The 288,358-nt window shown below is 42.8% G+C and overlaps 1 protein-coding gene and 1 pseudogene across 1 annotated transcript; one reads left to right on the top strand and one right to left on the bottom strand.

The window, feature by feature from the left end:
• Positions 1–95,575: 95,575 nt before the first annotated feature.
• Positions 95,576–261,408, bottom strand: LOC126474931 (uncharacterized). Its single transcript, XM_050102447.1, has 15 exons — positions 261,334–261,408; positions 202,388–203,087; positions 194,645–195,039; positions 186,009–186,141; positions 179,778–179,929; positions 176,728–176,945; positions 176,441–176,626; positions 167,370–167,521; positions 157,111–157,401; positions 139,460–139,570; positions 118,672–118,822; positions 111,552–111,687; positions 106,953–107,155; positions 99,489–99,645; positions 95,576–95,693 (listed from the first exon to the last, which is right to left on the bottom strand). Exons 2-14 carry the CDS (start codon positions 202,583–202,585, stop codon positions 99,506–99,508), a joined length of 2,466 nt encoding a protein of 821 aa, XP_049958404.1. The 5' UTR covers positions 202,586–203,087; positions 261,334–261,408; the 3' UTR covers positions 95,576–95,693; positions 99,489–99,505.
• Positions 166,228–166,345, top strand: LOC126476068 (5S ribosomal RNA; annotated as a pseudogene).
• Positions 261,409–288,358: the final 26,950 nt, after the last annotated feature.

Here is a 288,358-nt window from a genome sequence, read left to right as displayed (position 1 = left end):
TCCACACATGTTCTGTCAGGGACAGATGTGGGGATCTTGCTAGCCACGAGAATGTCTCAAAATCACGCAGACAGTTCATAGAGATACGTCCCGTGTGTCGACGACCATTGTGCTGTTAAAAAACGGTACCGCGACACAGTCGCTTGTGAGGTAACACATGAGGATGCAGCATGTCTGTGACGCGCTGTTGTGCCTTCAGGGTTCCTTCAGTCACTACCAGCCGTGACCTGAAGTCACAGCCGATGGCTCCCCACATCATGACGCCAGTGAGCCGTGCTGCGGCTCGCGTTGGTGCTGTTTGTAAGTTTCCGCCCTCTGTTGGAGGCCAGACGGTATCGTTTAGTGGGCATGGTTGCGGTTGTTTGTCTTCTTCTCGTGTTGACTGGCACCACTCGGTTTCGCCAGCGTTGCCTGTCCGCTAGTGGCAGCAGCGGCGTTATCGATAGGTAGTAACTGTTGCCCTATCTTTGGGGCGAGGTAGTTGTTTTACTGGGTCTTGTGGGTGGGCCAGCTCGGTTGGGGACTCAAGAGGAGCCAGATCCGCGCAGTGCCAGAACACGCCGGGACCGATGGCGGCACGCAAGGACTGCCTGGTGGTAGGGCTGTGGTCACGAGGGTGCACGAACTCGTCGTAAACAGGATCCAGCAAGCTTAAGATGAGTGCATTTCAATCCAAGTAGAGAAACGTCCACCATTGCGATATCTCGCGATTCTCCAGTGACTTGGGTTCGTATTGCTGCTCGTAGTGTCGCCGAGGCGAAGAAAAAAAAATGGTTCAAATGGCTCTAGGCACTATGGGACTCAACATCGGAGGTCATCAGTCCCCTAGACTTAGAACTACTTAAACCTAAGGACATCACACACATCCATGCCCGAGGCAGGATTCGAACGTGCGACCGCAGCAGTCGCGTGGTTCCAGACTGACCGAGGCGAAGAGCAGCGAGTGGAGTGCTTGGGGCAGGCGGATCTGATTAGCATTCCTCGACTTCTTATTACTATTGACTGCGTTAGACTTATTACAATTTGTTAAGTTCAACCAGCGGTAATTTTTCTTTCCTGGTGGACACAAACGCCCCAGTTACATGCCCTCGGGGTTAGTGTATGTAACGGCAGTGTGCGTTTCCTCGCCTTGCCGCTGCTGTCCGGTAAGGCGTGTAGTTTTGACAGTTTTCTTGATTGTAGACCGGTGGGTGATTCTTCTACTCTGGTGGTAGTGGTTCCTTTCTCATTCCGGGCGCTCTAAACACAGTATTCTGGGAACATAGTACAGAACGCCGGTTCCGGCATTGGCGTATTGTTCCATCGTTGTATTTGGTTTATCGGACGTCAGGCAGCTTCAGCAAGATTATCATCAGTCATTCGTTAGACTGCCAATAGTTTCAGTTGTGAAGTGAGTGCAGCTCTTGGCTGCCTATCTCATCGCTCGCGAAAGTTTTTGTTGCCGGACCTTCTCAGAGGTCGATTGCGGGAGCACCGTCTGTGGCCTCTTGGTTCTTGTAAGACATGTCTATTCTAAAAGGAGGTCTGATGACCAGTAGTTCAGTGTAACGCTCCTTCAGCACACGCCTTCTGCGTGTATAATCTGCCTCAGTACTCTATAAGGAACGTATGTACTGATCCTTGTGTTTTATTATTGTAATGCTTACATTAAAGGTTATGTATGTCTAGTTAATAGTTCTGGTCGCCTTCAAGAATAAATTAAGCAGTGTAGTGTTCAGTGGATGTTAAGGATTTTGTTACAACGTTCACTATCATCTTATTTCACCCGTTTGGTGATCAGTTGCTTGATTTTTTAATTAACCTTTGCTATTGTATTGGCTGTTTTACAGCAGGTTTCTAAATTCTTTATATTATTACCGTTCCTGGCGTGTAAGGCCTTCAGCCGTGATTGTGGTCATTTTCTTAAAATTCTAATTTGGTATTTGTATTTTAGCAGTAAGCCTTAAAACCTAATTCGCTGCCATTCCTGGCGTCTGATGCCTTCTGCCGTGTTTGAGACGACTTGCCTTTAATATTTCAATACCTGTAATTTGTAAGCTGCAGCGAGTTTTAAGCAATTCTTAATTTATTTCCATTCCTGGCTTGTAAGGCCTTCTGCCCAGATCACAGTGGCTTGCATTTAAAACATTATCTACTGTATTTGTATTTAATGGTGATTTGCTAAATCGTAACTCACTGATACCACTATTATATACACAGTTGTTTATTCTTTCATTAATAACGTGTGGTATTTTTTTTTATTGTTGAGCCTGGAATTACTGGCTTAAAATATATTGTGTATAACTCTAAAAGGCAACTAATAGTAAATGATTACGGCCCCGTCCACAATCGTAACCGAATCCTGCCTGCCCTTGACTACCAGGTTCCAGCGATGAGTAACTCTTCTGTGCCTCTCCAAAACATTGGAAGCAGGAGATCTTTCCCCAGGTCAGCGCAGTTCTCGCCGATGACGATCACCCGGGGTAGTATATAACCCCGATTATCACTGAACACAGTTCGACGCATTTCGTGACGAGTCAATTGCTGGTCACGGTGCCACTGAAATCGTAACTTTTTCTGTTGTGGTGTTGACGGCAAGGGACTGTGAATTTCCGTACAGCTACTGATAGTGTCCGAGCACTGTGTATTCTGTGTATGACAGAGGATGCTGAAGGGAGTCCATTACATGTTCTCGAATGGCGGGCGCAAGTCTGAAGGGATTACAATGTCCTTACTGCACAAAACGGCAATTTCACATTGTGGTAGTCAGACGTAGTCGATGATAGCGTTCACGACTAGTATGTCTGCCCTCAGGTTCCCATACAGTCCACCGACAAACCCCTACCACATCCGAATGCCCCACGAATCTGAATATTACACGATTCAACCTTTGTCACGTGCTGATAACGCTGTTTCACACGAATACGTGGCATCTCCGCGACATCTACAGTGACGATTCAATATCTGACACTGTTCACGCCCATTATATATCCTATAAGGTTAGTAACAACACTAAACACGAGCTACACTAATGCACTCTGGTGGCCGATCTATCATTTACTCTAATGATTTACATACCTGCCGATGGAATGAATGTGTACAAATTTACACTGACATCCGACTGTGTCTTCTGGGTGCTTCACTTTCTCTGTTGGGTTGCATATTTGCCAATGAGTGTTAACACATTCAGTATTCTTATGACATGCTGCTCTCTTCTGTGTACTATATAAAAGTAGCGTTATGACAGACAATTCTTCACATACCAGACCATCTTTTTGTGAAACAAAGGGGACGGTTCGAAATGTCGTGTGACTAGGGCCTCCCGTCGGGTATACCGTTCGCCTGGTGCAAGTTTTTCGATTTGACGCCACTTCGGCGACTTGCGTGTCGATGGGGATGAAATGATGATGATTAGGACAACACAACACCCAGTCCCTGAGTGGAGAAAATCTCCGACCCAGCCGGGAATCGAACCCGGGCCCTCAGGATTGACATTCTGTCGCGTTGACCACTCAGTTACCGGGGGAGGACAAAGGGGGCGGTTAATACGCAAAAAATCACGCTTCGGATGCTGACTCCACAAAAACTGTTCTTGACTTGCTTGAACGAGTAGTCTGTTGCTTCGAGAATCGTATTGGATTAATTTTTTTTAATTTCTTTATTTTGAACTTAGCTTACAAGAGCCATACAGCCAACAACGGTATAAAGAGCCGAAAGCAGAATAGCGCAAAATTACGAAGTTAGCATACAAACACAACCTTGAAGTAAAATAAAAGCGCAATTAGGCACACACCAGACAGCAGGCGGGTTCAAATGGCTCTGAGCACTATGGGACTCAACTGCTGTGGTCATAAGTCCCCTAGAACTTAGAACTACTTAAACCTAACTAACCTAAGGACAGCACACAACACCCAGCCATCACGAGGCAGAGAAAATCCCTGACCCCGCCGGGAATCGAACCCGGGAACCCGGGCGTGGGACAGCAGGCGGGAGTGATGACAATGACACTGGAGCAGAATTACAAACAGCACTGTACAGGAACATTGTGACAAACATGCATATGTTCTTACAATAAAAAACAAAACATGAAAGGGCAAACACTGTACACCATGCAATACGTACAACTACAGCTGAAGAAAAAAATTGCATATAACATTATATAACAACGTGAGAAGTGTACCAAGCAGACAGACATACTTAAAAGAAAAACCCAAAATGACAAACACAACACAAACAACGGTATGTACAACAGTGCAGGTAGGACAGTGACTGATTGGACTCTGCAACTCAATCCAAGTGCCATCTAGTGGCTTCTTCCAAACTGGGCAGGTCAGGCTGTCCAGTATAATTTGCTCCCTGTCGGAAGACCTTCCAACCCACGTGCGGAAGTGGATCTCCCTGGTCCTTTGTGCGCGTAGGTAAGAGTAGCCACCATTGTAATGGCCGGGCAGATAGCTTCGAGACGTCGTAGCAGATGGACGTGTATGTGTCTTAGCTAAGCCAGGAGCCACAGTTGGCGCGCGGCCTGTGCATGTTGTACAGTTTATTAGAATAAACACTTACACAATATAATTTGTACCGTCCAATTATTGTGAGTGGAAATAAGGGGAGGACAGTGAGTCCTCTCTTACTATACACTCTAAACTCCAATGTACCAGCGCAGGAGGACGAGCCCTTGCGTACATTTTTGGGTCCTCCGGTGCAGTATGATATTAATACTTTATTGTTTCGTGTCCTACAGTGACATAAAAGGCACAAGAGAGCAATAATGAAAATTTAATGTACAAATAGAAGTATGTATGCAAATAAAGTAAATGTCGCGTGACTAGGGCCTCCCGTCGGGTAGACCGCTTGCCAGGTACAAGTCTTTCGATTTGACGCCACTTCGGCGACTTGAGCGTCGATGGGGATGAAATGATGATGATTAGGACAACACAACACCCAGTCCGTAACCGGAGAAAAATCTACGACCCAGCCGGGAATCGAACCCAGGCCCTGAGATTTGATATTCTGTCCCCCTGGCCACTCAGCTACCGGGGGCGGACTGTATGCAAATTAAAACACAAAATTACGCATCCGCTTACAAATCCAACTGATGTCACGTGAAAATGAAGACCTCGACAACTGAAAAATTAAATTTGGATGCCGATGGCTTTCAAATAGTGTGTGAGCAAGGTACACTTATATTTTTCAAAATGGTGGAAGAAAACAGGAACACTGATAGGGAGGAGTTATCCTCTATCAACCAATTTCATATGCAAGTCTGATTGTGCAGTCGTGTACTTGGAACATGCCAATATGATGTGGTTAAGATCTGATATGCCGTTGTGTCCTTACCGCAGTATCCAGACACGATAATCCTCAAAAGATATAGGTTCACGGGGTAACACCCGTGTTCCAGCCTCACGCGAATGACAGAAGTCACATTACGTCTACGAAGCTGCACAGAGGCGAACCATGGTCGAGAAGAGACGTTCATACTGGGTTAATAAACAGTTAAAGATAACAAAATGGCGTTGACGAACGCTCTCTCTCTCTCTCTTTTCCATTCTGTACCGTAAAGGGCTAAGTAGGCTGATTGGGGTTGGACCCTTTGTGCAGCCCACATATTTCCAGCCAAATACCAAGGGAATTAGCACTGGGACAGTATTGATACAAATTGGGAATATTAGAGAGGGAATTTCCAGTCGCGGTATTCGCCTTACAACTACGTAGCACTTCCTGAAAATCTTGGCCACAGCCGCGGGCCGGTGGCTAATTTTAATTTACTTCTGTGGCAATATGTCCCATCGAAATATGGAAAGGCTCTGTTTGTGTTTGTGCAACTGCTCTTGTGTATAACAGAGCAAAGTCGATGATCAGCATAACATGTGCAGTGTGCATGCGTGAACTGTGACGGACTCATGTTGACGGGTGACTTAACATTCAAGGAGATCGCATTGTGAACCTGCGCGACCTGGATCGTCTTTCTGAAGATCTGCCTAACAGTTCAGACGTATGTACGAGGGTCACACTGAAAGTAATGAGCAACCTATATAACATAAATTTTTTACGAAATAACGTAGGCGATAGTATTGTACCAGCAGGTAGTGTGCCTGGGAACGCAAGGTAGGTTTAGTATATCATTCACAAAGGAATGCACACTAGAAGCCGTCATAGGCAGTTTCCGCAATTTCCTACCTTTTTTGTTGTTGTGAGACACGAGGATGTGTTTTGCACAGAGTTTGTAAACAGTGATATTTCTACATACCCTGCTGAAATTTTTTTTTTTTTTTGAAATATGTGGTAAGTTCCACGGTACCAAACTGCTGAACAAAAGTCTGGAATACCATCGTAAGATGTAGTCTACGGTACCAGAGGTCTCAATGACCTAGGCACTTATTGCATTACTCAGATAGAGCCCATATACTGGATAGTGTTCACTGCTGGCATGGTTTGTGGCCGTTTCCCACTCATACAAACATGCTGTGGCGCCCATCGCGAAGGATCCTGTATCAAGAATAGCTTCATTCAGTTTGTGTTCAGCTTGAGCAGTAACAAACCACGTAGAGGCGTACGACACGTTGATGGAGTCAGGATAGTGGCTTTACTTTTAGCAGGTCATGCACAGCAAGATGTTGCCGATCGGTTACGTGTCACTCAAAGGAATGTGTCTAAAGTGTGGAGAAGGTACAGAGAGACAGGAAATATGAACGATACACCTCGTTCTCGTATGACAACACCAATGCAGGATCGTTTCCGCCAACTGTAGGCCCGCTGGCGCCCAACATCAATTGCCAGAAATACTGGAAATGACTTCTCCCGGGCAACAGCGTTTTGTTGGTTGGTTGGTTGGTTTGGGGAAGGAGACCAGACAGCGAGGTCATCGGTCTCATCGGATTAGGGAAGGAAGTCGGCCGTGCCCTTTCAAAGGAACCATCCCGGCATTTGCCTGGAGCGATATAGGGAAATCACGGAAAACCTAAATCAGGATGGCCGGACGCGGAATTGAACCGTCGTCCTCCCGAATGCGAGTCCAGTGTCTAACCACTGCGCCACCCCGCTCGGTCAGCGTTTTGTATCTCAGACCAGACAGAGTGTAGAAGGTTACAGCAGGGTGGTATTCATTCCAAAATACCAATGAGAAGTTTTGCTCTGAACCAACGGGACCGACGCAATTGAAGGACCTGGGCTCTTGCACATCAGTATTGGACCATTGCAGAGTGGAGTAATGTCATGTTGTCAATATCAATGAAATTCTCCAACAGCCGTGTAACTAAGATGTTATTTTACTTTATTTTGACGACAAAAAGTTTCGGTATTCCACTGTGCCACCTTCAGGCCCCAAACGCATCTCTCAAAATAAACGGTAATGCCTTACAGTGCCACATGTACCTGGATTTCGTGAATTCACGAGTGTGGTGAGAACTATATGTAGAAAACTGATACAAATTTCACGTACAGCTTGCCCACAATCTTCACATTGGCAACAGTGCCACACGATTTGAATTTTGTCACTGGTTAAATCACAGTCGTAATTTGCTTATATTTATTCTGGTCACTGATAAAGCCATCTTTACACGGAATGGAATCAACAAGACACGTAATAATCATCGATGGTCGCAAGAATATCCTCACGCTATAGTGGAAACCAATTTCCATGTTCGTTTATCGATCAGAATTTTGGCGACATGATCGGTAACATGTTAACGTGAATAGCGCAAAGTCTTCGAATGGAGCCTAAAGATGGCATAGTGGAATGCCGAAACTGGTTGTCGTTAAAATAAAGTAAAACAACATCTTAGTTACAAAGCTGTTGGAGAATTTCATTGATACTGACAATTAGTTAACCAGCTCATGTTCCATGTCCTTGATGGACCAGCAGATTAATGTTATGTTTGCTGCTGAGACCAGGATTGGGTTGCGATCGGACACTAGACGTGTTAGGACTTGGAGATGCTCTAGACAATATCAGGAACGCCGATACGTTTAGGAAGTCTATCCGTTTGCAGGTGGAAGTGTAATGTTCTGGGCGGCAGTAATGATGGGACGGCGGACCCTCTAATTCCCATCTATGGCAATTTGACTGTTTCCCGATACCTTCAAGAGGTCCTACATACAATTGTAAGTCCCTACAGACACAAAGCCGGTGACAACTTCATCTTAGTCGATGACAATGCATGACCGCACCACATTCTAGGAGTCTCTTGGTATCTTCAAACAGGTATCGTTACCAGAATGCATTGGCCAGTACAGTCCACAGACATGAATGCAATTGAGCATGCACGGGCCGGCCGCTGTGGCCGAACGGTTCTAAGCGCTTCAGTCTGGACCCGCGCGACCGCTACGGTCGCAGGTTCGAATCCTGCCTCGGGCATGGATGTGCGTGATGTCCTTAGGTTAGTTAGGTTTAAGTAGTTCTAAGTTCTAGGGGACTGATGACCTCAGATGTTAAGTCCCATAGTGCTCAGAGCCATTTTTGAGCATGCATGGGATATGTTGAAAGTGATCATTGGACAGCGTCGGAATCCACCTGACAATCTTCAGGACATTACTAAAGCTGCCATTGAGGAGTGGGACCTCATACTCCAAGATAAACTTGACGGTCTCATCCAAAGCATGCCTCGCAGTGTAGATGAACTCACCCGTGTGCAAGGAGCACATACTCACTGCTGAAGACTGGTAATCATCATCATGAGATAAAGACTCTTAGCCGGCGGCTGTGACCGAGCGGTTCTAGGCGCTTCAGTGGGAACCGCGCTGCTGCTACATTCGCAGGTTCGAAACATGCCTCGGGCATGGATGTGTGTGATGTCCTTAGGTTAGATAGGTAGTTCTAAGTCTAGGGGACTGATGACCTCAGATGTTAAGTCCCATCCATAGTGCTTAGAGCCATTTGAAACATTTTCGCTGTTTTGTTTTCAAGATGTACACCTGAGAGACAGTCTGTATATTTTATAATGATTTTTGTAACTAAATAAAAAACATTCTTGTTTACAGAAGGAATTATGTTTATTTTTTAATAAGGAATTGTACAAACCTCAATGGGTGTACTACAAAAAGTCATTGTAGTAAACTCTGTGATAATCCAAGCTTTTGTTGAGTAGTGTATTTAAACACTTTATAATATATTAAAAGTATTTGGAACGTACTGTTAATTCTTCAGTTATTTCAACCTCTTTGCTCAGGATGTCCTTCTACCATTAAACTAGCCCGTCCAACGCGCACTTGTCCATAGTGTGTTGAGAGTGAACTAGTGCGAGGGATTGAGACTGTGTCAGAGAAAAGCGTCGGTTAACTGAGCAGCTGAACGGAATGGACAGTGTCTTGAAAGGAGGATATAAGATGAACATCAACAAATGCAAAACGAGGATAATGGAATGTAGTCGAATTAAATCGGGTGATGCTGAGAGAATTAGATTAGGCAATGACACGCTTAAAGTAGTAAGTGAGTTTTGCTATTTGGGGAGGAAAATAACTCATGTAGAGAGGATATAAAATGAGAGAGAGGATATAAAGTAGAGAGGATATAAAATGTAGACTGGCAATGACAAGGAAAGTGTTTCTGAAGAAGAGAAATTTGTTAACATCGAGTATAGATTTAAGTGTCAGGAAGTCGTTTTTGTAGTATTTGTATGGAGTGTAGCCATGTAAGGAAGTGAAACGTGTACGATAAATAGTTTGGACAGGGAGAGAACAGAAGCCTTCGAAATGTGGTGCTACAGAAGAATGCTGAAGATTAGATGGGTATATCACATAACTAATGAGGAGGTATTGAATAGAATTTGGGAGAAAGGGAGTTTGTGGCACAACTTGACTAGAAGAAGGGATCGGTTGGTAGGACATGTTCTGAGGCATCAAGGGATCACCAATTTAGTACTGGAGGGCAGCGTGGAGTGTAAAAATCGTAGAGGGAGACCAAGAGATGAATACAATAAACAGATTCAGAAGGATGTAGGTTGCAGAAGGTACTGGAGGATGAAGAAGCTTGCACATGATAGAGTAGCATGGAGAGCTGCATCTAACCAGTCCCTGGACTGAAGACCACAACAACAACAACAAACTGTGTTTGCACGCGCCCTCGTTAAAGTGCCACACATCTACACTAATGAAGAATATGCAGACATGGTGTATATTTACGGCTTCTGTGGTGGTAGTGCTCCTGCTGCAGTCGAAGAATACCGTCGTTGCTTGTCGACTCGTCGATTTCCTGTTCGTAGAGCGTTTATCCTTCAGCACATTGTGTGAAACAGGTATTCTCCAAGTTACCATTTTTCTTCTGAACATGTAATTCAACAACCTGTGCAGGAACAGCAACACATTATTGAAATCGCGCTGGCGTAATTTTACTATCACTACACGTCGATCTTCTGTAGGCGTCAGTGTCCCGCGAACACGAGTGTGGCGAACATACATGAAGAAAACTGATAGACATTTCACATACAGCATGTCCACAATCGTCACATTGGGAACAATGCCACACGATTTGAATTTTGCACTGGTTAGAACACAATCGTAATTTTCTTCCATTTGTACTGTTCACTGGTAAAGCCGTCATTACAAGGAATGGAATCAGCAACACACTTAATAAACATCGATGGTCGCAAGAAAATCCACGCGCTACAGTAGAAACCAATTTCCAAGTTTGTTGTTCGATCAATGTTTGAATGGCATGATCAGTAACATGTTGACAGATCCAGTCAGTTTAGAAGAGCGAATGATGGGACAGAATTACTTATACTTTTTGGAATATTCATTTGTTGAACAGCTTGAGGAAATTCTTTTGACCACGAGAACTGCAATGTACTCACAGAATGACGGAGGCCCTCCACATTTTACCACACATTTTGAGGGAACATCTCAACGGCACCTACCCTAATCCCTGGACTGGTCGTGATAGTACAGTTAACTGGCTACCTAGTTTGCCAGAGCTTACGCCATCAGACTTTTTGTTCATGGTGTTGGATGAAGTACGTGGCGTACAAACGAAAGATAAATACGTAAGATGAGCCGCTTGGTCGCATCACGTATGCTGCTGCCCTCATTAGGGAACGTGCAGAGGCGCTCACACAGCCAACACAACATGTTCTTCCAAGAGTGCACTGTTTGTGTGATGTTGAGCTTCTGAGGCCAGCAAGAGCCTCAGATCAGTCCCCGATACAACACGTGTGAGACCAGCACGGATGTCAACCCAATCCCAGTGGCACTATCCAGGATATGAAGAGCAAGTCACAACAATTGTGGGGCAGCTTGCGTTAGGAGAGGGTACAACGACTTGATGGCACCCTTCCCCACCGAACCTGTGCAGGCATCCAGGCCAGAAGAGGAGCAACGCCAGAATGATGAGTGGGCTCATAGTGCCATCTTTTTTGTAAAAGCCTCCCGGGGTCTGAGGCGCCTTGTCACGGTCCTTGCGGCTCCCCTCTGCCGGAGGTTCGAGTCCTCCCTCGGGCATAGGTGTGTGTGTTGTCCATAGCGTAAGTTAGTTTAAGTTAGATTAAGTAGTGTGTAGGCTTAGGGACCGATGACCTCAGCAGTTTGGTCCCCTAAGACCTTACCACAAATTTCCAAATTTCTTTGTAAAAAAATGGTTCAAATGGCTCTAAGCACTGTGGCACTTAACATCTGAGGTCATCAGTCCCCTAGAACTTAGAACTCCTTATGCCTAACTAACCTAAGGACATCACACACATCTATGCCCGAGGCAGGATTCGAACCTGCGACAATAGCAGCACCGCGGTTCCGGACTGAAGCGCCTAGAACCACTCGACCACAGCGGCCGGCAAGTTCTTTGTAGGTTGACTCGATTTTGTAATCACTGAAACAGCGTGGCACACCCTCCCGGTCAGTGAAGTTTCATTTTGTTTCTTCCTCCTCTTCTGGAAGCTTCACTTTCTTCTCTGGCCGTATGCATAAGCACAGACGTTCAGAAAGTAACGCAGCCTTAAGGGAAAATGATAAACTTTTAAAAATTCACAAATGTTGTCTCCATTATGTAGTTTACGAGCCTGAATGCCAGGTCTTATACTTCTGTTGTGATTTCTATGGAAGAATTGCGGTAGCACCTCATTCAGTTTCTTCCTACGGTTAGGGAATTGTAGAAGGGACAGTTTTGTAAGCAGCAACCTTCAAGTGGCCTCACAAGAATACATTATTTGGAAATACGAGGTCTATCCAAAAAATTCAGAAACATTCGTAATTTCACGCCAGTGGCGTGTTGGAGCGAAATGCGGTTGGCACCCCTCCACACGCCTGTGTTTAGTATTAAACTCCCGGACGTTTCACTGTTGTATGTCTGTTAGTTATTATCCAGTGCTGTATTCAATAGAACATTATATCACACAGTTTGAGAATTTCGAGATGGCAGAGCTAGGAGAGCAACGCGTCTGCATTCATTAAATTTTCCGTGAAACTCAAGAAAACCATTACAGAGACACACCAAATGATGAAGGAAACCTACGATGATGAGTACTTGAGCCATACTCCGTGATACGAATGACCCACACGATTTAAAAATGGCCGGCCGGAAGTTAAAGTGGTCCTCGTTCAGGACGACCTCCGATGTCTACCGACGACGCTCATGTCAGGAAAGTCAACGAAGTTGTGCGTGCCAGTCGAAGACTGACTGTCCGAGAAATTGTAGAAGAATGTAACATTTCTCCTGAATCATATCATGAAATCCTGACAGAGCATCTTGGAACGCATCGTGTTGCTACGAAATTCGGAAACGGCATTGGGAGCGGTGTGTCAATTGTGGAGGAGATTATTTCGAAGGACACCATGCACAATAAGTAAAATGTAAGAGTTGAAAGCCGGCTGGAGTGGCCGAGCGGTTCTAGGCGCTACAATCTGGAACCGCGCGACCGCTACGGTCGCAGGTTCGGGTCCTGCCTCGGGCATGGATGTGTGTAATGTCCTTAGGTTGGTTAGATATAAGTAGTTCTAAGTTCTAGGGGACTGATGACCTCAGAAGTTAAATCCTATAGTGCTCAGAGCCATTTCTTTAAGCGTTGAAAAAGTTTTTGGACTAAGTTCTGGAATTTTTTGAACAGGCCTCGTATTGAATTTTCAGCTGGATTGAATTCAACTAGCTTTTTGTGCAGGTTTGATAATTCGACAAATTTTGCGGATGGTTATAAAGTCGAGTGCACATTAGTTGAGGGAAAGGTGAAACGGGGAGCCGGCCGGTGTGGCCTTGCGGTTCTAGGCGCTTCAGTCTGGAACCGCGTGACCGCTACGGTCGCAGGTTCGAATCCTGCCTCGGGCATGGATGTGTGTGATGTCCTTCGGTTAGTTAGGTTTAAGTAGTTCTAAGTTCTAGGGGACTGATAGCCACAGATGTTAAGTCCCATAGTTCTCAGAGCCATTTGAACCATTTTTTGAAACGGGGAAGATGGACAAAGTCCCGACCGGGAAGAGACTTTTTCACAGTTTAAGAATATGAAGTGCAACTTGTTATTAATATTAGATTCACGAAAGCGAGGAGCAGATGGTTCCCACTAGTAACAGTTTTGTGGTGTGAAATGCACCACACGAAGTGTAGTATTGTGTCGGTATTTCCCGCATGAAAAAATACCTTTAATATTTCATGTAGAAACATTCTTAAGCTATTCCGATGTACAGATTATCTTTGCCGTACAACTCCTCGAGGGGGGGGGGGGGGGGGGGGGGAGACGCACCAGAGGACGTGAGATGCTCCGTAACGTACGTTATATCTGAGAATTACTTTTTAACTCCGATATATTAGTCAGTATTTTGTGTATTTTTCTTCATCTGTTCCAAGTATCCCAGTTCCGTCAAAATCTTTTTTCAGCGTACTCAGATCTCATGTTTTGTTAACAATATCGTACTGTATTAAAGAACGAACAATCTTCTCAACATATGACAGCTCCATAAAACTACTGTAACAGCTTCATAAAGCTATTGTCTCGGAATGTACTGTGCAGTATGTAAAATTAGGTTAAAACATTTCCACGTTGAGTGACGGAGGGCAGAGAGCGTATCTCGAAGCACGGTGCGTAGAAGCTGACAAACACAACGCCGCGACTCATGGGCGGAAGAACCCACGTTCGGCAATAAATAACTCATTAGATACCGAGCCGTCCCTGGATAGAAGGAGACATGCCTGAAATACCGTTGCCAGTATTTCCAACGTTGATGACTGTACAGTCACCGTGGAATCGCCGCTTCATATAGCTCTGCAGATAGATTATCATACCCTTAATTTCCAACGAGTACACACTACGTGGTGCACAATGGACCGCGTCAGTCAGTATGCTTCTAATATCAGTAACAATTTTTGTACCGTAGTAATGTAGTTAATTTTATTTAGCAATAGGAAGGAGTAACAGGTCTAGTGAGAATTGCCATTTGCACTGCTGGCCATGGAAATTGCTACACCAAGAAGAAATGCAGATGATAAACGGGTATTCATTGGACAAATATATTATACTAGAACTGACATGTTATTACATTTTCATGCAATTTGGGTGCATAGATCCTGAGAAATCAGTGCCTCTGGCCGTAATAACGGCCTTGATACGCCTGGGAATAGAGCCAAACACAGCTTGGATGGCGTGTACAGGTACAGCTGCCCATGAAGCTTCAACACGATACCACAGTTCGTCAAGAGTAGTCACTGGCGTATTGTGACGAGCCAGTTGCTCGGCCACCATTGACCAGACGTTTTCAGTTGGTGAGGGATTCTGGAGAATGTGCTGGCAAGGGCAGCAGTCGAACATTTTCTGTATCCAGAAAGGTCCGTACAGGACTTGCAACATGCGGTCGTGCGTTATCCTGCTGAAATGTAGGGTTTCGCAGTAATCGAATAAAGGGTAGAACCACGGGTCGTAACACATCTGAAATGTAACGTCCACTGTTAAAAGTGTCGTCAATGCGAACAGGAGGTGACCGAGACGTGTAACCAATGGCACCCCATACCATCACGCCGGCTTATACGCCACTATGGCGATGACGAATACACGCTTCCAATGTGCGTTCACCGCGATGTCGCCAAACACGGATGCGATCATCATGATGCTGTAAACAGAACCTGGATTCATCTGAAAAAATGACGTTTTGCCATTCGTGCACCCAGGTTCGTCGTTGAGTACACCATCGAAGGCGCTCCTGTCTGTGATGTAGCGTCAAGGGTAACCGTAGCCGTGGTCTCCGAGCTGATAGTCCATGCTGCTGCAAACGTCGTCGAACTGTTCGTGCAGATGTCCGTTGTCTTGCAAACGTCCCCATCTGTTGACTCAGGGATCGAGACGTGGCTCCACAATCCGTTACAGCCATGCAGATAAGATGCCTGTCATCTCGACTGCTAGTGATACGAGGCCGTTGGGACCCAGCACGGCGTTCCGTATTACCCTCCTGAATCCACCGATTCCATATTCTGCTAACAGTCACTGGATCTCGATCAACGCGAGCAGCAATGTCGCGATACGATAAACCGCAATCGCTATAGGCTACAACCCGACCTTTATCAAAGTCGGAAACGTGATGGTACGCACTTCTCCTCCTTACACGAGGCATCACAACAACGTTTCACCAGGCAACGCCAGTCAACTGCTGTCTGTGTATGAGAAATCGTTTGGAAACTTTCCTCACGTCAGCACGTTGTAGGTGTCGCCACCGGCGCCAACCTTGTGTGAATGCTCTGATAAGCTAATCATTTTCATATCTCAGCATCTTCTTCCTGTCGGTGAAATTTCGCGTCTGGAGCACGTCATCTTCATGGTGTAGCAATTTTAATGGCCAGTAGTGTAATTGAAACTTCGCTTTGATCGATCCGCATGAGATTTTTAATGTGTTTTTCCCTTTTCCAAAACACAAATGAAATGTACAGGGCGTCTCTGCTAAGAATCGTCAGGCACGTTTTCTCTGGTGTTCCAGCAGATATCTGTTCAAATGGTTCAAATGGCTCTGAGCACTATGGAAATTAACATCTGAGATTATCAGTCCCCTAGAACTTAGAACTACGTAAACCTAACTAACCTAAGGACATGACACACATCCACGCCAGAGGCAGGATTCGAACCTGCGACCGTAGCAGTCGCGCGGTTCCGGAGTGAAGCACCTAGAACCGCTCGGCCACCGAGGCCGTCTAGATATCTGCAGTTTCGTTTTTGCAGTGTGTAGATAGATTCGGCCCAACCAAATACTGCTTGTAAAATGCTTCATGCGACACTTAGTGTCAACGGAAGGTGACGGTTTGTTTGCAGTTGCAAAGAAAATGATTTCTGAACCGGAATTTTACGTGCCCACTCGATAGAGTGGTCCCAGATTAGTCTAATGCGATATTCGCTTTGTCGATATATACACTCCTGGAAATTGAAATAAGAACACCGTGAATTCATTGTCCCAGGAAGGGGAAACTTTATTGACACATTCCTGGGGTCAGATACATCACATGATCACACTGACAGAACCACAGGCACATAGACACAGGCAACAGAGCATGCACAATGTTGGCATTAGTACAGTGTATATCCACCTTTCGCAGCAATGCAGGCTGCTATTCTCCCATGGAGACGATCGTAGAGATGCTGGATGTAGTCCTGTGGAACGGCTTGCCATGTCATTTCCACCTGGCGCCTCAGTTGGACCAGCGTTCGTGCTGGACGTGCAGACCGCGTGAGACGACGCTTCATCCAGTCCCAAACATGCTCAATGGGCGACAGATCCGGAGATCTTGCTGGCCAGGGTAGTTGACTTACACCTTCTAGAGCACGTTGGGTGGCACGGGATACATGCGGACGTGCATTGTCCTGTTGGAACAGCAAGTTCCCTTGCCGGTCTAGGAATGGTAGAACGATGGGTTCGATGACGGTTTGGATGTACCGTGCACTATTCAGTGTCCCCTCGACGATCACCAGTGGTGTACGGCCAGTGTAGGAGATCGCTCCCCACACCATGATGCCGGGTGTTGGCCCTGTGTGCCTCGGTCGTATGCAGTCCTGATTGTGGCGCTCACCTGCACGGCGCCAAACACGCATACGACCATCATTGGCACCAAGGCAGAAGCGACTCTCATCGCTGAAGACGACACGTCTCCATTCGTCCCTCCATTCACGCCTGTCGCGACACCACTGGAGGCGGGCTGCACGATGTTGGGGCGTGAGCGGAAGACGGCCTAACGGTGTGCGGGACCGTAGCCCAGCTTCATGGAGACGGTTGCGAATGGTCCTCGCCGATACCCCAGGAGCAACAGTGTCCCTAATTTGCTGGGAAGTGGCGGTCCGGTCCCCTTCGGCACTGAGTAGGATCCTACGGTCTTGGCGTGCATCCGTGCGTCGCTGCGGTCCGGTCCCAGGTCGACGGGCACGTGCACCTTCCGCCGACCACTGGCGACAACATCGATGTACTGTGGAGACCTCACGCCCCACGTGTTGAGAAATTCGGCGGTACGTCCACCCGGCCTCCCGCATGCCCACTATACGCCCTCGCTCAAAGTCCGTCAACTGCACATACGGTTCACGTCCACGCTGTCGCGGCATGCTACCAGTGTTAAAGACTGCGATGGAGCTCCGTATGCCACGGTAAACTGGCTGACACTGACGGCGGCGGTGCACAAATGCTGCGCAGCTAGCGCCATTCGACGGCCAACACCGTGGTTCCTGGTGTGTCCGCTGTGCCGTGCGTGTGATCATTGCTTGTACAGCCCTCTCGCAGTGTCCGGAGCAAGTATGGTGGGTCTGACACACCGGTGTCAATGTGTTCTTTTTTCCATTTCCAGGAGTGTATTAACACGGACAGTAAAACACGAAGAATAATCAGCAGTGCAGCAGCGACTGAGTAGCGTTGCAGGCTTTCCGGTGGCAGAGTCCCCCGCCCCGCCCCGCCCCGCCTCCGGTAGCTCAGTGGTCAGCGCGACGGAATGTCAATCCTTAGGGCCCGGGTTCGATTCCCGGCTGGGTCGGAGATTTTCTCCGGTCAGCGACTGGGTGTTGTGTTGTCCAAATCATCATCATTTCATCCCCATCTACACGCAAGTCACCGAAGTGGCGTCAAATCGAAAGACTTGCACCAGGCGAACGGTCTACCAGACGGGAGGCCGTCGTCACACGACATCATCATCATCCGGTGGCAGATAGCGTGGGCAAGGGCGGTGCTGTCACTACTGAAGAGTACTGGTTACTATTCGTCGTTCACTGTCCATTTTAATACATGTCGATAAAAAATATCGCACTATACTAATCTGGGACCTCCCTATCGGTAGACAAGTAAAATTTCGCTTTTTTTTGGAGGGGGGGGGGGGGGGCTGACTCCAGTTACAAAATGCAAAATCGAAACATCAGAGAAAGTGCGCCTGTCGACTCTCAGGAAAGATACCCTGTATGTACGAGGGGCGTCCAGTAAGAAACGTAACACTTTTTTTCCTAATACCAGGTCGGTTTTATTCAGGATTCCTATACGCCATGCTATTTCCCTCTCTTTTACTACAAAATCCTGTTTTTTTAACATAATCTCCGTTCAATGTGACGTCACTTTACTGGGAGGGCCTGTATGCCCGTATGGTACCACTCTACTGGTCGACGGCCGGCATCTGTGGCCGAGCGGTTCTAGGCGCTTCAGTCCGGAACCACGCGACCGATACGGTCGCAGGTTCGAATCCTGCCTTGGGGAATGGATGTGTGTGATGTCCTTAGGATAGTTAGGTTTATACTTAAACCTAACTAGTTATGCCCCGTTATTTTAGAAGGAGTAGGCGTTCGCGTCTCACAGTTTTTAAAGCAATAGACAACACTTCTATTAGTAGCAAGGATTTCGTAGGCGCCCAAGTCATCTTGCATGGTCCATTGGTGTTTTGCGGTGGAGTTTTGAACTTCAGTCCCGTATTACATGTCGACTATGCCTTTGGTTCTTAGGACCAGGAATCGTCGTAAAATGCATGGATCGGAATCTGTCTCAGTGTGCGTGAAAGGTGTTGACAACTGTAAAAAGATCGCACTCGTTGGTGATCCGACTCATTATTATAGAAATTAAATAAAGTTCCCTTCCTTATCCTTAATCCTTAACTATTAAAAAAAAACTACACATTGATCTTGCTAAAAGCCGAGAAGCGATTCTTCTTGGTGTTGTAGCTCTCTGGGGCACCCTGGGATACTCTCTGGGGCACCCTGTGATCCTAATTAATATTTGTTCATATGGGCGAAAATCTCGTCTCGAAAGTGTTGTAGCTGGTTGCCTATCTGCCGCGCCAGATCGGCTCTACTTTTAACAAGTCGGTTGTAGCACTAAAATCAAAACTTCTGATGACCTCAGATGTTACGTCCCATAGTGCTCAGAGCCATACGGTTCCATATTGGTCGATGTCGGAGCCAAAGTCTTGCTGTATCAATAACCTCCCCATCATCCACGTCCGTCACGTACCTCCATCTTTGGCCCATACAGAAGGAAATCGGAAGGTGCGACATCTGGGCTGATAGATGAGGAAGAACAGTCCGATGAAGTTTTGAGAGCTCTTCTCGCGTGAACAGACATGTGTCAAGCATTGCGTTTTCATGCAGAAGAAAAAGTTCCTTTGCATTTTTGCGTTGACGAACACGCTGAAATCGTTTCTTCAATTTCCTGACAGCCAGCCAGCAAGCGATAGATGGCACAGGTTTGCGCGACCTTTTTGCGATGAAGACAGACGCCTCGCTCAACGACTCACTGTGCTTTTGTTCACTGTCAAGTGTCCATAGACATTGTGCAAGCGCCTATGAATATCTGCGATGCTCTGGTTTTCTGTCTAAAGAAACTCAACGAGGGCTCTCTAATTGAAACGCACCTCCGTTAAGCCTAGTTTACACGACGACATTGGGTTGCGGCACTCGTTGCGTGGAATGAGTTGCACGCAAATGCTTTCATATTTGACTGTAGACACGGCGAAACCAGTGTATACTTCAGTTTCGTAGTTTTGCGGGTCCCTGAGTCGTGTCTGAAATGAAAGTTTGGGCAGCTGCACGTCGCACGAGATGTGATGGAGTTAAAGTTGTTGCGTGGAATGGGTGCATAAGAAAAAAATAAGAAACATGTATCGATTCGTGACTGGATGAAGAAAAGACATCAGCTCGGTTGCTCAGCATCCTTGCTGAAATAATTTATAAAAGAAGGCCTCAGAAGTTCTTTTAATTATCTTAGAATGTCACCAGAACTGTTCACGTTTCTTCTAAATAGAGTTAATTAAGCGATAGGGAATAAAGGTACTGCAATGCATGAAGCACTGTCGCCGGAACTGAAATTATATATCTTCTCTGCCTCATGATGATTGGGTGTTGTGTGATGTCCTTAGGTTAGTTAGGTTTACGTAGTTCTAAGTTCTAGGGGACTGATGACCATAGATGTTAAGTCCCATAGTGCTCAGAGCCATTTGAACCATTTGAAATTATATATCATCCAGAACTGAAATTATATATCATATTGCGTGCATTACCATCGAGAACACTCGGCATACTATAAGATACGGTTTTAGTTGGTGATGACGCTATTTCATTAACACCAATAATTATTAACATTAACAGTAATAACTATTAACATTAGCAACAATAATTATTCGAAGCAGGCCGCATTAAGAAGAGAATGGTTTGCAAACTACTCTCTTGAAGACAGATCTGTACAGTGGCAATATTTCAAAATTGTAACATATGTAAATGGAGAGCACTGCAGCGACGTTTTAAATAGATGAATATTGAATAAAGAATGCAGCTTGTTGAATTTGCATAGCCTTCCCTCCTGTAAACAAAATTGCTTAACAATGAGTTGGCCAACTCGAACGACGGGATTTTAGCCTTGTAGACGAGAGCATTGCCACAGCTAGAATTACACTTGCTTGTATTTTTCTTAATTCAGTTGTATATGTGCTCCTAACTCAATAAATGTTGCCCTGCAACTCAGGTATTGTCAAACCATCTACGTTATGATCCCACATGACGGTCCCGGCGGCAGCAATATGTTGATTATTTTTGTAATCAGCATCACCGAAATCTCACAAACGCCTATGCAAAGCATAGATATCCAAAAAGCGAACATTATTCGACGTTCCCCACTTCATATTTCAGTTTGTCTACACTCTACGAACACACATAATCTCAAAAATGGTTGAAATGGCTCTGAGCACTATGGGACTCAACTTCTGAGGTCATTAGTCCCCTAGAACTTAGAACTAGTTAAACCTAACTAACCTAAGGACAGCACACACATCCATGCCCGAGGCAGGATTCGAACCTGCGACCGTAGCGGTCTCGCGGTTCCAGACTGCAGCGCCTAGAACGCACGGCCACTTCGGCCGGCATAATCTCAAAACTCATGCAACTAATGTCGTCAAACTTGGAACACGCCGAAAGTGTTTAGTTTCAACAACGAGTTGCGCAAACTGACGGCGCGCTTGCGCAGTGGCCGGTAGCGCAGTTGCCTGCAACCTAGGGTCGTCGTGTAAACTAGGCTTTAGAGACGCCATTTTGAAGGCGACGTGTAGCGCTGCCACCTACTGTCTCACCTTTTACTTTCCCCTCCTTGGGGAAGTGTATTGAGGAGTTTGGAGCCTGTTGGCTTTTACTGCATATAGTGTGCTTGTGTGTGTGTGTGTGTCTGTGTGATTATCTTGGATAGTTTTGGCTGTCTGTCTATTGTGATGGTGTTCTGGTTGTATCTTGTACTTGCCAGAGGTCGCCGAGATGTTGGGTATTTTAAGGATTAATGATTGGTATTAGGACTTGGAGATTTTGGGATTTTTCTCTTAAACTTAATCGTCGAAGATCGTCATAGGGCGTTTGAGCTTATCGCGGGACAAGTCATACCGACCTAGGAAGTGGATGAGGTTATTTTCAGATCTGGAAGAGCTCTCGTAGAAAGCCCTTGCCAGATCTTGGAATCTTTTTTTGAGGAGGGGGATTTCAGCAGCGACGTGCGAGTAGTCTGTTGGAAACCCAGGGGGCAGATGCTGAGCCCTCCAGAGGGCGTAGTTCTGCAACCTCTGGAGATTGTCCAGGTGCTGCTTCCCCGTATTCCCCCAGGCAGGACACGCAAATTCCATTATTGGACGTATGAGTGATTACCTATCGGAATTTCATGAAACTATATGGACTGAAGCGGAAATATTTTAGGTTGTCCCGCAACAAATACCACATTTTTCAACCGAAACTGGCCGAGAAAAAAGGTGTTGCATTGCTTATTGAACGGCCCTCGTTTATTTGAACACGGTAAGATTAACAATATTTCTATCGCTGACCTGTATAAAGAGACAAATTTTATTTTTCGAGACTTTCTCAGAGCTATTTTCCCTGCTGACCACAAACTGTTCTAACACACAAGACCTTACAACAGGCAAGTATAGCGAGGGAACGTTGTTAGGCCGTTACAGTTGGATATAAACAGTGATGAGCCATAACATTATGACCAAATACTTAATAGTGTATTGGCTCTGTTGCGAACTGGGGGTGTTCACATTGATGAAAATCTCACTGCCGGTGAAAAACACTAATTCAGGTGTCGTATTAGAACGGATGCGTGGGTTCAAGTGCAGCACACACACACACACACACACACACACACACACACAATGAAAGTAACACAGAACGTTTGGGAACGATTGTTACAGTAATTGTAGAATGTAGGTTTAGCCTATCTGTCCTGCGTTGATTACAGTTCCAGGAACACAAACTGAATAATGTTCTCTGAACTAAAGACGGAAGAAAACTGATCTTCTGTCTTGATGTACTATTCGAAGAACATCTCCAAACTAACAGTACTCAGTTAAATCTCTAGGCAGGTGGTCTCTGTCCACACGCGATAATTCAATTCACTGTTCCGCTTCTACTGAAGACTAACTACTATCTGTCTATCGGCCACTGTTTCTATCTCATTCGACGACTTGAAGACACTACGAACGTTTTGCAGGAACTCTCTAGCAAGAATCGGACTGACTTACAACTTGCAACTCACTATTTGTGCTCGTGCACGGTTGCTTAAAGCGCGAATCTCTTACTGGTGGCACTGCCGCTCCAGGATAGAGCTGTTCAATAAATATTGAGATATATCGGCTATATTTCTTTCACCGGTAAAATGAGCGTACGGCATTGTGGGCCGCGAGTTCCCCTTTTGGGGAAGTTCGGCCGCCGATAGCAAGTACTTATTGCATTCAACGCCACATTGGACGACTTGCAGTTATCGATGTATGAATATAGAAATGACAATATGGGACGCCGATATTTTTATTTTATATTTTTTTCGCAATTTTCGGTAAATACTTGAAATTGTAGTAGAACATAAAATGATAATTAAATCGACACCCTATCTGCAAACAGGCGTTTAATTATCATTTCATTCTAGAGAAGCTGCACAGTCATCAATGGTGTCTGTTCTTTAGGGAACAGATACTACCTTCATATGTAGTAGAACATACTTTTTCTTTCACGCTGTGATAGTGTCTTACTACTTTTTGAGCTTTCATCACGTCCAGCCTTTCTCTTTGGCTGTGTGAAGAGTGTAGATGGCACAGCTTGTTGATGTACAGAATATCTAATAATAATAAATCAATACTTACATACACAGCTCTAAAACCGTCAGTATACTGTATTTACAATGTGCAGCCGATTTTTTATAGGGTGGTACGTCGATATTTTTTCCCTCAATATATCGATTCGCTTCTTCGATATATCGAAAGTTTTATTGATTCTCTTAGATATCGATATATCGGGTTGCCTATATTTTCGAAAAATATCAACAGTCCTATTTCCAGTGGGCGTGATTCTCGCGGGCAGCGTAACTGATTTGCGAACAGCGATGTTCCTGCTGCGAACGCACATCTACGGTACTTCCGGTAGCAACTGTCGCAAACTTCTCTTGTGTGGTATCTAAATACACCACAGGTTCACCTTTGAAAAGCAGTAAAGCAGCAATTCTGAGTGGCAGTGTTTGGTTTCCAGAGGTACGTGGCAACAAACGTCTGCGAACAGGACATACATTCTCGAAAATTACGGTCCAGTTGTTTGTGAGCGCAGATTTCTCACACCATCTGTCCCATTGGGTTCAGGTCCGGCGAATTTGGTGGCCAAGACATTGACGTGAACTAAGTAACATGGGGTCAGGGAACACAAGCATAAAGAGATGCATGTGATAAGCAGTAATGTTCACGTATCCGCAGCTGTCATTGTGGCATCGTTTATTACAACAGGTCCTGTGGAAGCCCAGGCCAACGTCCTATACAGCTGTGTGCATCGCGCAGTACGTGTTCGGAGCAGCCATAAGCCTGGATTATGGCATATCCAAAAACGACCATCGACAAGATACACGATTCATCGATCAGACGTCACATTTCCTTAAACCCATAGTCCAGTCTCGTATCTGACCACGCCATTGAGTGAACATGGGAACACGTACAGGTTGTCTGCTGTGAAGCCCCAAGTTCAACACTGTGTGATGAACACAGCACTTAGAAAAACTTGTGTGCCTGCACCAACACTGTACTCAGTCGTCAGTTGTACATTCTACGATGAGGCGTGGACGTCCAACACCTTGTCGCTTAGTCGTGGTTTCTCTGTCCTTCAGCCAGTTTCCGTAGATGGTCACCACAGCAGCATGTGTAACAGCCTACCAGCTTTGCCGTATCCGAGATGCTCTCCTTCAAAGGCGTCGTGCCACAACGATGTGCCCTTTTGTTTCTTTATTGTGATTTCATTGCCCTGCCCCATATTGGCAGGGGAGGGGTGCTAGCAACACAATCTTCCGCTCTTCAGCCGAGTGACATGACAGCTAATACAAGAAGAAAATGTTACACGGAAAGGCAATAAAAAGGAGGACATAAAATAGAGTTAGGGGAGATAATGGAGGTGAAAATACACTGACATGGAGACGTTCATGGGAGGACAATGAAAGAAGCCGAAATAAAGTTAAAGAACACAGTTGGCTATTCGTAGAGCACAAAAAAGACATTGAAGACACACGCACAGGTTAAAAGTTGGCCACAGTTTTAAAAACACTCAAGAACAACACACTTTAAACTCACTTAGAGCACACACGATGAGGAATAAAAATGCCAGGTGGCACCTGCCAAGCGAGAGGCCTGAGAGGATGGGGAAGGAGGGGAGAGCAAGGTGCAGCAGGGGAGAGGGCAGGCTGAAAAGAGTATGGCGTCAGCAGGTGCACCAAGAGGCAGGAGACAGGTGGGATGGGAGATGAAGAGGGAAGACAAGGCAGGAGGGAGTTCAGAGACACTGAAGAGAAGCACAGGAGAGGGAGGGGGTGTAGGAGGGGAAAGCTACTCAGCAGAAGGGAGGGGAAGGAGAGGGAGCCCTGAGGAGGAGGCAGGAGGAAGGTGGGGTTAGAGTTGGTAGGAAGGGTAGATGTCAGGGCGAAGCTCATCATCTGGGAGGGGTAGATGCTGGTAGCTGCGTTGGGAAAGGAGGCAGAGGGTGTGGGAATGGAGAGAGGGTGGGACACAACGGAAAAGGTGGTGCAACGGGCTGGGGTTGGAGAGGAAGGGAGACACCAGGGGGTGAGGGGGATCGAGGTGGGGGACAATATATACGGTGTGGATGTGTTCAAGGAAAAGGAGAAGGTGGGGGAAGGGGATGAGGTCATAGAGGATGCATGTGGGGCACAGAAGGCAGATGTGGAAGGCGAGGCGCAGTGCATGGCTTTCGAGGATTTTGAGGGCTTTATAGAACCTGGGAGGGGCGGAAATCCAGGTAACGCTGGCATAACAAATGATGGGGTAGATCAAGGATTTGTAGGTGTGAAGGATAGTGGACGGATGTAAACCCCATGTCCGGTGGGACTGGAGTTGCAGGAGGTGGAGTCTGTTGCGAGCTTTGTGTTGGATGGTGAGGAGATGGGGAGTCCAGCTGAGGTGGCGGTCGAGGGTGAGGCCAAGGTATCTGAGGGTAGGAGTGAGGTGGATAGGACAGACATAAATGGTGAGGTAGAAATCATAGAGATGGAAAGAGCGAGTGGTGCGGCCTATGATGATCGCCTGGGTCTTGGAGGGGTTGATACGAAGGAATCACTGGTTGCACCAAGTGGTGAATTGGTCAAGGTGGGTTTGGGGGGTACGTTGGGACCATTGAAGGGTATGATAAAGGGCTAGGAAGGTGGCATCATCAGCAAATTGGAGGAGATGATCAGGCAGGGGAGATTGGGCACATCAGCAGTGTACAAGAGATAGAGGAGAGGGGAAAGTACGGAGCCTTGGCACACGCCGGCAGAGGGATAGAAAGTATGGGAGTTGGAATTGGGAATAGTGACATAGGAGGGACGATGGGAGAGGAAGGAAGCAATGAGACGGACGAAGTTGATAGGGAGAGCATAGGTCTGGAGTTTGAAGAGGAGCGCGGGATGCCAGTCACGGTCGTAGGCGTTCTGAAGGTCAAGGGAAACAAAGATAGCAGAGCGACGCGGGTTAAGTTGGAGGGAAGGAAGATTGGTAACGTTAAGGAGCTGATCACTGGCTGAGAAGGAAGGCCAGAAGCCACACTGGGTAAGGAGAGGTGGTGCTGGTTAAGGTGGTGGTGAATACTACGAGAGAGGATGGTCTCAAAGACCTTATTGAACATGGACGTGAGGCAGATGGGATGATAGGAAGAGGTATCAGAGGGGGGCTTTGTTGGGTTTAGGGAACAGCAGGATGTGCCCTTTGTCAAAGTCGCTTATGTCAGTAGATTTCCCTATTTGGGGTCCCTGTCATCGTTAGAATGATTCCCCATTCGTCCCAGCTCCACTTATATACAGGGTGTCCATAATTAAAGTTCCAGTTTCAGAACGCTGTAGAAAGAGGACCACTGTTTAGAATGGCGTCAAATTTGAACAGAATGCTATTGACGCAGGAGGAAACGCCATGGAACAAAAAAGACATGTAAGGAAAATTTGACCCATAGATGGCGCTGTACGCATCAGAATATGCACACCAACAGATGCGCGGCCCACGGCTGTTCCTCAGTTGGCGTCCGAGACGTCCCACGTGACGGTCTCCACGGAGGATCACGCGCTGCTTGTAAAGCTTCCATGGGGGCTTAATTAAAAATATTAATGAATAAATGCAATAATTTTAGTAGCTGTGTGACCGTTAACGAAGTCTCGCAACCGGTTGGCCCTGACTATTAATTGCATGCAATCTGACTGCATAAAATAAAAATAAGGAATGACAAGGAATTTCCATTAACACAATTGATTAATTAAGTCCCCTGCAACTATAAAAGCTACGAAACAGCAAAGCACAAGTGTAACTGTTCTGTGTGTGGTAGTGTGACTCAACGTACATGTATCTGGCTTGGTTCTTCCTCAATACGATAAAATATTTTAAACACCATGTACAATGAACTAATTGAAAAACCAGAAATACTATAATTGCACATAGAAACCAGAAGTACAAGTCTAATAAATGAACACGATCCAGATGCCTTGTTGACTGTACCTGTGAACAAGAGGCATTGTCATTAAAGAAAACTGTAATACCTTTTTACCTCATTGTATATTGACGAAAATTTTCCATTACACCAGCATCATAGATCAAAAGCCCATCTCCTCAAATACACTCTGACAATTGCAACTTCTTCCATCTATACATTACACCAACCAAACAGCATCTACTCTCTCGCCCAACAGAACAACAACTGACCTCGACATCCTCTGAACTACTACTGCACCAGTGGAGGCGGCGGAATAATAATCTTTGGCGCAGTCTCTGGCGCTGTGACTCAGTGTAGCTACCTTTCAAGCTCTTTTACAAGAACGATGACTATGTTCCAGTAATCCTGCAGAAGTTGCGGACACTCGAGGGTGTGAAAAATAGACATTGGTTCGATGTCTGCTAAGGATCTGGAGAAAATGATCACAAAATTCTAAAATACTGATTCTTTTCAGGCGCAAGTGACAGAGGCAGGTGACCCGTCTGTAGAAGATGTGGCCACAGCATTGCAGGCGGATTTGAGCGGTGGTGTGCATACATGCAGTGCACGGAGAACTGCCCGAACTTTAGACATGCCTGCGAGCGTGGCTCATAAAATCTTACAAGACATCCTGAGATTGCTACCACACAAAATTACCCATGTTCTGGAGTTGCTTCCTGATGACCTGCCAGCAAGACAAGTGTCTGCTCTGGAATTTCTTGATAGCATGGAAGTGGAAAGCGAAAGGCCATGGAATATTCTGTGGACAGACGAAGCCCATTTCCATAGCAAAGGACATTTTAATATGCAGAATCGCAGAATACGCGCTACGGAAAATACGCACGCACATCAAGCGGTACTGCTTCACTCTGTGAAGGTGACTGTGTGGTGCAGGTTGAAGGCAGCGTTTATCGTAGGGCAGTATTTTTCGAGGAAATGAGTCGTGCGGATCTTGTTCCCTGTACCGTCACTGGTACACTCTATGACAGTCTTTGGCGCACCGACGTCATTCGAGCCCTTCGATAGCGTTGATGTTTGCGTAAGATCATTTTTATCCAAGATGGCGCTCCTCTGCACAGCCAGTGGAGCGGCTGCTGCAGAGGTATTTCAGAAATACTAGGATTATCAGCCGTCATTTCCTTACAGCCTGCCGTCCAGATCACCTCATCTAAATCGCTGTGACTTCTGGCTGAGTGGTTATCTGAAAGATGTTTTGTTCAGTGTACCAATTACGAACATAGCTGAACTGAAGGCGCGCATTGCGCAACGTATTCTGAACGTAACACTGATCTGTTGTGGAACATGCTGTTTCTCGATTTCAACTAATGGCAAAAAGCGTGCTGAACATACCATGCGCCTGTCTCACGACAGTTAGCAAACAATGCCATGCCGCTTATTATGCAACTTTTGGTCCCAAGGATATTAAAAACCGACCTCATTTTGCCTTTTATGCTGTTTTTGGTCTCAGGACAACTAAAACCCAATTTTTTCCGTTCGATGTGGTACGACCTTGCCGTGGTGGATGCGCTTACTTAACTTATACTGCTACAACTTTTGACTGCCGAACTTGTGCAGTCATGCACATTGAACAGTAAGGATGGTGAAATGTGCAACTCAAACCATAGCCGCCGTATTGCGATTCATCTGTCTTGTGCAGCTGACCCAATTCAAGTTAAGACGCTTACAGTGCCCGTCATCTATTGGTCATGTTACTCGAATGATTATTATTATTGTTTTTGTTCCAAATAATTATCCTTGCGTCAATAGTATGCTGCTGAAATTTGACTTCATTCTAAACAGTGATTCTCTTTCTACAGCATTTTGAAACAGAAACTTTTAATTATGGACACCTCGTACTTCGCTTACTGCGTCACAAGTCCATATCTCTACCAGGCAGCATTAAATCTCGCTGTGGGCTGTTGTCGTAGTGTTTTGGCTCGTGGATGAAACTATAGTGGCAGAGTCTATAAGAGAGACATTGAGAATCACATCGACGTCTTTCTGTTTAAAGGTAGAGACATAGTTTTTCTTTCAATCTTTTGACTACTTAGATACGGCGTGCCACGAATCTTCTCCTGTGAAAATCTCTGTATCCAACAGATGCACCTACACCCAACGCCCTCAGTTATTTGTTGAATCTAATCCAATCTCTGTCTTCTCAAACAGTTTTTGCCTTCTATGTCTCCCTCTAGCACAATGGAAGTTAATGCGTGATGCCTTACCAGAGCGAGGTGGTGCAATGCTTAATACACTAGACTTGCATTTAGGACTACGATGGTTCAGATCCAACTCCGGCCATCCAGATTTAAGTTTTCCGTGATTTTCCTAAATCTCTCCATGTAAATACCGTGATGGCTCACCCGCCAGGTTAGCCGAGCGCGCTAATGCGCTGCTTCCTGGACTCGGGTAGGCGTGCCGGCCCTAGATAGACTCCGCACCGCGGCTTATCGTCGAGGGCCGGTGTGCCAGCCAGCCTGGATGTCGTTTTAGGCGGTTTTCCACATCCCACTAGGTGAATGCCAGGGTGGTCCCCACATCCTGCCCGTTACACGACTCGCAGACATTTGAAACGCGTTCACAGTATTTTTTTGGTTTACACTACACGCAGACAGCTGGGGTACACTGATTCCATCCCGGGGGGTAGGGGGTGGCGGCAGGAAGGGCATCCGGCCACCCCTTCAATTAACCATGCCAAATCCTGTCGTAACCACGCCGACCCTGTGAAAACTGCAAGACAATGGTGCAAGCAAAAGAAAGAAATATCGTGATGGCTCCTTCGAAAAGACGCGGCAGATTTCCTTTCCCATCCTTCCCAAATCTGAGCTTGTGGCTCCATCTCTAATGAACAACTCGTTGTAGACAGAACATAAAACCCTAATCTTTCTTTCTTCCTGCCTGATGCCTTCACGCATGTCCTATCATTGTGCGCTTATTCTAGTAATTGTGTTGTAGATGTGCCTGTCCTTGCCAATTGTGCAGAAAATGTACTCATCTCTTATCTTATCAGTCCACCTAATTTTGAGCGTCTGTCTGTACAACACATCTCTAATGCTTCGATTTTCTTCTTTTCTTGTTTTGAAGTAGATGTCAACTGCTGAACGAGCCCTCAGATGTTAATGTTGTAGCAATAGCTATTATTCATGTACCGAATCTACATCTGTATTAAAGTCAACGAAAGAAAACTGGAGAATACCTACAAATACATCAAAATTAGAGAGCAATGCATTCAGTGTAACGGAAGAAATTATAGAAACTACTTGGGCTATAGGTCAGAGTTGAACCAGATGCAATGCAGAAGCTGGCATACTTGTGAAGGAAACTGTATTAACTGTGACACAACTAAATATAAAATTATTCAGCAAAACATTTTATAACTTCAGTGAAACACTTTGGAAAGAAAAACGGAATACTGTACATCAAGATCAATAAAACGTAGTTACTAGGTACACAGCAACACTAGACAAAACCGCACAGAAATCTTGGTTCTACAAACTAACTTCAATAGAAAAATCGTCAAAAACTGAAGAATGATAAAAGTGAATCATTGTAGTATCACCAAACGAAATTCAATTTTTTTATAACAATACAAAATACAACCTGTGGATTCAAGGAATAATGAAGATCATGGTACAAATAAGAATAACGGAAGGAAATATACTACATAGAATTTCGTTTGTAAGATGATTGAAAGTTCCAAATTCTTCAGGAGAGTAAATAGAAGAGAAGAAGAGTAAAAAAGTTTCTAAATAAATGCAGCCAAAAGCTACGGTCATTTAGATCACATACTTTGATATTCGTAAACTCACTTATCAAATCCAGTAGGGTATTTCCGTTGGCCTAGAATCATGAAATTTGTCAAGAAGCAACGTTTCACAGTACAATTAAAGCAAAAAATCCGGTAATTGTTAATTTGTGATTATATCCCACGAAAAAATATTCCTTCTGTCAGTTTTTATCCGACGTCAAACTTGAAATTAAAACAATCAGTAGTTCTGCATCCAAGCTGACTAGGTCGCAATGGTAAAAATCGTACATCAGGCAAGAATTGATTTTATTGCTCATATGACGCGCTTCGCAATTTACTCATGATCAGATACCCCGGGAGCGATTACTGCACGTAGACATGGTGCTTCACACTTTCGCGCTCCAATACTTTTTCTGTACACTGGTTTACTTTGGTTAATTGTATGTGCTAAAATATGTGGTTGCGAACAAATGAGATTAATTATTATAATACTGGAACTGGCTTCTTATTAAATTAACACTGTTTTGTTACTGTAACTCAGTAGAATGCACAACATATCCATCTCTGCTACAACGATCGTAAAAACGTTCTGAAAACATTTCTGTTATCAAAAATAAGGAAGAACCGTACGCAATGCTTAAAGAACCTCAGACCTTGCAGTCAACATTAATTATTAATCAGTACCACGGCTAACACTAGAGCATGAGATTATCATTATTAACCAGAAAATAATTTTTCCATAATTTTTACCAGTCCAGAATTTTTTAATAGCAAGATTTCGTTTTAAAACATGAAAGTATTTTAACTTTGGCACTGTTAAAGTTTACAATATTAGCAGCCTGCGTCCGCCTGTGATACACAATGTGTAACCTTCTGCTTTGTACTCCGATCTTGAACTGCTGTAAGAAATAATTTTAAATTCACTTTTTACCTGACCGTTTATTGCGGTATGATTGCCCTTATTATCAGATTTGAATCTGTCGTGGCGGCGGCTCGCTCCGTCGTGTCGCAGCTCTGCACCACGAACACTACTTAAAAAGCTGAAAATGTCTTAAATAAATGGGTAACATACCAGGCAAGCTTTCTAATAATACCATACGAATTCTCATTAAATAACTATACTTAAAACTCGAATAATAACAAGTTCACACACCTTTCTTTATTATCAGAGCCTAATGGCGTCCCGCTTACAGTCTTGACAAATGAAAGCTACCTATGCATTAAACATAGCACCACAGGTTCCTCCTCTCTACGTGAGTCCAAGAAGACGACAACGACATTATTATTCTTACACTACTATTTATACAATGGCTGATTGTCACGAAATCTCTGAGTTTTTCTTTACTAATTCTTTTCTGTGGCGGTTTCAGAACTCGCCGACACAGATATTATTTCACAAATCCAGTACTTAATCCTTTACAAATACAAAATATAACATAATTGTCTCTATTCTATTATTATTCAGAGTCCACAGATGTAATCAGAGCCTATATACAAATAACATTGTAATTGCATAGTTATAAAGCATGTTTTACCAGGAAACAGATACCCCAGGGGCGATTACTGCACGTAGACATGGCGTTTCACACATCAACATGCAGTAATGGCTAGATATCTGATTATGGATCAATTCCGAAACGCGTCGTATGAGCAAAAAAGTCATTTCTTGCCTGATATTTGGCATTTACGATAGCGACCCAGTCAGCCTACTACTGATTATTATAATAATGGTCGCTTGCCTCCTGCGTGAATCCATGTCACATTCATATTATTGAAATTAAGACATTTTCCTAAATCTTCCGAACCTTGGGGCCGATATCTTGTCAGTATCGATGTCAATAACGGGCAAAAATGACCAAGATTCTCAATTTCCGGTGTGGATGAACTGTCTGTTTAGATAACCAAGTTTGTATGGAAACCTCAGTGCGCGAGTCCTGTTTCCTCCTGGCCAATTTTTAAAATCTCAACGTGGTCTGGCATCAACTATTTTTAACAAGCATGCGTAAAGTTGTGCACAGCTATACTGTCCACTGTAAGGGACATCCAAAGCATTTTTTATGTACAGCGTTACAGAATGTACGTAATGCTGATTGGAGCTACTTTGGACAACTTTTTTTTGAGGCCAAAGTTTGTTTATATTTACAGAAAGTTACATACACTCTGTATACCTACGTATTGATGCACACTGTACCTTGATATTTTGAAATTTTGTCTGGAACAGTATTGTTTAACAAACAAATCAGAAATATTTTCAATCCATTATTGAAGGACTTTGAGAGAGGTTTTCTTGCCTCCAGGTACGTCAAAAGTTTGAGCTTAGAATATGCTCAAGAATCCTGCAAGAGACACAGACCAGCAATTCTCGTCTGTAATTCTGTACATCAAATTTTTTATCCTTTTTGTGAACAGGAGTGACCTGCACTCTTTTCCTGTCACGCTGGAGTATTCGTTGTGTAATGTATTATCGATAAATATTAGCTAGGAAAACGATGGAATCTACGGGATATTCGGTATAAATACTACAGTAAGACTGAGTATGTTGAGTGTCAGCTGCGATTCTTTGTATGATGCGTGGAGATTTCTAGTTCTTCCTGCTTATGGCAAAAATTTTCTAACCGTGTCGTGTCCACGTACAGCTGCGTTGTCGACGACCAGCTTCAGCAGTTTCCGACTATATCTCCTCATTAGGAGCGACCAATCTGGGTTCTGTTTGCTTCACAGGTGAGCGGATAAGGCAGGAAAATTTCTAAGAAACAGAATGCAACGAGCCGGCCTCTGTGGCCGAGCGGTTCTAGGCGCTTCAGTCCGGAACCACGCGGCTGCTACGGTCGCAGGTTTGCATCCTGCCTCCGGAATGGCAGCCAATAGCCTCCTAAGTTCACCGAGCTTACTGTGTGATCCTTTATCTCTCTCGGTTTGTGGAGATACCGCAAAATATGATACTGTATCACATAACGTAGTAAAACTTAGGAAAGTACTCAAGCTTTGGCCGGACGGTGTGGCCGAGCGGTTCTAGGCGCTTCAGTCTGGAACCGTGTGACCGCTCCGGTCGCAGGTTCGAATCCTGCCTCGGGCGTGCATATGTGTGATGTCCTTCGATTAGTTATATTTAAGTAGTTCTAAGTTCTAAGGGACTGATGACCTCAGATGTTAAGTCCCATAGTGTTCAGAGCCGTTTGAATTGAACTCAAGTTTTTTTTTCATATTTATACATCCATTGTCACCCATTCCAAGAAAATGCTATGCGGTTGTGCTGTTAAAATTTATTGCGACTAAGTCTCCCCTAAAGCTCCCTTAAAAAGACAGATGTTGGTCATGGTTTTAACCATGAGAAGATGTAGATCGCCCTATTTATGAAGTAATGACTGATCTTGTACAATTTGGCTTACGCTCCTTGTTCCGCAATAGATCTATCGTTCTTCGATTGGTATTGGCAGTCGATTTGATCTGTACTAATTCCATAATCGAAGTCAAAATTAGGGATGAGTACTTTCCTCTGTATCTGGAATCCTTCCACAGCCGCTACTATTCCGTCCATCGTTAAGAACTCCTTGTAATAATTCAAATATTTGGAATTTTGGCTGCGAACCACAAGCGGAACACACATTTGAAGAAAGTTTGTTGTAACGATTATTTGTTAATGAAATTAGTAAGTCGAAGATGACTATTTTTAAATAAATCATCATGACATATACAATTTAATGGCATTCTTTTCGATGAATGAAATGTCGTGTGGCTAGGGCCTCGCGTCGGGTTAGACCGGTCACCTGGTGCAAGTCTTTTTAGTTGACGCCACTTCGGCGACTTGCGTGTCGCTGAGGATGATATGATGATGATGACAACACAACACCCAGTCCCTGGGCGGAGAAAATCTCCAACCCAGCCGGGAATCGAACTCGGGCCCCTTTTCATGGCATTCCGTCGCGCTGACCAGTCAGCTATAGAGGCGGATATTCTTTTCGATGAAATTGAAAGACAGAAAGGTACAGGCAGAGTCTGAACCAGCGCCATCAATGTGGTAAACGATACTCCCGCGATACGCACGTTCACTCGAAACATAATGAACGCAGTAGGCATAGAGGCTACGCATAATACTTCGACATTGATTTTCTCATAAACTAGGAGCCATCGCACGAAAAGTCGTTAACCAGGTACTCAAGACAGATCACTCTGCCACATACTTGAAATTCATCAAAATCCGTGATTAACAAGTCTGATGGTCCTCTTATCAATGTTAATCGGCAGAGTATTTGCAGCAGACGCTGAAGACTACGGACAAACTGTAGGTGTGATCATCTACACTTCATCTATGTATCCAGATTCATCAGTCGGGAAGGAAGGAAAAAAAAGTGTGAAAAGATGAAAGATGTCTGCGACAGGAACTGGAAACTTGTCAGTCTACGGGTAGCAACAGAGAGCAACATGTAGCCATAGATGTACGAATCTTTCAGCCCTGTTGTTCAATAGCGTGTCAAACTGGGCAGACGGTGTGCGCCTTGCCATTTGGTTCAAATGGTTCAAATGGCTCTGAGCACTATGGGACTTAACTTCTAAGGTCATCAGTCCCCTAGAACTTAGAACTACTTAAACCTAACTAACCTAAGGACATCACACACATCCATGCCCGAGCAGGATTCGAACCTGCGACCGTAGCGGTCGCGCGGTTCCAGACTGTAGCCCTTGGCATTTGCATTAAGACGTTAAACGTCGGTTCTACCGGTCAATTTGATGGTGGTTTCGGGATATTTGCCGTGCACACCTAGTGTAAAAATAGCCCTGGGTTACACTTTACCGAACCAACCCAAAAATGTAGCTTTTAAAATACAATTGCACACCTTTCACTATGCCAGCCAACATTACATGATTGAAGGCGTGAAAACAATACAACAAATCCATTAACGTGATCAGATGTGAAAATTGGTAAGCAATAGCGGTGTCATAGACGGCATCAGAGTTGAATAAGTGATTAGCACATCATAGTCACTCAAACTCGACGCATCAGCTATACCGAAAATGGCAGTTTTAGGAACTTATCCCTTCGTAAATACGTTTCTGCGGACGCCCTTGATGACAGGAAGACGTACTGTAAAGACACATTGTGGCGACGTTCTAAATAAATGAATGGAATATAAAATAATAACGCATAAACAACACTAAAGGAGATTTCATTAACCTTAATTCAAACGAATAGCTAACTCCGGGGCTTTCTGGTTATCTGATTGTTTCTCTGAGTTGCCTACGACGTTTGGTCCCAGGGTATATCAACGAACGATTTTTAACCAAGGTTAGCTTTGTTAGCAGTGTAAAGCAAATACAGTGGAACCCCGCATAGCGAGCATAATTCGTTCCAGAATCTTACTCGTAGTGCGAAACAATTTATCCCATAAAAATTAATGTAAAATACGATAACGGGTTCCAAGCCGAAAATGTACTAAAAGTCTTATCTTATTCATTCCATTTATTCAAAGAAAATTATCATACAGGATTATATACTTTATTATTCACGATATATAACTAATTCTTTTTTACTAGGAAGCCGTCTATAGCCATTTGTTTCTGCCGACGCTTCAACATTTGGCAATAATGTGACACAGCATTATCGTCAAATAAATCTGTAGAGTGCATAAGCTGGCCGCTGTGGCCGAGTGGTTCTAGGCGCTTCAGTCCGGAACCACGCTGCTGCTACGGTCGCAGGTTCGAATCCTGCCTCGGGCATGGATATGTGTGATGTCCTTAGGTTAGTTAGGTTTAAGTGGTTCTAAGTCTACGGGACTAATGACCTCAGATGTTAAGTCCCATAGTGCTTAGAGCCATTTGAACCATTTTTTTGTAGAGTGCATAGCCACTGCTTTACTGTGGTGATGATTTTCAATGTACGATGCAACCGATCCCCATGCTTTCAGCATTTCTCTTATTGCGCCAGAAGATTGCTGCTTTGCTGTTACCGCCTCCTCCTCCACAACTTCGTGCTGTGAAACACACTGCACCTTCTTAATCTCTTCGGTCGTCATTTCTTGCTGTGATCTTCGATATCATCTGTATCCACTTCTAGTACCATGCTCTTGGCCAAAGACACAATCTCGTTGACTACAGGCTCCAGAGGTACTGACTCAAATTCCTGAGAGTCACATTCGTCAACACAATCTGGCCAAAGCTTCTTCCAAGAAGAAGTAACAGTTCTTTTGGTAACCCCTTCCCACGCCTTTTCGATCATTTTCACGCAGGCAACAACGTTGAAGTGATATTTCCATAACTCTCTGAGGGTGAGATTGGTAGCTTCAGTCAACTCAAAGCAATCTTCGAAGAGTGCTTTAGTGTAGAGCTTCTTAGAAACAATGTGCTGGTTCATAGGCTGGAGTAGCGGAGTGGTGTTGGGAGGCAGAAATTAAAGCTTGATGAATTGAAATTCTTCATGGAGGTTGTCTTGCGGACCTCGAGAATGGTCAGGTGCGTGGTCCATAACAAGCAAGACATGGAGTGACAGATTCATCTCAAGCAAATATTTTTTCACCTAAGGACCAAACACTTCATTGATCGAATCACAAAGAAGATCACGTGTCACCTAAGCCTTGTTGTTGGACCTCCACATCACATTTAACCTGCTCTTCCGGACTTTACACTGTTTGGAGGCTCGTGGAGTTTCCCGAATGGTAAACAAGCAGCGGTTTAATTACCAAACACTTCATTGATCGAATCACAAAGAAGATCACGTGTCACCTAAGCCTTGTTGTTGGACCTCCACATCACATTTAACCTGCTCTTCCGGACTTTACACTGTTTGGAGGCTCGTGGAGTTTCCCGAATGGTAAACAAGCAGCGGTTTAATTACCAAACACTTCATTGATCGAATCACAAAGAAGATCACGTGTCACCTAAGCCTTGTTGTTGGACCTCCACATCACATTTAACCTGCTCTTCCGGACTTTACACTGTTTGGAGGCTCGTGGAGTTTCCCGAATGGTAAACAAGCAGCGGTTTAATTACCAAACACTTCATTGATCGAATCACAAAGAAGATCACGTGTCACCTAAGCCTTGTTGTTGGACCTCCACATCACATTTAACCTGCTCTTCCGGACTTTACACTGTTTGGAGGCTCGTGGAGTTTCCCGAATGGTAAACAAGCAGCGGTTTAATTACCAAACACTTCATTGATCGAATCACAAAGAAGATCACGTGTCACCTAAGCCTTGTTGTTGGACCTCCACATCACATTTAACCTGCTCTTCCGGACTTTACACTGTTTGGAGGCTCGTGGAGTTTCCCGAATGGTAAACAAGCAGCGGTTTAATTACCAAACACTTCATTGATCGAATCACAAAGAAGATCACGTGTCACCTAAGCCTTGTTGTTGGACCTCCACATCACATTTAACCTGCTCTTCCGGACTTTACACTGTTTGGAGGCTCGTGGAGTTTCCCGAATGGTAAACAAGCAGCGGTTTAATTACCAAACACTTCATTGATCGAATCACAAAGAAGATCACGTGTCACCTAAGCCTTGTTGTTGAACCTCCACATCACATTTAACCTGCTCTTCCGGACTTTACTCTGTTTGGAGGCTCGTGGAGTTTCCGAATGGTAAACAAGCAGCGGTTTAATTTTCAAATCGCCGCTTGCACAGAGATTAACAGTGTGAGACGGTCTTTCATTGGCTTGTGACGTGGAAATGCATTCTCCTCTGTTGATATAAAGGTACGCCTCGGCATCTTTTTCCAGAGTAGACCCGTCTCGTCACAATTACGAACCTGTTGCAGCAGATAACCATCAGAATCTACGAGCACCTTTAAGTTGCTGATGAAGTTCTCTGCTGCCTTTGTGTCGGAGCTGGCTCCTTCGCTGTGCCTCACAACGCTGTGGATGCCGGTTCTTCTATTAAACTTCTCGAACCACCCACAGCTTCCCTTAAACACTTCTTAAGCCGCTGATGATCCTGGCGTCTTCTTAACGAGGTCGGCGAAAACCATTCTCATCTTCTCACAAATGATGTTCCCGTTAATAGTGTCGCCTTGCAACTACTTTGCATTTACCCATATAAGGAGCAACCTTTCGACAATGTCCAGAATACAAAACCATTGTTTCGATACTCTTGTCACTCCCTTTGAAGCAGCTATCTCCCTGATCTTGTCTTCGTCTTTGAGGATAGTGAAAATAGTTGATGTAGACCGATTGTATGTACGAGCTAAATCAGCAACGCTCACACCATGTTCTCATTCTTCAATGATTTTACGGTTTATTTCTAAGGTCATTTTCTTTCTGTGTACTTGAGGACAATATTATGAAAATGAAAGAGGATGTAGATGAAGATGAAATGGGAGATACGATACTGCGTGAAGAGTTTGACACAGCACTGAAAAACCTGAGTCGGAACAAGGCCCGTAGTAGACAACATTCCATTAGATCTACTGCCAGCCTTGGGAGAGCCAGTCCTGTCAAAACTCTACCGTCTGGTGAGCAAGATGTATGAGACAGGCGAAATACCCTCAGACTTCAAGAAGAATATAATAATTCCAATCCCAAAGAAAGCAGGTGTTGACAGATGTGAAAATTACCGAACTATCAGTTTGCTGCAAAATACTAACGCGAATACTTTACAGACGAATGGAAAAACTGGTAGAAGCCGACCTCGGGGAAGATCAGTTTGGATTCCGTAGAAATGTTGGAACTCGTGAGGCAATACTGACCCTACGGCTTATCTTAGAAGAAAGATTAAGGAAAGGCAAACCTACGTTTCTAGCATTTGTAGACTTAGAGAAAGCTTTTGACAATGTTGATTCGAATACTCTCTTTCAAACTCTGAAGGTGGCAAGGGGAAAATACAGGGAGCGAAAGGCTATTTACAATTTGTACAGAAAGCAGATGGCAGTTATAAGAGTCGAGGGGTATGAAAGGGAAGCAGTGGTTGGGAAGGGAGTGAAACAGGGTTGTAGCCTATCCCCGATGTTATTCAATCTGTATATTGAGCAAGCAATAAAGGAAACAAAGTAAAAGTTCGGAGTAGGTATTAAAATCCATGGAGAAGAAATAAAAACTTTGAGGTTCGCTGATGACATTGTAATTCTGTCAGATACAGCATGATGCTCGAAGTAGAGAGGGTATAAAATGTAGACTGGCAATGGCAAGGAAAGCGTTTCTGAAGATGAGAAATTTGTTAACATGTAGATTTAAATGTCAGGAAGTCGTTTCTTAAAATATTTGTATGGAGTGTAGCCATGTATGGAAGTGAAACGTGGACGATAAATAGTTTGGACAAGAAGAAAATTGAATCTTTTGAAATGTGGTGCTATGGAAGAATGCTGAAGATTAGATGGGTAGATCACATAACTAATGAGGAAGTATTGAATAGAAATGGGGAGAAGAGGAGTTTGTGGCACAACTTGACTAGAAGAAGGGATCGGTTGGTAGGACATGTTCTGAGGCATCAAGGGATCACCAATTTTGCGTTGGAGGGCAGTGTGGAGGGTAAAAATCGTAGAGGGAGACCAAGAGATGAATACACTAAGCAGATTCAGGAGGATGTAGGTTGCACTAGGTACTGGGAGATGAAGAAGCTTGCACAGGATAGAGTAGCATGGAGAGCTGCATCAAACCAGTCTCAGGACTGAAGACCACAACAACAACATGTTCGTCTTTTCGCGGCTTTATCTTTGGGAACATTTCTACGAAGGTTATTAAAATTTGCACACCGAAACACACTGTGTGAAGACAAGTTTAGAAAAATGTGTGATCACAAGTTGCTCCAAGAGGGTAGCAGAAAGATCGCTAAACCCAAACTGCAGTACATACTGCAGACATTGTTCATATGACGCTAACGACAATTAAAGGTGTTCGTAAGTGTTGAACGTTTCCCCCGCCGCGAGCGAACGTCTGGTGACGTCACTCTAAATCGTCGTCACTCGTTATGCAAAACATCGCTGTTTAAGCGAATCATTTTTTTATAATTTGTTTTGCTCGTTATGCGAACTGCGCGTTATGGGAGCTGATCGTTAACCGAGTTTCCACCGTAATGTCTGTTAACAACATTACGGTGCAAGTTAATAGGAAACCCTCATGCCCTTGCAGTGACAAATCACTTCTAATGGCGGAAAATTCTTTTTGGAGGTTAACGGCCTAGGATGCATAAGGTAAGGGAAAACCACATAAAAGACCGTTGTGGTATCCTTAGTCCCACTGGACAAAATCCTTCGTGGAATGGGTGTTCCCTAAAAGAAATATTCCGGAATAAGTTGCCCACAGTCGGATCTCCGGATGGGCACTATCTCAGGGAAACAGTGCGCTGACAGATTAAACAAGAAGACTGAAATTTCTTGAGTGAGGACTGGAACTTTCAATGTGAGTACAATGAACGAGAAAGGTGAACTAAAAAAATGTGAAGAACGAACTGAAGAGACAACATCAGCGTTTTAGGACTTAGAACGAGAAGGAGAGCTGATTTCTGGAGAGTATAAGAGACATACAAGAGAAGAGACCGCAAATGAGGAGGAGTGGGCTTACTGTACAAGAAGAATTTGGTTAAGAACATAATCACTATAATGCCTGTCAGTGACAGGGTGATAGCAATGAAGATATTGAGTGAGCCTGTAGACACCATATTTGTTTAAATGTACATACCTATACTGTAAGCATATGAGGAAGAGGTGGACGAAATATATGAATGGATCGAACAGATGTTTGAAGAAGACGGAAAAGGTAAAATAAGAACAGTGACGGTGGGAGATTAGAACAGCGAGGTGGGGAGATGTAGGCATGGAAGTAATGTTGCAGATTATGGACTAGGACAACGGAATGAAATAGGCGATAAAATGATAGGGTTTATGAGTGTCTTGGCTTTTGGACTGCCAACACCTGGTTCAGAAGTTATAAATGAAGACTGTATTCATGAAAAAGCCCTGATGATAAAGCCAGGACCAAAGATATTGTATTTTAACCAACCAAAGTTTTAAAAACAGCACCAGGATGTGTAAAACTTTCCCTGGAACACATGTTACAACTTGCTTCTAGCAGGCTTAAGATCTTTGCTAAAATGTATTACAAAGAAACATCTTGTAAAGAAGTGGAATCTGGCAAAAATGAAGATGCCAAGCCCTTTAAAAATAATATGGAAGGAAACTTGGGAAGGGTGAGACCGAATTTGGATATATCAGAAGGCTGGGTAACGTACAGAGATGCAGTGCTGTAAACTTTAGAGAAAATAGTTGGAACAGTGGAAAAATGGAGGAATGAAAAGGGATGGATCACACAGAATGTATTAGATAAAATGGATGAGTGGAGAAAATGGAAAAATGACTCTTCGGAAGAAGGAAAACGACAACATAGAAAACTGAAGGACGAACTGAGGAGGACTACTGAGAAAGCAAGAGAAGAGTGGATTAAGGAGCAGTGTGAGGAAATAGAACAATTAGAAAGGCAAGAAAAAACAGATGAAATGTACAGAGTTGTAAAGGGTGTAACAATGAAAGAACCACGAAAATTACCAGCAAGGAATGGTGAAAGAACAGGGATAAATAAAAATGAATACTGAAGAAATAAAAGATATATGGAAAGCATACATGGAAGACCTATGTGATTGATGGCTGATCATGGTGGATTAGCCTTAGAGGATGAACAAGAATGTGGCGAAAATCACTCAGGACCGATGACAGAAAACTGGTAGGCGGAGAAAATGATTCAGGATCTTACGTAAAGCAAAGTGATGGGCTGTGATCTAATACTGTCCGAGGCAATGAAGGCCTCAGGGAATGACGCTGTAACTATGATTACAAATCTGATTAACAGAATATGTGACACTGGTATGTTGCCTGAAGATCTCCTTAAGGTCATAGTGGTTCCTTTACCAAAAAAATGCAATGTCAATCAATGTAAATATCATAAGATTAGTTTTGTATGCCATATTACCAAGGCAGTGACAAAAATAGTGCTGAGAAGAATAGAAAGGAAAATAGAGGAAACTATAGGATAAGTTCAGTTCGGATTTAGGAAAGGAAGAGAGAGGCCATAGACGCTATTTTGTGTCTGAGGGTGATAGCAAAAAGATTTTTGGAAGTGATTAGAGCAATGTCTGTTTGTTTTGTCGGCTGGGGAAATCATTGGACAAAACTGACTGGTGTATACTGTTGAAGATTCCGAAAGATAGTGGTATAGATTGGAAGAATAGATGGTTGATAAAGCAAGTGTATAAGGGGCAGGAAGTGAAAGCTTGAGTAGAAGAAGATGAAACTGAAGAGGTGGGTATCGGTAGAAGTGTATGACAGGGTCACTGTATGTCACTAGCACATTCCAACATATATGCTGAGAAGCTAATAAATAAGGTCTTGGAAAAATCAAAAGAACTTGTAGCGGGAAGGAAAGAATAAAAACCATCAAGTACGCTGATGATAACACTATGCAGGCAGAAACGGAGTAAGTGTTCCAGGCAAGGATGAAGAATATCGTAAGCGTGGGTAAAGAGTTTGGAACGCAATTGAAAATCGGCAAGACCAAAGGGATGAGAATCTGAAAAGAAGACGACGCGATTGACATATCACTAGATGGAATGGTATTAGAGCAGGTTCACTCACTCCAGTGTTTGGGAAGCTGAAATTTGCAGCGGAAGTTGTACAGAGGAAATGAGACGTAGAATCTCAATGGGAAAGAGAGATTTCGGGAGAGTGAAAGATTTGCTGACAACCAGAAGCGTCCCCATTACACTTTTGAGAAGGTGCGCCAAATGTTTTGTGTAGTGTGTGGCGTCTTATGGTTCTGAAACGTGGACAGTCAAGCATAAAGAATAAAAATATGTAGAAAGTTTTGGAATGTGGTTATGGGGAAAATGGAGTAAGTGAAATGGCCCGACAGAATGAGAAATGAGGAGGTGCTGAGCTTCATAGCGGATCGAGGAACTTCATGAGGATGATACGGAAGAGGAAAACATGTTGGATGGGAAAAATACCACGTAGCAATTTGCTACATCGTTCCTGTGAAACACAACTAGCTCTTTATTCACATGAAGTGTTGAGTGCTATTGACAAGGGATTTCAGATCGATTCCGTATTTCTGGATTTCCGGAAGGCTTTTGACACTGTACCACACAAGCGGCTTGTAGTGAAATTGTGTGCTTGTGGTATATCGCCTCAGTTATGTGACTGGATTTGTGATTTCCTGTCAGAGAGGTCATAGTTCGTAGTAATTGACGGAAAGTCATCGAGTAAAACAGAAGTGATTTCCGGCGTTCCCCAAGGTAATATTATAGGCCCTTATCTATATAAACGATTTGGGAGACAATCTGAGCAGCCGTCTTCGGTTGTTTGCAGATGACGCTGTCGTTTATCGACTAATAAAGTCATCAGAAGATCGGAACAAATTGCCAACCGATTTAGAAAAGATATCTGAATGGTGTGAAAATTGGAAGTTGACCCTAAATAACGAAAAGTGTGAGGTCATCCACATGAGTGCTAAAAGGAATTCGTTAAACTTCGGTTTCACGATAAATCAGTCTAATCTAAAAGCCGTAAATTCAACTAAATACCTAGGTATTACAATTACGAACAACTTAAATAGGAAGGAACACACAGAAAATGTTATGGGGAAGGACATAGAAAATGTTGTGAGGAAGGCTAACCAAAGACTGCGTTTTATTGGCAGGACACTTAGAAAATGTAACAGATCTACTAAGGAGACTGCCTATACTAAGCTTGTCCGTCCTCATTTAGAATACTGCTGCGCGGTCTGGCATCCTTACCAGATAGGACTGACGGAGTACATCGAAAAAGTTCAAAGAAGGGCAGCACGTTTTGTATTATCGCAAAATGTGGGAGAGAGTATCGCTGAAATGATACAGGATTTGGGCTGGACATCATTAAAAGAAAGGAGCTTTTCGTTGCGACGTAATCTTCTCACGAAATTCCAATCACCAACTTTCTCGTCAGAATGCGAAAATATTATGTTGACACTGACCTACATAGAGAGAAACGATCACCACGATAAAATAAGGGAAATCAGAGCTCGTACGGAAAGATGTAGGTATTCGTTCTTTCCGAGCGCTATAAGAGATTGGAATAATAGAGTATTGTGGAGGTGGTTCGATGAACCGTGTGCCAGGCACTTAAATGTGATTTGCAGAGTATCCATTTAGATGTAGAAGTACTACACAGAATCATGGAGCGAAAATTAGAAGGAAAAAAAGAAGGAGGAGAGATTGTTTGGGATATTACAATTGTAAAAAGAGGAAGAAGTTACAAGCAAATGAGGGAGGACGCTCAGAGCAGAGAGACATGGAGGACGTCCAGCTGATACCAGTCTGAGTACTTATTTACTGGAAGAAGAAGAAGTTAAAAGTAGAGCACAGCATGTGTCAGTTGAACAGAACATCTAATAATACTCTTGTGCCAACCCTTAATACGTAAAACATTGTTTAGTAAAGTAGACTCTAGTCAAATGTATTCCTCTTACATTCAGTCAGAAATACATGCAGTTACATGTCACTGACCTATTACATCCAGAGCTTTAAAAATACTGTACAATCGTAGCCGGCCGGGGTGGCCGAGCGGTTCTAGTCACTACAGTCTGGAACCGCACGACCGCTACGCTCGCAGGTTCGAATCCTGCCTCGTGCATGGGTGTGTGTGATGTCCTTAGGTTAGTTAGGTTTAAGAAGTTCTAAGTTCTAGGAGACTGATGACCTCAGATGTTAAGTTCCATAGTGCTCAGAGCCATTTGAACCATTTTTGAATAACAGAGAATTGTGAAGGTGGTTCGATGAAACCTGTGCCAGGCACTTAAATGTGATTTGAAGAGTATCCATGTAGATGTAGATGTACTACACAGAATCACAGAGCGAAAAGCAGAAGGAAAAAAAGAAGAAGAAGGAGATGGTTTGAGATACTACAAATGTGAAAAGAGGAAGAAGTTACAAGCAAATGAGGGAGGATGCTCAGAGCAGTGAGACATGGAGGACGTCCAGCTGATACCAGTCTGAGTACTTATTTACTGGAAGAAGAAGAAGTTAAAAGTAAAGCACAGCATGTGTCAGTTGAACAGAACATCTAATAATACTCTTGTGCCAACCCTTAATACGTAAAACATTGTTTAGTAAAGTTGACTCCAGTCAAATGTATTCCTCTTACATTCAGTCAGAAATACATGCAGTTACATGTCACTGACCTATTACATCCAGAGCTTTAAAAATACTGTACAATCGTAGCCGGCCGGGGTGGCCGAGCGGTTCTAGTCACTACAGTCTGGAACCGCGCGACCGCTACGCTCGCAGGTTCGAATCCTGCCTCGTGCATGGGTGTGTGTGATGTCCTTAGGTTAGTTAGGTTTAAGTAGTTTTACGTTCTAGGGACTGATGACCTCCGAAGTTAAGTCCCATAGTGCTCAGAGCCACGTGAACCATTTTTGTACAATCGTGCGCACATAACCCTAAGCAGTGTTGTTGCATTCAATATAAAGAACCCAGCGATTGATGATCCTGGAGAGAAAAGCCTGCGCTGTACTGTTTACAATATAAATAAGTAATCTAGCAGAAAGCGTCGGGTGGTCTCTAAGGTTGTTCGCAGATGATTCGGTTGTCTATAACAAAGCAGTAATGCCAAAAGATATGCAGAATGACCTCCAGAGAATCGATGACTGGTGCAGGCTCTGGCAATTGACCCTGAACATAAATAAATTTAACATATTGCGCAAATATAGGAATAGAAAGCCACTATTGTATAGCTACACTATTGATGACAAACCACTGGAAACAGCGTCTGCCGTAAAATATCTAGAAGTAACTATACGGAGCGACCTTAAGTGGAATGACCATATAAAACAGATAGTGGGAATAGCAGATGCCAGACTCAGAGTCACAGGAGGAATCTTAAGGAAATGTAAGTCGTCCACGAAGAAAGTGGCTTATAATGCGCTTTTTCGACCCATTCTCGACTATTGTTCGTTTATCTGGAATCCCTACTAGATAGGACTGATAGATGAGATAGAGAAGATCCAACGAAGCGCGAAGCGTTTAGCCACGGGATCGTTTAGCTGCCGGGAGAGCGTTACGAAGATGCTCAACATACTTCGTTGGCAGACGTTACAAGAGAAGCGTTGTTTATCACGGAGAGATTTACTATCGAAATTGCTCCGGGAAGAGTCGGACAACCTACTCCCCCCCCCCCCCCCCCGCCCCAATACTTGCCTCGCATAATGACCATGAGGAGAAAATTCGAGAAATTAGAGCCAATACAGGGGATTACCGACAATCATTCTTCCCACGCGCTATTCGCGAATGGAACAAGGTTGGAGGACTCAGTTAGTGGTACAAAAAGTACACACCATTAGGTGGTTTGAGTAGTATGATGTAGATGTAGATGCAGATCACTGGGCCAGCGACAGGGCGAGGCCCCGCTGTATGCGCTACACGTATAAACCGCCACAGCACAGCAGTACTCATTGCTGAGGGACGATCATTCGTGACAGGGAGCGCGCATGTACTGGGAAGCGGAGCTTGGCGCTGACACCGCAGAACACGCTTCCGTATTTTGAAAACAAGGTGCACTGGTTAACAAACTGGCGCCCGCTCGTAAAGGATGCGTCAGCAGAGGCGGTTATAATAGGGGGTACGGCGCGCTGCGCCTTGCGAATTAACAACCGGGCTCCTAGCGGTGCTGTTTACTCCAGGAATAGGAGGAGCAGGTAGCCGGTGTGTCACGTAGCCATGGCGGCGTGGCGGCTGCTCGCCTTCGTACTTGCGGTGCTTGTTCTCAAGGTAAAGATGCCAAACTGTTTTAGTTTTCAATTAGTTTATTTCGAGTAAAAGTGTCCAGTTGCCAAGGTGTAGTGCTGAGAAATACTATAAACATTCGTTTAATAAATTCAAGTTCTTTTTTTCTTGCTTCAGTACAACATTTATTTACATTCCCAGACGCATTTCTCATTTTATATCTAAGGCATCTTCAGGAATCTTTTGTTAGTTTCGTTTTTACGTGGGATACTTAAAAATTCGAAACATTTGCATACAAAAATAAAACTGTACTGTTCCTGGGAAAAATCCACAGAAGACCTCTTTAACGTGATAGGCGAAATACATCTTAAATGCAAGTAAATATTATGTTTCATCAAAAAAAGATGTCTCAATTTATAAAAAGAACATTTATGTACGCACTGTGGAAACTGGCCGCTCCAACAAACTTATTTAATTCATCCGTGATATATGGAAAATTGTCAGCGATTGTGTTATAAATTTATGAATTTAGTTTTTCTGCTTCAGTCACTTCCTACTTATATTTATTAGTACAACGCATTTCGGCAACATTCTGCCATAATCAGACCCAGTACAGTTACAAGTGCAATAATAATTGACATAAAGTTATCGAGTAAAACAGATATAATTTCTGGCGTTCCCCAAGGAAGTATTATAGGCACTCTGCTGTTCCTTATCTACATAAACGACTTAGGAGACAACCTGAGCAGTCGTCTTAGATCGTCTGCAGATGATGCTGTCACTTACAGTCATGTAATGTCAGCAGGTGATCAAAATGAATTACAAAAATGATTTAGAGAAGATATCTGTACGGTGAGAAAAGTGGCAATTGACTCTACACCCTGAAAAGTGTGAAGTCATCCACATGAGATATAAAAATAATCCGCTAAATTTCAGTTACACGATAAATCACGCAAAAACTAAAGGCTGTAAACCCAACTACATACTTACGGATTACAATTACGAATAACTTCAATTAGAACTGCCACGTCGACAATGTTGTGGGGAAAGCAAACCAAAGTCTGCCTTTTGTCAGCAGAACACTTAGAAAATGAAATAGGTTTTGCTGAGGAGACTGCTTACATTACGCTTACCCACCCTCTTCTGCAATATTGCTGTGCGGTGTGGGATTCACATCGTGTAGGATTGACGGAGGACTTTGAAAAAGTTCAAAGAAGGGCAGCTCGTATTTTACTATCGCGAAATAGGGGAGAGAGTGCCACGGATATGACACACGAATTGGGGCGGGAGTCATTACAACACAGGCGTTTTTCGCTGCAGCAGGACCTCCTCGTGAAATTTTAAATCACCGACTTTCTCCTAAAAATGTGAAAATATTTTGTTGGCGCCACCTACATAGGGAAAAGTGCTCATCACAATAAAATAAGAACAATCAGAGCTCGCACCGGAGGATTTAAGTTTCGTTTTTTCCTCGCTGTTCGAGATTGGGACGGTAAAGTAGCTTAGAGTGAGGTTCTCATTCAATTAACAAAAAATACTTGTAGTTTGGAAATTTTTTGAGACAATGAAAAGACATACAAAGGATCTGTTTGGGGAATGTAACTTATCACGTTACGAACATTATTTTAGATTTTCAATACAAAAACAAGAAACAAAGTGGTGCCCGTTAATAATGGTTTCATCAAGGACCTGCGAGTTTGAAGTACGCAGACTCCGTGCAGTGTAACCCCTTAGGACACCAAAAGTGGATAACATCTGTAGATACTACATTAAATTTATGGCAACTTATACCTAACCACAATGAAGTAACTTTAAATTTAACGATATGGTGTTCATTCGAACTTTTATTTCGATTTTTTGGGGTTTGTTTCACTTTCTATGGCTTTACAAAAAATAGTTGATATTAAAAAAATTCATACGTTGAAGGTATAAGCTTCCATGAAAAGTGTTTATATTTCGGGGTCAAAGGTACAATTTAATAGGTTTTTATTTTATGCTGTGCGCTGTTTTGAAAAATCGTTGCTCGAGAAAAACCTGTTTAAAGTTTAGGGAATACATTTATATGTATTATTAGTTCAATTTGTATAAACTACATGTTATTGTATATTTTTGATGTTGCTGATTCACAATTCAAAATGGCTAATCCAATACGGTGGACTAAAAATTAGGTTTTGATCAGTTTTAGCCAAAATTTAACCAAACAAAAAGTGTTTTCGTTACTTACGTTTAGTCAGAAATTCCTCTAACTCGAATTGTTCCTAGAGAACAATTCTCTCGTTCTTCATGGCGAGAAAAGCCGACCTGGCTGAGCTGGATATGCTGCTTTCGGCAGCTTGCGCACGTTGTTCGTCAGCTTTTTCGGCGAATATGTTTGCATGCATACTGCAATGTAAATCATTTTGTGAACGTGTGTCAAGGCACGACATGCTTTTTACCTCAGCCGAACGTCTCCGGCTGAGAGCTTCCCACGGCGGCCGAGACACTGCTTCGAACAATGGACTGTAGAAACTTCTATAATGCACAGATTAAAAAACCTTTTCGCTTCAACATTCTAGACACATACACCTTTCCAAAACTACAATTACCAAAAAAGTCAAATTTCGACCATTTTGAATGGAACAGGCACTTAATTGTGAATTACAGAGTAATCATGAAGATGTAGATGTAGATGCAGAATCTGAAGTGTGATTAGGGTTATTTGCTGTGCCAGTGAGGTTATGTGCCGAAGTTTAACCCTGTACTGAAGGTTTCATTTGTTTCAGTGTGAATTCTATGTTTAAATTAATTCATTACTGTCTTTATTAATATATATGTTGGAATTTGATTGTCCGGCACACAGAGCACAGTGATAAACACGCCATCACTTACCACTTTCACACTCAGATGTTTGCAGTCCAAAGACTGTTGACTGCTGAGATAAGCTTATTGCAGTTGCTAAGATAGTACAAACAATAGAAATACAATTTTTAATGTAAGCATATTTATGTAGTATTTGTGTATGGCCGGGATGTGGTTTATTTAAGCAAGCATTGATCTCGTTTGCTGATGTTGGCTTGGGGATAACTGGAGGTGTTTGTCGAAAATCTCCTGAGAGTATAAGCAGTGCTCCTCCCATCACTTCAGAGTTTCTTCGCAAGTCTTGTAATGTTTTTCCCATGGCTTCCAGTGATTTTTATGTGCCATTGTGCATTCGTTCCAGAAGGTAATTTTAGCTTACCATAAAAGTTCACCCCGCCAAGATGCTCTTGAGATTTTACATGCTGGGAATTGTTGTTCGCCTATATTCAACGGTAGTTGTAGTGCAGAATAGGCAGTTAGTGTGCCTGCAATGCCGGATGATGCCAGTGCAAGTGCGATATGTTGTTTAGCACGTATTTCCGTCAGCAGTAGATTTATTAGAAACGTTTTCGCGATGCCGCATGGTGCGTACAAGTAAATAATTCCTCCAGTGTTGGTCTCGATCCGGTCCATGATAACGTTGTAAATTTCCTTTAGATTGTCGTTGAGGAATGGTTTGTTGTGAGCAATGTATTGAAGTACTTCGTTGACGTTGCAGCTTTTTTCGTTTGTAATTTCGAAGCTTAGCTCACTGATAGCTTCTTTTCGTGGTGCTCGCATCCCAATTTGTACTAAGGGCCGGTTGTTTATTACTAAACATTTGTCTTTTAGGCGAATGAGTGTTTCATTGAAGATGTCGTTGTTGAACTCTATGATCAGTTCTGGATGAGCTTGTAGGATTTGGTACAATATGTCATCACGCCTACTCTCTCTGAAGGGATCCCAAAGCTGCTTTGGATTAAATGGGTTACATGTTAGAATTATGGCGAATAAGTCTTTCATTTGTTCAACTGAGGCTGTGAGTGACGCTTCTTGTACTGTTAATTTCCAGTAGTCCTAAGCGTTGGCATGGCTCTCCGTACTTCTGGAGTAGGTAACTGTCAATAGTCTTGAGATCTGTGAAACCTGTTGGTCTCCGTATTTAGTGTAGCAACATCTGGAGATGGAAGCATTCGGCGTTGTTCAGAGGTACGGTGTATACTCGGCCTAGTGCGCGTTTTCATGATTCCTGGATGATCTTCTACTGGAATTCCTTGTTTTCGTCGTTGAAAGATGTTTCTTGTTGTGTTCCACGTACGTTAGTTAGGGACGCCGGTATATAGTATTGTTTTTGCGAATGGATCCGTTTCGCCCAGTTGGTAAGAAGCTGTTAATGTTGTGTTCTGAGGTTGTTCGCTTGTAATTTTTCTGGTGGTATCTTTTGTGAAGTAAGCTCTCTGACCATTCTCCTAACGTACTGCTAGATGTTGCGTAGTTGGTGTATGAAAAACCCGAAAGTCTGCCACACCACTTCGTTACTGTTGATTTATCTTCCCATTTGGTACATGAGGACCTCGTCGTTCCTATTTTGTTTTTCGCTGTCTGTGGCTATATGAAATACTGCCGTGTCACTGCATTTGTTCACATACTTGCAGACATTTTTGAATTATTTCACTGAATTGGACTATTTTATGTTTATGTCTGCTTGGAACATTCTGGAAAGTAGCGTGTTATATAGTACTGCCAATTTGTTATCTATTTCCAGTATGTCACTGCCTCGTGTTCGTATTTTTGTTGTGAAGCCACTGTTTTTAAGTGATCGTTTTCTGTATTTGGGATAGCCATCAACTCCGGTTTGTGTGTCGTCAAAGTATGGTTTTGGGTATTTTTTGTACATTTTTCATCTCTCGTACATGGCGAATTGGCCCACATGGTCCGCGAATCATGTTTTTCACAACTATGTCGTATAGTTCCGAATCTTCTTGTGGATCGGGAATTTCAGCTTGGATGATTTTGTCGATATCCGTGGGATGAATTCTGTCGCGTAGCCATATGAAACTGTGTGAGTGATGCAGTCCACGTTTTTGCCATTCCTTTGTATACATCCAGTATCTAACGGTTCTAAAGAAGTGGTATTTTGCGATGACTTCAATAAATATCATTTGTTTTTGTCGGAAAACTCTGGCCATTATGTCGTGTCGATGCATGGGGGCTTGTCCGTATCTTAGTTGTTCTTTGATTTCTGGCTACGACAAGTTGCATGTGAATGTTATGAAGAGATCAGATCGTCCATATTTTCTAATGTAGGTCATGGCAGCTTGAGTGTATTCGTGCTAGTGTCTCTGACTGCCTATGTATGATGAGAGTTAATGTCGATAATGTTTCCATCATTTATAATTGCGTCTCGAAGGTGGATGCATTCTTCTGTGTATAGTTTCTTCTAATTCAGTCTTATGTAAAGCTTCCGTTCCACTTCTATTTTTGCACACATATCTGCCAGGAATTGGTGGAATAAACGGCGAGTGTTGAGAATGTGATTGTATGTTTCGTTGTCTCTGATCATTAAGCGGTAAGCATATAACTCATTGGAAGTGACTTCTTTGTTTCTATGCCTGTTTCAGTTTGAATTTGTTTCAAATTAAAATGATATCCTTCCTCTCGTGTAGAAATATTAATGAATATTGGAGGACATCATCGGAACGGTATGTCTCTGTAATGCGTTCCTTCTCTTCTTCGTTGTACAATTATGTCACAGCTTGTGTTTTCATTGTTCACAATAACGTTGGCGACATCGTCTGTCTGAGATACTTTAAATCGACGTTTATGTTCTCCATGTGGTCTTTTGTTGGCTCGAATTATAGCTTCACAGTCATCATAAATCATTCAGTCTAGTGCTGTTTTGAATATGTGAATCAGTTGATTGTATTCGTGTAAGATCCTCTGTACATATCGGACTACTTCTCGTCTCAATCCACCGATATTTGTAAATCGTTGATAAATTTCTGTTTCTTCATATCCGATGAAATATACTTGCAGAAATTTATAGTCTTCGTTGGGTAGTGCTAGTAATCATCCCATGTTGTGACAGATTTGCCCTTGGATGGAAAAAAGACAATCGATTTCATCTCTGTTAGCGTTGATCGAAGTGACACCGAAAGAAGTCATTTGGAAGCGGGCGTTGTACGCTTTTATATTTCGAAGATAGTGTTTTTATTCTGGAGTTTGGCTGGCCATGTAATGTAAAAATTCCTGCGGAGGTGCCTCCAGTGGTGGTAATCGAATTTTTTCATTCATGCAACAGAATCCTCGTGTTTCTCTGCTGAATTTTTTCGCGTTGCAAAGTTGTCAGATGTTATCCATTTTTCCGATTACGATGTGGTAGTGTCTCTTATATTCTTTCGTCGGGTCGTAGGGGAGTGCTTCATTTGTTAGGTTGTTTTGTTTACTTGTCCTCCTCCGCGCTTCTCGTAGGGTGACATTTTCATGGTTGCCTTGAGCTCACAGTCTTTTATTATAAGCTTGTGTCGCAATTCTTGATTCTTCAATTCATTTTGTTGTTCTTCGATTTCTCTGCTTCTCGCCGCACTCATTCTCGTCATTGATATTTAAATGTGCTTGGCACGCTCTTCGTCTGTTTCGTTTTCTCCCTGTTCTTTTTGTTTTCGTCGTTTTGCTTCAGAACTGGCAAGATCTCCTCCTCTTTTACGTTTGGGCGTGATGTAAAATATATATCAATTTTTTATTAACAAATACACTGAGTACACTTTTCACATTTTATTTTCGATTTATATTCAGTCACTGTATCATTTGACTGCTCACGCTTCACTATTTCTCTTTATTCACTCACTGCACTACTTTTTCGGTTTCTCCCTCCGTCACTGATAAGCAACTGACGTTAGAACACACGACGGGTCTTGCTTTATATACTCATACCAATGGGTAGCCTCACCAGTGTCGAATTCCAGAACATATCAAAAAGGCTTCGAATGGTCCACAATGTTCCAGAACATTCCACAACATTCGAGAGTGTTCTGGAATGTTCCACAATGCCCTGTGATGTTCCGGGATGTTCCCGAACATTCTGGAGTGGTCCCGAACGTTTCAGAATGTTACTGAACATTCCAGAACATCCCGGATCATTGTGGAACATTCCGGAATGTTGTGGAATGCTCTCGAATTTCCTGGAATGTTCTCTAATATTTTCGAATGTTTTTGAATGTTCTAGAAATCTCTAGAGGGCGAAACTCCCCAGCCCTTCTATCTCCGAACGCACAGCCTACAATTAAAAACGGGAACTTTCGTCATGGATGGGGGCAGAGGGCTACCACACCATGTTACTACCTTGATCGTACCGGGACTTGTTTCTGAATTTTAGAGGCACGCACATTGTACACTTACTTGTATATTATGTATTGACTATGATTATTTGGTATTTCTTGTTCCTTTAAAAATGTTAACACAGTATTTTCTTTAAATCTTTATATTAATGAACAGAAATACCAAAGTGGACAAATTTTTGAAGAAATTTACATTGTTACTTTTCAGCTTATCATTAAGCAACCTGTTCAATGCACTGCGCCATGAGCGAAAATATTTAGTTCTTCATTCAAGTCTATTTGGCGTCCCTTATACATTTAATGTAATATAGCAACTGAAGAAGGTGTATTTTGGCTGTTAAATGTCTCTGGACGGCAAACATTTGAATGTGAAAATATTAAGTGGTGGTGTGTTTATTGTTGTACTCTGTGTGCCACACAAATAAATTTCCAGGAAAAATGCAAGAAAAGACATCAGTTAAATTATTTAAACATGCTGTTCACATAAGGTATACACTGAAATAAACGAATATTTCTGTTCAAGGTTGAATTTCAGTACATAACCTCACTATCACACCCATCAAATAATCCTCGCCTGCCGCTGTGGCCGAGCGATCCTAGGCGCTTCAGTCAGGAACCGCGCTGCTGCTACGGTCGCAGGTTCTAATCCTGCCTCGGGCATGGATGTGTGTGATGTCGTTAGATTAGTTAGGTTTAAGTAGTTCTAAGTCTAGGGGACTGATGACCTCAGATGTTAAGTGCCATAGTGCTTAGAACCATTTTTTGAAATAATCCTCACCAGACTTCCTGTTAACGTACATGTAACTGTAATGCAACTCATGATGACAGCATGCTACCAAAACGCGTCACTCTGTTATCAGCAAAAAGTGACTAACTGAAAGCCGGCCGGGGTGGCCGAGCGGTTCTAGGCGCTGCAGTCCGGAACCGCGCTGCTGCTACGGCCGCAGGTTCGAATCCTGCCTCGGGCATGGATGTGTGTAATGTTCTTAGGTGAGTTAGGTTTAAATAGTTCTAAGTTCTGGGGGACTGATGACCTCAGATGTTAAGTCCCATAGTGCTCAGAGCTATTTGAACCATTTTTTTTAACTGAAAAAATTATTTAATAAACAAACAGGTTATTACAAACATCGTCCTGTGATACAGAAATAAAAGTAATTTAATTTTCTTTGTTGCATTTATGGGGTCTGCATGGTATATCACTATACAGTCTTCATTATTTCATTTTTGCTTTTCACTAGCTTGACGTGTTTTGAGAGAAGATCTTCGTTATCCTGTGACTTTGCTTTAAATTATGATTACGTGGTGTTGCTGTGGTCTTAAGTCCCACGATTGGTTTGATGCAGCTCTCCATGCTAATCTATCTTGAGTAAGTCTATATGTTCAAAATTGTTCAAATGTATGTGAAATCTTATGGGACTTAACTGCTAAGATCATCAGTCCCTAAGCTTACACACTACTTAACCTAAATTATCCTAAGGACAAACACATACACCCACGCCCGAGGGAGGATACGAACCTCCGCCGGGACCAGCCGCACAGTCCATGACTGCAGCGCCTCAGACCGCTCTGCTAATCCCGCGCCGGCCGAAGTGGCCGTGCGGTTAAAGGCGCTGCAGTCTGGAACCGCAAGACCGCTACGGTCGCAGGTTCGAATCCTGCCTCGGGCATGGATGTTTGTGATGTCCTTAGGTTAGTTAGGTTTAACTAGTTCTAAGTTCTAGGGGACTAATGACCTCAGCAGTTGAGTCCCATAGTGCTCAGAGCCATTTGAACCATTTTTGCTAATCCCGCGCGGCAAGTGTATATGTCTCAGGATAAATATTGGCACCTATATCCTCATGTAGTTGTTTATTGTTAAATATAAAAGTAATTGCAGGACTGTCCTCTAGTAGGATCCTGCTGTAAGGTCCTGTAGTAACCTGTTGGAAAACACCCCCTGGAATGCTGTTCATGAATGGCAGCACAGCAGTTCGAATCATCAGATCGACGTACAATTTTGGGATCAGGGTGCGTGGGATAACCACGAGAGTGCTCCTTGTGTCATTCGAAATCGCACGCGAGACCATAACTCCAGGTGTAGGTCCAGTGTGTCTAGCATGCAGACAGATTGGTTGAAGATCCTCAACTGGCCTCCTACTAACCAACATATGGCCATCATTGGCACCGAGGCAGATACGTCATCCATCAGAAAACACACCATACCTCCTCCCTGCCCTTCAGTGAGCTCTCGCTTGATACGACTGAGTATCCGGCCGCGGTGGTCTAGCGGTTCTAGGCGCTCAGTCCGGAACCGCGCGACTGCTACGGTCGCAGGTTCGAATCCTGCCTCGGGCATGGATGTGTGTGAAGTCCTTAGGTTAGTTGGGTTTAAGTAGTTCTAAGTTATAGGGGACTGATGACCACAGCTATTAAGTCCCATAGTGCTCAGAGCCATTTTTTTGATACGACTGAAGTCGCAAATGACGGTGTTGTGGTGTCAGTGAAATGCATACTACAGGGCATCTGTTCGTTGTGGCACTGTAGTGACAACTGCTGCTCGAATTGCTGCTGCGGACGCAGTATCACACGAAAGTTGTGAACAAATCAATGAGGATTTGCAGAAAATAAATACGTGGTGTAATGACTGGCAGTTATCTCTCAATATTAGTAAGTGTAACCTACTGCGTATAAGAAGTCGAAAATCGCCATTAGTGTACGAGTACAAAATAAATGCCCAGTCTTTGGAAGCGGTAACATCCGTCAACTATCTGAGTGTGACTCTTCGAAATGATCTCAAATGGAATTATCAGATTACATCAGTAACGGATAAGGCAAACTCTAGATTGCAGTTTAATGGTAGAATCCTGAAGCGATGTAGTCCTTCAACAAAGGAAATAGCTTGCAATACGTTAGTTCGTCCAGTCTTGGGAGTATTGTCCGTCTGTATGGGACCCTTGCCAGCTGGGTCTGATTCAAGAGATTGAGAAGGTCCAAAGAAGAGCGGCAAGATTCGTGACTGGTACATTTAGCCATCGCGAGAGCGTTACAAATCTCATAGAAAGTTTGAAGTGGGACACACTAGCAGGTAGACGGCGCGCTAAACGGAAGGGGCTGCTCACTAAATTCCGAAATCCGATCTTCACCGAGGATATAGAGCATATATTATTACCACCAACTTTCAAATTTCGCAATGATCATCATTCAAAGATAAGGGAGCTTAGAGCTCGTACTGAGGCTTTCAGACAGTCGTTTTTTCCTCGCGCGATCCGCGAGTGGAACAGAGGAGGGGAAATATGAGTTTGGCGCGAATTGTGCCCTCCGCCACACACCGCTTGATGGCTAGCGAAGTATATATGTAGATGTAGTACGAGGCGCCACAGCCATACGACGAACACGATGGTCTTCCCTCTCGGTAGTGCCATGTGGCCATCCGGAGCCCGGACTTCTTGCGACCTTACCTTCCCGTGATCACCGCCGCCAGTATCATGTACAATGCCTATATTCCTGCCAGGTCTTTCTGCAGTATCACAGAAGGAACAGTCAGCTCCTCGTAGCCCTATTACACGACCTCGTTAAAATCAGAGGGCAGTTGACAATGTCGTCTTTGTCGTCTTGAATGCATTCTTCACTAACATCAGCTCACTACGTCCAATCTGAAAGGGTACTAAAGCTCAAGACCATTACTGCATGTATCTAAATCAAACCTGATTTGCATCCTCATTGCGCCGCTACTAGAGCTACTCGTTCGCGGCTGGCGCGAAATTTTTAATACGAGGATGAGTCAAATGAAAATCTTAAATATTATTTATTGCGCAGATGTGGTACAAAGCTGTATCACTTTTCAATATAATCTCCCCCACGCTCAATGCAAGTCCTCCAGCGCTTGCAAAGTGCATAAATTCCCTTAGAAAAAAATTCTTTTGGTAGTCTGCGCAACCACTCATGCACCACGTGGCGTACCTCTTCATCAGAACGGAACTTCTTTCCCCCCACTGCGTCTTTCAGTGGTTCAAACATATGGAAATCACTTGGGGCAAGGCCTGGTGAGTATGGTGGATGAGGAAGACACTCAAAATGCAGGTCTGTGATTGTTGCAACTGTTGTACGGGCAGTGTGGGGCCTTGCATTGTCATGTTGCAAGAGGACAACGTCGCTTTGCTTTGATTTCAGGCCGCAGATGATTTTTTAGGATATCTGTGTATGATGCACTGGCGACAGTGCTCCCTCTAGGCATGTAATGCTCCAAAATGACGCCTTTTTCGTCCCAAAAGAGAGTCAGCATAACCTTCCCTGCTGATGGTCCTGTCCGAACCTTTTTTGGTTTTGGTGATGAGGAATGGCGCCATTCCTTGCTCGCTCTCTTCGTTTCAGGTTGGTGGAAGTGAACCCAGGTTTCGTCTCCAGTAATGATTCTTGCAAGGAAGCCATCGCCTTCTCGTTCAAAGCGCCGAAGAAGTTCTTCACAAGCATCAACACGTCGTTCTCTCATTTCAGGAGTCAGCTGCCGTGGCACCCATCTTGCATACACTTGTGAAACTGCAGCACATCAAGCACAATGTGGTGTGCTGACCCATGACTAATCTGTAAACATGCTGCTCCAAATGGCTCTGAGCACTATGGGACTTAACAGCTATGGTCATCAGTCCCATAGAACTTAGAACTGCTTAAACCTAACTAACCTAAGGACATCACACAACACCCAGTCATCACAAGGCAGAGAAAATCCCTGATTCTGCCGGGAATCGAACCCGGGAAAAACATGCTGCAATGTCATTCAGTGTCACTCGGCGGTTTTCCTTCACTATGGCTTCAACTGCTGCAATGTTCTGTGGAGTCACAACTCGTTGTGCCTGACCTGGACGAGGAGCATCTTCCACTGAAGCCAATCCATTTGCAAACATCCTACTCCATTCGTAGACTTGCTGCTGTGACAAACATGCATCGCCGTACTGAACCTTCATTCGTCGATGAATTTCAATAGGTTTCACACCTTCACTACGCAAAAACCGAATAACAGAACGCTGTTCTTCCCTGGTGCAAGTCGTAAGTGGGGCGGCCATCTTTATACTGTTACTGCGACGGTATGTGTGTATCTGCACTATGGTGCCACCTACAGGCCATTCTGCACGCTGTTTGTAGCACGCTTACCAACTTACCGGATAACGGCGCGAAATTTCGATTCGTTATTACAAATTTAAGGTTTTCATTTGACTCACCCTCTTTGATAACATCTTTCAGATGTAGAAACACGCCTATCAACTTTCATTGATATCGCACAACTCTTGGGGTTGGATTCCCCCCCCCCCCCCCCCCCCCCCCCCCATCAGTGTATACAGAGCCTAGTCTAAGAAAGTAGGGTTGACACTTATATGGACATTGCGAAGAAAAAGTCCATACCTCTCGTGAACGTGGGAGAGCAGCTGACATTATACGTAATGGAAATGGAGTACCGCAGCAATATTTTCGATGTATTTATTGTTAAGACGATTAGTTTCAACGCTCCATTTGCGTCATCTTCGGGTCCTACTATTAATCATATAAGTACTTCCAGTCATTAGCTTATGTATCATAAAGATCAGTGTACATTCCTGATGAATAGCAGTCCACAGCACACAGCTATTGTATAGGTCCTATGTTACATGAGCCAGTTACTGGAAGCACTTGTTTGGTTAAAAGTAGCACCTGAAGATGATGCAAATGTAGCTCTGAAACTAGCCATTTGAATAATAAATACTTTGAAAATACGGCTGTGTTGTTCCATGTCCATTACTCACATGGATCTGCTTGCTAGGATTATCACAGCCGCGGAAGCAGTGCACGACACTCCCGGAATTTTTCTGCGTGTAAGACACTCGGTGATGCGTCGTTGTGGCGCACTGGATGCATTCGGGAGAGCGAGGGTGCACAGTCTGGAAAAAGTCTTATTGTGCAGCCAGTTCCGCAGTGAAACGGATCTGATTAACATCGCAGATTTTTTAAAATAGAGTTAGGCTTAAGTTTCGATGCAAATAATGCATATTTTACCATCGCAATAAACAAGGATGCTGATAATTCATGATGAATTAATAAGTATAATTTTACATTATGCCTTCGATCTGAAATCTCACTACATTGAGCATTTGATAGGTTGGCATTTTGAAATCTCTTCATTAAATTTGTCAGATTAGTATATTGCTTGGCTGGACACGAGGGCGCACGCTTCAAAATGGTTCAAATGGCTCTGAGCACTATGGGACTTAACATCTGAGGTCATCAGTCCCCTAGAACTTAGAACTACGTAAACCTAACTAACCTAAGTACGTCACACACATCCATGCCCGAGGCAGGATTCCAACCTGCGACCTTAGAGGTCCCGCGGTTCCAGACCGAAGCGCCTAGAACCGCTCGGCGCGCACGCTTCAGATAGCTGCACTTTCGAGGTATAGGTTGCCACATTTTCTTCCACTGCACCGTAAATCTAGTAAGGTGATGCATTGATTAGCACATTGGAACCGAATTCGGGAGGACGACGGTTCAAATCCTCGTTTGGTCATCGAGATTTAGGTTCTCCATAAATTCTCTCTAAATTGTTTAAGGCGAATGTCGGGATGATTCTTTTGAAAGGGCACGGCCGATTTCCTTCCCCATTCATCCCTAATGCAAACTTGTGCTCTATTTCTAATGGCTCCTGACGTCAGAGTGAACCCAACCAGCGCTCAGTTCTCCGTAATTACCATAATACATTGTGTTGAAATTGCGTTTACGAGCGCAAGCAAGATTGTTTACTGCAGTGCGAATTTTTATTAGTGACTGGCGATATAGTTCAGTGTCACGCCGTAATTATAGGCGCATTGAGGAATTTTTAAAGTAAGTTGTTAAGTGAAAAATAATGGTTAGCTGCGCGATCATCAGCTATATTAATCATAGAAGACAAGTTAGTAATTAACTTCCATATATTTCCTAAAAACCAAGAGAAACGAAGTTAGAGAAATGCTTCTAAACGTGCAGATTCGTTTTCAACTGAAAACGCTCGTGTCTGCTAAATGTATTTAACTGATTTGGATTATGAAAGGGATTTGAAAAGCAAACTGCTGAATATTCCATCGGAACACAAGTTGAAGACTGATGGTGTTTCAGAACTAAATCTGGCATCCACTAGCGCTGATTTATGGCATGGTGACTTTTAGGCACAAAAACGATGCTACTCTAAAGAAATAGAAGGTATTTTACTGGTCGATATATTACCAACTAATGAAGAAATTACTACTGGACAGAACGTTAAATATGAAAACAAACACACAACAGTGCTCAAGTTATAGTGATCAGAGGTTCGGCGGGAAAATAGATACAGCCTATTTATTATAACCTCGACACAGTCGTTTATAAAGACTTGTTGTTGAAACGATTCAGGTAATAGAAAATGTTGAATTTAAAGTGAGAGCATTTGTGTGTGATTTGGGGCCAACGAAAAAAAAACTTAAAAGGGAATCTGAGGGTTACATTTGATAATTCAGGATTCGAAAATCTATCAGATCAAAGCAGGATAGTATGGGTTTTTTGTGATTTGCCTCATGCCTTAAAATTGTTACGGAATCATCTGCTTGACAATGGTTATCAACTAAAATTTGGCAATTTGCTCACAAAAGAACCGTTCATTAATTAGATGAACTTCGAAACACTCGTAGATTTACAATATGCCTATAAAGTAACAATGAATCAGTAGTTATTCTCTGGTACGAAAATGCAATACTCAAGGAATGCAGCTGAGTTGTTTTCTCTCACTGTAGGGAGAGCTATTCGTCAGAGCCTTCCCGAGATCTGTTGGTGAGGCTTTAAAGTCGTGAACAATGGATTTGATGCACTGAACACCAGAACTCCTGTTGATGGGTACAAATTAGAAAGTGCATTTGGAAATTATTTACTAGAACGACATAACGCGTTAGAAGAACTCTCACAATGAGAGTAATAAGAAGAAATGAAGAGGGGGAGAAAAATGAGCAAGAAATAATTGACCAATGAATTTGTCTTATACCAAAAAGAAATGCGAAAACAGAAATACTCAACTTTGTACAATCCAGTTCAGGCAGCAGGTTTAGAAGTTCAATTACTATTCCAGAAGCTAAGGCTGAATGGAAAAATGTTCTTGTCCCACTTGAATGTTCCCTGAAGATGGGGTACGTCTGGTGGATTTGTAAAAATTATGAATTTCAACTCTATTAGTCCTTAGTTTTTGTGGTTACCGAATTGATTGTTCGCATTCCGTATGACATTTAACACCTATGAGAGCGGATGGTTGTTCGAAGGTGAGTTATATATGTAAAGCATAATTCTGGAATGCATCGATAAATTTCAAATAAACTTGATACACTCATGACTTACTCTCTGGAAAGAGATAATTTGGGACTCGGATGGCCATGGATGGACTTGTGGAGAAGCGGAGAAAGCTCTTTCATAATTAAGCATAGCTGCGGAATGGGGAAAGTTGGTCCTAATGTCAACCAAACTTTGTAAAAATATGGCTTACTGACTGGACAAAAGTACAGTACGGATAAGGCACTTCTGTTGTTGTTGTTGTGGTCTTCAGTCCTGAGACTGGTTTGACGCAGCTCTCCATGCTTCTCTATCCTGTGCAAGCTTCTTCATCTACCAGTACCTACTGCAGCCTACATCCTTCTGAATCTGCTTAGTGTGTTCATCTCTTGGTCTCCCTCTACGATTTTTACCCTCCATGCTCCCCTCCAGTACTAAACTGGTGATCCCTTGATGCCTCAGAACATGTCCTACCAACCGATCCCTACTTCTAGTCAAGTTCTGCCACAAACTCCTCTTCTCCCCAATTCTATTCAATACCTCCTCATTAGTTATGTGATCTACCCATCTAATCTTCAGCATTCTTCTGTAGCACCACACTTCGAAAGCTTCTATTCTCTTCTTGTCTAAACTATTTATCGTCCACGTTTCACTTCCATACATGGCTACACTCCATACAAATACTTTCAGAAACGACTTCGGCCGGCCGGAGTGGCCGAGCGGTTAAAGGCGCTACAGTCAGGAACCGCACGACCGCAACGGTCGCAGGTTCGAATCCTGCCTCGGGCATGGATGTGTGTGATGTCCTTAGGTTGGTTAGGTTTAAGTAGTTCTAAGTTCTAGGGGACTTATGATCACAGCAGTTGAGTCCCATAGTGCTCAGAGCCATTTGAACCATTTGAAACGACTTCCTGACACTTAAATCAATACTCGATGTTAACAAATTTCTCTTCTTCAGAAACGCTTTCCTTGCCATTGCCAGTCTACATTTTATATCCTCTCTACTTCGACCATCATCAGTTATTTTGCTCCCCAAATGGCAAAACTCCTTTACTACTTTAAGTGTCTCATTTCCTAATCTAATTCCCTCAGCATCACCCGACTTAATTCGACTACATTCCATTATCCTCGTTTTGCTTTTGTTGATGTTCATCTTATACCCTCCTTTCAAGACACTGGCCATTCCGTTCAACTGCTCTTTCAAGGCCTTTGCTGTCTCTGACAGAATTACAATGTCATCGGCGAACCTCAAAGTTTTTATTTCTTCTCCATGGATTTTAATACCTACTCCGCACTTTTCCTTTGTTTCCATTACTGCTTGCTCAATATACAGATTGAATAGCATCGGGGAGAGGCTACAACCCTGTCTCACTCCCTTCCCAACCACGGCCTCCTTTTCATGTCCCTCGACTCTAATAACTGCCATCTGCTTTCTGTACAAATTGTAAATAGCCTTTCGCTCCCTGTATTTTACCACTGCCACCTTCAGAATTTGAAAGAGAGTATTCCACTCAACATTGTCAAAAGCTTTCTCTAAGTCTACAAATGTTAGAAACGTAGGTTTGCCTTTCCTCAATCTTTCCTCCAAGATAAGTCGTAGGGTCAGTATTGCCTCACGTGTTCCTACATTTCTACGGAATCCAAACTGATCTTTCCCGAGGTCGGCTTCTACCAGTTTTTCCATTCGTCTGTAAAGAATTCGCGTTAGTATTTTGCAGCTGTGACTTATTAAACTGATAGTTCGGTAATTTTCACATCTGTCAACACCTGCTTTTTTTGGGATTGGAATTATTATATTCTTCTTGAAGTCTGAAGGAATTTTGCCTGTCTCATACATCTTGCTCACCAGATGGTAGAGTTTTGTCAGGACTGGCTCTCCCAAGGCTGTCAGTAGTTCTAATGGAATGTTGTCCACTCACAGGGCCTTGTTTCGACTTAGGTCTTTCAGTGCTCTGTCAAACTCTTCACGCAATATTGTATCTCCCATTTCATCTTCATCTACCTCCTCTTCCATTTCCATAATATTGTCCTCAATAACATCGCTCCTATATAGAATTTCTATATACCCCTTCCATCTTTGTGCTTTCCCTTCTTTGCTTAGAACTGGGTTTCCATCTGAGCTCTTGATATTCATGCAAGTGGTTCTCTTTTCTCCAAAGGTCTCTTTAATTTTCCTGTAGGCAGTATCTATCTTACCCCTCGTGAGATAAGCCTCTACATCCATACATTTGTCCTCTAGCCATCCCTGCTTAGCCATTTTGTGCTTCCTGTCGATCTCATTTTTGAGACATTTGTGTTCCTTTTTGCCTGCTTCACTTACTGCATTTTTGTATTTTCTCCTTTCATCAATTAAATTCAGTATCTCTTCCGTTGCCCAAGGATTTCTACTAGCCCTCGTCTTTTTACTTACTTGATCCTCTGCTGCCTTCACTATTTCATCCCTCAAAGCTAGCCATTCTTCTTCTACTGTATTTATTTCTTCCATTCCTGTCAATTGTTCCCTTATGCTCTCTTTGAAACTCTGTACAACCTCTGGTTCTTTCAGTTTATCCAGGTCCCATCTCCTTAAATTCCCACCTTTTTGCAGTTTCTTCAGTTTTAATCTACAGTTCATAACCAATAGATTGTGGTTAGACTCCACATCTGCCCCTGGAAATGTCTTACAATTTAAAATCTGGTTCCTAAATCTCTGTCTTACCATTAGATAATCTATCTGAAACCTTCTAGTATCTCCAGGGTTCTTCCATGTATACAGCCTTCTTTCATAATTCTTGAACCAAGTGTTAGCTATGATTAAGTTATGCTCTGTGCAAAATTCTACCAGGCGGCTTCCTCTTTCATTTCTTAGCCCCAATCCATATTCACCTACTACGTTTCCTTCTCTTCCTTTTCCTACTGTCGAATTCCAGTCACCCATGACTATTAAATTTTCGTCTCCCTTCACTACCTGAATAATTTCTTTTATCTCATCATACATTTCATTAATTTCTTCATCATCTGCAGAGCTAGTTGGCATATAAACGTGTACTATTGTAGTAGGCGTGGGCTTCGTGTCTATCTTGGTCACAATAAGGCGTTCACTATGCTGTTTGTAGTAGCTTACCCGCACTCCTATTTTTTATTCATTATTAAACCTACTCCTGCATTACCCCTATTTGATTTTGTATTTATAACCCTGTATTCACCTGACCAAAAGTCTTGTTCCTCCTGCCACCGAACTTCACTAATTCCCACTGTATCTAACTTTAACCTATCCATTTCCCTTTTAAATTTTCTAACCTACCTGCCCGATTAAGGGATCTGACATTCCATGCTCCGAGCCGTAGAACGCCAGTTTCCTTTCTCCTGATAACAACGTCCTCTTGAGTAGTCCCCGCCCGGAGATCCGAATGGAATATTTTACCCAAGAGGACGCCATCATCATTTAATCATACAGTAAAGCTGCATGCCCTCGGGAAAAATTACGGCCGTAGTTTCCCCTTGCTTTCAGCCGTTCGCAGTACCACAACAGCAAAGCCGTTTTGGTTAGTGTTACAGGGCCAGATCAGTCAATCATCCAGACTGTTGGCCCTGCAACTACTGAAAAGGCTGCTGCCCCTCTTCAGGAACCACACGTTTGTCTGGCCTCTCAACAGATACCCCTCCGTTGTGGTTGCACCTACGGTACGGCTATCTGTATCGTTGAGGCACGCAAGCCTCCCCACCAACGGCAAGGTCCATGGTTCATGGCGGGCACTTCTAGCAGTCGTATTTGTGGGGTGACGAAGTGATGACATGTAAGCAAACATCTAGAAAGCCTGATGAATTTCAGGCAAACTTGGTGCATCTAGATCTGTGCCTGCTGCTTCGCTCGCATAGACTGTATGGTGCGCGCACTTTTTTTGTTTTTGTTTTTTCTTAAATCGAATTTTCATGTTGTCCACAAATTGCAACTTGTTCGAAACTTTTCACAGTAAAAAAGGTCATAGAAGCATGGTCTTTTTCACATGTGTTTCTGACCAAAAAGCAATTGTGTTCGCTGGAATGTGAGGTCTTCGTTAATCCTGCCTTTTGAGTTCTTCAGTGATATTTCCATATAAAAACTTTCATCCCCTAACACATATTTCTTTAGAATTCAAAAGCCAATTTTCATAGATTTAGGTTTAAAAATGTTTTAATATAACGAAATATTATCAAAAATTTCCGTACCACATTTCACTGCCTACGGGGTTGAATTTCCGAAAAACATTGAAACACGAATTTTTTTATTTCCAAGCGAGAAGCCAAGTACAAATTTTCAGAGATTTAGATTCAAAAATCCTTTGGTCTGAAATATATCCATAGAAACCATTGTTTTATTTCTAACGGAGAAGTCATATACTACTTTCATAGACGTAGCTTCCAGAATGTTTTACTAGTTCTTTAATAAAGATTTATTTTCAAAAAAAGCCTTTACCAAAATTTCATCCCTATAGCCGTTAAATTTCCAAAATGCTGAAACGCGTTTATCTTTATTTCTGACGGAGAAATCAAATACCAATGCTCGTAGTTCTCGCGTCAAAATGGACTCAATAGCGACATATTTTCAAAAAACCTATAGTTTCCTGTTTCACTCCATTTGGGGTGGAATTTCGAAAAATCTCTTTTTAAACGATTCCTACGGTATAAGATAAACACCCTCGCCAAATTTGAAGTTACTGTCCTTAGCGATTTGGTCCCAGCGATGATTAGTCAGTCATTCAGGACATTTTCTTTTACTTACAGAGATTATCAGGAAAAGAATACTGGCGCGTTGAGACACCCGTAGGGGCGTACGTGTGGGAGTGAAGGGTGTGACATGTGAAAATAATCCAAAACGAACGAAATTATTGTCGAGTCCATAGTTTACGGGCTTGCGTGAAATCTTTGGTTGTCATGGAGATAACGGTATCTCGTATTCTGTCAAGAGACAAAACAAGAGTCACAATATCCACCAATGAAACTTCTATAACTTTGCAATAAGAGACTTAAAGATAGAAGAACACCAAGCTCATTCCTTACATTAGCAATCTTTTGTCAAATTTACGAGCAATGGCAGTTGAAAAAGAGGAACTATTTTCTATTATACAGCTTAACAGCAGTATTACTAACATAAATGTTTGGTTGGTTACAGGAAACATTGTCTGCTGAAGAATCGGAGAATATTTCTGCGCTTCGAGGGAAAGACTGGCATAATACAAAGTTTTTAAATTACCATAGTTCAGATAGTGGTTCTGTGGAGAATACGAAAAGTGTGTCTGTTAAAGATGAATCTACTGCTGAGAAAGAAGATTTGTCTATGAATGCAGGTGAACAAGATGATACAATGAGTGAAGCAGAAAATATGGAAGATATCCAGAGTCAGCATCAGGAGCAGAGACTGATTAACACAGGAAAGGAATCCACAAAACTGAAGGACATAATTATAGGCAATAGCCAGAGTCAACACAGGCAAGGAATAAACACTACACCTGGAAGTATAATGGGTCAGAAGAGGAGAGTAATGTACGATGATCGATATAGCAGAGATGTCCAGAAACCACACTGGTACATAGATTCAGGAGAGTATTATGATGAGGATAATGTTTTTGAGAAGATTACTGGTATATCAAATAAAATTGACAATAATTTCTACTACAAACAGCCAGTAGCACTGCCATATTATCGTAAGTCTTATAAAGGTTTATCTACCACAAAAGAAGATTATTTAGATGGTGACATATATAATGAGCATTTACTGCTTGGCAGTAGGCACATGGAGAAACCTGCACCTGTACCTGTTAGCAAGACTCCTACTTATTCAGTAATTTACCTTTTTCCTGTCAATGGCTATGAAGTTAAAAGTATTCAAGAGCATCCTTTGCTGTACAGAGTTCAGTTACACAATGATCATCACTATCATCCCCTGAAAAATGCTAAATATGTTTCTTACACTCAGGGCACAGAAGACGAGCTAGGTGAGAAACTGGTTCCACTAACTGATGGCTCTCTTCTAGAGAAAGACATTTATTATAAGAGACACGCCAGTATAGATGAACCAGAAAGATTTGAGCTCATTAAAGCTCACCAAAATGTGTTCCATCAATGGTTACCTGTAAACCATAATTCTATGAAGACTAGTTTTGGATTTGAAGACGAAATTACATCACATGAAACACTAGAGAGGTATGATCCCAACAATTTTGTGAAAGAGAAAAACGTCATACATTTTGCAGCAGAAAACATTAATGAGGACAGTCAAAGTAAGAAACTATTCTCAGGTCCATGGTATGAACCATTTTATAGTAATAACAAAAGAATACATTCAGATTCTTTAGTAGTGAAGACTGCGTCACAACCAATACACGGTTCAGAAGCCAAAAAATACACTCCATTTGCTACAGCAGAAGATATTTACAAAACCAATCATTACTTGCTTGACAAATATCATAACAGTGGAAAATACAAATGCTTTTGTTACAAAGATGTTGATGAAGCTGGTCTTTTTAAGTATTATGACAGTTACACGACAAATAAAGATGAATATGACACCATGTATAGGCCTCCAAAGCCTTACCTATTCCTTCAAGAACAGGACAAATTACACAATGATTTGACAGAGAGTGATGAAGTGACTGTATATGACACATCAGCTGAAATTCAACATGATTCAAAAATAAAATTCTATCCATATGTTTATGAAGAGGATAAAGTTGTTGATTACACTGATAAACAAGACCATACTAAAGTTATTCATGAGGCTGGTTTGAAGAGTGATACCCTTGATGATCAAAGCATCAATATTCATCAAACAGAAATGGACTCACACCTTGCAACGTTTGATTCAAACATACCTAAAGTAAGGGAGGAAATAATAGAGGAAGCAGCACATAAGTCTGTTCATAAGTTTCATTCCCAGTCTGCTGACAGTATAGAGGAGGGCAAATTTTTCAGTAATGATGAGAATCATGGCCATACAGAATTTATTGAAAAGGATGTATTGGAGGATACTACTCTAAATGACAAAGTAATTAAGCTCCAGGAAACGGACACAGTTATGTTAGATCAACCTAAAATAAATGAGGAAATAATAGAGGCTGTAGGACAGAAGTCTGTTCATGAATATCATCCTCATAATACTTACAGCCTGGAAGAGGAAAATTTTTTTGGTTCTACTGGAAACCATGATCCCACAGACATTATTGAAAAAGATAATTTAAATATTGGTACCCTCAATGACAGAATAATTAAGCTTCATGAGATGAATACAGTAGTTAATGAGGAACCTACAAAAGATGAGGAAATAATGGAGAAATTAGTAGATTCAGAGGGAAGGTACCATTCCCATGACATTAATGGTCCTATAGAAGATAGCATGACTGATTACAAAGGATATAATGAATACACGAAAGTTACTAATAAAGAAAATGTGGAGGCTGGTACTCTAAATCACCACATAATTAAGCTCCCTACAGTAAGCGAAATTATTTCTTACAAACCTATGATAACTGAAGAAATAGTAGAGAAAGCAGTAGATTCAGCAGTAAAATTCGACCAAGCTATTAAGTTCAATGAAGAAGAAGCCTTTGCATCTAAAAGACCTATATTAGATGAAGAAATAATGGAGGAAGTGGCAGATACAGGAATTAAGTACCATCCTCACTATGATTATGCTTTTGAAGAAGAGAAATTTTTCGATTACACTGGAGACCACTATCATGCAGGAGTTACTAAAAATGATCATGTAATAACTGGCACATTTCATGAACAGATAATTAAGCCCCAAGAAACAGAAAAAGTTATAGACTTTCCCTCCATTGTTTTAAATAAACCTACGGTAAATGAAAAAAATTTAGAAGAAGTAGTAGGTAATTCTCCTCAAAAATATCATCCTCATTATATTCAAGACAAGGAAAAGAAAGAAATATTTGTTGACACTGAAAATCGTGGCTACACAGAAGTTCTCAAAACTAAATCTGATAGTGTCAGTAATCAAATAACGCAATTTCATGAAACAGAACTGCCTTCAAAGAGTGGTCATACCATTTCACATGGATATAGGGTGACTGAGGAAATAGAGGATATTCCTCAAAAAGGAAGTTATTTGATTCCTGGACCTTATGAAGAGAAATCCGAAATCAGCTTATCCAAACACACAGGAGATTTAAAATTTGAAACGGAATATGACTCCACAATAACACAAGCTGCTCTGTTGAATCAGGAAGACATTACAGATGACATTCCTCAGAGTGAAACATATGAAATTAGTGGTGACATCCCTTACACCCGCCCATTCTTACTTAAGGAAGTAAGTGAATATGATGAAGTGAAACTTTTGGATGAGGACAGTGATGAAGTTGATGCTGATATTGATTTTCCATCCTTCTATAAAACAGAAGAAAATCATGTGGAAATGGGACATCACCTTGACAAATTTGCAAAGGCTGAAGGTAGTGCTGTAATAACAGATCAGATTTTGGAGGAAGCTGATCCTGTAATAGTACCAGAAAACATTGATAATGAAGTCCTAGAAGAAAATAAAATTGTAGAGGACTTAGATTCTGCAGTGTTACTAGAAAACACTCATGATAAGCAATTGATAGAGGACAATATTGCAATGAACTCTGATGTGGGGCATGACACCAAATATTTAAAAAATAATGGTGGTTTTCAAGATTTACCAACTGAATCTACAGTTTTTGATTCAAATGTTGTAAGTGCAGTACAGTACAAAACAGAAGATATACTGTCCATGTACAATGAAGAAATGAATTATGAAGTTGACCATGCAAAACACATTTATGAAGAAAAAACCGGCATTCCACACCAATCACCTTATGGATATAATGAAGGATTTGTATGGAACTATGCAGGCAGTAAAACTTACAATCAACATCTAACAGAAGCTGATGATCTCCAAAAAAAGGAATTAATGTCTGCAGCTGTAGCCAAATATGACACCCATTATGAGAGTGAGGCCCCTTTTATAAATAAAGAAAATTTCAAAGTAACACTAACGGATGCTGATCCTGGCATACAAGATACTTCTGTACCGTTCTCAGAAAAATATGGGCCTATAACAAAGTACTTCCCTTTGCCTGATCATAAGGCAATGCAACACCATTTTCATACAAAAGAACCAATGAATTATGAATATCAATATTCAGAAAACAAATACCATAATGACCAATTCTTTGTAGAGGAAGAAAGCAGAGAAATCCAACAAGCAAGGGAGAATTATGATGTCAAGAAAAATATAGAATCAAAGGAAGCCAAATTTTCCGTGGACCATTCCAAAGCTGCTTCAAGACCTTGCACAGGACACAAATGTCTTCCATTTTATATCTCACTGTATCATCCATATCGCACTGGTTATGTGCCTCACTGGCAAGCAACACAAGGAACAAAAGTCTTGAGTGATTTGTACACTGTTCCTACTAGAAGTGACTTCTTCATCACTACACCTGGTTTGAAGAAATACCCATGGCAGTTTCACAGACTTCCAAGATATTAGACTAAGGGACTGTGTTTACCTCCTTCTTGTTTTTATGAAGTAATTTATTTTTGATACTTGTACAAAAATATTGTGTTAAGTGAGATATGTAAATAACTAACATAAATTATTGTTTTTTTATTATTTATTTGTGTTTTACTGAGTTAAATATTTTATGATAATTATTGGGAGCGTATTCTTTGTGTTGGTCAACTCTAAAGATGAGGTTCATAATCCCATCTTATAATGTCAGATCAACAGTAGCTATAGTTGAAATATGACAATGCATCAAAAATCCTGTGTTTTGGATTGTCACTATACATTAATTGTGTATTGAATTGTATTGAGTGCAAAGATTAATTTTAACATTGCTTATTGTCATTTAAATGTCTTACAATAAGGAAAGACTGCCATTTTTTTCTTAATTAGTTGAATGTAGATCCATCTGTTCATATTCATGGGTGCTGCAGATGTAATCATTCAGCTAACAGTGAACCTCTACAGTTTTGTTTAATAAACACAATCACATTTATGATGGCATTAGATCAAGTATGTGAAATGCAGCTTTGTAAATAAATGTCGTAAACTGTTATCTCACATTATCTCTATTTCACTTAAATATTTTTTATTCATTTTTATTCGTCCAATGACCATCTCACAAAGGTACAGAATTGTAATGGTAATGCCCTATTTCTGCTGAAGTACTCTTCAGTAATTTGCAGAGAGTTTTGCAGAACATAGCTTCAAGAATACAAATAAAATATATGAACGAAATTGACAGTTTCAGTTGTTGTAGATTAATATTCTTCAGAAGTCAACTGCTTGCATAAAGAAAATAATAAAAGGAGTTATGAAGCAGCTCTTAATATGGATATCAGTTACCATTACAGACAACACTGCTGGTACTGGTTCTCTACTCTGTTCTCTTGTAATACAAAAATACGTTGACTGCAGCATCTATTAGCTAATTAAACACTATAATGATTGTGAATGGGTATGTAACAGTAAAGTAAATCAGGAAGAAGAAACCTGCATACAAATTATAGGACATTACGAAAAATAATTCTTTAGAGAACGTAATTTGAGAAAACCTGTTAAAGTAACAGCACCAGTGGTGGGTTGTGAGTATGCATTCTGGATGTTCACAAATTTTTAGATGCAGATAAATATGTTGTTGTTGTTGTGGTATTCAGTCCTGAGACTGGTTTGATGCAGCTCTCCCTGTTACTATATCCTGTGCAAGCTTCTTCATCTCCCAGTACCCACTGCAACCTATATACTTCTGAATCTGCTTAGTGTATTCATCTCTTGGTCTCCCTCTACGAATTTTACCCTCCAAACTGCCCTCTAATACTAAATTGGTGATCCCTTGATGCCTCAGTACATGTCCTACCAATCAATCCCTTCTTCTAGTGAAGTTGTGCCACAAACTCCTCTCCTCCCCAATTCTATTCAATACCTCCTCGTTAGTTATGTGATTTACTCATCTAATCTTCAGCATTCTTCTGTAGCACCACATTTTGAAAGATTGAATTTCCTTCTTGTCCAAAAAATCAATACTCGATGTTAACAAATTTCTCTTATTCAGAAAAGCTTTCCTTGCAATTGCCAGTCTACATTTTATATCCTCTCTACTTTGACCACCATTAGTTATTTTGCTCCCCCAAATAGCAAAACCCCTTTACTACTTTAAGTGTCTCATTTCCTAATCTAATTCTCTCAGCATTACCTGACCTAATTCGACTACATTCTGTTATCCTAGTTTTGCTTTTGTTGATGATCTTCTTATATTCTCCTTTCAAGACACTGTCCATTTCATTCAACTGCTCTTCCAAGTCCTTTGCAGTCTCTGACAGAATTACAATGTCATCAGTGAACCTCAAAGTTTTTATTTCTAATGGATTTTAATACCTACTCCGAATATTTCTTTTGTTTCCTTTACTGCTTGCTCAGTATACAGATTGAATAACATCAGGGAGAGGCTACAACCCTGTCTCACTCCCTTCCCAACCACTGCTTCCCTTTCGTGTTCCTCGACTCTTATAGCTGCCATCTGGTTTCTGTACAAATTGTAAATAGCCTTTCGCTCCCTGTATTTTACCCCTGCCACCTTCAGAATTTGAAAGAGACTATTCCAGTCAACATTGTCAAAAGCTTTCTCTAAGTCTACAAATGCTAGAAACATAGGTTTGTCTCCTTAATCTATCTTCTAAGATAAGTCATAGGGTCAGTATTGCCTCACGTGTTCCAATATTTCTGTGGAATCCAAACTGATCTTCCCTGAGGTCAGCATCTACCAGTTTTTCAATTTGTCTGTAAAGAATTCATGTTAGTATTTTGCAGCTGTGACTTATTTATCTGATAGTTTGGTAATTTTCACATCTGTCAACACCTGCTTTCTTTGGGATTGGAATTATCATATTCTTCTTGAAGTCTGAGGGTATTTCGCCTGTCTCATACATCTAGCTCACCAGATGGTAGGGTTTTGTCAGGACTGGCTCTCCCAAGGCTGTCAGTAGTTCTAATGGAATGTTGTCTACTCCTGGGGCATTGTTTCGACTCAGGTCTTTCAGTGCTCTGTCAAACTCTTCACACAGTATCATGTCTCCCATTTCATCTACATCTACATGCTCTTCCATTTCCATAATGTTGTCCTCAAGTACATCACCCTTGTATAGACCATCTATATACTCCTTCCACCTTTCTGCTTTCCCTTCTTTGCTTAGAACTGGGTTTCCATCTGAGCTCTTGAGTGGTTCTCTTTTCTCCGAAGGTCTCTTTAATTTTCCTGTAGGCAGTATCTATCTTACCCCTCGTGAGATAAGCCTCTACATCCGTACATTTGTCCTCTAGCCATCCCTGCTTAGCCATTTTGCGCTTCCTGTCAAGCTCATTTTTGAGACGTTTGTGTTCCTTTTTGGCCGCTTCACTTACTGCATTTTTGTATTTTCTCCTTTCATCAATTAAATTCAATATTTCTTCTGTTACCCAAGGATTTCTACTAGTCCTCGTCTTTTTTCCTACTTGATCTTCTGCTGCCTTCACTATTTCATCCCTCAAAGCTACCCATTCTTCTTCTACTGTATTTATTTCTTCAATTCCTGTCAATTGTTTCCTTATGCTCTCCCTGAAACTCTGCACAGCCTTTGGTTTAGTCAGTTTATCCAGGTCCCATCTCCTTAAATTCCCACCTTTTTGCAGTTTCTTCAGTTTTAATCTACAGTTCATAACCAATAGACTCAGACTCCACATCTGCCCAATTTAAAATCTGGTTCCTAAATCTCTGTTTTACCATTATATAATCTATCTGATACCTTCTAGTATCTCCAGGCTTCTTCCATGTATACAACCTTCTTTCATGATTCTTGAACCAAGTGTTAGCTATGATTAAGTTATGCTCTGTGCAAAATTCTACCAGGCGGCCTCCTCTTTCATTTCTTACCCCCAATCCATATTCACCTACTACGTTTCCTTGTCTCCCTTTTCCTACTATCCAATTCCAGTCACCCTTGACTATTAAATTTTTATCTCCCTTCACTATCTGAATAATTTCTTTTATCTCATCATATATTTCACCAATTTCTTCATCATCTGCAGAGCTAGTTGGCATATAAACTTGTACTACTGTGGTAGGCATGGGCTTCTTGTCTACCTTGGCAACAATAATGCGTTCACTATGCTGTTTGTAGTAGCTTACCCGCACTCCTATTTTTTATTCATTATTAAACCTACTCCTGCATTACCCCTATTTGATTTTGTATTGATAACCCTGTATTCACCTGATCAAAATTCTTGTTCCTCCTGCCACCAAACTTCACTAATTCCCTCTATATCTAACTTTAACCTATCCATTTCCCTTTTTAAATATTCTAACCTACCTGCCCAATTAAGTGATCTGACATTCCATGCTTCGATCCGCAGAACGCCAGTTTTCTTTCTCCTGGGAATGACGTCCTCCTTAGTAGTCACCGCCCAGAGATCCGAGTGGGTGACTATTTTACCTCCGGAATATTTTACCCAAGAGGATGCCATCATCATTTAATTATGCAGTAAAGTTTCGTGCCCTTGGGAAAAATTACGGCTGTAGTTTCCCCCTGCTTTCATCCGTTCACGGTACCAGCACAGCAAGGCCGTTTTGGTTAGTGTTACAAGGCCAGATCAGTCAATCATCCAGACTGTTGGCCCTGCAACTACTGAAAAGGCTGCTGCCCCCCTTCAGGAACCACACGTTTGTCTGGCCTCTCAACAGATATACCTCTCCATTGTGGTTGCACCTACAGTACGGCTATCTGTTTCACTGAGGCTCACAAGCCTCCCCACCAACGGCAAGGTCCATGGTTCATGGGTGGCGAGGGGGGGGGGGGGGGGGCAGGGCAGATAAGTATAAGAGAGTGAAATTAATAGCATTTGCTGTATAACAGCTATGCTTATCAACATATTTACACAATTACAGCCACTGCCTATATTAATAATAATATGGATAACTTGTCTGAATAAAGAAATAATTTTTTTTGCGAACCTTGCTGTTTTGTATGTAAGTAATTACAGTTTAGGGCGAGAAAGAAATAATGTTTAAGCTTTCACTATTCTTTTTTTGCATTTTTGTGTAAGTGAGAGCTTTGTGCTTTTTAATTTTTTTGGACAAATATAAAAGTTCCTTAGCACACGTACAGGGTGTACATAAAGTCTGGGAACACTTTCAATTATTTATTGCACAAGAACCAAACATTGTACAGATGTCATAGATATTTCATTTTGAAGAGAAACCCCGAAATGTTTTTTTCGTGTACCACCACAGTGTAGGCTTGGAATTTGATGACAGTCAGTGCTAGTCGCTTACATGGGAGGTTTATGTTTGGAGCGAGCTGTTTCATAAAATGGCTTCCACCAGATCTCACTCCATGTGACTTTTTTCTGTGTGGACACATTAAAGAGCTGGTGTTTGTACCGCCTATACCACATGATGTAGCAGAGCTCTGGGAGAGAATATGGGAAGCAACTGCCACATTAGACAATGCCATACTGGGACGGGTATGGCAAGAATTCAATTATCATATTGATATCTGCCGGGTCATTCATGGTTCGCATATAAAATACTTGTAATAAAAACCTTCAAAGTTTCTCTTCAAAATGCAGTGTGTATGATATCTGTACAGTGTTTAGTTCTTGTGCGATAAATAATTGAAAGTGTTCATGGACTTTATGTACACATTGTATTAGGTAAAGAATTAACTTCCAGGTTGAAAATCAGATATTCTTACACTGTACCCATGCAGCAACTTACACTTGTTGTAAACAATTTTGTTAAATGTTCATTAGTAGTCATGATTATTTTATTTTGTCACTTCCTCAGTCAGAGTGTCTAGTCTGGGAGACCCTAGTTGCTTTGCAGCTAACTTTTCCTACAAATTTTCTTTTCTGTTAACTCTTAAAACAGATTCAACAGAATTCATGCTGACAATGCACACGAATGCTGATTCCTGCACAGTAAAAAAACAACTCCATACACTAACTGCTGTTAGTGAAAATGATTAAATTCAAGCAGTAATATCTATCAACATGCTCACCTGATGAGAATACAAATGAGGTGCTGTGAACCACAAGGGCCAAAAGCACAGCGTCATCAATCCAGCATTTAAGTGAATATGAGAGAAACCGATGAGACAACTCTTTGTGAACGTTCATATATACAATATTGGCCTACAGCATAGATAAACCTGACTCACCATAAGATCAACTGATGTCAGAAGCATGAATATATGCTACAGTCTCACAATCGACATGGTTCCATGGTTCTCAGTGCCTAAGATGGATTGCAGTATGATAAAATCCAAAACTTTATATTCTGTATCTCATACAGAGTCCCCACAAAGTAGCTTTTTTTAATCAGTATAACTGTAATATATACTGGGTATAAAGTCATATGAAATGAAAGTAGAAGTTGCTTTGGTGTTGCAAATTCTTCCTTTTTCACAATGGAAATACAAATCTGGACTGAATTTTCTCATATTGAGAACTCAGAAGTAGCAATCTATGTTTTGCTTGGGAAAAACTTTCAATAGCCAAGATCACATACACTAATTTCATTTTTTAGTGATTGAATTGGCACAACTAGGGAGTACGCAACTGTCTAGCAGGACTTATGGCAAGTGGACAAAAATCTGCTGTAGTGCGCTACCATCTGGTCGCATTGATGTAAACTTTTAGGTGAGAGTACAAGGGTTAGCTGTGCATGCCATTAACAGTGCACATTGTTCATCAATTCCATGTGTATTTGGCCTGTCAGGCATTACCGGTACGTCATGCCAGTTGCGTACATGCAAAAGGCTCTTAAAATGTGCACAACCCAAGGTGTGCTCACGACCCTGATGCAAAGTTTCATAGAGTCCAGAGGAGTGGCAATGTAGTATAGTGCAGTACCTTTAGTGCCGTGTATTGCAGATTATCGCATCCACATTACATTGAACAGCATTTGAAGAAAAATAAGTAATAAACCCGCAAGGTGTCAAAAGTTAGGGTGTTCATGTGCTCTTGTGCTCTTACACAGCAATTGCCAATGAACATGAGGAAGAAAAAGAGGAATGCAAAGAACAAAGAAAAGATTAAAAGCAAATAAAAAATTATGAAATCCCAAAGGCTTGTAGCTGAAAAACATTTAAGTTTTATAAAAGAAATGGCACACAGACTGGAATTAATAAGAAGGTTACGAGTAGCAGAAGACAACAGATCTCAGTTTTTCAAGCCTGTGGCTTCTTTGGTAGGGAATAAGCCATGCAGCTGCATCATACCCTGTCATAACAGGTATTTAACAGAATAAAGTCAAACATAGATAGATGCTATTGGCAACGAACATAAGCAAAAGAGGAAGTTAGATAAACACCATATTCTGGAGACAGATGTTCTTTACATTTGGGAAAAAAGAGGAAAGTGCTCAAGGACATGGATTAGGCACAGATCAGATACAGATTAAGTAGGAAAAATTCAAAAGGGTAATAGAAAAAGAAGAGAAAAAGCAAATAGTGAAGATGGAATGGATTGTTACTGAGGCTAGCAACAAATAACAGAGGGAAATCATTTACTTCTTGTGGTGAGCTAAGGTTATATCAGTAGCAAGAAAACAACATGACACTTTTAAGAATGGTGTGCTTCACTAGAATATAGCAACATGACATACATGAACAACACACAGTACACCAACTCATAAACAAAACAAAGAATACACTTTTAGAGCAGAAAGGTGTCACACTTGGAGGGAACAGAACACATCAACATCCAATTTATTTTCTTTGGTACTTCCCCCTAAATCAAACTGTGGTGCACAAAATACTTTTAAATAAGAAAAACAAAATGACAAGATAACAAAACACAGTTACTTAAAAAGTTCTATCTTAGTACACATTACTCCAAATTTTTTTGAGTTGAAAGGCTTTGTAAGAATTTCCATAGCTGATTTTAAGAACACATATACTCCACATTGATATTCTCATTTTGATACAGTTCATACACAGAGTAATAACATACTCTGATGTGCTTAGGATGTTTTTGGAATTCTGGATTTATCACCAATGCAATGGCCTTCACATTATCAATGAATAATACAGGCAAGTCCCTTGTTCCACTAATCTGAGGTATCACGAAAATATCTCAAAATGCATTTTACGACATTTCTGTCAGAAGAAGTGGGTTTAGCTGTTAATTGAGCAACTTTTGAAATGGCATAAGTAGATGAATTGCACATGTCAGATCCATTAATGATTTCACAGCTAAACTATAAGGAATGGTGCTGTCAAGAATTTTGTTAGATTTGTTGACTGATTATTCATTATTACATGGAATCTTTTTTCAATCAGATATGTTAAAATGATGCAGGATTGTGTCTGTGTATCCTTGCTCTCAAACATATGAGACTCACTGTTCCATTTACATGCTTCAAACTGAGTCTAAAGAGGCCACTGCCATTTCTAATTCTGACTTTAACAAATCTGAGAAAGAATTCACTGCACTTTGAGTTGATCCTGTAGCCAGACCATCACTGATGTAAATAGTAATCTGCAGTTTTTCATTTTGCACTGCTGAATGTAAATGCAAGGATCTGCTGTCAAATGAATAAAGCCATTTTCCTTCATAAATGAAACTTATTACTCCAGCAACAAGGTGATTTGCTTAAGCCCATATAATGTTTTCTTGAGACAACAATCATGATCCGGCCCATCAATGAAATCTTCCTGTTGAGCCATATATACATCTGTGACCAATTCACCAAACAAAAAATGAAGTTCTGTTTTAAAATTGACCATGCTTCAAGTATTCTTCAGCTACAGTGACTATTGAGGGATGAATAGTATTGTAACAACCAATTTGTACTAATAGTTTCATCATAGCCAAGTTCTGTACATTGAAACATCCTCCAAACAACCAGTAAGCATAGTATCGATCAGTCGATCCATCCAGTTCATATTTTACCAAAGTACCCTTTGATCATCAATAACATGTTTACCTTTAGGCAGTTCTACCAACACCCAGGTACATTTTCTTTGAAGGCCTTCGCTTCTTCTTTTATACATGAATACCAGGTTTCTCCCTCAATGGCATTCCAATAATATGAGCCACCCATGTGTTCTCCTGTTGCTAGTCCAAAATGCATCAGACAGTTGTTCTCCTTCTATTAATGATGCACATTAATATGTATCATCTATAGTTGAATAAAGATGATGTTCCTTTAAAAGATGAAGCTCTCATTTCCATATTTCCCACTGATGTTATCTTGACAATATGCAAGTGTTGGCACAACGACTGCCATCATTCTGTTGAAGTTTTGTGTTAGTCATATTCAACAAACCTCACCATCTCATGAACATCTTAGTAAATGAAAAAAATAGGCTAGTGGACAATTACTATAATTCTCACATCCTGAAGAATTCAATCTGGGCACATAATCTGTTGTGGCAAACTGAGGATATATTTGTGGTAAGAAAAGAAAGTGCATTTTTAAGAATAGAGCAGTTTACTTGTATATAGTGACATGGACATACATAAACAACACATTCTGTGCCACAGCATACACAAAACAGAGAATACAAACTTTTAGAGCAGAGAGGTGCCACAGTAGTAACCGAAAATGCGCTGAAGTTTGATTTATTTACTGAAACACTTCTGAAAGCTAGCAGTTTTGTAACTTTTTTGTTGTGGACCTTTCTGCTACTGAGTGGCTAATGTAACATTTTCCATCAGTATTTTACTGTAGTTTCATTTATCACACACTTTTTTTGATCATTTGCGTTAAAATTGTGTATTGGATCATGACTTCCATTGACACTGCAATACCAATTGCACTGTCCAACCAAATTACATGGATAGATGTAAAGATCTTTCCATCATTATTTTCTTTTTCATTATAGTGATTAACTCAGTTACAAGCTCAGATGAACTATTATGCTTACAGCTACAATAAGTTGTCCACACAGATGAATCAGAAAAATGGCAGCTGCTATAAATTAAAACATGTCAAGAAACTCACATAAATTGTCTGTCTGGATTACAGGATTACAACATTCAAGCTAATACAGCCAGACTCTCTAAACGTAGTCAAATAAATCTTCAGTGTTACACTACACAGACATTTATTTTCTGTCCCTAAGAGTGAGTATGTTATCTAGAGGGAGTTTTCAGGATTGCCCCCATAGGTATTAGAGAGTGTTGTTTAATATATGACAACCTGCACTGAAACATCGTCACAGGCAGCGTGAACAAACTGTTCTTGTCTGCATGTCTTAGTTTTATTCTGCATATACAACACCTTTTGTAGTTCCCAACAATCTTGGGGCCCTTTGATTATGTGACACATCTAGCTGCAATATGTTGTCCAATCGACTGATGAGGCAAGCAGTGTCAAAGTACATCCACATACTAATGTTGATATGTGCTGGACTAGCTTCTACAGGAGCCAGAACTACCAAAGGCAGTACTTTCAGTGGAGGAGGCAGTGGGTCACATAGGAATTGCAGACATATGTCATCCATATAGTGTCATGGAAGGACAGTTTCCACAAAGGGAAGTTGATTAGTAGCAAATTCTACAGAAACTGCAAATAGTATAGGGTGAGCCAGATGATTTAGTGAACATTCTCCATGATGCCTGTGTGGGGTTACTCTTTTCATTACCATGTGTTATTGATATGCTGTATATGAGTCTTGTTGCAAAGTAGCTGCTGTTATCATGGCCTCTCTGTTAACAGTTTTACGTAGAACCATAAATTAACATCTCTCAACAATGTCAAAGGGAGTTTTATTGCCCAACATAAGATTGTGTTCAGCAAGTAATGCAACGCATTTTATTTTGGTTGAAAAACACAGACAAAAATTGTTGTGGGACAGTGTGGAATTGGCCTGCTTCAGCTCTTATATTTTCATGAACTCCCGATAGGTGGCAGGGCTATTTATAGCCTTCAAAATGGCATCTGTAACAGAGGTGTAGCCCAAGCAGAGAGCTGTCATTGAGTTCCTTTTGGAAGAAAACCAGACTGATGCTTGGAGAATGTGCACAGAGACCATGGAACTTGCAGACACTCTCAATCCAGGTGATCAACAGATTCACAGCTGATCATATCTGTTGGCAGTGCTGACACACTTGTCCTACAGCTGGGGTATTCAAATGTTCAAATGTGTGTGCCCACAGGGTACCTAGCCACATAACAGAAGACCATAAAGAGTAACCAAGGACCATTTTTGTGGAATTGCATGTGCATTGTGAGGCTCATTGTGCAATTTCTTGTCAAGTATCACTACAGGTGATGGAACATGGGTTCATCAGTTTGAATCGAAAACAAAATGGCAGTTCGTGGTGTGGCACCACACCACTTCACCTCCAATGAAAAAGTTCAAAGCTCCTCCCTCAGCTGGAAAAGTGATGGCTAAGGTCTCTGGAACTCTGAAAAGGTTATTCTGTTTGATGTCTTCCCACATGGTCAAATGAATACCTTTGAAGTGTACTGTGCTACCTTCAGGAAACTGGAGAAATTTCTTCAGTGTGTTTGTCAACACAAAAATGCAAATGAACTTCTCTTTCTCCATGACAATGCAAGGCCTCGCACAAGCCTGTGCACCCAAGAAGAGCTCACAGAACTTCATTGGACTGTTCTTCTTCATCCACCTTCCAGCCCGGATTTTTCACCTGCCAACTTCCATCTGTTTGGCCCAAGGAAGGATGCACTCCACACGAAGCAGCACATGGATGATGGGGTGCTTTCTGATGCAGCAAGGCTTTGTTTCTAATGCTTACCAGTAGAGTGGTACCATGCAGGCATAGAGGCCCTCTCAGTAAGGTGGCACAAGGCTGTTACATTGAATGGAAATTATGTTGAAAAATTGGGTTCTGTAGCTAAAAGAGGGGGAAATAACATGGTGTATTGTAATCCTGAATAAAAACCAACATGCTTCTCAGACAAAAATGTTTTGCATTACTTACTGAATGCTCCTCATACATTATGTGATCTTCGTCTATGTAATTTGTAAAATTCCCCATCATTTTTTGGTTAGCAGAACAAAAAATAACACTTGTTCATTAATATTATCATTCAATTGCTAGGCATTTTTGTACTTATTATATTCAACAAAAGTGATTTTTATGTATATTTTGCACTAATACTGATGACAACATTACAAAGGTCTTAAACAAATTGGTTCACTTAAACATTTTTGTCTTTTCAGTACTATCATCCAACTTATACAGTTTTTTAGACTTCGCACCAATGTTCTGGACTGAATTCCAAACCTCTCCAAAGTGTCTCCTGAAATGAGGGCATATGACTCTGTTGATAATGATCTGTCCATCAGATGGGGATGTGATGCCTTGGTGCTACATGAGTGAAGAAGGCTATGTGCTGGCACTGAGTTTCACACTCTCCCTTTTCTCACCATTATATGACACAAACATGACACCACACTACATACACACCCACTAGTCACCTATATTCAACAAATACAGGTAAGATACAAGTCTCATACATCATGGGGAAAGGGGTTGTTGTGTGCAGAGGAAGAAAATCTTTCTGATTAAGCTGCTGAACATACCTCAGGGCCCCCTGTCAACAATCCCAGTTCATTAATTTAAAAAAAGAAGTTTGTATTACTGTAATTGTTTTCACAGTGTTAGATTAGATTAGTTATTCATTCCATAGATCCATGCTGAGGAGATCCTCATGGATGTGGAACATGTCAATACTTTTTAAAAAAATTTTAAAAGTTGAAATAACAATACTAATAGTATGAGTATATACAATACATCATTTGTTTCTATTAAAAAAATCGTCACTGGAGCAGAAGGAGTTGGCCACAAGTAAGTCTTTCAGGCTCCTTTTAAACTGATCTTCATTTGTAACTAAATTTTGTATGTTTTCTGGCAAATTATTGAAGATGAGTGTTCCTGAATAGTGGACCCCTTTTTGAACTAAAGTAAGTGCTTTTAAATCCTTGTGCAGATCATTTTTGTTCCTGGTATTGTATGTATGAACTGAGCTGTTTGTCGGAGAAAAAGATATATTATTTAGGACAAACTTCATTAAGCAGTAAATATACTGAGAGGCTGTAGTTAGTATACCCAGTTCTTTGAAGAGGTTTCTACAGGACGTCTGTGAATTTACTCCACAAATAATACATATTACATGCTTTTGGACTCTGAAAACTTTTGTTTGACTTGAAGAGTTACCACAAAAAATTATACCATATGACATTATGGAACGAAAGGAGCCAAAGTGTGCAAGCTTTTTCATTTTTATGTCGCCTATGTTTGCCAACACTCGAATTGCAAATACAGATTTGTTAAGGCGTTTCTGCAGTTCTGAGGTGTGCTCCTCCCAACTGAATTTATTATCAAGTTGTAATCCCAGGAGTTTAAGACTGTCAACCTCTTCTATCTGCTCCTCTTCATTCTTTATGCATATGTTGGGTGGAAACATCTTACAGGTTCTGAATTGCATATAGTGAGTCTTTTCGAAGTTTAATGTCAGTGAGTTGGCTTTAAACCATTTATTAATATCCATGAGAATATCATCAGCAGATCTTTCTAGAACTACACTCAACACACTATTTATTGCAATACTTGTGTCATCTGCAAACAAAACGAACTCTGCTTCTGGCAGTGTAACTTACTGTTAAAAGGAGGCAAGTGTTGTAGAGTATAAAAAATTCTTAAGCACAGAATTTTCTTTGTTCCATTACTATTCTTAATCAATTTCTAAAAGTGAAGTAATTTGAGCTGAGGGTTTTTGTTACTAATCCAGTTTAAATTTTGTATTTCAATTATTCTAGAAATGTTGATAGTAAGGAATGACGTTATCCAGCAAGAGGTTCTTAAAAAAAACCTTCTCAGTCACGAAATCTTAATACACTCTTACAAGTAAAAAAGATCTCTTAAAACAGTAATTGCCAAATTTAGAAATATCATTTTTCAAAGGCTTTGAAAATTCCGAATTATGACATGTTCATAAGAAGGCAAAAATGCAGAAGGTAATAGGTTCATTAATCTACTGTACAGCTCCACCTTGTAATGTATCAATGACTCTTAATGCTCTTTATTATAAACGAATAATTAATATGATTAGTCATCTGTGTACAAAACAGGTAATGCACACAATGGCTGTTTCTCTCTACCAGTGTCCTTTGGTTTCTGTGTATGCTGGAAGGAGAAAGGAAACTAAGTTTTACATTGCATCTCATTAAAATAATTACAAATTGAGCAATAATTTATCTGGACAAGAGAGATTTCTTGTAAAATAAACTATAAATTGGGATTTCAGTGCCATTCTTCATAAATGTGAGATTTGTGTCATAACCTCTGAACTGCCTTGACTACTTACTGACATGTGAGAGTTCTCCTTCACAACTACTGAAAATCCTTTCATGAAAAAATCTGTGATTGCACATTGGTGTGGTTAAACTAGCTGTGCTGGCTTTTGCTCCCTTCAGTGAATATGATTAAGTGATGGTTTATACACTATGTGATCAAAAGGATCCGGACATCCCCAGAAACATATGTTTTTCATATTAGGTGCATTGTGCTGCCTCCTACTGCCAGGTACTCCATATGAGCAATCTCAGTAGTCATTAGATATTGTGAGAGAGAAGAATGCAGAACTCACGGACTTCAAACGTGGTCAAGTGATTAGGTGTTGCTTGTGCCATATGTCTGTACGCAGGATTTCCACACTCCTGAACATCCCTAGGTCCACTGTTTCCGATGTTATAGTGAAGTGGAAACGTGAAGGGACACATACAGCACAAAATGTGTACAGGCCAACCACATCTGTTGACTGACAGAGACCGCTGACAGTTTAAGAGAGTCGTAATGTGTAAAAGGCCGACATCTGTCCAGACCAGTCCACAGGAATTCCAAACTGCATCAGAATCCACTGCAAGTACTATGACAGTTAGGCAGGAGGTGAGAAAACTTGGATTTCATGCTCAAGCGGCTGCTCATAAGCCACACATGATGCCAGTAAATCCCAAACAACACCTCGCATGATGTAAGGAGTGGAAACATTGGACGACTGAACAGTGCAAAAACATTGTGTGAAGTGATGAATCACGGTACTCAATGTGGTGATCCAATGGCAGGGTTTGGGTATGGCGAATGCCGAGCGAACATCATCTGCCAGTGTGTGTAGTGCCAACAGTAAAATTTTGAGGTAGTGGTGTTAGGGTGTGGTCGTGTTTTTCATGTAGGGGGCTTGCAAACGTTGTTGTTTTGCATGGCACTGTCACAGCACAGGCCTACATCTACGTTTTAAGCACTTTCTTGCTTCCCACTGTTGAAGAGCAATTGGGGGATGCTGACTGCATCTTTCAACATGATCAAGCACTTGTTCCTAATGCATGACCTGTGGCGGAGTGGTTACACGACAATAACATCCCTGTAATGGACTGGCTTGCATAGAGTCCTGACCTGAATCCTATAGAACACGTGTGGGATGTTTTGGAACACCGACTTCGTGCCAGGCCCCACCGGCCAACATCGATACCTCTCCTTAGGGCAGCACTCCATGAAGAATGGGCTGCCATTCCCCAAGAAACCTTCCAGCACCTGATTGGACGTATGCCTGTGAGAGTGGAAGCTGTCATCAAGGCTAAGGATGGCCCAACACCATATTGTAGTAGCAGTAGTAGTAGCTTTATTCGACTAATGACCTCAGCAGTTGAGTCCCATAGTGCTCAGAGCCAGTAGCTTTATTCATCCGTAGATCACATTTTACAAGGATATAAGATATGTCAAAATATTTACAAATTTATGATATGGTTATAATAGAGGGAAACATTCCATGTAGGAAAAATATATCTAAAAACAAAGATGATGTGACTTACCAAATGAAAGTGCTGGCAGGTCGACAGACACACAAACAAACACAAACATACACACAAAATTCAAGCTTTCGCAACAAACTGTTGCCTCATCAGGAAAGAAAGTATTTTTGGTTATTCTTTCCTGATGAGGCAACAGTTTGTTGCGAAAGCTTGAATTTTGTGTGTATGTTTGTGTTTGTTTGTGTGTCTGTCGACCTGCCAGCACTTTCATTTGGTAAGTCACATCATCCTTGTTTTTAGATATATTTACAAATTTAGTTCAATTTAAAATAAGCTAATTTGTATACACATATATTTACAGACTTCTAGTTAGAGACAATCATTAGATTTACTCCTGGTATACAACACTTTTTTTACAAACAACTTATTAAATAATGTAATGCCACATTGTTCATTCATATCCCACTATCAATCACTGCACACACTATACACACATTTCTTCATAACACTTCACTCACTACACACACACACACACATACACACACACACACACACACACACACACACACACACACACACACACACACACACAACTTCTCATTTGCTATCCTGAAAAACTGAGTCAGCATCCCTCTATAAAAAGTGAGATGTTAAGCTCAGAAAGAGGAAGAGGTGTTACTATAGTGCTATGAATAGCTTGGGGGGGGGGGGGAAGTATTTCTAGAAAGGAAAAAAAGAAGGAAAAAGCATAAAGTAAAGGTTTTATGTGGAACATTGGATATTTTATATTCATTATTATTATTATTTATTTTTTAACATTTTTTATTGAATCCCTACTCTGTTTTATCTAAGTAATCCTTCAATGTATAAAATGTATTGCATAATGGGTACTTTTTATCTGCCTTTTTAAGTAAGTGTATTTTTGCAATTTCTTTAATATCTTTTGGTAACTTATTGTGCAGTTTTAGTCCTTGGTAGAAAATGCTGTTTTGAGTTTTATGTTTATTTTTTCTCGATAAATGTAAGTTGAGTCTATCTCTTGTTGCTTGGTCATGGATGGAGCTGTTTGTACAGTAATTGCCAATGTTATTTTTGATGTGTACAGCTGACTGGTAAATGTATTCACATGGAGCAGTTAAAATTCCCTGTGTTCTGAACAAATCTTTACAATGAGCTTAACTAGTATTTTTGGTTATTATTCTCATGGCTCTTTTCTGAAGTTTGAAAATTGTGTTCATATTTTGTGCATTTGTTCCCAAAAAAGAATGCCATAGCTAAGAATTGAGTGTACATATGAATAATATGTAACTAAAAGACAGTGCATGTTACACAATGATGATAGGATTCTAAGGGCATAACATGTTGATGACATTCTGTTTGTAAGTACCTTTGTGTGTTCACACCACTTCAACTGAGAATCAATATTCATTCCAAGAAATTTTGCGTTTGTTACACAGTCTATAGAGGTGCCATCTATATTTAATTTAACATCGTCATTTTTCCTCTTCAAACTGAAATTCATGGCATTTCTTTATGTTCAATGTCACTTTATTACTTATTGACCAATCATAAACTTCCTTGAGAGTTTCATTTGCTTTCTTGTCAAGGAGTTCTCTTGTTTTCTCAGTGACTATAATATTGCTGTCATGAGTGAAGAGGATTTTTTCACCATGAGTAACACTACTGGGAAAGTCATTGATGTATATCAGGAACAGTATTGGTATTAATATGCTACCTTGCAGAACCCCTATATTAATGTATTTTTTTCCGATAAGTGTTTTACTAAATGTTTGGATCTATTTGAAGTATGTGTTATCTCTCTACTCTTTGTACCCTATCAGTTAGGTGTGATCGAAACCAGTCATTAGCTACCCCTCTTATTCCTAATGCTTCTGATTTATTTAATAGAATCTTGTGGTTGACTGTTACAAACACCTTAGAAAGATCCAGAAATATGCCTGTGACACAGTCATCTTTATCAAGAGCACCAAGTACAACTTTTGTGAATTATACTAAGGCTGACTCCGTATTTTTGCCACTATGGAAACCAAACTGTGATTTACTTAAAAGATTGTATTTATTTAGGTAATTCATTAATCTGTCTTTCATGATCGCTTCTATTATTTTTGAGAATGCTGACAGCAGGGAAATGGGCCGGTAATTTTCTATGTCTTCTGCATTAGTTTTTTTAAGCAAAAGTACAACCCTTGCCTGTTTTAATTGCTCTGGAAATGTCCCCGATCTGAAGGATTAATTTATTATATTTGTTAAGGGGCCTTGTGCAATACCTATTCATTGTTTCAGTACGCACATTGGTGCTTCATCTAAGCCTACTGACTTTTTATTTTTTAGTTTTTTAATTGTTTTTCTGACTTCATTCTCTGTGGTTGGAAGTAACACCATTGTTTTTAGTGCAACATTATTTGCAGGTGTTGTATTTGTTTGGGGGAATTTTTCCTGTAACTTCTCTCCAATACTCGAAAAATTCTCGTTTACATAGTTTGCTAAGTGCTGTGGATCATTTATTACTTTATCCCCCTCCCTTAGCAGTATGTTATTCTGCATTTTTGCCTCTCCCTGTTTCCTTTTTTATAACATCCCAGACTGCTTTGCTTTTATTCTCTGCATTATATATTATTTTGTCATTAAATGATTTTTTGCAGGAGTTAGTACCTTCCTATAGATCTTTTTGTATCCATGACAGAAATTTAAGAATTCTGGATCACTGCGAATCTTTTTCGTGGAACTGAGCTGTTTAAGTGTTTGGGAGGACTTCGTAATACCTGCTGTTATCCATCTGTTTTCGTGAGATGTTGATACAGACATGTATACTTTTGGAAATGCCTTTTAAAAGTTGAATTTAAACAATGTGGAGAATTTAGAGAATTTCATATTCACATTGGTTTCCTTATACACTTCATCCCAGCGTTGTCCTCTTAGTTCTTTTGGGAAATCTTTTATTTTGATTTCTGATAGATGTCGTTTGTAGGCTTGTAGTTTAGGGAATGATTTGATGCCTGATTATACTGTTGTTATTTGACATAGATGGTCTGATAGTCTGAGATCTTTTACAGCCACATTACACTTTTCCCTGTCCATATTTGTGGCCACATGGTCAATTACTGATGAAGTCATTGTGGTAACCCTTGTTGCACTATTGACCAATAGGAACATGCCAAAACTTTGAAGGATGTTTATGAAGGTGCTGCTGGATTCATTTATGATGTTAGTGTTGATGTTAATATCCCCACACAGAATTATGTTGACCTTTGTACTTGAGACTTTATCTAGAATTTCCGTTAATTTATTGAAAAAAGTGTCCACACTACCACTGGGAGATCTATACACACACAAAATGATTAATTTCTTTGGTGATATCCAGCCCTGTTAATTCAATAGCTGATATTTCAAAGTGTTTCTCTTCACTTACGGCACTGAGGTCATGTCTTGATTTGAACTGTGTTCCTTTTCTGATATAAATGCATGATCCTCCGACCCTTGAAGTAGTTTGCAGTAAGAATTTGCCCTCTCATACAATGATAATACTACATGTTGCATTTATGTGTCTCTACACCAGTGCTCAGTAATACGAACTACTGTGCAGTTCAAAGATTGGAGTTCAACTTCTAATAGTTGTATTTTATTGTTTATTGACTGCCTATTTTGGTGGTGGATTGTTAAGTCTGTGAAATGCCCCATGTTACTCTTTCCAATGGTTTGTTTCTCTTTGAGACATCTGGCATATGTGATATTTGAGGGGTTAAAATGTGTCTTGTGAATGATTGTTTCAGTAATTTTTAAAGTGCTGGAGATACTCTTTAGGCAGGGAAACCTGTTGTATGGGTTTATCCTAAAAAAGACCTACTTTTCCTACCTATGACAACAGGTATTTGACCATGTGTGGCCCTAGATCCACCCCCTATATTTTCATGAATCTTCCCTTCCCAGTCCTGTTTAGGTGTAGGCCATGCCTAGTGAATCCCCTTCTGTTGATAGTCCCAATGGGCACCAGAGAAATATGAGCAAAGTTGGCTGTCCTCAGAGCCATCCCTAACTCCACATTGATTCGCCTCACAGCTCCATCAAGGTGTGGTCGATCATGACGCCGGAACAGCTCAACAAAGTTTATGTTGGTGCCATGAGTCAGGGAAGCTATCTTGTCCAGGTCACCACCTATGTCATATGCCCCATCCCTGTCCAAACAGTTTCCCACCCCACCCACAATCACTACATGGTCCTCTTTTGTAAAGTCCTTACATAAAGACCCTAGGTCCTCTATCACATGAATTAGTCCTGCATTTGGCTTGAAGATACTGGTGGCCTGGTACGCTGCCCCTAAACTTTCCTGTAACTAAGGGCCTGCACCTCGCCCATGCTACTACCTAGCAACAGCACTTTCTTCTTCCGAACACTTTGTACATTCTTACGCTTCTTGGCCACGGTTGAAGTGTGATGCGCATTTCCTGCTCCTCGTTCTACCTCTTCTCCACAACTCTGGCAGTGGTAGGTTCCGCTCCAGTCACTGACATTCCAAGACGAAGACATGACTGACACCCTGGACAGTGGTAGGACTCCAACCTGACTGTAGCCCGTCATACAGTCCGAGAACCAGGATTGTCTGGGGTGCCATTTCTTCTCATAGAGACGCCTCTTTGGTGTCATACGCGGTACCCTTACAGCACAGCAGTACGTCGACGATATTCTACGCTTCGCTTTGTTACCCTTCACGGCAAACCACTGTGGGCTTAAATTTCAGCGTGATAATGCCCGTCCGCACACGACGAGAGTTTCTATTGTTTGTCTTTGTGCTTGCCAGTGCCTGCCTTGGCCAGCAAGGTCACCGCATCTCTCCCCAATTGAGAACGTTAGCAACATTGTGTGCAGGGTCCTCCAAGAAGCTTGGGATTTTGACGATCTAACGCGTCAGTTGGACAGAATTGTGCACGAAGTGCCTCAGGAGGACATCCGACAACTCTGTCAATTAATGCCAACCTGAATAACTGCTTGAAAAAGCACAAGAGGTGGACCAACGCGTTGTTAATTTACTGAATTTCCGAAGCTGTTTCTCTTGAATAAATCAGCTATTTTTTTCTGAAATTGTAATCATTTGTCTGTCTGTACATGTACATCACGTCTACCGCCGGCCACGGTGGTCGAGCGGTTCTAGGCGCTTCAGTCCGGAACCGCGCTCCTGCTGCGGTAGCAGGTTCGAATCCTACCTCGGGCATGGATGGGTGTGATGTCGTTAGGTTAGTTAGGTTTAAGTAGTTCTAAGTCTAGCGGACTCATGACCTCAGATGTTAAGTCCCATAGTGCTTAGAGCCATTTGAACCATCACGTCTACCGATTTTCGGCCTATTCGAATAATTAATTTGTGATTCGTCGTGTTTTGTATCCCGCCTGGAAGGCGGCTCGTGGGTGTGCACCTGTGATCTGACAAAGAGGCCGAATGAAAAGGAAGCGACTAGGGGCAGGGGAGGTAAAGTACGTCGGTACTGCAAGTAAAGTAAAAGAGGTTGTTACTGGTGTATGGACATGTACAATTGAATACGTATCTTTGTACAGACGAGTACGTAGGTGTGCAGCCAAAGTCCGGATAAGAAAGTCTCAATAGCAAGCTAAGCTAAAGCGATGGTTCTCGGCCGTCTGCTCTTCATGAACTGGGCGAAAGTGGAGCGGCGGTCGTAGAGCTGCACAGCGTGGGCTAGAGGGCGCTATGGTCGGCCAAGATCTTCCGCTCTCGTAGTGCCAACCTACGCTGTGGCATCAGAAATATCGATACCACACGTCGTCTTCTTTTTTTACACTTGCAATGTATATTTTTGTCTGGCTTTAAGAGTTTCTGATTACGATGACCTGTACCTCTTTTCGATAAAGTCTTTTTTGATGTATAATTTATTGGGATGGTACATCGGGACGAGAGGTTCCGAGTTAAAAAACCATTTTCCTGTAAGCTTCTCATGTAAAAATGTGACATCAAAAACTTTGGTTCCCTACCCAGCTTCAAGGTACGTATGTAAGTAAATTAGAGATCAACGTTCCGTCGGTAAGGGGGTCATAGAGACGGAGCGCAAGCTTAGATTATGGAACCATGGGGACGGAAATCGGCCGTGCCCTTAACAAAAGAAACGCCCCGGCATTTGCCTTAAACGATTTAGAAAAATTTCGGAGAACTGAAATCTGGATGGCCGGACGGGGCTTCGAACCGTCGTCTTCCCCATTCTAGCTTCAGATACAACCACCGCCTCTGTGTTACTCTATATAGTCATTCATTTCAATATTCACACTCAGCAGATACACTTGAGACACATGTCTTACTAACCGGGTGGAAAGGGGACACCGTGCGCGGAGGAAAAAGAGCCTTTCCGGTCAGGTGGCTGAACAACCCTTCGGGATATCCCAGACAACGATGCCACACGTTCTTTTCTTTTTCATTTATGGTAGCTGGAGACGAATACTTGACAGAAATTTTAATTTAGGGCTTCAGGGATCAAATCTACCCTTTGCGAAAACGAAACGTCAGTTGAAATCCATTGAAATAGGGTGCAGAGTAATAACCGCCACCAGTCACAGTGGAAGGTGGTTTTATTTTACACGCAACTGGTTTCTGGCTTGTGCGCATCTTCAGGAGCTATACATTCAGGCACGTATTTCCATACTCATTGTTGGAGATCAGTATAGCTGGTGTATCCATATCGTTTTTACTTTAAGTTTATCCCATTTTAGTACAAAAATATTTCGTTTTTTGTATATTAACTGTATGTTAGTCACCATGCTAATTGTTGGCGCTTCCGTATTGTGTCTTTGGTAAAGCAGTGGCGCTTTAGATGTTGGTAACTTCAGACACACATGCACTCACGACGTTGTTCCAATGATTCACTTTGTAAGTGCATTTGTGTCTGAAGCTACCACACCTAGAGTGCCACTACTTTATCAAAAACATAATATGGAAGCACCAACAATAAGCATGGTGACTAAAATACGGCTAATGTGTAAAAAACTGAAATACTTTCTACAAAAAATTTATAAATGTCATGTGAAAACGATATAGATGCACCAGCTTCATTGGTCTCCAACAATGAGTGTGCAAAAAAGCTCTTGAATGTATACCACAAGCCCGAAACCGGTGTATATTAAATAAAATCACCTTTTATTGTCACTGTAGCTCTTATTATTGAACACTCTATAAAGGAACAGTTACGGAGTTTCACTGCATCCATTATGGACAAAATACATAAAATCCATTGGCTTAAAAGCAAAGTACATTTTTTTGCCAAGGAATACATTTTGTCACTGTATTTCTCTTTGCCATCATATCATTATACTTGTAACTGAATAGTATATGCGGTCTTAATTTGCAGTAGATAATGACTTTGTAGAATGTAACAAATTTGACGTGGCTTAGGGATCCAGCAGTACACAGTCTGTACCTGTAGCTACAGGCAAGTGACTACCCCTCCTCCCTCATTTCCATTACTGCCCCACTTAACTTACGCTGTAGTTCATGCAGCTGTCACCATTAAACGTAGAATGATTGGATACTGACGAAAGAATACTGTTCAAACGAATTTTTGAAGGAAGATTACGAGGTAAATAAATATTCTTACAAAGAGTTTATTTAGTAAAAAATAATATTACAAACACGCTAACAGTTCACATGAATTACTGCCATTGACGTAAGGAGAAAATAGATGTATATCAATGTAAAATGATTCCTTTCGATTTGACTTTATACTTCATCGGGTGTTGTCGAGGACATCTGCAAAATAAATATCACAGTCAGTGGGAAAGACGTGCTAAGCAACATTGTTATAATACATAAATCATACAAAGACGCATACATAAAAAATAAAACTGGAAATTACTGCGTACTTGAATTAATTCTTGCTGTTTATTGGGCAGAAAACATTTATACTTTATTGAACGGCGTAAGACAACTTACTGAAAGTAATATCCTTCCTATTTTTCAGGTAACAAAAGGATTCCTTGATAAAATGTTCAGATTCTTTTGAGGCTGATCGACTCATGGAGGCAGTTTTCAAGATGGTTAAAATGTGTCAAGTGTTGTTCATAGACGCCATGCTGCATGAACTAAAACAAATGGTAGACGGAAGGGGCGATATCTGGTGAATATGTCGAATGGGGTAAGAAATCCTATCGAAGTTCCTTCAAGCTCAGTTTGCAACATGTCGTGAAACAGAATGACTTTGTCTTGTGTATAAGTCTACTGCGTGCGTTTGTCTTCAAATGTGCGACTCGGGTTGAGTAATTGTGCTTTTCAACGTTCAGAATTCGCCTTTTTACCCGGTTGCAGTAGTTCATGATTCACCACAGCGACAAGGATGAGTTTCGTCACGCACCTCAAAATTGCTGTTTCTAAATCGTCGAAACCAATCTCGGACGTTGTTTCCGACAGATCATGTTGTCCATACACTCCCACTAGCAAACTGTGACTTTCCGCAGCAGATTTCTTGAGATAAACGTAGAAGACTACTATTTTGTTGGTACAAGACCCGACATGTTGAAGGCATTAAATGGGTATGTTATATTCATTCCATTGGAAAGTCACACACAGATCTTAAAGTGTAATGTTTCTACTGTGAAATGCGTCTCGTGTCGCTGGACTAGTACAACTACTGAGCAATTTCGTCAACAGCAAGAATTAATTTAAGCTCCCAGTACAGTGACACAAAATCTACATACTTTGTGACTGTGAAACCTAAGCCCCATATGAGAACAGCATGAAAAAATAAACCGTGTATAGTTCACTTCTACATGCAAAAATCTGTCGGAGATACAAGTAATTATCTCAAGAGGAACAGAAGGTAAAGAAGTGGAATGCAAGACAAAGAGCACATTTCAGTTTTAGACAAAAGGTGTATCACAACAGGTGTACAGGAGATAATGTCGTTCACGAAAGGATAGAAAGCTAGGTAGGCGGTATACCTATAGGATCTATGATAGGACGATTGCTTGTTTTAAAAAAATTTTTGCATGTAATGTTTCAAAACGATGTAATAATTATGGAAAATATACGCTAACGATTAAAACTATACCATTTAATAAGGAAAAGAGTAGTACCGTATTTTACGGACTAAAATACAACCCTAATTTTAAGCAGTTTTGTAAAATTAACATTTTTACCATTTTTATTATTAGATTGCACTGCCAGACTAAAAAAAAATTTCTTAGTTCATAAAACCGAACTGACCTTTAAAATCCCTGAAAATCGTCATCTGAACTTTATTCTTCTCCTTCTTCCTCCTCCTTTTCGTCGTCATCGTTGTCCTTTCCACATATAAGCTGGTCCTCACTGCCTTCGACAGCGTTACTTATGCCGCACGTCTTGAATGGTTTAACAATAATGTCTTCTGTCACTTTAGACCACGACTGTTTAATCCACTGACACTGATTGTAGGGCGTTTTAAAGAACCCTTAGTCGTGAATTCATGTTTGGTTTTATCCGTCATCCATTCCATTTCTCTCTCTGGTCTATTTATCGGGACATCAAGAGGTTGCAGTTGTGAAGTAAGTCCTCCCGAAGTAAGAGCAAGCTCTGTACTTCCCTGTCTCAGTTTCTCTTTCACAGAATTTTCCAAATGTCTACTAAATTGGTCTAGCACAAGAAGAGTACTTTTCTTCAATCAAGCACCTTTCATCTCTCCCACACTCTGTTAATCCATAGTTTCATACCAGCCTCGTCCATCCAAACCTTGTCACGTACGTGAACAACAACATCTGGCTGTATTTCAGAAGGTTTTGGTACTGTTTTGCGCTTGAAAATGATCATTGGATTAAGTTCAGTAACGTCAGCACAACATGAAAGGACAACAATTTAGAGTATTTTTCATGTCCTCTTGTTTTTACAGTTACAAATTTGGCACCTTTCATGGCAACAGTTCCGTTACTTGACACATCAAATGTCAGAGGAATATCGTTGGTATTCGCTATTAGGCTTACTTCCAGGAAAGATAATATTTTCTCTTCACATTCTTGTGGCATTTTCTGACATATCTTGGTTCTAGCTCGCATGCTAAGTCCATGACGCTTCATAAATCTACAGCGCCAACCAACTCTGTCCTTAAAGTCTGTTAAGTTCCACTGTAGCGCTAGCTTACGAGCGTGTGTTTGAATCATTTTGTATTAATTCCAGTGCCATTTAGACGGTGTACTTGACTCCAGTTCAGTACGTCATTTTCTAGTTTTGGACATTTTGCATTCAGTACTCTATTTGCACATTTAGTTTTCCTCATATATTTCAGTTCTTCTTTACTAGCCAGCCAGTCGCGAATGGTTTTTTCTGTTGGCGGAGGGTCGAAATGCCGCTCATTTCCACGTTCTTCTACACGTGCTATTACTTTGAATTTATAGACTGCAAAATATGTATAGCTTTTTTCCATCACGAAACTAGCTACTAACAAAAATATTGTACTGTTACCTATAACACAGATCACTTTCAATTCAAGTTTCTTAGCACCGTAGACGGCAATGACACACCATTGGCTAGACAGTGTTTGTGAATCCCCGCAACTCATGTTCGTCGCATCGGTGCACTGCTGCTACCAGTTGAACCCAGTGTTGCCAGACAGAGATAAGTTTCCCGCGGCATCGAATATATGGCAATTTTCGAGACCGGCGGGAGTTTTGAATCAAACACTGTACATTTTTATATTAATTTCGAGAATGAGACGCACCTGAATTTGGGAGACAATTTTTCGAAGAAAAAATTGCGTCGAATAGTCCTTAAAATACGGTAGACTGTTATGAATTGCTCAGTTTTTTGCTATGGATACAGTTGGTTCTGCTGTTATGTTGTTGTTGCGTTGGGCAACGTGGAATACTTAGCGTTCGTTGACTGTGCAGGTGCTGAGAACCAATATTAGAAGAATGCAAATAAAAGAATGTAAAACGGATCACCTCTATCAGATAAACAAATTAGTGTTTCATAATTTTGTTTTGAAATTAACAAACTTACAGATTTGTTATCGAATCAGATTATTTTTTTCTGCTACAGATAAGCAATTTTTTAAAGAGTGTAAAACAAGAGCAATCTCAGAATAAATATTTTCTCCCAAATTTACATGATTATCTTCATTTTTACTAGCATACTTCATATTCAGAATGAGATTTTTACTCTGGAGTGGAGTGTGCGCTGATATGAAACTTCCTGGCAGATTAAAACTGTGTGGTAGAGCACTTGCCCGCGAAAGACAAAGGTCCCGAGTTCGAGTCTCGGTCCGGCACACAGTTTTAATCTGCCAGGAAGTTTCATAATTCATATTTCCCTACTATTCTACGTTAATGTTCAAGAGCAACTGTCTTTTCTTCTTCTTACTGTGCTAACTTTTTTACATTTTACTTAGAGAAATACAAATACCTATTGCCAAATGGATGAAGTTTACGATGAAGTGTGTTTGAGAGCCAAGAATGAGTTGAGTTTGTAGATTCAACTACAACAGTAAATGATATTCCATAATATCCGGACTTACTCTACTTCTCGCTAGCTCTTTCCTTTTTGTAGTAAATATTTTTCAAGAATAGGCCGCATGATTACCAGAAGCTCTGTTGCCGTCAGCTGCTGCAGCACAAGGACAGGCCTTTGGAGCGAGGAGCCCGCAGTTCCAGCCACTGCTCCTGGTTGGGGACATACATTTCCGCTGGCAGCGTGTCCATTGCTTCCGAGGCGTTGGAGCCATTTGGCGATTCAGGTACTGCAAAGTATTCACACAGGCAATATATAGTGACTGGGATAGCAAACACTACGAAGCATTTAGTCATCAGGATGGTATGTAATAAACAGTTCTACATCTACATCTACTTGATTACTCTGCTATTCACATTAAAGTGCCTGGCAGAGGGTTCAATGAATCACCTTCAAGCTGTCTCTCTACCGATCCACTCTCGAACGGCACGCGGGAAAAACGAGCACTTAAATTTTTCTGTGCGAGCCCTGATTTCTCTTATTTTATCGTGATGATCATACCTCTCTATGTAGGTGGGTGGCAACAGAATGTTTTCGCAATCGGAGGAGAAAACTGGTGATTGTAATTTCATGAGAAGATCCCGTCGCAACAAATAACGCCTTTGTTTTAATGATTGCCACTCCAATTCACGTATCATGTCTGTGACATTATCTCCCCTATTTCGCGGTAATACAAAACGAGCTGCCTTTCTTTGCACTTTTTCGACGTCATCCGTCAGTCCCACTTGATGCGGATCCCACACCGCACAGCAATACTCCAGAATAGGGCGGACAAGCGTGGTGTAAGCAGTCTCTTTAGTAGACCTGTTGCACCTTCTAAGTGTTCTGCCAATGAATCACAGTCTTTCGTTTGCTCGACCCACAATATTATGTATGTGATCGTTCAAATTTAGGTTGTTTGTAATTGTAAACGCTAAGTATTTAGTTAAATTTACAGCCTTCAGATTTGTGTGACCTATCGCGTAATCGAAATTTAGCTGATTTCTTTTAGTACTCATGTGAATAACTTCACACTTTTCTTTATTCAGGGCCAACTGCCACTTTTCGCACCATACAGATATCTTATCTAAATCATTTTGCAAGTCGTTTTGCTGTCCGATGATTTTACAAGACGGTAAATGACAGCATCATCTGCAAACAGTCTAAGATGGCTACTCAGATTGTCTCCTATGTCGTTAATATAGATTAGGAACAATAGAGGGCCTATAACACTTCCTTGGAGAACGCCGGATATTACTTCTGTTTTACTCGATGACTTTCCGTCTATTACTACGAACTGTGACCTTTCTGACAGGAAATCACGAATCCATTCGCACAACTGAGGCAATACTCCGTAGGCACGCAGTATGATTAGAAAACGCTTGTGAGGAACAGTGTCGAAAGCCTTCTGGAAATCTAAAAATGTGGAATCAATTTGACATCCCCTGTCAATAGCACTTATTACTTCACGAGTATAAAGAGCTAGTTGTGTTTCGGAAAACTATTGTAATTTAAATGCCAAATTAGGAAAAAACATCCAAGTTTGCGAACACCTGAAACAGCATGAATAACAAAATGAAAACGACGTTCCCGAGAAAGAATCTATTTTCTCTATAACTAGCGACAGGCATGGCATGCCCAAAATGAACGCGCCACTTTGAATAGCACAAGTGACAAATGTAGCCTCGATGTTTTCCGCAACGCAGATATTGTATAAGAAATCTTCAGTGAACTAGTTGCTCCAAGGAAGGTAAAAACTGCGCTTCTTAGATTTTCTAGTTGAGTAGAAGCCATTAAAAACACATAATCATCCACTAAAGGATCGTAATCACATTTATTGCGAAACCGACTTTTCCTACCGGCCGGATTTCTTACTCCAGTCTGTTTTAACGTAACGCCTATAAACACACATTACACATTTTGATAAAGTACCCTTGCATTTGCGAAAATTGCAACAGCAAGGACACTTTTTGCGACACACTTTTTTGTTAGAGCTGACCACCGTAGTGGAAATGGAAATGAGCGTTTGGCGTCATTGACCGGGAGGCCCCTTACAGGGCAGGTCCGACCGCCTTGGTGCAGGTCTTATTACATTTGACGCCACATTGGGTGACCTGCGCACCGGATGGGGATGAAATGATAATGAAGACAACACAACACCCTGCCCCTGAGTGGAGAAAATCTCCGACCCAGCTGGAAATCGAACCCGTGACCCTTAGGACTGCAGTCCGTCACGCTGACCATTCAGCTATCGGGGCGGACTACTACCGTAGTAACAACCTCACTGCTCTTGCCGCACTGTTTGACCTGTTTTGGGTTAACTGCTGGCAAACGGAGTAGTTGAGGTTAAAAAAGAAGTCTGAATCTTCCCACCATGGAGCAGTTTCCGTTTTGTAATGCTTTCATTTCGACCCACTCCACCTTCTGTCAAACAGATGAGCCGTTTGCGCTTCTCTTGCGTACGAACGGAGTCGTCCCGATAAAAAAAACACGAACTACTCATGTCTCCTAGTAATGTGTGATAAAACGGACTGAATTAAGTGGAGATGCTAGAATGTGATGTGAATGAAATTAACTTCTTGTCACAAGTTACGAACGTGACAATTGACAACTCATTAAAATATTGCAAAACTGTAACTCATCTTTTCTTTGGACAGTCGAGAATAGTGTAATCATCCTCTCCTTATACGCCTCAAGCGCAGCTTGAAGAACATGAAAATAAACTGCGACGCCCCTCCACATGGTTTCTATTCTAATCAACGAAGTTTCAACAGTGGTTACTGGAGGTCCGTGTCAGTCAAGCTATCAACCAAAACATATCCGAAGCATGTTCGTTGAGCGACATGTCAGGCGAACGAGTAAATGACGTAAACATTTGTACCCTAAACCTTCGAAAAAGATTTGCACATTTTTTACCGCATGTAGCTGGCCAGTATGACTTTGCATTTCCTTTCGCCTGGATATGTGCACTGTTTCGGTTAGGAAGCGTATCATACGAGGAGGAGTTGGAAAATAAGTTTCCCCTGTCGAATGTCGGCAGAGTTGCGTGATATGCAGTTAGCGCTGTCGCAGTGCCTGCGCAAAGCGGAGGCCAGACGCTCAGTCTTTTCCCGGAGCTATGCAGAGAAGGTGCGTTTTGGAGTCGTGGTCTCAAAGGCGGAAGTGAGAGCTGTTATCCGCAATGAATGGGCACGTGGAGTATCAGGCACAGAAATTCATAACCGCATTGTTGAGGTATATGGGTCAGGTGTGATGTCGAGGCAAATGGTGCGGAGATGGTCCCAGCAATTCAGTGATGGACGTCAGAAAGCGCAGGACATACCGAGACCTGGACGAACGCTCACGGCCACTACAGATGCAAATATCAGGATGTTGGATGACATGATTAAAGCGAAACGGCGTATCACCATCGATGGAATAGCGGCAGAACTTGGAATCGGACATGAGAGAGCTCACAAGTCCATCCACGACATTCTTCGATACAGGAAGGTGTCAGCACGATGGGTGCCCCGCCAACTGACCCCGACACACACGGAACAACGCATGGCGTTCAGCCTGCAACAGCTCGTGCGTTTCCTTGAATCTGGCAATGACCTGTGTCGATTGTGACTGGGGATGAAACGTGGGTCCACCATTACACGCCACAATCGAAGGCCGCATCCATGGAGTGGAAACATCCGCCATCACCTGTCCGAATGAAGTTCAAAAGCACTCAGTATACAGGTAAAGTGCTACTCACCGTTTTCGTGGACGCCAAAGGAGTTTTGTTGCTTGACTTACTGGAGGATGCAACCACAAATGCTGCGCGGTACTGTGCCACTCTGTCGAAATTGAAAGAGGTGATAGGGAAAAAGCGGCCTGGCCTTCTCAGATCTGGCGTTCTGCTGTTGGATGATAATGCGAGACCACACACGGCGACGGTAACGCAAAACCATATTGCAACTCTTGGTTGAGAGCGCCTACACCATCCGCCTTACAGTCTGCATCTCGCACCAAGTGACTTCCATCTGTTTCCTGCTTTGAAGAAGACTCTCGGCGGAAGGCGCTTTGGCAGCAATGCTGACGTCAAACAAACAGTTCAAACGCTTCTTCCGTATGCAACGCCTTTATTTTTTCCTGGAAGGCTTTTTGAATCTTATAAAGCGTATGACAAATGTCTCAATGTACTTAGAAATTATGTAGAAAAATAAAAATAAGTCTTATCTTTAATGTCTCATTCTCTTTTTTGTCCTTTCACACACAACTCTGACCACAATCGACAGGGGAAACTTATTTTCCAACTCCCCCACGTACAGCCGTTGTATACTCTGCTGAGGCAAGTTGCCCCACAACCGTTGTAACTGCTTCTTGGCATCCTGCATACTGGCGCTGGAACGGAGTTGACATCCGAGCTGGTACTACACTACTGGCCATTAAAATTGCTACACCAAGAACAAATTCAGATGATAAACGGGTATTCACTGGACAAATACGTTATGCTAGAACTGACATGTGCCCGCATCTCGTGGTCGTGCGGTAGTGTTCTCGCTTCCCACGCCCGGGTTCCCGGGTTCGATTCCCGGCGGGGTCAGGGATTTTCTCTGCCTCGTGATGGCTGGGTGTTGTGTGCTGTCCTTAGGTTAGTTAGGTTTAAGTAGTTCTAAGTTCTAGGGGACTGATGGCCATTGATGTTAAGTCCCATAGTGCTCAGAGGCATTTGAACCATTTGAACTGACATGTGATTACATTTTCACGCAATTTGGGTGCGTAGATCCTGAGCATCAGTACCCAGAATAACCACCTCTGGCCGTAATAACGGTCTTGATACGCCTGGGCATTGAGTCAAACAGAGCTTGGATGGCGTGTACAGGTACACCTGCCCATGCAGCTTCAACACGATACCATAGTTCATCAAGAGTAGCGACTGGCCTATTGTGATGAGCCAGTTGCTCGGCCACCATTGACCAGTCGTTTTCAGTTGCTAGGAGGTCTGGAGAATGTGCTGGCCGGGCAGCAGTCGAGCATTTTCAATATCCAGTAAGGCCCGTACAGTACCTGCAACATGCAGTCGTGCATTATCCTGCTGAAATGTACGGTTTCGCAGGGATCGAATGAAGGGTAGAGCCACGGGTCGTAAGACATCTGAAATGTAACGTCCACTGTTCAAAGTGCCGTCAGTGCGAACAAGAGGTGACCGAGACGTGTAACCAATGGCACCTCATACCATCACGCCGGGTGATAAGCCAGTATGGCGATGACGAATACAGGCTTCCATTGTGCGTTCACCGCCATTTCGCCCAACACGGATACGTCCATCATGATGCTGTAAACAGAACCTGGATTCATCCGAAAAAATGACGTTTTGCCATTCGTGCACCCGGGTTGGTCGTTGAGTACACCATCCTGTCTGTGATGCAGCGTCAAGGGTAACCGCAGCCATGGTCTCCGAGCTGATAGTCCATGCTGCTGCAAACGTCGTCGAACTGTTCGTGCAGATGGTTGTTGTCTTTCAAACGTCCCCATCTGTTGACTCAGGGATCGAGACGTGGCTGCACGATCCGTTACAGCCATGCAGATAAGATGCCTGTCATCTCGATTGCTAGTGATACGAGGCCGTTGGGATCCAGCACGGCGTTCTGTATTACCCTCCTGAACCCACAGATTCCATATTCTGCTAACTGTCATTGGATCTCGATCAACGCGAGCAGCAATGTCGCGATACGATAAACCGCAATTGCGATAGGCGGAAACGTGATGGTACGCACTTCTCCTCCTTGCACGGGGCATCACAACAACGTTTCAGCAGGCAACGCCGGTCAACTGCTGTTTGTGTTTGAGAAATCGGTTGGAAACTTTCCTCATGTTAGCATGTTGTAGGTGTCGCCACCGGTGCCAACCTTGTGTGAATGCTCTGAAAAGCTAATCATTTGCATATCACAGCATCTTCTTCCTGCCGGTTAAATTTCGCGTCAGTAGCACATGATCTTCGTGTGTAGCAATTTTAATGGCCAGTAGTGTACAAATTTTATGTCGCAGCCAGATCTGAGGACGTTGTTGGCCACAGGACGCGGTCACTTTGTATACACTGAAGCAGAAAATCAAGATTACTTTCTTACTGTGCAGTCTACGTCAAATGACGTGCATGTCAGATATCTTCTTTCTTTTGTTTTTTTTTTTTTGAAGTAGACAAATGGCATCAATTTTTGTCCCTTACAAGGGGAGGCCACGGCGTCGGGGTCACCGATTTACTTGAAACTTTGTACACGTTTAGTCTTCCATTAAAACAACAATGCCCAAGTAGTAAGGTGCACTACTCTGGCAGTTCCGACAAAACCGCAAGAGAAGGTTTACGCGTCTGTTATGCAACACATGTATCTGTACGTGGGTCCCAGACGTTAGAGTTCATGGTGATCACCTGATTAGCGTTCGAGCTCCGTAAGACGAACGTGTATGAGGGGGCTGTTCGACTGCCGCTCAGCATTAATTATTAGTCTATTTTTTTCATAAATGATCATATTATTTAATTTTCAAAATGCCAACGAAGACTGTTTTCCCTTAGAAAGTCTGAACATTCCCTGTAAATGCGGGAAAACTGCAGTCTTTCGATGTAATAGATGCCGTTTCAATTCATCTTTTACATGTCCCAAGTACCATCCTGCAACGTGTAATGTCGAGAGCACTTTCGTGGTCCGACTCATTGTGACTTCGGCCGCTAAAGACTACACTGTTGAGCGCCCATAACACCATATCCATCCATCCATCATTGTGACTTACGATATTGCTGATTGTGAATAACGTCTTTTGCATCATTATTTATCGAGGCTTGACTTGGGCTTTCCTAACCTGTCCCTCTTCCTTGAAAATATAACTGAGAGTAGTAAATAGTCAAATAACATGTAAAATTCACTACGGCTTTATGAAAATGCACGTGGTTTTTTCATTATATTACCCAATCAAATGTCATATAAACTAAATAATGTGACAAATGATGAAAAAAATAGATTAAAAAGTATGACAAGACAGGATTCGAACCGTCGCCTCATCCAGGCTCTCTTGCAAATCGCAGACGCTAATCTCTTTACCACAATGTCTTTTGACCACGAGTTACATAATAGACGCGCAAAACTTCTCTTGCGATTTTCTCGAATTGCCCCTGTAATGCACCTTACTGCTTGCACATTATGTTGTTTCAATGGCCTACTGAAGGTACAGAAAGTTTGAAATAAATCCGTGATCCCAATGTCGTGGCCTACCTTGTTAGTATAGTCTATTCTTGTTGTTTATCTTCCGTATCGAATGTCACTAACGAAGCTCTGTACGCCAGAATAGCGGTCTAGCTAATACACAGTTCTGACTTAACAGTTTATGATGTGCAACAAGATGTCGTTTATCAAACCAATTAACCATTGTTGGCTGTTTGGATATGTAGTTAATATAAACGCTGACACCCTTGACGCTTATGTAATAAAAATTATGCGCTTTCTTCTGAGTTATTGCTCAACACAAGAGCTGAATTAACAGCGATGCTTATAAGCATTAACCTGTGAAGATCACTTTCACTTTAACGATCGACATTACCTTGTCGCGATCGGGTCTTGTGCTCCACCATAGGTATCGGTTCGCCTGGGCGCCTGAGTAGCAAACGCCCAACTCCTTCGCAACGTCGCAGCACTTCGTGTTTCATGAGGTAATGTTGTATACTAGACGAAACTTCCTTTTGCTGTTCCAGCCAGGTAGGAATCGCGGCGAAGTCCATCAGCAACTGAACTGCGCCCCATTCGCTGAAAATTAAAGTTGCAAATTGAGCTGTTCTTGCAGCGTGGATAGTACATTATTTTAACATTGGATCGAAGTAAAAAATGCAGAAGAATGCTTACGTTGTAACTTTTATAAAGACGCAACTATCTGTTTATTTTTCTCAACAATTTACACAGCCGTACGTAACATAAAGGTATTTCAACTGCTGATAATTATGTGTATAACGATGGTATAAGAATAGACTATAGGTAAACAATAACAAGTACCATTTTATCTTATTATTTACAATCAGGTGGCTGCTGCAGTTAAAAACAATCATTTAATATTCGGAAACAAGTCATCCAGAGCTAGGTTTACAGTGCTATCCCTCAGTTCATTGAGGCGAATACTGGAAATGTCCCTCATTACCAGTGCTTCACCACACTGGCCTTGTGCTGCATCTTTAATAACTAATCACCAATGCGAAGATTGACATTAATTTTCCTCCTTTCCTTCTTGCTACACTACTCGCCATTAAAATTGCTACACCACGAAGATGACGTGCTACTGACGCGAAATTTAACCGACAGGAAGAAGATGCGGTGATAGCTTTTCAGAGCATTCATACAAGGTTGGCGCCGGTGGCAACACCCAACGTGCTGACATGAGGAAAAATTCCAACCGATTTCTCATACACAAACAGCAGTTGACCGGCGTTGCCTGGTGAAACGTTCTTGTGATGCCTCGTGTAAGGAGGAGAAATGCGTACCATCACGTTTCCGACTTTGATAAAGGTCGGATTGTAGCCTATCACGATTGCGGTTTATCGTATCGCGACATTGCTGCTCGCGTTTGTATCCAATGACTGTTACCTGAATATGGAATAGGTTGGTTCAGGAGGGTAATACGGAACGCCGTGCTGTATCCCAACGGCCTCGTATCACTAGCAGTCGAGATGACAGGCATCTTATCCGCATGGCTGTAACGGATCGTGCAGCCACGTCTCGATCCCTGAGTCAACAGATGGGGACGTTTGCAAGACAACAATCATCTGCACGAACTGTTCGACGACGTTTGCAGCAGCATGGACTATCAGCTCGGAGACCATGGTTACGGTTACCCTTGACGCTGCATCACAGACAGGAGCGCCTGCAATGGTGTAATCAACGACAAACCTGGGTGCACGAATGGCAAAACGTCTTTTTTTCGGATGTATCCAGGTTCTGTTTACAGCATCATGATGGTCGGATCCGTGTTTGGCGACATCGCGGTGAACGCACATCGGAAGCGTGTATTCGTCATCGCCATACTGGCGTATCACCCGGCGTGGTGGTATGGGGTGCCATTGTTTACATGTCTCGGTCACCTCTTGTTCGCATTGACGGCACTTTGGACAGTGGACGTTACATTTCAGATGTGTTACTACCCGTTGCTCTACCCTTTATTCGATCCCTGTGAAACCCTACATTTCAGCAGGATAATGCACGACCGCATGTTGCAGGTCCTGTACTAGCCTTTCTGGATACAGAAAATGTTCGACTGCTGCCCTGGCCAGCACATTCTCCAGATCTCTCACCAATTGAAAACGTCTGGTCAATGGTGGCCGAGCAACTGGCTCGTCACGATATGCCAGTCATTACTCCTGATGAACTGTGGTATCGTGTTGAAGCTGCATGGGCAGCTGTACCTGTACACGTCATCCAAGCTCTGTTTGACTCAATGCCCAGGCGTATCAAGCCCGTTATCACGGCCAGAGGTGGTTGTTGTATGTAGTGATTTGTCAGTTTCTATGCACCCAAATTGCGTGAAAATGTAATCACATGTCGGTTCTAGTATAATCTATTTGTCCAGTGAATACCCGTTTATCATCTGTATTTCTTCTTGGTGTGGAAATTTTAATGGCCAGTAGTGTAGTTTATTATGACACATTTGATGATGTGAACGATTTACTAATAGTTTATATGATCTTGTTTCTAGTGGAAAGTACTATTCGCCACAAAAACACGGAATACACATTCCACAGGCTAGCACTAATTCGGGATATGCTACAGGTGTCTAACAGAAAATGAAATTATAAAGCAATTATTATTTGTTTTTTCATCTTGCGGACACAAAAACTAGAAGTATTTCCATACGGCAAGTAGTTCACAAGTAACCAGATAAAATGCAATGAGCTGTTGCACAGAATCTATTTTTATACTATATTTTTGTGCTATCGACGCACTGGTTATTACAAGCGTAACCTAAAAATATCTACCTTCAAAAATAACATTCATATCATTACGAAACCTCAGAGCGAGCAGTACAGATATTGAGGAGCCTAGTACTAGCGGAAGCTGTCCAAAACGTGGTTACATAAGAGAGCAGCAAGATTTTAATAGAAACAGTTTTTGACAAGAAATGTTATATTGTTAAGCGTTTGTGTTCTGCATGTCCTCCGAACATTGCAGGTAACTGGAAAATAGGTGACGTTGAAAAATACTTATTATTTTAACTTATTCGAAACAAATTTAATTTGTAAGAAATTAAATCGGTGTTACGATCGGAATTTTAAAGGTTTTGAAAATACAAGTAAAATGTACAATATTAAATTTCTTCAGCCACTGTTTGATGCTCTTCAACCAACATAAAACGAATGGTGATTTGGTGTGATGGGCTGTGACTCGTAATTTCAGTGCTCAAATGTGTCCTCATGTTGCTCATCGTCATCATTACAGTAACTATTTATTATTTCGTCTCTTCCCAACAGCAGCTGAAATATTTACCTGTTGTTTTCATTTCCCGCTTGCTTTGTAATCTTTAAATATTATGACTTCTATTAATTTGTTTATTACATTACATTAGTTTTATATTGTAAGGCATTAAAATAATGTTGAAACCAAGAAATTGTATGGTACTATGTATATTTTTATTCTACAGAATTAAAAATACATGTTCAAAACGTTGTTTTGTTGGCGGAAACGAATTTTACAACTCAGTAACTTCAGATGAAGGATAACTCCATTTTAGACTGTGAGTCTAACCAACTCAAAATGAGTTGTCTTGTGTGCAGGATGAATCACCTAAAACTTGCACCGTAAACACAGTATTACGGAAGTGGCAAATGCTATTTATGTTCGGTTTTCACAGAGTAGATTGTTAGCCAGGAACTCGTATTGTTAGCTAATAAACAGATTCTATTAATGCTTAGAAAGTCTATCTTTTCTGCAAACATACATTTTTTAAACGGAATAATTCCTATTGATATCAACAAACTAAAAGTCGTATAAATTAGTATGTCAGTGGTGTTTGTTGCAGGGTTCTAGAGCTAGTCGTTTACGAGGTAGAAGGCCGTTGTGGCCGAGCGGTTCTAGGCGCTGCTGCTACGGTCGCAGGTTCGAATCTTTCCTCGGGCATGGATGTGTGTGATGTTCTTAGGTTAGTTAGGTTTAAGTAGTTCTAAGTCCAGGAGACTGATGACCTCAGATGTTAAGTCCCACAGTGCTTAGAGCCATTTGGACCATTTTTTAACTACGCAGGTCGAATGGCACAAACAACTGTCGGCGTGGAAACTTTTTAAAATTCAATATCTCGTAAACGATTCGTACTAGACTCCTGCAACAAACACCTACTTCTAGTTTGTTAATACCAATGGGCACTGTCCTGTTTAAAAAGTGTACGTTTGCACAAAAAATACACTTTCTAAGTATTATTACAATCTGTATGTTGGCTAAGAACACGAGCTCATGATCATCAAGCCATTCTGTGAAAATCACACATCAATAGCACTTTTAGGTGATTCAGACTGTATAAATACCAGCTGCGACATATTCGCGTATTCGAACAGTGATCCAATACTGTCAAATTTTTTTTATTCAAGCCTATGATCACAATATTTATTCTTTTGACGATGACAGGTTTCAGTCAGTAATGACCATCCTCAGACCTTTTCTGCACCATGTCCTAAAGTGATAAGGCCGTAATGGCATCGTCAAAACATGTAAATATACTCAGCACAGCGTCATCACATAGATCTAAATGAGTTGCAAAAATGACTGTTTTGATGATGTGGCTTATTCTACACCTTATTTGAGATCTATGTGACGATGCTGTGCTGAGTATATTTATGTGTTTTGACTAAGCGATTACAGCCTTATCACTTTAGGACATGGTGTAGAAAAGATCTGAGGATGGTCATTACTGACTGAAACCGGTCATAGTCAAAATAATTAATGTTGTGATCATAGACTGGAATAAAAAACGTTTGACAGCCTGTATATGGTTGTAGATGACAAGTGGGATATATAAATCGCGAGAGATTTTTAACACTCTTCAACACAAGGCTTGAAGTTAAAAAATACCCCAAAAAATCATTTTTTTTGTATGTGTAACACAGCTCCTTCTAGCTCTAGGTCACTACAGTTTATCTGGATGTTTCTTTTGGAAGATTGATCAGGTTACCTAAATTTGATGCGATGTATGTAGATATGATCCAGCCAGGCCTCACAAAGTATTCTCATAACCATGGCTCCAACGTGCTGCTGTACTGTCATCGGCAAGGGAGACATCGCCTTCAGTACTGGCTTCAGCACATTATCTGGAAACACGGTGAAAGAATCAGCAAACAGAAACACACGCTGAACATAGTATCAATCAGTAGAATTCTTCTCTTTGTGCGACTACTTCTCTGAACTGGCGTGTAATATCACAGCTATGGTGACGACCTCATGCAACCACTAGGCAGTATTGACAGAGGAAGTAGAAAAAATGCAAAGAAGATCAATGAGTTTCTTCATAATTTCGTTTAGTGAGTGTCAGAGCCGCATTAGGCTATAAAGGCTGCAATCAATCGCCTGTAGAAAAAAAAATCAATTTTAATAGAGCTGTGCAGCCCCTCTTTTAATCGCAACACACAGGTAAGTGCGCATGAATTTGTCAATGGACGGTTGGTATGGGTTAAGTCATCATCCATCTGTGAAACCCAGTACTTTTAGGTAAGGTTGTCACCAACCCGAAGGTTGATTCGAACACCATAGTGCTTTACTAGTTATGGTCCTGCTGGAGGGGTATGCTGCTGCAATCCGCCAACTTCAGAACTGACTCACCCAGCCTGTTATCACTTCCTCGCATCGAATTCCCAGTGGTGACCGGTCAAATGTGAGGGCTTCAGAGGACAAATGCGCTAATACTTTTAAAAGAATAGTTAACTATAGGCAATTTGAGATGAGATCGGTTTCGCAGAATGCCGGTCTGTTTCGACCCATTTCATCCGAACCAAGACTCACACTATTATACTTTTGTCGTCAGATGCGGATTCTTGAGCGTTCGAGGGGTGGGGGGTGGGGGAGGGGGGGGGGGGTAGGCAGTGGGGAGGGGGGGGGGGGGCGTTGTGTTTCCAGGCTCCAGATATGAAGGTAGTCAGAAAGAAATGTCTCGTTTTTCTTTCTCCATCATTAAATTGGTAATGAACCGGGCGGTTATAATTACAGTGCAGCTACTGACAGGCGTATAGTGTGGGCTGCAATATCTTGTGGCCACGAAACTTGGTTGATATACTATTGCGTCAATGCGGAACCGATTTACCCTGAAAAAAAAAATTCTTCTAATTTTGACCACCACGTGCCAATCTGCCACTTTGACTGCAAAAATGACGTACAGAAATTAAGTAAATTGAAGGTGGTAGATGGGGGGGGGGGGAAGGAAAGGGATGGAACTAATGATATCAGCTGCATCGGGACTTACTGCGTAATCCGCGGCGACGAGTGGAAATGTGCGCCAGACTGGGACTCGAACTCGAGGTCTCTTGCTTACTAGGCATTTGCGTTAACCACTGAGCCACCTAGATACAGAGTTTATCGTAAACGCGTGGTATATCTCGGCAAGTTCGCCAACCGACCTACACTTCCTCCTAGCGCCACCTATCCCTGGTCCCCCGTCCATGTCCTCCATGCTCGCTGATGTTACCTTCCCCCTGGAGGTCGAACGTAGATGTGCATCTGCAATGAAAGATGTAGATTCATTGCCCATCAAGGCGAATCAGTTATATGAATGCGAAATGTCTGTCTTTCGGACATGTCACCGCATTCATACACTACTGGCCATTAAAATTGCTACACCAAGAATAAATGCAGATGATAAACGGATATTCATTGGACGAATATATTATACTAGAACTGAAATGTGATTACACTATCACGCAATTTGGGTGCATAGATCCTGAGAAATCAGTACGCAGAACAACCACCCCTGGCCGTAATAACGGCCTTGATACCTCTGGGCACTGAGTCAAACAGAGCTTGGATGATGTGTACAGGTACAGCTGCCCATGCAGCTTCAACACGATACCACAGTTCATCAAGAGTAGTGACTGGCGTCTCGTGACGAGCCAGTTCCTCGGCCACCATTGAGAGATCCGGAGATTGTGCTGGCCAAGGCAGCAGTCGAACATTTTCTGTATCCAGAAAGGCCAGTACAGGACCTGCAACATGCGGTCGTACATTATCCTGCTGAAATGTAGGGTTTCACAGGGATCGAATGAAGGGTAGAGCCACGGGTCGTAATACATCTGAAATGTAACGTCCACTGTGCAAATTGCCGTCAATGCGAACAGGAGGTGACCGAGACGTGTAAACAATGGCACCCCATACCACCACGCCGGGTGATACGCCAGTATGGCGATGACGAATACACGCTTCCGATGTGCGTTCACCGCGATGTCGCCAAACACGGATGCGACCATCATGATGCTGTAAACAGAACCTGGATTCATCCGAAAAAATGACGTTTTGCCATTCGTGCACCCAGGTTCGTCGTTGATTACACCATCGAATGCGCTCCTGTCTGTGATGCAGCATCAAGGGTAACCGCACCCATAGTCTCCGAGCTGATAGTCCACGCTTCTGCAAACGTCGTCGAACTGATCGTACAGATGGTTGTTGTCTTGCAAACGTCCCCATCTGTTGACTCAGGGATCGAGACGTGGCTGCACGATCCGTTACAGACATGCGGATAAGATGCCTGTCATCTCGACTGCTGGTGATACGAGGCCGTTGCGATCCAGCACGGCGCTCCGTATTACCCTCCTGAACCCACCGACTCCATATTCAGCTAACAGTCATTGGATCTCGACCAACGTGAGCAGCGATGTCGCGATACGATAAACCGCAATTGTGATAGGCTACAATCCGACCTTTATCAAAGTCGGAAACGTGATGGTACGCATTTCTCCTCCTTACACGAGGCATCACAAGAACGTTTCACCAGGCAGCTGCTGTTTGTGTATGAGAAATCGGTTGAAAACTTTCCTCATGTCGGCACGTTGTAGATGTCGCCACCGGCGCCAGCCTTGTGTGAATGCTCTGAAAAGCTAATCAGTTGCATATCACAGCATCTTCTTCCTCTCAGTTAAAATTCGCGTCAGTAGCACGTCATCTTCGTGGTGTAGCAATTTTAATGGCCAGTAGTGTATTACATTTCGCTGGTATTCCTTTCCTTTTTTGCCCTCTCCACTCAGTTTACATGATATGTATCACAGCTGTGGATCCCACGTGGTGTCTGTTCTTTCAGACATGTCCGAAGGAAGAGACACCAAGCATTAATATAACGTACAGAAATGTTCCCATATGCAATGGATTAGGAACAGGAACGTGGGTAGAAATGGTCAAAGAAGTGAGAAAGACGCAAAGTTGATTTTATTATTAGCTACCACGTACACAATTTCTTCACTATGAGCGCTGGATATTTTGACGACATGCCGTACAGTTCCAGATTGGTACCTGGTGGTCAAAATTGGAGCTAATTTTTTTCCCATGTTAATTGGTTCCACATCACCGCATTAGTGCATCTACAAAGTTTCGTTGCTACACTGTAATTAACAGCTAACACCAGTCCTCCTCGCACAGCTCCAATTTGATTATAACCACCTAGCAATAATCACGAAGCTGGCTCACTTTCGCTAATCTTCTCCTACGATCCACTACTGTAACAGTACCTCTACTAACAAACAGATGGCAGCACTGTATGAGTTTAGAAAATTGCCGATTTTGACGTACATATAAGACAGCGTTCTGTGACTGCATTCCTTACTGTAGAGGGCAATAGGCTCAATCGCATTCATGAGAAGCTGACGAAGTTGTTTGCAGAAGTTGCCGTCAACATTAACACAGTTGAACGATGGATCCGTAGCTGTAGAGAAGCTGAAGGGAAAAACAAATGACTGACTCCAAGTGGAACGGACGGCCAGCGACTGCAGTGACATCGCACAATATCCAGCGTGTCGACTACATCGTCCATGGCGACCGCCGGGTAACAACAAATGAGTTGTGCCGCCAGTTATCCATCGACAAAGGCAGAGTTATGGCCACCATTGAAAGACTGGCCTACTTCAAAATTTTTGCACGGAGGGTACCGAGCATGTTGACCGAGCAGAATAATGGGATCTTGCACCAAAAGACTTTCCGCTCTTCAAAAACCGAGCGAGGTGGCGCAGTGTGGTTAGCACACTGGACTTGCATTCGGGAGGGCGACGGTACAAACCAGCGGCCGGCCATCCTGAATTAGGTTTTCCGTGATTTCGCTAAGTTGCTTCATGCAGATGCCGGGTTGGTTCCTTTGGAAGGGCACGGCCGACTCCCTTCCCCAGCACCGATGATCTCGCTGTTTCTACATCTACATCTACATTTACACCCATATTCCGCAAGCCACTTGACGGTGTGTGTCGGAGGGCACCATGAGTACCTCTATAGGTTCTCCCTTCTATTCCAATCTCGTATTCTTCGTGGAAAGAAGGATTGTCGGTATGCTTCTGTGTGGGCTCTAATCTCTCTGATTTTATCCTCATGGTCTCTTCGCGAGATATACGTAGGAGGGAGTAATACACTGCTTGGCTCCTCGGTGAAGGTATATCCTCGAAACTTCAACAAAAGCCCGTACCGAGCTACGGAGCGTCTCTCTTGCAAAGTCTTCCACTGGAGTTTATCTACCATCTCCGTAACGCTTTCGCGATTACCAAATAATCCTTGATAGGGTTGATAGAAGAGATAGAGAAGATCCAACGGAGAGCAGCGCGCTTCGTTACAGGATTATTTGGTAATCGCGAAAGCGTTACGGAGATAATAGATAAACTCCAGTGGAAGACTCTGCAAGAGAGACGCTCCGTAGCTCGGTACGGGCTTTTGTTGAAGTTTCGAGAACATACCTTCACCGAGCAGTCAAGCAGTATATTGCTCCCTCCTACGCATATCTCGCGAAGAGACCATGAGGATAAAATCAGAGAGATTAGAGCCCACACAGAGGCATACCGACAATCTTTCTTTCCACGAACAACAAGCGACTGGAATACAAGGGAGAACCGATAGAGGTACTCAAAGTACCCTCCGCCACACACCGTCAAGTGGCTTGCGGAGTATGGATGTAGATGTAGATACACAAAACAGGTGAGAACACTTGCAGAAACAACGAAAAAAGCATGCCACATTTAAACGAACGCAAAACTCCCAAGACTGGCGATATTTTACAGAAGCTCTAAATTTAGCGCGGACTTCAATGCGGGATGCTTATAATAGTTTCCGCAACGAAACTTGTCTCGAAATCTGGCAGAAAATCCAAAGAGACGCTGGCGGCAGGACACAATCAACGCCTTCTCTGCGCTATAGCAAAGGAAATACCACCGATGAGAGTGCTGCTAAAGCCGAGTTACTAAACCCAGCCTTCTGAAATTGCTTCAGCAAAAAAGACGAAGTAAATATTCCAGAACTCGAATCAAGAACAGTTGCCAACATGAGTAACTCAGGAGTAGATATCCTCGGAGTAGTGAAGCAATTTAAATCACTTAATAAAAGCAAGTCTTCCGGTCCAGACTGTATACCAGTTAGGTTGCTTTCTGAGTATGCTGATGCAATAACTCCATACTAAACAATCATATACAACCACTCGCTCGGTGAAAGATTCGTATCCAAATGTTGGAAAGTTTCACACGTCACACCAATATTTAAGATAGGCAATAGGAGTAATCCATTAAATTACACGCCCATATCATTAACATCGATCGGCAGAAGGATTGTGTTCGAACGTTATGAATTACCTCGAAGAGAACGGGCTACTGTCACATAGTCAACATGGACTTAGAAAACATCGTTTTTGTGAAACATTCTCTTTACTCACTCGAAGTGTTGAGTGCTCTCGACAAGGGATTTCTAATTGATACCGTATTTCCAGATGGCTTTTGACACAGTAACTCACAAGCGGCTTGTAATCGAACTGCGTGTTTATGGAATATCGTCTCAGTTATGTGACTGGATTCGCGATTTCCTGTTAGAGAGGTCACAGTTCGTAGCAACTGGTGGAGAGTTATCGAGTAAAGCAGTAGTGATTTCTGGTGTTCCTAGGTAGTGTTGTAGGCCCTCTGCTGTTCCTTATGCATGTAGACGATTTAGGAATTTAGTAGACTATCTGAGAAGCCGTCTTAGGTTGTTCCTGTCTTTTGTCGTTTAGTAAAGTCATCAGAAGACCAAACCAATTGCAAAATTATCTAGAAAAGATTTCTGTATGGTGCGAAAACTAACGGTTGACTCTAAATAACGAAAAGTATGAGGTCATCCACATGAGTACTGAAAGTATTCCGTTAAACTTTGATTACACGATAGGCCAATCAAATGTAAAGACGGTAAAATCAACGAAACACCTAGGAACGATAATTACAAACAGCTTAAATTGGAAAGAACAAATATTGGCAGAACACTTAGAAGATGCAACAGATCTACTAAAGAGACTGCCTACACTGCCCTTGTCCGTCCTCTTCTAGAGTACTGCTGCGCGGTGTGGGATCCTTACCAGACAGGATTACTGGAGTATATCGAGGAAGTTCAAAGAAGGGGAACGTTTTGTATTACCGAGAAATAGGGGAGAGGATGTTGTGGACATGATACAGGATTTGGGTGGACATCATTAAAACATAGGCGTTTCTTGTTGCGGCAGGATCCTCTCTCGAAATTTCAATCACCAATTTTCTCTTCCGAATACGAAAATATTTTGTTGACGCCGACCTACAAAGGGAGAAACGATCATCATAATAAAACAAGGAAAATCAGAGCTCGCGTGGAAGGACACAGGTGTTCGTTTTTTCCGCGCGCTATTCGAGACTGGAGTAATAGAGAATTATTGTGAAAGTGGTTCGATGAACGCTCTGTCAAACGTTTATGTGTGATTTGCAGAACAGCCATGTAGATGTAGATGTAGACGCTATGTGGGAGCTCTAACTTTTTTGAGAGTGCCATAGAGATCCTAACGCACCATTGTGTTCACAATGAGACGTATAATCACTTTCGGATGTAAGGATGTGACACAGACATTACATATTTTGGAAGTTTTACGTGAAATCATTTCTTTGTGAGATAACAACGGTAAATTATCGTTCTTACTTCCCAGTTACCAATTTTTATGTATTGAGACACGTGGCTGTTATGTCCGAGGTATTTATGTGGTTTAATATTATGTCTTACAAACTGAGCATTTCTCAAAATAACTTTTGGTTTGTGAAGAAACTAAGGAACACATAAATTGGAAGTGTAAAACATATATTTACCTAGATAAATTTCCACATACGGACTCGCAGCTTTTGGCATCGAACGTGACTGCCGCCAGTATTTCGCCTCTGGGAAGCACATGTGAAGATTTGCTAAGCTGATGGTACGACAGACTGATGCCAAAACAGAAATGCATTCATCAGGAACTTGCTGCAAGAGAGTGAGAAAAAAAAAAAACATGAATCACATATTGCTCACAATAGAACATACAACAATGCCTTAAAAATAGCTATTGAATTATTTTATGGACGTGAAACTTCTAAAGTATGGCAACGTAAACACGGCAGTTTGTTACACTTCAAGAGCACAAATGAAGCAAAACAAAATTACCATTGTCCTCTGCCGGTCGTAGTGGCCAAGCGGTTCTAGGCGCTTCAGTACGGAACCGCGCTGTTGCTACGCTCGTAGGTTCGAATCCTGCCTCGGGCATGGATGTGTGTAATGTCCTTAAGATAGCTAGCTTTAAGTAGTTCTAGTCTAGGGGACTGATGACCTCAGATGTTAAGTCCCGTAGTGTTTAGAGCAATTTGAACCATTGTCCTCTGCAAGCTCGAATGCCGCCTGATGACGTCACGGGTACGTGATGCGGTTAGAAAATAGTATAGGCCCTAAGCCGGGCAGAGACGAATGGGGAATCGTTCTGGCGATGATTCGGGACGCAAACGGGAAAATCCATTTTTTATACATGCAACTTTGACTTAGGGAGGATAGTTAATAGCCGATGACATGTAGGAAAAGGCGGAGCTGGTCGGCTGCTCGCATGCTACTGTCGTGAGCATCTATGGAAAGTGGCTGAAGGACACTGAAATCACAAGGAGGAGACAAGGGATATCCACGCCTCATCACAAAACGTGGAAGTTGGAGGGTTGCTTGCTCTGTGAAACAGCATAAGCGGCGATCTGTGGCAAATCTGACGACAGTGTAAAATGCTAGTGTAGGGATAAGTGTTTCAGAGCACATCATTCAGCGCACATAGATCTGAAGTAGACGACTCCTACGTGTTCCCCTGTTGACCCAACAACACCTTCAATTACGACTACAGTGCAAACTGGATCACGAAGATTCGACCGTGGTTCAATAGAAACGAGACGTCTAAGCGGATGAACCATGTTTCTTACCCGCCATCTCAGTTGGCATGTCCGGAAACGCCGTTTTCCAGGCGAATGGGTGATCGAAACGTGCACCGCTCCAGGGTGCGGGAACATTCACTTGGGCTTCCATGAGACCTTTGGTAGTAATCGAAGGTACCATGGCAACTGTGGAATATTTAAACATTATTGCGGGCCGCCTGCATCCCTTCATGCTTGGTGTGTACTCCGACGGCGTTGGAATCTGTACAGCTGTCTATAGTGTGATTTTTTCCACCGTGTACAAACTCTACAGATTGATCGATGAGAGGATACGGAACAAAAAGGTATAATGAACTTATGCCGGGAAATGCACGATTTCCATGCCAGATACCATTTATTCGATCATACATTGTTACAGAGACTGCAGTCTAATACGCGTTACATCATGCAGCCCAGTTACAGTATGTGCTGAAGCTGGTTTCCATGTCTCTCAACGCATGCGTGTACGTGCCGTAGCATGTTGTGTCTCACACGTTCACATCGGCCAGGCTGCATCCGAACTGAGTCATAGGCAGCAGGCTCCATTGTCTCCACATCTGGAATGGGCTCTGCATACACGATATTTTTGGAGATGGCCCCATAACCAGAAATTTCACGTGTTGAGATCTGGTGAACTAGCTGGCTATACAACTAGACTCTCTCGTCCTATCCATCGACCAGAGAAGACACGATTGGTGCGTCCGGACGTTAACGGCGAAGTGGGCTGGAGCACCATCATGTAGCAGCCACATGACCCTTAGAATCATCAATGACACTTCTTCCAGCAGGGGAGGCAAAGTCACCCGCAAGAAACGCCGATAGTTCCGGACTGTTAAGCGACGTGGAAGAAAGACTGGTCCCAAAATATGATCGCCAATTAAGCCGGCCCACACATTCCGGCTGCACCGATGCTGATGATTCGCTGTGGTTGTTCTGCTTACTGTCCCACAGATGACTGTTATGAAAGCTGAAGATACCACTCTGCGTGAAGGTGGCCTCATATGTGAATGGGATGGATGACACAAATCCTGGAATCGTGGTTGGCTGGTGAAGAAATCGGTGAGAAAGCTGCTCTCGATGTGGAAAGTCTGCCACTAGTAAGCCCTGGACACGCTGTAAGTGATAAGGGTAGTAATAATTGACATGGAGAATGTTCCACACGTTCGTCTGGCTTTCCCTGCACTGACGGGCCAGCTGCCTGGTACTGACACGGCGATTGCCTTCCACAGCGTTAATCATATTTTCCTCCAAGTCTGGTGTCCGAACATTTCTGATACGTCCTCCATGATTTCCTGCTTCCTGAAACGACCCTGCCTCAGACAGACGGCCAAACACTGTTGGAAACATTGAATTCTGTGGTTGTTGTAGGCGGGGATAGGTCTCCTGACACAACCTTGCTGCCCGCCGCCCGTTGCCATCTGTCTTTCCGTAAGTGAACACCATGTCGGCAAGCGCTCGATTTGAGTACGAAACTATTGTGTACAACGCTGTATCAAGTCCACTAAAAGGTGAGTCAGCAAGAGAACTGTAGTATCATTGCCACAGATACTTCTACAACGCCGCGCCAACGCAAGGTTGGCAGCCCGTCGTCTGCCGAGCACAGCGCACTCTAGCGGGCTGTGCAGCTCGACGGAACTGGAGTGTGCCTCGTTCACTTCTTAGCTAGATTTCAACCTAGGCAGACGCACTTTCATAATCGGCCCTCAGCCAGTTCTGTAATGTTTGCATTGATTCTCTGAGGAGGATCCATCAGGCGTAGTCCCTGAGAATATGTTGTGTTAGTTACAGCCGTAGCTGCAGTCCTACAAACTACTGAATATAAGTAATTTTCATTGTACTATGTGTTTCCTGAATAATAATCCTTCTCTCTAACAGTGTGCAGTACCGCATATTATTGCATCCTGGACTCCTTCAGCTCCTGTCAACTCGGCCTCCTACTTATTTGCATTTAGGAACGAGCTGAAAAACACCCACGCGTTTTGTGCCTTTAAACAGTGAGACACAATAAGAAGTGAATCGGACACAACATTACCAATGGCACGGGAAGCGTGAGAATATGACGTATGAGGAACATTACCACCCTCTTGGAGGAAAACATGCATGCTGCAACTGTGGCTGCATGTCACAGCGCACATTAGACCGCAGTCTCTGTAACAAAGTATGATTGAATAAATGGTCTCTAGCATGGAAGTCATGCATTTTCGGACGTAAGTTCATTAGACCTTTTTTGTCCCATATTCTCTCATCGATTAATCCCCAGAGTTTGTAGACGGTGGAAAAAAATCACCCAGTATATCACACGACTTGAATTGTGCTGCAGTGATTTGAGGAGGATGACAGTGAAGTCATGCTGATGTCTTGGCCACAAAATTCGCCTGATCTGAATCCACTAGAACATGTCAGAGACGCTATCGAACGCCAACTACTCGCCTACAAAAGACCGGCACGTAATTTACGGGAATTGCGTATCCTGTGCGTAGACTTCTGGTGCTACATACGCCCGGAAGACTAAGGAGGACTTGTCGTACCCACGCCACGCAGAATCGCTAGTATATTGTGTGCTATAGGCCGAACTCCTATTAAGCAGGTGGTCATTAATATTTTGGCTCATTAGTGCGTACCACATCTGCTGTCCCGTTTATTGTATTTGTTCAGTTATTCTTACTTTGTTCATTCTTCGTTTTTTAGGATATTTCAGTATTTAATAAATTTGGGTTATGGATCCTGTTGTTTCGAGCATATCAATTGATTGATTGGTAACCGATGTTGAATGGTTAGAAAGTAGAATTATAAACACTGAGGCGAATGCATGAGCAGGCAAGTGCGGTGATAGGATGCCGAGAAGTCAGAGCAATGCTTTTAAAATTAATGACATGACCGACTCGGGCGATTTGGATAGCGCGAACAACGTGAGTGACAAAAGGAATGAAATCGGGAAGAAAGTAAAGAGATCCACATTTACAGCAGTTGCAGGCACATAAAAAGCTACTGACACTGATGACTTTAATACTCTCTTTAAAATCCAGAAGCTATTTAATGTACAAAAAAGAATATTTGTTTGTTCCAATGCGCTTCATACCTATCATCGGTCGGCGATGAAACTTTGGTGAGTTGCTATGCGCACGCCCGAGAAGGTTTCTGTGGGTTGCGGGTGAAAAGGGAGTGGCATAGAACCTTAGCTCATCAAGGTCTGGAGCAATTTCAATCAAATATCGTACTATGTGATTCGTTATTTGCACAATTATTCGCATAAAAGCACTGTGGCGGTAATCTACCAGAACGATCGCTAGAAATAGGGGTGATGATGAGAACATGTGACATGTAAAAATATACGATAGCGACAAGTATTAACATAAAATCCATAGCTTTAGGGTTGTGAGACTTATTGGTGACAGTAAAGATGACGCTTCACTCTTAGAGATGGGGACAAGAGTGACGGGGGAGGGGGTGGGGGAAGGGAGCGCAATGTATTGGCAGTTCAGCACATATCTCTATAACGCCTCAAGAAATTTCTAGCAAAATTAGTACATGTATCATTTGCTGTGGGGAAAAATCTGCTGTGACAGTAGGACGCCCCTAGTCCACATATGGCTGAGGGTTTTGGGTGAAAAGGAGGGACACGATTGTGCGGTGGAATCAGGCTCGCTGTCAACAAACTGATGTCAAACGTCATCGAAGTGATAATTCTGAAAGGAAAGTTAAAGGAGAAGCTGTGCTGATTTCACGTATTCCCATCATTCTCAGCGGTATGCCGTTGGGCCTCTAACTGAGTTCTGCGTTTGCCTTCCATTCTCAAGCACAATCAACGCGAAAAAAGGTCGGTCGCTTCGAGAGTTTGATTAAATCTGTAAAATTCATGCGTTTCACATCTCAATTGCATATTGCATGCTGACGAGTGGGACAGCCAAAACTTTATTTGTTCATACTGAAGAATATAATAATTCCAATCCCAAAGAAAGCAGGCGTTGACAGATGTGAAAATTACCGAACTATCAGTTTAATAAGTCACGGCTGCAAAATACTAACATGAATTCTTTACAGACGAATGGAAAAACTAGTAGAAGCCGACCTCGGGGAAGATCAGTTTGGATTCCGTAGAAATACGGGAACACGTGACGCAATACTCACCCTACGACTTATTTTAGAAACTAGATTAAGAAAAGGCAGACCTACGTTTCTAGTATTTGTAGCCTTAGAGAAAACTTTTGACAATATTGACTGGAATACTCTCTCTCAAATTCTGAAGGTGGCAGGTGTAAAATACAGGGAGCAAAAGGCTATTTACAATTTGTATAGAAACCAGATGGCAGTTATAAGAGTCGAGGGACATGAAAGGGAGGCAGTGGTTGGGAAGGGAGTGAGACTGGATTGTAGCCTCTCCCCGATGTTATTCAATCTGTATATCGAGCATGCAGTAAAAGAAACAAAAGAAAAATTCGGAGTAGGTATTAAAATCCATGGAGAAGAAATAAAAACTTTAAGGTTCGCTGATGACATTGTAATTCTGTCAGAGACAGCAAATGACTTGGAAGAGCAGTTGAACGGAATGGACAGTGTCTTGAAAGGAGGATATAAGATGAACATCAACAAAAGCAAAACAAGGATAATGGAATGTAGTCGAATTAAGTCGGGTGATGCTGAGGGAATTATATAGGGAAATGAGACACTTAAAGTAGTAAAGGAGTTTTGTTATTTGGGGAGCAAAATAACTGATGATGGTCGAAGTAGAGAGGATACAAAATGTAGACTGGCAATGGCAAGGAAAGCGTTTCTGAAGAAGAGAAATTTGTTAACATCGAGTATTGATTTAAGTGTCAGGAAGTCGTTTCTGAAAGTATTTGTATGGAGTGTAGCCATGTATGGAAGTAAAACATGGACGATAAATAGTTTGGACAAGAAGAGAATAGAAGCTTTCGAAATGTGGTGCTACAGAAGAATGCTGAAGATTAGATGGGTAGATTACATAACTAATGAGGAGGTACTGAATAGAATTGGGGAGCAGAGGAGTTTGTGGCACAACTTGACTAGAAGAAGGGATCGGTTGGTAGGACGTGTTCTGAGGCATCAAGGGATCATCAATTTAGTATTGGAGGGCAGGGTGCAGGGTAAAAATCGTAGAGGGAGACCAAGAGATGAATACGCTAAGGAGATTCAGAAGGACGTAGGCTGCAGTTCGTACTGGGAGATGAAGAAGCTTGCAGAGGATAGAGTAGCATGGAGAGCTGCATCAAACCAGTCTCAGGACTGAAGACTACAACAACAACTGAAGAAGGAAAGACAATAAATATCTTCCAAAACTCTTGAATAAGCTTTTTCAAATTTAATTTAGTACACCAAAAACATTGTCTTTCACATATTTTGCACATTTAATGTGGCTGCTTTGCATCGCCCACGTACTTAGAAATAAAAAGAGGCTATGCAAAACATGCCAGACACTGCTAGTCTAAAGTATAAAAATAAATGATTGTTGGTTCGTCTTCTATGCATTCCTATACAAATCATCTGATTGCGACGAATATATGAACTGTTGTGGGCACGCCCCCGAAGGTTTCTAAAGGTGGCGAGAACCGCCTATCTCGCATAGGGGTAGAAGATGTGATGAAAAACGGGTGACATAGCAGCATAACTCAGGATATTTTGTATATACATGACCCATTATTTGTATAATTATTTGTATAATACTGCTGTCGCTTACTATACACCTACCACCTCAGCGGGTGGGTGTTGGGGAGAGAAGTTATGACATGTAACAGTATTCGATAACGACCGACATTTACAAGAGTCCATAGCTTTCAGAATCGCTTAGCTCATTGTTGACAGTCCCGATAAATTTGCACCCCTAGGAGTGATGATACTTAGGGTGGGGCGGTGGAGGGTGGGGGCGGGGTGCAAAGACAGTAATATATTAACACACGTCTGGGACACTGAAGTAATTTCTTCAGAAATTGGTACACGTATGATAGCAAAAAATACTGTGGCAATAAAACATACATAGCATCCCTACGCCTCAGGGCGAGTATGAAAAAGGTTGACATAAAAGCATATCAGGGGCTCCTGAACCAATTACAACCAAAACTGATATTAGTATTTTAACCATCTTCAGCAACTGTAATTTTATACATTGAAATAATCAGCAACCAGATGCATAAATGCAACCTGTTTTATATACTGTATATCAGTCATTATTGGTGCATGTAAATGTGCCTTAGAAACAAAAAGAAACATTGCAACGCATACCGCTCACGCAGATTGAGACATGAAACAGCCCTCTCCTCCTCACCGTTCTTTTTGTTCTTTTATTATTAGAATCGGTGTTTTGGAAACAAAGGAAGTTGAAAGGAGATTCTTTGTTGTTGCAGTTCGTGAGGCGTTTCTCCGGCAACAGAGGGAACAGACGATTACGACACTGCCTGGCGTTACAGCTCCGCTAATGACACAGATTCTCGCTGTCTTTAGATAATTTTGTGCAATTTAATGTGACAGAATTCTATCGGCGGCAGCGCCGACGGTGGCACGCAGTTACGGGGTTGACGACTTTTGTGGAACGGCCGATTGCATCGAGGCTGCTCTTCGAGAAAGGTGAGTGTTTCTTCCCGGTAGTTACCCACCATTGACATTTAATTAGTACTACTTCTGAGACATCAGCTACTTCGAACGAAATCTAATACATGAAAATGGACCTTAGTTTGTTTGTTTACTCGTCTTCCATGCTTTGCTACACCATTCGTACAGTGGCGATGACAATTTGTTGAGTCTTTGTATGCACGCCCGGGTAATTTCCAAGATCCGTTGCAACTGATATAAATTGAGCACGTGACTATCACGGTGCGAGATATCGACTTTGTTCACACCGTTGTTGACAACTCAATATCTTCTGATGTAAGGAACGTCTCAAACAATTTCGGCCAATTTTTTTATATGCATGACTCATTATTTGCATAAAAAATTGGGGGTTCAAATGGCTCTGAGCACTATGGGACTCAACTTCTGAGGTCATTAGTCCCCTAGAACTTAGAACTAGTTAAACCTAACTAACCTAAGGACATCACACACATCCATGCCCGAGGCAGGATTCGAACCTGCGACCGTAGCGAAAAATTGGGGGGTAACACACCCCAGTCACCCCTAGAGATGGGGCTCGGAAGACACGACATGTAAAAATATTCGATAACGACCGATGTCAGTGTGAAATCCACTGTTTTAGGGGTCGCTAGACTTGTTGGTTGTTAGTATGTCTTTCATCCCTAGAGAGCTCGGGCAGGAGGCAGGTAGGTACGGCGCGGAGGTTCAAGACAGTGGCGTATCAGCACGGCTGTGTAACGCTAGAAGTAATTTGTACCAAAAGTGACACACATATCACTTGCTACCTGGAAAAATATACTACGGCAATCAGACACCCATAGCACCAGTAAGTCTGAGGATTTCGGATGAAAAGGGCTGACATAAGAGCTTAATCCAGAAAACCTGGAGTTATTGCAACTAAGTTTCGTATATACATGACTCATTATTAGTATAAAAATACTGAGAGAATAAAATACGCTTACTATCGCTAGGGGAGGTGGTCATAATGAGAAAAGGGATGTCTAGAAACGGGGAAACGACCTGCTGGCATTTATTTCCTGTAAGTAGTTGACTTTGAATACTTTAAAATTATCAAGCGCAACCTGCTCTTAGTTTTGTTGGTCACTGCGTCAACCACATTGTAAAATTGAGCACTGCAGTGAGGCAATAACTTTGCCAGCGTGTTTCGGGGCCAAAGATAATGCCACATGGTTAGATACTACAGATAAATTTAACGTACCCCTTAGACTCGTATCGTCTAATATAGCGGAGAATAGTACAGTTGCCAGCGACAGTTCTTTTTCTCGAAACAACAATAAGTTAGTGGCAGAACAACCAAGTCATGGTTGTCAAATGTCAATTTGACAACCGTGCGCCCAGTATAACAGTGGTAGTGGCGGAGGACATACGGTGCCATATGTAATTTTACTTATGTTCGAAACAGGCTTATGTCTGTTGTAGTTATTTTATTGGTCTTGACGCAGCCGATGGGCTACGACATTTTTCATTTATTAGTGTGTATGTAAGTAAAATGTTATCACGTACCTAATTTTGAAGTTCATGTGTAGATTGTATCACTGGTCTAGATGTTATTTTGATCATTTTTTCGGATTTCTGAAGAAGGCTGTATTATTATAGAAGAAACCATGGTCAAGGTTTAAAATTAACGTAATTTAGTGCGACTGTGGACTGTTTTTCATTCGAGACAATTTCGTAACGGTTGCTGTTGTCGCTGCCATGACGAAAATAAGAACTACCAAAGCTTTCTCAGAATTCAGATGAAACTGCAGAACGAAATTCGGTAGTGATACGGGTGAAATATGTATACAAATATGTGCGAAATATGTTAAAGCATGTGAAACATATACAGGGTGAACCAAAATTTCACGGACAAACTTTGATGGGTTGTTCAGGGATACCTTTTGAGTGTTTTGGTATAAGGGAACAACGATCTCCACCGCCTATTTACAGAGTTACTGCATTTCGATTGGTTTCTTGCCTCCGTTCATCACTGGTGTAAGTATTAGGACGCCTGGTAAAGTATCGATAAATCGACAAATCGATATGCCATCAGGTAGTGTCGATAGAAGTTGGCGGTAGATCCGTCAACATATCGATATCAAATGGAAATATCGAGTGATGGAATAACAAGGTTTCCGATGTGAAGAAATAGGACGCCAGTTGCGTTAAGAAACAGTGTTTAAAGCAACTAGTGTGCTATGTCTTCACATCGGAAACCTTCAAAAACAGTTACTAAAATGGTGAACAAAAATGTAAATGAGAAGATTTGTCTTACGGTGGGCGGAGACGTGTGAGGGAAAATGCCGACGTAATGGGCGCTACCAACAGAAACTGCAACGTTTAAATTCACCACGCAATTTTGACACTACTACTGCTAGGTCGCTTGCGTTGGCAGAAAGGGAAAAACAGGGAAGTGGACTTGAAGTGTTACGGACAGATCCGATACGTGACGAAACCGAACGACGGACCCATCGGACACCTTTTATTGTGCCACTTATATGCAGTTACTATTGTCAGCAAAGTGGTTATCGCCAAGCGTGAAAGTGCATCGTTTTCCTTTTAACTCTTGCTCTAAAGGGGGACAGGCAGGGTGCTAGGTTGTTGATGTACAGAGTATCTAATAGTAAATCAATACTTAAATATACTGTTCTAAAATTGGCAGTATATTTACAATATGCAGCTGATATTTTTTATGGGCAAGTAGGTCCATATTTTCTCTCCGTCGATATATCGATACTTTTTCCAGATATATCGCGAACCCATAAAGGCAGTTTTTTAAATGTCAATATACTGGATTCCTGATATTGCACTGAAAATATCCGCACAAACGTGCAAATGTCGACGGTATGCGCTGCGTGTTTTGTTTGAAGACAATCTTGTTTCATTCAATCTTCGTACATCCACATTTAAACTGGATGAAGGTGGGACACAGCTGGTATAATTTTTATTAAAAATGAAATTCTTCCAGCTGTATTTAAGATTTTTTTATTTACTTCGCTACTAGTTTCGGAGTTGCGTCAACGCCATCTTCAGGCCCGTACACTTTGATGAAATCAGTTGTGCGTGGCACAGTCTAGAAGTCCGCGGTGAGATCAACACGTGCTCCACATGGATGGCGGGCAGTAACTCAACGGGGACAGGAGACTGAGCCACCCGCAACTGATTTCATCAAAGTGTACGGGCCTGAAGATAGCGTTGACTCATCGCCGAAACTAGTAGTGAAGTAAATAAAAAATCTTAAGTACAGCTGGAGGAATTTCATTTTTAATAAAAATTGTTTCATTCAGTCACTTTTCTTGTATCCCGCCTGGAAGGCGTCGCGTGGGTTGGATCAGGAAAAGGTAAAACACGTCGGTACTGCTGTATGAATTTAAATCCCCTTTACTCAGGCAATAAGAATGCATAACTTGGAATGAGGTGCGATGCTGAAGCGCAGTGTCCTGGCTGGCTGCACCTGATCAAATGGGCAGAATCTGTACCAGAGCTCGTAGAGCTGCACAGCACCAGCTAGAGGGCGCTGCCGTCGGTGTCTCGTGCTAGTGCCAACCTTTGAAACTATGTGACATCGTTACTATCGATACCACAACTTTAGTTGCTGCCGACAAGGGCAGGAGGAGGAGATTAATGTTTAACGTCCCGTCGACAATGAGGTCTTTAAAGAAGGAGCACAAGCTCGGATTAGAAAAGGAGGAGAAGGAAATCGGCTGTGCCCTTTCGAAAGAACAATCCCGAGATTTGCCTGGAGCGATTCAGGGAAATCACGGAAATCCTAAATCAGGATGGCCGCATGTGGGTTTGAACCGTCGTCCTCCCGATCGCGGGTCAAGTATACTAAGCACTGCTGTGCCGAGAAGAGTACGGCCACTTTACTCTTCGCCCTCAAGTTGCCATTCAATATCGCTCGATTCCGTCTCGGGTTTGGTTTTCCGGCAGTATTAGTTATACTCTAACAGTGATACAGAGCAATGTGGACAGGTTTTCATATGAAGAGTTGGCCGAAATGCATTTCGTGTGCGGTTTCACTGAATGGAGTGGAAGAGTGGCAGAACGTCGCTCCGCTGGGCTGTTCCTGCAGCGACAGCAAGAACAGTATTTGAGGGTTGTTGCGCTGCTCTGTGTTTTGTGTTGTACGTTTTCAAATGGTTCAAATGGCTCTAAGCACTATGGGTTTTAACATCTGAGGTCATCATTCTCCTAGACTTAGAACTACTTAAACCCAAATAACCTAAGGACATAACACACATCCATGCCCGAGGCAGGATTCGTACTTGCGACCGTAGCAGTGTACGTTTTCGTCACTGCATATTACAAGCTTTTCCTCTACTGTGAAGATATCTTCACAGGATAAGAGTGAATGCGGTAGCAAACCGAATAAACCATAATCACATTATTTCTCTGAAACGAACGGCCGTTGAGCGTGCATTTCTTATACAAAAACACCCGGTAGGTACCCCTGACAACGTCGGTGGAATCCTCCTTCGCCCAGTACGTTTGCGAAATGCATGGGATATGGGTACGCTGTGTACAATTATGTACCAGGAGGAATGGCCAGTATTCACGTATATAATAGGAACGGTCAGTCTAAGCAAAAGTCTAATAACAAATGGCTCTGAGCACTATGGGACTTGACTTCTGAGGTCATCAGTCCCCTAGAACTTAGAACTACTTAAAGCTAACTAACCTAAGGACATCACACACATCCATGCCCGAGGCAGGATTCGAACCTGCGACCGTAGCAGTCGCGTGGTTCCAGACTGTAGCGCCTAGAACCGCTCGGCCACTCCCACCGGCTTCTAATAACATGAACTCTAAAATGCGTACCTTATGAGCTATGAGGACTCGTTCATCTTCTATACTGTGAAACGCACCTCTTCAACTGGACAAGTGTCATGCCTCTTAAGGTACGGATTTCAGAGCCCAAGTTTACTGGAAAGTTTTTTCTTGTTTTGGTCCACACTACTTCCTCCCAGGATATGGAAAGCAGACGGTTTGCAGGCGAAGAGATTTGTTTCACAGTACAGAAGAGGAAGAGATGCTCATAGCTCTTAAGGTATGCATTTTAGAACCAATGTTCACTGGACTTTTTTATTTCGAATGATCAAAAATGGCTCTGAGCAATATGGGACTTAACTTCTGAGGTCATCAGTCTATTTCGAATGATCCTCCCTGTCATATCCTAGCATACTGACTATTCTTCATGGGACACATTGTATGTGCGACCACTTAGAAAGAAAAAGAGGGATTGCAACGCATGCTGGACATAGCTTGTAGCAATGCGTTTTGACAATGGCATTTTAATTGTTTCAGAGACGTTAAAGGACCTGAGCGATAAGATGAATGGAGTGAATGGTTAAACCATATTGTGGCGAGGGAACTAGTTTACCTAAAGAGATACTAAAAGTAGGAAACAACTTCTGTTAACAAAGCAGCAACATACCTTACGATGGCCAAAGTAAGAGGGATTAAAATGTTCTTTATATGCCTATAGAATACAGAGGAAGGGTGTCAGACACAGTAGACTAACAGTTTCGAAAAATTGGGTTAAAAATATACTTTCGGACTAGTGGTACGGTACTCTTTGTTTTAAATTAAAACAAGATATAAATAAATCAAGTCGTAAATTTAGTGTATCAGTTGTGTGTAAGGTGAAATGCAACGACCTGTTCTAAACAGTACGTAGGTCAGACTTGCAGAACTTTTGAGATACGATTTGAAGAACACTCTTCGTGGTGAAACAATAAGATAGCTTCCAGAGGCCATCTAAATGAAGACAAACACTCGGTAGGACCAATAGAGATGCATCTTGAAATTTTACAGAACATCCTGGAAGTACTTGAAATCTGTGGATTTCACCTGAAAGAGTCAGCTAATATATTCAATCTTCAAAAATTTTGTGTTCTTCAAGAATTTTCACGAAGTAGACAGACGGCCCAGTCAGCACCAAATCTCCAGGACTGCTACAGCAGTACAAGGCGGAAGACGACCTTAGCAGCCCGCCGCACCTCAGATACCCCTATGTTTTAATTTGATTATGAATTTTAACAAGATGTATTATTTTGAAGATTAGGTGCGTTTATCCAAATGGGTTACCAGTTTTAAATTAATTTTAGTACATGTAATGGATAATGTCATTGTTATATGTTAACCGCACAGTATTAGTTGCCTATCCACTTCACTTCCCGCCTTCCTCCTTCCCTCCTTTTCCCTTTACCTGTCAGACATCCGGATAGACGAGCGCGTTAACGCTCTGCTTCCGGGACACTGGCAGGCAAGCTTGACTCGCCGGGTTAACGATGAAGGCTGGTTAGGCGACCAGCATGGATGTGGTTTCTAGGTGGTTTCCCATATCTCAGCAGGTGAATACCGTGCTGGAGCCCACGTAAAGCCTCAGATAGCACGCTACGCAAACTTTTAGAACGCGTTCTTACACTTGCACATCGGATTAACTCCATCCGCAGATACATGTGGTACACAGATTCCATCGCTCACAGCTCGTGGTCATGTGGTAGCGTTCTCGCTTCCCGCGCCCGGGTTCCCGGGTTCGATTCCCGGCGGGGTCAGGGATTTTCTCTGCCTCGTGATGGCTAGGTGTTGTGTGATGTCCTTAGGTTAGTTCTAGGGGACTGATGAACATACACTCCTGGAAATTGAAATAAGAACACCGTGAATTCATTGTCCCAGGAAGGGGAAACTTTATTGACACATTCCTGGGGTCAGATACATCACATGATCACACTGACAGAACCACAGGCACATAGACACAGGCAACAGAGCATGCACAATGTCGGCACTAGTACAGTGTATATCCACCTTTCGCAGCAATGCAGGCTGCTATTCTCCCATGGAGACGATCGTAGAGATGCTGGATGTAGTCCTGTGGAACGGCTTGCCATGCCATTTCCACCTGGCGCCTCAGTTGGACCAGCGTTCGTGCTGGACGCGCAGACCGCGTGAGACGACGCTTCATCCAGTCCCAAACATGCTCAATGGGGGACAGATCCGGAGATCTTGCTGGCCAGGGTAGTTGACTTACACCTTCTAGAGCACGTTGGGTGGCACGGGATACATGCGGACGTGCATTGTCCTGTTGGAACAGCAAGTTCCCATGCCGGTCTAGGAATGGTAGAACGATGGGTTCGATGACGGTTTGGATGTACCGTGCACTATTCAGTGTCCCCTCGACGATCACCAGTGGTGTACGGCCAGTGTAGGAGATCGCTCCCCACACCATGATGCCGGGTGTTGGCCCTGTGTGCCTCGGTCGTATGCAGTCCTGATTGTGGCGCTCACCTGCACGGCGCCAAACACGCATACGACCATCATTGGCACCAAGGCAGAAGCGACTCCCATCGCTGAAGACGACACGTCTCCATTCGTCCCTCCATTCACGCCTGTCGCGACACCACTGGAGGCGGGCTGCACGATGTTGGGGCGTGAGCGGAAGACGGCCTAACGGTGTGCGGGACCGTAGCCCAGCTTCATGGAGACGGTTGCGAATGGTCCTCGCCGATACCCCAGGAGCAACAGTGTCCCTAATTTGCTGGGAAGTGGCGGTGCGGTCCCCTACGGCACTGCGTAGGATCCTACGGTCTTGGCGTGCATCCATGCGTCGCTGCGGTCCGGTCCCAGGTCGACGGGCACGTGCACCTTCCGCCGACCACTGGCGACAACATCGATGTACTGTGGAGACCTCACGCCCCACGTGTTGAGCAATTCGGCGGTACGTCCACCCGGCCTCCCGCATGCCCACTATACGCCCTCGCTCAAAGTCCGTCAACTGCACATACGGTTCACGTCCACGCTGTCGCGGCATGCTACCAGTGTTAAAGACTGCGATGGAGCTCCGTATGCCACGGCAATCTGGCTGACACTGACGGCGGCGGTGCACAAATGCTGCGCAGCTAGCGCCATTCGACGGCCAACACCGCGGTTCCTGGTGTGTCCGCTGTGCCGTGCGTGTGATCATTGCTTGTACAGCCCTCTCGCAGTGCCCGGAGCAAGTATGGTGGGTCTGACACACCGGTGTCAATGTGTTCTTTTTTCCATTTCCAGGAGTGTAGATGTTAAGTCCTATAGTGCTCAGAGCCATTTGAACTATTTGAACAGATTCCATCCTGAGGGCGGAGGGAGGGGGGGAGGGGGAGAGGGAGAGGGAGGGGTGAATAACAGACTGATGACCTTAGATGTTTAGTATCAGTCTTACCCTTTCGTCCATGAGCCAGTGTAGGATTGGTGAAATACTGGATACCACTAATGTTATCACATATCTACTTCATTTCTGTTCATTTTACGGGTAATTTACAGTTAATAATTGTTCTTTTATAAAAAAATTTTGAATTTTGAAACTCGTGACTAATCAGGTTAATCTTAAGAATTATCAATATTGTCAAGTAAATTCTTATTAACGTTATACTTTTACTTTATTTTTAAATATGAGGATGTTGATTGAGTGGTCGAAAGTAGTTATCATATGTGTAAAACTGCAACTGAGGCCGTTACCATAAATATCTTATAAAAGTGCAGACTGATGATAGCAAGAAAATTTTGTTATTATATCTCTTCCGTGAGATTATGATGAATGCAATCCACTACGAGCTACATACTTTTTGTTGCTGAGAGATGTTCCTTCCCATAAAAGACTGAACGCACGACTTATCCCAAAAGACCTAGCATACCACGTCTAGTGTGGCTACAGGTTGCACGCCTGAGTTTTCAGTGGCTATTGGAGACCAAGCTCACGGGTTGAGAACTTCCGTCCTTCCTTGGGACGTTCGGCAGAAGAGGGCATTACAGTGACTGGACATTGCGAGGTAACAGGGTGAAACCTTCGTAAGACGACGCGTCAGTGTGATCAAAAAACATATGTTACTACTCCATTTTGAAATTAATTAACAAATTTGAGACAACGCTCAGAGAGGTGTCAATAGAGAGGTCTCCATCAGATTTGTCTACAGATATACTCGTTCTCTCTTGTATTCTTATCATATTTGTTTAGTTGGTGGGAGGCAATCACTAGTTACTATACTTTGAAATAAATTAACTCTGTTAATAGAATTAGTGTGATACTCAGCAAGGTGTCAATATGTAAATCTCTGTAAGAGCTATACATATATTCACTTATATCATTCGCCTGCCGCTTTGGCCGAGCGGTTCTAGGCGCTTCAGTCCGGAACCGCGCTGCCGCTACTGTTGCAGGTTCGAATCCTGTCTCGGGCATGGATGTGTGTGATGTCCTTAGGTTGGTTAGGTTTAAGTAGTTCTAAGTTCTAGGGGACTGATGACCTCAGATGTTAACTCCCATAGTGCTTATAGCCATTTGAACCATTTTTGAACTTATGTTATTCATATGTTTTTTAGCCGGCGGTAGGCGTTACTAATTCCCATATTTGATTAATCACTTTTGGGAAGCTATATAATTAATAAAATGTTACACCTAGAAGCATGAACTAATATTAATACCGAAATATAAGATGAAACATAAATTCTAGCTTCTGTGTAAATTAAGCTCAGAGTTAGACTATGGTAAATGTGTATTATTAGTATTACCGTCAATTATGGGGGAACTAGAAGTGATATCGACTGGTGAGAGAGGATTTTTTTCCATACGAAAGGCTCCTTACATGTCGCAATAGCATAAATTAATGTACACTGAAGAGCCAAAGAAACTGGTACATATTGTGTAGTGCCCCCGCGAACACGCAGAAGTGCCGCAACACGACGCGGCATGGACTTGACTAATAGTGCTGGAGGGAATTTACATCATTAATCCTGCAGGGCTGTCCATAAATCCGTAAGTGTACGACGGGGTGGAGATCTCTTCTGAACAGCACGCTGCAAGGCAGCCCAGATATGCTCAATAATGTTCATGTCCGGGGAGTTTGGTGGCTAGTGGAAGGGTTTAAACTCATAAGAGTATTCCTGGAGCCACTCTGTAGCAATTGTGGACATGTGGGGTGTCGCATTGTCCTGTAGGAATTTCCCAAGTCCGTCGGAATGCACAATGGACACGAATGGTGCAGGTGATTAGACAATATGCTCACGTACGTATCACCTGTCAGAGACGTACCTAGACGTATGATGGGTCCCATATTACTCCAACTGCACATGCGCCACACGATTACAGAGCCTTCATCATCTTAAGCAGTCCCCTGCTGACATGCAGAGTCCACGGATTCATGAGGTTGTCTGCATACCCGTACACGTCCATCCGCTCGATGCAATTTGAAACTTGATTCGTCCGACTAGGCTACAGGTTTCCAGTTATGAACAGTCCAACGTCGGTATCGACGGGCCCAGGTGAGGCGTAAAGCTTTGTGTCGTGCAGTCATCAAGGTACACGAGTGGGCCTTTGGCTCCGGAAGCCCATATCGCTGATGTTTCGTTGAATGATTCGGACGCTGACACTTTTTGATGGCCCAGCATTGAAATCTGAAGCAATTTGCGTAAGGGCTGCACATCTGTCACATTGAACGATTCTCTTCAGTCGTCGTTGGTCCCGTTCTTGCAGGACCTTTTTCCGGACCCAGCGATGTCAAAGATTTGATGTTTTACCAGATTCCTGACATTAACGGTGCACTCGTAAAATGGTCTTACGGAAAAAGTCCCACTTCATCGCTACCTCGGAGATGCTGTATCCCATTTCTCATCGACGACTGTAACACCACGTTCAAACTCAATTAAATCTTGATAACCTGCCTTTGTAGCAGCAGTAACCGATCTAAAAAAAAATGCGCCAGACACTTGTCTTATATAGGCGTTGCCGACCACAGCGCCACCTTCTGTCTCTTTACATGTCTCTGTATCTGAATACGCATGCCTATACCAGTTTCTTCGGCGCTTCAGCGTATATTTTAACTGTTCGAAGATTTGTACTTTATGCAAATGCTATAAACCACAATAACACATAGAGTATTAATAAAGTGTTTATTATCATCCTGATTACAAATTAAGCGTTTATGTCATGGTACAGTTATTCTCGTATGTGTTGTTCAAAAGAGATGAACTTTCCTAGACTGATGATTAATGGCAGTGACCGTTGGAGACTCATACTGGTGGGGAGGGGTGGAGGGGAGGGTATAAACTGCGTGAAGCGGATGGGGGCGGACTACTATACTAGACGCACTTACACGAGGTACCAGTGTCGGAGTGGGCGGCAGTTTAGCTGCGCTGGTAAAATATGAAAAGTGCTAGATTCAGGACTCGAACTTTCGGAAAGTCTTTTTGTTACGCGTATGGTAAGTATCCCGCGATACTTTTGAAGAAACTTTGCTCTGGGGGTGAAGCTAGACTCCATACTCTAAACGCTGTGAGACTTGGAGTAATTAGCCAGTACTTCTTTCTTCTATGAGATTTGGTAGAATTTAGCTTTAGTTAGACAGGTGGCGAATTACAGTTTTTAAGATCACTTGCCTACAATTCATCACACCTTGCACGTATGTCTCAGGGTAATACGCGATTAATTGAATTTTAATTCTCAAATGCGTCGGCAATAGTAATTTGGAATCAACTCTGCATCATATTTTGGGAATATTTGCAGGTGTTTTCGACGAACAGTGTTTGTGGGAACGACTTCAACGGTGCGCTGGAACCCCTTTGACGCAGATGACCCATAAGCTTTAAATAGTTGTGAAAGAATCGTGTTCTGCTACCGAGGTAATATCGTCGACATTAACATTATGTCATTTTTTAAAATGCAGAAGCATCGCAACACCATTTAGGACATTTACTACGAAAAACTGCCCAAATCTCCTATAAATTTGCTCCAAGGTTTGTTTGAACATTACCATGCTATCCTACGTGTAACTCTTCGAGGTTGAATGATTTTGCTTTTTGATTTGCAGCAAACTTTGACTTGATGTAATCAGAAAGTTACAGCGGAACCTAAAATTTAGCGCTGACCCCGAACCACGGTGTAACTCGGCTTATTTTACATGTAAAAATCATTGCAAGAGGCCAAAGGAGCATTAAGTAATAGAAAAAAGGGTTGGTCCGAAAGGGGACTGAATCAAGGACGTTTAGGATTTGTACACCGACACTACAGGACGACTACTACTTAGACACTAAGTCGCCAAATATTACAAAACCTTAACATCAACATTGTGTGTGCGTTGTACTGGTGCAGTAATATGTTACACACGTTCAGTTGTCGACTATAAAAGGTAAACAGGAGGAAAAGAACAAAGTAGGAGGAATTTAAAAAATCATATTTATGAGAATAGGGGATAATCTGAGACATGATTGTTTGGATTCTGCCGACGATCCAGCAATCTTAGGTGAATCTATAGAAGATACAACAATGCGAGAAACAGCTTCAAATGCAAGGCCATGTATATTTTTTGAAAAAAAAAATCAGATTGTGTGACAGATTCCAGGGAGGCAACGAAATACATGGAAACAGATTAGAGAAGAACAAAAAAAGCTACAAAATTTAAATACCTAGTTGAAGTAATAGAACAGAATGTTTTGTACAAAGAAAATACTTAGAGAAGGCAAGTAAAACGAAAGTGGCTTCTCAATTAACAAAAAACTTGCATAAAAAGAAATACAATCCTACACTAAACATTGACATTAGACCAAAATGATTTTCTTCTTCAGCATACCTTCCGTTAAACACAGTCAAACAATTAGGTGAAATAGAAAAGAAGAGAGGGAAAGTAATCAGGAAAGTCTCGGTGAAATTAAGAAGTAATAAAGTAGTTGAAACAAAAGAACGAATATTGGACACATTGAGGAAGCGATGTGTTGTGTTCTATGGACAATCAAAACGGTTAGCCAAGAAAAGAAATTTTTTTAAAAAAATTGACAAAACCCAAAAATATCAGCGATTTGAATCAAAGAAGTTAAAGCCGTCGTGAAGGAAATGAAAATAACGGGGAAAGAAATAGGAAAAAGGGGAAAAATCAGAGCAAAAGCAAAAAGCTGTGAATGGCTTTCACGGAAAAACAAAGAACAGACAACTTAGGGAAACAATGACAAGCTACCGGAAAGAGCAGAAGGAGAAAAGACAAAAGACAAAAGTTATTTCATGTGGTCCTCAGGTGCTCATACAAAACAGATAGCTTTTATACATTTTTTTTTAGAAATTTAGTTCCCTTACCTTAAGTTTTTCTATATTGCTCCTGACTTCTGACACGAGTTTCGCTCGCATCTTCGCACACACCATGACATGCTCACTGGACACGCTGCTGAGATCCTTATGTTCAGCGAACTGAAAACAAAGGAAATCACTTGATATTTCTCTCGCTGTTAAACAACTTTCTTAAATTTCAGTACTTGAACTTCGAAGGGACATTTAGATGGGATAATGATGAGAATCATCTACACATTAGCAATGTATTACAGGATTGAACATTTGATGCGTCTCGGATCTGGACGTATTTGTTGTAAGAGTGGATGTAATAATAGTGGGAAACCAAGGAAGAAAATTTAGTTTTAAGGCAGCCTTGCAATTTACCACCACTCTTGTTTGCAGTTGTTCACAAATAAACAATGAAAGAATAATAGATCAAGGGGAATAAATACGTACAATGCTATGAGGACAAGGTAAAATTTTTTTGGGCTATGCACTGTCGAAAATTCATATGTGCTTCGTCGAAGTCACAATTCGAGTCTGTCCAAAGTGTTCAAACGGTTTTTCAGTAAATGGATCCCATTCTCGAAATGTGATTCTGGAAGGTCTGCAAACTGCCCATACACAGAGGCCATACCTCTTCATTGGACGTTTACCAGCCACAGTTTTCTTTGTTTATCGCAGTATGTGGAAGTCAGATTATACACTCCTGGATATTGAAATAAGAACACCGTGAATTCATTGTCCCAGGAAGGGGAAACTTTATTGACACATTCCTGGGGTCAGATACATCACATGATCACACTGACAGAACCACAGGCACATAGACACAGGCAACAGAGCATGCACAATGTCGGCACTAGTACAGTGTATATCCACCTTTCGCAGCAATGCAGGCTGCTATTCTCCCATGGAGACGATCGTAGAGATGCTGGATGTAGTCCTGTGGAACGGCTTGCCATGCCATTTCCACCTAGCGCCTCAGTTGGACCAGCGTTCGTGCTGGACGTGCAGACCGCGTGAGACGACGCTTCATCCAGTCCCAAACATGCTCAATGGGGGACAGATCCGGAGATCTTGCTGGCCAGGGTAGTTGACTTACACCTTCTAGAGCACGTTGGGTGGCACGGGATACACGCGGACGCGCATTGTCCTGTTGGAACAGCAAGTTCCCTTGCCGGTCTAGGAATGGTAGAACGATGGGTTCGATGACGGTTTGGGTGTACCGTGCACTATTCAGTGTCCCCTCGACGATCACCAGTGGTGTACGGCCAGTGTAGGAGATCGCTCCCCACACCATGATGCCGGGTGTTGGCCCTGTGTGCCTCGGTCGTATGCAGTCCTGATTGTGGCGCTCACCTGCACGGCGCCAAACACGCATACGACCATCATTGGCACCAAGGCAGAAGCGACTCTCATCGCTGAAGACGACACGTCTCCATTCGTCCCTCCATTCACGCCTGTCGCGACACCACTGGAGGCGGACTGCACGATGTTGGGGCGTGAGCGGAAGACGGCCTAACGGTGTGCGGGACCGTAGCCCAGCTTCATGTAGACGGTTGCGAATGGTCCTCGCCGATACCCCAGGAGCAACAGTGTCCCTAATTTGCTGGGAAGTAGCGGTGCGGTCCCCTACGGCACTGCGTAGGATCCTACGGTCTTGGCGTGCATCCGTGCGTCGCTGCGGTCCGGTCCCAGGTCGACGGGCACGTGCACCTTCCGCCGACCACTGGCGACAACATCGATGTACTGTGGAGACCTCACGCCCCACGTGTTGAGCAATTCGGCGGTACGTCCACCCGGCCTCCCGCATGCCCACTATACGCGCTCGCTCAAAGTCCGTCAACTGCACATACGGTTCACGTCCACGCTGTCGCGGCATGCTACCAGTGTTAAAGACTGCGATGGAGCTCCGTATGCCACGGCAAACTGGCTGACACTGAGGGCGGCGGTGCACAAATGCTGCGCAGCTAGCGCCATTCGACGGCCAACACCGCGGTTCCTGGTGTGTCCGCTGTGCCGTCCGTGTGATCATTGCTTGTACAGCCCTCTCGCAGTGTCCGGAGCAAGTATGGTGGGTCTGACACAGCGGTGTCAATGTGTTCTTTTTTCCATTTCCAGGAGTGTAGATTACGTACGGTCCAGCCACATCAATGTGACCCCGCCTGTGCTTGACATCAACGTGCAATAACCGCTCACAGAGGGCAGCTGGCAGCACTAGCAGTGGATGCTATATAAAGCGTGTCGGGTGGACGCGGAACTTACTGGAGTCATTGTACACTCATGCTCATAAATTAAGGATAACTGCAGAATGTGTGCCACACAACGTGGCACTACACAAAACTGGCACTAATAGCATAGGTACATAGGGAACACACACGACACAGATCTGTATGTGCACGGTATTGGTGATAAGTTGAGAAAACCGTCCCGAAACACATGTGCTACAAATCGCCACTGTTTCCTGCGAATGTACGCCGATATGGGATATGATCACCAGGCACACGTAAACAGGCCGCACAATGGGGTGGCATACTCTGGATCAGGTGGTCGAGCAGCTGCTGGGGTATAGCGTCCCATTCTTGCACCACTGTCTGTCGGAGCTCCTGAAGTGTCGTAGGGGTTTGAAGACGAGCAGCGATACGTCGACCTAGAGCATCCCAGACGTGTTCGATGGGGTTTAGGTCTGGAGAACAGGCAGGCCACTCCATTCGCTTGATATCTTCTGTTTCAAGATACGCCTCCACGATGGCAGCTCGGTGGGGCCGTGCGTTATCATCCATCAGGAGGAAGGTGGGACCCACTGCACCCCTGAAAAGGCGGACATACTGGTGCAAAATGACGTCCCGATACGCCTGACCTGTTACAGTTCCTCTGTCAAAGACTTACAGGGGTGTACGTGCACCAATAATAATCCCACCCCACACCATCAAACCACGACCTCCATACAGGTCCCTTTCAAGGACATTAAGGGGTTGGTATCTGGTTCCTGCTTCACGTCAGATGAAAGCTGGGCGAGAATCACTGTTCAGAGTATACCTGGACTCGTCCGTGAACATAACCTGGGAGCACTGTTCCAGTGACCATGTTCTGTGTTCTTGACACCAGGCTTTACGGGCTCTCCTGTGACCAGGGGTGAGTGGAATGCACCTTGCAGGTCTCCGTGGGAATAAACCATGTCTGTTTAGTCGTCTGTAGACTGTGTGTCTGGAGACAACTGTTCCAGTGGCTGCGGTAAGGTCCCGAGCAAGGCTACCTGCAGTACTCCGTAGCCGTCTGCGGGCACTGATGGTGAGATACCGGTCTTCTTGTCGTGTTTTACACTGTGGATGTCCCGTGCTGTAGCGCCTGGACACGTTTCCTGTCTGCTGGAATCGTTGCCATAATCGTGAGATCACACTTTGTGGCACACGGAGGGCCTGTGCTACTACCTACTGTGTTTGACCAGCCTCCAGTCGACCTAGTATTCTACCCCTCATAACGTCATCAATATGTGTTCTTTGAGCCATTTTCAACACGCAGTCACCATTAGCACGACTGAAAACATCTGCACACTTACTCGCTGCACCGTACTCTGACATGCACCAACACACCTCTGCGTATGTGGACTGCTTCCAGCGCCACCGTGCGACGACCGCAGGTCAAATGCACCGCATTGTCATACCCCGAGGTGATTAAAACACGCAAACCGCCCACCAGAGCGTTGTTTCACCATGTATCACCATTATCCTTAATTTATGAGGATGAGTGTAGAATGCGGGAACGGAGCAATTAATGTGACGTCCGAAAGCACATAATCATTGGCTTCCGGGCCAAGATAGGAAGCATTTCCGAAACGGCCCAGTTTGTAAACTGTTCACGTGCCGCTGCGGTTAAAGCATAGCTTGAATGGAAAAATGGCGCTATGCAAAACCAGCGCCGAGGCAACTGTGGTGGGCCACGAGCCATGTATGACAGGGGTGAACGACGGCTGCCGAATGTGTACGGGAGAATAGACAAGCAACTGCCGAACAAATGACCGCCCTGATGAGCCGAAGAGCTATGAACGGTGCTCTTCAACGACCGTTCAGCGGACGTTGCTGTGTGTTTGCCTCCGCAGTAGGCACCTGGTTCATGCACCCGTGCTGGCTGCTGTTCAGGGGCGACGAAGGCTGGAAACTGCACGCCAGAAACGCAACTGAATGTCTACTGAGTGGTGACAGGTGGTGTTTTCAGATGAATCACGTGTCATGTTTATCGGACAAATGGCCGATGGCGTGTACGGCATCAAACGTCTGAAAGCAAAGACCCTGCATGCGTTATGGTCTGGGGATTGCTATCGTGGCATTCCCTGCTTGATCTCGCCATTCTGGGATGGACAATGGGTGAACACAAGTTTGCATTTGTCCTTGGGGACCATGTCCACCGCGACATGAAGTTTGCTTTGACCTCGGCGCAATGGCGTCTACGAGCAGGACTGTGCAACGTGTCACACAGATCGCAGTGTACGTGAGTCGTTCGAAGAGCATCAGGGTGAGTTTACCGTACTCCCCAGGCCACCAGACTCCCCGGATATAACACAAATGAGAATCTGTGGGATCCACCTTGACTGGGCTGTTCACGACATTGATCCCCAACCGAGAAACCCAGCGCAGCTGGCTGCGGCACTGGAGTCAGTATGACTCATCTCTGACGGTACGTTCCAGAACCTCGTAGACACTCCCTGGACGTCTCTCAGCGGTCTGCGCTGCAAAAAGTGGTTATTCATGCTTTTCACATGTGATCACATTACTGTGACTGGACAGTGCGTGTTTCAGAAAATAATACAAGAAGTCTCTCATTTTGATGATGATGACGTTTGGTTTGTGATGCGCTCAAAAGTCCCAATTTTTACATATTCCATTTTCTTTTCACATGAAATGATCGTATGGCATTATTGGCCGGGAGGCCCCATTCGGGGGAGTTCGGCTGCCATATTGCAAGTCCTTTTTACGTTACGCAACATCGACGACTTGCGAGTCAATTATGACTTTTCACAATCCAATCTAGTCACTCTCACAAATGCTGATGATGATGATGAAATGATGAGGACAACACAAACACCCTGTCCCCGGGAAGAGAAAATCCCTAACCCGGCCGTGAATCGAACCTGGGACATCGTCATCCAGAGGCAGCAACGCTAGCCCCTAGACTGCGAGCTGCTCAAATGGTTCAAATGGCTCTGAGCACTATGGGACTTAACATCTGAGGTCATCAGTCCCCTAGAACTTAGAACTACTTAAACCTAACTAACCTAAGGACACCACACACATCCATGCCCGAGGCAGGATTCGAACCTGCGACCGTAGCAGCGCCTAGAACCCCTCGGCCACTCCGGCCGGCCCGCGAGCTGCGAACAATTTCTCATTTTGCCCATTGCCAGAGCATCTTTGTGGGATGATTTATGCCTTCATGAAAGGGACTGTCTTGTTTTGATCTAGAAGATGTGTGTTCTAGTTGCCATTTACCGCTTCGCTCTTCGTAAGGTACTATATAAGAAGAATCAGAGAGCGAAAGGCTATTTACAATTTGTACAGAAACCAGATGGCAGTTATAACAGTCGAGGGACGTGAAAGGGAAGCAGTGGTTGGGAAGGGAGTGAGACAGGGTTGTAGCCTTTCCCCGATGTTATTCAATCTGTATATTGAGCAAGCAGTGAAGGAAACAAAAGAAAAATTCGGATTAGGTATTAAAATCCATGGAGAAGAAATAAAAACTTTGAGGTTTGCCGATGAAATTGTAATTCTGTCAGAGACAGCAAAGGACTTGGAAGAGCAATTGAACGGAATGGATAGTGTCTTGAAAGGAGGATATAAGATGAACATCAACAAAAGCAAAACGAGGATAATGGAGTGTAGTCGAATTAAGTCGGGTGATGCTGAGGGAATTAGATTAGGAAATGAGACATTTAAAGTAGTAAAGGAATTTGGCTATTTGGGGAGCAAAATAACTGATGATGGTCGAAGTAGAGAGGATATAAAATGTAGACTGGCAATGTCAAGGAAAGCGTTTCTGAAGAAGAGAAATTTGTTAACATCGAGTATAGATTTAAGTGTCAGGAAGTCATTTCTAAAAGTATTTGTATGGAGTGTAGCCATGTATGGAAGTGAAACATGGACGATAAATAATTTGGACAAGAAGAGAATAGGAGCTTTCGAAATGTGGTGCTACAGAAGAATGCTGAAGATTAGATGGGTAGATCACATAACTAATGAAGTATTGAATAGGATTGGGGAGAAGAGAAGTTTGTGGCACAACTTGACTAGAAGAAGGGATCGGTTGGTAGGACATGTTCTGAGGCATCAAGGGATCACCAATTTAGTACTGGAGGGCAGCTTGGAGGGTAAAAATCGTAGAGGGAGACCAAGAGATGAGTACACTAAGCAGATTCAAAAGGATGTTGGTTGCAGTAGGTTCTGGGAGATGAAGAAGCTTGCACAGGACAGTGTAGCATGGGGAACTACATCAAACCAGTCTCAGTACTGAAGACCACAACAACAAGAACAAAGAAGAATCCAATTTCGTATAGACATGAGCAGCGACCTGTAAATCCAGCCAACCTCCTTCCACACTTCGAGATACTACTGCGCGTCTATGCTCTGTGTGCCGTTAGTGTGGACATGCGTTTGAGGTGGAGTCGTTCGTACCTCTGTACGTGTCACCCTTCAGTGTGCATGGGAGTGTATATAATGTCAGGCACAGTATGCGACGTAAGTCAGACCGAGTCAACGCAAATATCGGAGTGAGTTTGTTTGCTGCGTAATTCTAGACGCCGACCTGTGTGGTCATGCTAGCGGTAATGCTCTGGGTGGTTATAATTAAAGTGTAGCTTTTCACAGAGGTCCAGTGTCGGCTGTAATTATCGTATGACAGCGAAACTTTGTAGATATTCTAAAGCGTTAATGAGGAGCCGATTTACGCTAGGAAAAAAATTAGTTCCAATTTTTGCCACTAGGTGCAAATCCGGTGCTATGAATGCAAGAGCCGGCCGGATTTGTCCGAGCGGTTCTAGGTGCTACAGTCTGGAAACGCGTGACCGCAACGGTCGCAGGTTCGAATCCTGCCTCGGGCATGGATGTGTGTGATGTCCTTAGGTTACTTAGGTATAAGTAGTTCTAAGTTCTAGGGGATTGATGACCTCAGATGTTAAGTCCCATAGTGCTCAGAGCCATTTGAACCATTTTTTTGAATGCAAGAATGGCGTATAGAAATGTTTCCACATATAACGGAGTAGGAATGGGACGTGGGAAGAAAAGGTCAAACAAGTGAGAAAGATATTGTGGTGTCACCACCAGACACCACACTTGCTAGGTGGTAGCCTTTAAATCGGCCGCGGTCCATTAGTATACGCCGGACCCGCGTGTCGCCACTGTCAGTGACAGCAGACCGAGCGCCACCACACGGCAGGTCTAGAGAGACGTACTAGCACTCGCCCCAGTTGTACAGCCGACGTTCATAGCAAAGGTTCACTGACGACTACGCTCTCATTTGCCGAGACGATAGTTAGCATAGCCTTCAGCTACATTTGCTACGACCTAGCAAGGCGCCGTATTCAATTGATATTTATTATGTGAAGCATGTATCATCAAGAGAGATATTCTACAATTGTGGATTAAAGTTAAGTATTATATCAACTACTTACTTTATTTGCAATTCTCAAGATATTGTCCTGTTCCAGACCTCACGCCAGTCAGCGTGTAATTAAACGCGTGCATTTCGGCCTCCTCTAGAAGAACAGTGTTGGCTCTTCTGCCAACACTACAGATATAACATTGATTCTATTATTCTCTGCCGCGTAAACAATTTGTTCAATATAAGCACCAGAGACGTCGACGAGATGCTGCATCCGTAAAATGACGTGATCAACTATCGTTCGCAGCACTTCCGGTGGAATCTGGGCCAAGTGTTCCTGCATATTGGCCTTCAGATCAGGTAGAGACCGAACGTATCCCTGGCAAGCGCGTTTTTTTTTTAGATATCCCTTGAGCCAAAAGTCACATGGATTCAGATCAGACGATTTTACTGACCATGCATCTGGAAAACCTCTGGAGATAAGACGTTGGTAGGAAGCAGAGCTTTCATTCTGCGAGCGAGATGAGGTGTTGCCCCATCTTACAAGAAAATAGTGGCGGGATTTTCTGTTGCAGCGCACAATTCAACACGTCACAGAAAGCAAAGTTGCACATAAACAGACCACACTCTACCAACGCTGGATGCGCACTGAGTGTAGGAAACTTACGACACAAAGATGGCGGTTGTAGTCCACCGCCGTGATAGACCAAAACGTCTGTCACTTTATCGATAGCCCTCGTATTTAGTGCATCACTTTTGACCTACTCTCTTGGTATATTATACTGAGCTACATTTAGTTACTGTAAATTTGAACAGTTCAGAATCAACGTACAAAATCAGTTTGGAATGAAAAGAGTTTACAGCTTAACAGAGAAAACATGTATAGAACAAAGAGGAAAACTACTAAGTAAATCAAAAGAAAGGGAGTACAATAATGCCTAATCAACATATCCAATTGTTTTCCTACCACCGATTTACTGTGGTTTTGAAACCTCCCTGTTCTTATCTATTCATAGACAATTGACTGTGGCCCGCATCTCGTGGTCGTGCGGTAGCGTTCTCGCTTCCCACGCCCGGGTTCCCGGGTTCGATTCCCGGCGGGGTCAGGGATTTTCTCTGCCTCGTGATGGCTGGGTGTTGTGTGCTGTCCTTAGGTTAGTTAGGTTTAAGTAGTTCTAAGTTCTAGGGGACTTATGACCACAGCAGTTGAGTCCCATAGTGCTCAGAGCCATTTGAACCATTTGAACAATTGACTGCAGAAGTCCTCAGAAACAACAGGTGTTGCACAGTTAACTAAGATACATTGATAATATGGTCTTCTCACAAATATTGATCCAGACATTTTAAATATAGCTTTTTTAATGTTACATCCTGCCTTGAGATCGCATTCACATTGTGTTCCTCTGACGCTGTCGTCGTGAGGCTGTATTCCCTAGTCACTTGTGTAAGTGTGACGTTCGTGGTGATCGGTGAGGTGCAGCAGCAGCTATTCTGGCATTACAGTCAATTGCAGTGGCTCATTACACATCATTAGGAAGCATTGCAGAACAATTGACTTATTCCGTGTACAAGTGGTTCGAAGTTTTCTACTCTAAATTGAGTTTCTAATGAACAATTCAGATTCACGAAGTTTCTTGTAGACTGACGTTCCGTATGCGTCGTGCTGTGTTTGGTCAGTGATTGTGTGCTCGGAAGTGCTGTGTTTCCCTCATTCATATGTTCCTCTACGTCGCCTTTTAACTCTAAGTAAATTACACTACCGCCCATTAAAACTGCAACAGCCCGAAGACGGCATGCAGCAAACGTCAGAATGGATTGCTTGGATATTCAAATGATTAACATTTCTGAGCAATCGCACAAAGCAGGTAGGAGTAACACCTTCTGCATTCTGTGTATCAGGAAAGGTTATCTAGCGTGTTTCTCATTCACAAATCACATCTGTTTGTTCCTTGTTTGTAAGAACATAGTGTTATCTCCCGTGCACGAAGGAGAAAAGGCTACCAGACGTGTCGAAATTCGACAGCAGCAGAATCGTGGGGTGTGTAAACTGGGGTTTCTCGGTCCGCAGCATCGCTGCTAGTCACGCGAATACGGAAACGACGCGTTATGAAGGGCCACACACACTCAACACCGTGCAGCATCTCAACGGCCCCAAGCGACTGGCGCCTGAGAGAATAGACACATTGTTCGCTTGGCACGCAGGATTGTTCAGCCACGTCATATACAGTGCGTCCGTAATTAAAGTTCCAGTTTCAAAACGCTAATCCTCATACTGACGTCAAATTTGAACGGCATATTACTGACGCAGGGGGAAACGACATGAAAAAAACAAAAGACAGAGAGAGAGAGAGAGAGAGAGAGAGAAAATTACCAATACTGACAGATGGCGGTGAAGCGTCTTAACGTAAATGGGGTAGGCTACATACGACAGATAAATCGCAATACAACGGCTATGGTGTGAGTTGCGAATTACACCGTTCGTGTGAGTGTTAAAGTTCGGCAGCCCACAGTTGTGGCGCTGTTAGTAAGGTAAGCCCCTCCACCGCGGATGGGGGAAAACCGGTTTTTAATCATCCTGACACCAAAAACCGCATAAAAAGCAAAATCACATAGGTTTCTAATTGTAGTGAGATAGGCGCAAGAAAAACGCAATATGCTGTCCACCGTTTTGTGCCCGAAGTTGAAATCGAGAAACAGTATGTTCCACAACAGATCAGAGTGTCTCAGGGGCCGCGTTCAGAATGAGTTGTGCAATGCGTACCTTCAGTTCAGCTACGTTCCTAGTTGGAGCACGTAACAAAACTTCTTTCAGATAAACCCACAGCCAGAAGCCACATGGATTGAGGTCAAGTGATCTGGACGGCCAGACCGTAGGAAAATGATGACTGATAATTCTGTCGTTTCCAAAATGCTTCTGCAGCGGCAGCTTCACTGCCTGTGCAATGCGTGGAGCAGCGCCATCTTTCTATAAATGATTCTGATTACACATCCGCGCTGTTGAAGGGCTGGAATGAAGGTGGTACGCAAAAGGCTCTCATAGTGTTTACCAGTGACGGGAAAGATAACAGGACCCGCAGGCTCATCTCCTCGAAAAAAATATGGTCCTACGATAAACGATGCAGTCAACCTGCGCCACACAATCACCTTTGCAGAATGGATGGTATCGGTTGAAGTGTGTGCTGATTTTCCGTTGGCCACATTCTGTAATTTACCTATTGACAGGTCCTTGGAGATGGAAACGGACTTCGTTTATCGACAGAATGTTGCATGGGCATTCATTGTCCGCTTTCATGCAAGCAAGATATCCCAGGAGCGAACGTTTGTCTTTCTGGCAGGTCAGTAGGAAGCAACTCCTGAACAAGGGTGATTTTGTATGAATTATAATGCAAGATGTTTCGTAGGACTTTATGCACCATGTTCGCAAGTATGTCCAACGTGCGGCCAGTTGTCCGTGCACTGCATATTTGCATACCACAGCTCAATCCCTCCTGCAATGCTGTGGCCACATCTTCGACAGACATCAGATCAACTGCTTTCCTCCCTCCGCCACACTGCATCTCAAAAGAACGTGTCTTTCCGAATTTCGTAATCATTTTCTCCACACCCTTAGCAGACATCAGACCAATGCCTTTTGTCACACCCGTCCGGAACTTCTGCAGAGCTACTGATTTCACAAGAGCCCGCACACGTTCGACGATTCTGTCGGTTTTTCAAGTTGAAAGTCTCCGTGAGCGATGATCATCTTCAACGTGTTCTCGGTCTTCCAAAAATGATTTGTGCCAGCTGAAAACTTGTGCTCTTGTTAGGGAATGTTCTCCATAGGCCTGTTTCAACTTTTGAAAGGTCACAATCGTGGATTCCCTAAGTTCAACACAAAATCTGATAGCACAACGTTGTTCTGAATTCCGCTGTTCCATTTTCGTAACGCTCAACAAAACACAACTTCACTGATGACGCTCTCAAAAATCACGTGATGGCTATCTGGAGGTGAAACTCGGACTGAGCATATGGAAGCGATGAACACAATGGTCTATACAAGTACGACAACACAATGTTGCCAGATTGCTCGCAGTGTTGTCGGACTTATTACTTTTCTCACACACCTCGTAACTTTATACAGCCACAGTAATTTGCCGAATACTCACAACTGTCTTGGAATATTAGAGCATCACTTGATGTTCTCCTTTACAAAACTCTTCTCGTGACGTACAAATGACAGTGTATTTCTATGACGTGAGGCACTCTTGTGTCTTAACTAGCCGATGTTTTCTACTTGATCGGAGGTCAACTGGGCAGAGTCTTCATGCCTTCTTTGGACGATACTACAGAGCCAGTATCTATTACACCACTGGCCATTAAAATTGCTACACCACGAAGATGACGTGCTACAGACGCGAAATTTAACATACAGGAAGAAGATGCTGTGGTATGCAAATGATTAGCTTTTCAGAGCATTCCCACAAGGTTGGCGCCGGTGGCGACACGTACAACGTGCTGACTTGAGGAAAGTTTCCAACCGATTTCTCATACACAAACAGCAGTTGACCGGCGGTGCCTGGTGAAACGTTGTTGAGATGCCTCGTTTAAGGAGGAGAAATGCGTACCATCACGTTTCCGACTTTGATAAAGGTCTGATTGTAGCCTATCGCGATAGCGGTTTATCGTATCGCGACATTGCTGCTCGCGTTGGTCGAGATCTAATGACTGTTAGCAGAATATGACTCGGTGGGTTCAGGAGGGTAATACGGAACGCCCTGCTGGATCCCAACGGCCTCGTATCACGAGCAGTCGAGATGACAGGCATCTTATCCGCATGGCCATAACGGATCGTGCATCAACGTCTCGATCCCTGAGCCAACAGATGGGGACGTTTGCAAGACAAAAACCATCTGCACGAATAGTTCGACGACGTTTGCAGCAGCATGGACCATCAGCTCGGAGACCATGGCTGCGGTTACCCTTGACGCTGCATCGCAGACAGGAGAGCCTGCGATGGTGTACTCAACGACGAACCTGGGTGCACGAATGGCAAAACGTGATTTTTTCGGATGAATCCAGGTTCTGTTTATAGCATCATGATGGCCGCATCCGTGTTTGCCAATATCGCGTTGAACGCACATTGGAAGTGTGTATTCGTCATCGCCATACTGGCGTATCATTCGGCGTGATGGTATGGGCTGCCATTGGTTACACGTCTCGGTCACCTCTTGTTCGTATTGATGGCACTTTGAACAGTGGACGTCACATTTCAGATGTGTTACGACCCGTGGCTCTACCCTTCATTCGATTACTGCGAAACCCTACATTTCAGCAGGATAATGCACAACCGCATGTTGCAGGTCCTGTACGGGCCTTTCTGGATACAGAAAAAGTTTGACTGCTGCCCTGGCCAGCACATTGTCCAGACCTCTCACCAACTGAAAACATCTGGTCAATGGCGGCCGAGCAACTGGATCGTCACAATACGCCTGTCACTACTCTTGATGATCTGTGGTATCGTGTTGAAGCTGCATGGGCAGCTGTACCTGTACACGCCATCCAAGCTCTCAATGCCCAGGCGTATCAACGACGTTATTACGGCCAGAGGTGGTTGTTCTGGGTACTGATTTCTTAGGATCTATGCACCCAAATTGCGTGAAAATGTAATCCCATGTCAGTTCTGTTGTGACTTAGCACGACAGCCAAGTCACAACGAGAGGAAGCGGAAAGGCACGCGCTTAAACTCACGCAGACTGGCGTGAGGTCTGAAACAGGATACGTAATGAATGCTATAAAGAAAAGTACGTAGCTTCTGGAATACTTAACTTTAATCCACATTTGTAGAACATCGCTCTTGATGATACATTAATAGAATCTCAATATCAATTGAATACGGCGCCTTGCTAGGTCGTAGCAAATGTAGCTGAAGGCTATGCTAACTATCGTCTCGGCAAATGAGAGCGTATTTGTCAGTGAACCATTCCTTGCAAAGTCGGCTGTACAACTGGGGCGAGTGCCAGTACGTCTCTCTAGACCTGCCGTGTGGTGGCGCTCGGTCTGCTATCACTGACAGTTTCGACACGCGGGTCGACGTATACTAATGGACCGCGGCCGATTTAAAGGCTACCACCTAGCAAGTGTGGTGTCTGGCGGTGACACCACAAGTTCTAGTATAATATATTTGTCCAATGATTGCCCGTTTATCATCTGCATTTCTTCTTAGTGTAGCAATTTTAATGGCCAGTAGTGTACATTTATGAATTATCTAGATTCTCTGATGAACAAGTAATAAGCCTACTGGGGTGGTTCCAAATACATGAGGAAGCGATATTGGCGCACCTTTCTGTAATCTGTGGCGTGTCACTTTGTGACTGCCGCAGCAGTGTTACTGTGCTCACACGTTGACCGCAAAGCTGGTGACTGCGTTGCAGATGGCGCTGAAGTATATTTGGACTGGGCAGTCTGTCTCAGAGCCAAATGTGGCTAGTTTCTTCAGTAGCTTGTTGATTAATTGTAACAGTACTTTAACGTGTTCGATTAAATTCCTTTCCCCTTAGAGGTACAATCCTAGCTACAGTTAATTACGTTCCCTAACCTGCGTTTCTCTCACATCTCCCCTTGAGTACCAATTACATAATTTTATGACTCTCAATGGTTTGTTCTGTGGACTCCATTCTCTCGCGCATTACAGCATACCGCAAGCTTTCTCTTCTAGAGCAGCCCTGGAGTCCCTTAAACCAACGCTACTATATTATCTCCCTATGAAACGAATGTTTGTGTATTTTTGCCCTGTTCGAAAATTCGGAGGATGAGTTCAATTACTAGAGACAGAAAGATTGGACCACAGACTGACCCTTGAGTGCATACGCCCTTGTCAAGCACCGATTGAGGTAGCGCAGTAGTTAGGACCCTGACCTAGCATTTTCGAAGTAGTGTAACTATATCTCCATCTGGTAATCCAGGTACAGATTTTCCGTTGTCTTTCTAAATCACTAAAATGGATGGTTCTTTCAGAAAGACCAGGTCTGATTTTTTGCGCCATTCTTGTACAATGCATATTCGTGTGCCACTTTTACGGACTTATATACGATGCTAAATGATTCCTCATCAGCTGTCAGCCATTGCAGAAAAAAACTAGAGGTTAATACCCAGTCGACGACGAAGTCATTGTGATCGTACTAAACAAGGACGGCGCAGAAATCCGTTCGTGGCCTTATCGAGTGAATCGGCCCGTAAACCACCTAACGTGAAATTTAAGGAAACCACGGAAAATTTAAATTAATATAACCTGATGGGGATTTGAACCTCACTTCTCTCTAATACGAATCCAGTAAGTTAATGACTTCGTCGCCTTGCTCAGTGCAGCTCAGAATAAGAAGTCTCGTGCCCAAATATAACATTTAGCTATCCAATATACATATGTACTGTTCACACGATCACTTTAGTTTTCCTTTGGTTTATGTACAGATTACAGCCATCACCTAGCATACGTTCTATTTAATTAAGTACACAAGTAAATTTTTCTTAATTATAGGCGACCATGATATCTTATTAGCGACTAGTATGATGCCATTTTCTGTGACAACCAATCCCAACGTCGAAAAAGCGCTTCAATTTCCTCAGTGGCTCACCAGTTTGTAACTTAAACAGCAGTGATAACAATGAGCAACTCTGCCTTAACCTATCTTGAGTTTGACCTATTGCACCAGTCCGTTACAGAAGCACTCATATTTAAGTATTATTTAAATAATGAAAAACTGCACCAGTTACTTATTTTTTCGCGCTTAGCTCAAAGTATTTCGAAAATTTATTCTCATTTTCAAACACATTTCTTTACATGAATACTTTGGTGATGTTTGCATGTGTGATCCCTCTCTTTCTTTCATTATAGATGTCTTTTTGAGGTTACACTGCAATCGGAAACTCGGACAAATTAAACCCTGTAGTGTTTTTATATGCTAATGTTAGAAATAGTGTTTTTGTTTATCTTCTTACAGGTATTGTGCCTCCTCCATTACACAGAATGTCACACATGCACGTCAATCATCACTTACATTGTCTGGTTTAGTAATCAATACAAGCTACAAAGATATTACAACACTATGGTTTCACAAAGAGTTTATACACTGTCAGAAATGTTACAGTGTTTTAGGATTACATTGTACACATAAAGCTGTCAACTATAAAATTTATTTCTGCTACAATTGACAACTGAATTATCGATTGAGAAACGTAAACAGTTATGACAGTTTCAGCAGTTATCATATTCACTGTCTAGTTTGACACTGAGAACTGCACATGCAAACATCACCAAAATTATTCATGTAAACAAATGCAGCTGAAAATTAGAGTAAATTCTGGAAACGCGTTGTGCTAAGCATAAAAAATAAGTAATTGGTGCAGTTTTTCATTATTTAAATCATGAATGACAATGCTGCAGGCTTTTCTAAAACAATGGCCGGCCGGGGTGGCCGAGCGGTTCTAGGCGCTACAGTCTGGAACCGCGCGACCGCTACGGTCGCAGATTCAAATCCTGCCTGGGGCATGGATGTGTGTGATGTCCTTAGGTTGGTTAGGTTTAAGCAGTTCTAAGTTCTAGGGGACTAATGACCTCAGAAGTTAAGTCCCATAGTGCTCAGAGCCATTTTTTCTAAAACAATGAATACGATGAACGAAATTACGCTACATTTTAGTAACTTCGGTTGACATTACAACGCCTAAAACTGAAAAGTATTTTATTTCATCTTTTCACAAGCCTACTCAAAATCTATGAATACAATGAGTGTTTCCTTCTAGTGGACGGTGGAAAGAAAGAATTTCAGGGATAGACTTAAATAGGAATACATTGTCCGTCCAGAAAGTCACGAGACTGATTTTAGTCCTGTAATATAAGCGACGTCAACGCGATAAGTACGGTGGCTGCTACAACTAACAACTGTAAGCAACAGATGTGCATTCGACCATAAAATTGTGCGCAGGCTGTGTTAAGTAGTGGACGTGTGGCCGTAGTGTGTCAACAATGTTGTGCAACAAATCTCAATAACGCAACACCTCTAAATGAAGTGTTCAAGACACTCTCCAGAACGTTTTGAAGCAGAGAAAAGTGTGTACAAAGTTTGTTCCGCACATCATGTCTCTTGAAAAGAAACGACGACACATGAACGCTTACCGTGAATTGATTGAAATGCAAAATGCGAACAGTTTTTTTCTGGAAAAGATGACAAGGCTCGGCGTCATCAACACGAACCAACCGCAAAACTACAAAGAGCGGGCTAGGTCTCTGATGGGTCGCAAAGACTACAGGAGGCGCGGAAGTGTCGTACGAATTGAACATCACAGAGCTCTTTTCTGGAAGTTTCAGTTAGTTCTATCAGCATTCTATGCGTCATACTCAAGTGGAGGGGGGTTGGGGTGTGGAGTGGGAGGAGGTGGGACGGAGGCTATGTGGGACTCCTGAAGCATTAAAACCACTATTTTAATTTTTCTCTGATTTTTTTTTTATTAATCCAGTCTAGAAATTATTTTGGACTGAGGGGGTAAATAAGGCAAGTTGCTGATGATGTAGGATGGAACCGATGAAATGGATGTATGGCAAGTGACATGACTGGAGAACTACGGCAAACCAGCTTTAAGATGAATGATACTGCTTAAAAATCGCGGATTAAATAAATAGTACAGGTCATAAGATGGAGCCTTGTGGGAAGTCGCATGTAAGACATACAGCTGGTATGGATATCTTGTGTGCACCAGGAATGGAGAACTGCATAGGAGCAACCTTAGGATAAATTATTGATAGTTATAACAAGCCTTACTTCAGAGAAAAAAATATATGGGTGCTAAGATGGAACCTTGTGGGACATGTCACATCTGATGAAGACATACAGCTGAAATGAATAACTGGGAAGTGACAGGTCTGGAAAACTGCATCGAGCCAGTCTTAGCGTAGTGACTGATATTGATGGAAGTTCACTAATTTATAGAAGAAAAAGTACAGACGCTAAGATGGAACCTGGTGAGGCATCTAGTGTAAGACAAATAGCACACAGGGTTTCAGTGGCAGGTGTATCGCCACTTTGCCCGAGTATCTCTGGCTACGGGTGCGAACTCACGTGCAGCTCCTGGAGCTTGCGCATACAGAGCGCGATATCGGCCTGGCTGACCAGGAAGAACTTGGCGACGTCCCAGGCGGAGGCGAGGCGGCGCGCGTTGGCGAGCGCCCAGAGGCGCGTCGTGTGCACCGAGTGGTCCAGCCGGTGCAGCACGGGGATCTGCTCCACCAGCGGCAGCTCCTCGACGGGCGCGCCCATCGCCCACTCGGCGTTGCTCTCGCACTCGTTGCTCAGCGCCACCAGCCCGTGCAGCATGTCCGAGTACATCTGGCCCGTGTGCGTGCCCTGCGGCTGCCGACAAACAGGGAACGTCTGTAAAAACATAGCGCACACTATCTGTATATAAACCAGGTCACATAGCGTAATGTGCAGCACGCCAGCGTGTGGGACAGGGAGGTGAGCCAAATCCAGATAGCATCTGTGCACTGGATTATGAACCATTCGTCTGGTACACCGACACGCCAGATTGTGGGTTTTAGGCTATTTTGCACTGTAGTTTCGTCAAATGTTGGGACTGTTTCCCAGTCACCACGTCAGAAAAATACGTTGCACAAATAATCAAGCACTCGTAGACGCCACTTGCAGGGGACATAGCGACCATTCTAGTTAATATCCAGAAAAAGAGCCACAGATGGCGTATTATATGCTTTGTTTACTAGTTTAACGACGCAAGCATCTTTATCTGTTCACTGCCCTGGTGGCAACACAGAGGACTGAAGCAGTGGTCGGTATCACCGTCAACACATAGTGGCTTGAGCTGGATCTGCACGTTCTTTTCACACCGATCAGAGTTGACGATGACGAAGAAGAGTGCTTTAAACCTCTCACGCAGTGGTCACCAAACTGCAGCCAAACAAATGTTCGTGAGGTCTGTCGTTCTGAGCCGTATTTTGTAATAATATGCATGTACACTACTGGACATTAAAATTGCTACACCAAGAAGGAATGCTGATGATAAACGGGTATTCATTGGACAAATATATTATACTAGAACCGACATGTGATTACATTTTCACGCAATTTGGGTGCATAGATCCTGAGAAATCAGTACCTAGAACAACCACCTCTGGCCGTAATAACGGCCTTGATACGCCTGGGCATTGAGTCAAACAGAGCTTGGATGGCGTGTACAGATACAGCTGCCCATGCTGCTTCAACACGGTACCACAGTTCATCAAGAGTAGCGATTGGCGTATTGTGACGGTCCAGTTGCTCGGCCACCATTGACCAGACGTTTTCAATTGGTGAGAGATCTGGAGAATATGCTGGCCAGGGCAGCAGTCGAACTTTTTGTATATCCAGAAAGGCCCGTACAGGACCTGCAACATGCGGTCGTGCATTATCTTGCTGAAATGTAGGGTTTCGCAGGGACCGAATGAAGGGTAACACATCGTGGAGCACCACACCAGAACTAATTCTGTGAATAACCTCAAAATCTTTGCCTTTAAATCATCGAAACGAATCTCTGTACGATGTTTCCGACAGAGCATGTTTCCCATATGTTTCTATTAGCAAACGATGGATTTCCGTAGCAGATTTCTTGAAATGAAAGCAGAAGAGTAAAGCTTACCGCAAATTCTGTTTTCTAGGTACAAAAACCCACATCTTCAAGGCACTAAATAGGTATGTTCTTTTCATTCCACTCCAAAGTCACACAGTGATCAGAAACCCTAATGTTCCTGCTGTTAAATAAGTCCCGTCTTGCTTTCTGCCACGTTGCACTATTAAAATTACTGCCCCACTTCGTCAACAGCGAGAATTAATTCCAGGTTCCAATAAGTGTAGTGCACTGACCGGCCAGAACATTATGACCACCGACTGCTATCAATGTAAATCCGTCCAGGTGATAGCAGCGTCACCTGGTGAGGAATGACTGCTAGTCAGACACACGCACGATGCCTGTAGTATTAGTGTGTGCGCTGTCCGTGTGTAGAATGGGGAAGGTGCGCAATCTGAATCTGACTGTGAGCAGATTGTGATGGCCCGGAGGCCCGGCACGAGCATTTATAAAACTGCACGACTTATCGAATGTTCGAGGACTGCTGTGGTGAGTGACTTTATCACCTGGCAAAACCAAGGTGAAACAGACGTCGCGGTTCGGGAGGCCCCTCCTCGTTACACGTTTACGCGTTTCGGACGACGAAGGCTGGGTGCACTGGTAAGATAGGACAGGCTGCCACCTTGGCTGAACTAACATCAGACTTCAATGCTGGGCAGAGAAAAAGTGTGTCTGAACACACACAGAGCACCGAACACTCCTAACGATGGTTCTCCACAGCCGACGACCCATATACGTGCCAATGTTAACTCCACGACGCTGGCAACTACAACTGAAATGAGCACGTGACCATCGGCACTGGACGTTGGCAGAGCGCTGCATGGTCTGATGAATGAATGCCGATACCTCCTTCGACATGCCGATGGGAGGGTACGAATCCGTCGCCTTCCAGAGGAACAACTTCTTGACACCTGTACTGCGGAACGAAGACGAGCTGACAGCAGTTCCATTATGCTCTGGGGCACATTCACGAGGGCATCCATGGCTCCATTGGAACTTGTGCAAGGTACCATCACGGCCAAGAAGAATCGTAGATTAGTTGCAGAGCACGTATACCCCTTCATGAAGATCTTGTTTCATGAAGCCAGCGGCATATTTCGACAAGATAATGCACCATGTCATAGGATCAGGAGTGTGATGGAATGGTTCGAGGAGCAACGTGACTAGTTCCAGTTGGTGTGCTGGCCCCCCACTCGCCAGATCTGAACCTGATCGAACACATCTGAGATGTGGTTGAACATGGCGTCAGAGTCCATCGTCCCCTCCCCCCCCCCCCCCCCCCAACCATCCCGGAATTAACGGAAATTAGGTGAGCTGTGTGTGCAGATGTGGTGCTAACTCCCTCCAGTGACCTACCAAGGGCTCATTGCCTCCATGCCAAGACGCGTCGCCGCTGTTATCCGCGCCAAAGAGGAGGACGTACTGGCTATTAGGCAGGTGGTCATATTGTGGCTGATCAGTGCATAAAAACCTCGCTGCGCGCTGCCTCTTAAATCTAGTTCTGTTTATGGTTGCACAGTACGAGGTGCATTCAAGTTCTAAGGCCTCCGATTTTTTTTTTCTAATTAACTACTCACCCGAAATCGATGAAACTGGCGTTACTTCTCGACGTAATCGCCCTGCAGACGTACACATTTTTCACAACGCTGACGCCATGATTCCATGGCAGCGGCGAAGGCTTCTTTAAGAGTCTGTTTTGACCACCGGAAAATCGCTGAGGCAATAGCAGCACGGCTGGTGAATGTGCGGCCACGGAGAGTGTCTTTCATTGTTGGAAAAAGCCAAAAGTCACTAGGAGCCAGGTCAGGTGAGTAGGGAGCATGAGGAATCACTTCAAAGTTGTTATCACGAAGAAACTGTTGCGTAACGTTAGCTCGATGTGCGGGTGCGTTGTCTTGGTGAAACAGCACACGTGCAGCCCTTCCCGGACGGTTTTGTTGCAGTGCAGGAAGGAATTTGTTCTTCAAAACATTTTCGTAGGATGCACTTGTTACCGTAGTGCCCTCTGGAACGCAACGGGTAAGGATTACGCCCTCGCTGTCCCAGAACATGGACACCATCATTTTTTTAGCACTGGCGGTTACCCGAAATTGTTTTGGTGGCGGTGAATCTGTGTGCTTCCATTGAGCTGACTGGCGCTTTGTTTCTGGATTGAAAAATGGCATCCACGTCTCATCCATTGTCACAACCGACGAAAAGAAAGTCCCATTCGTGCTGTCGTTGCGCGTCAACATTGCTTGACAACATGCCACACGGGCAGCCGTGTGGTCGTCCGTCAGCATTCGTGGCACCCACCTGGATGACTCTTTTCGCATTTTCAGGTCGTCATGCAGGATTGTGTGCACAGAACCCACAGAAATGCCAACTCTGGAGGCGATCTGTTCAACAGTCATTCGGCGATCCCCCAAAACGTCGCCATTTTAAGTATTTAAAACAGTTCTCATTCTCGCCGCTGGCGGTAAAATTCCATCTGTTGTACGGTGCTGCCATCTCTGGGACGTATTGACAATGAACGCGCCCTCATTTTAAAACAATGCGCATGTTTCTATCTCTTTCCAGTCCGGAGAAAAAAAATCGGAGGCCTTACAACTTGAATGCATCTCGTATATGACAGCCATCGCAGGGTCATACAAATATGGAAGATTGTATACGACAACAATTTCAGTAACGTGTAAGGCCCATTCTTCACCTTCATCTACAAGCGGCAGTCATAAAATATTAATTATCACCTCGAATAAAAAGTTAGTCTATTAATTTTATGTTTGTTCGAAGTTACATGTCTGCTATATTGGTACACATTGAAATAACCACACAGCAATACTGTAGCATGGCGCTAGAGGATCCAAAACAAAACTGTGCAACCTATTAATAAACTAGTAATACACACCCTATTAAGAACAATGTCCCGCCTTATGTAATGTCCAGTTGACCATCATAAATCACAGTGGCTTAAGTGCAATTACTGTCTTTGGATAAAAGTCTCACTTCTGATCGCCGCATTATTTCAGTGAGCTGTGGTATACTTCAGGAGCTCTTTGCATGTATGGTTCAAGTTTGATAGAACTATGTTACTTCGCAGTGACACACCATGTGAAAGTTACTTTCGTGCTTAAGTTTTGCACACCAAGGTACATTCTACGACCAATCTCAGCCAATTCATCCATCGCTGGGAAAAGTGTATCACATTGAAGAATATGCTATAGAGAAACTAACACCATAAACATTTCACGGTCACACTTTGGGTTTTTCTGGGTGATAACCTAAATTTCACGACCGTCCCTCATACACTCCACAAGTTACCTAAGGTGTGTGGTGGTGATTATTTTGGATATATAAACCATTTCAGTGTACCTCCACAGCTGAACAGTCAGTGCGCGTGACTGCAATGCAGACGAACTCTGTTGAAATCCCTGTAGTGTCAAATATTTTTCCTTTTTGGGAGGACTTGTAAGTGGCCCTCTTATCCTCGTAATTGAGCAACTACTTCAAGAAGAAGTAGTTCGAAAGTCTGCATAGCCTACAACTCAGGGAGAGGGTGGTGTCGATCACACACTCCTCCACACTGCATCCAAAGGACGCCATATGGCAGACGATCACATGGATGCCAGTCACTGATGCATGGTACTATGGGTCTGTGAACTACTTTTTTTGAGCCATTTCTTCTCTTTCCTGTTCTATTTGTGATTGGTGCGTGTCACTTTCGTTAGTCCTCCATATTAGGTCTATTTTCCTTAATTTAACTGTCATATTTGTTATTGAGGTGCAGCTCTACATCAGGAAGTAATATCTTTCTCATCTTTTCATAGATCGCACAGCCTCAGAATTTCAATATCTAACCCCTGTTTAGCTTATAAGTCTCTCGTGAAACGTCTGACATCAGAATTATTGATTGAACATCTCTGGAACACATTGTTCTTCAAAGGATGTCATATTCCGCTTGTTGCTGTAGAAGTTTTTATTTTGCTGCTGTAATTTCATCATAACGCCATTGTCAAGCATGCACTTATTAGCTGCATTGCCACAGTAGAAATATCGGTTGTATGCAATAGTAACCTTGTTGAGTTATGGTCCGCTGAAAGAGATCTGAAACGGAGCGAGTATGAGTCTAATGTTGCGGGTGGCATACTTTACAATTCAAGGCGCTGCTGCTGCTTCAATGCTATACTGCCTTCCTGCCTTCACGCAGTCGATCCGTCAGTATGACGAGTCTGAGAACGGTAGAACTGCGGTCGCTTCCCACTCGACGACGGTGTAAGATGAAAATTAAGTGATGCAACGTATGTAATTGCAAATGGTGTTCATTAGAGGAAGAATAAGGTCTGGAATAAGTTCAACGTTGTACTCCAGGCTTCAGTCCAAAAACACACAAATTTCGTCCAATGCAATCAAGGTAGTTAACATCGTTGTCTAATCCACCCCCACCACGGGAAAACATATGTGCTCCGTCAAATGTAAACTGGGCACAAAACAAGGTCGCTGTTATATCCCTGAAACCAAATGGTTCAAATGGGCCTGAGCATTATGGGACTTAACATCTGAGGTCATCAGTCCCCTAGAACTTAGAACTACTTAAACCTAACTAACCTAAGGACATCACACACATCCATGCCCGAGGCAGGATTCTAACCTGCGACCGTAGCAGTCGCGCGGTTCCGGACTGAGCGCCTAGAACCGCGAGACCACCGCGGGCGGCGTTCGGACAAGTCTCATCTCAAATCGCATCGAGCGGATGGACGTGTACTGGTATGGGGACTACTTCGTAAATCCACGGACCCTGCATGTCGGCAGGGGACTGTTCAAGCTGGTGGAGGCTCTGTAACGATGTGCGGCGTGGTGCAGTTGAAGTGATATGGGATCCCCGATACTTCTAGATACGACTCTCACAGGTGACACGTACATAAAAATTCATGTCCGTAGTGCATTCCGACGGAGTCGGGCAATTCTAGTAGGACAATGCGACACCCCACACGTCCACAATTGCTATAGAGTGGCTCCAGGAACACTCTTCTGAGTTTAAACATTTCCGCTGGCCACCAAACTCTCCAGACAAGAACACTAGTGAGCATTTCGGGAATGCCTTGCAACATGGTATTCAGAAGAGATCTCCATCTCCTGATACTCTTACGGATTTATGGACAGTGCTGCAGGATTCATGGTGTCAATTGCCCCGAGCACTACTTCAGACATTAGTCGAGTCGATGCCACATAGTGCTTCGGCACTTCTGCGTGCTCGCGAGGGCTCTACACGATATTAGGCAGGTGTACCAGTTTCTTTGGCTCTTCAGTGTAAATTACAATAATAGTATTAACAGGGCTGTAAGCACACAGTACGTTCCTGGTTTGAGGAACACTCAAGCACCCTATCTCATCTCGACTGTCCACCAAAATCCCGATCTTACTTTCACTTAAAACGTCTGGAACAGCGACACGTAGCAATCACTATCACTGCTATTAGGCATCTAATCATCAATGAGTGGCTAAGGCAGGATATGGCGTAACTGAAGAAACTTGTGGATTCTCTTCCTCATCGAATTCAAGCTATAGCCGATGTTAGTCCGTATTTGCATGATGCCTCCTGGGGGAGGACTAATCTTTTTTCAATGCATTTGTCCATAGTTAGCCCTGCATGTCGCTATCTGATGTACTCTGTTAGTATCTGCTCTCCTGATTGATCCCCAACTTGCAAATAACTGTCACTGTCTGTGCCTTTCGCTGCCCCACCCTCCGCCAAGGCACACTCTTACTCTTATACTATTAGCCTACTGCGCAATAAACGTTGTCTGATTGTCCTAGCATACACATATGGCATTGCCCCTAACCGAGCGAGGTGGCGCAGTGGATTTCACTAAATCGCCCCAGGCAAATGCCGGGATGGTTCCTTTGAAAGGGACGGCCGACTTCCTTCTCCACCCTTTCCAAATCCAATGGGACCGATGACCTCGCTGTTTGGCCCCCTCCCCCGAATCAACCAACCAACCAACATTGCCCTTAATATGTGCTGCTGTTATTGCATATCCAATGCTCGAATAATGCACCGGTCCATGTCTAAATCTATTTGCTTCTCTTACTCAGACTGAAGACGACGAGCACGTGAATCTTCCTTGGAGCACCGGTACCAACACTAATAAGAGCCGCTAACACCTAAAGTCCAACGTGATGGGCTATATTTCGAAAGCACCGTACAACAGCTTGCGAGCCAACAATAATACGTCGCTGAAATTCAATTAATTGCACGAATAGTGTTTTTCGAAGCATTTCTGGCATCACTATAACGTTTAATAACATAGTACGATACCCAAGTCGACAGACAGCTTTTTCGGCAAGTCAAGTACACTTCTCGTGAGCTCATCGTTCTGATGCTCAGTGCTTCGTTCGCATTCCATCTAAAGCGTATCTTTAAATCATAAACTTGACTATACTCTATCAGTGCTCGATGCAAATATCGTGTTTCGGCATTATGTCGTGGCTCAAAGCCCTATGGGACTTAACGTCTGAGGTCATCAGCCCCCTAGACGTAGAACTACTTAAACCTAACTAACTTAAGGACATCACAGCCATCCATGCCCGAGGCAGGATTCGAACCTCCGACCGTAGTAGCAGCGTGGTTCCGGACTGAAGCGCCTAGAACCGCTCGGTCACAGCGGCCGGCCATTATGTCTTCATAAGTGTTCCATGTTTTATTTGAATATTACGTTGGATGTCTTTGGCAGTCGTAAAATTACGAGAAGTAGAGCGCTGATTTCTTGTTAATCGCCTCTGTGACGAATTTGAATGACTTTATGCACAGGAACCACAATGTACACATTGCATAGGTCATGGGGAAGATAAACATTGAAGTAGAAATTGAATGAGAATACCTACATTACTTTGATAAATCACGTACAAAGGAGTCAGGGTACACAGTGGCACTGGTCTCGCATTCAGAAGGATGGAGATTCAACTCACTTTCTGAGCATTCATATTTAGATAATTTTCTAATTTTGGGAATACACTGTCACGTACAATTGTCTAAATCGTATTCCTTTCGCCATTTGACTGTTCTCTTATTTTCTACTAAATTGTATTAAAATTTCGGGTATATACTCATTTTCAAGTGATTCATCATTTTCCTATGGCAACTACTTAAAATAGGCTAATAATGGATCCCTTCAGAATGGCTACGGGGCCGGATTCGTTACAGAGCCCAAGAGTAAATAAAAGAACAGTCAAATGTCAATAGCGCAGTCAACTCGGATTTAAGTCTTCCTTGTTTTCTTTGGAAATGAGACGACTAATTTTCTACCCCAACCTTCGCAAATCCGGTTCGTCCTCCGTTGCTGATAACCTCATCGTAAAGTAGAGTTTAAAACTTAAGATCTGCTGTTTTTGAGAGGCAACTCGCTGGTAATTTCATGCCATATTCTAGATGAAAATACAGGGTGTATGGAAATTCGCGTTTCAAACTTTTAGGACTTGTAGAGGGGAGTAAGTGCATAGTATTTTGAACAGGAACCCATGCTTGGTACGTACCGATCCCGTGCTACAGCCGTTTGAAAACATGTTTGCTATGTAGGTATGCGGGCAACGGCCTTGCCGCAGTGGATACACCAGTTCCCATCAGATCACTGAAGTTAAGCGCTGTCTGGCGTGGCTGGCACTTGGATGGGTGACCATCCCGGCCGCCATGCGCTGTTGCCATTTTTCGGGGTGCATTCAGCGTCGTGATGCCAATTGTGGAGCTACTCGACAGAATAGTAGCGGCTCCAGTCACAGAAAACCATCATTACTACCGGGAGAGCGGTGTGCTGACCACAAGCCCCTCCTATCCACATCCTCATCTGAGGATGACACGGCGGTCGAATGGTCCCGATGGGCCATCTGTGGCCTGAAGACGGAGTGCATGTAGGTATGCAACGTGGTAGTCATGTGGAGGGAGGGGGGGGGTGGTTACGTCGGATCAGCTGATGTCAGTTGACCCCTCTGTCCTACCTCTCTGACCAGTTTCGAGCCTTATTCATATGTCTGCGATTGTAAGAACAACATGGCTGATTGCACGTTTGTAGAATACACCGTCATGATCCTTCTGAATGGCATGGCTCATGGTAGCGAAAGTGCTCCTCGTCGCCTTTATTAACATCGTTCTCCACGACTCCATCGCATACCCTTTTCGCCATACTTACGCAACGACGTCGAGAAAGGCTACCACCTTCATCATCAGCAGGCGTGACTGTGGGGCTCCAGTCACCGCACACCAGGACTGGTAGAGGCCATACTGCACCAAGTTGATGAGAACTCATCAACAAATACATGAGCAATCCCTTCGGCTACTAATCAGTAGAATTGTAAAAAAGTGATGCACTGATCACGCCTGATCAATTACTGGTAAAAGTGGCTGTGTTATCAACAAGTTCTCAAATGGTTGTTGCACGGAAATTGGAGATGGCTTCCACTTCAGAATATTATGCAATCACTCCCCTCTACAAATTCTATAAGTTGGTAACAGGAATTTCCCAACATCTTGTATAATTTCAGTTTCAACAGCTTCAGTTCTTGAAAAGAATGCCTAGCTCTCGTCTAACGTGATAGTCAAGAACTTTTAGGTCCTTTTTTTGTCGATTTTGAAACATAATTTATAAGGTGTGATCTTCTGCTGAAGATCGGAAGAAGTTGAATTTTAGTAACAGCTACAAAAATTTGCGAAATAAGTTGATTGTCCAAATACCTGATTTGACTGGTAGATGATGTGCTCCAGATCTTTCTTGCGCCGGATGACTGTCATCCTGAAATTCTGGTCCCACGACGCTGAAGTGATGTGGCAACACAGCCCGTCCATCAGGCTCTGCACGGCTGCAGTCAATGGCTGAGGCACACTACCTGGCACAACACAAACAGTGCATCACATGACATACCAGTTCAGAATGTTTCAAATGGCTCTGAGCACTATGGGTCTTAACATATGAGGTCATCAGTCCCTAGAACTACTTAAATCTAACTAACCTAACGGCAGCACATACATCCATGCCCGATGCAGGATTCGACGCTGCGACCGTAGCGGTCGCGCGGTTCCAGACTGAAGCGCCTAGAACTGCGCGGCTACAAAGGTCGGCCATACCACTTCAGAGTAGCCTCCGTCTAATGGTCTCGTTATGTTTACTCGTGTTACAATCACGGTTGTCACAAATATATACTAGGTGGAATACGATGCTTCCGTTTTCTTCTGTGAACATTATTCGGATCATCGTTGCCGAAGGATAATACTTACAATACGATAATTATCTAACAAAGTGGAAATAGTGAAGATGTAACGTTTCCACCTGTTGAACATTCGGTAATCTGCTTTCACAGAGTTAATAGTCACAAAGGGACTTTGTTTCTCAAAATGCAACGACGCTACCATATTTGCCGTGCGGAATGCTACGACACGTGCAGAACGGGAACCAATGATGTTCTGAGAAGTACCGACAGGGGCATGGAGTCATGCCGACTCCAGTACCGTGGCCAAATGCGCTATGTTTGTCAGTTGAGGACCCACGGCACGAACAGCCCGATTGAAATTGTCCCACAGATTCTCGGCTGGATTTTAATCCTGCGAGTTTGGTGGCCAGGAAGGTATGGTAAACTCATACTGGTGGTCTTCGAACGACGCAAGTACACTTCGAGCTGTGTGAAACGTTGCATTGCCCTGCTTGTAGATGCTATAGTACCGAAGAAAACCAAACTGCATGTAGGGATGGACATGGTCCCCAAGAGTAAATGCATACTTATGTTGACACTGTGTGCCTTCCATAATTAGGAGATCACGCAGGAAATGCCACGAAATTGTTCCGCAGACCAAAACGGCTGACTTTGTGCCACACTCTCTCAACGGCAAAATGTATGATCGACCTGGGAGGTACTTGGTTAGTACTGTAGGATTGTAAACAAAAACGATATCGCGGGTACTGTTCTATAAACGTACATTCTCCATAAATGAGTAGTATTTCTATGTCCTCTTCGTTGGCGTAAATTCTCTGCACACACATCTTCAACGGAAGTCGGATGGCTTAGTAATAATAATTTAGTATGGTTCAGTCGCTGGATACAGGTCTCTCGATCGGACGCTACTTCGGCGACTTGTGTGTGTCCCTAATAGACGCCAGTAATCCAACCGGGAAAAGGGGACCCACATTTTAACGTGGAATACGAACAAGGTTCGCCTCGGCTCCTCAAAAAAAAAAAAAAAAAAAAAAAAATGGCTCTGAGCACTAAGAGACTTAACTTCTCAGGTCATCAGTTCCCTAGAACTTAGAACTACTTAAACCTAACTAACCTAAGGACAGCACACACATCCATGTCCGAGGCAGGACTCGAACCTGCGACCGTAGCGGTCGCGCGGTTCCAGACTGTAGCGCCTAGAACCACTCGGCCACTCCAGCCGGCTTCGGCTCCTCAAATCGTCGGGATGTGAAGGATAGATTAAAAGTAAATGGAAAATTTCCTTTGGCCGACCGGGTTCAGTCCCACGACTTCTCGGTTTCCAGACATGTGCCTTACCACTAACCCACCAAGCCCGACGTTTGACTGAATTGTCGGTGTGTATTTTCCTTGCGTTTCCATTTGTTTACTGTGAAACTTCAGAAAGTGGGCGACTTACGTACCCATGGAAAGTCGAAGTCAGTTTTGTATTATGTTTTTGCTAATGATGATGAAGATGTTTGGTTTGTGGGGCGCTCAACTACGCGGTCATCAGCGCCCGTACAGAGTCCCAACGTTTACACGGTGCCATTTTTTTCACAGCCCAATCTAGACACTGTCAAGAATGATGATGATGAAATGATGAGGACAACACAAACACCCAATCCCAGGGCAGAGAATATCTCCAACCCGGCCGGGAATCGAACCCGGGACCCTGTGATCCAGAGGCGGCAACGCTAGCCACTAGAGTTTCTGCTAATGTCAAGTATACGTGAATGGCACACTGTGATACATTCCACGAGGGTGGTTTGAAAAGTCTGATAAATTTCCATGGAAGTACTCGGGCCTGTAATGATGGATCCAGGTTTCATCAATAGTCACAAATTGGCACAAAAGAATGTTTTTGTTACACCTTCACGGTTGGTAAACCGGATTATTCCAAGGATTGTATAAAGAATTTCAACTATGTACAGCCTGCAGTTCATTGTTGACTGCCGTCTGAAATGGTCGGTGTCTCGACTGCGATTGAAAATGGAGAAAACGGAGTTTCATGCTATTATTAAAAATTTCCGTTTGAATTGTTGGACTGCCGCACAAATCAAAACAGAACTGGATGAAGTTTGCACAGACATCATCATTAGGGAGCATTTCCTTTGAGAATAAAGAATTTAAACGTGCTCTGTCCATTCAGTTGAAGTCACCAAAAGGGAAATCATTGACAAAACCATGATATGGTAACGCAGGACCGCCGTAAGATTGCTGAGACTGTAGGTATCTCAACTGTGATAGTGCATAATATCTTGCACGTAGAACTGGTTAGGAAGAAGCTGCATGCAAGGTGGGTGCCGCGATTGCTCGCAGCAGACGAAAAGCGCATCTGGCACATTTCAACACAATGTCTGCCGATGTTTAATCGCAATCCACAAGACTTTTTCTGCCGATTTGTGACAATTGGTGAAACGTGGTTCCATCATGGACGAAGGAAGGTGAAAATGCAGAAAAAAAGACAAAGACCATTTTCTCAGCTGGTAAGGTGACGGTATCTGTTTTTTGGGATTCTCAAGTAAAAGTCCTCATACATTACTTAAAAAAAGGCAGAACCGTAACTGGACCCTATTATGCTTCATTGACGGATCGTTTGAACCTGCGCTGGCTGTAAAAAAGACGTAGATTGGCACGCTAAAAAGTGCTCCTTTACCAGGATAATGCACCATCCTACACATCAACGTTAACAGTGGCGACAGTGCATGAGCTGGGCTTTGAATTGGTTCCTCATCCACCCTATTCACCAGACGTACCCATAAGTGACCTCTTCGTGTTACCTAACTTGAAATTTTGGCTTGCTGGGAAGAAATTTTTATCAAATAAGGGAGTGATAGTATTAGTCAACGAGTATTTTGCAGAGTTTGACAGTATCTACTTTTCTGACTGGATGAAAATGCTGGAGGACCGCTAGACCAAGCGTATGTACCTGAAAGGAAAATATGTCGAGATGTAAGATGAGTTGTTCACGAAACAAACATTTTTGACCAAATGTTCAAATGTGTGTGAAATCTTATGGGACTTAACCGCTAAGGTCATCAGTCCTTAAGCTTGCACATTACTTAACCTAAATTATCCTAAGGACAATCACACACACCCATGCCCGAGGAAGGACTCGAACCTCCGCCGGGACCAGCCGCGCAGTCCATGACTGCAGCGGCTAAGACCGCTCGGCTAATCCCGCGCGACAAACATTTTTGATATTCACGGTACATTCATGAAATGGTCGTACGGGAAAATCGCCGTTTCATCGTTACCTCGGAGAAGCTGTGTCCCATGCTCATGCGCCGACTATAACGCTGCGTTCAGATTCACTTAAATCTTGATAACCCGCCCTTGTATAGTAGTAGCCGGCCGTAGTGGACGAGCGGTTCTAGGCGCTACAGTCTGGAATCACGCGACCGCTACGGTCGCAGGTTCGAATCCAGCCTCGGGCATGGATGTGTGTGATGTCCTTAGGTTAGTTAGGTTTAAGTAGTTCTAATCTCTAGGGGATTGATGACCTCAGAAGTTAAGTCCCATAGTGCTCAGAGCCATTTGAACCATTTTTTGTACAGCAGTAACCGATCTAACAACTGCGCCAGACATTTGTTGACGTATGTAAGTGACCGCAGCGCTGTATTCTGTTTACATCTCTCTGTAGTTGAATGCGCATGCCTATACTTGTATCTTTGGCGCTTCAGCGTAATATACTGGATCACGCTAAAAATTATAAGTATTACGAGGATTAGTTTTGTACGGGGAAATTAGGAAAATACAAGCTTAATTACGGTATGTACGTGATAGACAGTAATGCTAAGGGAAACAACATTTTACGTACGAAATGAAGGACAAATTACAGCCTGCATTGGAACGCACAGAGTCATGGAAAAATCGATTACAGAGACAATGTACTGTACTTGTAACTTGTACTGAGTATCAGCCTTGTGGACGATAACGTATTGTTGCTGCAATGCTGATATTTATATGCAATATAATTTGGAATTTCCGTCTTTTCATAAGTGGCCACAACATAATGACTTGCAATAAATTAATTAGCGATGGTCGTTGTCGTCAGCTGGTACTTCTACCCGAGTTTTCATTTTTCTGCTGCATTTCCGTTATTGCATGGCAGTTCAGGTATGGAGATGCCTATGATGGCTTAGCAGACCAATGCTGGCATGAAACATGCGGTAACATGCATTACACATTACAGAGGGTGGAAGGCGTGGCTGGGTCTAGCGGAACTTGCATCTCTGCCGTTGTTCCTTCTCCTGCGTCCGACGTTCCTGCTCAAAATGTAAGCAGCTGAAGCAGCTGTGCGCCATTGTTTACGATTATCTGCTGCGGCGTTCCAGTTACTTGGGTCAATGTTTAGACTCTTCAGATTCGTCTTGAACTGATCCTTATAGCTGCTCACTTGTCGAGTAAGTCTGTTGTTTTTCACCCGCTCGACACGCCCAGCCCATCTAATGCAGTTAATTAGCGATAGTGGTATTCAATAACTTACTTATTCACGCCTCCTCACCAGCCACGAACGTATCTTTCAACAGGTTTCTACCCCACATAAAGTATGTCCAAGGGATATTGCCCGTTAATCGTGCAAAGCAAACAGAACATACTAATATGGCTGTCTGGACAGCTGTTACATCTTTCTATTTTTACCACATAGAGCACGTCCGAGGGGTATTGTTCGTTAATCGTACATAGAAAACAGAGCATATTAATGTGGCTGTCTGGACAGGTGCTACATCCATAAATTTTTATTTTTTTTCTGTCTTGAGCGTACTGCATTTTAAGAGAGTTGTACATCAGAGATGTTTCGTTTTTATTTACAGAACATCAGCAGTGTTTGACGTTTATTACTCCTTTTTACATGAGTCGAAGCAAAGGTTGTGGACGATAAATCTTTGTTGCACTTTCACCCTTCGCGATTTTTTGGCATTTGAGCACCAGCTTTTCCTTTTGTTGCGTTTGCGTGCTTTTCACATCATTTCACATTGGTAACACTTAACATATCATTTACAAAAGTGAAGTCCAAATAATGCAAATGCAGCAAAAAAAGAGTGTTCCTAGATGGCGAAGAATAGCGAAGAGTGGTACAACAAAGATTTTTTCCACTGCTAGCGACGAGGAAAAAATTCGCCGACGTTAGAACATGATAAAATGAGTAATAAATCTCAACAACCATTGATGATCCTTTACAATTAAAAGCGAAACGCGAATGATATAAAATTTTCTTAATCTCCTGCATGCTTAAGACAGAAAAACAAATAACAGTTGATAGAGAACATTGCGATATTGTGGGTTAGGCCTCTAACAAAATTACGTTTCCTAGTTTTCTTTTCACTTTAAATCTTGCCGGTCTTTCATGTAAGAAAATTTTTGGCTAAGAACGTAAAGATTTACATAAACCAATGTGGAGTTAACTTTCATGCGTCTGTCTTACTGCCGCATACATAGGTATTACAGAGTGGGCTCATTTGTTGCCCACAGTTTGGCTTTCGTATGTACACCGACGAGCCTAAAATTTTGATTAACTACAAAAAGGAGACTGTGATTTGCCCGATATCCGTGAAATGCAGAAACTGTCCTTGATGTCTCATACACAATATCTTACAATGAGGTGACAAAAGTCATGAGATAGCAATATGAGCACACGCAGATCGCGGTAGCATCGCGTACACAAAAGGTACAAAAGGCCACTGCATCGCGGAGCTGTCGTTTCCACTCAGGTGATTCATGTGAAAAAGTTCCCGACATAATCATGACCGCACGACGGGAGTTAACAGACTTTCAACGCGGGGTGGCAGTTAGAGCTAGACGCTTGGGACGGTCCGTTTCAGAAATCGTTTGGGAATTCAATATTTCACGATCCATAGTGTCAAGAGCGAGCCGAGAATACTGAATTTCAGGCATTACCTTTCACCGCGGACAACGCAGAGGATGACGGTATTCACTTAACGACCGAGACCAGAGGCGTCTGCGTAGAGTTGTTAGTGCAACACTGCGTGAAATAACCCCAGAAATCAATGTGATGCGTACGACGGACATACACTACTGGCCATTACAATTGCTGCACCACGAAGATGACGTGCTACAGACGCGAAATTTAACCTACAGGAAGAAGATGCTGTGATGTGCAAATGATCAGCTTTTCACAGCATTGACACAAGGTTGGCGCCGGTGGCGACACCTACAACGTGCTGACATGAGGAAAGTTTCCAACCGATTTCTCATTCACAAACAGCAGTTCACCGGCGTAGCCTGGTAAAACGTTGTTCAGATGCCTCGTGTAAGGAGGTGAAATGCCTGCCATCATATTTCCAACGTTGATAAAGGTCGGATTGTAGCCTATCGCGATTGCGGTTTATCGTATCGTGACATTGCTGCTCGCATTGGTCGAGATCCAATGACTGTTAGCAGAATATGGAATCGGTGGGTTCAGGAGGGTAATACGGAACGCCGTGCTGGATCCCAACGGCCTCGTATCACTAGCAATCGAGATGACAGGCATCTTACCCGCATGGCTATAACGGATCGTGCAGCCACGTGTCGTTCCCTGTATCAACAGATGGGGACGTTTGCAAGACAACAACCATCCGAACGAACAGTTCGACGACGTTTGCAGCAGCATGAAGTATCAGCTTGGAGACCATGGCTGCGGTTACCCTTCACGCTGTATCACAGACAGGAGAGCCTGCGATGGTGTACTCAACGACGGACCTGGGTGCACGAATGGCAGAACGTCATTTTTTCGGATGAATCCAGGTTCTGTTTACAACATCATGATGGTTGCATCCGTGTTTGGCAACATCGCGGTGAACACACATTGGAAGTGTGTATTCATCATCGCCATAATGGCGTATCACCCGGTGTGATGGTATCGGGTGCCATTGGTTACACGTCTCGGTCACCTCTTCTTCGCATTGATGGCACTTTGAACAGTGGAAGTTAAATTTCAGATGTGTTACGACCCGTGTCTGTACCCTTGATTCGATCCCTTCGAAACCCTACATTTCAGCAGGATAATGCACGACCGCAAGCTGCAGGTCCTGTACGGGCCTTTCTGGATACAGAAAATATTCAACTGCTGCCCTGGCCAGCACATTATCCAAATCTCTCACCAACTGAAAACGTCTGGTCAATGGTGGCCGAGCAACTGCCTCGTCCCAATACGCCAGTCACTACTCTTGATTAACTGTGGTATCGTGTTGAAGCTGCATGGGCAGCTGTACCTGTACACACCATCCAAGCTCTGTTTGACTCAATGCCCAGGCGTATCAAGGCCGTTATTACGGCCAGAGGTGGTTGTTCTGGGTACTGATTTCTCAGGATCTATGCACCCAAATTGCGTGAAAATGGAATCACATGTCACTTCTAGTATAATATATTTGTCCGATGAATACCCGTTTATCATCTGCATTTCTTCTTGGTGTACCAATTTTAATGGCCAGTAGTGTATCAGTTAGGATAGTGCGTCGAAATTAGGCTGTAATGGGCTATGACAGTACGACATCGCCTGCAGCGCCTCTCCTGGTCTTGTGAGCATATCGGTTGGACCCTAGGAAATCGTTGTCCCGTCGGATAAGTCCCGACGTCAGTCGGTAAGAGCTGATAGAGGGTTAAAGTGTGCCGCAGCACCTCGAAGCCATGGATCCAGTTTATCGACAGCGCGATGTTCAAGCTAGTGGCTGCTCCATCACGGTGTGGGTTATGTATACATGGAATGGATTGGGTCCTCTGTATTTTCGGGTACTTGGAGAACATTTGCACCCATTCATGGATCTCATGTTCCCAAACAAGGGTGGAATTTTTGCAGATGACAATGCGCCATCTCACCGGCCGCTATTGTTCGCGATTGGCGCGAAGAACATTATGGATACTTAGAACAAGTGGTTCGGCCACGCAGATCGCCCGATATCAATCCTTTTGGACATTTGCGAGACATAATCGAGAGGTTAGTTCGTGCACAAAATCCTGCACCGGCAACACTTTCGCTGTTATGGACGGCTGTAGAGGTAGCGTGGCTCAATATTTATGCATGGGACTTCTAACGACTTGTAGAGTCCATACCACGACGAGTTGCTGTACTACGCTCGATAAAACGATCCCCGACACAATATTAGGAGGTAGCCAACGAGTTTTGTCACCTTAATTTATACACACATAAGCACTTTACATACTCCGTCTTCAGGCCACGAGTGGCCTACCGGGACCAACCGACCGCCATGTCATCCTCAGTGGAGGATGCGGATAGGAGGGGCGTGGGGTCAGCACACCACTCTCCCGGTCGTTACGATGGTTTTCTTGACCGAAACCGCTACTAATCGGTCGAGTAGCTCCTCTATTGGCATCACGAGGCTGAGTGCACCTCGACGAAAAATGGCAGCTGCGCATGGCGGCCTGGATGGTCACCCATCCAAGTGCCGACCACGCCCGACAGCGCTTAACTTCGGTGATCTCCCGGGAACCGGTGTATCCACTGCGGCAAGGTCGTTGCCATAATTTATACACAGATAAGACAGGAAACTGATGAGTCAGTTCAGCGTAACGTGTTATGATTATACACGCAGTCCGAAACAGAAAGATTTTTACCTGCGAGTTGTACCTTGTGCAGCCAGGCCCGGAACTGCTGGGTGTGTTCGACAGGGAACACCCCCAGCGCGGACGGACCCCACCACAGGGCAACGTGCTCCGACACCTGGCCGACCTCTCCCCACAGTATCTCCTGGTAGTATTCCACCACCTTGGTGTGGACTTCCTTCGTCACCTTTGGGAGACCTGTTTGCAAAAGACTACGTACAGTAAAATAATTCAGTTCTCCACTTACAGTTTTGCTTATGAAAGCAGTAGAGTCTACATGGTAAGAAGCGGTATCTCACCTGAGGATTTGGAAGGCTTTATTCCTCTGCTGCCCAGCATTTGTGGAACGCTGAAAGCAGCAACAGCTAAGAGTGTGGCTACGTGCTCCTCCTCAATTTCTAACAATCTTTCCATGGCTGACATGTTACCTCCAGGCAGTACTAAAATCTGTTGGACGGTGGTGCTTCCAGGTGGTATAAACCCAATTGTGGGTGGAGTTATATGTTTTGCCAGTGCTCTGCAAAGGAAAAAGAAAATAAGATTTTGCGTAAGAAGGAATTTCTGCACTGAAGCGCCAAAGAAACTGGTATAGGCTTGCGTATTCAAATACAGACATATGTAAACTGGGAGAATACGGCGCTGCGGTCGGCAACGCCTAAAAAGTGGTTCAAATGGCTCTGAGCACAATGGGACTTAACTTCGGAGGTCATCAGTGCCCTAGAACCTAGAACTACTTAAACCTAACTAACCTAAGGACGTCACACACATCCATGCCCGAGGCAGGATTCGAACCTGCAACCGTAGCGGTCGCGCGGTTCCAGATTGTAGCGCCTAGAACCGCTCGGCCACTCCGGCCGGCGTCAGAGTAGGTCTTTCCCGTTATGTACGGCCGTCCTTGACATGCTGTGGTTTGCCAGTTCCAGCTGTGATGTCACAAACCACCGAGTGTGATTTGTTATGGAAAGCCCGTGAATGTGCGGCTTTTCCTGGTTGGAAAGTTCTCCACAGGCTCATCGACAAGGGCAAGCCCCATCACAAGCGACTGACAAGTATCCTGCCTTAAATATAACTCGTGAATTCCCTATCATTTTCGTGAATATCAATTTTTGTCTGCTTTGTTCTCCCAAAGTTAGCCGAGAAATTTAGAAATTGAATATGTAAGAACATATTCTACTAAAATATCTATTTTTATATTTTGTTATGTTTTTAATACTTTTCCGATCCGGGCCTGGGTCGTGGTTCGACTCCCGACCTGACACACAGTTATAACTTTTCACGAAATGAGAAAAAATAGTTACGTGAGTGGCTTCATACACGTGCGTAGGCTCTCACGTCCATCGCCAGTTTGAAAAAAAAATCCTTTTGGACATTACGTCGCGGTATTACGTACAACTATAAAGCCGACGTTTTGCAGAGATCCTCTTCAGTGCGATGAAACTGTAGTAGTGTAAAGCCGTACTCCAACAGGATTTATAGTGCACAGTGACAAACTGCAAAACTGTTTTCGTAATGATAAAAACTATTATTTAGTCTCATGCCTTCAAAACTATTTAGTTATGGATCGTTATGTTGCTAGGAATTCCCTCTTTGAAATATTGTAGATCGCTGATTTATAATTAGAAAATTTAAAGACATCTTCAGGAACAATTTGTGGTGTCACCGCCAGACACCACACTTGCTAGGTGGTAGCTTTTAAATCGGCCGCGGTCCATTAGTATACGACGGACCCGCGTGTCGCCACTGTCAGTAATTGCAGACCGAGCGCCACCACACAGTAGGTCTAGAGAGACGTCCTGGCACTCGCCCCAGTTGTACGGACGACTTAGCTAGCGATGCAACACTGACGAAGCCTCGCTTATTTGCAGAGAAGATAGTTAGAATAGCCTTCAGCTAATTCAATTGCTACGACCTAGCAAGGCGCCATTTATCCTTTGCTATGTATCTAATGAAGCATGTACAGTAACAAGACCAATGTTCACCAATTGTGGATCAAAGTTAAGTATTCCAGAAGCTACGTGCTTTTCTTTATAGCATTCATTACGTATCCTGTTTCAGACCTCACGCCATCCTGCGTGAGCTTATAGCGTGCATTTCGGCTTCCTCAAACAACACGGTGTTGGCACTTCTGCCGACACTTCACAATTTTTCCATTATATTTGGACAGTTGAGCTCCGTGGCCGTGGATAATGATATTTCACTGTAAAAATACAGCAACCAGCCACTTTTTAATGCGTTTTATTTATGCCAATATGCATTTCGGGTTTGCACCCATCTTCAGCTGGCAAATTACATGTATCTTCAGTTTCTACAGTGGTAAAATAGCGACAGCAGTTTGGATGCTGCAGCTGGCCTATGAAAAAGCAACGATTCCAATCATTTACTTCAATTTCGCGAGTTTAAAGTTACGCACTATCTGTTGTTCATTTTACTTACATTCTCCCCTCCTTATTTTTTCTTGGCCTTTCTTCTTTTTTGTAACAGCACAAACACTTTTTATCACGTATTTTACACAGGCGCACTGCGTTATCCGCCATGTTGTCGACTGACAGTTTTGTTTACATACAAGCAGTTTATCTAAAAAACTTAGTTTACATCGTACTTAGAATACTTCTATCACCCAAGTCAATGTTTAGTAAACAGTAGCTTAGCTAGAACCTCAAAACTTTCGTAAAATATAAATCTGTCCATAGATAAACTGCTTGTATGTAAACAAAAGTGTCAGTCGACAACATGGCGGATAACGCAGTGCGCCTGTGTAAAATACGTGATAAAAAGTGTTTGTGCTGTTACAAAAAAGAAGAAAGGCCAAGAAAAAACAAGGAGAGGAGAATGTAAGTAAAATGAACAACTGATAGTGCGTAACTTTAAACTCGCGAAATGGAAGTAAATGATTGGAATCGTTGCTTTTTCATAGGCCAGCTGCAGCATCCAAACTGCTGTCGCTATTTTACCACTGTAGAAACTGAAGATACATGTAATTTGCCAGCTGAAGATGGGTGCAAACCCGAAATGCATATTGGCATAAATAAAACGCATTAAAAAGTGGCTGGTCGCTGTATTTTTACACTGAAATATCATCTTCAGGAAACTTAATGTACAGGCACAAACAAAAAATCGTCGTTTGTGATGTTATAAAATCTACAAACGTTTTGATGAAAAGGCTAGAACATTAACAAAACATGATCAAGCACTAATGAGGTATGTCAGAGAAGTGATATCAAAATTCATTGCCTGAAGTAAAAGCATACTTCCCTGTAGAATCAGCGAGCTAACGTCCCAGAGAAACCTTTTGCCTTGGCAGTACCTCGTAACTAGACGTCAATTGAAATTAGAGTGGTAGGGCCATTACCTGTAGACTTCCAGGCTGGAGTTTTCCGTTTGCTCAGGGCTGGTCATCTCATCCCCTGTCACCAGCCCGGAGTGATCGTGAGCCTGGTAGCTGTGCATCAGCGTGTAGACCAGGCTGTAGCAGCTCCGCTCGGCTCGGTGCTGTGCCAGGATCTGTGCCCAACAGCGAGAAATACAAGCACTATTTGCCATATAATTTATGTCTTTGGGGCTACACTAAAAAGTAACCACAAAACACAAATCATTTAAAGTTTAAACGTCTTGTAACTCCTATGTCATTCTCAGAGTCAATTCTGAAAATGGATTGAAATTATCAAACTTTGATTTTCGCACATCCAGTATTTCATATTGCACTCTCAGGGGGAATACAATGGCGATTAGACAGCACACATGAATACTTAGTGGCAGTTTAGATCACTTATCAACATTGTGACACGGTTCTTCGAAATTTTCTTTCTTTTTTAATTTTGCAGAACGTTAAATGCTCTGTTTACGTTATATTGCGGTCAGCAGAATTCCAAAAGTTATAAATTCAATTCATATTTCATTAACCCATATCCTTAGTAACACCATAAATGCGAAAGTAACTCTGATGCGTTTTCACGACCAAAGTCCTGAACCGATTTCAGCGAAATTTGGTATGTAGATAGCTTGAACTCTGAGAGAACATAGGCTACTTTATAAAGTGTATAGTACGAGATATTTATTGATTTTAAGAATATAACTAGAATTATGGAAACATACTTACTCTCTGAAAGAGCTATTTACTCATTGACTTTTGAATTATTTATGAAAATTCTTTTATTGGCTGCTAAGCGCTACATAATATGATTCATCGTGATGAATACACTGATTATGCAGTCATCAGTGTGGATAATCCATACTTCCATACTAATAATATTAAATGTGAAAATAACTCTCTCTCGTACGTTTTTACAACTAAAATGCTGAACGAATTTTGGTGAAATTTGGAATGGGTATTGCCTGAACCGTAAGGAACAACATAGGCTGCTTTAGAAATTAAAACAAAAAAACTGGCCCTAAGCGGGTGTAGTAGGGATTGCAACCTCTATGTTTACACTAGTGAACACAAGCAATGTTTAAAAATATTAAATCTGTTGCATAATGTACACGTTGTATAATGTATTACTACTTCAGTAGCACCATCCATAGAAGAGCACTCCTGCCTACATCGCGACATGTAGCACTGAGGGGGACAGGAGTGCGTGAGCTGGACAGGAAGAGAGGGGGGGGGGGGCTCGGGTGGTGGGGGGGGGGGGGGAGGGAAGGGCACATCACAAACCACACTTACCCGAACAGCAAGACACGTGAGGGAAGCTGACGTTATTGTGCTTAAAATAGCTTACTTACTCACCATCACTCTTAGCAATTGAACTACTGATGAATAAGCATAGCCACAGGTCATGGATAGTAGACACCAAGGGATTATCTAAGCAGCATAATAAGTCACATTACTAGAGTCATTTCACAGTGAATGTGTTCAATATTTTGTTTACATGCGTATTTATTTATTTTACAGTGTCTCTTTACAGTTAGTCATTATATTCTAACAGGTTTTCATTGACCAACATCCAACATCTGATAAGCTCTATTGTTCTATAACCAAGCGAACTGACACACTGATTAAGACAATGGGCTCATAATTGGGAGAGTGATGGTTCAAATCTGGGTCCAGGCATCCATGTTTAGGTTTTCCATTGTTCCTGTAAATAGACTGAAGGAAATTATGAGATGGTTCCATTTATTTCATTATCATTCCCTGATCCGATCTAGTGCACCGTTTCTAGTGCCATAGTCGTTCACTGAACGTTGAACATTAATGTACATTATTTTATGTGCTGTCCATGACACTCCTTTCTGTGGAACAGCACAGGTAAAGGCGGCAAAAAACTCTTCTGATGAAGAAAATTGCTGCCACGCCTAGGTTTATTGTAACTTGGGAAGTAAGTCGAATTAGAGTGGACTCTTATCCTGACTGTAGTAAACGTGTTCAATCAATTTTTTTCTCTTACCGCATTTAATGGACCACTGTCTAAGAAAAAGTAGTTTTGTACATTTTTCTGTACGGTTTTCGCAGAAAATCACAATAACACACTGCAGTGACATTTTCTGCGCAGTTAATTCGTTGGAACATAACCAAAGGTTATCAATTACTTAGTCTTTGTATCAACCTTTCGATTCTTATCTCTTTGTTTCGGGATAGTTAAACCTTTCAATTCCCTGGACGGTGGTTACAACTACGGCTCGAATTCTCTAACCCACGCTTCACCAGTGGCATCGTTTAGATATCGAAAGGTTTCACCTATAACGTAGAATCTTTGTTTACATGGGATGTACAGTAATTCTTGCTACATTTATGGACATTTATTTACATATCGTACGACGATCTTGAAGAGGTATGTGTGAAGTGTTTAACTTCGTTCGCTTCCTATTGTTTTGTTATTCTTCCCTGTCTTGGATCATCGTATTCTCCACTGTTAACTCACCGCAACCCCAACTTATAAAGCTGTGTATTTGTATCTGGTATTTGTCAAGTAAAGTGTCAAACTTAATGTACAACCTTTGATCTTCAACAATTAGAGTAACCGAGACTGTTTCAGATTCCATATCAAGCTCGTATTACTTAAAAACAAATCGTTATGGATGAGAAAAACACTTGCTTTTATTTCATACCTCAAACATATTTTCCACTGTTGTTGCCCTGTCCGAACCTGACAAACTCAGTATATGTTCAACGAATAACACATACTAGCTGAGACCCGGCGTTGCCTGAGTATGTGCTTCTTCCAATCTTTTATCAGTCCGTCTCCTCCACCCCGTTCTCTGTCCTCTTCCTCTAACACCCACTCTCTGTCTATCTCCTCCTGCTGCTCTCTCCGTCCATCTCCTGTTTTCCCCTCTCTTTGTGAATGTGCTCCCCCCCCCCCCCCCTCTGTCCTTCTGTTCTCTCTCCCTCAGTCCATCTCCTCCTCCACCCTCTAATCCCATCTGCTCCTTCCTCTCTCTTTGTCCATACCCGCCTCTCATTTCTCTTCCTCCCCTGTCTCTGTCCTCCACCTCCTCTCCTCTTTCTCTATCCATCTCTTCCTCTTTTCTCTCTCTGTCCATTTCTCCCTCCCCTTCTCTGTCTATTCCCTCCTCCCCCTTCTCCCTCCACGTTATCATGCCCTCCCCTATAGGAAACTGGTAGTTCTTACCCCCACACTATTTCTTCCCGGATTGTAACTAATTTGTGTGGCAAATTTGATTGAAATCGTTCCATGGTTTTAGGCTAAGATTTTTACCCTTGGATTTTCGCATGTATGCACATGTCACATATATTTCACACAGATTTGAACATATATTTCATTTATATCTATAGCGAATATCGTCATACAGTTTCATTTTCGCTCAGCTCAACGTTTATGACATCGTATCACCTTAACTATACGTTGTACACTGATATAATTTTGCATATACATCCAGTGGTATATGTAGGTACTGTCTGTGCAATGTGTTGACACTAGAGCTAATAATAAATAAGTAACAAATTAAACCGTTATGCATCTTCCAGTAGTTTTTCTAGCATCAAGGTTTTTACGACATATTTCCTGAGCTATGTGTCGTAAAATGATACATTCAGCGGCATGTCTGGATACTGTCTGCAAAAATTGTTGCGAGTAGAGTTAGTAGCAACGAAGTAATAAATTTAAACGTCTTACATGACACGTCAGTTTTTCACGCGCCTCAGTATTTATCATATCATATCTCCTAATCTACGTATCGTACAATGATATAATTTTTCTGGTACCTTTATTGGTACATATGAATACTGTATGAAAAATGTGCCACGAACACAGTTAGTAGTAAATAAGTAATAAATTAAAATGTCACGTTTCATGCAGCAGTTTTACTGCACGAACGGCGGAAGAGTAGTAAGCGATAAACATTTTTCTTTTCTTCATTTTGCGGGGTTCGTCATCGAGACAAATTTTGCAAAGGTTTGAAATTATGCGTAAAGTTTGTTGCAAGGCGCTAAGTGCACTCATTCTGTAATACTGGATGAGTGAAATATGGCTATTTGCGCGTTGTGTGCCACACCTCGTTTTCACCCCCACCATCCACCTTTAATAAGTAGGTGGTTCTTTCTCCCAGAGCTATTCTTTCCAGGCGACAAGTGATATGTGTACCAAGTTTGGCTGAAATCGGTCCAGTGGTTTAGAAGATTTATTTAATCCTGTAGACTGGAGATAAACAGCGGGCCCTCTAATGACAGACAATCGTTAGTCAATCTCTTCTTTCAAAACACCATATTCGATAAAGCACTCCAATATCGTCTGACTAACGGCGTATTCCAGGTAGAAACTGTGGTAGGTGGTTCCCCAATGCAGTGGCTCTTCTGCAGGTCGTAAGAAGTCTGCTGATCAGTGAAGTCACACACTGACCAGTTGCAAAACGCAGAAGCGTGATTCAGTTAGCCAGGATGTCAGGCAGTGAGTAGAGAGGCGAGTAAAATTGCAAACCACTAAATTCAGCTTGCCACAGGGAGCACAATCTGGCATACTAACGAAAATTTGGGGGGGTACTAAATGTTACATTCTGCAGAATCATCATTGCAACCACTTGGTGTGGGTGGACCTTATGAGTTACTAACTATGTAAAGATCTCCAGAAGAATGTACCCACATTTCACCAGACGAGGTACGAGCATAATTATATAGATAATTTACAATCCTATCTCAAGAATTTATTTAATCCTGACCGTAAGATGCATTTTATCAGCTGATCGTCCAACTGCTTACTGTGTTGGTGACTTCACAGCGGATGAATCAAGTTCAGTCCCGTGACAGAAAACTGTGATGTTTCGTTTTACAGAAGTATCAATTTTGTGGCTACGGGCTCCTTATCAGTGACCAATAATTCTTGTGTGTGATACTTGGACATAAAAGTAATATCGTCAGCTCGAATGCTGGTTTGAAGACCATAGTGTTTGATAGGCATTGTCCTACTGGAGATGGTCTACCCTCTCCTACCACCGACCTATGAAATGATATAATCATCTAGCTGTAGAGCTACACACAATTTAACGTAGCATCATAATCGCTGTGCAGTTTGGAATTTTTCACACCTACAAAAAAATTTCCGGAAGTTAAATTATCGACATAGTATTATGCTGATACATTGGCTATGTACCGCCGTGTCTGGTGAGGGACTTGTTTGTGCTGCATATTTTGATGGTAATAGTTCTTTGCAACAAAGTCGAAATGCTATATTTTGTAGAACAACCGAGAATGTCTGGCGTACACTTGACGGCCTGTGTACCTGGTTACAAGAATAATGATAGAGTGATAGAGTTCGAAAGCTGTATATTGAAATACCTAGTCCCACCACTGGCGGTATTGCAATAATGAAATCCCATACTGCTACTAAATGTGTGCGTCGTAATCCCTATATTTCGTGGTACTGTATTTCCACTGCAACGATTATTGATCACTGCATCTCCCTATTGCTTTGAGGTGTGGTCGTTAACGCATTGATAATAATCACTGACTCCTTGTGGGCGCAAAGAAGGCGGTGTCCATCAGCAAAATACATCACCAGTAGTTGCACACATTACTGAATTAAAATTTCCAATCGCTTTATTTTTGCCATAATTTCAGAATCTGTAGTTACACTCACAGATTTATATTAATGACAGGGGATATTTCGAGACGCAGCTTAAGTACCGATCCAGGGAAACTCATACAATCTGACTGCTATTGCCACTTCGTACTTAATGTAGATGCTGAAGAACCGTTTCTAGGCTCATTTCGCATAAAAATTCCGGCGTGTCTCTACATTTATTGGCTAAATAGAACGCTGTCCAGCTTATGAAACCAATGGTAGACCAGCAAAAGGTACCCCATTAGGCAGTTTTAACTGAAAATAAAATCCGTGAATTCTTTGCGAGAATCCGAACTTCAGAAGCATTACCACATCTAACGGAATGGTAGTAAATATTAGGAAAATGAAAAATGTAATGTAAACCAACTTACCTGCTTGAAAAGTATGCATTTAGTACGTTAAATAAATAAACAAGTTTTTTGAATAACATTCACTATCTTCAGAAAACAACAGCTACACTATAATAAATTCTTACATGACTTTGATGAAAGACGTGGAAAATACAGAGAAAATAATTGTTAGGATGCTGCGCCAATGGAACCATGTTACAAAAAGATATATTTACTTACCTGAATAAGTTTGGTAATCGAGAGTTTCCTTAGGGGATGATACAGTATTGGGCAGGTGTTTCTACAAATGGTGGCTACACTAATTCTGTCGGCAGACGGCAGAGACAACAAGTCGTTATAGAGACTTGCTAATCTGGAAAGAAACAAATTAATTCAAGATGAGAATGACACTAATTGAGGTTTCTCTAAATTTTAAAGAATAGCAAGGCATTAGTCTACTATTCCGCTACCGTGAAAAACACACGATACCAGCATTCGCTCTGAACAATTGTAAATTTTGACAAAACGATATTAATCAAAGGTCTGAGAAAGAAAATGAGCTCTGTACTCGTTTTCAACCAGCAACGCAGCTGAAATGAGAGGCTTTGTGCACGATTATTTTTTTACCGTTTTAGGGCAATACTAAGACAGAATCAGTGCCTTGATTAACTGCATTCGGTATTTCATGACAAATACATGTAATTGATTTAACCCATTCAGACACACAAGAAATTCGCTTGAAGATGAAAGACGAAGTGGGGCTCCCAGAAACAGCTGCTGTACAGCAAAAAGCGCGTCTTATGTTAGGAGAATGAGTGTTTCCAGTTGGTGCATACTACACCGTCTCGTGGGAGAAAAATATTCGCGGCCTCGTGCAGAAGTCGTATACAGTTGCCTTTACGGTTAGAATATTGCTCACAGTCATCAGCAATGTTACAATGGAACTTGTTTACTCTGCGGACTTTCAGTCCTTGTGTCAAATTGGAATTATTTTATGTCTGAGCCGCACCAACTGATCGGAGTGCCGAAAAACAAGAATCATGGTTAATTAATTCCAAATACTGATACTTTCTCATGTACCCGATCTACAAGGTTGCGATTATTTCCTCGTTCTTTTAGGCACCATTTTGAATACCTAAAAGCAACTGTGTTTGCATACAAAGTGTTTCTCAGAATGCTTCTCAATAAGAATAGCCGCAGAACTCTGCCAAAGTTCCTTTGAGACGATCTGCTTGTGCATACATAACGGGAAATATCAATATGAGACGATAAGTTGTCAGTAAAGCATGAATTTACGTTACTCACCAACAGCAACACCCACGTAACAGCGCGCCACACACTTTCACTCTGATTCACGACAAGTAGGCTTTAGTGAACCATCCCGATTAATGACTTTTAACAACAGTCCGCAACTAGCGAAAGACGAATGGAGCAAGGCCCATACAGGGCACAACTCTCTGGATGGCATCTAATGCAATAAACAATGCACAGAAGTGTTGATTGCAATAAACGACATATTGTAATTCTTTTTCGTGAGGATTTTAACAAGAAACAAGAATAGTCCACATAGTCACGGTCAAGGAAAAAGGAGAAAACGCCGCAAAAACAGGCATTTCTTACGAACAGAGCTATCAACAAAAAATGCCGAGATAGAAAACAGCTTTATTAAGATCTTTGAGTATTCATGTTAAATGTTTTTCTGTTTCCAGTTTTGTCCATGATTATGAGGCCATACTTCGAAATGTATTGCAAAAACTAAGGTAACTTTCAAAATGGTTCAAATGGCTCTGAGCACTATGGGACTTAACATCTGAGGTCATCAGTCCCCTAGAACTTAGAACTACTTAAACCTAACTAACCTAAGGACATCACACACATCCATGCCCGAGGCAGGATTCGAACCTGCGACCGTAGCAGTCACGCGGTTCCGGACTGAAGTGCCTAGAACCGCACGGCCACCGCGGCCGGCTAAGGTAATTTTAAGTAAGTTAACCCCCCCTCCCTCCCACATGAAACATGTACCTTGGCGTCGGTGGGGCGGCTTGCATGCTTCAGCGATGCAGATAGCCGTAATGTAGGTGCAGCCACAACGGAGGGGTATCTGTTTAGAGGCCAGATAAGCGTGTGGTTCCTGAAGACGGGCAGCAGCCTTTTCAGTAGTTGCAGGGGCAACAGTCTGGATGATTGACTGATCCGGCATTGTAACATCAACCAAAATGGCCTAGCTGTGCTTATACTGCGAATGGTTGGAATCAAGGGAAAACTACGGCCGCAATTTTTCCCTGTGGGATGCAGCTCTTCTGCAGGGTTAAGTCATGATGGTTTCCTCCTGGGTAAAATATTTCAGACGTAAATCAGTCCCACAATCGGATCTGCGGGCAGGGACTACTCAGGAGAATATCGTCATCAGGAGAAACAAAACTGGCGTCTCATGAATCGGAGCGTCGAATGTTAGCTCCCTTAATCGGAAAGGTAGGTCAGAAAATTTAAAAAAAGGAGATGGATAAATTGAACTTAGATATAGTGAGAATTAGCGAAATTCGGTGGCAGGGGGAACAGGACTTCTGGTAAGTTGAATCCAGGGTTTTAAATCAAAAATGAGATAGGAGTAATGGAGGAGTAGCTTTAATAATGAATAAGAAAGCAGGAAGGAGGGTAAGATAGTACGCAGAGCATAGTGAACGCATTATCGTAACAAAGATACAAATGAAGCCCACGCGTACCAGAGTGGTACAATGGTTGGCTCTGAGCACTATGGGACTTAACTTTTGAGGTCATCAGTCCCATAGAACTTAGAACTACTTAAACCTAACTAACCTAAGAACATCACACACATCCATGCCCAAGGCAGGATTCGAAGCTGCGACCGTAGCGGTCGCGCGGTTCCCGATTGTAGCGCTTAGAACCGCTCGGCCACCCTGGCCGGCAGAATAGTACAAGTTTATGCTCCAACTAGCTCCGCAGATGACGAAGAGATTAAAGAAATGTATCATGAGATAAAAGAAGTTATTCACATAGTTAAAGGAGATGTAAATGGGAAATACCAATCGACACAGAAGGTCCATTTTTGTTATTATATCTGTTTTTCCACATTCATACAAAGCCTGCGAAAATCAATCAGAATAAACTAGACATAATTATTTACAGGTTCAGATATAGGAAATAAAAAGGAATATAGTGATTACAAATGGCTATTACTAATGGATAGCGATGTTCCGATAAGAATTATAGAGAACATGAAAGATAGCTCTAAAGTTTGATCATTACACAAGACGCCTGGATAAGTTGCCACTAATGTATTGTGTGCAGCTCCAGCACAAAAATTGTACGGTTTAGCTTTTTTCGTTGGGCTGTGTCAACAAACACTTATCTGGATTACTTGAGCAATGGCAGATACCACATCCTCATACGGTTTCCACGGACAACATCTTTTAGCGAGATGAAGCACTCTCACATTGAGATGTGGAGGTTCGTACATTTTTATATCAGCATCTTCCAAAACGTCCGACATCGTAGCTGGATGGTCGGCGTGGCTGACTGCAATGCGGAGCACCCGAGTTCGTTTCCCGGTACTGCCAAGGATTATTAGTGGTAGCAATGGAACGAGCTGCACTCAGCTTCGTGACGCCAATTGAGCAGCTACCTGACAGAGGAGTAGCAGTTCCAGGTCGCGAAAACTGTGTGCTGACCCCACTCCCCTCCAAACCGCATCCATTGGCATATGACGACACGGCGGTCGGTCGGACCGATGCCCCCCCCCCCTCCCCTCCCCCAAGGGCCTGTGGACGGAGTTTACATTTATGGTGTCTTCGAAACCGTTGGACATGACGAGATGCGTTCTGCTGTTGATTATCTACATCTCTGGACATGACACCAAGCTTTTATTTTTATCGGGTTAAGTGGAAGACCTTGTGTATGTGACTCCTTTGACGAAAACAATTACTGAACTCAAAACGCACATTTGTAATGAGCTTACATAGGTGACTGCACATACACTATCTGGGCAGCCCTATGTAATGCAGAACTGAGTACTTGATATTGCGAGAGAAGGACCACTGGCGAGTATAAAAGGAGGTGGGGAATACTGTGTAGTCAGTAGAGAAGCAGCAACAGTGGAATGGATCGGTCAGAGAGTTCAGTAACTTCAAACATGGACTAGTCACTGGATGACACCTAAGTAACAAATCCATCCGGGACGTTAGAACCCTCCTTAAGCTGCGCAAGTTGACTGTTGGTGATGTAATTGTTAAGTGGAAATGCGAATGCAACCACAATCAAATCAAGACCTGACAGATCACATGTACGCAAGGACATGGACTGTCGAGCATTGTGGAAAGATGATTGCAAAAACTCGGATGAAATCAGCGTAAGGGATCACTCTTGAGTTCCAAAGTAGTACCAACAGTCCAGCTAGCATAATGGTTGTGCATAAAGAGTTCATAAGAATTTGCTACGATGGTCGAGCATCTTCTCATAATCCACACGTTTCTATAGTCGTCGAGCAACTATTGAGGTGGTGCAAAAAGAAGAACGACACTGAACAGAGGACGACAGGAAACGGGTGATTTTATGAATCATGGTACACCGTGTTGCAGCCCAGTGCAAGGGTTTGGATCTGCCGAATGCCTGGAAAACGTAACCTGCCATCCCGTGTAGAGCTAACAATTAAGTATGGAGGAGGTGGGGTTATGATTTATGAATGTTTGTAGTGGTAAGGATGTGGTCCCCTTATCGCGGTTAAGAAAATGCTAAATAAGGTAAGAAATAAATACATTTTACAGCATTATGTACTCTGTAGACTAGGGGAACAGATCAGTGAAGATGATTGTATCAGCATGACAGTGCACTATGTCATAAAGCATAACCTGCGATGCGGTGGTTTACGGATAGTAACATTCGTGAAATGGATTTGCCTGCGTAGAGTCCCGACCAGAACTCAATGGCACACCTTTGGGATGAGTTAGAACGTCGACTTAGCTCTAGCGCTCGGCGCTCAACATTTATATCTCCTCTGGTTTCGGCTTGTGGGAGGGAATGGGCTGCTACTCCTATATAGGCATTCAGACACCTCACTGAGGGTGTCCCCAGCAGATCTGAAGCCTGTCATAAAGGCGACAGGTGAACAGAGTCCATATTAATGAACACTAATATTCGACTGGATACACTTTTGGTCCGATAGTGTGTCCTTCACACCGTTTGACGATGAACAGAATATCGCTTAAACTTTCCGCGAGAAACCAGAGGGGTTCATGTAGGTCACCTGTGCAAATGTCTAAAAGAAATTGATCTTCTGTTTATATTCTCTGTAACTCTCTGCTCGACGTAGCCCCTGATCGAGGCGCAGTGCACCTATTAACAAGTCATGGTCCATATCTCAAACTTCTGCATCGAGTGGGATGTAGTAACACACCAGTCGGTGAATGTGGAGAGGAATAAATGGTTTGGGAGACAATCTGATCAGCTGTTTTGCAGATGACGCTGTCGTTTATCGACTAATAAAGTCATCACAAGATAAAAACAATTTGCAAACCGATTCAGAAAAGATATCTGAATGGTGCGAAAATTGGCAGTTGATCCTAAATAACGAAAAGTGTGAGGTCATCCACAGGAGTGCTAAAAGAAATCTGTTAAACTTCGGTTACACGATAAATCAGTCAAATCTAAAGGCCGTAAATTCAACTAAATACCTAGGAATTGCAATTACGAACAACTTAAATTGGAAGGAACACGTAGAAAATGTTGTGGGGAAGGCTAACCAAAGACTGCGTTTTACTGACAGGACACTTAGGAAATGTAACAGATCTACTAAGGAGGCTGCCTACAATACGCTTGTCCGACCTCTTTTAGAATACTGCTGCGCGTTGTGGAATCCTTACCAGATAGGACTGATGGAGTTCATCGAAGAAGTTCAAAGAAGGGCAGCACGTTTTGTATTATCGCGAAATATGGGAGAGAGAGTGTAACTGAAATGATACAGGATTTGGGATGGACATCATTGAAAGAAAGGCGTTTTTCGTTGCGACGGAACCTTCTCACGAAATTCCAATCACCAACTTTCTCCTCCGAATGCGAAAATATTTTGTTCACACTGACCTACATAGAGAGAAATGATCACCACGATAAAATAAGGGAAACCAGAGCTCGCACGGAAAGATATAAGTGTTCATTCTTTCTTCGGGCTATACGAGATTGGAATAATAGAGAATTGTGAAGGTGGTTCGATGAACCCTGTGCCAGGCACTTAAATGTAATTTTCAGAGTATCCATGTAGATGTACAAGGTTCAGCTGACTATGTCGTTCTCTGACGCCCCCTTTTTCATGCAGAGAGAGACTACAGACAATTAGAGTGCCATCTGCAAACAATTGTCCAAAAATGTGCAAATGTGTGTGAGTTCCTAAGGGACCAAACTACTAAGGTCATCGGTCCCTAGTCTTACACAGTACTTAAACTAACTTATGCTAAGAACAACACACACACCCATGCCCGAGGGAGGACTTGAACCTCAAGCGGGAGGGGCCGTGCAATCCGTGACATGGCTCCTCAATCCGTTCAGCCACTCCGCGCGGCAAACAATTGTAAGCAAACAAAACTTGTGGACTAAAGGCAATCGGACAGCACATGAGGTACCTAAAAAGCAGCTGCTTAACTTTCAGTCCTAAGGTCAAATTGAATGTCAAAATAACGTCAACAGGTCACAAGAAGCGTTCCTTCAACTATAGATAATAATAGGTACATGTAAATTTAACGAAGAGAAACTTCAAGAAAAAAAGGAAAATAAAATAAAAATAAAAGAAAGAATGCCATGGCTACCCACACGGGTATGGATAAACTCGAGGATTGCCGAGTCACGCACATAACAGTGTGGGTGACGTAGAATACTGTAGCAGAACTGATTCTTATTTTTTAAACTTCTGTTTTACTTCTACATTAATGCTATCAATGGTTGCTGTTAACATGATTTACTACTACATACATAATAGTGTTCTTCGTAAAGAAGGGAAAGCAGAAAGGTGGAAGGAGTATATAGAGGGTCTGTACAAGGGCGATTTTCTTGAGGTCAATATTATAGAAATGGAAGAGAATGTAGATGAAGATGAAATAGGAGATATGATCCTGCGTGAAGAGTTTGACAGAGCACTGAAAGACCTGAGTCGAAACAAGGCCCCGGGAGTAGACAACATTCCATTAGAACTACTGACAGTCTTGTGAGAGCCAGGCCTAACAAAATTCTACCGTCTGCTGAGAAAGATGTATGAGACAGGCGAAATACCCACAGACTTCAAGAAGAATACAATAATTCCAACCCCAAAGAAAGCAGTTGTCGACAGATGTGAAAATTACCGAACTATCAGTTTAATAAACCACGGCTCCAAAAAACTAACACGAATTCTTTACAGACAAATGGAAAAACTGGTAGAAGGCGACCTCGGGGAAGATCAGTTCGGATTCCGTAGAAATGTTGGAACACGTGAGGCAATACTGACCCTACGACTCATCTTAGGAGAAAGATTAAGGAAAGGCAAACCTACGTTTCTAGCATTTGTAGACTTAGAGAAAGCTTTTGACAATGTTCACTGGTATACTCTCTTTCAAATTCTGAAGGTGGCAGGTGTAAAATATAGGGAGCGAAAGGCTATTTACAATTTTTGCAGATATCAGATGGCAGTTATAAGAGTCGATGGACATGAAAGGAAAGCAGTGGTTGGGAAGGGAGTGAGACAGGGTTGTATCCTCTCCCCGATGCTATTCAATCTGTATATTGAGCAAACAGCAAAGGAAAAAAAAGAAAAATTCGGAGTAGGTATTAAAATCCATGGAGAAGAAATAAAAAGTTTGAGGTTCGCTGATGACATTGTAATTCTGTCAGTGACAGCAAAGGACCTGGAAGAGCAGTTGAACGGAATGGACAGTGTCTTGAAAGGAGGATATAAGATGAACATCAACAAAAGCAAAACGAGGATAATGGAATGTAGTCAAATTAAATCTGGTGATGCTGCGGGAATTAAATTAGGAAATGAGACGCGTAAAGTAGTAAAGGAGTTTTGCTATTTGGGGAGCAAAACAACTGATGATGATGAAAGTGGAGAGGATATAAAATGTAGACTGGCAATGGAAAGGAAAGCGTTTCTGAAGAAGAGAAATTTGTTAACATCGAGTATAGATTTAAGTGTCAGGAAGTCGTTTCTGAAGGTATTTGTATGGAGCGTAGCCATATATGGAAGTGCAACGTGGACTATAAATAGTTTAGACAAGAAGAGAAAATGTGGTGCTACAGAAGAATGCTGAAGATTAGATCGGTAGATCACATAACTAATGAGGAGGTATTGAATAGAATTGGGGAGAAGAGGAGTATGTGGTACAACTTGACTTGAAGAAGGGATCGGTTGGTAGGGCATATTCTGAGGCATCAAGGGATCACTAATTTAGTATTGGGGGGCAGCGTGGAGGGTAAAAATAGTAGGCGGAGACCAAGATATGAATACACTAAACAGATTCAGAAGGATGTAGTTTGCAATAGGTACTGGGAAATGAAGAAGCTTGCACAGGACAGAGTAGCATGGAGTGCTGCATCAAACCAGTCTCAGGACTGAAGACCACAACAAGAACAACATAATATCAAACATTGTATGTCACCGTGATTAACGAATATGTACGACTTGTCTAGAGTTTCCAGATAACAGGTCAAAAATTCGTAGCAATAAATTGAATTGAATTGAAAATTGAACTGTATCTCTGATCGCTATGCATTAAATAGTGGCAGCCGTTTGTGATCGTCGTATTGGTCTGCACTGCGGTTGCTGATGATTGGTCGTTGTCAAATTTACGACTACAGCTGGTCAGCCTACCGCCGGTGCGCCACTGCCTCCTCCCTACCTGAGCATGTTGGAGAGGGTGCGCTGGCCGTGGTTCTGCTGCGCCACGTCGCAGCAGTGCGCCATGGTGGCCACGACCACCTGGTGCAGCAGGTAGAGCACAGTGATGCGCACCGTGTGCAGGCGGCGCTGCCAGTACTCGGCCTTGTACACGAACACGGCGCGCGACACCTTGGGCTGCGGCGGGGGCGGCGGAGGCGGCTTCCGCTTCCGGTGCGACACGCTGGACGTGGACGTGTTGGTGTCGGTGCTGCCGCTCGGCGACGGCTTCCTCTCTTTGGCGACCTCTGCCTCGGCTTCCTCCTTCTTGGCACTTTCCGCCGGTTGCTTCTGGTACGAAAGGCTCTGGAATTTCCCTGACAGCTTCTGCAGCAAATCCACCGCTATCTGCAGAGCCTAAAAAATTTTTTTTCTTGATTGTTATTTGAATACTTTTACAATAAAGGTAGGCAGGCAGTGGCCTACGTATGCCGCTCTTCGGCCACAGTGAACACATACGGGAAACAGAAAGACAGACAAAAAACATGGTGGACAAAAACGGGAGACAGACATAGTAAAATAAATGAAGCAGTTCACGGGCTCACAGTTTGCATAAAAAAAGATCATCACTAAATACAACGGGGAAGAACGAGTTTACACACGTGAACGGAGGAGCGCAAACGGAGAAACAATGAAGCACTGATGCGAAGAGACACATGAGCACTGGAGACGATCACTGGCGCACGAGGATGCACTGTTCATGCACAAAGCCGAGGACCTACCGAAGGGAAGCGGTGCGGGTAGGAGGGAGAGGGGGTGGGTGTTGATGCCAGTGGGAGAGGAGAAGGGAGGGGGAGGGCAGAGTGTGTCGGGGGGTTTGGAAGCCCGGGTGGAGGAGAGGGAGGGAGGAAGAGAGGAGGGAGAGAAGTGAGAGAGGGTTCCCTGGAGGAAAAAAACAAGGGGAGGAAGGGGAGGATCAAAGTTGGTAAGAGGAGTAGATGGAGGGGAGTAGGGCATCATCAGGAACTGGGAGCTGGGGGAAGCCACCTTGGGCAAGGGTATGGAGTGTGGAGAGATGGAGAGCGAGTGGGATGTGGGAGTGAAGGTACGGCAGCAGGTGGGGGTGGGAAAGGATGGGAGAGACAAGCGGGTGAGGGGGTCCAAGTTTGTGGGAGGTGTAAAGAATCCATATCCGTTAGAGGAAAAGGAGGAGGTGTGGGAATGAAATTAAGTCATACAGGATCCATCTGGGGGATGGGAGCTGGATGCGATAGGTGAGGTGGAGCGCATGGCATTCCAGTATTTGAAGGGATTTGTAGAAGGTAGGAGGGGCGGCGATCCAGCCAGTATGGGCATAGCTTAGGGTGGATGAGGGATTTATAGGTGTGGAGGATGGTGGAGGGGTACAGAGCCCATTTGCGGCCAGAAAGGAGCTTGAGCAGCCAGAGTCAGGAGTGTGCCTTGGCTTGGATCGTCCAGAGATGGGGGGTCTTGCAGAGGCGACAGTCAGTGGTGATGCTAAGGTATGTGAGGGTGGGAGTGAGGTTGATAGGATGGCCATAGATAGTAAGATAGAAATCGAGGAGATGGAAGGAAGGGGTGGATGTGTCTACAATAATCGCCTGGGTCTTGGAAGGATTGACCTTGAGCAGCCACTGGCTACACCAAGTGGTGAACCGGTCAAGATGGGATTGGAGAAGGGCTGGGAGAGTTGCAGGGTGGGGACGAGGGCAAGGAAGGCCGTGTCATTGGCGTACTGGAGAAGGTGTAAGGGAGGTGAAGGTGGCGGCATATCCGCCGTGTAAAGAAGGTAGAGAAGGGGGGAGAGGACGGAACCTTGGGGCACACCGGCGGAGGGATAGCAGGCGTAGGAATTCGTGTTATGGATGGTGACATAGGAAGGACGGTGGGAAAGAAAGGAGCGATCAGACGGACGTAGTTAATAGGAAGGGCGAAGGTTTGGAGCTTGAAGACGAGACCAGAATGCCATACACGGTCGTAGGCACGTTCAATGTCAAGGGAGAGAAAGATGGTGGAGTGACGAGAGTTGAGTTGTTCAGAGAGGAGCTGATTGAGGTGAAGGAGAAGGTCACTGACAGAGAAGGATGGACGAAAGCCACATTGGCTAGCGGGAAGGAGGTGGTGCTGGTGGAGATGCTGACGGATGTGTCGGATGAGGATGGAATCCAAGACCTTGCTGAAGACTGAGGTAAGGCTAATGGGACAACAGGAAGACACAGCGGATGGCGGTTTGTCAAGTCTGAGGAACATCAGGTTCCGGGAGGTTTTCCACAGGTCGCCTAAACAACGCCAAGAGGATGCAATATATAACATACCTGATGGTCTGATGATAGAGACAAAAAAGATATTATTGGTGAAGAATCGTCCTAACAAGTGCAGGAATTAGGTACCAGTATAAACTCATCGGACAAAATACTAGTCACCCCGTAAAAAGAGCCTATTGGTCACTTTGGAATGCTGCAGATGGCATACAAGGTGAAATCCAAAATTTTCGGCACTGGTGCTGCCGTCTGGAAAGTAGTAGGAGTAGTAGATCTTTGCACCGCCAGGTGGCGAGAGCTGCGTATCTGATGAGTCAGTGTGCGATGTGGCATTCAGCTGGGAGGACGTGCTGCGTGTCCACAGTGATTTCCGTAATACTCTGTGTGTAGTGTGTGGCGATTTTACGATGGATCAGAAGGCACGGCGCGTTGAAGTGTGTACGGACCGTCGTCACACTGCATCTGATGATCCAACCTTCTTGCCATGGATTATAACCGGCGACGAGAGCTGGATTTACGGCTATGACACAGAGACAAAGCCACAATCGTCCCAGTGGAAGAGCCCAGGCTCTCCAAGACTCAAAAAAGCGAGGCAGGTGAAGAGCAAGGTGAAGAGCATAATCGTCGTTTTCTTTCCTATCAAGGGAATTGTGTGGAAAGAATTCGTCCCACCCAGCTTAATAGTGAATTCCGCGTACTACTGAGACGTTTTGCGACGACTCCGTGAAAACGTGCGGCGACGACGGCCCTAACTTAGGCGTCACGGGAAATGGCTGCTGCATCACGACAACGCGCCCAGTCACACGTCCTTGCTCGCCATGATCCTTTTGGCAAAAAACAACATGGCAGTTGTAGCCCACCTACCGTACTCGCCAGATTTGGCACCTTGCGACTTCGCGCTATTCCCAAAACTGAAACTCAAGTTGAAAGGCCGTCGGTTCGACACTCTAGAGAGGATCCAAGAAGCATCGCTGGCGGTGATAAACACCCTCAAAGAAGAGGACTTGCGGAAAACGTTTGACCAGTGGCAGAAGTGTTGGGACCGGTGTGTACGTGTGGATAGGAACTACTTCGAGGATGATGGTGACCGTTAGTCCAAAGGTAAGGTTTTCAACAGATAGCAGCACCAGTCCCGAAAATTATGGATAGCACCTCATAGAACTGTCATCAGTCGCTCATGTGACCATCACGGCTGACATACGTCATGACAATGTTCAGCCGTGCCCCTGACAACACCATGTATGAAGTCGCCGATTTGTTGGTTTGTCAGTGTGGACTGTCCAACGTGTCTACGAGGAATGGTGTACCATTCGCTACCATGTAACATGGCAAGAGAACACTCGTTGTAAAGATCATAAGTGACAGGAGCCGGAGATGAATGTCAAGTCTCGCCATTGAGAATCGGCATCAAACTGGATAGGAAATGCTGCTGTCGGTGAATGCAACTCCATCTGAACCAGATTCTATTACGAATGCAACGGCTTTCAAGATATGGTCTTTTGGTTGGTCTTAAATTTCTGTGAGACAGACTGAGGCTTGAACTGCACTGTAAAACTATGGCTAGGCTGAGGCACAGAATCTCATTCACAGGCAGGTGAGAGCCCAAATAGTGAACAATAAATCTACACCCAACATATGTTGAATGCAATCAGAGAAGTTGTCAAAACATCGTGGAAGGAAAATGATAATATTAAATCAACTGTAAACACACAAAACTGGAAATCATATGGAAGTAGAATACCTCATACCTGACTTAAGATAATGGATTTTTGTTCTACAGGCCGGTCATTTGTGAAAATGTGTTTATCAAATTGAAATACATCATAAGCTGTTGTAAATAAAAATGCCGTGCTTCACCAACCGCTTGACTGCAGACGTTATGCTCTAAGATAAAATATGAAATTAAAACAATGTATCACATACTCACTAAAACTTTAAGACAAAGGATTATAAATTTCATCATACATCAACATGCGGGATCTACACCTACTGTGCTATCTAACACAACAAGCAAATTACTTACGAGTTAAAGCCATCTTCAACCTGGTCCTACTCTTGAAGTCCTCCAATCTATGAACTGACTTACCCCATCAGATACAAGGGAACCTAAAGTTTAAAATGGACACTGAAGCAAAGTGCAATTTGGCTTTTTCTCATTAACATATCACTGGCAGGGATGAAAGGAGCAATAACTGACAGGGAAAATGAGAACTCAACCCTAGGCTTTTCGATCTATAATATGACACTTACTTACCTACTTACAGAGCCACACTACTTACACTCCTTTGGTGGTTCATTTATAACTTTGTAATTGAAGACGTGCAGACGTCCCCATTTTGCAAAACACTTTTCTGTTACTCTTAAGACTCACATGCTGTAAAAGAAAACTTTTGCAAAATAATTACATTTCTTCAATTAAAAAGTTATGAACAAGCCACACTAGAAGTAGATGAGTGATACAACGAAAGAAAAAGAAGCAATACAATGAATCAGCTTAAAAGGAGACCAGCAATTTCCTGGGTTAGGAGTTGGGTACCTCGCAAACAGCCATTGCTCACAGCGGCACATAACGCTAAGCGTCTTGAGTTGGTCAGACAACAGAAAAATTGGACAGCAGTTGACTGGATGTGCGTTGTGTGGTCAGACAAATCACGATTTTGTCTTGTTTCATATCATGTGGGGAGTTGAGAGCAATGGGAAGTTTAACCCACAGCGTATGGAGATTGTTATTCAGGCCACTGATGGTTCTGTGCTTTTAAATTTAATATGTTTTGCAAGATATCTTTGAACGTTCTTGCAGTCAGTTCCGTTGTTTTTTTTTCTTTTTTTTAAGTGCACTCAGTAATCATGCAATATTAATTTATTTCAGCAAGAGTATGAATCAAATTCCGATGGAATCATCCAGATTTATATTCTCCTTGGTTTTCCTAAATCTGCTTATGTTAAATAAAGTGATAGTTCATCTAACAAGGATTCAGCCAATTTCCTTCCACTACGTTCTCCAATCAGATCTTCTGTTTCATCTCTAATAATATTGTTGTGCAGTAGAGTAGTCTGCTTGGGGGACTCAGAAAAGTTCTTCCATGGCAACGCCGGAGGGAGAGAATAATGGGTCAATAGCCAGGTGGAATGATGAGAATGGACTTCTGATGGAGTGGCAAACATGGAAACTATTGCAACACCGTGAATGAACACATGATCTAGTAACGCAGTAAAATGGCATGAAGGCAAAGGTGGGCTATCGTCATAACGGTGACTGCACAAAATGTTGTAAGAATGCTTAAGTCAGATGGAGGAGTAACTATTCAGTTTACTGACACAGCAGAAAAGACCATCTGAAAGGCTAAGTTGTAAAAGCCTGAAGCGAACAAGAGAGCTGGCTGAATGGAAAAACCAGGATGAGTGATGTCACCAGCAGGCCACATGGGGTCATCCTGTATAGATACTGCTCCTGTTCTGGTAGAGCTCTACTCATTTTTCTGCTGTTCTGTGGAGAGGGAAGGCCTATATAGGTCGACCGTTTGCTCATCTACTCGTCTTCGATATTCTATGGAGCAGCAGGTTCTGTCTGGAGTGACTTGATCACTGTGCGCAGCAGTGCCAATTGCTGAGACAACACTGACGTGGAGCTGTTGCTGTCGCCATCCAGCAGGCCTTCTGGAGGCCAAACCAGCACTGCATGTGAGCAGATCGTCATCTGTCATCATGTGGGCAAGCAACTGCCACTGCTTACCTCTGTTCCTGTGGTGGACTCTGATGGTGCCAGTCTCCCTCTCCTGATGGGAGACCACAGCACTTCTCTGCATGGATCGAGATACCACAAGCAGAGCTATTAGATGCCTTCCCTGTGTGCAGGCTATAGCACGGTCTTTGATACCCTGATAATCTTCTCTGGGAAGGTGCTGGCTGCACATCCAGACATGCGTCTGTTGATCTGGGTTCTATAAATCAAAGATCTTTGGAACCAAAGTGGATTAACTGTAACTGGATAGAGAGACGATCCAAGATCTAAGAAATTCATCACCTGCTTTCTGGCTCACACGAAAAATTCCATTATTACTCAACAGATTCCATTGTGAAACACTACAAAGAAAACTCCATAGTATAAGAGCTTATTCTGAAAGTACCTAAAGCTGGTGTCCTAAAACTATTCCAGGCACATATTACTGCTGACTAAATGCATATCCCGCAATAACAAAATTGTGGACTTTACAGTACCAAGAGTTCGTTTTTCAAGAGCAAGGAGGAAGAAAATGATAATGATGACGATGTAGACGTAGATCAAACATACTGAATGTCCCGCTGATGAGTGCAAGTTTCGAGTAAGGTTCGTTAACGTATGTTAATTCGCAAACTATATTTTTCTTGCCGTGTGACATGTGTAAAGACAGTTCATATTGGTAGGAAGGGAAATTAACGGCTAATGCCCTGTTAACACAGAAAATTAATTGGTTGACCCAAATAAATAGGTGGAAAAAAATCGGCTGTTGCCTTGTTCGAAGAATCGCCCAGCAGTGACTAGCAGTAATCTGGAGAAACTAAAGGAAACAACATTAAACAGAAAACTCAGGCGGATATCTAGAACCTGTTGCTCGGGATTACGAGTAAAGTATCTTAACTACTGCTCCTATTTCACTTTTTGGCTTCAGTAAAAGGAAAGTTAGCACAGACATTAGTTTTCGTATGTCTTAATTCCCTGTGGGGCATCATAATTGTTGCTAGATCTACTTGTTTTAGAAGTTCAAAGAGGTACATTTTCCAGTTGTGATCCAAACTTGCAAACGATTGTTATAATGGATGTAGCGGGTGATCAAAAAGTCAGTATAAATTTGAAAACTGAATAAATCACGGAATAATGTAGATAGAGAGGTAAAAATTGACACACATGCTTGGAATGACATGGGGTTTTATTAGAACCAAAAAAATACAAACGTTCAAAAAATTTCCGACAGATGGCGCTTCATCTGATGAGGATAGCAATAATTAGCATAGCAAAGTAAGACAAAGCAAAGATGATGTTCTTTACAGGAAATGCTCAATATGTCCACCATCATTCCTCAACAATAGTTGTAGGATTAATGTTGTGAACAGCACTGTAAAGCATGTCCGGAGTTATGGTGAGGCAATGGCGTCGAATGTTGCCTTTCAGCATCCCTAGAGATGTCGGTCGATCACGATACACTTGCGACTTCAGGTAACCCCAAAGCGAATAATCGCACGGACTGAGGTCTGGGGACCTGGGAGGCCAAGCATGACGAAAGTGACGGCTGAGCACACGATCATCACCAAACGACACGCGCAAGAGATCTTTCACGCGTCTAGCAATAGTTTTTTTTGTTCTAATAAAACCCCATGTCATTTCAAGCATGTGTGTCAATTTTTACCTTTCTGTCTATATTATTTCGTGGTTTATTAAGTTTTCAAATTTTTTTGATCACCCTGTACAAATGGGTGGCAAGGAAAGAAAGAGCGTGCAGCCGTACCTGAATTTCAACGTCCTCTTTGTCAAGCTTGTTGTAAGCAGTTCTTGGTTTGCTTTTCTGGATGTCCAGGCGTCGCAGTTCGCGCAGAATGCTCTGTAGCTTTCCGATGAGAATCGACGCTTGGTCCTGTAACTCCCTGCAGTGGCTGTAGAAAGCGGCGTTTTCCTCATCTTTCACCAGTCTCCATTTCCTTGACATACTGCGGTGAAACAAGTTCACTGACTCTTGGTAAGTGTTACAGACGCACTTCAACACCACTCAGGAATACACTAAACACGTTTCTATTCGACCTTAGTACACATCAATTTTTTTAAAATACTTGTAAGAAAAATTGGTCGAATGTTACAAAGTATCGGAGAGTCTGTTTATCCCGGTTCGGGGTTTATAAAATTTGATATTGTCCACATTGTTTCTGTTTGGTTTGAATACTCACAACATTTTATAGCTATGTACATGTGTACGTCAACAAACAGGCATTCAAGCACGTGCAGACAGTCGTGCACCTATTCTGAAGTTGAGCGCACACGGATCGATAAAAAATACACCTGAAATGATGTGTTTATCGACATAAATGCAGTCGGTCATCTCAAGTAACATTATGGAAGTTTCTTTCAGTGTGTGTCGTCACAATCTGATGTAGATTTCTTTCGTAGGGATACCTGACGTCTTCGTAGGAACATTCTTGCAGCTGGTTCTCATCCTAAAACAAGAAAGAAGTTGGTAATAACAAGAATGTAAGTATTGAAGACTATGGTACGCATCACGTCGGAAGGCGCGCCTGCTCTAGGACTGATTGCTATAAGGAATCATGGACGGGATGGGTTTACGTTCCACGTGGCGGCAGAGAAAGATCAAACGCCTTCCATGTTGCCGAACCCTACGAGTTGTTGCCAAGAACAACAGTTAATAGAACTACATCGCCACTGGTGCATAGCCACATCGCAGTCTCCTGGAGAACACTTAACGCCATCCAGCGTTATTCACTGCATGGCGTGAAGGTGCAGACCATCTACCATTGCCAGCCGCAAGTTAGGCGAGGGAGATGCTTAGAACAGCTCAGAAGTGGGTCGCCTTCTGACGTGATGCGCGCTATTACACATACGTAACGGTAACACAAAACATCAAATTACAAAATATTCTACAGTACATAGTTTGTCTACTGTAGAACTGTCGGACAGGGCTTGTGAACACACTGTGCGTAGTCGCATGGAAAACCAAAGGAGTGGTACTGAATAATTCTGGGTGGGAGGAAAATTTTACTGACTGGGGTGTATCCATTGTGTAATTTCATTGAGTTAAATTTTGAGTCGACACCCTATTGCTTATATATGCAAACGACTTTACACTTGACATTCATCACACAAATTTAATACTTTTTGCAGCTGGCACAAACGTTATAATTAGTCCGAGTTGAAGGACATCAACAGAAGAAAATATCAGTAATGTGTTTCAAGGAATTAATTAATGGTTTTCTACATATGAACTTTCCCTTACTTTCGTACGAAAACAGTAAATTCAGTTCTGCATGACAAACAGAATAACACAGGTAATCAATGTATCATATGAACAGGAAGAAACTTCAATATTGTCTTATCAAATGCTAAGTTCAGTAGTATTACTCTCCTCATAACAGTTAGTTTGGGAAACGAATAAAACAACACATCAACATATTTCTGTTCCACAACCTTTATGGTATAATTTTCTGGGGTAAGTTATCATCTAGATTTGGAATGCAAGAAACCGAGCAGTGGCGTACAAGCAGATCTAAGAGAAAGGAAAACGTACGGTGGAGACTCATTTTTTTCTTACAAGAAAGTGATTAAAAAGTTGGCACTACACAGGTGTTTAACAGGGTCTGAACTGGAACTTTTTTATGGTTGCTTAAAAGTCGCATTCGTTTTCCAAAGACTAAAAATACTCCATATCCACAGACCTAACCCCCCTCCCCTTTACCATTACAAATTATCGTATGGGCATCCTTAGCCATAGTCATATTGTAACCGCCATTCGAGCAGTCTGGCATTTTACATTGTGTTAACTGGAAGTTGATCTATCAGCTCCCTAGTCCTGAACTCGGGAAAGTCGAAAGGCTCCGGCTGACAGTCATTTGTTTTACGTTACACGTTACGTTTTACTTCACACATTACTTAGCCGACAGTACAGTGTGAGGTGACCCTTGTTGACTGCTGTGTTACTGTGTTGTACTTCAGTGTGCTTCGTAGGTTACTGTTTGTCTTTCCTTGCGAAAAGTGTGCGTAACTGTTTCAGTTAATGGTTTTATTAAGCGTTTTCAACACGTAAAATAATTTTAGTTTCTATTACGAACAAAATGAAGTGATTTTTACCTTCTCGTGTGACTTCTGCTTTCAGTGAACCATGAAGCACAGCAGATTAAGGTGCCTGCACTGCAGGAGGCAGGCGGTTTCCCCATCCACCCCCCCCCCCCCCCCCCCCCACACACACACACACACAACCGCATCCCCCTTCACAGCTCATGATCCCTCGCCCAGTAGTGGTCTATGTGGAAGCTGGAATTCCTTTTCCCGCTCCTCATAACCAGCTTTGGCAACCGGCCAACTTACAGCTGACGCATTGTAACTGCTATTGTGCAATATGTATACTCACCAACGACATTCGTCGTAACTAATACATCGTTATTTAACAAGGATAGTAAAGTCTTCAGCAATAACACTAGAAGAAAAAACTTTTTTTACTTATTACGGATGTTCTCGGTGGCTCTGAAGGGAAATCAGAAGGTAGCCACAGAAATATTTTGTAGTTTGCCTAATAACATAAATTGTCCGTCAGGTACAAAGGCAAATTTTATACCTGAAACCATTTTTTTGGGCAACTCTTTGTATTCCATGGACGAATATTTAATTAAATACTCATATCATATGGAGTATAGTAGAAAAAAATTTGTTTACTTTGCTGTCAATTTTGAATTTAGAAGTGACGAAGACTGATATATCCATTTTTAGCAGATCTAAGCCACGAACACGGTAGCCAGACAAAGTTGCACTTCTAGCAAGAAGAAAGATTTTCATTTTACTAGGATACGTTACATTTAATCGAGGTCACGAAGAAGTACAAATTCTCCTTATTAATCTCTCTTCTACAGGAAGACAGGTAATTGATTAGGAGGGAAATTACTGACATGACATACTAGAAAAAGTGTTTTTGGTATACAGGGTGAGTCACCTAACATTACCGCTGGATGTATTTCGTAAACCACATCAAATACTGACGAATCGATTCCACAGACCGAACGTGAGGAGAGGGGCTAGTGTAATTGTTTAATACAAACCATAAAAAAATGCACGGAAGTATGTTTTTTAACACAAACCTACGATTTTTTAAATGGAACCCCGTTAGTTTCGTTAGCACATCTGAACATATAAACAAATACGTAATCAGTGCCGTTTGTTGCATTGTATAATGTTAATTACATCCGGAGATATTGTAACCTAATGTAGACGCTTGAGTACCCCTCCTCCGCTGTTCGATCGTGTGTATCGCAGGGGATCCAAAGGGACGGATCCAAAGAGAACGGTGATGGACCTTAGGTACAGAAGAGACCGGAACAGCACATTACGTTCACATGCTAACACCTTTTTATTGGTCTTTTTCACTGACGCACATGTACATTACCATGAGGGGTGAAGTACACGTACACACATGGTTTCCGTTTTCAATTACGGAGTGGAATAGAGTGTGTCCCGACATGTCAGGCCAATAGATGTTCAATTTGGTGGCCATCATTTGCTGCACACAGAATTGCAATCTCTGGCGTAATGAATGTCGTACACGTCGCAGTACATCTGGTGTAATGTCGCCGCAGGCTGCCACAATACGTTGTTTCATATCCTCTGGGTTGTAGGCGCATCACGGTACACATTCTCCTTTAACGTACCCCACAGAAAGAAGTCCAGAGGTGTAAGATCAGGAGAACGGGCTGGCCAATTTATGCGTCCTCCACGTCCTATGAAACGCCCGTCGAACATCCTGTCAAGGGTCAGCCTAGTGTTAATTGTGGAATGTGCAGGTGCACCATCATGCTGATACCACATACGTCGACGCGTTTCCAGTGGGACATTTTCGAGCAACGTTGGCAGATCATTCTGCAGAAACGCGATGTATGTTGCAGCTGTTTGGGCCCCTGCAATGAAGTGAGGACCAATGAGGTGGTCGCCAATGATTCCGCACCATACATTTACAGTCCACGGTCGCTGTCGCTCTACCTGTCTGAGCCAGCGAGGATTGTCCACGGACCAGTAATGCATGTTCCGTAGATTCACTGCCCCGTGGTTTGTGAAACCCGCTTCATCGGTAAACAGGTAGGACTGCAACGCATTCTCTGTTAATGCCCATTGACAGAATTGCACTCGATGATTAAAGTCATCACCATGTAATTGTTGATGTAGCGACACATGAAACGGGCGAAAGCGGTGACGATGCAGTATGCGCATGACACTACTTTGACTCAGTCCACCGGCTCTCGCAATGTCCCGTGTACTCAGGTGTGGGTTCATGGCAACAGCAGCTAACACACCAACTGCACCCGCTTCTCCTGTGACGGGCCTGTTACGGACCCGTTTGCGTGCTACGACCATACCTGTTGCATACATTTGGCGGTAGATGTTTTGCAATGTGCGGCACGTTGGATGCTCTCTGTCCGGGTACCGTTCTGCATACACCCTGCAGGCTTCAGCTGCATTTCGTCGACACTCGCCATAGATGAGTATCATCTCCGCCTTTTCAGAGTTCGAATACACCATGGTCACAGTTCCTACAACACTACACAGACGTCTGATAACACGGTGTACTACAGTTGGTCTGCGTGCGGAGACGAATGCAGAATAACAATAGCAGCAAGCGCTACATGCGGACACTGCGACAGCTAGACCAAACCACAACAGTGCACAACAGCCACACTCGTACACACGGTCGTCATCGTAAACATGTCCCTGCAGATGCTGCTCGCCGACCGTGGCCCGTGTTTGTTACAACACGCAACTGAAAGTCGGGGGTTTCAAGCGTCAACTTTAGGTTACAATATCTCCGGATTTAATTAACATTTTACAATGCAACAACGGCACTGATTACGTATTTGTTTATATGTTCAGATGTGCTAACAAAACTAACGTGGTTCCATTTAAAAAAAGTGGGTTTGTGTTAAAAAACATACTTCCGTGCATTTTTGTATGGTTTGTATTAAACAATTACACTAGCCCCTCTCCTCACGTTCGGTCTGTGGAATCGGTTCGTCAGTATTTGATGTGGTTTACGAAATATATCCAGCGGTAACGTTAGGTGACTCACCCTGTATGTAGCGGAGGAGCTCATGAAGGCGTATCTGCAAAGCGTAAGGATCGGCTAGAACGGGTGGTACAGAGGACTGAATTATAAAATAAAATAAAAGTGACCTAAGTGTAGCTTGTTTGGCTGGTAATCATTGACTTTCGGAGTTCCGGATTAGATCCCTGCCACTGCTTAAACTTTGAAATGATCATCAGCAATGTCAGCCGAACAATCCCGGTAAAAGCAGTCACCCTCGCTCTGTCAAACGTCTTGTCAACTAGGCGGAGGAGTGGACAGAGAATGCTGCGCGGGGTAGCCGTGCGGTATAAGGCGCCTTGCCACGGATCATTCGGGTCCCCCCGTCGGAGGTTCGAGTCCTCCCTCGGGCACGGATGTATGTGCGGTCCTTAGCGTAAGTTAGATTAAATAGTGTGTAAGCCTGGGGATCGATGACCTTAGCAGTTTGGTCCCATAGGAACTTACCACAAATTCTCAAAATTTTTTTGGACAGAGAATTGGCATTTCCTTTTGCCCTTGAGATTGGAATGCGGAAGAATCAGCAATAAACTGTGGCATGAGTATGTCACAGGACATGTGCTCTGCAGTTGGAAAAGGGTCATGATGGTCTCTCCGTTGGCAAAATAAGTTGGATTAATCACTCTCCGGACCTCCGGGAGTGACAAGACGGAGGTAGCTATGAGAAAAAGAGTGAATAAATAACGAAAGGGTAACATTCTACGAGTCGAAGAACGGATCGTCTGAATTTTAAACGTGGTAGGGAAGCTAGAAAATCTGAAAATAGAAACGCAAAGAGTCATTATAGATATAATGGGGTGAAATGGATAGAATATAAGGATTTGTGGTCAGACGAATATAGGGTAATATCAACACCAGCAGAAAATGGTATAACGAGCGTAGGATTCATGACGAACTAGAATAGTGGGTTAGTGCGAACAGTTCAGTGATAGGGTTATTCTCATCAGAATCGACTGGAAACTACACCATAAACAATATTTCAGATATACGTACTGACTTCCAAAGCACGTGAAGAGGTAGAGGAGGTATGTGAGAACATTCATCGGATAAGACAGTCTGTACAGTGAGATAAAACATAATAATCATGGGGGGAAGGGTGGGGGGACTGGTACGCGGGGGGGAATAGAAGAAATAGTTACAAGAGAATATGGGCTCCGTAGTGTGAGTCAGAGATGAGAAAGATCTTTTAAATCCATTTTCCACAAATCACAAGAGGAGGAGGTGTACTTGGACACGTCTGCAGACACTGGAAAATTACAGTTGGATACATCATGATGAGGCAGATTCCGAAATCAGATGGTGGATTGTTGAGCGTACCCTAGATCAGATATAGGCTCGGATCCCAATTTAGTAGTCATAAAGTGTCGGCTGAAGTTTAAGAGAATCGTCCTGAAGAATCAGTGTGAAAAGAAATTACACACTGAACCACTGAGGAACGGTGATGCATGTTTCAAGTTCTCTACGTCCGTAAATACTGCGACAATAGGTACCATAGTAGGCAGTTCAGTTGAAGAGAAAAAGGCATCTCTAAAAACGGCAATCACAGACGTTGGACAGACAACCATAAATAACGGTGAAGGAATTTAAGGTAACAGAAGAAATACTTTAACTAATCGACGAAAGAAAGAAGTGCAAAACTGATGGAGACTCAAGACTGTAGAAATATAAGTTACTTAGGAATGAAATTAATAGGAAGTTCAGGAAAGCCAAAGCGAAAAAGCAGCAGGAAAAAGTGAAGAAATTGAAAAAGAAATGATCTGTGGATACTTATTTGGCATATAGAAAAGTCGAAACAGTTTCCAACGAAATTAAAATCAAGGACATCAATGTTAAGAGAGCAATAGGAATTCCAGTATTATGCGCAGAGGAGAGAGCGGATTGATAGGAACAGTACACTGAAGGTCTCTACGAAGGTGAGGATTTGTCTCGTGATGCAATTGAAAGATAATTGGGTGTCGATATGGAAATCATAGGGAATCCAGCAGTAGAGTCAGAATTTAGCGCTGCTTTGGAAGACATACGATCAAATAAGGGCGAAGGGATAAGTAATATTCCTTCGGAATTTATAAAATCATCAGGGAAGCGGCAACAAAACGATTATTCAAGTTGGTTTGCAGAATCTTTGCGACTAGAGATAGACCATCAGACTTTCGTAAAAATGACGTTCAGACAATCCAGAAGAGAGGAGGTACAGAGAAGTGTGAAAACTATCGTACAGTCAGCTTAACAACTCATGCATCAAAACTGTTGACAAAAATAATATACACAAGATTGGAAAAGTAAACTGAGCATCCGTTACATGACGAACAGTTTGGTTTTAGAAAAGGTAAACGCACGAGAGAGGCAGTTCCGGCGTTGCGATTGATAAAGGAGACAAGACGTAAGAAAAATCGAGAATCTTTCAAAGGATTAGTCGACGTAGAAAAAGCATTCGACAAAGAAAAATAATAAACAATGTTCAAAATTCTCAGAATAATATGTGTAATCCATAATAAGAGAGGATAATACACAATTAAGACAAGAACAGAGAGAAGAAAATAAGAACAGAATATCAAAAGAACATGCTCGGATTAAAAAGGATGTAATACAGGGCTGCAGTCTTGGCCACTATTCAATCTACATAATTTATTTATTTATTTGCTAATTTGTTTTAATCTGTTATCTATATTCAAGAATAGCACATTAATCTGTTATCTATATTAAAGAATAGCACATTAATCGGCATGAACATAGAACATAATACGAGGGTTGACCAGAAAGAAAGTTCCGAAAGGTCGCGAAATGGAAACCACTGGGAAAATCCAGTTAAGCTTTGCACAGATGTGTTGGGCAGTGTATCTAGTATGCCCGTCGATTGTGTCGCGTCGCTCTTTTCAGTTTTGAGTGAACAGTGAGCACGTAAAGATGCGTAGGGAATAGCGTCTCCCGCCAAGTACGAGGGCCTGATTAGAGATTTCGCCTGTGTGATGCAGCCCACACAACACAACTGTCGAGCAGTTCCTTCTTCATGCCAATTGTCGGCCGCACACTGCAGGGCCAATGAAGACGCTCCTGCAGCGTTTTCGATGAGAAGTGTTTATCACCCTCAATACAGTCCGTAATTGGCTCCGCCTGAGTCTCATCTCTGCTCACAAGAACCGCTGCCTGTGAAGACAAAATTTTTCCACAGACAACGAGCTGTAGCCCAGTGCAGATAACTGATCGAAAGCACAGGCGACTGCTTTCTGTGACGAGGATATTGGAAAGTTGATACACTACGACAACACTCGAAGTTGGAGCGGCGACTATGTAGAGAAGTAGGTGGAAGTTGTACCTAAGTGTTCAAATAAAACGTTTGTGGTTTTCACAGCGGTTTCTATTTCGCGACCGATCGGAACTTACTTTCTGGACGGTCCTCGTATTTTAACATAATTTCAAATGCGTTAGTATAATTTAGTATTATACTATTTAAAGAGAAAAAACCTGTGTAGAATATCCACAAAAAAGAATTATAACTAAAAAATCATTAAAAAGGGAATAAAGAAAATACTACCGCTTGGCCACCTGGCGCACAGATATATGTTCATCCGGAAGCCACAAGACACACGCTACTGGTCTGCTACAATATTTAGCATTGGTGCATTGATAGATCACAAATTTTGTAATTTATTATCCTGATCGACACTACTATAGAACACTAGACTACACAGCGCTACACTACAGAACACTACACTATACTACACTTCTATACTTGGTGTCAGAACCAAACTGAATTTTTTTTCTGTCTGGATTGCTATCAAGCACAAACTCAGGATTCATAATAGCTATGCTGCTGTGCCATCCAAGGTGTAGAGATTGTGGTATGGCTACCAGGGTCTCAAGAAATCATTCCTGGTTCTCCCAAAGCTCATCTCCTCACTGCTTCGGGAAGGTTGTCTTAGGTGGATCTTGCGCCGTGTCACGTCTCGTTGTCATAATGTTTGGCCTCTTCTTGATTGTCTCTCAACCATTTATGTTTGCAGCTCATAAGCTGTTATTTTAGATGTTAGCGAGTTCACCTTATGCCACAGCTTCTTATTCTGTTATAGACTGTTCTGTTACCAAAGGCATTCCTGTCCAAGTCTGTAAGATCTTGTGTAATGGCACATTCCCGGACGATGTGTTCCGGGTAGCCGATTGCTCCACATACACAAATGTCTGTAGTGCGTTGCCACATTTTTACTAAGTAGCTGGAATGTGGACCATGTTCGGACAGGTAGTGTCATCCCTTGATGGGAAGGAAGTATGGTATTCTTGTTCTGTTTTTAATGTTAGCACTTTACTGTTCGTACGTCTCGTACATTATTCGTTTGGCGTCGGCAGCGCTAATTCGGATTACTTGGCTTGCAGCCAGCCGCTTGTCACCTTTCCGTTCATGACAAGCTTCAAACACATTGACTTTTGCGCGCTTTAATTTTTCCGGCAATCCTCTATTTTGCCATATTGTTCCACAAACTCGAGTTTTCTTTTCAACTAACTTCTCTGCAAGTTCTACACTGTTATAATAATTATCCATGTAGAGTTGATGCCACTTTTCATAAGGTGTCAGTAGTTCCATCACTGTTTTTGCTAAGGGTTGTCCAGCTCCGGAATATATCTTGAATGAGGAAATGTATCCCGTACTCGAATCACACAGCATCCGAATAAGTATGCCATATTTCGTAATTTTCGACGGATTACGAACTTTAAAATTTAACTGTCCACGCCACGGTATCATTCCTTCACCAATTGAGATGTTTTGGCTTAGATCAAACGTTTATTTAAACTTTTTGGAAAAATAATCAGTAACGAATTGCACTTTGAAAAGCCGGTCGGCATTACCCGTTTTATTGTTGGTGCCAGAAAAATGTAAAAATGATAATATTTGTCTGAATAGGTTGCGGGGCATCATTTTGCGAAATATCGATGTGTCTATCAATGGATTCGTTGACCAGTAATCATCGATCCTTGCTTTTTTTACAATTCCCATAAGGATAGCAAGCCCACGCCATTTTCTAAGTACGGGTCCCGTAACATCGACAAATTTGGCCTTTTTTTTATCCATTTTCCTTCTATTGCAATTTTGACTGTAATACTTGTTGGTTTCGTTACTAATATATTCAAATAGATTGTTCCCAATATATAATTCTACGATATCCACGACACTGTGTATCTTTGGGAAATATGTGTGGATCCGGAGATCCTTCAAATTTATTATTGGTCCTCAGTAAATCATAGTCTGTCTTCTTCGTCGGATTCATCCGAATCAATTGGCAACCGTAGCGTTCGCGGAATTCTTCTTGGACGTACTTCATTATTTCCGACGATTCTGCTTCACTTTGGTTTTTTTGATATCCAGTGTCTTCTTCCCAATCGGCCAAGTCGTCCGGAACGTCAGACAAGACGTCCGCACATTCATCGCAAATAATCGTATCGTCTCTTTCGTCTGCCATGATGAAAGTGCGGAAGTACTTACAAAAACAAAAAAACTTGTTGACGTGTGTAAGTTATTGTTACCTAAACAAAACAACAGAATGAAGAAGATACTAAAACGCTGTCACCGGCCACTGCGCGGTACTATGCTCATGACACCACTGTGGTGTCGCCGGCCACTGAGTGATACTATGCAGACGACACCACCGTGGTGTCGCCGGACGGCAAAGTGTAAGGAAAGAACTGGTAAGGTCTCCTCCCTGTTTATGCCCGGTCCCAGATTTCTTGCATTGGGCACCTCCCTTTCTTACTGCTAGGTCTATATGTAGGAAGGCTGATAATAACCAGCAGCGCCTCAGTCGGTGTTGTTCTATACGCGACTGTCAGGCTCAGGGGTACACACCTCTGTGCTCGCTGTAGAGACTGTGCTGTCCTTGACTTTCTGGCTCTATGAGCTCAGCCGCTCGACCCGTAGACCACAACAGCGAGTAAAATTGCGTTGTGGTACGTTCCTATTACACTCAGTGGCAGCTGAAAACTTGTTTGGTCAATTGTTGCTCTTTTGTTTAGAATTTTAATGTTTCTCTGGCAGATGATTTTTACACGTGCATGGAGTTTTGCTTTTCATCGATGTTAATTCCAAGGTACCTACATACTTCGCTTCTTTTCGCAGGCTGGTCATATATTCTGATTGTGAGGTTTCTCGTTCTTGATAACGTTCCTTTTAGTAACATATAGACTGTTTTGTGTACTGTTAGTGTTAGTTTGTTTTCTACCAATCAGTTATTTCGTTTTTCAAGAACTACTCTACGATATTCCTCTAATTTAGTCGTTTTGTGGGCAGAGACTATAATTAGAAGATCGTCTGCATAGACGATACAGCTTCTACTGTTTGTTATATTCTGAAACTGGTTCAGTGATTGTTCTGTGCCAACATCCCAGATAGAACCCTGGACCACAGATAGAGCCCTGTGGACAGCCGTTGGCGATGTATTTCACAATTTTCTTTCCTGGACAATCTAATTGCACCTGCCTGTCTGTGCGATAATCTCGTAGAGTGTTATAGAGACAACTGGGACAGCCCATCTGTTAAAGACTTTTAAACAGGATAGGTCGCCAAAAATTATCAAACACCCCTGCTATATCAATCATTATGCCTATAACATACTTGTCGTCTGAGGTGTTCACAATATTCATTGCGCGAATTACCGCATGCTCAGATGATTTGTCTAATTTCATGATTCTAGGTAAACGGGACATACCTATAGGTTTTGATGAGTGAGTTTAGGAGTATCAAAATATTTTGACTGCATTAACTTCTGAAGGTGGCAGGGGTAAAATACAGGGGGCGAAAGGCTATTTACAATTTGTACAGAAACCAGATGGCACTTATAAGAGTCGAAGGGCCTGAAAGGGAAGCAGTGGTTGGGAAGGGAGTGAGACAGGGTTGTAGCCTGTCCCCGATGTTATTCGATCTGTATATTGAGCAAGCAGTAAAGGAAACAAAAGAAAAATTCGGAGTAGGAATTAAAATCTATGGAGAATAAATAAAAACTTTGAGGTTCGCCGATGACATTGTAATTCTGTCAGAGACAGCAAAGGACCTGGAATAGCAGCTGAACGGAACTGACAGTGTCTTGAAAGGAGGATACAAGATGAACATCAACAAAAGCAAAACGAGGATAATGGAATGTAGTCGAATTAAATCGGGTGATCCTGCGCGAATTAGATTAGGAAATGAGACACTTAAAGTAGAAAAGGAGTTTTGCTATTTGGGGAGCAAAATAACAGATGTTGGTCGAAGTAGAGAGGATATAAAATGTAGACTGGCTATGGCAAGGAAAGCGTTTCTGAAGAAGAGAAGTTTTTAACATCGAGTATAGATCTAAGTGTCAGGAAGTCGTCTCTGAAAGTATTTGTATGGAGTGTAGCCATGTATGGAAGTGAAACGTGGACGATAAATAGTTTAGACAAGAAGAGAATAGAAGCTTTCAAAATGTGGTGCTACAGAAGAATGCTGAAGATTAGATGGGTAGATCACGTAACTAATGCGGAGGTATTGAATAGAATTGGAGAGAAGAGAAATTTGTGGCATAACTTGACTAGAAGAAGGGACCAGTTGGTAGGGCATATTCTGAGGCATCAAGGGATCACCAATTTAGTATTGGAGGGCAGCGTGGAGGGTAAAAATCGTAGAGGGAGACCAAGAGATGAATACACTAATCAGATTCAGAAGGATGTAGGTTGCAGTAGGTACTGGGAGATGAAGAAGCTTGCACAGGATAGAGTAGCGTGGAGAGCTGCATGAAACCAGTCTCAGGACTGAAGACCACAACAACAACAACAACTTAGAAGGTTAAATTTTTTACGCCGATAAGTGGCTATATATCTTAGTATCTGACACAAATTTCAACCTGATACGTTTACCCGTTCCTGATAAAACGCGGCCTTCACAGGAGGACAAATAGAGAGTCATACAACAAATGACAAAAAAATTTGCATGTGATATATCTAAGAATTAACCATTTTTGGATTTTCCCTCTTACTTTTTTTGTGAAACCTTGCTTCTTGCCAAATTTCATGATTCTAGATCAAGGGGAAGTATCGTAAAGGGTTTTGTGAGTGATTTTGTGAATATAAAAAATATAACAATAATAACAAAACACCAGAGGAAAAATGCACCTCTTTAAAAGACTGACGGAAAAGTGAGGAACCAGATGTCACAAATTTTCATTTGACAGACTCAGAGCTTAAATTTTTTACACCACCAAGGGGTCGCAGACCTTAGTATATGACATAAATTTCAATTTGGTACGTCTACCCGTTCCTGAGAAATAGGGTTCTGGACAGTCGGACAGACAGGCAAAGAGGAAAAAAAACGCACAACATAGTGATCCTATTATGGTTCTGTGTTTACCAATTGAGTTACGAAGCCCTAAAAAAAAACCATTGCTCTACATAGTGCAACATACAATCATACACTACTGGCCATTAAAATTGCAACACCACGAAGATGACGTGCTACAGACGCGAAATTTAACCGACAGGAAGAAGATGCTGTGATATGCAAATGATTAGCTTTTCAGAGCATTCATACAAGGTTGGCGCCGGTGACGACACCTACAACGTACTGACATGAGGAACGTTTCCAAACGATTTCTCAGACACAAACAGCAGTTGACCAGCGTTGCCTGGTGAAACGTTGTTGTGATGCCTCGAGTAAGGAGGAGAAATGCATACCATCACGTTCCGACTTTGATAAAGGTCGGATTGTAGCCTATAGCTATTGCGGTTTATCGTATCGCGACATTGCTGCTCGCGTTGGTCGAGATCCAATGACTGTTAGCAGAATATGGAATCGGTGGGTTCAGGAGAGTAATACGGAACGCCGTGCTGGATCCCAACGGCCTCGTATCACTAGCAGGCGAGATGACAGGCATCTTATCCGCATGGCTGTAACGGATCGTGCAGCCACGTCTCGATCCCTGAGTCAACAGATGGGGAGGTTTGCAAGACAACAACCACCTGCACGAACAGTTCGACGATGTTTGCAGCAGCATGGACTATCAGATCGGAGACCATGGTTGCGGTACCCTTGACGCCATCACAGACAGAAGAGCCTGCGATGGTGTACTCAACGACGAACCTGGATGCACGAATGGCAAAACGTCATTTTTTCGGATGAATGCAGGTTCTCTTTACAGCATCATGATGGTGTTTGGCGACATCGCAGTGAACGCACATTGAAAGCGTGTATTCATCATCGCCATACTGGCGTATTATCCGGCGCGATGGTTTGGGGTGCCATTGGTTACATGTCTCGATCACCTCTTGTTCGCACTGACGGCACTTTGAACAGTGGACGTAACATTTCAGATGTGTTACGACCCGTGGCTCTACCCTTCATTCTATCCCTGCGAAACCCTAAATTTCAGCAGGATAATGTACGACCGCATGTTGCAGGTCCTGTACGGGCCTTTCTGGATATAGGAAATGTTCGACTGCTGCCCTGGCCAGCACATTCGCCAGATCTCTCACCAATTGAAAACGTCTTGTCAATGGTGGCCGAGCAACTGGCTCGTCACAATACGCCAGACACTACTCTTGATGAACTGTGTTACCGTGTTGAAGCTGCATGGGCAGCTGTACCTGTCCACGCCATCCAAGCTCTGTTTGACTCAATGCCCAGGCGTATCAAGGCCGTTATTACGAGCAGAGGTGGTTGTTCTGAGTACTGATTTCTCAGGATCTATGCACCCAAATTGAGTGAATATGTAGTCACATGCCAGTTCTAGTATAATATATTTGTCCAATCAATACCCATTTATCATCTGCATTTCTTCTTGGTGTAGCAATTTTAATGGCCAGTAGTGTACTTACAATAAAATGATAAACATGCGACCTTTAAACAGACTCTTTCCATACCTCTACGGAATCATGTAAATAGTTTATGAGACAAATAATTGGCTGTATTAATACCCGTATGTTGTGACCCGTTTTCAGAGCAGATCATGAAACACGTTAGATATTACGATGGAATACTTCTTAACACAAGTGTCAAGCATGTCTCCGTATCGAGTGAATAGCTATTATAACTGCTTGAGCTGTGTGGTATTGTGTTGCATTGTTATGGGTAATTAACTAAAAGGAAGAAAATTATAGGCGGAAACGCCGTGTTGACACGCAACTTAGACCTCTCGATCGATACAAAACAGGTCACGAAGTTTGAATTCCCCAGCAGATGACTCATCAGTTCGTGGCACCTGTATACTGTGTGACACTGAGGAAAGGTTCGGATTTTAACTGGTTAGTTTGACATGAAGACCTGGTGATCAAGGGCTGTATGTCAGCACCTCTCATTCCCTTGCTGACCAGATACTGGCAATGACAACTTCATTAGGATACCTCTGATTCGAGTGTAAGTGAACCAGCGCGCGTTAGCTGCCCTTGATACGGGTACAGATTACACACGTGTGTCGTCTGTTTTTAGTCAAATTCGTACTAAACTATTAATTTCAAATTTAAGCTAGGAAAATATTAAATTGTTGCAGAGTGATGGAAGCATGGTGCAAGGAAAAAAAATTTGCTTCTTCATACCCATATGTATTTCGCAAGCTATCGTACGGTGCATGACTAAGTGTACAACGTACCACTACTAGTAATTTTCTTTATTGTTCCACTCGCAAACAGAGCAGAGGAAAACCGACTTTCTGTGAGCCTCGGTAAGAGCCATAACTTGTCTCATCTTATCTTTGTGGTCGTTACCCAGAGCCTACGCTGGCGGCAGTAGAATCGTTTTGCAGTCGGCCTCAGATGCCGCTTCTCTAAATTTCCTCAAAAATGCCTCGCGGAGAGAACGTCGTCTTCTCCTTAGGGACTCCCATTTGACCATATCCGTCATACGGTATTTACGTGATGATCGAACTTAGCGGTCTAGCAGTACACCTCTGAATTGCTTCAATTGCTTCCTTTAATCCGTCCTGGTGGGGATCCCAAACATTCTATCGTCTCCTTTATAGATGAGCTACACTTCCCTAAAATTCTCCCAATAAACCGAAGTCGACCATTAGCCCTCCCTACTATCAACCTGACGTCATCGCTCCATTACACATCGTTTTGCAACGTTTCGTTTAGAATAAATTTCCTTTACTTCACCTCTATGTGACCATAGACGTGAAGTAAAGGAAATTTATTCTACATTCGGGTCACCGTTCAATTCGCGACGACCATGTCGCAGCTTGTAGTTACGCTTAAATATTTAATCCACTTGACTGTGTCAAACACCACGCTGCTAATGCTGAATTCGAACGTTACAGGGTTGTTTATCCTACTAATCTGCATTACTTTACATTTTTCTACACTTATAGCAAGCAGCTATTCACCTCATTAACTATAAATTCTGTCTGAGTCTTCCAGTATCCTCCTACAGTCACTCAACAACGTGGAAGCTCTATGCTTCGCGCATCGATCTCCTTACGGATGCATACATTTCCAGTAACTTTTCTTTCTCGACATCTGCGAGCTGTCTCTTGAACCGAGAGTGCAACAATCGGTGCATCTCAGCATTTTCTGCATCTTTTATTAATGATTTTTGGAAAAATATTGTTCCACGTTCTTGGCAATGTATCCATTTTGGAGTCACGAGTTTGTAGCTGCACCAGGCTGGTGCTATTGCAGTTGACACTGATGTCTTAAAAAATTATCATGAAGCTTAATTCTCAGCAGTCCGTCGTTGCCTATTACAAAATGAACTGAAACGAAAACATTCTAATTTTGTTTCCAGTAATTCAGTGTAGTGTGCGGCTTATCATGGATTGCTGTGTGAAGTTGGGAGCATGCTTTCCTCTGCCTTGTCATATAGTGCTCTACGATGCTTACCAGCGCCCGGAGCGGTGAAATATTACTCAGAGTAGTCAGATGTGAATTGTAGGTTCCCAGTCCTGATTTTTGTACTGGCAAATCAATTTTTCCAGAGGATTTTTATTTTACGTCCCTTATACCGATGGTCCAGCAGTGACAGACTATAACAACTGAAATTATATGGACTTTAGATCTCGAGATTGAATCTCAAAATTATCTTTAAAGGAAGTGGAGCTGTCACAAGGTAATCCTCCCAAGTATTGTTTAGCTTCTGTATGTCTACGGCACGAGAGCATAAAATCCCAGTCTTTGTTGACTTGACTTGCACTATGTTTCTGATCACAGAAAAAGAAATATGATTTTTGTACAGCAATGTGTTCCATTTCTGTCTCCTGATCTACACCGATATCTGATAGAATCCAGTAGCTTCTAATGCAAGAAAAAATATCTGGGCGAATAAAACTACATCTTCTAGCCATCAAGTCCGTCATGAAATGGAGCAGAAACTTTCGACGGTGCTGATCGAAACGTAAGGGATGTGGTTTAAATGTAGAGTGATGTAAGTTTCCCTGAGTAATAAAAGAAATATAAGATCGGAAATATGAGAAAAAAGTTCTGAAGAAGCAATCTTTAATAGTCGAAGACAAACAAATGTGCAGCCTGTGCATGGTGGTAGGAAAAAGGAGAGTCGTATGAAACTGTTACTTCGGAGATCTCATGATTGTAACTATAAAGGTTTTAAGGAACTTAGTAAAAGACAAAGTGATGATAGAGCATCGATCGACGTCTGCATAATAAAAATACTAATTTGTTTCATAACTGAATCGATCTCGAACATTCCTTTCATCATCAGAGCTTTAACCAAATGTATCATTCACGCTACTATAGACTGAAGAGTCAGAAATTGTGACTACCTGCTTGATACCGTATTGGTCCATATTTGGTGAGCAATACACAAGCTACTTTTGGATCGATGAGTCCTCGTTAATTTTTCGGAAGTACCAGATATTTACGCACAAGTCATCTAGTATCCGTAAATTACAGGCTGGTGGTTAGTGGGCCAAAAGCTTGCGAAATGACAGTATCCCAGATGTAGTCCAAAAGGCGAATTTGGTAACCCACATGTTCCTCTACCCTTTATTCACTGGCAGTTACCCTGCTGAAAGATGCCACCGTCATCGGGGAAAACATAAAGCACGAAGAGATTGAAGTCGTCGCAATAATGTTCACGTTGTCCACTACTATCATGGTGCCCTTGATCACTATCATAGACACCGTAGAAGCTCAGGCGAATGTCCCCCACTGCATAAAGCTGCCCTCATCGGGCAACGTCCGTAGTGTGGCGCGTATTTCGAGCAGCCATTCGTGTAGATGGCATCGTATGCCGATATGTCCGTAGACCTGGTTTAATGAGAAATATGATTTATCCGACTAGGTGAGAAGTCTCCATGGAGGCACGGTCCAATCTCGATGATTCCGTGCGCACTGCAATCGTAACTGACCATGTTGTTGGGTAAACTTGGGAACGCGTACGCATCAACTGATGCATGCTTACGTTCCTGTCCAACAGGGCGATCAGTAGCAGTGTCACATGTTCACATGTTCACACTTAATGAGACACAACAGAGAAGCCTGGAATACCAGCCAGAACATAAACACGCAGTCTTCTAGCGAGGAACGGCTCCTTTATCGGGGTCGAACGTTTTTTCCACATTCGCCACCGGAATCGTCTCTCTCGGAACACGGGACGCTTGGCGAGAGGCCGCTCACTGCACAATCCCTTGCGAATGGAAGGGCATTACGCCAAAGGCGGCGTGACGTCGATGAATCGGGCGACCCGGCTCTGAGTCTATTGTTGGGGCAATCTGGAAATGTCGGCATTCTGGCCGGGACGGCTGATTTATGGCGCCCCCGCAGCAGCAGCAGCAGCAGCACGTGTGTAGGGCCTACGGCAGTAATATCCTTGGGAATGGGACTGCAGTGGCCTTCAGCGTCGACTGTGGACCTTGAGCTGGCGGCAATCGATGGCTTGGAGCGGCCGGCGACGGCGCCGGGGTGCGTGCCGCTGACACCACGTGTGCAGACATACACACAGGAAGACGCTCATGTGCGCTTACACCAAGTTTCATAGCCAGCGCGAGAAACGCTTCGCCTTTTTTGTCGTACACGGTGGATAACATACTCGACTAGACTTCCCACAGACGAGGACGTGCTGAAAAGTAATGCCTCCGAATTTTTTGCTCTATTCTCATTATCGATTGAGGTAATTCAAGTCATACATATTACGCGGTAGACTTATCGCTTCGCTGACGCAACTTGCAACCCTCTGTTGTTAGAGGGCTCCGAATTACAGCGTGCAACATGCTGATGTCTGACCCAACTACGGTGAGGTGACAAAAGTCGTGGGATAGCAATATGCACATATTCAGATGGCGGTAATGTCGCGTACGATGGCCGTTTGAAAAGTTCGTGCAAAAATAATAACTACTTACGCGTTTGGGATAAACCTTTTTTTCTTTTCGACCTAGTTTCCTTTTAGACATATATACTTCGTCCAACGCCGTTCTAATTTGTTGATCCCTTCCGAATAATAGGAATTGTCCAAGTCTGCAAAATAGCTATTAGTTGCTGCAGTCACCTTCTCATTTGAATAAAGTCTTTGTCGCACAAGCTATTTCTTCAAATTGAGGAACAAATAGTAGTCCGAGGGAGGCAAGTCTGGAGAATAGGGGGGGGGGGGGGATGTGAAACGAGAGTTGGAATCCTATTTCCATTAATTTTGCGACCACAACTGGTGAGGTGTGTGCTGGTGCATTGTCGTGATAGAAAAGTACTTTTTGTCGGGCCAATCGCCGGCGTTTTTCTTGCTGCTCGGTTTTCAAATGGTCCAATAACGATGATTAATATGCACCTATAATAGTTTTACCCTTTTCCAGATAGTCGATGAGGATTATCCTTTGCGAATCCCAAAAGACGGTCGCCATAACCCTACCAGCCGAAGGAAAGGTCTTCGCCTTTTTTGGTGCAGATTCTCCCTTGGTAACCCATTGTTTAGTTTGTTGTTTGGTCTTAGGAGTGTAGTAATACATCCATCTTTCATCCACAGTGACGAAACGACGCTTAAAGCCCTGCGGATTCATCCTGAACAGCTGCAGACCATTCTCGCAACACTTCACACGATTTCGTTTTTGGTCAAGCGTGAGCAATCGCGGAACCCATCCTGCGGATAGCTTTCTCATGCCCAAATGTTTATGCAAAATATTATGTACCCGTTCATTCGAGATGCCCACAGCACTAGCAATCTCACGCACCTTAACTCTTCTGTCATCCCTCACCATACCATGCATTTTATGAATGATTTCTGGAGTCGTAACCTCCACAGGACGTCCAGAACGTTCAGCATCACTTGTGCCCATATGGCCACTCCGAAAATTTTGAAACCATTTACAAACTGTTCTAATCGAAGGTGCAGAGTCACTGTAATGTTTATCAAGCTTCTCTTTAGTCTCCTGAGGCGTTTTGTCTTTCATAAAGTAATGTTTAATCACCACACGAAATTCTTTTCGTCCAATTTTTGACAATCACTCGACTTCCTTGGTTCACACGAATGTCACACACAGAGAAATAGACCATTATGGCTGAAACTTGGTGTGGGTTCTTTCCAAAGATGCTACTAACTAAACATGACCTCGATACGCGCCAGTGGTGCCATCTATCAGACTTGGCACGGATTTTTCAAATGCCCCTCGTACACAAGGTATAAGAGGACAGTGCGTTGGCGGAGCTGTCATTTCTACTCAGGTGATTCATGTCCCGACGTAATTATGGCCACTCAACTGAAATTAAAAGACTTTGAACGTGGAACGGTATATGGAGCTAGACGCATGGGACATCCCGATCCAGAAATCGTTAAGGAACTCAGTATTCCGAGATCCACGGTATCAAGCGTGCGCCGAGAATACTACATTTCAGGCATTACCTCTCACCACAGACAATGCAGTGGCAAACGGCCTTCACTAAACGACCAAGCGTAGCGGCGTTTGCGTAAAGTTATCAGCGCCAACAGACAATCAACGCTGTGTGAAATAACCGCGGAAATCAATGTTGGACGTACGACGAACGTAAAACTCAGGACAGTGCCGACTGCGAAGCATGGCATTAATGGGTTATGGCAAGCAGACTACCGACGCTAGTGGCTTTGCTAACAGCACGAAACGCCTGCAGCGCCTTTCCTGGGCTCGTGACAATATCAGTTGTACCATAGGTGACTCGAAAACTGTGGCCTGGTCAGATGAGCCCCGGTTTCAGTTGGTAAGAGCAGATGGTAGGTATCGAGTGTGTTGCAGACACCACGAAGCCATGGACCCAGGTTGTCAGCAAGACACTGTGCAAGCTGGTTCTATCGAGTGTGACTCAGACACGACGAATCCATGGACCTAGCTTGTCAAAGAGGCACTGTGCAAGCTGGTTGTAGCTCCGTAATGGCGTGGGTTGCGTTTACATGGAACGGACTGGGTCATGTGGTCCAACTGAAGCTATCATTGAATGGAAATGGTTTGCTAGTTGGCTAGTTTTGCTGGTTTTGCTAGTTGGAGAACATTTGCACCCAATCACTGACTTCATGTTCGCAAATAACGGTGGAATTTTTATGGATAAAATGGTTTGAAGAACATTCTGCACAATTCGAGAGAATGATTTGGCTACCCGGATCGCCCGTGCACATGCAACACTTTCGCAATTAAGGACGGCTAGAGAGGCTGCATGGCTCAGTATTTCTGCACGGTTCTTCCAACGACTTGTGGAGTCCACGCCACGCCGATTCGCTGCAATATTTATGTCACAAAAGGAGGTCCATCACAGTATTATTCGGTGTTCCATTATTTATTTCACGTCGATGTATATCGGTGCGTGAGAAACAGTGCACTGTAATCGAGTCTGCAAGCGCAGTAAACTTCCTTCCACCCGAAATCCATGGAAGAATGAAATCTGTGCGGGATGGTGGTTGTATCGACATCTGTAATGTGTGACGTTGGGTTGTTCTCGCTCGTAATGAAGGAAACGGAGGTGCTAACCTCAACTTGTGTCGCAGAGCTCGGAGTGGATAACCACGCGCGGCAACCGGCGAGACTCATCGGAATCAGGCTGATGAACCCATCAGAGAAGATCGTCGGATAAAGCAGACATAGCTCTCAGATAAATGTGGCATATCACAAGAGCGTGTACAGGTCTTCGTTCCAGAACTGCGGTACAGAAAACTGAGTGTATGGTGGGTGCCGCGAATGCTCATTCCTGACTTGAAACACAGGATATTTGACATCTCTCAACAATCCGATCTTCCTCCATACAGTCCCGACTTGGCCCCACCCGATCATCATCCGTTTTGAATTTTTAAAAAAACCTTCGAGGGTTTAACTTTGATAGTGATGTTGAACAAGCAGAGGTGAGGCTGTGACTCCGTTAACAAACATTCTACAGTGACGTTATCAACAAACTGGTCTCCTGGTGGGGGAAATGTTTTAATTGCCAGGGTGACTATGTTGAAAAATATATACAGGGTGTTTCAAAAATGACCGGTGTATTTGAAACGGCAATAAAAACTAAACGAGCAGCGATAGAAATACACCGTTTGTTGCAATATGCTTGGGACAACAGTACATTTTCAGGCAGACAAACTTTCGAAATTACAGTAGTTACAATTTTCAACAACAGATGGCGCTGCAAGTGATGTGAAAGATATAGAAGACAACGCAGTCTGTGGGTGCGCCATTCTGTACGTCGTCTTTCTGCTGTAAGCGTGTGCTGTTCACAACGTGCAAGTGTGCTGTAGACAACATGGTTTATTCCTTAGAACAGAGGATTTTTCTGGTGTTGGAATTCCACCTTGCTACGCATGGTGGATATGTGGAAAATACCGTACTATAGAGTTTCCCAGACCGCAGCGCCATCTGTTATTGAAAATTGTAACTACTGTAATTTCGAAAGTTTGTCTGCCTGAAAATGTACTGTTGTCCCAAGCATATTGCAACAAACGGTGTATTTCTATCGCTGCTCGTTTAGTTTTTATTGCCGTTTCAAATATACCGGTCATTTTTGAAACACCCTGTATGTAGTCATGTAGAATACAGAAGTAGAATGTTAATAAAGTTTGTTTTATTTGAAAAGCCTTAAGAGTTTTCTTATAAGAAATTTGGAAGCTTTACTTTTCATCATGCCTTCATATTATTGGGCAAAAGCGTACTAAAGTCCCAGTGAGGGTGGCAGCTCAGTCGTATTTTCGCCCGACAAACTTGTATGGCAGTTAGCAGCAATTGCTTACTCTCCAGCATTCTCACAAGTGGAGTGCTGCTACACGATTCACGCCTGTAAGCCAATGCCGGTACATCTGTTTGATAATATTTGTCGAACAGTATCACTATGACAACATTTATTCGTTGTGTAATGTGTCTGAATAAACCACTGGCCGCCTTAATTCTGCTCCTTCAATTTTTCGTAAAAATCTAATGTTTGTTGTTGGTGTGGTCTTCAGTCCTGACACTGGTTTGATGCAGTTCTCCATGCTACTCTATCCTGTGCAAGCTTCTTCATCTCCCAGTAACTACTGCAACCTATATCTTTCTGAATCTGCTTAGTGTATTCATCTCTTGGTCTCCCTCTACAGTATATTAAATATAAGTTCAACGATTGACGGGGAGGGGGAGGGGGGCGCTTATGTGGAGCGCAGGAAGAAAGTCCATTCCCCAAATAGATTGCCACAGGGTGAGCGGCCGCGCAGGTAGGGTTGCATATCTAGATGGGACGTTCAAATGGTTCAAATGGCTCTGAGCACTATGGGACTTACCATCTGAGGTCATCAGTCCCCTAGAACTTAGAACTACTTAAACTTAAGTGACCTAAGGACATCGCACACATCCATGCCCGAGGCAGGATTCAAACCTGCGACTGTAGCAGCAGCGCGGTTCCAAACTGAAGCGCCTAGAACCACTCGGCCACAGCGGCCGGCTGATAAGACGTCGTCGGGACACCCTGAGATGGGGATATAAAAATAATGTGAAAAATTTATTTAGTATAATTACTTTTTATTTAGAATACAATTACGTGGAACTTGTTGCGGCAGAAGTGGTTGGTACATCATATTTTTCGGAGGAGTTCGCCTTTTTCAGCAAGTCTTTTTTTCCCTTTTACGTGTTTATAATACTCCATGCAAGTCAGCTACTAGTTACACTGGCACTGAAAGATTGATTCCACAGTCCCTGGCAGCAGTCTATTTCTTTCATCAGTGCACTGAGCCGACGTCAACTAAAATACTCTTTCCACGGTGACGTTGTGTGCGCCAATAGAAAAAAAAAAAAAATACTCTCGTAGTTTTAGCAGCTGACATTTGCGTTCAGGATTTTCGGTTTTCTTAAGAAAGTAACTCCACCTTTCTTCTCCGGAGTACTTAAACTTCCATTCTTTCGAGTCACACTTAGCTTCTAAAAAGCTCTTCAGATTCATATACCTGTTGCCTGAAATCTTCACACCATTTATAGTCATGTACATAATAGCGTTTTCAATCATTACCCAATCTTGGGTTTCAGATAGCGTCATCCAATCAAATGCTTGATATTTATTGAAAGAAACTGCCCATCTCTCTAAGTAATCAAATACTATGGTGTAGAAAGGCATTGTTCCGTCCTCAAATTTCGAAATCAAGGTAATTATTTCTATGTTAGGGTTCTCATTACTTAGTTTGTTCAAATTCATCTTGTTTTGTATGTCAGTAAAACTGGTAATATTCCTTTCATTCAGACGTCTTTGAGTGTCCATATTAATATATTTCTTATTTCAACTATCGAGACTTTATTCTTCTCCAAGCCTTTTATATTTTTTTCGAAACTAAGCCAAGTTTATGGGATTCAGTTTTACTGTACAGTCGAAAGAACTGAAGGACTGATGATGCTTGACAACTTCAAAGGCTGTTGTTAATTCTGCAGCAGCAACGAGCAATTCTTCACGGGTATCTTCATTAATCATAGATGTAGAAATATGTTTTGATGTCGATGTTACTGCGAATCTATTTGTATTTCTTCAAAGAAACGTGATGTCTCACATCTGCCTTTCCTCCGTGAGTTACTGAGAAGACACAGCTACAAATCCCACACAATGCTTCTTGATCTGTACGTCCTTTCTTGAAAAAAAAAAAAAAACACTCTTTTGTGCAATAATTCGAAAAATGATACTTTCTCTTTCCATCCTTAGATATTTTCGTCAGCTATGGTATGTTTATTAGACGTAAAGAGTCGACAATAACACTTTAGCCATCGAAGCACACATCACTATACACTTCATGCACTATTTAACCGCAGTAAACACTTCAGACATTACTAACTTGCACTCGTTGTTCGTATTACGTTTAGAAAGAACTGTCTTATCAGATCGCTATTCAAACAGGATGTGCCAGATTCTTCCTCGTGGCGCTACTTAAATAGATCAGGTCCCGTACTCCTGGGAAAATTTGGTATTTTCGGCGCTAGATCTAGAAGATGCTTGCATCGTCGATACAGGATACGCAACATGCAACGCCATCTGTGAGACGACTTTGTCAACATAAACTTGTTAATATAAATAAAAGTCACTGAGGCTGCGTGTATGTTGTGCTAACAGATGGCGTTATGTCATTACTTGATCCAAGCTCGCAACAGTATTTTGCAAGAGCGGAACAAAATTGGGTCTTGTCGGGATATCGGGACAACAAGGTATATCGGGACGGATGGCAACCCTACCTGCAGGTGAACAACCTCGTCTGCCATCTTAACTTGTGCTCCATGCAACGGATGGGAGAAACCGACCGATTAAAACCGATACCGGTATTTTAGTTTTGAATAACTATTATTTCCGGAAATTTTTAAAACCAGATTCCGTAGATCGAACAACTGTTTCTTAGTATTTCCTTGCTGCTCTCGACGTCCAATTTTGGACAGCAAAAGCTGTGAAGCTTTCGAAAGGTGTTTCGATGTGTTGTTTGTAATATCGCAGAAATCGTTAATAACATATGTATCCATACCATCAATGCGATATTAATTGTGTGTACATTTTCTTCTTTGGAGTATATGCTTCAATTCTACTCATCTCTGCATCGTCTTCGTCCTCCTGTAATCTGTACACCATCGACTTATTCAACCGTTTTCTTGCACATTTCATCCCATTTTCCTTCAGCACTGTCATTCCTTTGGTCTTCTCATTATCAGTAAATTTAAGCCGTCTCTGCTGCTTGAGAAGGTATTTTCCACGGCCATTTTCCGTGATTACACTGTGACGTAAAAACACACACTACTTTGAACAGCTAAGGGGCTGTATCTAGTCGCGTGATCAAGTTAGTTCCTCGTACGGCTGGATCTATGGTTTGCTTTATGAAGTATTAATTCTTGGAGTTACAAAAACAAAGAACTCAGCCACGTTCCACCTCTTTCAAATAGTCACGTGAACAACCTCACTTAAACAGAGGTTAAAACTATGGACCACAAGCCAGTAGTAGTAGTAATAGCTTCATTCGTCCGTACGTCAGTTTTGTAAGGACACTGGACATTTCTTGGTATTACTAGTTAAGAATGACAAAAACAACGCATCTCCTATGCTTCATCAGGCGCATTTGTTCTGGTTTTGCAACGTGCCATAAGGCCAAACAAATCTTGCTAATTATATCTTTCATACGACTCCCAACGTTGGTTTGTTAAAAATAAAGATTTTTAAATCGGGATTTTACATGGCCATTCGACAGAGCAGTCCCAAATTAGCCTAGAATGCCACTCGTTTTATCAGTATGCATTAACAGGGGCAGTAAAACATGAAAAGCCGGCCGGGATGGCCGAGCGGTTCTAGGTGCTACAGTCTGGAGCCGCGCGACCGCTACAGTCGCAGGTTCGAATCCTGCCTCGGGCATGGATGTGTGTGTTGTCCTTAGGTTAGTTAGGTTTAAGTAGTTCTAAGTTCTAGGGGACTGATGACCTCAGCAGTCAAGTCCCATAGTGCTCAGAGCCATTTGAACCATTTGAAAACACGAAAAACAATCAGTTCTCCAGCAGCAGCTGAGCAGCGCTGCTGCATGCTGGTAGCACCACGGGCCAGAGCGGTGCTGTCGATGCTAGAGTACTGGTTATTCTTCGTGTTTTACTGCCCCTGTTAACGTATATCGATAAAACTACTATCGTACTAGGCTGATTTAGCACCACTCTGTCGAATGGGCACGTAAAATTCCGATTTAAAAATCTTTACTTTGTAATGGGAAACAAGCCAGCTGATTCCATCGACGCTGGGCGTCGCCTGAAAGATGTGATGAGCAGGAGCTGTGCAAATACGAAATTGCAGATATCTACCAAACACCAGAGAAAATGCGGCAGACGACACCCTGTACACAGCCACTTACATACCTACAGTTCTAGATTGACAAGGATGGCAAGTCAGTCGTGGTTAATGCGCGTATGCAAAGTCTTCATAAGATAATTCGCAAATACAACAGCAGACCAGCTCTTTCGATGTGGCCATTGATATGGAATGATTTATGTGTTGCTCTTTAAGATGATTCAGGTTTTCTTCATTGGTGCTAATTGAGGTTCACATTTATTAAGGCCATAACACTCGCTCGCCACTATGTTTTTAGCTATCGACTTGGAGCGTTAATTTTGCTTACCACATAGTCACATTGTTCTTGGCGATGACCTGCCTAGTTTGTGCCACACCACGACACAAAAGTGGCAACGATGAACTCAAAACAATTGTATGTTATTTGTGCGATATAGACGCAAAGTTTATGGAACTTTGTCAGCAGCAACTGATGCTGTTACAATAACAAAAGGAAAACCTGCAGCAAATAAGAGACAGCTATTGTAGAAACAGTAGAGTGACTTGTTTAAGTGCGTAGCACAACAGTACACTATTACATCAAAAACATAAATACTACTGATATCTACGTCAAAACTGTCAGTATCTACGTTTCCTCCTTTGCCTGATTCGATGGAAACTTGGAGTACATATCTAAAGACGGTTTCTGCTGTTTCACAAGGCTAGTAAAATTTCTGATACTCATGTTCAGTGTACTTTGTTATTGCCTACTAGTAATCACATTTACGAACTACCCGCCACCGTAGCCGAGGTCTCTAAAATACGTCTGTTCAGTTATTCTACCAGTATTCGACCGAAAAGCGGAGGGAAAGTGATTCCTGATACGTAGTCCTTGCGCCAAAGTCGTGGAGAGCATTCCAAACCTTTCCATTGTGTCTCACGAAATAAGGGCATGTGTGTTGATGGTAATCCGTCCGTTGGGATGGGGACGTTAAATTCGGAGTCCCCGTTGGTGCTGTTCAACAGGAGTAAACTATGTGCTGACACCGGGTTTCATCCTCTCTCTTCCTCATTGTCGGTATCATACAATACAAATGTAAGGTTACAGTATGCACGCAAGCGTTACAGTCACCTACACTCTACAATTAGACACACGACACAACACTCATCAAGGGCTCAATATTGTCTCATCAGCTGCACAACGTGCATCGGATTTAACTTCAAGGTGGAAGAAGTGCATCCCAGACAACTTCGTTACGTGAAGTCAACTGATGATGGGACAACGCCATCATCTGCAGATTCCGCGCCATCATCATACATAAGCATAAATAAAACGATAAGGAATAGAGCAGAATTTTCCTCTCAGTGCTGGCTTAAACAAAAAACGAGGTTATGTACACTGCAGTATTTGTTGTAGCAGTGGCAGTTACCGAAATGATATTTTTGTGGACTTCAGACATAATGCATTCAACCAGATTTTGAAACCTCAGTACCTGGCAGAGGGTTCATCGAACCATATTTCCGTTCGATCTCTGATTTCTGTTATTTTATAATGACGATCATTTCTCTCTACGTAGGTGTGTGTCAACAAAATATTTTCGCATTCGGAAGAGAAAGTTGGTGTTTGAAATTTCGTAAATCGATCTCGCCGCAAAGAGAACCGCCTTTGTTTCAGTGACTGCCACCCCAACTCGCGTATCGTATCAATGACACTCTCTATACACTGTAAGGCGCGTATGCCTTCTCCTCCTAAAATATCCCATTAAAAAAAAAGAAACAAAGTTAACCTTCATATCTCTGACGCGACCCCACCTAGCAACAAAAAACCAACGTCATATTATGGCACCCGTTGTCCCATGCAACATTTTTCCCAACAACTTTTCCGCTCCTATCATACTTTAGGAGATATTCTTGGGGGCAATAGTTTGTGACTCACCCCATATATATATATATATATATATATATATATATATATATATATATATATATACACTTACTAAAAGCACTCTACCAATGATTATGTGGTCTGCAGTCAATTTTGTGGTTCGAATAGTGTTGTAGGCTACGTTAGCTTTCGTCGTGTTTGTGTGTCTTATTGTACGGTACTGTCAACCCTGGGCACTTATCATGGTGTTTTATCTTCTTCCAAACGCGGATTCGCTTATGTGTTTACTATTATTGCCCTGTTTATGTGTAAAAATGGTGTAATACATTTACTTTCTCTCTCTCCCATCACTTGTTAGCAATGGAAATCTACTACTCGACAAGTGAAAGCCGCGCGGAATTAGCCGAGCGGTCTCAGGCGCTGCAGTCGTGGACTGTGCTACTAGCCCCGGCGGAGGTTCGAGTCCTCCCTCGGCCATGGGTGTGTGTGTTTGCCCTTAGGATAATTTAGGTTAAGTAGTGTGTAAGCTTAGGGAGTGATGGCCTTAGCAGTTAAGTCCCATAAGATTTCACACACATTGGAACCTTTTTCGACAAGTAAAATGGCGGATATTACTCGGCAAGTGAAGTGGCGGATATGATATTCTGCTATGGTTTCGCAAATGGACGTAGCCTGCGAGCCCATGCCCTCTACGCTGAAAAATATCCAAAGCACAGAGTGCCGTCTGAAAAGCTGTTCGGCAGTTTTTCCAGCGTCTGGGGGACACAGGTACCCTTGCACCTCGGAAGACTGACAGTGGAAGGCCCCGCACAGTCCGTACGTCTGACGTGAAGGAGCATGTTCTACGTTTGGTGGAAGAAACCGCTGGGACCAACAGCAGAAGTCTTGTCTCGCCCTCTTATATGGGGGGTTCTTCATGAACAACTGCTGTACCCATATCATCTACAGCGAGTTCAAGCCCTAAGGCCACAGGATCATCATGGCAGACGGTGGTTCTGCCAGTGTCTGCTGCAGAAGTGTGCGGCAGATCCACTGTTCATATCCAAGATGTTGTTTACCGATGAGGCAGGGTTCACAAGAGTTGGTGTTGTGAATTTCCATAACCAGCATGTACGGGCAGATGTAAATCCCCAAACAATTCACCAAAGAGGACATCAACTCCGATTGTCAGTCGATGTTATGGGCGGGTGTACTTGGCGATAGATTAATAGGACCATACGAGCTACCACAAAGGTTAACAGGTGCGTATTATCTGGATTTTCTCATTAATGTATTGACTACTTTGCTGGAGGCTGTGCCATAGCACCAAGGAATACAAATGTGGTTCATGCATGATGGAGCGCCAACACATTTTCGTCACAATGTGCGCGAACATGTGACGCAGACATTCAGGACCGCTGTATTGATCGGGGGAGGGGGCGGGGGCACTCCGTGGGCAGCTCGTTCCCACGACCTCAATCCCCTAGACTTTTTGTTATGGCGACACTCGAAGGAATTAGTATACGTCACGCCAATCAACTATGTGCGGACATTACAGGGTCGAGTCTTCAATGGGTGGCAATAGATACAACAACAACTGGGTATACTTCAAAGCGTGCGTCATTCCTTACGCTGGAGGGCAGAGGGGTGCATTGTCATAGATGGACGCCACTTTGAACACCTCCTGCAAACACATGTTTATCACAGAAAGTATGCATTCCCGAACTCATGTCTATTGGACTTATCTCAGAAAGACCCATGTGTATTGGAATTGGACTTATTTTTCTTGTTTCGATGATTACTACCACTTCTCAAACTATGGGAAGTTGTTACACACGCAGCGCTAAACAAAGTAGTGGAAAAAGAAATGAGCGTTTGGCGTCATTGACCGGGAGGCCCCCTGCGGGGCAGGTCCGGGCGCCTTGGTGCAGGTCTTATTGCATTCGACGCCAAGTTGGGCGACCTGCGGGCCGGATGGGGATGAAATGATGATAAAGACAGCGCAACACCCAGTCCCTCGGCTGAGAAAATCCGCGACCCAGCCGGGAATCGAACCCGGGGCCGTAGGATGGCAATCCGTCACGCTGACCACTCAGCTGTCGGGGCGGACAGCAAAGTAGTAATTTGGTTTTGGACAGCCGAAAACGATGTAGTCCATTTTCTCCTCCGCGCCACAGTCACATAGAGGAGAGTCAGTCAGTTGTAGCCAGTAGACGTGCAGTCGGAACCGTCCTTGGTGAGCGCAGAGACAGAACATAGTGACCAGAAACTTTCTGTGGTACATACCAAGGGATACTTCGTAGTATAGCTGCATAATGTCTTGTTCCACAAGGTTCTGATCTGCCGCCGCACGTCTTGCAGAAGGTCTTTCTAAGGAACATGTTTGCACCTCTTTGTTCTGTTGGTGGCTGGCAGTCTTAACGAGAGCGTCCACAATTTCATTGCCCCCGATACAATGGTGACCCTTTACCCAAAGCATGGTGATTTTAGTGTTATGGCACTGAAATTCTGCAACCCGCATTGTTGATCGCGAGTCTATCAGAATAAAAAGTATGTTTGTACTTGTGTCGAGAGTTTCCAAAGTACTGAGTGTTTCTCCAGTCACAACGTAACGCTGCGTGTACTGCTTGTAATACACGTGTGTGACCTGTGCCTGAGCGTGGCACATACTATACAGAAATAAAGCGGTGCCATCATCCGATACCAAAACTACACTCAAACAGATGACTTCGATGCTTATCAACAACATGGACGTGAATTTTCAAACGGATACCACAGCTTCCCTATCCCTAATTAACCCTGAAACATACTGATGTATACCTGTGGAAGAAACTAAAGCTATTGTTTATAAGACACTGTAACAATCACCATTACCTGCAAAAATGTATGTGGGCCAATAACACGTTTATACTTATATGGATATGGTGTCTGTTCTTTCGGACATGTCCAAAAGAACAGACACCATTGATGACCTGCAGCCGTTTAGAACGAAATTAGAATTATATATTAATACCTTCAGCTGCTGACGGGCGTTGATATACATCAACGGGGACAGGTGAAAATGTGTGCCCCGACCGGGACTCGAATGCGGGATCTCCTGCTTATATGGCAGACGATCTATCCATCTGAGCCACCGAGGGCACAGAGGATAGTGCGACTGGAAGGACTTATCGCCGGTGGCTCCCCATGAGATCCACATTCTCAACTTAATGTCCACACACTACATTCGTAGTGCCTCTGCCATTATACCCATTACTCGCGGCAGACAATACACCGAGTCCCGTAAGAGTTCGGGCAATGCGTGTGCATCCAGCACAGAAGAAGAAGGTGATCAGCCGGTTAGCCTTAACGATATGGATACGGTGTCTGTTCTTTCTTCTGGCAATACCAGCCATGACCTTCTTCTTCTGTGCGGATGTACACATATTACCCGAACTCTTACGGGACTTGGTAAGAATATCTTCCACGAGTAATGTGTGTGTTGTGTAGGGACACTACGAATGTAATGTGTGGAGAATTTGGGTCTCGCGGGAAGTGTGCGCAAGATAGTCCTTGCAGTCGCACCATCCTCTGTGCCCTCGGTAGCTCACATGGATAAATGGCGGCACGGTAGCTCAGCGTGTTTGGCCAGAGGGTTTAGCTACACTAGGTAATAAAAAAACTGAGTGAACGAATCAACGAACAACCTGAACGGGCGTCATCGGACATCCACCACGAACAAGTTCAATGAACAATATAGAACAAAATAAGATGAAAAAAGATGGATAGAGCGTCTGCCATGTAAGCAGGAGATCCCGGGTTCGATTCCCAGTCGGGGGACACATTTTCACCTGTCCCTGCTGATATATATCAACACCTGTCAGTAGCTGAAGGTATTAATATATAATTCTAATAACACGTTCTGTGTTTTTACCAGGATTTGGTTTTCAAATGCAGAATTCGGTTATATATCTAACAGTATCACGTTTAGTAATCTAGACCCTATATGTGAGGAATATTTAGACATATTTGAACCTAACTTGGATCGCACACAAAACTTTTAAGGACACATATCATTAAAACTGAATGCGTTTTTCGGAGGATACACCCCTACGTTCCGCTATGATGGATCAGTAAAAGTGAAATTAGATCGTTTAGAGTAGAGACATCAGGTGTTGTAACACCAATCGCATCTAACCAATTGGCGACGATCTAGGTGATAACTGAAAAGTCTAATAGTACTATTTTGTTCTGTGCTGATTTTAAAGTATCTATCAATGTTTTCAGTCTAATAAAGATGTTTATGTGACTACACATCCATAAGAGCTACTGGCTAACTTAGCAGAGAACTAGCTCTTTTCTGTGATTTAGCTGATGCTTTTTTACAATCACCTTAAGACAGAGAATCAAAGCATTTTTCCGATTATGTTAGTATAATAGATTAACTTTTGGTATTATGATTGCTTCCGAAATATTTCAAAAATACTTAAAGGTGTTTATACAGGGGCGCCACAAACTGTGGGTTATTCAGATAACGTTACAGTCACTAGGTCCACCTGGAACAAACACCTCAATAACTTAAAAAAGCCATTTAATCGACTTGATGAGCTCAAATGTACATTAAGTGAAGTTTTTCCAACAAATTATTCAGTAGTTCGCCCACATACAGAGTACACAGTGTTTCAGGATTAAGTGAGGCCACATTAATGTCACTGATAATCTCTCTGTGTACAAAGGCTTGAAGAAACTCCAGTCAGTCTTGGTCAAGGTAATTTACTATGGCAAACTTCTACTACATACTGTGCAAATATTATACCAACACAATCACCTTCAGAAAAAGGGAGTCAAATATCAATGGTTCGTTGGCATTCTTGAAGCTTGGAAGGTATTTCAGTTTCACTCCTTACCTGGCCACGTTTACCTCAATTAGTGCTAGCTGCTAAGACACTACATTTCGAGAAAGACACTTTTGTATCACATAAGTTCCTTGTCCACATAAAACAACTTATTGCATAAATGTCTAAACATTAATAGTTACATAGATGCATTATACAGAAATGAAAAATAAGGAATTTGCTGTTATTTATAGTATTAAAAATTCTGTGTTCTCTAATAGAGAAAAAATTTACACCTGGCCAGGGAACTTGCTAGATAAGACAGCGGGACGATTACAGAAATTTGTGCTATTTTTGAGCAATTACCATTATGAAATACACTACTGACCCTCGGCTCAACACGTAAATACTGACACACTGACGCGTCTGTTGATAAGTCCTGATCACGAGTTCAGTAAGCGATGGGCGCTTTGTGTCCAGCTTGATGAAAATATAAGGTACACATAAGGCGAATTCTCTGTCGCAGTCCTGACGGTGGTTAGACAGAATCTCACGTATCAGGACCTGAGGCACCACAGTGGAGTATATTGTGTGATTTTTGGTTGGCTGGAGCACCTACCAAAAATCACGGAACCGGTAAAATGGACCTATTTTTCTGTGCAGCGCAGATTCAATATTAATCAAGAAAATTGTCACTGTTCACAAAAGAACCCGATTTTTGGGTCGTGATCCCAACTATGCTCCTACCGCACATCCTCAAATTATTGCTTGAGGCACACTGGGGGATGTCACAAGGTCGAAGTAGTTGGCAAGGCATTATGTATATTTGACGAGCATTGGTGTTGGCATTGAACGTGCTACTGCCCAACATGCACATTAGTCGAATCTGGAACAACATCTCTCTCCATAACCTACTTCCGATCAGCGATTGTACCGCATACATACTATTTTACAGGCCTGTTCAAGGGTGCTGTGTGGTTGCACATGGTAGATACAGGGTGATCAAAAAGTCAGTATAAATTTGAGAACTTAATTAACCACGGAATAATATAGATAGAGAGGTAAAAATTGACACACATGCTTGGAATGACATGGGGTTTTATTAGAACCAAAGAAACAAAGTTCACAAAATGTCCGACGGATGGCGCTGGACAGCTAATCTGCTACCGTGACGGGTGAGAGGTACGCCGATATGTTACAGAATCGCATCATCCCCAGCCTGGCTGATGAACACCTGCTGGAACGTACGATGTTTATGCAGGATGGCTATAGCTAGACGCGTGAAAGATCTCTTGCACGCGTCGTTTGGTGATGATCGTGTGCTGAGCCGCCACTTTCGTCATGCTTGGCCTCCCAGGTCCCCAGAACTCAGTCCGTGCGATTATTGGCTTTGGGGTTACCTGAAGTCGCAAGTGTATCGTGATCGGCCGACATCTCTAGGGATGCTGAAAGACAACATCCGACGCCAATTCCTCACCATAACTTCGGACATTCTTTACAGTGCTGTTCACAAAATTAATCCTCGACTACAGCTATTGGTGAGGAATGATGGTGGACATATTGAGAATTTCCTGTAAAGAACATCATCTTTGTTTTGTCTTACTTTGTTATGCTAATTATTGCTATCTGATCTGTCGGACATTTTTTGAACGTTTGTATTTTTTTGGTTCTAATAAAACCCCATGTCATTCCAAGCATGTGAGTCAATTTTTACCTCTCTATCTACATTATTCCGTGATTTACTGAGTTTTCAAATTTATACCGACCTTTTGATCACCCAGTACGTCACATATGTCGCCTGGATGTCATCAACAATATCAGCAGCTACAATGTGAGCACTAGCACCACACACCATCGTATCTGGCAATAGCCCATTGTTCACCCGCCAAGTTGTCTTACTTTTGCCATGCAGATTGTTTAGTCACAATCAGCTCTCGTCACGACGGCTAAATGACATCAAGCCTCATCAGGACTCAGGCAACCACCCAAGAGCACCACTCCTGGATATGCCTCCTAGATGGCCCATGTCCAGATCGCAGCCTCCTGGAGTTTCACATTCTGCCAGCCAAAATTCCTCGCCTCCACACCAGATACGTAAGAGTACAACGTCTACCCCCATTGTATGCCCACCATTCTGAGACCAGAATGGGCTATAAACTTTGACGAGCCTACGAACGTCGTATCGCTGCCCCCAACTGTGGAAGTCCCCGCCGGAAGAACAAGTCCTTGAGGCCTCGCTGCCACCACCACCAAACCATTTACACTGCCTATACTATGGATTGGTTATACACAAGAGGGATGTAACACTTCGTCACTCTAGCAGTATGGAGGCAGAGTGTAGCGGCTATTTTATCTGTGTGCCAAATACTTCAGCTAACTGCAGGAAATAAATACCGACGTGTCAGCTGGATCAGATGTTCATACATTTCTCTGCAAAACTTAACGACGACACAGATAAAGTTACATAACATATTAACATGGTAGGATTGGATGAAAGTGCAAGAGAATGTTCCCAGAGGTCTCCCAGTCGTGCACAAAAAGCTGGGCGCCAAATGGTGTGAGGTCAGCGCGACTGTGGCAGCAAATGGGGCTGGCCCCACAACACGAGGCAGTTGAAGGAACGGGGAAAGGCAGTGTGTGTCTACCAGCGAGCGTTTACGGTGCTTTGTAGTGACATACAACATGGCCTGTAGACAATGCTTGAATGACTTCAGGTGAGGAAGAATCACTGGGAAATTGGAAGAAGGAAAACGCGTGACGAGTGTAGTTCTGGAGTTCGGTAGTCCTCACAACATTGTTACACGTGCACGTTGAGTGTTCCGAACCACGGACACTGCTGCCCAAAGGAAAGGCGGTGGTCGAACACGCTCAACTACAGCAGCAGACGTGCGCTACAATTTTCAAAAGGCGAGAAGGAACGCAAGACAAACAGCTGGTGCAGTTGCGACCACATTTAAGAGGGCTGAAAGACACTGTCTCATGCTCCACAATCACACGGTGACTGCGTGGATCTAGTCTCTTCACCCAACGACCAGTACCTTGTGTGGGCACCCGCACTTCTGTAGCACAGTTTGCGATATTGCCAATAGCATAGGAACTGGACCAAAGAAAAGTGGGGTTGTAGCGTCGCAAGTTGTTCCGAGCCAACGTTTGTTTTAGGGTTTTAGGATAGCTTGCTGTATGTAACTTCGGGGGGCTGACATCTAGCGACCTGCCGTGGGAAAGCTATTCAATGTCTCTTACTGAACGCATACATTCACCACCTATAAGAATCTAAATAAAGGGTAGTAGTTTTTGAGTAATCGCTTTCAAAATTTGTATACTGCACTTTGTTATTAATAGAAAGGTGGTGTGAAAATCTCAGCTTTCTAGCGGACATACTTTCGGAGATAGAAAAATTTACTTTAAAGTTAGAAAAACTACACTTAAGAAAGGAAATTCACCTGGGAACATTTATGACTTATTTTTGGTTGTCATTTGAAATACTCACCTGAAGTATCAGGGTATAGAGTTATTTAATTGAAATTTAATTTAAAAATTTCAAAACCTTACAGTTTTCATAGTATGAAATCTGGAATAAGTTCAGAAATAACTTTTAAAATCAATATTTATTTTATTATGTGTTATGTGAGCCTATGAGTAAATGAGTGTGTGTATGTGGGACATTCATCAAATTTCAATATTGCATTATATACCACCTTAAGTAACGTGCAAGAATTACGCCAGCCTGTCGTGGGAAAATGATCCTAGGGATTTTGCTGATGACGTATGTCTAGGTGTGATTGCTATTCTAACAGAACAGCCAGAAAGTCAGCTGGAGTAAGATCTGTATCTAAAGAATATTTCCAGAATTATTGTCTTTTCGTTTTCATTTATTAAACATTGCTATAGTATTTGAATGTCAGATAGACACAAATGCGTCTGTGTATAAGGATTGGTGCAGACCAGTTTTGGCCGAGTATGATCACGAGCGAGTATTCTGATTGGCAGTCAGTATGGACAGCCGATCAGAATTGAGACGGTTCCCGCTCGTTACCTGATAGATATACTGGGAGTGAGGTTGCAAGGAGGGTGTGTCTCGCTAGCTTTGAACGCGGGCGATCATGTCACTAGTGCCAGTAAAAATAATGTGCAAGATGAACAGTTACGTAGTGTTTGAGTTATTGGTCAGCTAAGTCGATAGCAGTTGGTGTTAAGGACTGTTTGGCGAAATTTCAGAGGTTTTGACTAAATCTGTTGGAGACACATTCGCGTGTGAAATATTGGCCTCATAGAATCCGCATGGCATGTTTCAGTATTCAACTACTGAGCATTTTTGGAAAGCAGTTTCTTTTTTAGAAATCCACGAGAAGGGCCAAATGTAATAACTCATATTAGTGGTGAAATTAATGACTGTGAAAACGTTGTTTAATTTGGATCGGGTTTGGACAAATTTCTGGCTGCTGGGCGTGTGAAATGTGTGTATGACTCGTGAACTGGAAGGAAATAGCCAATAGTTTAAATGTGGACTGAATAGTATCTTTTCTTTGGTTATCAAGGACAAAATAAACATTATTGTGTTCAAATTTCGGACATTATTTTCCAGAAGCCAATCCATTTTCTTACTGCCCGATAAAATTGGATGACAGTATTTGTACAGAACTTTCTTTCATAACTAGAGTGGCGCGGCATCAGTAATTGTAGATATTAAGTGGTGTCTTTTATGAGCGCTGCTTTTACATCATCTTGTAAGTATCTACGTTTCCGAGTGAAGGGACATTGAGCAGACGCCGTTCTGAGGTAGGTGAATTTTAATTTGCAGCCTGCACAGTGACAACAACGAATAGACATGAGAAAATAAACCCAGACCCGCCGCAGGGTGTCGTGCTCTTCTTGGAGGAGAGCAGATTCAGTCTGAGTAGTGACTCTGGACGTACCGCCATACGACGAGAGGTGGGAACAGGTAATACACCCAGGAACACTGTCGAACATTATCGTTTTGGTGGTCCAGGTATTATGGTGTGGAGAGGCATAATGTTGCATAGGCGAACTGACCTTCCAATCTTTGAGCATATTACACTCAGAGGTCAACCTTATTGTGACTCTCTACTCCTACCTCATGTGTGTCTTTTCAGGTGTGAATTCGGCCCTAACTCCAGTTTTGTGGGCAATTGTGCGAGACCGCATCGAACAGCGCATGTGAAAGAGCTCTTGGAATGTGAGAATATTCGGTGAATGCACTGGCGTGTGCGTTCCCCCGACTTAATCCCTTCTAGTACGTGTGGTATGCGTCGCGGAGACGAACTTCAGAATGCCTTCATGCATCCAGCGTTGTCAACCACGCTGGTGGAAGAATGGCATGCCCTACCACAAGAACCCCTTGCCATTCTCCTGTCCAGCTTGGCAGAACGTTACAGAGCATGCATTGCCTCTCATGGTGATCGCACATCCTATTAAGATTGATTTATACTTATATGGATATGATGTCTGTTCTTTCGGACATGTCCGAAAGAACAGACACCATATCCATATAAGTATATAGTTATGGCAATACCGGCCATGACCTTCTTCTTCTGTGCGGATGCACACATATTCCCCGAACTCTTGCGGGACTTGATAAGAATGTCTTCCATGAGTAATGAGTGTGTTGGGGTGGGACACTACGAATTTAGTGTGTGGACATACAAGGTAAGAATGTGGGTCTCGCGGGAGGCGTGCACGAGATAGTTCCTGCAGTCGCGCTATCCTCTGTGCCCCCGGTGGCTCAAATGGATAGAGCCTCTGCTATGTAAGCAGGAGATCCCGGGGTCGAGTCCCGGTCGGGGCACACATTTTCACCGGTCCCCTTTGATACATATCAACCCCTGTCAGCAGCTAAAGGTATCAGTATAATTCTAATCATTAAGATTGATGTCGCGCCACTTTTAATGTCCAGGGAATCATCATAAATAACGGTGACTCCAGTAAAATTATTGTTTTGGAGTGAAAGAGCCATTTCTCTTCGTCTCAATGCGTATTTGTTTCAGTAACTTCTGTTCTATAGTGCTGCAGTTCTTTCTACGTAAGATCCAAGTTTCATCGGGATAGGATACCTGGCAGTGACATGTCATGTGGAAGTTACTTTCATTTTGTACACCGGTGTATCTTATTACTGACGCTTCCGTACGCCGATTCTGAAACAGGAAGACAAGTTTAACGCAGGATAAGAAGAGATTGAGGACAGCATCAAACCTCTCGTAAAATTATTGGCTTAAATAATATCATTGAGACTGAGGCATTAACTTTTTTTAAGAGAGAGCGAGACATGCTCAAGACTTCTGAATCCGAAATGACAGGAAGTGCACAGTAATCCTCGCTTATCGAGATTAATTTTCCCACAATCTACCTGTGTGGCTTCTGATAATTGTCCGACTGATTTCTGAAGCAAGGTCACTCCAGCTTTCCCTCCACGCTCTTTACATGTAAGGTATTCTGCATCTCTTCTGACATTAATGTCTACGAGGCTTTCTTCCTTGTGCTCATTCAGAAAGCGTTTGGTTTCCTGCTTATTCTGAAGTCTGATGTACTCTTTCACAGATTTTTTCACATGTACGAAGCACCGCGATAATTGCTTCTATCACAGAGTCTGCTGTCTAAGTCAGTAAAGGCATTTATTTTGCTGACTTCATTACTTTGTTGAGGAAACTTTTCATTCTTTCTCATGCTGTGCTTTTACGAAATTGGTTTGCAGTTTACAGTGTGAGAAGGAGAAGGTAATTCAGTACGTGTGTGTGTGTGTGTGTGTGTGTGTGTGTGTGTGTGTGTGTGTGTGAGAGAGAGAGAGAGAGAGAGACAGAGAGCGAGAGAGAGAAAGAGAGAGACAGAGAAAGAAACAAGGAGAGACAGACAGACAGAAATAGTTTTGTGTATGAACCGAGAACTACACACTATTGAGCAATGAGAATTACGACATCGTTGTCTTTAGTAGTCAGTTAGGTGATACAGAATTCCAAAACTCAGCGTCTCAGCTACTACTAAAGAAACGATAAATATCTGTTTACAAATTAGTGCCTATAACACATCTAAAATGAAAAAGCAACTCTCAGACCAACTGGTATTCAGCATAGCCGATGCGGGAGCCCTAAAACGATACTGCTCAACGGAATTAAAGGATCACTTTTTCGACGCCCTGTAAGTGCTTCCCATTGTGATTCGTAAGTTTAAAACGTGGCTCAAAGGTGCCTACACCCTTCCTATTTAGTGCTGCAAAAACCTGGTGCCCAGAGACGTCAACTTCCGGATCGGCGAAGCTTCAAATAGCAAAGTGTCGACACACTCGAATAAAAGGCCACAGGTGGGAAATGCACGTGCGCTGTAACGTGGGTCCATGATGTCCCGTTGGCACCAAATTTCACAAGAAGTCTGCTCAATACCGCCGTGGACGTGTCACGCGCTGAGGTCATCACAACCCCACTTACCCAAAATTCACCATTTCTCTCGATGTCTCTGCGATGGAGGCCAGAACCGCGACACCCAGAGTTGAAATCACGCGGTTTTCTTATGGGTGGCTGAGGAAAACATTTCAGACACAGCGCAACCCCCTATCGACACGAAAAGTCCTCAACGAATGGCATAAAGGGCGCATATTAATGAAACAACCTTATTCCCTGGGGCGTTGATTCCCACGCATTTCGTTGCTGAAAATGACATTCGCAATACGTTGAGTAACAGAAAGATGTTCTTGACAACCTTTGACATAATTGATACCCTCGGACGTTTCAAACCCTGCTCTCGGGATGCCGTGAGGCTGCATCCCCATTAAATACCAACCCCCCTTTCGAGTGCACCGTGGCGGCAGTTTTTGCTCTTCTGTACAGACTGGAACCACCAGAGACCATTCAAAGCCATTCGACGAAGTTTGAATGTGATCCAAAGCAGCAACGGCTACTTAACGCTTTTTCAGTTCTCTTGTTTTCCGCCCTTCTTTGACGTGGTTACGCGGTATTGCAACATTACTATGTGCTTGAATAAAACGACAAAGCGCCTGTCTAAGACCCTACAGTTCAACAACACCCACGGTGCCACTCACGCACCTTTTTTGAGCACGTTAGAAATGTACCTTCAGAAATTTCGTCACCAAATCAGCCTGGCGGCTACTCTAGTGCCTGAAGGTTAGGCAACCCTTTTGACGCCAATTGTGGGGGGTTTGCCTACCCTCACAAGAAAGGGTGAAATATGGAAGAGAGGGCCTGTGACGACCTTCTCATCATGTGACACGTCTACCTTGCTGTTTGAATCGTCGTCGACCACAAGAGCGATGTCGCAGGAGGCCACGCTTTTGCACCATTAACAGGAAGGTTGCAGGCACCTTTGCGTCACATTTCAAACTTATGCCTCGCAATGGGAGACGAATATGGAGTTTCGATAAAGTCATCTAATTTTGTTATGTAGTGTACTTGTGTGGACCCAGGCAACGATCGCTTAAGGCTTTAAGTTTCCTTTAATTTACGTCTATGGTCAGAAACTTTTTGTTAACAGATTACCGGTTTCGGTCTATAACGACCATCATCAGATCTGTTTTACAAAAACAAAGTCCTAATGTACTGCAGCCATGGTGGCATCGTCAAATGTTAAATGCAAAAACAACACACGCATCGTCCTTTTTTTTTTTTTTTTTTTTTTTTTTTTTTTTTTTTTTTTTAACGGTAGTGCTACTGACAACATGACTCGTGCATATTGCATATGATGTTATTTATATATATTTGACGATGCTGATTTTGCATTTAACATTTGAGACGATACCACTATGGCTGCAGTACATTAGGACTTTGTTTTTATAAAACAGATCTGATGATGGTCATTATATACAGAAACCGGTAATCTGTTAACAAAAAGCTTGTGACCATAGACGTAACCTAAAGAAAACTTATTGTATATACGGATCACTGTTTTATTCGCGACAATGTCGCAGCTTGTGAAGCTTAAGACTATCGTCAACGACCTGAAACATACCACTGCTGCTTCCATCAGTGCTACATTTTATTTAATTTCCGTCGCTAATACCTTCGACGTCGGTGAAATGTTTATAAGAAACTTATTATCAAATAATAACACAGATTTATAATTTAACAAATGGTTGCAAAGATCTTCGTAGCTGAGTTGTCAGCTTGTCTGAGACATGAAGAAGTTAGGATCAGTCTTCCGTACCGTGAGGACGACTAAGGAGTTCCCTGAAGGAAGATCAGTCTGCTCTGGTTTCGAAAGCCAACAATGACAGCTGGGAAAACTGTATGTCCCTGACATACGGCCGTACAATAATGCCATGATAACCTAATGAAGGAAACGTCTTTTTTCATGTTTAGCATGTTACTGGTAGAGAGCAGCGATGAGCGCAATCATTGAACTATAGCTTTTATTGCGGTCAAGTACACTCATGCTCATAAATTAAGGATAATGCTGATACATGGTGAAACAACGCTGTGGTGGGCGGTTTGTGGGTTTAAATCACCTCGGGGTATGACCATGCGGCGCATTTGACCTGCGATCGTCGCACGGTGGCGCTGGCAGCAGTCCACATACGCAGAGATGTGTTGATGCATGTCAGAGTACGGTGCAGAGAGTAAGTCTGCAGACGTTTTCAGACGTACTGATGGTGACTGTGTTGAAAATGGCTCAAAGAACGCATATTGATGACGTTATGAAGGGTAGAATATTAGGGCGACTGGTCAAACACAGCAGGTCGTAGCATGGGCCCTTCAATGGCCACAAGGTGTGATCTCAAGATCATGGCAACGGTTCCAGCAGACAGGAAACGTGTCCACGCCCTACAGTATGGGACGTCCACAGTGTACAACACCACAAGAAGAGCGATATCTCACCATCAGTGCCCGCAGGCGTCCGCGGAGCACTGCAGGTAGCCTTGCTCAGGACCTTACCGTAGCCACTGGAACAGTTCTCCAGACACACAGTCTACAGACAACTGAACAGACATGGTTTATTAGCCCGGAGACCTGCAAGGTGCATTCCACTGACCCCTGGTCACAGGAGAGTCCTTAAAGCCTGATGTCAAGAACGCAGTACATGCTCATTGGAACAGTGGTCCCAGGTTATGTTCACGACGAATCCAAGTATAGTCTGAACAGTGATTCTCGCCGGATTTTCATCTGACGTGAACCAGGAACCAGATACCAACCCATTAATGTCCTTGACAGAGGAACTGTAACAGGTCAGGTGTATCGGGATGTCATTTTGCACCAGTATACCCGCTTTTTCAGGGATGTAGTGGGTCCCACCTTCCTCCTGATGGATGATAATGCATCGCCCCACCGAGCTGCCATCGTGGAGGAGTACCTTGAAACAGAAGGTATCAGGCGAATGCAGTGGTCTGCCTGTTCTCCAGACCTAAACCCCATCCAGCACGTCTGGGATGCTCTCGGTCGACGTATCGCTGTTCGTCTTCAAACCCTTACGACACTTCAGGACCTTCGACAGGCGCTGGTGAAAGTATGGTAGGCTATACCGCAGCAGCTGCTCGACCACCTGCTACGATGTGGATGTGCGAGTACAGATCGTAGACGTATGGTTGACGACATATGGAAGTTTGGTTGTGGCTCTGAATCGTGCAGGGGCAGCCAAATGGTGAGGCGACCGCTCGCGATAAACTGGAAATTCGGGTTCGAGTCCTAGTGCGGCACAAATTTTCATTGTTGTCATTCCATTCTACAGCTGATGGTAGTCATTATTCGCATTTGCGACTTCATCTGACGTGTTTAGTAACGGCTGTGGTCGCCGCAGTGTATCGTCATCAGAATAATACCGGTACTGCAATATCGTTTATTGTTTCAAGCAAATGTTTGCTCGTTGTTCACTAATAGTTCGTACATGACTCATGTAAAGCTACTGCAGACAACTGCCTGTTACACGGTAGTCTTTCTTGGTGGGACTTGTGCTTACGTAGTCTGTCTTCTTCTTCTTTTAGTGTTCAACCCTGAGATTGGTTTGCTGCAGAGCGCCATTCCTCTCTTCTGTCTGCCTTCCTCTTCACTTCCACATACATGCTACATCCAACATCATTCACGATCTGTTGCACGTATGATATCCTTGATTGCCCCCGCCGATTCCTTCCCTCAGTAGCTCCTTCTCCTATTGTTCCAATGACGTTTTTGTGTCTTAGCATGTAGCCTACAAGTTTGTCTCTTCTTTTTTAGATATGCCTCCACAGAGATCTGGTTTCCAGTACTCTTCTAAGCACCTCTCCAATTGTTAATTTGGCCGGCCGGTGTGGCCGTGCGGTTAAAGTCTGGAACCGTGTGACAGCTACGGTCGCAGGTTCGAATCCTGCCTCGGGCATGGATGTGTGTGATGTCCTTAGGTTAGTTAGGTTTAAGTAGTTCTAAGTTCTAGGGGACTGATGACCACAGATGTTAAGTCCCATAGTGCTCAAAGCCATTTGAACCAATTGTTACTTTATCTCTCCGGCTGATCTTCTTCTATAGCACCGCATCTCCAGGGCCTCTAGCCGTCTTCTCTATTCTCTTCCCACTGTCCAAGTTTCGCATCCGTATAGGGCCACACTCCAAACGAAAGCTTTCATGGTTCAAATGGTTTGAGCACTATGGGACTTAACTACTGAGGTCATCAGTCCCCTATAACTTAGAATTGCTTAAACCTAACTAACCTAAGGACATCACACACACCCATGCCCGAGGTGGATTCGAACGTCCGAGGGAGGAGCCACGCAATCCGTGACATGGTGCTTCTAATCGCGCGGCCACTTCGCGTGGCTCAGAGGTTCATATTCTGCTTCTGTACTGCATGCCGTCATTTTAGTCTTTTTCTTGTTTATTCTCATTCTGTACTGATTGCATAGAATCCTTTCCAATGTTCTGAGAACTTTTCCTATATCTTCTTTTGTCTCCGCGACTATAGCAATATCATCTGTATAACGTAAAATTTTTATCTTCTGCCCATTAATTTTGATCCTCACCTCAGTAGTTTCTCGAACTTGGTCTATAGCTTCCTGGATGTAAGCATTGAATATAAGAGGAGAGAGAGCACATCCTTGTCTTACCCCTTTCCTAATATTTGCTTGTTGTTCCTGGTGACAGTTCCTAATCAATGCCACCTCACTCTTATAGAAACTGAGTATCACACAAATGTCTTTGTACTTCATTCCACTTTTACTCAACACTCTGAACATCTCTTGCAAGATATAGTTATAAAATGCCTTTTCCATGTCTACAAAAGCAATATAAGGTGGTTTATTTTTCTGTAACTGCTTTTCGATAAGGAGCCTCAGAGCCAGAATCGCTTCTCTTGCTCTCAATCCCCTTCTGAAACCAAACTGAGGCAGCATATCCTCCACCTTCTCTTCAATTTTCTTCAGAATTATTTTTATTAGAATTTTTGACGCATGTAATATTAGGCTTAAAGTTCAGTACTGTTCACAGTTTGTAGCTGCTGCCTAATTTCGTATGGGAACAATGATGCATTTCTGGAAGTCTATCGGTATCTCTCCTGTGTAATACGAGGGTAATCCCAAAAGTAAGGCCTCCTATTTTTTTATAAGTACAGAACTCTGTTTGTGTGGCAGTTGGTCACATTGTTATAAAGAGTGCTTCACGCGGTGAGGCGCTCAGTCTTGGCTTGGCAGCCGTTGAGAATGGAGCTCCCGTTGGACGTTACCGCCAAGAGCGAACTGCGCGCAGTTATTCGGTTTTTGAACGCAAAGGACACTGCGCCGATTGAAATCCATGGCCAGTTGACGGAAGTGTTGTTGAGTCGTGTTGGATGTCAAAAATGTTCGTAAGTGGCGTCGAAAGTTTGCAGATGGTCGGACCGAAATTCACGAGGAACAAAGGAGCGGGAGACCGTCAATTTCTGAGGAGACAGTGTTGAAGGCTGAGCAAAGCATGCATGAAGATCGGCGGATCACCCTGGATGATCTCTGCACGTTGGTTCCTGAGGTTCCCGAAGCACCGCTCACAGAATTTAACGGAAACATTGAACCACCGGAAGGTGTGTGCAAGATGGGTGCCACGCATGCTGACTGAGGACCAAATGCGGCAACGAGTTGATGCTTCCCGCGCATTTCTTCACCACCTTGCAGCCGAACAGGACAACTTTCTGGACTCAATTGTCACGGGTGACGAAACCTGGGCATACCACTTTACACATGAGACCAAGCAACAATCACGGCAGTGGCGGCATCCTTCTTCGCCAAAGCCGCGGAAATTCAAACAAACAGTCTGCCGGTAAAGTCATGACAACCGTTTTTTGGGATTGGAAAGGGGTATTTTTGGACGACTTCATGCCCACTGGGACCTCAATTAACGCTGACAGGTACTGTGAGACGCTGAAAAAACTCTAACGGGCAATTCAGAACCGGAGAAGAGGAATGTTGAGCAAGGGCGTACACATTCTCCATGAGAACGCTCGCCCACACATCGTTCCGCAAACCGTTGTTCTCCTGCAACAGTTTCAGTGGAACATAATCACCCACCAACCCTACAGTTCTGACTTGCCGCCCAGTGACTATCAACCCTAGGTTAAAAGAACATTTGGCCGGAAAGCGATTCAGCTCCGACGACGAGGTGAAAGAAGAGATTCATAACTTTCTGAACAGCATGGCGACGAGCTGGTATGACATGGGCATACAAAAACTGCCACAGCGTCTACAAAGATGCATCGACAGAAATGGTGATTATGTCGAAAAATAGCTAAATGTTCAAGCTGTAAACCGATGTAAACCACTGTAGAAATAAACAGATGTATGTACTTACAAAAAAATAGGAGATCTTACTTTTGGGATTACCCTCGTAGATGGACCTAGTAAGTTTAATTAGCATCATTTTCATGCTGTCACCAGCATTCTTTATTAGTTCTACAGGGATATCATCAATACCCATTGCTCTGTTGTCCCGTAGTCAGTAGATTCGTTAATCTTCAAATATCGATTGTACACAAAAGCAGTTTTATGCAGATAAATGATCTTGATCACTTGTGGAACAGACACCTCCGCATATTAAAGTATTTTCACCAGCTTTTACCCGTTAGTGCGGGGGGCCGTTCCCTTGTTAACTCCCCCAGCCAGAGCTATCAACTCCACACGCAGTCTATCCGCCATTCACGCTGCGTCACAACAAACCGCCAATTCAATTGCAGTATTAGAGCGTTGCGATGTAAACGCGTACCATCGCTGATGACCCTGCTGTGTAGCTCCCTCAGCCACAAATTAATCAATAAATTAAACGCGTACCAATTCTCAAGCACTGCGGCAGCCAGTTAAGGCCGAGTCACACACAACCGTGACTTTAAAGAGCCGTCACCGCCTGTATTGCTGTTGTTGTAGAGGCATACGGCAAAAGTAATGATGGGCGAGTGTTTGTCACCTCAAAGGACGTTCCAGCAAACTGGGCCCTACCAAACGCAGACACTCAAGTTACATACGTGATTGTAGATGATGAGGCATTTCTTCTCAAAACGTACGTGATTAGATATTATGCAGGGAAGGAACAGTGTAGATGATCAGAAGCGTAGTTTTACTCATACTTTGAGTTGTGCTAGGAGTATATCTGAAAACATTTTTGGTACTATGAGTGAAAAATTTTGACTTTAAAAGAGGGCGATACAGGCTTTTCCCAGAACTCATGAATTACATAATTTTAACCAGTTGCTTACTGCATGGTTTCATTAAAAATATGTACAATTACATCACGCAATAACTCGATTTTAATAACAGGGGTCACACCCCACAACACTTACATATTGAAGGAGGGAACGCAATGATGGGCGCGTTTCTCTCGAGAAAACATTCGCTGAATACTTCAATTCTGATGCTGTGTCCCTGGATAAAAGTTAGTGTAAGTTTGAAATACACCGTATGCGGCAGAGGTGAAATCTTGGTCCTTAAAGCATTGCTAGTAATGGTGCAGTAGTGCACAAATATGCATGAACGTCGTGCCGTTTGTTTCCATTTACACTGCAGTCTTACTCAACAAAGAATTCTTGAAGTACGTGTCCACGTATTTTCGATTGGACAGCTGATACAACACGAGATAGCTGCGCGCTGACGCAATTAACTTTTTGTAATTATTGTTTCTGATGATAAATGGAACACTAGCCTATAACATGAATAATCCTAAAGCTGCATCACTTAACAAGCCGTACGGCCGTGAAAGAAATCACACTGTGGTGATGAAGACAATATGTTCCTTAGGAAATGCTTAGTCACTGTACTGTATTGCAAAGTCCTATGAAGGTGATCGTGCGCTCTTGGGAGAACAGTAGAACCTTTCCCTCTTCCGTAAAATTATCTTTATGTAATTTTTCCTCAACAGACTTAGCAAGTTAAGTTGAATGAAAATGAACTATTATTGAAAAGTATTAATTAAATGGACTGTATACACGAAAAAAATGTTGTTGTTGTTGTGGTCTACAATCCAGAGACTGGTTTCATGCAGCTCTCCATGCTACTCTATCCTGTGCAAGATTCTTCATCGCCTAGTACCTACTGCAGCCTATATCCTTCTGAATCTGTTCAGTGTATTCATCTCTTGGTCTCCCTCTACGATTTTTACCGTCCACGCTGCCCTCCAACACTAGATTGGTGATCCCTTGATGCCTCAGAATATGCCCTACCAACCGATCCCTTCTTCTAGTCATGTTGTGCCAAAAATTTCTCTTCTATCCAAGTCTATTCAATACCTCCTCATTAGTTATGTGATCTACCCATATAATCTTCAGCATTCTTCTGTAGCACCACATTTCGAAAGCTTATATTCTCTTCTTGTCTAAACTATTTATCGTCCACGTTTCACTTCCATACATGGCTACACTCCATACAAATACTTTCAGAAACGACTTCCTGACACTTAAATCTATACCCCATGTTAACAAATTTCTCTTCTTCAGAAACGATTTCCTTTCCATTGCCAGTCTACATTTTATATCCTCTCTACTTCGATCATCATCAGTTGTTTTGCTCCCCAAATAGCAAAACTCCTTTACTACTTTAAGCGTCTCATTTCCTAATCTAATTCCCGCAACATCACCGGATTTAATTCAACTACATACCATTATGGTCGTTTTGTTTTTGTTGATGTTCATCTTATATCCTCCTTTCAAGCCACTGTGCAATCCGTTCATCTGCTCTTCCAGGTCCTTAGCTGTCTCTGACAGTATTACAATGTCATCGGCGAACCTCAAAGGTTTTATTTCTTCTCCTTGGAACTTAATTCCTACTCCAAATTTTTCTTTTGTTTCCTTTACTTCTTGCGCAATATACATTTTCAATAACATCGGGGAGAGGCTACAACCCTGTCTCACTCCATTCCCAACCACTGCTTCCCTTTCATGCCCCTCAACTCTTATAACTGCCATTTGGTTTCTATACAAATTGTAAATAGCCTTTCGCTTCCTATATTTTACCCCTGCCACCTTCAGAATTTGAAAGAGAGTATTCCAGTCAACATTGTCAAAACTTTCTCTAAGTCTACAAATGCTAGAAACGTAGGTTTGCCTTTCCTTAATCTATTTTCTACGATAAGTCCTAGGGTCAGTATTGCCTCGTGTTCCAATATTTCTACGGAATCCAAACTGATCTTTCCCGAGTTCTACGGAATCCAAACTGATCTTTCCCGAGGTCGAATACTACAAGTTTTTCCATTCGTCTGTAAAGAATTCGTGTTAGTATTTTGCAGCCGTGGCTTATTTTGCTGATAGTTCGGTAATTTTCACACCTGTCAACACCTGCTTTCTTTGGGATTGGAATTATTACATTCTTCTTGAAGTCTGAGGGTATTTCACCTGTCTCTTACATCTTGCTCACTAAATGGTAGAGTTTTGTTAGGCCTGGCTCTCCCAAGGCTATCAGTAGTTCTAATGGAATGTTGTCTACTCCCGGGGCCTTGTTTCGATTTAGGTCTTTCAGTGCTCTGTCAAACTCATCACGCAGTATCATATCTCCTATTTCATCTTCATCTACATTCTCTTCCATTTCTATAATATTGTCCTCAAGAACATCGCCCATAAAAAATATAACACACAACAAATTGAACATACAGTAAATAAACTACAAATTGTGTAAACTACCTAAAAAATGAAGGTAAAACAAAGTCTGTGTCCTGTTGATTGCGGCAACCACTTTTCATTACTTGTCGTATAATAGAAAATAAGCAACAGAGTTTATTTGGTCCTCGTAAAATTACTAATTAGATATTCCAGAATAACGCTTATTTTTGAGGGTTGGGAAAATATCTCTTTTACGTTTGTTTGTACGGTGATCCGACTTAGCCGAACAGAGTAAAGGAGACATTCTCTCATCTCTCAAATATAACCATTTCTGTTCTACAGCTGTGTTACCCAAGCGTACTGTTGACAGATAAGCCGCGTAATGGTATGTTTATGTAACTGAAAGTGAGGAAGCATTACAGAATCTGTTGAATGGAATGAACAGTCTAATGAGTACAGAATATGGATTGAGAATGAAGAGGAAAAAGACGAAAATAAAGAGAAGAAGCAGAAAAGATTGTACTGTTTCATTTGGCATATCTGAAGGAACAGACATTGCTGACGATCCATGGCTGTATTAAATATTACGAAACATATTCGAAGATTGCAAATAAATTTGGCGTCAGCTGTACTGGATGCAGATATAATCTATTAGTGTTCGAGTCCCGGTCTGGCATAATCAATACAGCTGACGCCAAATGAATTCGCAGTCTCCGATTAAGTTCCGTAAGAAATGAGAGTAGCGAGAAATATAACGTCAAAACTGGTGGTCACGAAATAGACGAAGTTAAGGAATTCTGCTATCTTGGATGCAAATCCATGACGGATGAAGCAGGGAGGACATAGGATACATACTAGCACAGGCAAAGAGGGTATTGCTGGCCAAGAGAAGTCTACCACACTGCAGCCGCGAAATTGCGCAAGCGAGTTAGTATTAACGATTGCGGCTCCCCTGCACTTGCGTTCCGTAAGAAGAAATTTTAAGATGAAAGAGCAACATTGGGCTCTGTGGATGCGTTGTTTTTCAAGAAAGCAAACTATTTCGGAAACTCTCAACACGTGAAATAATGCTGGATGAGTACCATTTGCAGAATACTGAAACACGATTTTCATTACATCTTTTAAAAGCAGTTCGTCTGAGAACTGCTAAGACCAATACAAATATGAAAGACCCTGTACTATTTACAGCCACGCTGGCGATCATACTTCAGTTTTGAATACTAAAGTTTGATATACTTGTTTAAAGTGTAGACTTACTTTAGATTAACTTTCATCGACATGCCTTTTAGTATTAGACGTTTGCACTGATTTGGTGGAAGGACCCAATAAACTGATTGAAACGGTTTAAAATAACAATCTGATGTTTATGTCGTTATTTTATTGAGTTTCACCAGTACGATGACACAACTATTACTTTCACAAATGCGTTACGTCTGCGATAGGAATCATGGGACGTGAAAAGAAATGTATACAGAGCAGAGAAAAGCAGGTTGACATGGAAACACACATGGTGTAGTTTCAACAAAAGTTTAGAAGTCTTAAGAATATATGTGAATAAAAATATGGTTCGCTTTTGCATGTCTGCTACTGCGACGGTAGCAGCGACAAGGTCCTTTTTAATATTTCAGTCTTTATGTTTACTACTTTCTGTGTTCCGTAGTAGTGGTCCAAAACATACGAACGCACGACATTTATGGAATTCATGGTTGTCTCGTTTACCCAGACATACATTCCTGTAAACAACCGACAAATTGAATACGATATTGCATGCATGTGCGAAGGGAATTTGCATCGTACTTCTGAACAACACAGGCATTGCAATATCGTATTTATCCGCCGATATTGGGCAAGCGACATTCAATTAATATGTCTCCCCTGGACAGGATTATACGTAATGAATGTATGAGTGCAGGTTGTAGGTGGTTGACAACATATGGAAGTTTGGGTCTCGTCTTCAGGCGTGATTGGATAGCCTGATGCAAGGCGATCACTCGCCGTTAGCGGGAAATCCAGGTTCGAGTCCCGGTCTGGCACAAATTGTCATTTTCGTCATTTCATTACAGAGCTGATGGTTGTCAATATTCGCAAATGTGAATACATTTCATGTAACCAAATTGAGCGTCGGTGTGTATGCGCGCCAGATATCGAACTGAATCAAAACAATATTGTTTCACTGCTTCACTTGACACTGCGGCACCGATCGTGAGAAAGAGGAAGCAAGGCAGAGAGAGAGAGAGAGAGAGAGAGAGAGAGAGAGAGAGAGAGAGAGAGAGAGACGGGGGAGGGGGGGGAGGCATTTGCAGGGAAGGATGGAGACAGATGCCGCCTAGCAATACGAAGCATATTCTGCATTTGCTGGACGGCTCTGGCAACGTCTCGATAATATGTCGGCAACTACCTGCAACAGGCTGATCTAACAACAGTGTTGCGCGGTCTTTCCGCAATATTATCATGTATTGCAGCCACGTGGCAGCAATGTTGACAGCAACACTATTGTGTCCACACACTGTCGTAAAATACAGAAGGTACAAACGCCCCTTCAGCGATAGGTGTCTATTTGGTAGTAATCATTTCTTTATGACGTTGCTTGAACGAAATGATATTGCAGAAATGTTTCTGTGACAACAGAACTCATTTACAGCCGCACGTCGAGAGAACGGCTTCTTCTCATAGGTAGAACGTTGGAACATACGAGGGGTAGGAGAAATGACATACTTCTCCCGGTACTTCTATCAGCCATCTTTCTGTCTTGCTTCCTTGGGTCAGTTTTTAAGCGTTCTATATGTTTGCCCCCTATGTTTCGACTCCTTTATACGCCATTTTCATATCTTTGACTGTCGATCGAATTAGATTCTAGAGACGCTTGCGCACGTAATTTAAACATCGCTGTAGTTATTTTCGCTCTACTCTCTATTATAAAATACAGTGCGTTCGGAAACTCATGTTACAAACTTTAGGACTTGTAGAGGGGAGTGAGTACATAGTATTCTGAATAGGAACCCGTGTCCGGAAAAGTATCGTTTCCGTTCTACTACGGTTTCAATTCAGATGTTTAACTCATCCTCTTATGCTCGACGTATTGGCGTGACGCAGTACAATTATTAGGTAACATTTCGAAAGGAAATGAAACGAAACGTCCATTTATAACTTAACCACATTTGATTGTATTAACGCTTATACATCAGGTGTTCACATTATTCCAAAACAAAAAGGAACCCAGCATACTGTACGTACAGAACAAAACTGATGCATTACAACAGCGGCTCAATGTGGCGACCACCAACGTTATTACAGACAGTGTACCTACGAAGCACATTCTGGTACACACTCTCCATCCCACCTGGGGTCTCTTCAATTGCTAATGCAACAGACGTGGACGCGTTACACATCTGAATTAAACCGTCTTAGAACGGAAACGGTACGTTTCCGGACATGGGATCCTGTTCAAAATATTATGTACTCACTCCCCTCTACAGATCCTAGAAGTTTGTAACGGAAATTTCCGAACACTCTCTATCAAGGATATAGCCGTAATTGTATGACTCGCGCTTCTGGATAGAGCTCCCTTTTGTGTTAGAGGTGGCTTCTGCGATAGGTTTTGCTTAGGTCCTATTACAGCATTAGATTTTATGAATCAATCAGATAATATGTTCCGATGGTTCAGATGGCTCTAAGCACTATGGGACTTAACATCTGAGGTCATCAGTCCCCTAGACTTAGAACTACTTAAACCTAACTAACCTAAGGACATCACACACAACCATGCCCGAGGTAGGATTCTAACCTGCGACCGTAGCAGCAGCGTGGTTCCGGACTCAAGCCTAGAACCGCTCGGCCACAACGGCTGGCAGACAATACGTGATAATCAGTATTAACTATACGTGTGAATTACTTGCTTACTGAACTAGTTAAGAAAAGAAAAGGATTACAATCTAAAACAGATGATTAACTTAAATTAGATGTGCAAGTTGCGTGATCTTATCTGGTAGTCTAGAACAATCACTATTCAGACTAGTTTTATTTTGCTGATATATGAACCTACTACACGTGTCAAATATAAACGTTCGGATTATTCAAATTAAAGCCTGCAACAGTCAGAAATCTTTTCCAATGCCAATTGCCACTAGATAAGACGGGTGTTATTGTCGAATTGCATACCAGCACTCGCAAAGCAAAGCTCAGTTTTCGCTACTCCAGTGGTGGTCCAAATTTTTTAATACAGCCTTCCACATTCTTGCTTTTTCTGCATCGATTTTTGTATGATTGCGCCCTTGGTTGGGGCGTGTCTTACCACCCCCTCGGTATAATCCTGCTGCAAGGTGACGCCGAAAGCTGTTTTGGCACCGACGCGGTCACCGGCGAATACAGCCAGCCCTGTTATAAGAAGAACGCTTTGAACTTCGCCGTAAAAAGCGCCGCTAGGTCGGGGCACTTTTATGTGATGGGCGTGTATGCCGGTATCATAGAGTATGTATATCTATGGCGTGAGCAATGCCTATTGCGCATATTCTCAACATCGAATTAAGTTAGTCACTTGATTATGGGTCAACTTCACTTCTTAATAATTTGCGGTAATAGTGAAACTTGAATATTACACGTATTCACCTCGTGTTATATATTTTTCTGCACGTTTGTGTTTTAGTAACAGCTAAGATGCAGTATTATCGTTGCTACGGATGGATAGAGGAGTAGGTAATACAACAAACGTACAATTGTAAATTTCATATTAATATGAGGTACTTTAAATGCTGAAAAACTTTGAGAAACGGTATTACAAAGTCTTGTATTGTTTTGTGGCCATTTGTTTACGAGACAAGTGCTAGATAAATTTGCAAGTGCTCATAAAATGTATACATGATAGTCTGATTAATTTTCTCCAATTTATTTCGTCCAATGTCAGACCCTTGTGGGTATCTAAGTATTTCTGAGTGAGACAGTTTCCTACACAATGTGATCGTAATGCAATTAATTAGAACAGATTCGACAATATGAATCAGGACATGGAAAACCTAATAGAAATATTGTTGGCTGTCACTTTTTATGTTACTCCAAATTTGAGCACTGACCAAGTATTTTTTACTTTTTTGTGCCTCGTGAATTGTTTTACTTTTCTGACAAGGTAGCGAAAAAGTGTTATAGATAATATACTTGTCTATAAAAATTAGAAGGATAAATAAAGAAGATCGGAAAATATTAATAAACAAGCAGGTGCAAAACGCTTGCCATATTTATTCTAACAATTTAAGAGTTCCAAATGCGTCCTACGCAGTATCATTGAAACGTAATTAATTAGAACAGGGATTCGACAACACGAATAAGTGCAGTAGAGTTTGTAAGTAAGCTGTTTAGGTTTTTATGTTGGTAACGCCACGTAGCGCTCTGTATGAAAATCACTGACTGTGCTGTGTGCAGTCTGTGGCTGGTTGGCATTGTTGGAATATTTGCTATTGTAGTGTTGGGCAGTTGGCTGTGAACAGCGCGTAGTGTTGCGCAGTTGGAGGTGAGCCGCCAGCAGTGGTGGATGTGGAGAGAGAGATGGCAGAATTTTGAGAGCGGACGATCTGGACGTGTGTCCATCAGAAAAACGAAATTTGTAAGACTGGATGTCATGAACTGATATATATATATATATATGACTTTTGAACACTGTTAAGGTAAATACATTGTTTATTTTCTACCAAAATCTTTCATTTGCCAAATATCCCTATCAGTAGTTAGTGGCTTCAGTAGTTAGAATCTTTTATTTAACTGGCAGTATTGCCGCTCGCTGTATTGCAGTAGTTAAGTAACGAATCTTTTTGTGAGGTAAGTGATTTGTGAAAGGTATAGGTTATTGTTAGTCAGGGCCATTCTTTTGTAGGGATTATTGAAAGTCAGACTGCGTTACGCTAAAAATATTGTGTGTCAGTTACGTGATGATCAGAGAAAGTAAAGAGAGAAATGTCTGAGTACGTTCAGTTTTGCTCAGCTGTTTGAAAATCAAATAACGTAGAAGTTTACCAGCACAGTTATTGATAATTTTGCAAAGGGGACGTTTCAAGTTGCATGTCACATCTTCCAGTATCCGAAAAAACGTTAAGTGTAATCTGAGTTAGACTGTGGCAAAAGAGCGCAATACCATTCCTCTTCACATCTTTAAGCCAACTTCTTTTCCCAGCATGAATCTGTTAAGATGTCTATAAAACGTGTATACAAAGTCCCACGGAAACTCTGAAAGTGATCTGTAGCAGCGAAGTAATAACATCCAAAATACGCTAAGCAGTATCCGTACTAAAACGCGCCGTCCGAAAATCACGTGACTTGAGCTGCAGGAGAGATTGCGGACAGAATTCTCGTTCTGCGCGTCCGAAATGGAGATGGGCAAACTGACACACGTAACTGTTTCGAAACAAATGAAACAGTACAATGTAATGTTTCGATACGCTGTTTAGAAACAGTTTGTGTTTTGTAATTTAATATCCCTACACATTTTATCATCTTGAATGTCTACTGTATAAGTTTGTCCATATAAACACAAATGAGGTGCGAGAGCGCTAATCATATCGCAGAAAGTATGAAACTATCACTTAGGTGTCTTGGCAGTTCAGTATTTCCTGCAGCAAATGCGCTGCTTTCGTGTCGTGTGACTTTCATACATTTCAATTGGCTGAGGACAGCCGTAGCTGAAGATAGAAGAACCACCACGAACGTAACTGGAGGTGGGAGCAAACTGCAGAAACAACGGATATGCTACTGGGATTCCCACATTCCGTTAGTATGGGTAATATACCTATCCTGCTAATTTCCATGCACACAAAGGGAATCATTGTGGATAATAGGCACAGTGACTATAGACTCACAAACAACGCCAAATAATTCGAATAAATAACAAAATATAACAGAAAAAAATTTTGTCTTTCAAGGTGTCTCGAACCTTTACTATAAATTCACCATGCTTCCCAGCCCTTCCCGTTCACCGTTACACTATCGGTGATATGTCAAACAGATTGCTTGCAATTGTACCTACATCAAATTTATGTATATGTCTAATAACTGTCACTCTACCCCTTTTTTTATTCAAAATGTTGTAGGCTTACTTGCATTTCTTAATATGATTATTGCAGATGAACAGAGAAGCGTATGTTATAAAAAAAGTGTGTTTTAACTAAATGATTTTCACATATTTATTATTTTGAATGTGAATAGTATGCGTTGTTTTATTGTTTTGTTAGTGTTTATAAAGCAGATGTTACGCCATTTCGGAATAGGACAGTCAGCTAGAAACGAAGCTTTATTTTCGGATATCTTAAGCTTCATGCTATTTCTAGTCAAAAAGATTTCGACGCTCTTGAAAGTGTTTCATGAAGTGGTATGTTGTGTTTCAGTACCTGTGCCGAGCCCGAATCTCGTCCGACAGAGCGGAATGAAACATCACTGTTTCGATACAATTAGTCCGTTCCAAGCACAGATGGATTGAGACAGCCTTATTTTGAAACAACGATACAGTTTCTGTGTCTGGCTCGGGATCGAATCTGGTCCGATTATCCGAGACAGGGGCGGAATGAAACACCACTGTTTCGAAACAGTGAACCACAGCCGTTCCGAAACACTGAAACAGTTCCACGTATCGATACACTATATCGAAACATAGAAACAGTGGCCAAGTCTAATCCGAATGCTCGCTCCATAGATATTTATACTCTAAGGTCCCGTTCGCTGCTGTCGGGGCTTTAACGGACGCGCACGTGGCAGTCGATGTGGCAACACTGTAGCGCCACGTGACAAACGTCAAATAGCAAGCGGTTTTGACCAACGTGTAGGCTACAGCCGTGTACTACTAGCAGAGACCGCGCTAAGCAGAGTAATGGCGACCGTACCTGTGTGCACGTGCGGAGCGTGCGTGGGCGGCAGGCGTCGCGACGCCGTGGCTGTTAGACGCTCGCCGTGGCGGCCTACGGCGCCGACTGTGTTCTCTGCGACGCCGCGTCGCCCGCTGGCGGCCTAATCAATAGGGCGGAGGGTCGCGGGGAACCGGCCGTACCAAGCTCAGAGCGGGACCAGGCGGCCATACCCAACGGCGGCTCCCTAACCCCGCCGCACGCACCGGCCTCGCCCTAGGTAGGCTGACGCTGCCGTCGCACTCGACAAGCTGGCAGGCGACCCACTGCCCCAGCCGCACGTGGCGCCGCGATGCCGTAAAAAGTTCACAGCCTGCCCTCCAGTCTACCTGCCCACTTCCGCCAGTTTACGGCGACCTGCTGCGGTAAATTCGCTCAGGTCACAGAAGTCACGCAACGGACGCTAGCATCGAGTAGAAGGTTCACAGAGGGGCTGAATGTTAAAACACTATTCTCTTACAAACAATACACTTTTCTGCTGAACTCGCGGCCCGTTTAAGACACGAGCGACGCAAGTCGCCCTTTGGGGCACTAAGCTTAGAGAGGAAACGAACTGTAGATTTCTACGAGGGCTATTCGGAAACTAAGGTTCGATCAGGCGCGAAATGAAAACCACAGTCAAAAATCTGATAAAGCGTTGCACAGATATTTTCGGCATCGTCTCTAGTGTGGCCGCAGATTCCGTCACATCACTCTTTCGAAATCTGAGCGCACAGCGAGCACATACAGATGCATAGCTAAACAGTGTCTCCGACAAAGTACACTACTGGCCATTAAAATTGCTACACCAAGAAGAAATGCAGATAATAAACGTGTATTCATTGGACAAATATATTATACTAGAACTGACGTGTGATTACATTTTCACGCAATTTGGGTGCATAGATCCTGAAAAATCAGTACCCGGAACAACCACCTCTGGCCCTAATAACGGCCTTGATACGCCTGGGCATTGAGTCAAACAGAGCTTGGATCGCGTGTGCAGGTACAGCTGCCCATGCAGCTTCAACACGATACCACAGTTCATCAAGAGTAGTGACTGGCGTATTGTGACGAGCCAGTTGCTCGGCCACAATTGAGCAGACGTTTTCAATTGGTGAGAGATATGTATAATGTCCTGGCCAGGGCAGCAGTCGAACAGTTCCTGTATCCAGAAAGGCCCGTACAGAACCTGCAACATGCGGTCGTGCATTAACCTGCTGAAATGTAGGTTTTCGCAGGGATCGAATGGAGGGTAGAGCCACGGGTCGTAACACATCTGAAATGTAAAGTCCACTGTTCAAAGTGCCGTCAATGCGAACAACAGGTGACCGAGACGTGTAACCAATGGCACCCCATACCATCTCGCCGGGTGATACGCCAGTATGGCGATGATGAATACACGCTTCCAATGTGCGTTCACCACGATGTCGCCAAACACGGATGCGACCATCATGATGCTGTAAACAGAACCTGGATTCATCCGAAAAAATGACGTTTTGCCATTCGTGCACCCAGATTCGTCGTTGAGTACACCATTGCTGGCGCTCCTGTCTGTGATGCAGCTTCAAGGATAACCGCAGCCGTGGTCTCCGAGCTGATAGTCCATACTGCTGCAAACGTCGTCGAACTGTTCGTGCAGATGGTTGTTGTCTTGCAAACGTCCCCATCTGTTGACTTAGGGATCGAGACGTGGCTGCACGATCCGTTACAGCCATGCGGATAAGATCCCTGTCATCTCGATTGCTAGTGATACGAGGCCGTTGGGATCCAGCACGGCGTTCCGTATTACCCTTCTGAGCCCACTGATTCCATATTCTGGTAACACTCATTGGATCTCGACCAATCGCGATAGGCTACAATCCGACCTTTATCAAAGTCGGGAACGTGATAGTACGTATTTCTCCTCCTTACACGAAGCATCACAACAACGTTTCACCAGGCAACGCTGGTCAACTGCTGTTTGTGTATGAGTAATCGGTTGGAAACTTTCCTCATGTCAGCACGTTGTAGGTGTCCCCACTGGCGCCAGCCTAGTGTGAATGCTCTGAAAAGCTAATCATTTGCATGTGACAGCATCTTCTTCCTGTCGGTTGAATTTCGCGTCTGTAGCACGTCATCTTCGTGTTGTAGCAATTTTAATAGCCAGTAGCGTATTAAGGCTAAGTGAGAGTTTTCGCCTGATGTCTTGCAACCCACACAACACAACTGTCACGCGGTTCCTTCTTCGTGACACGTGTCGGCCGCACTCTGCAGCGGCAATGAATATGTTCCTGCTGCGTTTTCGATCACCCCCAATACAGCCCGTAACTGGATTCCCCTGAGTTTCATCCCTGCTCCCATGAACCGCTGGCTTTGAAGACAACTTTTTGGCACAGTCAACAAGCTGTAGACAAGCGCAGGGAATTGGCGAAAGCATAGGAGGCTGCCTTCTATGACGAGGGTACTGGAAAGGTGGTACACCGCTAGGACAAATGTGTAAGTCGGAGCGGCGACTATGTAGAGAATAGCTGGAAGGTGTAGCCAACTGCAGCAAGTAAAACATTTTTGATTCTCACAGTCGTTTCCATTTCGCGACCGATCGGACCTTACTTTCGGAATAGTTCTCGTACTAGGTGTCCTAAAATTCTATTTACAGATTTCTAGGACTTTTAGAGGCGTCTGACTAGATATTACTTTGAATTAGAACCCATATCTGAAAACATATTGCTTCACTGCCACAACTATTTACGAACGTGTTGGTAACCCGACCACTTCTACAAGCAATTTGTTAGGTGTATTTTATTTTATTTTTATTTACACGTCAAGTTCCGTAGGACCAAATTGAGGAGAAAACCTACAGGGTCATGAAATATGTCAGTACATGAAATTACAACATAAAAGAACAGATAAAAATAAAATGTTTATGAACCCGAAAAAAGCCACTCCATAAGCTTAAGTAAACGCAATCAACAATACAACAAGAATCAGCTTAATTTTTCATGGAAGTCTTCGACAGAATTGAAGGAGTGACCCATGAGGAAACTCTTCCGTTTCCATTTGAAAGCGCGTGGATTACTGCTAAGATTTTTGAATTCGAGCGGTAGCATATTCAAAATGGATGCATCAGTATACTGCACACCTTTCTGTACAAAAGTTAAGGTAGTCCGATCCAAATGCAGGTTTGATTTCTGCCAGGTATTAACCGAGTGAAAGCTGCTTATTCTTGGGAATGAGCTAATATTGTTAACAAGAAATGACAGTAACGAATATGTATGTATATTAAGAGGCCAATGTCAAAATACCCAGACTCGTGAAATTCGTGAACTTAACACCACTTATTGCCCAAACCGCTCGGTTCTGAGACAAAAATAACCTTTTAGAATGGGAAGAGTTATCCCAAAATATAATACCATACGACATAAGCGAATGAAAATAAGCAGAGTAGACTAATTTTCATGTCGAACGATCACTCACTTCAGATACCGTTCGAATATCAAAACTGGTAGCATTAAGTCTTTGAACAAGATAATGAACGTGGGCTTTCCACGACAGTTTACTATCTATCTGAACACCAAGAAATTTGAACTGTTCAGTTTCACTAATCATATGCCCATTCTGTGAAATTAAAACGTCAGGTTTTGTTGAACTGTGTGTTAGAAACTATAAAAACTTTGTTTTACTGTGATTTAGTGTTAGTTTATCTCCTACAAGCCATGAACTTAGGTCGAGAACTGCTCTATTTGAAACTGGGCCAATGTTGCACACAACACCCTTTAGTATCAAGCTAGTGTCATCATCAAACAGAAATATTTTAGAGTTACCCATAATACAAGATCTTTATATAAATAAGGAACAGGAGTGGCCCCAATTGACTTTACCCCACTCATACCCCACATCACAACCATTCTCAACATTGAGAATAATGACCTTTTGCTATCTGTTGCTAAAGTAAGAGGTAAACCAATTGTGAGTTACTCCCTGTATTCCATAACGGTCCAAGTTCTGGAGCAATATTTTGTGCAACACAATCAAATGCCTTAGTTAAAACAAAAAATTTGCCTAGCATTCGAAACCTTTTGTTTAGCCCATCCAGAACCTCACAGAGAAAAGAGAATAGCATTTCCAGTCGTTAAACAACATCTAAAGCCGAACTGTACATTTGATAGCAAATTGTGTGATAAAAAAGTTCAATAGTCTTACATACACAGCCTTTTCAATAACTTTAGCAAACAATGATGGCACAGAAATAGGTCTAATATTGTCTACGTTAGCCTTTTCTCCCATTTTATAAAGTGGCTTTACTACTGAGTAGTTTAGTCATTCAGGAAACTGACCCTTCCTAAAGGAAAAATTACAAATATGGTTAAATACAGGGCTAACATGTGCAGCATAGTACTTTAATATTCTGCTAGGCACTCCATCATACCCATGAGAGCCTTTAGTCTTCGGCGATTTAATTATTGACTCCATCTACCCTTGTCTGTATCATAGAGGAGTATTTCTGACAAATCTCGGAAAGGTATTTGTCAAGAAAGTGATATGATTCGCCGTAGAAACTAAATGTTTATTTAATTCACCAACAATGCTCAGAAAATGATTGTTAAATACTGTACATATACCTGATTTATCAGTAACAGAAATATTTTTACTCCAGACTGACTTCATATTATCAACCTCGTGCTGCTGACCAGACACTTCCTTCATAACTGACCACATGGTTTCTATTTTATCCTGTGAATTAGCCTTTCTATTTGCATACCACATACTCTTTGCCTTCCTAATAACATTTTAAGCACTTTACAATACAGTTTGTAATGGGCTACTGTAGCTTGATTGTGACTACTTCTAACATTCTGATATAACTCCCACTTTGTCCTCTACATGTTATCCTTATCCCACTATTTAGTCACCCAGTCTGCCTATTGCTCCTAGTACCCCGCTTAGAACGTTCTAATGGAAAGCAACTCTCAAAGAGCATGAGAAATGTGTTACGGAAAGCATTATATTTATCATCTATGTTATCAGCACTATAGACGTCCTGCCACTCTTGTTCCTTGACAAGGTTTAAAAAAACTCTCTATTGCTGTTGGTTTAACTTTCCTACATAGTTTGTAATTATATGTGACATTTGTTTGAGTACAAAAGCCTTTTAGTGCTAAGATTTGTGCATCATGGTCTGAACCCAGCACATCAATTGTTATACAATTTCACTCATTAGTCAATTTCACTCATTAGTAAAGATTAAGACAAAAAGGAAACTTAATTAGTTTTCACAAACACTGTTGTTTACAGTGAAATTTAAACCGTTTTGTTCTTTTCAAACGAGGGTTAGCATTGTGATCCACTACAACTTAGGTTCGATGTTGCGACCACCACGTTTGGAGTTGATGCTGAGGTACACAGGTTCTATTGCACCTGGTTTCTGTGCAATCTATCCTGCAGTGACCACAACTCGTGCCGCCAGATCTGCATCTGCCTCCGCAGGAGTTTTATAAACCAAACACTTCATACGACCCCGCAGGAAAAAGTCTTATGGAGTCAAATCCAGTCATCCTGGAGACTATGCGACTGGACCACCCAGATGTTCCCGAACATGACATTAAATATGAATGGACGTGCTGTCATGCTGAAAACACATTGGCGTTCAATAGCACAGCATCCAACAACATGCCCAAAACTAGTTGTAGGAAGGGCAAGTAGGTGGGACTCGTGAGCTTGGGTGGAAGCATGTATGGTGCAATCACATGACCATCCAGAATACCTGGCCACACATTGGTACGAAATCTGTGTTGGAATCCCTGGATAAGCGTGGCATGCGGGTTTTCGTCTGCCCAGACATGGCTGTTTAGAGGATCGAGAACACAGTCCCTAATAAATTTAAATTCATCCGTGAAGAGAATGCACTGTGGAAATATTAGGGCTCGTTGACGCAGTGGCGCAGAAACTGCTTACAGAACTCAAGGTGTGGGGCAAAATCGGCTGCCATTAACGACTGTATCCTTTGGAGGTGCCAAGGATGTAATTATTGTTCATGCAGAAAATACCAGACGGCGCTGGGAACAACATCCATCGCATGTGCTATTGCTCACGTACCCCTTGATGGGTTCTCTTTGACGTGATGCAGTACAGCCTCTTCCAATTTGGATTTGCAGCGTCTCCTTGGAGCAGTTTAGTCACGTTTGCTGACAGTGAAGATATGTGGGATGCTTCTGTGTTGGCAGCACTGTGCATTGGATCTCTGACAGTTCTTTGTTTGTAAGAGACTCTGTGGCTGGTTGGACTCGTTATTGGAAGTTAATCGCCAGTAGTGTTGGGCAGTTGGAAGTTAGTCGCCAGCAGTGATGGAAGTACTGTTGGACAGTTGGAGGTGAACAGCCAGCAGTGATGGATGTTAAATGTGAGAAGTTACTATTGATGGAGAGTAGAGGTCTGAAGTGTTAGCGTAGGCTAACGATCTGTAGATGTTCTACTTGGAGATTGAATATTATTGACTATATACCTTTGTATTAGATGTCAATGACGATTTATATTCGTGTCTGAACTGGATTGTTGTTGTTGTCGTCGTTGTTGTTGTTGTGGTCTTCAGGCCAGAGGTTGGTTTGATGCAGCTCTCCATGTTGTTTTATCCACGCTCCCTTCCCAACCATTACTTCCCTTTGATGCCCCTCGACTCTTATAACTGCCATCTGGTTTCTGTACAAATTTTAAATAGCCTTTCGTTCCCTGTATTTTACCCCTGCCACCTTCAGAATTTGAAAGAGATTATTCCAGTCAGCATTGTCAAAAACTTTCTCTAAGTCTACAAATGCTAGAAACGTAGGTTTGCCTCTCCTTAATCTATCTTCTAAGATAAGTCGTAGGGTCAGTAACGCCTCACGTGTTCCAACATTTCTACGGAATCCAAACTGATCTTCCCCGAGGTCGGCTTCTACTAGTTTTTCCATTCGTCTGTAAAGAATTCGCGTTAGTATTTTGCAGCCGTGACTTATTAAACTGATAGTTCGGTAATTTTCACATCTGTCAACACCTGCTTCCTTTGGGATTGGAGTTGTTAATATTCTTCTTGAAGTCTGAGAGTATTTCACCTGTCTCATAAGTCTTGCCCACCAAATGGTAGAGTTTTGTCAGGACTGGCTCTCCCAAGGCCGTCAGTAGTTCTAATGGAATGTTGTCTACTCCTGGGGCCTTGTTTCGACTCAGGTCTTTCAGTGCTCTATCAAACTCTTCACGCGATATCATATCTCCCATTTCATCTTCATCTGTATGCTCTTCCATTTCCATAATATTGTCCTCAAGTACATCGCCCTTGTATAAACCCTCTATATATTCCTTCCACCTTTCTGCTTTCCTTTCTTTGTTTAGAACTGGGTTTCCATCTGAGCTCTTGATATTCATACAAGTGGTTTTCTTTTCTCCAAAGGTCTCTTTAATTTTCCTGTAGGCAGTATCTACCTTACCGCTAGTGATATATTCCTTACATCCATACATTTGTCCTCTAGCCATCCCTGCTTAGCCATTCTGCACTTCCTGTCAATCTCATTTTTGAGATGTTTGTATTCCTTTTTGCCTGCTTCATTTACAGCATTTTTATATTTTCTCCTTTCATCAATTAAATTCAGTATATCTTCTGTTACCCAAGGATTTCTACGAGCCCTCGTCTTTTTACCTACTTGATCCTCTGCTGCCTTCATTATTTTATCTCTTAAAGCCAGCCATTCTTCTTCTACTGTATTTCCTTCCCCCATCCCTGTCAATCGTTCCCTAATGCTCTCCCTGAAACTCTCTACAACCTCTGGTTCTGTCAGTTTATCCAAGTCCCATCTCCTTAAATTCCCACCTTTTGCAGTTTCTTCAGTTTTAATCTTCAATTCATAACCAACAGATTGTGGTCAGAGACCACATCTTCCCTTGGAAATGTTTTACAATTTAAAACCTGGTACCTAAATCTGTCTTACCATTATATAATCTATCTGAAACCTTCCAGTATCTCCAGGCCTCTTCCATGTATATAACCTTCTTTCAAGGTTCTTGAACTAAGTGTTAGCTAAGATTAACTTATGCTCTGTGCAAAATTCTACCAGGCGGCTTCCTCTTTCATTCCTTACCCCCATTCCATATTCACCTACTACGTTACCATCTCTTCCTTTTCCTACTATCGAATTCCAGCCCCACCATGACTATTAAATTTTCGTCTTCCTTCACTATATGAATAATTTCTTTTATCTCATCATGTCATGTCGTTTTTTGCTCACTCAGTATTACCAATTAGTTCTGTGTCTTTCTCCTGTATCTTTAAAACCTTTCCACGTCTTCACTCCTTTCCTTTCCCCCCCATCACTTTTCTCATAATTGGCATGCTGTAATTGCAGTGCTTCAGTATGAGTCCCTGATATAAAATTAATTCCTTTCTTACTTATAATTACTTACAGGAATCTGCCACCTTCTTAGGTAGAATGTAATTACTTAGTAAGCCATAATTTGTGTCACAATCATTTCATTGTTCTCATAATTAGTAGGTTACACCCCATAATTTAAAATTAATATGTTATTCACAGTAGTTTGCAGAATGTTAGAATAAGCATGAAGCAACTAATTATCATAATCGGCACACCTTGTCAATTCTAAGAATATAGCTGTTATAAACCTATTGTGTTCTTTTCATCACGACTCCCCCCTCGCTCCCTCCCGCCACCACCATCCTCCTCCACCAAGAACTGCCAATGCATACACATTAATTTTTTCTCATCTAGTGGATGGATGTGTACGGGTATGGAGACAACCTTCTGAATCCATGGACCCTGCATGTCATGGAGGCCCTGTAGTGGTGTGGGGTGTATGCAGTTGGAGTGATCTGGGACCCGCTGATACGTCTAGATACGACTCTGACAGGTAACACGTACGTAAGCATCCTGTCTGATCGCCTGCATCCATTCATGTGCATTGTGCATTCCGACAGATTTGGGCAATTCCAGCAGGACAATGTGACACCTCACACGTCCAGAATTGCTACAGAGAGGCTCCAGGAACACACTTCTAAGTTTAAAAACTTCTGCTGCCCACCAATCTCCCTAGACATGGACATTACTGAGCATACCTGGGATGCCTTGCAACATGCTCTCCAGAAGAGACCTCCACCCCCTCGTACTCTTACGGATTTATGGAGAGCCCTGCAGTAATCATGTGGTCAATTCCCTGCAGCACTACTTCAGACATTAGTCGAGTCCATGTCGCGTCGTGTTGCGACACTTCTGAATGCCTGCGGGGGTCCTACACGATAGTAGGCAGGTGTATCAGTGTGATTATTCCACTGTAACAATCGTCTAGAACGATGTCAACGTTTCCGTTCTCCTGCAGTTATTTCTGACTTCGTTTTAGCTACCGATTAGGAATTGTTTCTCCATTTACTCCAGCTATTTTTTCTCTCCCCTTGGTGCACCTACCGCACTGTTTGAGCGGTCGTTTTTCCTGCTGATATGCTACTGACAGCTCTACGTCAATTCAGCGATGTGTCCTAAAATTTACAGTACTGTACAACTGGTATAATGCAGTTACTTAAATTCTTTCACGAAACATACTAATGACCTGCATATGAAGGGCTTATTTCAATAGTGGTACAAGTCCATTACCTCCACTTTTCTGTCTATAATGCTTCTGAAATTAATGAGCCAAACAAACAGAAAGAGAGGTTGATCTCTAGCAAGAAGCAATATTCTTGAATATTTCTGGTATCTCAACTGCAGATTTTTCAGCACTCATTTGACTTTAGGACTCAGTATCTCAATATGAACAAAAATGGACTTGTACCACTATTGAAATAAGCCCTTCGTATATTCCAGTATTAGTTGTTACACTATACTTGTGCCGGCGATTCCTCTATGGTCAGTTTTCGACACTTAATATTAGCCAATGACTAAGAAATGTGTCTCCACTTACTCCAGTTATAGGTTCCGGCCCCATGATGAGCTTCGCACTTTGTTTTTGCTGACAGTTTCCTTCCTAGCATGCTACTGACCTCACTACAGCTGTTTGGAGATTAGCTCCCAAGATGCCCGTCTATAGCGCTGCTTAACGATGGTTTTAACTTCTTTTCTTTATCATTTGATTTTTATATATTACCTATTGCACCGCTTATGTACACTTACATTTTTCGTTTATGGCTTATGATAATTATAGCTGTGTAAGGTTTTGTTTTATTATTTTACCGTACCCCCAACTGGAGACCTACCTCATGGTAAGCATGTCACTAGCTGATTAGCTCCAGTTCTGGCATGATGTCTGCACTTGTTGTCTGTTTTCTTTATAACATTTCTGTACAGGCGCTATGAATCACATGTAAGCATTTACTAGATCTTTTTGTATTAATGGATTTATTATTGTATTTCTTATTGCTCTTGTATTTTTTTAGAAGCACAGCAATATGCTGCATGCTTCTCATTGTTGACGGTCGCAAATAATTCGATAGTTATAAGTAAGTATCTCTTTTCCTTTAAATTTTTTAAAACTTCTCGTTCTTAATTTTAATATAGTTATGTAGCTTCTACTTACGTGCGGTATCTTTTGCTGTACAACCTTATGATGAATGGCTTTAAGCCCCTGAAAGCGATTGAGGAAATAATTTTTTTTTCAAGCAAGTGGTTGGTGATTATTTTGATATATTCAGCTACAGTTGCTGATAACAGGTAAAATACTGTATCTGTACATATAAATAAATTGACGTTCCCTACCGCGCTTTCTGTCTGTAGGTGCGGGCTAGTCTCAGGAATTACTGCCAGCATTCTGATACGGTTTCCACTAATAAGTAGATCGATTCTTGAAGCTTTCTCTCTATTTTACCGACAAACTCGAAATCAGGCCTTTCATGGAATGCTAGGCAATATATAGAATACCAAAAATCGTTAGACAGGATATGAAATGCATCTAATTCAGTACTTTGCACAAGCAGTTAGTAAAATTCTGGTTACTTTTAAAGCAAAGTATGAAATAAAGGTAAATGGTTCAAATGGCTCTGAGCACTATGAGACTTAACTTCTGAGGTCATCAGTCCCCTAGAACTTAGAACTACTTAAACCTAACTAACCTAAGGACATCACACACATCCATGCCCGAGGCAGGATTCGAACCTGAGACCGTAGCGGTCGCGCGGTTCCAGACTGTAGCGCCTAGAACCGCTCGGCCACCCCGGTCGGCAAATAAAGATAATTTAAATATTTTGACAGTTATAAGAACCACCGACGTCACTGTTATAAGAATTTCAGTCTATTTCGGTTGGAGTTCAATTGCTTCACAGTGTTACTTTCGCAAAAATGGATGCTGCACGTGAGGTTGTGAAAATGTTATCGTGCAAATGCAACGAGACAATGATTTTTAGAGAGTGACAGATAATGAGGAGTACTTCAAAAAACAGTGTTTTTCTAATAGACAATCTCTATAAGGAAATTATAAAGGACGTGAACACGGCTAAGACTGTGTAAAACAGGCAACCTCGTCATTATTGGTTAATGAAGAAGTATGGTAAATTGAACTTTCAGGGAACATAGAAACCTTAACAACCGCTATATGAAATATGTGGAGCAGTCAAATTTTACGTTCCAGATGATGAGCTGTTTAAGATACTTCATGACACCCATTCTTCTGCTAGCTAGGATGGACGAGACATGACAGCGGGGTTCTCTACTAGATATGTTAATATAATTCACCATAATATACAACTTTTTATACACATCCATGAACCCTTCCAGTAGAAGCAGAAGGGCTACAGAAAAGGCGCAGTAGTAAAACCACTGATTTCTTCTGAATTTAATTCTCGACGCCAGATTCATCTAATGTATTTTCAAACTCATCCAGTTGGTGACTATAAGTTCATTCTAGTACTCGTGTATCAAGAGCGCCTGACTAAGTTTGCTGCACTTAAAGCCCTTAAAACAAAGACAGCTGAGGAAGTACCATACCATGTGATTGGTATATTCACCCTTCTCGGAGGTGCATCAATCCTCCGATCGGTCAATGGGAGAGAGTGTGCCATCTAAGTTGTTTCTAATTTACAAGCATATTGGTCCCAACTGAAAATCGTACGTGGTAAACCTCGTCGTAGCCAAAGTCAAGGAAGCGTTGAAAGAGTAAATCAATATGTTGAAAATATGTTGACAACATGGATGCTGGCAGAAGAAAATAATCATTGGAGTGTGGGTATGCGGATCGTCCAATAACTAACAAGCAAAATAAAGGTTGGACTTAAAATATCATCTCTACCGCAAGAGGTTTTAAATGGTATTACAAGAGTTGAAGAATTGGAAGAGAGTGTTGATTCAGCAGAAAAAGCCGGTGAACGTGAAAGTGTCTGCAAAAATCTGGCAGAAGCCCACCTTGACTTCATTAAATCTACGGCTTCAACCTCGTGTCAAGCATCTGTAAAACGCATCTTATTCAGGATAAGCCAACTGTCAACCACACACAGCTGTGATAATTTTCATGTTTTAATTTAACTTTCATTAAATACGTAAATTTTTAGTTTTAACGTGTTGCTTCATTATAATTTTATACACCCTAAGACAAAAAAGACGACACATCGTGAAGGAGTTATGCAAATTGCCCATAAATTGATGTTTTTACACGTATCGACGGTAAATGCAAAATTGTAAACTTTGGCATCCGATAGATGACTGTGTGACGCTGCAGCGCAATTTCACGGTGAATCTGAAAGGGTAGTAAATAGGGGACATGTCGATACCAATGCAAAAAGTCTTCGCAAATTTAATTCCGTGAACAATACAGTCAGATGTCAGCATTTGAGAGAGAACGTGTAGTTGGGCTCAAAGAACCCGTTTGGACCACTATGCGAATCGCTCGATATCTGAATAGGAGCAATGCCACTATTCGACGATGTTGACAGGAATGAGTGAACCATAGCTGAAGACAGAGGTAGACTTAGATAGATGACAGAACGTGACGAACGAGCAATCGTCAGAGAGGCACTCAGAGCCCCAGGTTTATCATTACCATCGATCCCACATGCAACTGGTGCTTCAGTGACCACAATGGCCATTAATAGGCGGCTCACAGAAAGAGGGCTGAGCTCACTGCGCCCTTTGCGCCGACTACCGTTGACCTCTGTACACCCACAAGCCCGTTTTCATTGATGTCGGGCAGATTCGGCCTGGTTTCTCATTGACTGGAGTAGAATTGTCTCCAGTGATGAGTCCCGCATCGAAATGAGCTCCGATGACTTGCGTGCAAGTGTCTGAAGGTGCCCTGGAGTGGAATGGGATACCAACCTGACTGTCGCCCCCCATGCCACGCGACAACTAGGAGTGATGGGATGGGGTGCCATTTCATTTCATAGCATCAGTCCTTTGTCACCCCGCGACAGCCTTACCGCAAAGTGTTTTGTCGACTATATTCTAGGCCCCGTTTTGTGGGCCTTCATGGCAAGCCAGTACTTACACTTCAGCAAGATAATGCCCGCCTGCACACGCCGTGAGTTTATACTACTCGTCTTCGTGCCCCTAACTTGGACAGCGAGGTCACCGGAACTCTGCACAATTGAGAATGTTTGGAGCACTACGCGCAGCGTCCTCCAGCTGGTTCGGCGTGTTGACGATCTAACGCGTCATTTGGACAGAAATTGGTACGATATCATCAGGAGGACATTCAACAACAATATCATTCAATGCCAAGCCGAATAACTGTTTGCATAAGGGCCAGAGTGGTCCAACGCATTATCGACTTCTTGCTACTCGTATATTTGTGAAGCTCTTTATCTTGAATAACTCGTCCAATTTACTTTTTTTTTTTGTCTGTACATCACATCTACCGATTTCCGTTTAGTTCGTATAATACCTTCGTGGTGCGTCGTTTTTTCCTCTTATACGTCGCGGGTGTCCATCTCGCATTTTATAAAATATCTAGTCATTTTATACATTTCAAAGGAAAATTATTAAATTAAAATGAAACTGACCACATTTGCAAGAAGGTCTAGGCATTCTATATATTGCCTAGTCATTCTATACAATGCTTTGATTTTATACTTTGCCGGTAGCATATACAACTTATTACCGGTACATTTATCACTTGGATTTGCAGCTCTTGTATTTTTTCCGTGTTTTCAGTCAAAATTATTGGATAGAGGTTCCGTCTTTTACGCAAAACACTGGTTTTTCTTGTTACTCAAACATGTTTCGGCATCTCTGTGCCATCATGAGTGGTCCTTGTTTATGGAAAAGCTGTAAAAAATTAACCTACTTTAGACTGTAACTGATGTAACCAAATGAGGCCCTGAAGACAGTTTTTGTTCGTTTTTGTTCATACTTTGTTTTTACATTATATGGTTTTGCCGGAACGTTGATGGTGTCATGGACTGATATCTTGTCATTTGCAAACCAACGTGTGTAAATGCTATTCTTATCAGTGAGTTAACCTATCCTTTGATTTTTAAAATCGTGATTTTGGTGTGGCAAAATGTTTTGCGTATATATTTGATATTACTCACGTTTTGTTGTGATTGATCCTTCTTCTTTCGCGTTCTGAGAGCACTGCACATGCATATTAAATGTAATTTGTGTAATTTCGGTTTTTCAAACTACTTTTCACTTCGCAAAACGCACTGTTCACGATTTTGTTTTATGTCCTAACCCCGTCGGCGTTCATTTGTTCGCGAGTGAGTTTTATTTACTTTCGCGTCTTTTTTACTGTCCATGTGTGTGTGTGTGTGTGTGTGTGTGTGTGTGTGTAAGCTCCTTTAGCTGTTTGTGTTGCCTTTTCTGTAAAGTTCCTTTAATGTATTAGATAATCTGCCTTTACAGAGTGTAGTGAATTGCCTTCTGGTACTGCCTCCTGTATGTGGAGGTTCTCTTCTGTTGTTAGCTCGTGGTATAGATTGTGGCTGGATTTCAGCATTTTTAAATCTGCTGTTGTTGTAGTTGGGTTGATAGTTACGAGCTATTAGGTGGTCAGTAATTCTGTCTTGTGATAACTGTCCCGTATCCCATTTGAAGTCCCTGTTTCCTCAATATGTTGCCTATTCTGGGGACAATTTTGTTATTGTAGGTGACTATGCGCTGTTTTATTTTGTGTATGTGTTCTTGCACTGTTGTGTCTTTCATGTGATCATTGTTTCTGTGATGTGTCGTTTTGTGTTGTGTAAGGTTTTGTGTGTGTGTTGTGCTTTCATTCCTTTCCTGTTTGGAAATTTGTTGGTTTAATTTCTCTATTATATAGGACTTGTAACCATTTCCCTCTGCTACTTGTGTGTAATTCTGTTTGCTATGAGTGTTCTGTTCAATCTGTGGAATCTGAAGCTTGCTTGCTTGTATGCCACCGGGTGGTCCGATAGATGTGAATGGCTGTGCTCGTGATTGTCGGTTTCCTGGATATTACGAAGTTAAGGGTGTTGTTTGTTTTTCGTACAGTGAAATCCAGAAAACGTAGTGTATTGTCTGTTTCTGTTTGTAATGTGAAGTGAATTTTTGGATGCAAGTTGCTTATTTCATTGTGTAGCTCTTCTATGTGTTTGTGTGTGTGTGTGTGTGTGTGTGTGTGCGTGTGTGTGGTTCATCAGTTAGGCATATAATGTCATTGACATAACGGTGCCAGTACATAACTTTGTATTTTCTCGGTTTTACTATGTATGTGAAGGTCTTATTCTGTAAGTCGCTTTTGAATATGTGGCCCATGAGGCCACTAGTTGGTGATCCAATTGGCAGTTCTTCATCTTGGGAATAAAATTCTTTGTTGAAATAAAGTAGTTTTGAGTACAGTTGATATTTCATTAATGTGTGAGTCTGGTGTGTTTCCTTCTTGTTTTAGTCTTTATATGATGACGTTGATTGTTTCATTTATTGGGCTCCAAGTGTGCATTGATGTGACATCAAATTCTATGAGCCTTGCTGTGTCTGGTATGTCTATGTTGTTGATTCTCTCTACTAGTTCCATTAAGTTTTCTAGGTTCCTGTTGTTTTCGTAAGTATACTTGAATACGTTAATATTGTATCTATTCATTCCTTTTCATTAATAATCACAATAATGTTTCCTTTTTTTTATGGACAACATCACCAAACTGGCCAAACAGTAAGACACCAGAGAAACATTCAACAAACACTGAAAAATATCAAAAATACATCCTCAAAAGGGCCAAATAAAAGGAATGACACAAAAATATACAAATTCACCCACTCTATAATCCCTAACAAAGGTGTGCAAAGAACATAGGCCTGTAAGACCAGCCATTAACTTCAAAAATGCTCCAGCATATCATATAGCCCGACATACACACGCATTATAAAGAAAATATACGCCATTGAAAACAACGGGAACCTACAATACTGAATTGGACTAGTAGAGAGAATCAAGAACATTGCCATACCAAACACAGGAAGCCTCATATCGTTTGATGTCGCGTCAGTATTCACTTGCTTTCCAATTAATGAAACAATTAGGATCCTCATACAAAGGTTAAAACAACAAGGCAACACACCAGACTCACACATTAATGAAATAACAACTGTACCTAAGACCGTAACGACACAAAATTACTTTATTTCCAAAATTAAGGACAGCCAATGGGATCACCAGTTAGTGGCCTCCTAGGTAACAAATTAGACATATGAATGTCTGGTGTCTATTTTTTCGGACGTGTCCGAAAGAACAGACAACACGCGGAATCTGCAGCTGAGGCACATTATACGAAAATTGAAGGGGGAGGGGGGGAGGGGGGAGGAAAGGAAAGAAAAGAGATTGCTGACGTCAGTTGCATCGAGACATTGCGTGAAATCAGCGGCGAAAATGTGTGCTGGACCGGGATTCGAACCCGTGACTGTTTCTTCTTCATTATTTCTGTCGTGTGTTGGCAACAGATGTTTTAAATACTAAAAATTACAGTGTTTACATGAATAACATAGTGTAACGAAAGTAATTTCGAACTTTTTTCTGTTCTTGAATTTGTATTTGCTCTAGTAATACGCCACATTTGGCTTCATTAATGTAACTTGTTTTTGTTGGCATATTTCTAAAAAACGAACAGAGAAGGATGTGATGTGAAAAGGATGCTTTCGTAATGCATTTTATTCCACTTTTACTACATTTATATCGATAGTAAATGAAGCTGGAACTCCGAAATTAAAGCTTATTTGCTTACTGGTACTGCCTCTTGTTCGTCACTTTTTCAACTTTCAACTCATACGCACAACATTTTCAATGTTCACGTTTGTAAAAAAACTTACCTACCTGTTCATTGTTAGCCGATAATCATGTGCAGTGAAGAAAGAAGCAAGGCATTCTATAATATTGTAGGGAAGCAGCCTACTCACGCTGTAGTAAATTCACATCAGTTTCCATTGTGTACCAGCCAGTCTGCTGTAACTAGCTCTGACGTCATAAATGTTGCGCAATACCCTAAAAATCAAGCAAATGACCTAAAACTTTTCTAGCATGTCAGGAATAATACTAAATTAATGTGTGTTAAATATCAGTTCGATAACTTCAGCCATTTTCGAAATTTGGACGTTTTTCTGAAAAAATCATTGGCGCAACAGAAAAGAGCTAGAGACTTCAAAATTTATATTTAGATTCATCTTTCATAATGATTTAATAAAAACAGTACTTTGGATTTCACAAATTAAGATTTTAGTGGAAATTCATGATTTTCTGGTTTTCATCTCAAAACTGAAGGAAGCAAGATAGATTAAGTAGGCTAATAAATAAGGCTAGGATGTTTAGATTTAAATAGGTTGGAGGTCCGCAATGACTATGAAGATGTGAAAAGTTTCTTTTGAATACCTATAAAATTATAGCGATAGCGGATCTCAAAAGGGCCAGTTCAGAGCTCATCTACTGCGTGTAGTGTAATTAAATTAATTCTCTCGCCCAAAATATTTAACTTAGCCACGTCAAAATTTTATTATCAATACTTACCTGCGTGCTGAATGCACGTTTAAATTAAGAGCTTCATCGGCCATCAGCAAAAGAAGCTATAAATTATTATGTAACTTGAAGTGGTGCGTTACTAGCACAGCGGCTAGTCAGGAGAGCCAATTTGATCAGGCGTTCCCTTAGCCGTCCGCACCGCGGCTTTATATATAAGAACGCTGCGCGAGGAAGGAAGGCCCCAGTTCTCTCCAGACGCTGAATGACACGCCATCTTGTCGGGAGTCGCGTCGCATCAATGTCACTGCTACAAACAGCCTCGGGTGCCGTATTAAGTTACTAGAGATACGCGGAACCATGAAAACATTTCAAGTGAAGTGTTAATTCTGGGATGATGTTATTAACTAGCTTCAGGTTGCGTATTGTCGTATTTTCACGTGCCGTCGCGGGACAGACATTCTACCAATTATTTAGCGTGGCGTTTGATGAAATACTCTCATCAAATTATGGCGAGCATTCTTTTTAACATTTAATTCGGACATTTATAGTTGCATCAGCGCATTAGACTCTGAACTGGTCTGTTAGTTAGGTTGTAGGGATACTTGTGTTTTTTATCAGTGAATTTCAGAATATACTCAACTATTTTGGAAAACCGTTTTTGATTAGAAATCCCGGACAATCTCCTGGTTCCTCAGAGCTATAAGCTGCAGCTATAATGGTATTCTCAGATGAAGTGGGCACTAGGATCTCTAATTACTGGCTCCACGTTTTGTTAAATCACTTTCTGGGTGCTAAAAAGTAAATAGAGAGCCAGTGTTGAAGGGCGAAAGACAGCATTAACAACATTCTAAAAGCCTGAAACGGATTCAACATGCAAACATTTGTACTGCAACAGTTAAACGATTCATTTTTTTTTAACCGCCGCCCCACAATATCTTGTGCATGTCAGCAAAGTGAACGATCATTGAAATGTCAAAACAAATAGAAATGCATAGAGGTACAACTACATGCAAAAGGCGTCAGAGATAATTTAAGGAGACTGAGTAGACACCATTAATAGTCAAGTTTTAGTAACAATATTTAGTTTGTCTTATTGTGTTTCGTCAGCATGGTCCGTCATCAAGTACCAACGTATTAATTACACATTATTTTGTACATCTATATTTGCCATAAACATTATACAAGTATATCTCCTTGTTGTGAGTGTATGTATGTCAATGTAGTTAAGTGGCAGCAACAACAAAATTTCACACACACACAGACACACACAGATTAGATTAGATTAGATTAGATTAATACTAGTTCCATGGATCATGAATACGATATTTCGTAATGATGTGGAATGAGTCGAATTTTCTAATACATGACATAATTAGGTTAATTTAACAACATACTTAAGTTAATATAACAACTTTATTTTCTTGTGTTTTTTGTTTTTCTTTATTTTTTATTTTTATTTATTTTTATTTTTTAAATATTTTTTTTTCTTAATTTATATCTAAAAATTCCTCTATGGAGTAGAAGGAGTTGTCATTCAGAAATTCATTTAATTTCTTCTTAAATACTTGTTGGTTATCTGTCAGACCGTTGATACTATTTGGTAAGTGACCAAAGACTTTAGTGCCAGTATAATTCACCCCTTTCTGTGCCAAAGTTAGATTTAATCTTGAATAGTGAAGATCATCCTTTCTCCTAGTATTGTAGTTATGCACACTGCTATTACTTTTGAATTGGGTTTGGTTGTTAATAACAAATTTCATAAGAGAGTATATATACTGAGAAGCTACTGTGAATATCCCTAGATACTTAAATAAATGTCTGCAGGATGATCTTTGGTGAACTCCAGCTATTATTCTGATTACACGCTTTTGTGCAATAAATACTTTATTCCTCAGTGATGAGGTAAACTTAAACATTCTAAATAGTGCATGATTAGTAACTGTATTATGCTGCCGAAATTTCTTCAAACGTTGCTGGATAAGAAAACTGATGGTGTTTATAAAATTTGTAAAACAATCGGCGTCCTTATCCAGTTCTACCTAAAACGCATTAATTTAAATAAAACATCGGAAAACCGCTTGTCAAGAGCTAAGGCACGAGTGTACACGATGACTATTCCATGCATACGGAAATATCGCATGCAGAAAGTACAATCTGCAGACAATACGCTGCGGACACGTACAAGGAAGAATGTGCCGCACATCCTCTTGACAGCATTCGCCAAGCAGTGCTACCAACCAATCCGAGAGGAAGTATGGTGGTCCAGAGCTATAGCCCTCTTTCGTTTGATTCAGTATTTGTCACATTTTACGACCAATGTTTAGAAAAAGCAACTTCGTGAATTTTATAGTATGATTATTTTGCATATGAATTAGTTGGCTTTATTTTCTTCTTCACTTGCGCACGATGGATTAGTTTGGAGAGTTGCATCGATGCAATCTTCGGAAAGATTACCAAGATAATAACATTTTTGTGTTAGAAGCAGTAAACGGGTACTGTGTCGAAGCTGATAAGCTGCACAGTGTAAGAGACATACGAAAAATATATATTTCCAAGCCTTTACGATCTATTTTGGTGAACCCGGGCTGGAGGAACTACAATACAACGTTGGAGAAGTTTTATCAATAACCAGAGAAGCTATACGAACACATACACTGTTACTGCTGGAAATGTTACCATCCCAACAAACTAAATATTGTTATTTAAACATGGCTGGATAAGAAAATTTTGGTGTTTATAAAATTCGTAAAACAGTCGCTGACCTCATCGAGTTCCTTATAACATGGATGAATTTAAATAAAACAAAAAACCTTGCCTTGTGTGAACGTTCAGCGGCCATAGGCAACTCTTATAAGCCTACGTCTAGTCACAATCAGAGAGGTACTCTTTGATAACTTGCGCTCACTTATTCTCTGACCAACGTGAAGCAACTCGCACAGCAAATTATATTACGAAACCCTGTTTCGAAGTTAGTTTGTCGCTGATACAACTGTTGCGGCAATTAGCGGAACATCCGAGGAAAATAATATTCCCACAGTCAGAGAGGAACAATGGAAGATTGCCGGATTACAGCGTTGCGTGCAAGCAGGCAATGCAAATGTTCTGCGACAGTTTGCAGAGGTCGAGGCCACTGCCCGGTGGCAGGAAGTTTAGGAGGCCAAAGCTGCCGCTTCTTTCGGGTTACGTTTCCCACACACAGTGTATTTCAGTCGTTTTGGAGCCTTAGCAAGGGATGATGATGTAGTGCTACTGTAAATATTTATGAGAGCTTTGCGTCTACAGGTTATTTTTAGATCTGTCACTTCTGCAATTTTTGTGTCAAAGCGGTCATTTAGTGTAGAACTCTTCGCGTGGGCTATTGTCTTGGTTGTAACGACCAAAAATGGGCACTGAAAGAGTATAAATAGGAAGCACTGTGCATTAGTAAACATGCTGCAAACGGTAATCTGTGATGGAGTCTCACACAGTGATATAAATAACAGAATACTGCCAGCTGATATCTTTGGAATCTTTTCTAGGCGTTTGATTGTGTAGATCATTTACTCTGTTAGAAAAACTTTTAGTTTTATGAAACTGATGGCTTTACACGCACCTGGTTTAAGTCGTATTTAACAGAGAGAATGTAAAATGCTCTGTGCTGACATATTCACACTCTGTTGAAAAGTGAAAAAAATTTAGTGACAAGGAGAAATCATGGAGGGAGTTCCACAAGATTCAGTTCTGGGTCCTCTCCAGATGTGAAGCTGTACTGTTGCAGCACACATTAACCTTTGCTTTTGGGTTGCCTCATGCAGGGACAGTTGCAATGATATCATCAGCGATTTCAGTGATTTCATCACCCTTATCATTGGGAAGCCGTGCCCCTTCCCACCCACTCTCCCCTTCCACACTGTCCCACTATCTCCAACCAGTCTCAGTGAAGTATTAAAAATGAATCAATCAATAAAAAACTCATTATGGTGAAACTTATCCCCTGTTTCTATCGCCAACCAATACATTGTAGTATTAAAAATGAAAGAACTAATCAAAAAATCAAAAATAAGGGAACCAATCCATGTGTATCCCTATCTCCAGCCAGTGCCTGTGAAGTACTGAAGATGAAAAAGATAATAATGGGAAATTTAAAAGTCCTCTCTCCATCCTCTTTCCATCCACCACCCAATCAGGGTGTAGTATTAAAAATGAAACAGCCAGCTGGAAAATCCAAGATGGGAGAATTAGCTGAATTGTATTTTACACCCTCATGACCCCTTCCATTCGACTTCCAACTGTCTGGGCGTAAAATTAAAATTATGCATAAAAATGACACCAAACTGCATTATTTCTACGATATTTACGAAAAACTGCATAAACACAAGCTGCATAATGCACTACTTATATGCTATCTCCTCCAATCAGGGTCTAGTATTTTAGCAGTCATTTAAGTAAAAGAACGAATCAGAACGAAGCCTCACCTTCGCTCTGTTGAAAAATATCTGAACAAACTGAAACATTTATCAGAAATGTTACGTTTGCACCAATTAAATGCCTAAAATAACTGGATTATCTAAAAAAGTATTGTCAAATATGTTTTCACTACTAACAACAACTCGTTTGTTTACTGGCTCGCAGCTCACGTCTGTGAATTTCATTGGAAGCTATATATCGTTGCTGAAGACGATTTTTACCTTAAATTCTGTTCCATAAACCCTGAAAAACGTGAAATACAAATCAGCTGCTGATTTTTCCCCTTTTCTTACAGTCACCAACAGATATCTACACTGGTAAAAATGTTAAAAGTTGGACCTACTTACCATGCTAAGACACAACAGAGCCACATTTTTTATGCTTATTCCATGTCTGTGAAAATCGGCAGTTTATTTTTGAGAGTGAGCTGGAATAAAGGTGTACGCATTTTATTTTCAGTCCATTTGGGTGGCGTGCAGTTCTTTAAACCGCTGCATACAGTGGCAATGAATAATTACTATGAAACAGTTTCGTTAGCGGCACCCTTAGCGGCGGAAGATTATAGTGCAGTTGGATGCTAAACTAGATTCCCTTGGAAACCATACGGGACCTGTATTTAGCCATTCTGAAATGACTGGAAAAGGTTTTGAATGCTAACAGGTATCCTGCACCGTACTAGGCATGAAATGAATTTGTTTTTCCTATTTCCTGTGTGTATAGAGTCCGGTCAGGCTTCGGGGCTCTCTGGAGCTGCAGGGTACCACCTTCTCTGTAGCTGAGTATCTTATGGCTCCCACGATTGCTACGAGATGTCACTCCAAACGCTTAATAAATATGGTGTAAATAACAATAATTGTATATTACACACTCAGCACTACTGTAATTATAAATTACATGCAAAATCCGTTCTCGTGAATCAGTCTATCTACAGAGATGGGAAACAAATTCCTGCACGAAGAAGAAGTTGGGGGCGTGTTTCTACATCTGAAAGATGATGTCTTTTGATATTTCGTGCCAGTCGCGTAAATGGGGTGCTAGTAGCGCCACTAAGAAAATACAAATCACGTTTGCTTAAAAGTGACGGTCGTGAGACTTAGTTACCTTTGAGATTGCACATAGTAAACTGATGTTAACCAAGAACACTTTCAAGACGACGAAGACACTGTTATCAACAGCTCACTGAATTTGATCGTGGTCGTGTAATAGGACTAGGAGACACTCTATGTTCCATCTGCAATACTGGAGAAAGACTTGGCAGGAATGTAGGCACTGTAGATGGTTGCTGGCAGCGGTGGTCAAGGGAAGGATGCCTATAACAGGTTCCACAAAGAAACTTTGTATCGAAACCTGGCAGAAAATCCAAAGAGATTCTGGTCGTATGTGAAGTATGTTAGCGGCAAAAAACAATCAATGCCTTCCCTACACGATAGCAATGGAGATACTATAGAAGACAGTGCTGCCAAAGCAGAGTTACTAAACACAGCCTTCCGAAGTGCCTTCACAAAAGAAGACGAAGTAAATATGCCATAATTCGAATCAAGAACCACTGCCAACATGAGTAACATAGATCTAAATATCCTCAGAGTAGTGACGCAACTTAAATCACTTAATAAAAGCAAGTCTTCTGGTCCAGACTGTATACCAATTAGGTTCCTTTCGGAGTATGCTGATGCATTTGCTGCATACTTAACAATAGTATACAATCGTTCGCTCGATGAAAGATCCGTACCCAAAGACTGGAAACTTGCACAGCTCACACCAATATTCAAGAAAGGTAGTAGGAGTAATCCACTAAATTACAGGCCCATATCGCTAACGTCGATAAGCAGCAGCATTTTAGAACATTTATTGTTTTCGAACATAATGAATTACCTCAAAGAAAAACGGTCTATTGACACACAGTCAACATGGGTTTAGAAAGCATCGTTCTTGTGAAACACAACTATCTCTTTATTCACATAAAGTGTTGAGAGCTACTGACAAGGGATTTCTGGATTTCTGGATTTCCGGAAGGCTTTTGACAGTGTACCGCACAAGCGGCTCGTAGTGAAGTTGCGTGCTTATGGAATATCGTCTCAGTTATGTGACTGGATCTCTGATTTCCTGTCAGAGAGGTCACAGTTCCGAAGTAATCGACGGAAAGTCATATAGTAAAACAGAATTGATTTCTGGAGTTCACAAAGGCAGTGTTATAGGCCCTTTGCTGTTACTTATCTATATAAACGATTTTGGAGACAATCTGAGCACCCGTCTTAGGTTGTTTGCAGATGACGCTGTCGTTTATCGACTTATTAGGCATCAGAAGATCAAAACAAATTGCAAAACGATTTAGAAAAGATATCCCAATGGTGCGAATATTGGCAGTTGACCCTAAATAATGAAAAGTGTGAGGTCATCCACATGAGTGCTAAAAGGAACTGTTCAAATTTCGGTTACACGAGAAATCAGTCTAATCTAAAAGTCGTAAATTCAACTAAATACCTAGATATTGCAAATACGAACAACTTAATTGGAAGGTTCAAAAATGTGTTCAAACGTGTTTGAAATCTTATGGGACTTAACTGCTAAGGACATCAGACCCTAAGCTTACACCCTACTTAACCTAAATTATCCTAAGGACAAACACACACACGTATGCCCGAGGGAGGACTCGAACCTCCGCCGGGAAATTGGAAGGAATACATAGAAAATGTTGTGGGAAAGGCTAACCAAAGACTTCGTTTTATTGGCAGGACACTTAGAAAATGTAACAGATCTACTAAGGAGTCTGCCTACACTACGCTTGTCCGTCCTCTTTTAGAATAATGCTGCGCGGTGTGGGATCCTTACCAAATGGCTCTGAGCACTATGGGACTTAACATCTGTGGTCATCAGTCCCCTAGAACTTAGAACTACTTAAACCTAACTAACCTAAGGACATCACACACATCCATGCCCGAGGCAGGATACGAACCTGGGACCATAGCGGTCACGCGGTTCCAAACTGAAGCGCTTAGAACCGCACGGCCACACCCGCCGGCGATGAGATCCTTACCAGATAGGACTGACGGAGTACATCGAAAAAGTTCAAAGAAAGGCAGCACGTTTTGTATTATCGCGGAATATGGGAGAGAGTGTCACAGAAATGATACAGGATTTGGGATGGACATAACTGAAAGAAAGGCTTTTTTCGTTGCGACGAAATCTTCTCATGAAATTCCAATCACCAACTTTCTCCTTCGAATGCGAAAATATTTTGTTGACACCGACTTACATAGGGAGGAACAATCACCATGATAAAATAAGGGAAATCGGAGCTCGTACGGAAAGATATAGGTGTTCATTTTTTCCGCGCGCTATACAAGATTGGAAGAATAGAGAATTGTGAAGGTGGTTCGATGAACCCTCTGCCAGGCACTTAAATGTGATTTGCAGAGTATCCATGTAGATGTAGATGTAGATGTGAAGGTGCGGTTGCAAGAAGACCGATCTCCAGACGGCCCGTGGCACTGCCGCATTGGAAGACCGCCGTATTCGGCTTACGGCTGTGGCGCATTGTACTGCCTCTATATCAGTTGTCGGAGCATCAAATGGGACAACAGTGTCATTACTAGGGTTACTTTCTAAGCCAGACGTCCTGTAGCGTGTATTCAGCTGACCCCAAACCACTGCCGTTTGCGACTTCTGTGGTGTCAAGCGAGAGGTCCCTGGTAGGCGGAGTGGTCTGTTGTGGTTTCTGCTGAAAGCCGGTTCTGCCGCGGCACCAGTGATGGTTGTATATGGGTTAAAATGACGGCAGCTGAGCGCCTGCAACCAACCTGTCTGCAGCCTAGATAGACCGGACCTACAGTTGGTGTTATGGTCTGTGGTGCGATTTCGTATAACAGCAGGAGCACTCTCGTAGTTATCCCAAGCACTGCAAATTTGTACCTCAGTCTGCTGATTCGACGTGTTGTGGTGCCATTCATGAACAGCATTCCAGGTGATCGCGTTCGACTCCCGGCTGGGTCGGAGATTTTCTCCGCTCAGGGACTGGATGTTGTGTTGTCCTTATCATCATCATTTGATGCCCATCGACACGCAAGTCGTTGAAGTGGCATGAACTCGAAAGACTTGCACCAAGCGAACGGCCTACCAGACGGGAAGCCCTAGCCACACGGCATTTTATTCCAGGGGGTGTTCTCCAACAGGATAACGCTCGCCCACATACCCAACATGCTCCATAAAGTGTCGACATGTGGCCTTCGTCTGCTCGATCACCAGGCCTGTCTCCAATCGAGCACGTACGAGACATCATGGGACGTCAACTCCAGCGTTATCCTCAATCAACGTAAACCATTCCCGTATTGACCGATGAGGTGCAACAGGCATGAAACTCCATCCCACAGACAGACATCCGGCCCCACTGCGACACGACGCTTGCACGTTTGTATGATTGCATTCAAGGTTCTGTCTGTTACACCGGTCATTACTGGATCAGTGTTTCACATTTGCAATGGTTTTCTCGCGTTTACATTAGCCGAACTTCCAACGTTCAGCACTTAAATACCTTACCCGAAATTTCATGACTCTACATTAATTATTTCTTGGTGCTGGATTTTTTCCGTCAGTGTATTACTAAAAACGGTATCACAATTGTTAAACTACACTACTGGCCATTAAAATTGCTACACCAAGAAGAAATGCAGATGATAAACGGGTATTCATTGGGCAAATATATTATACTAAAACTGACATATGATTACATTGTCACGCAATTTGG

Source organism: Schistocerca serialis, chromosome 4 (genome assembly GCF_023864345.2).
Source record: "Schistocerca serialis cubense isolate TAMUIC-IGC-003099 chromosome 4, iqSchSeri2.2, whole genome shotgun sequence".
NCBI lineage: Eukaryota > Metazoa > Arthropoda > Insecta > Orthoptera > Acrididae > Schistocerca > Schistocerca serialis.
The sequence above is the reverse complement of the archived record's forward strand: the minus strand, read 5'-3'. Positions and strand labels throughout refer to the sequence as shown.

Bases quoted from the DNA above. Each gene is read 5' to 3' on its own strand.
- LOC126474931 (XM_050102447.1), bottom strand. From the start codon at position 202,585: ATGTCAAGGAAATGGAGACTGGTGAAAGATGAGGAAAACGCCGCTTTC. The intron at 167,522-176,440 runs GTAAAAATCTTT...GTGTTGTGCCAG, and splicing joins GCACAAGGTACAACTCGCAG to GTAGTGTGCCTCAGCCATTG. The intron at 139,571-157,110 runs GTGAGTTCGCAC...CTTTGTTTTCAG, and splicing joins GCAAGCTCCAGGAGCTGCAC to TTCGCTGAACATAAGGATCT.